We start from the raw sequence: 288,358 nt of genomic DNA on the forward strand, positions 1-288,358 counted from the left end.
GCATGGCTACCACAGCATCCTGCAGCGACATGCCATCCCATCCGGTTTGCGTTTAGTTGGACGATCATTTATTTTTCAACAGGACAATGACCCCAAACACACCTCCAGGCTGTGTAAGGGCTATTTGACCAAGAAGGAGAGTGATGGAGTGCTGCGGCAGATGACCTGGCCTCCACAGTCACCGGACCTGAACCCAATCGAGATGGTTTGCGGTGAGCTGGACCGCAGAGTGAAGGCAAAGAGGCCAACAAGTGCTAAACACCTCTGGGAACTCCTTCAAGACTGTTGGAAAACCATTTCAGGTGACTACCTCTTGAAGCTCATCGAGAGAATGCCAAGAGCGTGCAAAGCAGTAATCAGAGCAAAGGATGGCTATTTTGAAGAAACTAGAATATAAAACATGTTTTCAGTTATTTCACCTTTTTTTGTTAAGTACATAACTCCACGTGTTCATTCATAGTTTTGATGCCTTCAGTGAGAATCTACAATGTAAATAGTCATGAAAATAAAGAAAACGCATTGAATGAGAAGGTGTGTCCAAACTTTTGGCCTGTACTGTATATATTATCTTTGCAATATGATTATCTTATATAATGTTATTACTATCCTAAAACATTCTCCAGGTCTTCTGAAACTCTGCAGGACTTATTTCCACCTTGCCCAGCAGCGGCACCGTGGTGAACGCTACACTTTGTTACACTTTGACTTATTCCCACCCAGCCGACAGCCTGGCCGTGGAGAACGGTCCCTAACTGCGGGGAGAACGGAGCAGGCTTACCCGGAGGTCCGCCGCTTTTCCCGTTCCCTCGTTTCTGCCACACTTTGAATTAATTCCACCCAGCCGACAGCCTGGCTGCGGAGAATGGTCCCTAACTGCGGGGAGAATGGAGCAGGCTTCTCTGGACGTCCGCCGCTTAACCCGGTCCGTCTCCACCACACTTTGACTTATTTCCACACTGCCGACAGTGGGACTTATATTCATTGTGCCGACAGTGGCTTGGAAAACCGCCCATAACCGTGTCACACAGGGAAGAGGGAAGAGGGAAGGCGGCTGGAGTTCCTCCAACATTTGCGGTTAGATTATCATGATATTTTTTTATTGACAAAAATATATGCTGCTTCAGCTGATTTTTTTTATGCACACATGTGCCCCTAAATATTTTTTACAGTTCGCACACACCTATTTTTAGTCGCAAATGCGAGTGCAACGTTCGCACTGTCGAGCGCTGTCAGGTTAAAGTGGGAAGAAGCAGAGGGTCTGTCGGGCAGCTGAGTGAAGTGAAGCCTGAGGAGGAAGCACCAGTTAGCCCCAGTTTCACTGCAGGCAGATTCAATCACAACAGGGGCGAGGAAATAAAATCTGTACAGCCAATCAGAGTGATCTCTCTCTCACCGACAAGCTCCGCCGCCGATTCAACATGCTCAATCGGCCGAAAAGCCGCCGACAGGGGTCCGACTAGTGCCAACAGTACAGGACACACCGCAAAAACTACAGCGACAGACGCTCACCAACGGCCCGCCATTGCTCAACGGTCGACCGTCGGCCTGGTGTGTCAGGGCCTTTACACTTGCATTTTATGGGTCACACCACACGTTAATTAAAATCCAATCTCAAATGCTACACTAAAATGACAGCGTTTTTGTATAAAGAAATAGAGTGTTCTATTTCTATTTGATTTAACTACTGGCTAAGGTGCACTTTCACTGCACTTAGCACTGTGCTGCTCCATCTCCTCAGACAGAGTGCCCTGATTAATCTCTGTTGCTGAGAGAGAGTGGTGCTCTGAAGAACCAAATTGGTTGGTATATTCCAACAATTCTCTGAATTTATGAATGATCCAGTTTGTGCCAGAGTGTGCTCTGGTGGTGATGTAACCAATTAAAAACGCACCTGATTGTTGACCACTGAAGTATATGTGCTGACATTTTATTGCTGGAATGGACTTGACAGTAGAGGGCAGAGAGGTAGGAAAAGAGTGGAGCACCCAGGCCATGTTGGTCAGTGGGCATACAATTTTCAGAGGGGCGTTGAGGCCAGACAGAAGGGCCATGAAAGTCATAGCTGCCATGAAATTCCTGCCCTGGTTCAGACTGTATCCTAGTATTTCTTAGCTCTATGGTTCTGACTCTGTCTGCATGAAGAACCAAAAAAAGTCTTTCCTTAAGACAATTTTAAAACAGATTTTGGTAACATGGCTTGTGAGTTTATAGAAATGAACCGCTTGGTCATTCCAGAACATATTGAAAAGGAGATACTATTGAAATGGAACTTGGAAAAACAAACATTTCTCCACGGAAATAAGGTAGTGTTGGCAGATATAATGGTATCCTTGTCACTTAGTGGCAATGGGACCCTGACTTAAAAACCTGAATCCACTTCTGTCATTTGCTGGTATAAAGTTAAAGGAAAATATTTGTGTTAACATTTGCACATGAAATCTTTTCTGACTAATGTCTTACTGTGCTATACCTGGAATGTCCAGCGCTGTCTCTTTGCCATTGCAGTATGGCTCAGTCATGGCTTTGCTGCAGTTCAGGCCCAGCACAGGAACAAAATGACTTAGGGTGCATCTGAAATTAGTTAGGTTGTGCCAGAAGCTACAGTGCAGGCTGCTATCAGCAATGAAAAGTAGGGTAGGTATTGGGTGTGGTCCACAATTAATGGATATGCTGGAATACAGCTGTAAAAAAAAAGTTGTAAACAGTAGTAGGCAAGTGAATACAATGTGGCATTTTTTTCAGCAACAGTTTGCTTTATTTGCAATGGTTCCTTAAAAACATCATATGTTTTACAGTTACATTCCAGGATAAATATACAGTGCACTTCCCTGACAAATAGAGTTCTATTTTATTCGTAGGAGCAGAATAAAATCTATTTTACTGTTCAGAGTCCATTCTGCTTGACAGATATCAACTGTAGCTCATGACCAGTAACCACAGCTTAAGTCCAGATACCTTTTGCAATGTCCATCACCGATCCAACCTGTTCTCTTTCTGAGGTCATCATATACCGTCACTTGATGAGGGGTTTTGGTGTTAGACACCACCAAGAAAACCAATTCTCTCTTGGTGGTATGATACCCCGCTGGGTGGTGTAAGTTTGAAATGCCGCCAGAAAACAGCACAAGTTAAGGAACTGGAAAGTCCCTTTAGAGTGTGCATGAGGGGTGGAGGATAGGTCCAACAAACACAAGACTTCTACTCAGGAGCGCAGTGTGCGCTTCCTTTTTTCGTTTTTTTCTAAACCTAACCACATCTCCCAACACCAACTTCTGGACACAAATCTGTACAAATAGCTTCTCTATGACAAATAACACAAACTTACAACTTATTCAGTATAAGACACTACATAGGATTCACGTCACACAACACAAAATGCTAAAAATGGGCTTAACTAACACAGACACCTGTTCACAATGCACTTTAGGTAGCACTGACTATTACTTTTACGCAACCTGGACATGCCAACCAGTTCACTCCTTTTGGGTAGCAGTCACAAAAAAACTTTCTTGCATATTGAGTTGCAGAATCCCACCATCTCCATCCCTCTGCCTGCTCGGAAAAATCACAGAAACCAACGTCCCATCCAAATACAGAAACCCGCTGCTTATATACCTCTAACTATCGCCAAGAAAACAGTTCTGTTAAACTGAAAATCAAAACAATTATTACACATCAACCACTGGACCAACCTTCTTACAGAATTTATCTCAATAGAGAAAATGGCAGCCTCTAACAAAAGTAATATGTCGGCCTTTAACGAAACTTGGAACCCATTTCTCACTCTTCTCAGTTGATACCATACTACATCAGAACAGCCCACGCACATCTCCACATCTCTACATCTTCCTTTCACTGCCGTTTTGCCTTTCTCCCGCTGGGGCTCCCGGTCGGGCTACTTGGGGCCTGGTAGGGGGACCCCTTGCTCGCCTCCCTGAAGCCCAGGTCTGGCCTCACCCCTCATTGTAATGTATATTATCACTGCAATATAAATTACCAATTATAATTCTAATAATTCTAATAATTAATCTTGTTATGGTCATTATCATGATATATTGGTTTATACACTCAAAAAACTAGTTCTTGCCCTTCTTAAATTGAACACATTTTTATATAATTTGCTTTCCTTGAATATATATATTTCAAAGCATATGTAAGTATATTTAAGAGGTGTAACATAAAATGTATGAATAGTTTCACTGAAGAGATAAATTCATCAACATGTAACACAATTTTATCCCTTAAGGGTCCGCCTCTACAAATCACAACCCCTTAGCCTCACCTCACTTCCGCCCGCCTCACTGAAGAACAGGAAACAAACTTTTCAACTACAACAAGTGGACACTCACTCCTCTGTAAGTATTTCTATTTTTAGAATTTATTTCACTTTTGAAGAATGTGCATGGATATGGCTATGAGGTGAGTTGTTAGTTCGTTCATTGTTGACGTCGCTAGCATTATAGACAGTGTTAGATTCGTGCACATGGATCGGCCATGTTGTGCAGAGCAACGCGCGTAGCCTACGCACCGTCATTGGTAATTATATTTGTACGTCAATGAATCTATGTCTTTGGGCGCACCAGCACCGCTACCGACCGGGAAGCTTGCATTTGAGCCGCTCGAGAGGCTGTGCGGAGCTTGGTAGAGACGTGGGGTACCGCACAGGCGAAGCCACAGGGTAACTCACGTAGCAGCCTCCATCGAGACGGCTGTGGAGCTTCACGCACATGTTGTATTTATTTCCGCATGGTGCCATGACCGAATCTGTCACATAAACACTTCGATCACATGAAAAGATGAAATACATTAAATTGCTTATTATGCATTCCATGATGTGACAACATGTCAACTTATCCTGCCTCCCCTGTGTTGTCAGAGGGATGTTGTCTCCTGGTTGTGTTTTATTTGCAAGTGTCTTAAGGAGGTAGACATTGTATTTTTTTGGATTTACATTAAAACTCCTTTTGATTTGGAAGAAATTATATAAGATCATGATTTGAATATTTTGTGTTAAATTCATTCTCATGAGAGTTACAATACCAACTTAAAAAATGTTTTAAACTGTAAACTTGTGTTCAAAATTGCAACTTATGAAATTCATAATTATTTGTAGCATAAAAATATTTATCACTGCCGTTTGTCATTGTGATTTATTTTTAAATAATGCAGGCCACATATTTGTTAGTTTCTATAAAAATATCAGTATTAATTACACAAGCATGATTTGTTTATTTAATGTAGATGGCTCATTGTGAACTGTTTTGTGCAAGATTGTAACCAACCATTCTGATTATGGATCAATCTGCTGTTTATCCTAATCAATTGATTCTATTCTCTCTACTATTATTTCATCCTTTGCAGTTTGTCAGTCTGGAAAGGCCTAACCAGTGTCACCAAACTACTTTTGACAACCTCTTAGTGATAGTAAGTGATAAGTTTACTTGTTCAATGCTGACCTAAGCTAATCTGTGTCATTGTCATTTCTTTGATATGCAATGTACTAATTTTCTTCTCATTTTTAGGCTTATGGATGTGGAATTGCAAAGAATGCAGTTTGGAACTGGCTAGCAGGTATTTGTTGTTGCAACATTTTAGGCAGACTCATGGTCATTTTAGGGGCAGTTACTGCTATCCATGTCCATACACAGATTGCCCATGTACATTTTAATACGTGTAGTAAACTTTTAAATCACACATACAAAAGTCACGGTAAACGGCAAACTCCAAAGCCTGGAGAAAGATCTACATTTCAATGTCATGTGTGCTCATGCACAGAGCTAGCAACAGAGAGTGTTTTTTTACACATAAATGGACATCTAAGGAATTATGAGACTGCTCTCTCCCCCTCTCTCTCTCTTTCTCTCCCCCCTCTCCCTCTCTTTCTCTCCCCTCTCTCTCCCACTCTCTCTCTCCCTCTCTTTCTCTTCCTATCTCGTCAACCCAAATATTTATTGTGTGTGTGTGTGTCTGCGTGCGTGCATGTTTGTGTATGTGCGTACGAGCATGATTGTGAGTTTGTGTGTGTTCACATGTGACAAAGAGGATCAACTTTTGGTTACGGAGAGACACCAAATTTCTGTAATGGGTCTTGAGTTGAAAAAGTTTGGGAACCCCTGGTCTAAAGAAATAACCCTGCCTTTCCCCCTCTTCTCCTTTTTCCTTGTTTCTGCTCTAGATTAAAGGTGGTCCATAATGGCTGTTCTGTGGATCTTTTTTTTTTTTTTTTTTTTGTGAAGAGGTAGCAGCTGCTCTGACAAGGGCCCATCCTTGTTTGGGGCAAGTGGGATCCAAAACAGGATTTTGGGGATGGAAACAGTCACTTAAATATAAAATGCAAAACTTCCGAACAAAGCTCGGACGACTGGGACATCCTGAAATCCGTGTGAACTCTTTGAAACACAAACGAGAAGGCCAAGGCAAAGCTGCAGCCAATATCAAGAAACCTAGAAAGGCTGAAGTGAACTACATCCCTCTCCACCCAAAAGGGGAAACCTCGGAGACCCTGGAGAATGAGAGAATTGCCCTACTGTCAGAACTCAAAAAGCGGGACAATGAAGTGGTAATAAACGCAAAACTGGAAAAAACCTTTTCCCACAGACGACTAGAGATTGTGGAGCAGAGACCCATGATAGAGGACTTCAAAAACAGATGGCCTGCCCTGTTTCAGGAGAATGAAGTGAGTCAATGTGCATGTTTTAATGTCTGTATTTTTCCACATGATGATCAATGGATGCACTATTTGAAAAAAAATCCAGCATACTTGAATGTTTGCATGATAATAAGTTTTTTAAAAATGGCTGTATTTTGTCATTTTTCAGGTGAATGCAGAGTTCTTAAGGATCACAACCAAACCACTGGTGTCAAAGTTTTTGTCACAACTGGACCACTTCTCTGACAAGTTGATACAAATCTTCAAGAACAAAGGAAGAGTGAAGGGTCAAAAGATCAGGGATGTCCTGGCAATCGACAATTCGGTCAGTGAAAATGCATATAGCATACTTTTCAATTTTCATCACTTTATTGGGATAATATAATTCTTCTTCTTCTTCTTCTTCTTCTTCTTCTAGTGTGAGAAATGATTTGGCTGATTTCTGTCTTTTTTGTTTTTATTCCCATTTTAGTGTGACATCTACATCAGGAGAGAGTGTATCCTGAAATCCTTCATCATATACCTCAACGAAGATCCGGACACTTTCCTCAAGGAATATCTTGTAAGCTAATCATTATGTCCATGTCTAGATGAAAACTGCAGACAAGGATTTAAAAATGGTTATTTCTGCTGTTGTTCAGGCCTCCACCATTGAGGATTCAGAGAGGGACATCGCTAGTACAGTCATGGGATCTATGTCAGCCGTAGACCTGGGGATGAGGAGCCAGAGGACGTGGGAGTTGTGATCGAAGGCGTCAAAGTTCTCACCAACATCAGCAGTGTCATCATTGCTTTCATCATGCTGTTTGGTCTCATTTATGCCCTTGATCTAAGCTTTCCAGACAACCTCAAGTACACTTTCAAGTTCACCCAAAAGATCATAATGAACTTGGAGGGGCACAAGCTGAATGCAAAAATACAGCAGCTGAAAAGCAAGGTGTTTGTGTAAGTGCTGGACATCACGTGAGAGTTTGGTTGGTTGACCAATTTCCCTCATGACATTGTTCATTACACATTGTCCTCCACGTTTTTCTTCACATCCAGTCAAATACAGTTGGGATCGTGTGGATGCTTCCTTTTCTAATGTTGCGATAGTTGAGAACAGACTGCTGCACAGAGACAAACTAGGAGCTGCAGTCAACTGAAATTTAAAATATTGCAAGCTTCTGTTTGAATGTACCAATGAAAATTACATGATATGCTGCCTTGGGGAGTGCAATGACTGCATTGACAGTTTAAAACTAGCATTACATGGGTTTGATGCACTTGAACATGCCACAAGGTTACCTTATCAGGTGTTTGAAATGGTGCTCTTGAGTGGTAGCATTATAGTATTCCTTGCATTTTTTCACAGTATGTGTAAATATACTCTTCAGTTTAAAAGAGTAATTGCAAAACTGTATCCTTTGTTTTACTGACAGTCTGTAGGGAAAGGAAATGCAGCTGCACTTATATTTTTTTGCATCTGCCTTGATTTTTTTTTTTTTTTAATGTCAGTTTCTAGAAATTTGCCATACCATACTCAGGAAGTAACAAAAATAGATTTGTTCAGTGCAGTTTTTAGTATTCAGCAGTGCAGTGCAAAGCCTCCATTTTCTTTGTCCTTGTGGCACTGTTCAGAGAACTGCTTGAGGGCTGTTAAAGCTGTACTATTTCCAAGTTTTAACATGGTTCAACATTTTGACAAGCTTGCCAATTGCTGTACTTCCTATAGTTAAATGAGTAGGTCATCACAGAAGTGCCAACTGCTAAGCACAGGTTGGAAATGGCCGGTGTGAGTTTATAATTTACTGTCAAGTAACATGACACATGACAGAGTAGGCTAAATTGTAAAGTTGTACCAGATACTTCCATCCTGTGCCAAGCAGTTGGCACATCTGTAGTATGATAGTAATTTAAGTGGATCTGCTCATTTAACCATGGAAACTATGGGCAATGGGCAAATTTGCCTAAATGTTTCCATTTTAAATTGGTCTTGAAAAATGTTACGCATTGATTTTATGTATGCATATTCCAAATTTACGTCAATGTATTTTACTTGTAATGGGTTAAAGTACTTGTAATGGGTTAAAGTTTACTTGTAATGGGTTAAAGTAGACTTCTCAAATCTAGGCCAGATTTGAGAAGTCTAGGTACAGTGGTTTTTGATCTGGACCTGGTCTAATGAGGTCTAGGTATAAAACAAAAACGGTGAAATCTCCCCTTTACCATTTTGACAAATAAAATAAATGTTTCACAAATACAATAGTGGGTGTCAGGCAAAGTAATGTCTTACCTAAAATGTCTAATATGTTTTCACATCAAGAAGTGTCACAAAAAACAGACAAACAGTAGCACTGCACATTAAGCCAATTTCCCCTTAACTTTCTCCTTAAGTGCCGAATCGGAAGCTGCCGAATCGGAAGCTAACTTCAGCCTCTTACAGCTCATGAGCCTAACCCTCAGCCAGCCGCACAATACCGGAGTCGAGCACTGGAAACCTGGTGGTGTAGTTGTTTCAAATGCAAAGCAATGTCAACGGATGAGGAAAGTCTTTGCTGCTCAGACTGGGAATTGGTGATGCCTGCACTTGAGAATCTGGACATCAGTACTGACGAGACTGCTGCTCTTCAGAGACCGTGCATCACCGATCACCCTGAGCACGCACACGTGAGCGCGGAGCACAGAGAAGCAGTCAGAGCTATAGGCTACAGTGAGGCTAAAAACAGCGTTCAAATGACGTTTTTCGAAACAATGTTTTATGGCTTTGGGCTTCAGGACACTTGAATCACTAGGGATGAGCATGTTGGAGATATTTTGTGGTTTCAATTTTGTGTTCTTGGACGTTAGTCTGGGGCGCCGTCAGCCATTAGGTGTGGTAGCCGCTCCCCCCGCCGATCTCCACAAGGGATGTGAGGACTCTAAAATTTAGCCAGGGCCTCCGTCAGCATATGGGTGAGTAGATAATGGCTGAATTTTCATTTTTGGGTGCACTGTCCCTTTAAGCCAGCCAGCCATATTTCAGCAGTCACTTCTCACATCTTATATAAAAAAATAAATAAATAAAAAATGGCATATGCAGACAGCAGAGCTCTGACAATAATCCTGCAAGTTTTTTTTAACAATACAAAAGTTCCACAAGTAGATTGAATTAAAAAATAACTAGGGTTATCAATAACTTGTCGGAGATGAAAATACCGAGGACATCATTTGAATATGATTAACACAAGGAAAAACAAAACATTTATCTAATAGTTTTTAATGGAAGCAGCCCCTCACCAGTAGAGAACAACGCTCCATTCAGTTTACTATTAAATTGACCATCTTCTCTTGCATTGCAAAGTCATAATCTGCTCTATAATTCACATGCAAACTACTCTGTAGTCAGACAAACTCACATGTCAAATAAGCCTGGCACCCACAAACTAATTCAATACCTGCAGGGAGAGATGTGGGCTGAATTGATAGGCTTAATAAAACAATGCTTGTCAATAGAACAATGCAGTCATTTTTTAGTGTAACATAGTTTGTTAATTCAGCTCACAGAAGACAATATTTATTCTTGGGGGTGGGGGCAGTGAGGCGTCATAAAGACTTTATTGCCCCAGAACAGATGAGCACAAAAGATGAGAGCCATTACAGGGTATGCTGTGCTCTGTAGCCTATAAATATAAGCTCTAAATATACCTACATGCCCATATGCATATAGAATAAAATGCATATTGTCCTGTGTAACCTTATCTCCTTTATTGCAGACAATGGTTACAACCTTTGCATCTATAAAATATTTTAGATCTTTACTGAGCTGAACTGCCAACAACTGATGAGGTATTGTAAAATTATGTGTTCTAAAGGAGTTGCTTTTTGGTGACAGAAGACCTTTGAAAGACACGGCAAGCATTTACCAGGATCTTTTAAAAGCTGCAGAACGTCTTATAACAATTTCAGTTATAATTCTTACGTTTAAGCCCAGATTTTTATTTTACCTTCATCTAAGAGGTCTGAAGTAAAGGTGTGACTTAAAAGAATACTTCAACCCGCGAAGTGCCAGTCAATATCACTCACTTACCTGGTGTTATGTTGAATTCAGGAAGGAAACTTTGTGGGGTCTGTGTGTTTAACAACAGCTAACTATATAAAAACTCACACAAAAACTCTCACACAACTCGTGCAATTATAATTATTATTCTAATCTAATTTTTTCAGGTCATATGCTCAGTACTTCCAAAACACATGCACTTTCACTAAGACATGACTATAAATCTGAACTGAAGGTAGAACTTATCAAAGTTCTCTTCAAAAGCCAGACTCCATTGACAAAATTAGTCATTTTACCACATTGAACACAGGAGATGCTGGACTACCACTGTCTTGAGTCACGATAATACTTTTTAATATGATATGAAACATTTTCATCATAATACTTGCAATACTTTGAATTGTTGACATACTGACATCATACTGTAACCCATGGCAACAGCCAGCATGGCTGAAAGAGAAATTATTACTAACTCCAAAGTGGTTCCAAAAAGAGGAGTAGCTTTAGTAGTGTAGAATAAACTGTGGCGTCCTAAATATTTTATGAACAGCCTCAGACTTCTCAGACTCTTGTAGCAACTTACTGCTCAGAGGGAGCTCAGCGGCTCTTCAGCACAGTGTTTCTCCCTCTCCTCTCTTGCCATGCGCACACTGAAGTCGCTGTTGTCAAGTGATTTTGTCATAAACCTTTGGTAATGTAAACTTACCTGATGCTCTCAGCTTAGTCTCGCCATCAGACAATCAGAGATCTCCGCTTTCTGATAGTCTGGGGACACTCCTTTCTAAAGTGTGTTTAACACACCGGCGAAAACGGCCGGCAACAAAGCAACGCCTCTTGCATTTTTGAAAAGGACATGCCTACTCGGAAATGTGCGCTCCCCCTTTTCTCATCCGCAAGGAAACAAACAAACAGAGAGCTTGACAATGGATGCCGAGAGATTTAACTCCGTTTTATCAAACGTGTGCTCATCCGTGAAGAAAATGTTTTTTCCAGCGGATGTCTTAGTTACAACATTATTGAGCTAACTGGAGTAGTTTCATGTCGTATCCGACAACGGGAGGCTTTTAACAGATGACGTCCTGATGTTAGCTTTGCTGTTGCTGTTAGCTGTCCCTGTCAGCTGCAGCCACTGGTGCTTTCTAGACATCGTGATTTCCCAAAACTGAATAAATACCACACATAGCAACACAAAACTGCTTTGCTAGCTCAATCATGTTGTAACTAAGATATCCGCTGGAAAGGATATTTTTTTCACGGACCGTTTAACGAGTTATTACCTATTACAGACACCGCTAACGGCTAACAGGGCTAACAGGGCTAACAGCTAACGGTTAGCCCAGCAAAACGTACACACAGAAATAGTAATGTTTGTTCAATCATTGTGTTTATAGACTTTACAAACATCAGATTAGTCTAAACGGTGATACAGTGATGTGAAAAATGTGATATATATATATATATATATATATATATATATATAGCTAAAAGCTCTGCTGGTTTTCTACCTGGAAGTATTTGTAAACAACAAGGTGATTCCCTCTATAGGCCGGCCGGATGGATGAGTCATGGCCTTGTAAAAGATTATGTTTGTTTCTTTTAGTTGGCGAGAATGTGTCGCCGCAAACGCGACAAACACCCACTAACTTTGACAGCATTTTCTGCGAGTACGGCTGAGCCATTTTGTACCGCTACACGTGTTTCTAGTGGGACTCTGTTTACAAGCACAAGAGTTCAGCAAGACAATTAGCTCATACAGTGGGAGTTAGAATTAAACAACAGCACATCTAAAATCATACAGTGTATACCAGGCTTTACTTTGCAGCAGTGTCTTTTATGCCCAGTTCAGACCAGAGATTTGCATCAAGATTAGTTGAAACAGGCATTTACTACGCCACAATAATATAAATAACCAGCAATAATTAATCAGTCAATGAAAATGTGCATGTGTGTGCACGGAGCACCCGTTGCAGCAAGCAACAAAAAACAGGTGAAGCGCTTTGTATTGTAAAACCAGTTGCTGGCGATTTGACCAGCTGAGTTGCAGGTGACCATCATCCTGCTTAAGTCAAGCTCATACCGTCAGTTCACACCACTTCAACTTTTCTCTGCAACATTCTAAAACAGTTTCATCTGGTTGCGAATCATTGGGCTAAACTGGACTTTAGGGTGTGCAACTGTGACACCCATGAATGTGTGGTCACATCATGTGATTTACTTGTTTCAGTTTTTATGTGTTTATTGTTAAAGAAAAGCCTTTTTTCAGTCAATTTTATGCATATTTATATTTGGAGTCAATTCCTGATTTTCGCCACAAGGGGGCATCGCTGGTAAAATAACACATATAACGTTCAGGTATGATGTATATCAATCAATCAATCAATCAGTCAATCAGACTTAATTTATATAGCACTTTTCATACAAAGAAGCAGTAACACAAACTGCTTCACAAAATAAAAAAGTAAAACAATGACCTCCCACATATACATAAACATACCCACACACAGACAGAGAGGGAGGGAGGGAGAGAGAGAGAGAGAAAGAGAGAGAGAGATAATAAAGAGAAATACATGACATTATAATAAAACCCAGTAAAATAAAAACAGGAACTGAGGAACTGGGGAAACACTATCATCAATTCAATTTGTGGTGATGAAACACAAGAGAATTGGATGCAAAATAAGAAATGAAACTACAATAGGAAGAAGTAAATAAAAGATTAAGAGCACAAGATAAAATAACAGGATAAAATAGAATAAAATATAAAATATATAAAATAAAAATAATATAAAAGGATATACCAATAAGTAAAACAGATTAAGATGCAAAATTAAATAGGCATATCAGTTAAAAGCCAGGTTAAAAAGATAGATCTTGAGTTTGCTTTTAAAAATATCAACATTCTCCGCTGCCCTCAGGTCTTCAGGAAGGCTGTTGTTGGAAGGCTATATGTAAAGCCCTGCTTGTGTTTTATCTGTCAGGAGGTTCAGTCAGTCAGAATTTCACTTCTTCGACACAAGAGTTAGCTTAGCTTAGCTCATTGTGCATGTATGCTAAGTGTGTATCAATCAATCAATGCAATCAATTAATCTGAGGTGAGGTGCTACAGAGACGAGTGTTGTTTGCAGCAAGCCTACGGTGCTATCGATAAGCTGATCAATTCGGGAGAGGTTAAAGTCAGCACGGGAAACCTCTGTTACTGAAGGACATGGTATTAAATTTAACGACAATGCAATCATTTCCTTAAATTTTGCGACAGCACTATCTGATAAACATCTAGTATAGTAACTGTTGCTGAGTGGCGTGTAATCGAGTAAAAAGAAATCAAAAGTAATTAAATAATGATCTGATAGAGAGGGATTCTGTGGAAAGACTGTTAGGTTATCAATTCAATTCCATACGTCAGAACTAGATCGAGGGTATGGTTAAAACAGTGAGTGGGTTCATGTACACCCTGACTGAAGCCAATGGAGTCCATTAATGAGATAAACGCGGTAGCCAGGGAGTCATTATCAACGTCAACATGAATGTTTAAGCATTCCTGCGATTGCAATGCAATTAATCATGCGGCCCTGGTATATATGTATGTATATATGTATATATGCATGTGTATGTATGTATATGTATATGTATGTATGTATGTATGTATGTATATATATATATATATATATATATACATATATATATATATATATATATGTATATATAATGAACACAACACTGACTTATTGAAAAGGAAAAAAAGGAAAAAAAAAAAAAAATCTCACAGGGTGTGAATGTACACTTCACATACCCCACCCAGCATTCTCCCTTTACTTCTCTATTTTTTCCCTCCATCATGTCCCCCCCCCCCCTCCCTCCCCCTCCCTAACCCTCCCTAACCACACACACAAATACACTCTATGTAACCCCTTTGTTTTTTCAGGTCTGTAAATACCTCAAGGCACAGGCGCTTCTGGTTGTTGAACATGCTTGTATATATTCTAATGCTCTGCTCCATAACCCTGCGATGCTTCACCATGACACATCGGTTGACTGTAATACATACACTTAACAATTACATATACTCATGCAAAATCCACGCAGATAGAAACTCACATAGAAACACACACAGATCATTCTCCATACCCACACACAGTATGATAAAACCCCCACTTTGTCAATGTCACACCTAAACTTGGTTTCCTGGAATGTACATGGCATCCGCTCACAGGCGAAAAAAATTAAAGTGATGGACTTTGTCACAAGATTGAAAACAGATATTTTTCTCCTACAAGAGTCCACAAGAGACTACCATTTACTTTAAACAGCACGGTAACAGACCCAGAAGGCCGCTACATCATTGTTCAGGCAACAATCTTTAACAAATTATATACAATCATTAATCTGTATGCCCCTAATAATGATGATCCAGCCTTCTTTCACACAATCTTCTCTTTACTATCTAACCTATCAGACAGCTCGACAACTATAATTGGAGGAGACTTTATCACAGTCCTAAATGCTTCATTAGACCGATCTAGCAACTCAGTACACACAAAGCAATCACAATCGGCTAAGGTAATACAGGAATACATGGATGATTTTGGGCTTGGCGATGGCTGGAGACTCAAATACCCATCGAAGAGGGAATATACTTTCTTCTCTCCTGTGCATCGCTCATTTTCAAGAATTGACTTTTTTCTCTTAAATAACTCCATCTCACAAAAAATTACCACAAAAATACACCCGATCATTATCAGCGACCATGCACCAATATCACTCAATCTGCAAATAGAAACCATCCATAAACGGCCCCCAACATGGCGCTTTAATATCTCTTTACTCAAAGACCCAGACTTTGACAAAATGGTGAGACGGGAGTGGGCAAACTTTCTTGAAGACAATGACTCTCCAACTTTATCTCCATCTTTAATATGGGAAACTGGGAAGGCAGTAATCAGAGGAAAAATTATATCATACTCCTCCTACAAGAAGAAAAAGGAATTGCAAGCAGAAAAAAACATTGAGGAAAAAATTAAACAACTAACACAGGAATATGCAAACAATCCAAGTGATCAAGTATGGACCCAATTACAGTGTACAAAATCGCAACTGGACAATATTCTATCAAAGAAAACTGAATTTATCATACAACAACTAAGATATAATAATTTTGAACACAGTAACAAATCAGGAATTTTTGGCTAATCAGCTCCAACGCAATAAAGAAAAATCTCTGATACCAACAATCCAGGGGCCGTCCAGAAATTATACACAATCTCCTCAGGAGATCAATCAGATTTTCTATTCTTTCTACCATAACTTATATTCAACAGTTAACAATCCAAACCCAGAAGATATTCAGGCTTTTCTTGATAACCTAAATTTACCTCAGTTATCCACGGAACACAGAAATATGTTAGACGCCCCCCTGACTATTAATGACCTGCAGAGCGCATTAGACAAAATGCCAACAGGTAAGGCTCCAGGTCCAGACGGCTTTCCTACCGAATTTATAAAACATTTCTGGACAATATTAGCACCACTTTTCATCAGGACAGTGACAGAGATCAAAAAGAACGGAGGTATAAGACCTCACATGAATACAGCAGCAATCAAATTATTACTAAAGCCAGACAAAGACCCCACACTTCCTTCTAGCTACCGTCCTCTATCACTAATTAACAGTGATATCAAAATTATCTCAAAGGCACTTGCTTCTAGACGGGAGAAAATAATCGCATCAATAATTCATAATGATCAAACGGGCTTCATTAAAGGCAGACACTCAAGCAATAATGTCAGAAGAGTTCTTAATCTGATAAGTAAAGCACAACGCGTTAATACAAAAGCAATTATTTTGTCACTTGATGCAGAAAAAGCCTTCGACAAGGTCAACTGGTCCTTCCTATTTGCCACCCTGAGTGGATTTGGCTTTGGAGAGTCATTTATCCAGTGGGTATCAGCCTTATACAATTCCCCTAAGGCCACAGTCACCACCAACGGGATCACATCTAAAAGCTTCATTTTGCAGAGAGGAACCAGACAAGGGTGCCCACTCTCGCCTCTACTGTTTGCAATATTCATCGAACCATTGGCTATGGCAGTCCGTCAGAACAGCAAGATCATAGGTATCCATTCCGCCAATTCAGAGCATAAAATTAATCTATATGCCGACGACATTTTACTTTATCTACAAGAACCGAAATCGTCTTTACATGAAGTATTTAATCTCATAACACATTTTTCTAAACTCTCGGACTACTCCATCAACTGGTCCAAATCGACAATAATGCCAATAACGGAGAACTCTTGGAATCCTGCAGACCAAAAATTTTCTCTCCCTGCGGGCAACATAAGATATCTTGGCATAAATATTTCACCCAAACTATCAGACCTGGTCCACCTGAACTTTAGCCCGCTGCTAGATAAGATCTGTGGTGACCTGAAGCGCTGGAATAATCTTCCCATCTCCCTCCTGGGACGAATAGCCACAGTTAAGATGAAAATTCTACCCCAAATTAACTATTTTTTTTCCATGATTCCATTCACACCCACATCAAAATGGTTCCTGTCATTAGATTCTGCAATTATAAAATTCTACTCAAAGAACAAAACAGCAAAAATTAGCCTAAGCACCCTTCAGAAAAACAAATTGGAAGGGGGATTGGACGCTCCTAACTTTAAACATTACTATTTAGCTAACCAGCTACAGTACCTATTGAAATGGTTATATCCTAACGAAGACTACAACTCCTGGCTCGAACTAGAACAGGCGGACTGCAACAATATAAAACTCTCTGACCTCCCGTTTATCACCACTACACTCAGACGCCATAACTGTTTTAAGAACTCAATGATTGCTTCCACCTTATCAGCCTGGTGGAAAACACTAGAAATCACAAACTCTCCGATAGAACCTTGCTTGCTCTCTCCAATTTGGCACAACCCGGATTTTGAAATTAACAAAAGACCTCTCCATTTTAGCACATGGGAGATGAAGGGAGTAACTCATCTCTATCACCTTTTCCAAGACAATATACTTATGACATACACAAACTTATTTCAAACTTTTGAAATAAGAAATGGCAATTCTCTACAATATTTACAATTGATAAAAACAATCAAGAGGAGAATTCCAGCGCCTCAGGACACTTTGCAGCCACCAGAATTTGCCAAACATATTACAAAGCTTTCTCCGAGTAATAAGAAGAACCTTTCTAAGATTTATAAATTACTGTCAAAGACCAGTTCTATACATTTACCAACTTTAAAATGGGAAAAAGAACTGGGTGTATCACCGGACCCTGACTTCTGGACTCAGATATGCAAAAGTACATTTAAGATGACAAGACACACTAATATACAACTTATCCAATTTAAAGTACTCCACAGAACACACATCACCCAACAAAAGATGAATAGAATGGGCTTTAGTCAATCTGACACATGCACTCAGTGTACTCAGAACACTGCAGACACCTAGTTTCATGCACTCTGGTTATGTTCACCCGTCCAGCACTTCTGGTCTACAGTCACCCAAAAACTCTCCTCCATTTTGGACTGCAGGATCCCATTATCTCCCAACCTGTGCTTAATTGGTGACCTGATGACAATTGACCTCCCAAACAGCCACTGCAACTCTCTTCTTGTAGCTCTCGCCATCGCCAAGAAAACAATCCTAGTCAACTGGAAAGATAAACAGACCCTCAACATCAACCATTGGCTGAATCTCCTTGTAGAACATATTTCGCTGGAGAAAATATCTGCTGGCCACAGAAACCAATTAACATACTTTACAGAAAAATGGTCACCGTTTATTCACTCACTAAACGTGTCTGTATAGTGCCACTCAGCCTGTGAGCATATGCCACCTGTACATATAAATATTACAACTCAAGAAAGACTGTTGTGTAATATGTAACGTGTTTCTGTTAATGATGTAACCCCTAATCCCTCTATCTCTCTCACCACAATACACCACAGCGGTTCATCAGAACTCAAGGTCTTAAGCATGTGTTAGGTGCACCTTCTTCCCCTTGAATCTGGGCCTGCTCCCTGGCTCTGTGGGGGATTGCGGGGCCGGGCGGTTTCCCCTGGGGGCGGGTGCGTCTGGACTGCTCGCCCTGTGTGCCTGGGGGGGGGGGCGGGGTCTCCTCGTACTCCCTGGGCCTGGGGCGGCGTGGCCGGTCCCCCCTGGGGGGCTGTTTCCGCCCCTGGTGGTGCGGGGTGGGTGGGCTCCCCCCCCCCTTCGCTCTGCTCCTGCCCTTCCCCCTCCCTCCTCCCTCCCCCCTCTCCCCGTCCCTCCCTGCTCCTCTCTCCCGGCCTCGGGTGGGCCCGGGGTCCTCCCCTGGGTTGCGGGGCCTGGCGTGGGGGCTGGGTGCTGCCCGCGGGGTGTGTTCTGGTGCTGCACAGTGTGGGCCTGCCCGTTGGTGTGCGGCCGCCGGTAGGGGGCGGGTCAGATGGGCTGGGGGTCCGGCTTGGGGTCTGTGGCGGTCTGGGGGGTACTGGCGGGGTTGCGGGTTGGTCTGTGCTCCTCGCGTCGGGGTTCGGGGGGGCTGGGTGGGGCCCGTCATCCGTGCACCCTGGTGGCGCGCCTTGTCCTTCTGCTGGGGGCCGATTTGCTGCGGGCGGTGTGGCCCAGGTCGGGACCACTGCGGGGACCCAACGCTGCAGTTGCCAGGGGGGCGGGGTTAGGTGGGGGCCCGTTGGGTTTCCTTGGGGCCCGCCTGTCCATGGGCGCTGGGGGCCTCGCGGCGCCGGGGTCTGGTTGGCGCCACCTCCTAGCCCCTCCCATCCATCCCTCCAGCCCTCGGGCCGGGCCTACACTGGCCTGGCCTCCTAAACCACATTTAGTTCACTCACCACACATTGCACAGTTTTAATGCACCACATACACTCACTCTTCGAGGTGCAGACCACGGATGGATTGGGGGGCTTCATAATGGGACAGGCTATGGGACAGTGGTGTCCGGTAGCCCTCCATGCTGCCCCCCAGCCCATCCTTATCTGTTCTCCAATTTTAAAGCACCACATACACCTACATCTTGGGGGACAGATGGGAACAGGTTCCAGGTGCCTTATGGCTGCACGGGCTGCAGGACAGCAGTGTGCTGTAGCCATCAGCCATGCCCCCACCTGTCTCCTATGTCCCTCAATTTTAATGCACCACATCACACTTATGGGCACTCACATTCACATTCACGGTGTAGGGTTAATGTTTCTCTGTCAGGGATCGGAGAATCATAGTAAGGGGGGGGGGGTGGTGGGTTTACACACACTGTAGATACGCATGGCGTGGCTAGTGAGGCCCGGCCCTCCTGGGCTGAGGGTTGGAGCCAGGGAGCCCATTTACATCATGGTGGTTTGGCTGGGTTCCCGGTGTCTGGGGGGTCCCGTGGCCCTGTGGCGGGTGGGCCGGGTGGCGCCCTGGGGGCTCTATGGGTTCCTGCTGGGGTTCTGCCTCCTGACCGGCTGTGGTTTATGGGCCCTCTGCTATGGGGTCCCGATGGGGGATTGACTGCTCGTGGCAGTCCGCTCTCTCCTGTGTGTTGGTGGGAGCCCGTCCCGGGGGGTTTGGGCGGGTGGCCCTTCGTGGTCCCCTGGTTCCCGATGCGCCGGGGACATATGCCTTGCAGTATCACCGCCTCCTTGCCTCCCTTGTCCGCCCGGGCCTGGGTGGGCTCCCATTACTGTCCGGTCCGGCGTCTGCTGGTGGCCGGCGCCTGGTGCGGGCCCGTCCGGTGTGCTGCTGGTTCTCTCCCTGGGGGCGGTGCCGGGCCCCCGCGCCTGGCTCCTTGGGTCGGGGGCGGTCCCTGGGTGCGTCCGTGGGTGGGGGCGGGCGGGTGGTCGGGGGCGGGTGGTGGTTGGGGGGGGTGGGGGCGGTCCGCGTCGGGCGGTGGGTGGGCGGGCCCTCCTGCCCCGCCTGTCTGGGGTGTGTCTCTGGCTCTCTGGGGGTGCCGGCCTTCGCCGCCCTGGGTCCTTGGGCCTGCGTGGTGTCCTGCAGCCTCTGCGGCTCCCTGGTCTTGGGGTCTGGGCGCTCCTGCGGTCTTGGGGTGCCATACCGCCCCCCCTTCCCCCGCAGGGCTGGCCCTGGACCCTGGTGATGGTTTTCATAAACACATTGGGAGGGTTCAAATACACACATGCATGTTCGATACTTCAGCTCCGTGACGCATCGCAAAGAACCGATGGGATCACTCCAAAGGGGCCCACTTGCTTCTCAAACCTACCACACCGCGCTGGCAACTCTTGGGCTTTCCCCCTCCACCAAGACTCTCACATTTTTGGTGTTCAGTATAGACTTCTCTTTTGTTTTTGTTTTTCAGTACAGTATAGTAGACATGTATATGTTTATTTTCGATAATCTGCATGGAGCACAACCACCTCAAGGCCACAATACATCAGCTACACTGCCTGTTTCTCCCCTGTTTTTTTTTTTCGTTTGTTTGTTTATTTGTTTGTTTTTCCTTCTTCTTCTCCGCATGCACTATCACTATATAACTCAGGACTTAAGCACCTGCCCCCTCCCCCTTGCTTGTTTCCTTACTTTCCCCCTGACACACTATGGTGTATCACGGCCCTCTCTGACTCATATTAGGAAGTTTTTCCAATAAAGGCTGATAGGCTAGTCTCCAGGGAGGGTGGGTGACGGTCACAACCACGCATTATGGGTATAAAATACTTGACTGCAAGATTAACAGTGCATCAATCTTCACAAGAAGCTTACACCCTTTAGTGGCGCTAAGCTATGAAGACCAATGCAGACAAGTAAAAAAAAAAACAAAAAAAAAAAAACATGAATATTAACATCACCTACAATAATAACTTTATCTGATTTAAGAACTAAACCTGATAAAAACTCTGAGAATTCAGATACAACTTCAGAATACGAACAATCTCGTCTGAGCCTTTTTGACTACAGCATTAGTGTTCATCTTCCAGTTCAAGCCCTCGTCAATATGTACACCCAGGAATTTATATGATGAGACAATCTCAGTTGGGTTTCCATTAATGATGACTGGAGCAGACTTGTCTTTCTTTCTTCTAAAGTCAATAACTAACTCCTTTGTTTTACTGACATTCAGGATTAAATAATTGCTCTCACACCATTTGACAAATTTATCAACTTCCTCTCTATACTGCCGATCATCGCCATTTATTATTAGGCCAACCAGCGCAGAATTTTCAGCATATTTTTGGAGATGACAGCCATTATGATAACATCTATAGTCAGCTGTATATAAAGAGAACAAGAAAGGGGCCAAAACAGTTCCCTGAGGGACCCCAGTTCTAGTAGAAAGCGTGTCAGACTGTCTATTGTTTTGTCTAACAAACTGAGGCCTGTCAATAAAATAATCCATTAGCAGCTCAATGGTCGTGCTATGACCAAACAGAACTACCAGCTTTTTCCAGATGACTATATATGCTATGCAGCATGTACTCCTACTCCTTTCCTGTAAGCAAACTGGAGAGGATCCGGATAAGGCTGGACCTGCATAGCAATTTCTCTCAAAACATTTCATGACCTGAGAGGTCAGAGCTATCATTCTCAGGTCATTAAGCTCTTTAACTTGCCCTTTTTTCTTGGGGATAGGAACAATACAGGATGTTTTCCACATAGTTGGTAGCTTTAGTATTTTTGGTGCAGAGAGTGAGAGTGAAAAAATATGATGGAACACAACACACAGCACAAGTTTATAGGGTGCGGGGATGAACCCCATCAGGACCCACTGACTTGTTTGTCTTAATTCTCCTCAACTGATGGCGAACTTGGTCGACTGTGATGGTAACAGGATGACATGAGCACATTGTGTATTAATGATACTCATAATCTGATAAGTTTGTAGGAGATATACATTTCGTTCCCGCTCCAAAACCAAAATCAAACCCCTTAAAGTGAAAGGTTAACTCTCGCTAGCTAGCTAGCTAGCTACTGAGCTACTGAGCTACTGAAGGTATAGCTTACTGAATTTATACATGTGCTGCTTTTGCTTTTTAATGATTATAATACTGAATAAAGACCTGCCCTGCTCTACAGGAACCAGTAAATTCTGGAATGAAAAATAGTTAGCTGAAATTCAGTAAGGTTTCCCTTTGTATTCAGTGTCTTCTGTTGCAATCACCAGTGATGTGGTGGTTCACTTTTACACTGTGATCTGTAGATTGTAGTTAGGATTTAGCTTCTGTTTTTTATCTTTTTAACCTGTTTGCTCTGCTGAGTGAGTTTGACATCCTGGATATATCCTTTGAAAAAATATTGTAAGCCCTTCTGTCAGGTTCTTACTGAAATTGCTTTTTTGTTTTTCCAAATATATGATGAAATTTCCTCAGGAGTGCAGTTAGTGACAGTGTGGGCTCTATGCAAACAGCTTGATGGACCATCACAAGACGTGGGGCTTGGCAAAGGGTTACTTCCATTAAATTAAATTGTGTGTAATTATTTTAATGGACTGTCCTCTATTGAAGCAATGTTTTGTTTAGTGATTTGGTTTGAAAGCATTTTTATATATTTTACTCACACAGTGTGTTTTCTTGCTGTTATGTACCACATGGTATATAATATTATAAGCATTTCATATAGATAAGGGACAACATGAGAAATGTACCAATGATGCTCCAAAACGTGGTAGAATAGCTGTTCAGCATAAGTTCCCACAATGTCAGTTATTCCGGTATACTAACTAATGTTATATTAATAGTATACTATGACATTAGTATGTTTATAAAACCTATTATACAGGGTTGCATGTTGATTTTAAAAGGGATAGTTTGGATTTTTTGAAGTGGGGTTGTATGGAATACTTACCCATTGTCAGTGCATTACATACAGTAGATGTCAATCGGCATGTCCCAAGTTTGGAGAAGCAGGCTGGAGACCAACACAGATGCTAAGAAATGTAGGGGAGTGCAGGGAACCTCCTAACATGGGCTAAATTGTAACACAGACTTTTTGAGTGCTTACACTTGGTCGATCCTTTTGTGCTTCCGGCCACAATACTACCAAACAATGACCTGTGAAATTCCACAGAAATTGGACATGTGTCAGTGAGCAGAGTTCACTAACAAACAGTGCTTCCAGCTGATATAAGTAAATTTATTTGTCATAGTTGTTTTTCAGTTATTTAACTGTCTATGTAAGTCACCAAAACCAACCATATAACATTGCAATAACTGCCTTGTTACCTTAAACATAGCACCATTTTAAACTATGTAACCAACTTCCACTAAGTGTTAGGCTAGGCTTGATAAAATTTCCTCACAGCGAGTTAGCTGTAACGCGGTGTTACAACTAAGTCACCTATGGCATATAACTATAATAAGGTCCTGTGTCTTGGTGCCAGGGATGTGGATAGCAGCAGGCAAAAGAAGAGGAGTGGCTCAGTCATATGGCATCTGCCTTATGGCAGATCATTATGAATACCTATCCTTCCCCTGACATAGATGGAGAGACAGGTATCTATCAGTTTATCATGAAAAGAGAAAAATATATAATATCCACACATACTATGTATCTGTCTATGTGTTGCTCTTCCCATTCATGAAGCATTGGTGTTTAGATGAGGGATGTACAAATGTTTGGTATCTATCATAGATAGATCCATAAACAGTATCAACCTATAGTATGTGGTTAGAATTGTATTAAATAACTTGCGTTAAGCAGAATTTTCCAGCAACTGTTGCAACTAACCCTCTGCCTGTTAAAATTAATCCCACCCATGGGGTACATTGTAACATTTCACTTCTCGGTGCAATTGTAGAAGAAAGGTAAGTTTGAGAAAAAAATGACTGCTCATTTGAAGCAGAGATGTGCATGTTGTTAGAATAAAACAAGAAATAATTAATCTCAACCTGTTTTTACATTTACATTTTAGCCAAAACTAAAATGTGTTTTAGCACCTAAAAAAATCAATATCAGTTTTAATGTACGCTATATTGAGAGTATTTTCACAACTTTACCTTTCTGTCAGACAGCCCGCTTCGACAGGAAAGCCTTTAATGGCTTCACCTCCCCATCTATACTCTCCTCTAAGCCACCAGACTCCATTGAGAAAAACAGTAATTTTAGCATGCTGAACAGGAGAGCTGCTGGTCTACCACTGCTTTAATCAGTTGGTTAATTAGTGTTATTGTGTGACTTTGGAAAATCCAAACTAACCTTTTAAAACACCAAAGTCAGACAATGACACAAACAAAATAACAGTTCAAGGCAGCAGCTCCTGTTTTCAGCAATGTTAAATCACTGTTTTTTCACAATAAAGCCTGGTTTTGAAGAGATTTTGTAACTGTTTGCCATTAGGGTGAAGCAGTAATATGCTCAGTATAGCCTACACTTAAGCTGATATTAATTTTAAAAACTGACCTATCCCTTTAATGTGGTTGGTTGAATGGTTGAAAGTAACTGTAAGATAAGTGTTTCAACACAAACCACACAGGGCTGAGCACTGAGCACCAGTCCAAATCTATGTGTGTGTCCTGGTTGTAAGGTGATTTACCATGCTGGTAATTACAGTCTCTCTGGGGAGTCTGCCTTCACACGCACGCACGCACACACACACACACACACACACACACACACACACACACACAGAAAGAAAAGAGGCGGACTTGGCTATCCATAACCCTGACATTATCGCAGTGGCATGGCCCTCTGAGACCACACAGTCACTGTTTTGCTCTCTCTCTAACATGTGCATGCCCGCACACACACACACACACACACACACTCCCTATGTAGCTCACCAAATGCACCTTTGCTTGTCACTAACTGTTTTATTGATCCACCAAACCGCTGATTGCCGGCTGCATGCATCCAAACAATTAAGCCAACGGAGGATTACACTTTAAATTTAATAAAGCAGCCATTGCAGCGTGTCCCAGCATCACACGCCAGGGCAAAATATGATGTATTACAGGCAATATATTCAAGAGATTTTATGACACACACCATACGTCACCCACCTCTCGTTTAATTTGAAGTCTAACAGCGTCATTTGGGGGCAGAATATACTGAGGGTTCCAAGTGCAGCTCTAAAATATTTCCAGAGTATCACTCTCATTCTCACACACACATTTACACACAGATCACTGCTCTGGGTCTCTGGAGTGTGGCCCTAAAACACTTCCTCATCCCTTTTTTACTTTCCTCTGCACTCTATTAATCTAGCCAGCAGATAGTTATCCTGCTGATTTACCTGCAAATAAATCTGATGCCATATGGATTGGATTAAGCGTTGGCATACAGTTAAGTTTATAGTACTGGTTATGATGGAAGCCGAGGGTTGGGGCCTGGGTTTGGATTAACACTAACTTTCTCTCTCTTTCTCTCTCTCTCTCTCTCTTTCTCTCTCTCTCTCTCTCTCTCTCTCTCTCTCTCAGGGGCGATTCTAGGATCAGAGGTTTAGGGGTGCTGAGCACCCAGAGAGCTGCCCGGCCAGGCAAGATAAATGTCACTGTTTTGTACATTTGAACACAATTTCATTCCCACATTTGTGAAAGAAAAACACTTTTTGGGAAAGTCTGTGACTAAACCATCAAATCTGATAAAGGTTATTTAAATGCTGAGCCACAGCAAAAGAGGAATGGATTGGAATCATAAAAGAAACATATCGTAACCCTAATTTCTGGGGGACAACTCATTTTGATACAGCAGCTCCTCAACATACACATAAACATTATGTATGTTTCTGGAGTAAACCAGCCCCCTATAGTGAGTACCAAAAATACCAAAAATGGACCTTGGACTTATTTTTTGGACTTTTATGTGAAATGCAACGCACAACATATAACATTAACACATTAAAAGTAATTGACTTTTTAATAATAATAATAATACATTTTATTTGTTAGGGCGCCTTTCAAACCACTCAAGGTCGCCTTACAGCAAAGATAAAACACAGCATACAAAACATCATAACACATCATACAATACATTAAAATAGAGGGGAAGACAGTAAGACAGTGTAATGCATATGATCAGGTGGAATGGGCAAGTCTGAACAGATGTGTTTTGAGTTTGGATTTGAACAGATTGACAGATGTGGTGTTGCGGAGGTCAAGGGGGAGTGAATTCCAGAGCTGTGGGGCAAAGCAGCTGAATGCTCTGCTCCCCATGGTAGCCAGGCGGGCGGGGGGAATGGAGAGGTGGATGGAGGAAGAGGATCTGAGTGTGCGAACAGGTGTGGCAATGTGGAGGAGATCAGACAGGTATGGAGGGGCTAGGTTGTGAATGGCCTTGAAGGTGAGCAGTAAAATCTTGTATTGGATACGGTGTGTGATAGGGAGCCAGTGGAGCTGCTGGAGGACCGGTGTGATGTGGTGAGTGGATGGGGTCCTTGTGATAATGCGAGCTGCTGAATTCTGTACCAGTTGTAGTTTATGGAGAGTTTTTTGTGGAAGGCCGAACAGGAGGGAGTTGCAGTAGACAAGTTGGGAGGTGACGAAACTGTGGACCAGGATGGCAGCTGTGTGAAGTGTGAGAGAGGGGCGGAGGCGGTTGATGTTGCGGAGATGGAAGTAAGCTGACCGGGTTATGTGGTTGATATGAGAAGTGTAAGAAAGTGTGCTGTCGAGGATGACACCCAGACTCTTGACCTGTGGGGAAGGAGAAATGTTAGAGTTGTCAATAGATAATGTGAAACTGGGGGATTTGGATAGGGTGGTTTTAGAATTTCTGTTTTGTCGCTGTTTAATTTGAGGAAGTTGGATGAAAACCAGGATTTTATTTCAAGGAGGCAGTCAGTGAGGGAGGAAGGTGGGAGGGTGGAGTCGGGTTTGGTGGAAATATGAAGCTGGGTGTCATCCGCGTAGCAGTGGAAGTGGATGTGATGTTTCCGGAAGATGTAGCCAAGGGGGAGTAAGTAAATGATGAATAGGAGGGGCCCCAGGACAGAGCCCTTGGGCACGCCTGTGGTGACTGGGAGTGGATGTGATGTGAATGATTTGAGTTGGATGAACTGAGTGCGGCCAGAGAGGTAGGATTTGAACCAGTTGAGGGGGGTATGTGTGATGCCAACAGAGAGGAGTCTGTCCAGGAGGGTGGTGTGTGAGATGGTGTCAAAGGCTGCACTCAGGTCAAGCAGGATGAGGATGGATAGGAGACCGGAATCAGCTGCCAGGAGGAGATCGTTGGTGATTTTGAGTAGTGCCGTTTCAGTACTGTGGAGAGGGCGGAAACCGGACTGGAACTGATCAAAGATCAAAGATTATTGCGGGAAAGGTGGGAGTGGAGCTGAGAGGCAACAGTTTTTTCTAGTATCTTTGAGAGAAATGGAATATTGGAGATGGGACGGAGGTTATTGTGGTTATTGGGATCTGTGCCAGGTTTCTTGAGTATTGGGGTGACAGCAGCTGTTTTGAAGGGTGAGGGAACAATTCCAGTGGTGAGGGAAGAATGGATTATGTGCGTGATGAGAGGGGCCAAAGAGGGAACGGTGGCTTTAACAAGAGCAGTTGGAAGGGGGTCTAATTGGCAGGTTGATGATTTGGATTTTTTGATCAGACCAGTGATCTCGAAAACGGAAGGTAGAGCAAATACTGAGAGTGACTGGGAAGGGGATACAGGGGGAAATAGGGAAGATGAGTTGTGAGAGGAGCTGGGAGTTGTTGCTGATGGATGTTATTAATTTTAGCAGTAAAAAAGGATAGAAGGAGGAGTGAAAACAGGGCCATTGAGTTGCCATCGTTTGAGCTGATTAAACCAGAGTAATTGGTGGATTTAGCCTGTGAGATGCAGTCCTTGTAGTGGAGAATGTGGTTGTGATATATTTCCTTGTGCACATTGAGACCAGTCTTATTGTAGAGGCGTTCCAGTTGGCGTCCTTTGGATTTAAGTTGTCTGAGAGCGGGAGTGAACCATGGTGAGGAGCGGGTGAAAGTGACAGATCTGGTTTTAAGTGGGGCAAGATAGTCCAGGAGATTATGAAGACTGTTGTTGTAATGGAGTACCAGTTCATCAGGGGTGGAAAAGCTGTCTGGGGAGGAAGTTAATGCCAGAAGAGAGAATGTCCAAATTAATGTCTTTAATATTACGGAAAGAAATAGTGCGTGGGAGATTGATTTTGGAAAGTGCTAGGTTGGTGTTGAAGGAAACTAACATGTGATCGGAAAAGGGGAGGGGAATTGCCTTACAGTCGACAGGAGAGAGACCAGAACAGCATATTAAATCGAGAGTATGTCCTTTTAAGTGTGTTGGGAAGTTGATGAGTTGATGGAGTCCGAACTGTCAATGCAAGATGTAAAATTTCTGGCGTCTACCTGTGTGAGCCACTGAGACTCACAGAGCGCATGGCTTTCCTCAGGTAGGGTGATATCAGCTAAATTGGGCCACTTTTTGGTTGATCACTTGGGAAACTAAGAAAAAACAATGTAGGCTATGGCATTTGATTGTGTTCCTATAATTAATAATGACTGTTTTTAATATTTTTGTGTTGAATTTATGTAGCTACCTGAGGAAAGCTGTCTCAGTGGCTCACACAGGTAGACGTGCGGTTTGTGTTACATTGTCTTTTGTTGACGTGAAATCGAGTCCAGCTTGACGCAAATTTGTGTATATCATATTTTCTTTCCTTTCTTTTTTTAATGTCGCTGGTACGTAGTGCTCACTTACAGAAGCATATTCGCTGTGGTAGATGTGGGCTGCGACTTTAAGATCGCCAGTAATATGTTGTGTATGTTTGTGAATTTGTGACAAATCTGCTGACGGAGGCGAAGCACATCTGCGGCTGTTCGGTAAGGAAACCAGTTAAATTGGAAACCAGTAGGGACACAACACCGGTGCTGGTTAGGAACTGTAGGAGTTGTCTGAACTGTGATTTGGTCACCTCAGAGTGTTGAAGGGATGAATCATTTATTCCAACGTGAACAATAATCCCGTGGATGGAGGACGGCAATGTGTTCAGCAGATCTGGGAGTTTTTGCAGGATGACGGGGACTGTGGCTCCGGGGAAACAATGCGTTACGGCATTAAAAAAGCGGATGTGTCATGTAATTGAGTCATCAATAATTAAAGTAGTTGGAGGAAAAAGGGGGCGAGGGGATGCTGAATGTGGGGTCTCATGGCTGGATGAGGTGGGAGAAGCAGTCGGTGGAGGAGACTTCACCAGAGGCGATGAGGTGGCTGGAGAGGGACCGACACAGAGGGGGGCGGGAGCGCGCTGCGGTGCTGGTGTAAACAGCGGTATGGAGCGGAGAGTGTTGTGGAGAGAGGAGCGCTCATGTATGGCGATAGAGGGCCTCAGAGGTGACGGTGAGCCGTGAGACCCCTGGGACGGAGATGAAGAAGGAGGGGGAGGACGCTCGGGCTCCTCATCAACAGGAGGAAAAGCGAGGGGTTCAAACTTATTCTCCAGCTGGATATTGTGATGAGGACCACCTCCCTCTCCTACCGAGAGCAGGGACCAGGCACCAGGGCTCAGGGTCCGATGGAGTGGAACTGGTCAGGACCCTGGGCCTGGCCCCGTGTCATATCCAGGAGTCGTCAGAAACGGTGTCCGGAGGGGCGTCAGCAGCGGCGGCAGCTGGCATCGGAGGAGGAACAGCTTCAGCGGTCTCAGGAGCAGCATCAGGGCCGGAGGGAGCTGCGTCAGAGCCAGAAGCACAGAGGGAGGCAGATTGTGTAGAGCCGAAGGTGATGGTATCCATTAACATCTCGGATTCACGGAACTGGTACAGGGTGGATATTCGTCCCTCCAGTTCTGTGATCCTCTCGGCGAAGCGGGAACAGCTGACACAGCCGGAGGGAGAGGTAAGCGGAGCCATGCTGTGTGTGCGGTGTGTGATACCTGGGGGAAAAGGATAGAGAAGAGGCCAGTACACGGGCTAAAGGTGCACAGAGTTATGGTAGTTTAGAGATTAAGCGTAGGAGCCAGCAGTGAGGGAACGGGCACTTAAACGCAGGGGCTCCTATCGGAGCCCACAGCGTTGGATTGGTGTTAACTGCAGTGATCCACAGAAAGAGTGACAGAGCAGGACGTCAAGTAGCGGGACTTACCGGCACGGGCCCAGAACTGGGCCCGCTGCGGAGATCAGGCTTCAGTAGCAACACAACACCCGGTAGTATAATCCTCAGCAGATGGGCTTCAAATCGTTGATAAAACAAGGCAGTGGTAACAGCAGAGAAAGCGCAGCATAGTCAGCTGACAGAAATTTTCCCGCGCTGTCAGCGCAGGTCCGGTCGTGTTAATCCACAGTAAACGCCCAGCAAGTATACACGATCGGCCATCCAGTCAAAGTACACACATTAAATAGTTAGAATATTAAACGTAGGTCTTTCAAAATAGTATAAAAACTAGAATTAAAAGCTAAAACTGAGAGCCGAAGTGACGGAGGACGCCGAGTGGAACCCGGAATGTCAATGTTTGTCTCTGCCTTTTTCCTTCTTGTCTGTATTATATAATACAAATACATAAATAAAAATACACTTCAAAAAAGAAAAGTGCTTGAAATCTACAAAATAATAATAATAATAAAATAATAAAAGAGAGGCAACCCTGCCTATGGTACAATGTATGCACACACACACACACACACACACACACAATAGGAGTTATAATGTTAATGGGCATCCAGTCAGTTAGCTAGTCAGTAGCACCTTGGCTTTAATATTAACACATGCACATGACACAACAGCTAGCTTCTCTCATTCCAATTCAAACAGAGGACAGTGGTACTAACCACCTGTAACATTTCCTAGCTAGAAAAAACGTCAGCTAACTCCTACCTAACAACATAAACAGTGACCTACGATTAAATGCAGCAAAAATGAGGATTGGTAATGATAATAATGTGTTGGTACTGAGTGGTAGAAGTTAAGAAATGTGCCACATATCCTGGTTTAAGCCAGGTACTTACACCACTACTGCATATCACCCACTCTGGAAGGCAGCGCATTGCTTTGCACAGATAGAGCGCTCAGAGCCCGAGTCGGGGGAAAGATGGGAGGGATGGGGTGGATCAAACCATTTTTGAGGCAAGGGGGGGGGGATGCTGCTGTATTTTTGTTGTTAAAATATTACATTTCAACCAAGTACTATATGGTTTTGACACTTTTCTAGCTTGTTAAAAAGGGACATAGAGTAAAAATAAATTAAAAAATAAACTCTCAAATTTTAGGGGTGCTGGGATTCAATTTAGGGGTGCTTCAGCACCCCCAAAAATGAGCTAGAAACGCCTATGGTTCAGAGGGAAAATTTTATAAGACCTAGGGACCCTTTCTGTCTCATTTTCATAACGCCCAAACAACATCAGCTCTCAATGTGTCCTTATTAAGCCCTTGATATAAAAACATTTTAAAAAAGTAAAATCTGACTCCTTCACAATATTTAAAGGTAGGAAAAAAACTGGGGGCAGGAGGATGGGTGTGGGGTGGGAGGGAAGGGCTGTTGTTTCATATAAGATATTACTGTAATCACCTCAGGGTTATGTCTACTTTTGTTTGTTCTGCACATTAATGTATACTGTGTGGCACTGTGGAATATGTCTGCCCAACCCTGGCATTTGTTTTTTCTTTATAAAAACCATAATAAAAAAATATTTTGAATGAAAATTAGTCCTGCAAAATCTGAGCCTGGCCTGGAGAGAGTGAGTGAGAGTGAGAGAGAGAGAGAGAGAGAGAGGGAGAGAGAGAACATAGAAATTAAAATTGAAATTGAATCCCAGCACCCCTAAAATTTGAGAGGTTTTTTTTTTAATTTTTTTTTTACTCTATGTCCCTTTTTAACAAGCTAGAAAAGTGTCAAAACCATACAGTACTTGGTTGAAATGTAATATTTTAACAATAAAAATACAGCAGCACCCCCCTCCCCCCTTGCCTCAAAAATGGTTTGATTCACCCCATCCCTCCAACCTTTCCCCGACTCGGGCTCTGCGCACTCTATCTGCGCAGAGCAATGCGCTGCCTTCCAGAGTGGGTGATATGCAGTAGTGGTGTAAGCACCTGGCTTGAACCAGGATATGTGGCACATTTCTTAACTTCTGCCACTCAATCAATACCAACACATTATTATCATTACCAGTCCTCATTTTTGCTGCATTTAATCGTAGGTCACTGATGTTAGCTGACGTTTTTTCTAGCTAGGAAACATTACAGGTGGTCAGTACCACTGTCCTCTGTTTGAATTGGAATGAGAGAAGCTAGCTGTTGTGTCATGTGCATGTGTTAATATTAAAGCGAAGCTGCTACTGACTAGCTAAATGACTGGATGCCCATTAACATTATAACTCCTATTGTGTGTGTGTGTGTGTGTGTGTGTGTGTGTGTGTGTGTGTATGTGTGTGGGCATAGAATCTGGAACATGGCGAAAGAGCTCTGTACATCATTCTGGATGAAAATCCTGCTCTACAGTCACTTTTCAAATACAGCAAGGACAGTGGACAGATTTACACAGACATTCACTTCAAAAACTACGGAGATTCGAGTACTTCAAGAATTAAGGAATCATTCTTTGATGGATAATTTACCACTTGACATGGATAATGAGGTAAAAAAAAATCTAGTCCTGAATCACCAGTGCTGGGGAGTAACTGATTATATGTTATTAAATTACAAAATAAATGTAATCAGATACTGATAAAAAAAAATATGTTATTTAACACAGCTACTATTCAGAAAGAGGGTTACATCTAAGTATATTATTTTCTGTAAAAAATTTGTATTTAGAATAAAACATTTACTTTTTCAGCTTTATTTACCAGTTTAAAACATTTTAGAAAAGTAATCACATACAATAAGTTACAATACTATGCTGAAATAATTAAAATAGTTATATTTCTCATCACAAATAAATAGGGTAAGTAGTAATCTGTATAATTTTTTACATTTTAAAAGTAACCTGCTTAACATTGTGAATCACACACAAACACACACACCCACACACACACACACACACACACAAACAAAACTCTGGCTTTGGAGAAAGTTTTCAATTCCTGTAGTTTATTTGTTTATTTTTTTTTATGAAATAGCTCTCGAAATACATCACACCACAGTTTCTAGCTCGTCTGTCTGGATATCAGATATACTTAAGAGATGGCTTATGAACTATGCACAACAATCAGTCAATCAATCACTCTTATTTATAAAGCCCAATATCACAAATCTCAATTTGCCTCAGAGTGCTTTACAGCATGCGACATCCCTCTGTTCTTTGGACCCTCACAGCGGATAAGGAAGGGGGGGGTGGGGGGTGGGGGGGGGGTGGTTGAAACCTCAGGAAGAGCAACTGAGGAGGGATCCCTCCTCCAGGACGGACAGATGTGCAACAGATGTTGTACAGAGCAGATCATAATAAATTAACAGTAATCCGTATGACAAAATGAGACAGAAAGACAGACAGAGACAGAGAGTGATGCAGGATAGACAGTAATGATAATACCTTACAACAGCATTAATTTAAGTAATAATATTACAATAATAATTATGGCTATTGTGGTACAATATGTTGTAAGTATATATTAATATATGATAGTATATGTGACAATAATCATATGTGTATAATGACACTAAAAGTATGACTAATTATAACAGCAGCAGCAGAAGGCATCAGGCAGGACCACAGCAGCAGCACAACCACACACGTCACACTATCCAGGCACCACTGCGATACGAGCTAACCTGTGAGACAGTGGAGCACAAAGGCTCTGGAGAAGAAGCCGAGTTAGTGACATGCAGTAGAGCCGAGTTAGTGAGACGCAGTAACAGGACATAAATGTAAGTAAGTGAAGAAGAACCAACTTTTCAGAAACTAAGGAGAGAAGGTGCTTGTTATATTATAGGATGTCCCCCGGCAGACTAGGCCTATGTCATTCTAACTAGGGGCTGGTACAAGGCAAGCCTGAGCCAGCCCTAACTATAAGCTTGATCAAAGAGGAAAGTCTTAAGTCCAGTCTTAACCGTGGAGACGGAGTCTGCCTCCCGGACCAAAACAGCTAGATGATTCCACAGAAGAGGAGCCTGATAGCTGAAGGCTCTGGCTCCTGATCTACTTTTGGAGACTTTAGGATCCACATTAACCCTGCATTCTCAGAGCGCAGTGTTCTGGTGGGATAATAGGGCACTATGAGCTCTCTAAGGTATAACGTAGCCTGACCATTTAGAGCTTTGTAAGTTAGGAGTAGGATTTTAAATTAAATTCTGGATTTTACAGGGAGCCAGTGCAGAGAAGCTAAAACAGGAGAAATGTGATCTTGTTTCTTAGTTCCTGTCACCACACATGCCGCTGCATTCTGAATTAGCTGGAGAGTTTTTAAAGACTTATTAGAGCTACCTGATAACAGGGAATTACAGTAATCCAGCCTAGAGGTAACAAAAGTGTGGACCAATTTTTCTGCACCTTTTTGGGACAAATCTTGGTCAAATATTACTCCGACGTTTCTTACGGTAATCAATTTTATTTATAAAGCCCAATATCACAAATCACAATTTGCCTCAGAGGGCTATACAGCATACGACATCCCTCTGTCCTTTGGACCCTCGCAGCGGATAAGGAAAAACTCCCGAAAAAACGGTAGAAACCTCAGGAAGAGCAACTGAGGAGGGATGCCTCTTCCAGGACGGACAGATGTCCAACAGATGTTGTAAAGAGCAGATCATAATAAATTAACAGTAATCCATATGACACAATGAGACAGAAAAGAGAGACAGAGAGAGATGCAGGACAGACTGTAATGACAGTAGTTTACAACAACATTAATGAAAGTAATAAAATTATAATTATAATTACGACTATTGTGGTACAATAAGTTGAAAGTATATATTAATATATTATAGTATACATAATGTGACAATAATCATATGTGTATAATAATGGTAGAAGTATGGCTAATGATAGCAGCAGCAGGAGGCATCAGGCAGGACATGTATACATTATTACACACACACACACACACACACACACACACACACACACACACACACATAAACACAGGTAAAATGTTTGTTTTGCTTAAATTCCAGGTAAAGCATAAATGAACATGTGTTCTGAGTTTGTCACATCACAGAAAAATGTGTTACTAACCATCCAGCCAAATTCAAATGTTTAAAAAATGTGGCAATTAACCATATATCAAGTGAGGTTTCAAAATCATTAAAAATAAGGAGTATTCTCAGCTCTAAAATCCTGGGCTTGTGCCTGAGCCGTCACGCAAGGTGCTGTGTAGCAACAGATTCTCTTTGGCAGCTAACACAGGAGCACAGCTCATGCACCCAAGAACCACAGAGAGCAAAAATAATGGACATAGCTAATGCACATACACAAAAACGAGCCTGCTACTGCACAGCGACACTTGTTAGCAGTTATCAGTACAAAGTACATAGCCAGAGCAGTGAGTAGTAACTGCAAGGTATCACTGGCTATTTGGCTTGTATTTATATAAATGAGGCATGTAAAGCTGCAGTTGATAACTTTTCTAAAATAAAATAAAAAATAAAATTAAAAAAACACCTCACTATATTCACACAGCACTAACTGAAATAATATATATAGATAATCTGTGAACAAAAGCAACCAATCAGAGCTGGGGAGTCTCTAAAACAGCTGTCAATCATGTCAATCACTGCTAATGAACTGTGTTCAAACTGTCAAACTAGGCAGCCTGATCAAAATATTAATAGAGTCTGTCAGTGCATTACCTATTTTTCACCTCAGATGTTTTCGAAACATATTTTAGTGTACTGTTTAGCTGTGAAATGAGAAAGATTGGTTGTTGCTGCTGCCCTGCAGTCTGATTCTAGCAAATGCCATTAGAGGCAGTAGGAGGAAGAGGAGGGACATGGTTTTATTCACAGACTGTCTACTTCTTATCAATGACAGTTTCAGCAAATATGATGAAAAGTAAGTTTCATAAAAGCTAACACCTGTAGCTTTAACCGAGTTGTTTAAGTATGATCTATTCATGAACTGATTTATTAGACTGAAAGAGCAAAGAGAGCTTGTCGAACATAGTGAACTCTGCACTCACACATGGGGTGAATGAAACAACACTGATGCAGTGCACTCTGACATTAGTTTTTGTATAGTGGGGGGTGGGGTTATTTAAGGACAGCCCCAGTGCATCATTCAGCCTTGATTTCAGGGCTGCCCGAAAATTTTGGGCACAAAAACTGTGAAAAGTAGATTGATGATCCAACTCCACATTTCATAATTATATAATTAAAAAAACTGTTTTTTCAAATGTTTTCAGCAAATATTTTCTGTCATGTATAATGTGTTTAGAAACAAACCTCTGATTTTGCTTTACCAGGACAGTTTCAAATCCTTTCTTTCAGTCATAGGATGATTTTGTTAGATGGCCAAATCCACTCATACACAAATGCTCTTCTGTTCCTCATGTGTGATGCAATTTTGAAAGTTCTCCCCTTGAAGATCCGGGGTGTTGTGACACCTCAGGTTACAAGTAGGATGCAGATTGACTGAGACGGTGCCAGCAACTCCAGCAACACTCCCAATACAATGTAAGTCAAAACCTCCCACAACTAAACACTGTTTTACTCAGTCACACTTTCTTCTTTGACATCAATATTGTATATAGCATTTTGTAACCTTGGGATTATTAGACCACTTGACAAATATGTGACTGTTTTTATTTTTAAGGGGAGGTAATGAAATGGCTCAAAGAGAACGCAGTTATTACAGTGTGACAGAGGAAGATATCCAAACCAGCCTGGGGAATTTGTTTGACATCTGTTTTGGTGTGGCGCTGGAAGTTGCACAGAAGAGGTCCAACTACTCTAAAACACTAGTGGAGCTGATGTCAGCAGAGATGACAAAGAGGGTGAACCATTCACCAGATGAAATCCCCCAGTCAAAGAAGACTGCTGAATTGGAAACATCCAGTGAATCTTTAATAACGATATGGTTTTCAGTATGATCCATATCTTGAGAGAGTACTGGGTGAGTGACAAACAGTTTGAGTCAGCAGAGGATTGGGAAGGCCATGACCAGCTTGAGTCATCAGAGGATCAGGGAAGGCTGGGACAATGAATTCTCAGAGAGATTTAGTCCAGACCAGCTTGAGCCAGCTGAAGATGAGCAGGGCTGGGACAGTGAACTCTGTGAGGGTGTTAGTCCAGACCAGCTTATGTCAGGTCAGGAAAGCCCCGTCAGTGAATTCTCTGAGGGTTCCAGCCCACAACAGAAGATTGAGGAGTTAATCGTCAATGGAAAAATGATCTTCTCTTTATCAGTGAGTTCTGAACACTCAGTCTATCAATATGTAGAGTGTCCTGTCACTTCTGCAGAAGAGCTACCCCAGCGAGATGAGACCTTTTTCGTTGTATTTCTCTGTAAGCTTCTGGATTACGTTGCTCACTCTACCAAGACATCAATATTAGACATGGACTTGGGACTGTGGAGGACTGTGGGACAGTCTCCCATGGACTGTTGGACACATCCCTGTTTATAGAGAACTTTGCTGTCAGTTTGGATCTCCAAAGCTGCTGCAGGCTGCTATGGTGTCCAGTGATTTGGCTTTTAAAGAGGCCATTGCCAGGATATTAAAAGTGCAGCTGCGGAAGACTTCGGGAACACCTGTCAACTTTGGAACCAAAGTGCAGTGAGTTTCTGCCGAAGATGTAGGAAAGATGCGCCAACCTGTGATATTAACCCAATGGTGTCTGACAGTGAAGTCATCAACCTAGAAAATATATCGACGCCCCCTCCTCAGAGGAAACAGAGGCACCGCTCCATCATCAGGATGTTCTCCCCCATGGCCAGGATTCTGAGGAAGCCAATCACCTCCTGCATTAGCGGTGGATCACAGAATGAACAGAACACACAAGAATCCTACATCCAGTCATTCCCCCCCCCCCTTTATCATCTGTATTTATCTAGAAAAAGAGGGTTAGGAGCTTTTTCTAGATAAAAACACACTCTTAGAAAGGATGTGCCAATTTGAAGTTAAAATAATAATGATAATGGGCAGCACATTGGTGCAGTGGTTAGCACTGTTGCCTCACAGCAAGAGGGATCCGGTTTAAAACCTGCCAGCGGGCTGGTTCCCTTCTGTATGGAGTTTGCATGTTCTCCCTAGGTTAGCTTGGGTTTTCTCCGGGTTCTCTGGCTTCCTACCACAGTCCAAAGACATGCAGGTAAGATTAATTGGTGATTCTCAATTGCCTTTAGGTTTGAATGTGAGCGTGAATGGTTTATCTGTCTGTATGTGTCAGTCCTGTGATAGTCCAGCAACCTGTTTAGGATGTACCTTGCCTCTCGCCTAATGACAGCTGGGATAGGTTCCAGCTCCTCTGCGATCCTGAATAGGATGACTGGTTGTAGATAATTAATTAATTTTATTTATTTATTTAATGTTTATTTGTATAGGTACAAGTATGTAGCATACATAAATGCCACACACCACAGCATTTATAGCCTGAGCTAGTTTGCCATGTCCGTCCCTAGCTGGGCCTTAAAATACAAAAGACTCAGCAACAAAAACACAAGAGACAGTGTAAAGTACACACAACAATAAAAGTACAGACATAACAATACAAGACACAAACTGCAATACATAATTAGCACCATAGAACAGGAAGCACCAAATTATTCATGCCTGCATAGTTGTGAATCTAATATGAGGCCAAGTTATTTTACCTCTGAGACCTGTTCGATATGCTCATTAATATTTAGATTTAACACATTAGCTTCTGTTGATGAGTGAGCCCTGGCAGAAAAGCAAACTGACACTGTTTTCTTAACATTAAGTGAGAGATGCGACTTTTCAAACCATGTTGCTATGGAATGTAAATGACATGACAGCTGTTTGGAAGCTGCCAGAACAGTTTTCGCAGATGCATGTATCACTGTATCATCCAGCTCCAACACATTGTTGGATTGTGGTAAGTCATTAATGTTTAACTTAAAAAGGAGCAGACCAAGAGCAGAACCCTGAGGTACTCCTGTTCTAGTCTGTAGAAAATAAGATTTCGCATCATCAATTATAACACACTGTTCTTGAACAAACAGATAAGATTGAAACCACTGTAATGTTTTGTTGGAGAAATTCAATTTTGAAAGTCTATGTATGAGAATATTATGATTTAAAGTATTAAAAGTTTTTTTTCAGGACCAGAAAGACTGCACTTTTATCAATTGATGATCTGAGCAGTTCTACAAGAAAGCAGTTTGCAGTCTCTGTGGAATATTTCACATTCCATACATAAGCCAAACTGTAGTGGATGCAGATAAGTGTTTTATTCTACCTTCCAAAGCTGGGAGATCACTTTTTAGAATAGTTAATGCATATTTTCTAGATTGACTGAGAGCTGGGAAGCGCTTCATAGTCAACTTCTGTGATATTAAAATCATGTTGTGATCAGATAAGCCAGTCAGGACATTATATCATTTAGTTATTCGTTCTTCCCTGTTTGAAAAAATTAAATAAATTTGTGACCTGCTAGATTTTGTAATTCTAGTGGGACCTTTAATCATTTGATTGAAGTCAAACTTTGCCATTAATGTTTTAAGTTTTCTTCTTTTATTTTTGTCAAACCAATCAATGTTAAGCTCACCAAAAATTACAACTTCTGACTTATGAGCAATTGTTTTCAGTCATTTCTATAAACTGTCATAAAATGTACTGTCACAAGCAGGAGGATTATACATATCCATGATCTGAAAATGCATCTGAGGTGATAAACAAACATTAAGGCAGGGATATTCACATTCCATCACAGTTTCTATACATTTAATTGAGTTTCGAATGTAAATTGCAACTCCCCCTCCTTTGCCAGTTTCTCTATCTTTCCTAAAGCATTTATACCCAGGAACATTAATTAAACTAGTTTGAATCCTACTGTGGAGCCAGGTTTCACTGAGGCACAAAAAGTGTAAATTTGAATCAATTAACAGTGTTTTAATTTCATCACGTTTGGAGAGTAAATTGCGAACATTAAGATGCCCACCAAATATGCCCTAAGGCTTTATTTCTCTGCCCCATATGATTTTTGCTTGATTTACTATTGGGGAAATTTGATGAGGTTTACTTACTAATTTTCCATTCATTTGAGGGAACTGTCCAGCTTGTTTAGTAAGAGAAAGGACAGTTAATGGTCAGTTGTACCTGGACTGTGGATGTGCTGCTGCCCTGGTCCTGCCAAATGCCTACTACTACTGCTATTATTATTACTCATACTAATATTGAATATGTATGATTATTATTGTCATATACATATACTATTATATATTAATACTACTCCATACCCATTGAGTTCACAGTTGCCCACGTACAGTTTCACATGGTGTGTGTTTGGGATACAGGTCATAGGAAATTGCAGATTAAATAGTCAAACTGCTTTATTGAAAGTACAGTAGTACCATTGCCAATAGCTGGATAGTTAGTGGGCTAAAACTGTACATTAGTAGTTGAGGTAAAAATATTCGGCCACAGGGGGAGCCACAGCGTTCGGTCGCATTTTAGCCATTTTTAAGCATTTTTCTGTTGTTATAGCGCCACCCAGTTGCCAATTAGAGTTAAATTTCTCCAGTCACCTTGAGGCGTCCTGTTCTACATATCTACCAAGTTTAGTAAAAATCGATATGGCTGTTAGGCCTAGATAAGAAATTAGCTCTCCAGTTCCCCCATTTTGTTTGATCAGGTAAAAAATGGAGGGGTCCCCTCAGATTATGTGTGGTCATATGCCTACAAAGTTGCGTGGTGATCGGTGAAACCCTTGACATGTTATACACCTTTATGTGATGAGCTACGCCCTCCGCAATATTCATTGCCTTATAGAAGCTCAGTTTTAGTAAGTTTTCCAACTTTTGCCAGGAGAGAACTTTAGATAGATTATGTTCACCGAGTTTCATGCAGATCGGTCAAACTTGCTAGGAAGAGATCGATTTTAAGTGTTTTTCAAAAAATTCAAAATGGTGGAAAATCTATATAACCGGAAGTTATGGGTTTTTTGAGGCAAATTTATTCCTCATGGAGAGAGGCATCTCTGTGCAAAGTTTCATGTCTCTACGACATTGAATGGGCATATCTCATGCCCCTTAAGTTTTCAATTTCAGTCGGTTGCCATAGCGCCCCCCTTTGGCCAATTGATGTAATACTGCTTCATTTGCATCCTCCCATGACCCTCTACCACTGTGCCAAATTTCACATGGATTGACCAAGTCAGTCAGGAGTTTTCGTCATTATATAGTAAGATATAGTAAGATATACATATGCCGTACACTATGTTGGGATTCACAGGACCACAGATGGTTTATCATTTGGTAAAATCATCACTGGACATTTAAAGGCTTTTTCCTCTGCATGCTCTTTGTCTTCAAACAAAGAGAGCTAGGTGACACCCATCTCCACAGGAGGTCTCACCTCACACCTCAGTGAGACACAAGTCTCACAACTTGATTGGACAGGACTTTTACAGTGACATGTGACTCTGTGATGTCACAGGCATGTACAAGTTCTGCTCCCTCCAGGAAGTCTTTTTCAGCTTGAGGCCCTGACGTATAAATACCCGCCCCCTACGTCTGGCTCATTTGAACGAGATGGCGGAGACACAGTGCAAGTGTACCTGTTACATGCATTCTATGCAATGAAACACTGTAATTCACATGCCTACGTGACTACAAAGAGTAATGTTAATGATATTTCGTGCAAGACTGCCATGTTGTTATTAAGTTTATTTCATTCACAACCCGTTGCGGTGTTCAGCGGACTGTCGGGGATGTGTGGCTGTTAAATGTGCAGCTGCTCATTATCCTGCATGTCATGTGAGTGGAATAATGTTTAATAGCCTGTAGGTAATATTAATTATTAATATTAATATTACTTAATATTATTATTATTATTAAATATCATTAATGTTGTTGTAAGCTACTGTCATTACCGTCTGTCCTGCATCTCTCTCTCTCTCTGTCTCTCTCTCTGTCTCTGTCTCTCTCTCTGTCTCATTGTGTCATACAGATTACTGTTAATTTATCATGTTGATCTGTTCTGTACGACATCTATTGCACGTCTGTCCGTCCTGGAAGAGGGATCCCTCCTCAGTTGCTCTTCCTGAGGTTTCTACCGTTTTTTCCCTGTCAAAGGGTTTTTTGGGGAGTTTTTCCTGATCAGCTGTGAGGGTCGGATATAATGTGACTTGGGATGTACGCCAAACACTGGCTCCGTTATGCAGCAGATTCAGCTGTGCCGCCATCATCAGAAAAGGACGACGCTTTACGTGACGCTTCAGAGTAAGGCCGTCTCATGTCTCTTATCAGCAATCCTCGCTCCTCACTCCTAACTCCTGACTCCTTGCATGTTTTCCTAAGTGGGAGGGACTAAACAGTTAGGTAAGGTGGCTAGGTTAGGTGGTTAGCAGTAAATTTAAGGGACTTGGGACGTACCCTTGGTATCCATGCCTTGATTCGGCCATTTTGGTAGTTCTCTGTTGTCAGCCATTTTGTTTTGTAGGCCAAACAGCTCCTTGATCACCACAACCGCCTTTGTCTTTCTCTTCTTTCTCTCTCTCACACACACATATACACACCAAGCTTGTATATAGTTAGTTAGAATTTGTGTGTTTTGGTTTGCTTTGCTAGTTTGTGAATAAATATATATATAGAATAAATATATGGAATATGTAGAATATATGGAATAAATATTTGGTGCCTCTTGGTGAGACCTAATATATTGATCCCAACATATTTGGTGCCGCCATGTGAACCCCGAATTTATGTTCCCAACATTTTGGTGCCTCCGTGTGAAGCCTAATGTGTTGACCCCAACAACTATTATAAACTACTATTATTATTCATATTTCTTTAATTGTTATATTAGTGATTGTTGCTGTGCATCTCTCTCCATGTATCATTTTGTCATATGGATTACTGTAGTTCTATTATGTTGATCTGTTCTGTATAAAACATCTATTGAATGTTTGTGTTGTTTGCTTTATAAAATTTAGTGCAGTTAGAAAGACAGAACACAGGAATTCTCTTTTCCTCTGCTATCGATGTACGAAAAATGGAGTGGTATATTTGGGAAAACACCTCCATGAAGTAGTACACACTCACAGCCACAGGAAATACAGTGTGGCTGCAGCCTGATGACAAGTCACTTTGTTTTTTGTTCTGTCACAACTGTGATGCTTCTACTTAAACAGCATCCATGTTTCTTTCAATTAGAAAGAAACACTGTACATGTTTGCATGGAAAGTAACTGACCTGATTACTTTCCATTTAAAATCTATGGTTGTATAATCATAAAACACGGATGACACATCCTCTAAAGTCACAAAAGTAACTCACAGAGACACAAAACAACAAAAGAAAACAAAATGACGTCAAGGAGACACAAAAGCAACAAAAATGGCACAACATTACCTTAAAGAGACATAAAACAACCACAAGGAGACACGAAATGACCACAAAGACACACAAACCCACAAAAAGATGCATAACTACTCTTCTCCTGGGGCCTTTTGCATATCACTGCCTAAGCGCCCTTTGTTGTATAATCCGCCCATGTTATGTGGACTTACGAACAACAGCTGACCCTCTCTGCTTCTCTTTTACTCTACATGTGTATTTATTCACTTAAACTTTTGATATTGTTTGCTTTCTGTTTGATTTTTTACTGAGATGCCATGTAAGTTGCAATATTGTACTACTACTATACTGCAATGTGTGTGTGAAACATGCACTATACCTCTTGTTTAAAAGGAAAAATTACATTTATTATGACTTCAGCTTTAAACTCATAGGGACTTAGAGGTTTAATATAATGGATGTTTTCTTTCTCAGTTCATCACACAATTCATGCACCTCACTAGAACTCACACACACACACACACACACACACACACACACACTGTCTCACACACAGAGACCTTTTTCCGAAACATGATGCTGAAATGGTTTTGGTGTCCCAGATTTGAAAACCTCTGACAGGCACATTGTATCGCTCCACTTTAGAGAACATGGAGGCAGACCTTCAGAAGTGCAGAGTTGATGTTCTTAAATGTGTTTTCCTTTTTCTGCCAGGAAATGGGGTGGAGGATAATGGGGAAAAAGCCTTAAACTGAGTATAGAAGTGGAAGAAAATAGCTCAGAGAAGAGGGATGTTCTCACCTTTGCAGCTCTCCCAGGCCACTGCCTGAAAACATAGGCATGTCTTGATGGCAGAGGATCATTTTCAGCTCCACAACTTGCACCTAAACTGTTTAACAGTATGTTAAAAGAGATGGAATCAGATTTGTGCTCAAAGGAGGTAACCTTACAAGAAAGTTATTTTTCGAAATCCAGTGAAAGCAGGATTTACGCTTTCAAACAGACAAGGAAACATTAGAGGGAATTGGATCTGAAGTTGCTGAAAGCCCTAATTCATGACATTTCAAGACCCTAGTGATCTGACTCTGTGATTGACCTGTTGAGGAGGGCAGACAGCAGCCATTATGAGACAAAGATCAAATAAAGCCATCAGGGGAAGAACAATGAAAGCAGATTATGCTTTCAGCAGTTTCAGCAGTACAGTCAATCCAAACTGGATTGTAGAATTTTCTACATTTTCACGGTACACAGTGTCTGCTTTGTTTATCTGATAGCTTTTCAGCCATGCTACGAATGGCAAGGTCTGTCAGTCCACCACTTTGGTCCAGACTGAAATATCTCAACAACTTTTGAATGAGTTGCCAAGACATTTTGTACAGAAATTGAATCCTACTGATTTTGGTGGTCATCTCATTTTCATTTTCATTTTCATTTAGCATTTAAAACTATGGTTAATGACCAAATCCCCACCAAACTATTGACATTTTCATCAGCCTAAAATCTACTTCATTTGTAATGCTAATTAGCAATTATTAGCATGCTAAAAGGGTAAACTAAGATAGTGATGGCCAATAATAGTAGCCCAAAAACCAGCCAAATACCTGAACTTAAAATATTCCCCTGCCAAATCATATGAACTGCTTTACAGCATACATCCCTCTGTCCTTTGGACACTCACAGTGGATAAGGATACTCCGGGGACACACGTGAGTAATTCAGGCTGACATTACCTGTTTTTCAGCGAACTCTTCTGGTAATTTTGTTAAAAGGCATGGCATATAGGTCCACAGTAACTTATTATTATTATCATTATTATTATTATTATTATTGTTGGGTCTTATAAGAGTGGGCTGCAATGAGTACCGGGCCATCAAATCACAGCATCCGCGGTGAGAGGACATGGAATTGTGTGCGCTTTTACGGACGCGGGTCAAGGTGATCACGGATATTTGATGTGGGAAAGATGTAGCCAGATGTATTACCTGTTTTAGATATGTGGCTTTCTGTCCGTCCGTCCATGCTTCCGTAGCACGAGTCATGTGCACCACTTCACCACTGACCCGTGCGTAAAAGCGCAAACAGTCCCTCAAGGAGGGACAGCCATAAGGCAATGAATGAGGAAATAATCGCCTGGGCGTTTAATCAGGCTGGCGTTTAATATGCAAAATGGGGTCAAACCCCCGGTGGCTATTAGGTGCCTGGCGGCTATTTGTCACCGGGCGACTATTTGGAAATATACGGTAATTCACCCCTACAGATGAGGAGTCAAATGTTGGCATTTTCTGCCTTACAAAGCCTCTGTGGAATAAACAAGCAGTATGACTTCTCATCAGAACTGTCGGGGTTGAGCATCACTTGAATTTGTAAGGTTTCCCTGTATTTTGAATAACTGGTGCTGTCAGTTCGGTTCAACATTTGTGAGCCCATCCTCTTCTCAGTGTACCTAGTGGATTGCTAACCCTGACATGGACACACCACCATGATTGCTGGTTCTTTGGTTAAATTTTGGAAATGAAGAGCTCTCTTCTCATTGTTAGACGGGCTGGTTGATGATGTTAGCTTCGCCTCAGATCATAAACCAAAAATTTTACTCAGTTTACTCCTTACTGCTTTCGTAGTGGCTCTTCTACCTGTATTGTATATCCATATAAGTAACCCCAAACTCCAGTTCTTCTGTCAAAACAGCAAATAAGCTGAACGTGTACCCTATGTCAGCACTGCCACTGGGGGACACTAGCGATGCAACTTGTGCCCCATCAGTCGGGCACTACATGACTATGTACATTCATGCACCACTCCACTCAAAACATCTCAGACACTGGTTGTAAAAAATATTGTCAGAGAACAAAACAACCATCAAAGGACAAAACATGCTTTACAGTACCAAGTTCAGCAAGCCTACCTCAACAACTTGTACTGGCAAAAAAGTGGACAACAGAGACCAACCAACCAGCTAGCATGTTGTAAGATGGCTGCTCCCTGCTGGTGAAAACACGAAATACAATCTAGTTTTTTGGCAGTTTGGGGGTGGACATCAGTATTGATTGCAGTGCCATCTATTCAAACAAAACAAAGTCATAAGCCCTGTTTCCACCAAACACTTGTAGTATAGTACCTTTGGAACCAAAAGTAACCCTTCAGACATGGTACCTAGACCCTGGGTCCATTTAGCATTTTTACCGCAAACAGTACTCTTAAATGTGGGCAGGGTTGTTGTCACTCACTGCTCTGTCCAGCACTCACTGTATTTCCTAATCACTGGTGAGGAAGAAAGTCATCCACAAAATGGGGTTTTCAGACCAAATACAACAAGCTGCAGTGAGAGTCTCTTACGATGAGATATGTGAAAATAGCAGGTAGTAATAGTTCTTCTCATGCAAACACAGCAGTTTAGTGTTGCTGGAGCCCACAAGAACCATGCTCAATAATGCTTTTTATTGAGGATTAGAATATATGCATTTCACATTATCTGGTCAAAATTAACACATCAAGGTCATGTTTCCTTGTTTTCAGTTTTGTTAGTATTTTCTGTTTTATTCTGACACTTACTCGTCTCTCATTTCAGGTACTTCACTTCCTGCCCCTGTGTGTTTCCCACCTGTATGATTACCTGTCCCACCCTGACTGGTTTCATCTGTCCCTCATTACCCCTCCTCCCTTGTGTATTTAGTCCACCTGCTGCCCTTTGTCTGTGCCAGTTTGTCTCAATTGTTTTGAGCACATGTTTTAGCCATCTCTTCCTAATGTTCTCCAAGTTTTTTTATACAATATTTTACATTTGTGCATTCTGCTTAAGCCCCTAGCCTTTGGAAACTTTTGTTTGTAATTTTGGACTGTTTTTCTGTGTATTGACATTTAAATAAAGACCTTGTGTTTTTGAGTCCTGCAAATGAGTCCTGTTAGTACCAGTCTGATAGTACGAACTGGCCAGCATGGACTCAGCAGACTCTGACCCAGTGCAAGTGGCTCTTAAAGTTCAGGGGAAGAGGATTCAACACCAGGCGAAGCAGAAGTTGCAGCCTCAACCCAGACCTTCCTGTGTCGACCTCCCTTCTTTGTCATGCTCTCCATTGAGCTGGGCATAAGAGGTGACTCTGACTGTCGGGCATTCCTGGTTCAGTGTAGTCTTCATTTGAAGCTCCAGTCAGCCTCCTACCCTAAGGAACGGACCAATGCATCTTTTAAAACAGGGGTAATCAAGCCACTACTCAAGAAACATGACTTGGACCCTGATGTCATCAATAATTACAGACCAATTACAAATCTCCCCTTTCTTTCAGAAATCCTAGAAAAAGCACTAGCACAACAACTCACTGATCACCTCTACTTCAATAATCTATACGACCCTCATCAATCCAGTTTCAGAAAATTCCATAGTACGGAAACTGCACTGACAAAAGTGGTCAGTGATTTACTACTTGCATCCGATTCCGACTCAGCTGCAGTATTGCTGCTACTAGACCTCAGCGCAGCGTTTGATACACTTGATCACCATATTCTACTTCACCGTCTAGAAAACTACGTAGGACTCACTGGCTCTGCTTTCGCCTGGTTCATATCCTACCTTACCGACAGATCTCACTTTGTTTTTCATAATAACTGCTCTTCAGAACGCAAAAGGTCAGTTATGGTGTACCACAAAGGTCTGTGCTTGGTCCCATTCTCTTTACTATTTACGTGCTACCCCTCGGTTCATTAATCCATAAATGCAAATTAGATTCCCACTTTAACGCAGATGATACTCAGCTCTACATATCCATCAAGCCTGACACCTCATCAACTGATCCATCTAGAACAGTGCACACAAGAAATCAAACAATGGATGTCATCAAACTTCCTTCTCTTAAATACTGAAAAAACTGAAATGTTAATCCTAGACCCAAAGCACATCAGAAACAAATTCTGCAATCTCGCCTTAAACGTAGCTGGTTCTATCATTTCACAAAGCCCCTGTGTTAGAAATCTCAGTATTTTATTCAATCCTAATCTCTCCTTTGAAGACCATATTAGTAATATAACAAAAAAAGCATATTTGCACCTACGTAATATTGTCAATATTCGTCCCATTCTCTCCATGACTAATGCAGAAACACTGGTTCACGCTTTTGTCTCATCCCGATTAGATTATTGCAATACACTTTTCTCTGGCTTACCAAATTTAACCATTAGGAAACTACAGCTCGTTCAGAATATGCTGCCAAGATATTAACCAGAACCAGAAAATCTGACCATATCACCCCTGTTCTCATTTCATTACACTGGCTCCCTGTACACACTAAATCGGACTTCAAGATTCTGCTTTTAACTTATAAAATATTACATGGACTTGCATCATCCTACTTATCATCTCTACTTACTCCTCGTTTATCAATCAGGCCTCCATGATCCCATAATGTCGGTCTCCTATCCATCCCCAAAATTAATAAATCATCAGCAGGTGGTAGAGCCTTCTCATATCGGCCCTCTCCTCTGGAATCGCCTTCCCATTCAAATCCTTGAAGCCAACACAGTCGATTCCTTCAAAAGTAAACTCAAAACACACCTTTTTGCATCTGCCTTTAACATCACATAGTCTCTGTCCTTACATACTACATCATGGTTATCTACTACTACTCAGTCATTGTGTGCATCAATTTATGCTTTGTCTTTTGTTTGTTTATTTTGTTCTACATAGTCATTTCACTTGTTTTTATATATTTTATTTGTTGTGTTATTTGTAATTTGCTTATGTGTTTTTATGTACAGCCCATTGAGGCATCTTTTGTGATTTTGGGCTATAATAAATTTTGACTTGACTTGACTCTCGTCTCCCTGGTTGTTATTTTTGACAAGTGTCTCTGGGAGAGAGAGAGAAAAAGCAAGATCCATGCTCTGTGTTTCCCCTCCTATCCACAAGAGGAAGCCGTCAGCTAACTCCCAGCCATCCTGGCATCCTGCTAGTCAGCACTTCCCAACAACCACCTCTACAGCGCCCCCTTCAGTGCCAGAGGTACCCATGCAGCTTGGCAGAAGCAGGCTGACTCCTGAGGAACAACAGCACCGTTTTCGGGAGGGGCAGTGTATCTACTGTGCTCAGCTTGGCCATCTCATTGCCTCGTGTCCAGTAAAAATTCGGGCTCATCAGTGAAGAAGAGGGTCCTGGTGAGTGGTACTACAATCCCTGTAAGTCCCACCATTCTCTCTAACACAGGTTACCCTCTTGTCTTCCTCTGTGACCCTTAGTCATCCAATGCTGGTGGATTCAGGTTCTGATGCTAAATTGATGGACCAAGAGCTAGCTAAAACACTAGGCCATGACCTTTTCCCCTTGCCCAAGACTTTGGAGGCTTGCACCTTAGATGGTCAGCTTCTGTGTAGGGTATTTTACTTATACTTTACTTATTTTAGGGTACCCTTGGTCAGCCCTGCATAATCCCCACATAAACTGGTCCTCTGGAAAAGCTACTGCTTGGGAAAAAGAATGTTTAAAGACTTGCTTCTTGTCTACCACTCAGGATTTGCACCCATCAGTTGTACTTCCCTCTCCGTCTCCAGCAGTTTCAGATGTCCTGACCTCAGTTTCCTGACCTTTCCAAAGTTCCCCCCTGTTACCATGATCTCAAAGAGGTCCTCAATAAAGCCAAAGCTACCTCGTTGCCTCCTCAGCAAACTTGTGACTGTGCTATTGATTTGTTACCTGGCACCACACCCCCTAGAGGACGACTGTATTCCCTGTCTGCTCCAGGCTATGAAGGAGTATGTGGATTCCTCACTGGCAACTGGTCTCATTCGCCCTTCATCTTCCCCTGTTCTATAGGTGACATCTTGGGTAAATTCCACTGTCCTTTAAGGTTAACCCTTATGAAATCCCTCAACTGTAGATGTTTAAAAAAAATCTTTATCGGGCAGTTGGTATTTCTCCTTCAACTGCTGGAAGGACATAAAAATTCCATCTATATAGCAATGTTCCAAGTGTGTGATACCCCTTTTAGACCATTGTTCAAAGTTTCGGTTTTGATAAAAAATGGGAATAAGTCTATTTCCCCATAAAGGGGTCTCAGGAGATAGAAAACTGTCCCACCCAAACATTCTATGTATTTTGAACCAGGTTTGGACTGAGTGCACAATGATAGGGTTATTAGTGATAGATCTAACTGACTTTTCATCCAGTTTATACAAAATATCAGATAGGATGGTCTCTTTTATGTCCAGATTTTCAATATTCAGCCATGAGATTGAGGGATCTCCATCAAACAGTTCAGCCAAAAATCTAGATTGTGCAGCAAAATAGTAAAGTCTAAAGTTAGGCAGTTTCAACTGTAGTGTAATGTACTGATTTATTGAAAACATATACTGTACCTTTAAGTTGACTTTTAAAAAGATACGTGTTGAAGCAATGTACTCTGTTTAACTGACAAATCACACACTGGGTTATTATGTCATGTATTCTTATGACACACATACACTCACTCAGCACTTAAGCATTGTGGTGGAGAAGTACCTAGGATTAAAAATAGCATGGAGGATGGGCTCAGAAACCACTGGTGGAAAGTTAGGGAAATTACAGCTTGTCCTGATATGACCCTAGAGGAGGTGGGTCTTAGACTGCACAGAAAAACATTATACGGTGGAATTGGCTCCAAGGGAGAAAAGGAGAGTGGGGAATACTATTATGAATAAGTGCAAGGATTAAAGCAACCATCAGGGGGAGACAAGAGAAATGTGACACCGTTATGTTTCAGCTCCAAGGGGGAAGGACAAAAGAAAAAGTGGAAATTCAGCAGAAATGTGACACCGTTACGATCAGAGCCAAGTGGGAAGGATTAAGAAAAAGACGACTCAGCAGAAATCTTCACAATAAAAGCGAGTGTGCAAACAAAGACATTCCAGTCCTGCTCCGGAGCTTGACTCATTGAGTTGTGATGTGTTTGTTGCCTGCGAGCACATTAAACTCAGTTGCATCTGATTCTACATGTCTCCAGTGGTTTTTTTTTACTTCTGAGCATTTGAGTTTTTGATATTTAATAAAAACAAAGAAAGTTTGTTTGAGAAGATGGGAACGAGGTTGCGAGCATTCTGGCCCAGCTCCAGACCTTCAAATTTATGCTTCCACATTATTTGGCGAGCCAGCCAGGAGGGTGAGAAGGTCGGATCCTAAGACCAGTGGCACTGGGCTGCGCATCAGACATACAGGTGGCCACCAGATAAGGTAAGCAGAGCCTTTTTTCTGCCTAAACCGGATGCGTCTGAGGTGCAGTGTTAGGAGCCGCCCAGGTTGGAGGTATTTGACAAATTCCACTCCTAAAGAACCTAAACTGTGATGTAATAATTACTAACTAATAACACAACATTGGAACATAGCTGATATATTGCTGGAGACAACTGAATCTAGTGCAACACAGTGTGACCTTGGTGCGAAGTGTGTGTGTAAGTGAGAGCGATAAGCAGGCAGAGTGAATGTGGGGTGTGTGTGTGTGTGTGTGTGTGTGTGTGTGTGTGTGGAAGAAAAAGAGAAAAAGTGTGTTTATGAAAGCAAAAGAATGTGTGTGTAAGACAGCATAAAATAAATCACGTGAAGAAAAAGAGAAAAAATAAGAGAAGACATAAAAGCATATCTGTGGTTTCCGCTGTTTATCTCGCAACGCCTAAAGCAGGATAGTTGTGTTAGAGAAGCAGGTCTGCGCGAACGGAATGCTAAAGAAGAGTTAAAAGAAAAGAGAATAAAGAGATAAACATCGCTAGGAGCCGTGAGGGGACTGCAATACTGCTAGGAGCCTTGAGAGGACTGCGGAATCTAAGACATAAAAGTCGCTAGGAGCCGATAGGACTGCGGCGATAAATAGATAAAAGAAGAGATAAAAGAAATAAATCGTTAAGAGCCTTACAAGGACTGTGATAAAGATCGATCAAAGTGTAACAATTGTAAATATTATAGGAGAAGATAGAAGTTGTTATAAATAGACGTGTGTAGATAAAAGACTGAGGACATAATAGACTAACGACTGGACGAAGACGGGGAGTGTAAGAGGTAGATACGTGTGTAGATAAAAGACTGAGGACATAACAGACTAACGACTGGACAAGAATGGGGAGCATAAGAGGTAGATAAAAGGTGCACCCAGCCAACAGAAGTGGGCTTATACAAGAAAAAACAAAGCTTTGTAAAACAAAAATTTAATACTTCGGTTCTGATCTCTATTGGGTTAAAGGTCATTACAAAGAAAATTCTTTTGACATTTTGGTGCCTGAATGTTTTCATCATAATCTGGTATCTGTGTGTTTGTTTTATGTGATTTGTTTTAAAGGGTTGTTAAATGTGGTAGTTATTAACAGTGTCTCAGTGAAACAAAACCAGACAAGGGTAACCTAACGGTGTCAACAAATTGTCTGGGGACACAAATGTCTATATGTTGCACTGATCGAACCAGTTGCTCAGGTGAACTCCATACAAACTGGTTGGCTTTTAAGGGGAGAATAAAAAAGACATTTTTGTTATCTTAATTTAGCTTTATGTATAATAAATAAAACAAGTAATAAATTTAGTGTTATAAATAAATAAAATAAGTAATAAATTATAAATAAACAAAATAAAATAAGTAATAAAATAATAAATTATAAGTGATAAATGTAGCTTTATAAATAAATAAAATAAGTAATAAAATAAAGAAAAAAGAGAAGTTAAAATCAGGCTGCTAAGAGTTGGATGGAAGAGGGTGACAGCAGTAGTGACAAAATTTGGGCTGAAGAATATTGCATGACTGATGGTTCAGTAGATACTAGACAAGACTGTGAACCCCTCACTACCATGCCTTCTTTTGTAACCACGCAAAACAGAGTAAGTGAGGCTGAAAAACAACTGTGGATAGGTATAACATCAGGAAAGTTTTTACAGCCCCACCGGCGCATATACCACCTCCAGACAATTCTTTTAGACACCTCATGTTAGACTACATAGACATGGGAGCACAATTCAGAGTAAGGGGAATGACATACGTCTTGGCAGTCATATGCAGATACAGCCGATGGGTAGAAGCAACAGCCACAGCCCGATCAGATCACAGAACAGTTGCAAAATTCCTCTGCCGAGAAGTCTTCCCAAGATTTGGGATGCCGAACACCATATCATCGGATAACGGAAAACACTTTGTATCTAATGTAATATTTGGAAACACTGAAGCAACTAGGCATCAAACAAAAGTTTGGCTGTGTCTACCACCCTCAATCACAGGGGGCAGTAGAAAGAGCAAATGAGATTCTGAAAACAAAAAAACAGCTAAAATAGTAGTAGATAATGGGGACAAGCTTAACTGGGTGGATGCTTTACCGCTTGCACTAATGTCAATGTGCTCAAAAGCCAGCAGAATCACGCATCTAACACCGCATGAAATGCTTACGGGTCAACCCATGCCAATACCATATTTGAGGGGTCCCTACGAAGGGCCCCCATTGGAGCAACTGCAAAATGAAATGTCTGACTTTTTACGAAGTCTAACCCGTATCCATAGGGCCATCTTCCAGCAGGTGAAAGGGGCCACAGAGGACAGACGAGTCAAGATCCCAGAGAACCTTCAAGCGACGCCTCCCCGCAGGAGCAAGGGACAAGGCGATTCTCATGCTTGGCGGCCAGGCGGAATCGGAGCAGGGCCCAGAGTGACAGCAGTGGGTCGCTGCCAGGGAGGGTATCACCAGAGAGCACCACGGAGGGGAGCACCTCCTCCACAGTGGCTAGTGATGAGTCTCATGAGTCGACACCTGACAGCCGCAAGGATGATAATGAGGGCGCAAGGACAGCAAGAGCAGAGGAAATTGAAGAAGCTGCAGAAGAAGAAGAAGAAGGCCGCAGCACAGAAACAGGCGCAGCAGAGAGCCAAGAGAGTGCAGACACAGACACAGGAGACACAGACACAAGGGGTGCAGACACAGGAGATGCAGGCTCAGAACAGGGAACAGTAGATCAGCAGGCCATATAGCCAAAGAAATTCAGATGTAAGAGGCCAGACTAGTATAGGAGGAGGAATTCAGGCAGGGATAATAGCGGCAGTGCTACTAACATTACTGCTTATCATGACAGGGGTGAAGACAAGTGAGGGAGCTGAACAGAGCGATCAGGATCAGGGGTAGATTGACCATTGTTTACTCGCACTAGGATCCATGGCTGTAAAACAAGGACGGATGCCTAGCAGAGAAATAGTGCAGCTGATCTACTATAAGTCGCATGCTTACGATGATGTGTTGGCGGAAGGTCCAGGAAATGTTAGGTTGCATGGCCAGTCTATAGGACCACAGTGTAGTGCAGAGGGGATGGTGACAGCAAGAGTTTGGTATGATAGTGCAGGTAAAACCTTGCTGTTACCAAACCCATACTAATAATTGACTGATTAACATATATAGGTTATTTATACCACGGGGCAATTAGGAGGAAAAGAGGGAAGTGAATTGAACTAAACAATGTCCTTTACAACAGGTGCAGAGCATGGCCAGCAGTTGGAGATCCCCGTATCCAAAGCAGCAGAATCCAGGGTTGGCCTACCAAGAGCGCCCAGCTATGCCGGAGCACCCAGACCACCCCAACCCATCTCCCAGGCTGACCAACCAACCCCCATTCCCGTATGTGCCCCAAGGAGGAGCCCCCATTGAAGCCCGATCAACCGCCGGGGTAATGCAGCCCATGCAATATGAGGTGCCAGAGGGCAAGCAATGGGTGACAAGTGTACCATGGCCCAAAACTGCCCCTGAGGCCATGTCTTCTTCAACGGAGAACTCAGAGACTGACGAAGGAGGGTCCATACCTGTACACATGTCTTATTCTCCCACTAGCCCCCCACAACCAACCCCCTTGCAGCCCCCTCCGGCGGGTAGACGCATACCCGTGCCACAAGGACCAAAGCCCCAAACCATTATGTGCACACCTGTGCCACAAAAACCATTGTCCCGAGCCACCAGAGTCCTGTTGCAATGCCAATATAACGTGTGGCCTGAGGCGGTGGAAGGACATCTCCACGAGCTGCAAAACGAGACGCCCACTACTGAGAGATACAAGCAGCTCGTGGATGACCTGCACACCCAACTCTATGATGTACCTGCAAAATTTTACCGTCGCCTAGTGTGCAGCCTCCGTCTAGAGCTGCGACACATCCTGCGCAAGCTGCGCCATTACACCTACAAGTGCAGGATGGTGGAAAATCGCTGGGGTCTGAAGGAGCAGCATGAACGGGATCAACAGGAGAAGATCAACCTGCGTGCTCGAGTTTGCGTCCTGACTAGAGACAACCAAGACCTGTGAAAGCAGCTGGCAACCTATCGAGAGTTGGAGCTTGAGATCACGGTACTGAAGGACCAAGCTGCAGCTTACCGCCGTCTGCGTAGGGCCGGGATGTCGGCCTATGTTTCCACTGACTCTACTGACCAGTGACTGTGCTATATCAACAGTTACAGGATTATTAGGGTGTTCCACTCACTGTAATCATTTTATAATTATGTATACACTGGAGTGATGATGTATCCCACTGTGACTTATCTTGTGTGTTACACTACTTAATAATCACCTTTCTAGGTTTTAGATCAAACACTGTAACAGAGTGATATTACACATTGAGTGCCTTACCCTTGTTGTGCCTATACCAAGCTGTGTTTGATGTTTGGCAAATCGCTTGGGTAGAGTGGGACTTTGCAGTCCCAGAGGAGGGAATATATATTTTTTCCCTCTGTTAAGCTTGTTGATTCATGAAGATTGTAGTATGGGACCTTCTGGTCCCAAAGGGGGAAATATATATTTTCCTCCCTCACTATTTAGTGGGACTTGTTAGCCCCAAAGGGGGAAATGTAGTGTAATTTACTGATTTATTGAAGACATATACTGTACCTTTAAAGCTATAGTGCGTAACTTCTACAGGTCCGTAAATGTCCGTTTCACCCAAGCCACTACTAGAGGAGATGACACAATGCTGATTAAGCCGATCGGCTCCTCTAACATCTCGCGGTATTTTTCAATATACAGTCAGGTCCATAATTATTTGGACAATGATACAGTTGTCATCATTTTGGCTCTGTACACCACCACAATGGGTTTTAAATGAAACAATGAATACCTGCTTAAAGTGCAGACTCTCAGCTTTCATTTAAGGCTTTTTTCAGAAATGTAGTATGAACCGTGTAGGAATTACAACCATTTCTTCACACAGTCCCCCGACTAAAAGGGCTCATAAGTATTTGGACAAACTAACATAATCATCAATTAAACAGTCAGTTTTAATACTTGGTTGCAAATCCTTTACAGTCAATGACTGCCTGAAGTGTTGGACACATAGGCATCACCAGATGCTGGGTTTCTTCCCTGGTGATGCTCTGCCAGCCCTTTACTGCAGCCGTCTGCACTTCCTGCATGTGTTTTGGGTGTTTTGCCCTCAGTTTTGGCTTCAGCAAGAGAAACGCATGCTCAATTGGATTCAGGTCGGATGATATGACTTGGCCATTGCAGAACATTCCACTTCTTTGCCTTAAAAATGTCTTTGGTTGCTTTTGCAATATGCTTCAGGTCATTGTCCAACTGCACTGTGAAGCATCATCCAATGAGTTTTGAAGCATTTAATTGAATCTGAGCAGATAATGGTGCCCCAAACACTTCAGCTTTCATCCTGCTGCTCTTGTAAGCAAGACAAGACTTCACTAGAATAAATACAGAGGGTTTATCACAAGATGCAAACCATTGGTTAGCCTTAAAAATGGAAGGCCAGATTAGAGTTTGTCAAAAACCATCTAAAAAGCCTGTACAGTTGTGGAACAGCATACTATGGACAGATAAAACAAAGATCAACTACCAGAATGATGGGAAGACAAGAGAAGGAAGAAGGGAAGGAACTGCTCATGATCCAAAGCACACCACCTCATCAGTGAAGCATGGTGGAGGTACTGTTATGTCATGGCCATGTATGGCTGCCAGTGGAACTGGTTCTCTTGTATTTATTGATGATGTGACTGCTGACAAGAGCAGCAGGATGAAAGCTGAAGTGTTTGGGGCACCATTATCTGCTCAGATTCAACCAAATGCTTCAAAACTCATTGGACGATGCTTCACAGTGCAGTTGGACAATGACCTGAAGCATATTGCAAAAGCAACCAAAGACATTTTTAAGGCAAAGAAGTGGAATGTTCTGCAATGGCCAAGTCATATCATCTGACCTGAATCCAATTGAACATGCGTTTCTCTTGCTGAAGCCAAAACTGAGGGCAAAACACCCAAAACACAAGCAGGAAGTGCAGACGGCTGCAGTAAAGGGCTGGCAGAGCATCACCAGGGAAGAAACCCAGCATCTGGTGATGTCTATGTGTCCAACACTTCAGGCAGTCATTGACTGCAAAGGATTTGCAACCAAGTATTAAAACTGACTGTTTAATTAATGATTATGTTAGTTTGTCCAAATACTTATGAGCCCTTAAAGTCGGGGGACTGTGTGAAGAAATGGTTGTCATTCCTACACGGTTCATACTACATTTTTGAAAAAAACCTTAAATGAAAGCTGAGAGTCTGCACTTTAAGCAGGTATTCATTGTTTCATTTAAAACCCATTGTGGTGGTGTACAGAGCCAAAATGACGACAACTGTATCATTGTCCAAATAATTATGGACCTGACTGTATATCATTTTTAGTATGCGTGTCAACCGGCGACATTCCCGCACTGGCGCACAGGAAATGCTTCCTCACAACAAGAAGGGAGGGGGAGGAAGAGCGGAGAGTGTCATAGCAAGAGGTAGAGCGCAGGTAGAAAGAAAAAGCAACATGGCGGAGAAGCGGCCGAGACACAGTTCAGAAGTGGATCCTACCACAAAGGCAAGTGTTACTCTGTGTACGGTGTGTGGCGACTGGCGAGTGTTACTCTGTGTACATGGAAGTACCACCGGCTTATTAGTTGTAATAACGCATTATCCGCTGGGAGGCGACAGAAGTTACGCACTATAGCTTTAAGTTGACTTTTAAAAAGATACGTGTTGAAGCAATGTACTCTGTTTAACTGACAAATCACACACTGGGTTATTATGTCATGTATTCTTATGACACACATACACTCACTCAGCACTTAAGCATTGTGGTGGAGAAGTACCTAGGATTAAAAATAGCATGGAGGATGGGCTCAGAAACCAATGGTGGAAAGTTAGGGAAATTACAGCTTGTCCTGATATGATCCTAGAGGAGGCGGGTCTTAGACTGCCCAGACATTATACATTATACGGTGGAATTGGCTCCAAGGGAGAAAAGGAGAGTGGGGAATACTATTATGAATTAGTGCAAGGATTAAAGCAGCCATCGGGGGGAGACAAGAGAAATGTGACACCGTTATGTTTCAGCTCCAAGGGGGAAGGACTAAAGAAAAAGTGGAAACTCAGCAGAAATGTGACACCGTTACAATCAGAGCCAAGTGGGAAGGATTAAGAAAAAGACGACTCAGCAGAAATCTTCACAATAAAAGCGAGTGTGCAAACAAAGACATTCCAGTCCTGCTCCGGAGCTTGACTCATTGAGTTGTGATGTGTTTGTTGCCTGCGAGCACATTAAACTCAGTTGCATCTGATTCTATGTGTCTCCAGTGATTTTTTTGACTTCTGAGCATTTGAGTTTTTGATATTTAATAGAAACAAAGAAAGTTTGTTTGAGAAGATGGGAACGAGGTCGCGAGCATTCTGGCCCAGCTCCAGACCTTCAAATTTATGCTTCCACACAACCCCCCATTTGCATAGTTTAAAGTGAGTTTGTTTAAAGACATTTTTTGAGATTTACCTCGCCAAATAAATCTTCTAATCATTTTATCCAATGAAGAAAAAAATGTAGAAGGTACATGAATTGGAAGAGATTGAAACACATACAAAAATTTAGGTAAAATATTCTTTTTTATAACATTAATTCATCCTAACACAGTAAGGGGAAGGTTAAACCACTTATTCATATCTTCTTCTACTCTCTGTAACAATTTCAAGAGGTTAAGCCTATATAGATTCTTTCATTGAATTTCCCCTCAGGGGGATTAATAAAGTGAATAAACTTAAACTTTAAACTTAAACTTAAACTTAAACTTAAATCCTTACTCACTGATATACCCATGTATTTAAGCCCATTAGGTGACCACTTGAAGGGAAATTTGTGTTGAATATTGTCATACTTGAATTCTAACAATGATAATATTTCACTTTTATCAAGATTAATCTTGTAACCTGAAAGAGAGCTGTACAAGTTCAACAAATCTACTAAATGGGAGAGAGAACTTTCAATATTTATTAAAAAAAGAACAATATCAGCAAAAAGTGACAATTTATGTGAAAAGGATCCAATTTGAAAACCGCATATATTGGGGTCTGCTCTAATGGCCTCAGCCAGAGGTTCTATGGCGAGCGCAAAAAGGGCGGGGCTAAGCGGGCATCCCTGTCTGTTGCCTCTAAAGATGGTAAAAGAGTCTGAGGTAATCCTATTAACTGCAATCCTGGCTTTCGGAGACCTATATAAGGATTTTATTAAGTCAATAAAGTGGTTATCAAAACCGAATTTCTCAAGTGCTTGGAAAAGGTAAGGCCATTCCAGCCGATCGAAAGCCTTCTCTGCATCAAGAGAGAGTGCTCTGTCTCTCTCTCTCTCTCTCTCTCTCTCTCTCTCTCTCTCTCATATCCTATTACTGCATCTTGCTAACTCAGCCATTCTGGATGTCACTAACTAGGCTTCTTCTCCGGAGCCTTTGTGCTCCACTGTCTCTCAGGTTAACTCGTATTGCAGCGGTGCCTGGATAGTGTGACATGTGTGGTTGTGCTGCTGCCGTGGTCCTGCCAGATGCCTCCTGCTGCTGCTGTTATCATTAGTCATACTTCTACTGTTATTATACACATATGATTATTGTCACATATGTATACTATCAGATATTAATATATACTTTAAACATATTGTACCACAGTAACCAGAACTATAATTATAATATTATTACTTTCATTAATGCTGTTGTAAGCTACTGTCATTACCATCTGTCCTGCATCTCTGTCTCTCTCGCTGTCTCTCTCTCTTTCTGTCTCACTGTGTCATTGGATTACTGTTAATTTATTATGTTGATCTGTTCTGTACGACATCTATTGCACGTCTGTCCGTCCTGGAAGAGGGATCCCTCCTCAGTTGCTCTTCCTGAGGTTTCTACTGTTTTTTTTCCCCGTTAAAGGGTTTTTTGGGGGGAGTTTTTCCTTATCCGCTGTGAGGGTCCAAAGGACAGAGGGATGTTGTATGCTGTAAAGCCCTGTGAGGCAAATTGTGATTTGTGATATTGGGCTTTATAAATAAAATTGATTGATTGATTGATTGATTTTTTTCTGAGCAAAATGGATAATATTAAAGAAACGTCTTAAATTATTAGATGAATGCCTATTAATTATAAATCCAGTTTGGTCAGGGTTAATGAGATGAGGAAGTATTCTTTCCAGTCTCTTGGATATCATTTTCGTTACAAGTTTATAATCGGTATTTAAGAGGGAAATCGGCCTATATGAAGCACAAACACATGGGTCTTTCCCTGTTTTATGAATAACTGATATGGTGGCCTGATAGAACGATTGAGGGAATTGTTTTTCTTTCCTTGCTAGTTCAAAGACTTCCATTAAGTATGGCATTAGGACATCTTTAAATTCCTGGAAAAACTCGGGAGGGGGGGGTCCCCGGTATCCTCTGACTGCTCCTGCCTGTTGTCAGCGTCCGCCATAGCGGCAAGCTTGCTGCTGGTGGTGACGGCTCTCGTGGTTGGAGGCAGGTGTGCGGTGTTTCTTTGTTTATAGTTGCTCTTTTCCTTGTCGTTTTACTATTTAAACCATAGGATTTTGGTTTGTTACAGCCGAAGGAATATATCAATGTAGAAGAGTAGTTTTTCAAAGTGGAACAGGAGAGCTCTCTACTTCGTGTCTCTTCCCTATGCTGCCATACCCGGAAGTGCCTTCTTCTCTTCATTCCCAGTTGATTCATTGGCCTCACTTTTCCCTCCCCTCCTGCAACCCGGGGATAGCTTGGACCATGTTTGTCATCAAGCAGTGTTTCTGGTGGCCCTTCATGGACACAGAGGTGGGAGAATATGTTGCTGCTTGCCCAGTGTTTGCGTGGAACAAAGTCTCCCACCTTCCTCCTCCTGGTCTTCTGTGCCCGCTACCTGTTCCTCATCAACCCTGGTCTGACATTTTCCTGGATTTTGTTACTGGTCTGCCTCTCTCCAAAGGTAATGCCACCATACTTGTTGTTGTGGACAGATTCTCTAACATGGTGCACTTTATTCCTCTATGCAGAAGAAACGGCAGAGGTTGTCCTGTTGCGTGTTTCGTTTACATGGCTTTCCCAGAGATGTTGACCGAGGCCCCAGTTTGTTTCTAAGTTCTGGAAGGCTTTCTGCTCCCTCCTTGGTGCTTCTGTCAGTAGCCAGTGGCCAAATGGAGCAACTCAACTAGGAGCTGGAAACTGGTCTACGCTGCCTCGCCTCCCAAAACCCTACCACTTGGAGTAAACATTTTATTTGGGTTGAGTATGCTCATAATACACTGCCTTGCTTCTCCCCTTTCAGTGCATTTATGACTGTCAACCCCCCCTCCCCCCCCCGTTTCCTGCCCTGCAGAACAAGGCCAGTGTCCTGTTTGGTTTGGCCTTGGTCCACTGTTGTCACCGCATCTGGAGCCAGGCCCGGCAGAAGCTTCTCCAGAGCTCTGCATGTTACAAGAAAGTGGCGGACCACCTGCAGACCTCTGCTCTCTTCTACAAAGCTGGCCAGAGAGTGTGGCTGTCAACCCAGGATCTCCCCCTCCATGTGGAATCCTGTGAGCTGGTCCCTCGCTTTGTGGGTCCTTTTTTGATCTCTATATAATCAACCCTGTGGCTGTGAGACTCAAACTTCCCAGGACTATGAGGATGCACCCCACCTTTCATGTGTGTCCAGTGAAGCCCGTCAAGGAGAGTGCTCTGGTCCCTTCCTCCAAACCCTCACCACCCCCCCGGTTCATCGATGGAGGTCCAGTCTATTCGGTCAAGCGGCTGCATGGGTGCCAGTATCTGGTTGACTGGGAGGGCTATGGCCTTGAAGAAAGGTCCTGGGTTCCTGCCAGCAATATTGTGGATCCTTACCTCACCCAGACTTTCACAGATGTCATCCTGACAAACCTGGGCCATCAGGTGCTGGCCCTAGAGGGGGGCTACTGTTACACCCTGAGGTCCCCATCAAGGTCATGCTTCCTTGTTTGTTTCCTGCTTTATTTTGACACTAACCTTGTCTCTCATTTCAGGCACCTCACTTCCTGCCCCTGTGTGTTTCCTTCCTGCCTGCCCCACCTTGATTTGTTTCAGCTGTCCCTCATTACCCCTCCTCCCTTGTGTATTTAGTCCACCTGCTGCACTTTGTCTGTGCCAGTTGGTCTCAATTGTTTTGAGCGCATGTTCTAACTGTCTCTATATATTTTGCACTTGTGCATTCTGCTTCAGCCCCTAGCCTTTGGAAACCTTTGTTTGTATTTTTGGACTGTTTTTCTGTGCACCAACCTTTATTAAAGACCTGGGGCCTCATGTACAAAGGGTGCGTACGCACAAAAACGTGGCGTACGTCCTTTTCCACGGCAAAGTTCAGATGTATCAAGAGTGAAATGACCGTGGAAATGTGCGGTGCCTCACGCCAACTTCATGGCTGACGTACACACATTTCTACAGCTGTTGATCCTATGGCAACACTTAGAGGTCATGCTGGGAAACTGTTATAATAAATAAATGTGAAAACAATTAGTCCTCAAGAGTGATGTGCACATCACAGACACATGAACAATTAACACTGATGAACAATTAACACACCCACGTGTTTGCTATTAGATTAGTGGATATAAAAGCATGCGCAAGGGGGTGCCAAAAATACCGTTAACAACGTTTTAGCAGTATTTGCCGCATTGGTTCCCGAGGGCAATCCTCCTGGAACTGTGCGCAGAGCTGCGGCTGACCTTGGACCGTGATACAGCGAGGAGCCATGCGCTGCCTGTATCCATACAGGTGCTGACCACACCGGGACTCCTAGCAACACAGGCATTCCGGAGGGAGCTGGCTGACCGATCGGGACTGTGCCAGTCGACCCTGAGCCGAGTCATGCCAGCTGTGTGGGACGGAATTATCTGCATGTCAGCCAGGTATATCAAATTCCCATATGCAACTGAACAAGCCAACATTAAAGCGCAATTTGCAGCGAGAGCCGCTTTTCCTAATGTTACTGGAGCTATCGACTGCATACACATTATAAAAGCGCCATCGCAGGATGAATTTGTTTTTGTCAACAGGAAGCATTTTCATTCGATCAATGTACAGATCATATGTGATGCGCAAATGCAATTAACCAACATTGTGGCGAGGTGGCCTGGTTCATACATATACTCAGATTCATACATTCTGAGTAACAGCATGGTTGGGAACAGACTACAAGCTGGCACTGTGCGCGATGGGTGGCTTCTTGGTGAGTAAATAATTTATTCCTTTAATTGTCCTAATATCAATCCCCATGATGCACACTGAATATGTGCGCCCCCAAATATTATCCTGCCTTCACAGCATCAGTACTAGTCAGTGGTTAAAGTTAGTGACTTGTTGTTTTTTAAACTACAGCTTCAGAGCTTTCGAACAAGCCCCTGATTGTCTCTGTGTGTAAAGTACTTATGTCAATAAACCCGTGCGTAAAGTGCGACATTTCCTTATCAGCCTCACCTTTTCCCCTTCGTGCACTTCTGCATTCACTTACAACGATAGACAATAGTGTGTGATCCGTCTAAGTGGTGTATAAAATTAACAAATATAAACTGTAAATCCAGTTCACATAATTAATTGTCTGCTTTCAACTGACCCCAGGCGACTCTCTGTTCAGACGGGTGAGCTCCTCCTCTCCTGTCCCCCCGCCTGTTTTGGCCACACTTTGGCGGTGGGCAGCCCTCCTCTGCTTCACGTCCACCTTAATGTCAGACCACTTCATTTTTAATTCTGCGTGTGTACGCTTTTCTGACCCCACTGCATTGACAGCCTCACACACACTCTCCCACTCACTCCTCTTGTGTTTTGTATTGATGCCGGAGGACTGTGTGCCAAAAAGTACATCTTTGCGCGCCTCCACTTAAATGAGTAGCGTTTCCAATTCGCATTCTGTGAAGATTTTCTTTTTTCCCCGTCTTATTCATTCTTTTGTTTTAGTTTTCTGATCGCGCAGAGAGGGGAAGCTCAGGTGCAGGGTTCATTTAAATATGATTTGCATATTTAAATGGGGGCGTGGACAGGGAGGGGTCGGGTACTCCAACATGGGTGCTCAATTCCACGTTGATTGGGATGTACAAAGGAAATGTGCTTGGATTCATGTGTACGCACAGATTGATACATCTGGATATTTTTGTACGTACGACGTTTTCTGGATTCAAGCGTACACCATGTTTCAGGAGGAAATCCACGCAGGTCTTTGTACATGATGCCCCTTGTGTTTTTGAGTCCTACAACTGAGTCCTCTCTTCGTTGGTACCAGTCTGATAATTACTAAAAGTGTATGTCATCCAAGAGAGACAATAAAAACTAATGGAAAGGTGAAAGTTGTCACATTGAAATTTAAGGTGTGTTGATTGTCAACACACGCATGTAGTAACATTACAAGTTTGAGTTTAACATCTCACGCTTGTGACCGTCCCTCACACCCAACAGTAATGCTATCCTGGTCCACACCCTGGTTGCATCCTGTCTTGATTACTGTAATTCCCTTCCTTTTTGTTTACCGAACAGGTCCATCCATAAACTGCAACTGGTTCAAAACTCTGCCAGCAGAATTATTTCCAGAACCCCCTCCTCTAGTCATATTACACCTGTCCTGCAGCAGCTCCATTGGCTTCCAATCAAATACCACATCACTTATGAAATCCTACTTCTCACCTTCAAGGCCATCAACAACCTTGCCCCTTAGTATCTTGCTGAGCTCCTTCACATTAACATACCCAGCCGTACTCTCAGGTCCTCCTCCTCCATTCAACTCACCCTCCCACCTGCTCGCTTATCCACCATGGGGTCTAGAGCCTTCAGCTGCTCGGCCCCCACCTCTGGAACTCTCTACCGCAGGACACAAAACACTCGGACTCTGTCACCTCCTTCAAATTCCGCCTCAAAACTCACCTTTTCAAACAGGCATACCCCCTTTAATCTGGACCGGAAAGACCTCACTGTTGCACTTTACTGCTGTTTTATGTATTTGGCTACTGTATGTATTGCATTTTTTGATAGTCATGCTTTATTGATTGTTTTATTATTATTGTCTTTTGTACGGTGACCTTGAGTGTCCTGAAAGGCACCTATAAATAAAATGTCTCGTCTCGTCTCGTCGTCCTCCACTTACCCGGGTCGCGGGGGCAGCAGCCTCAGCAAAGAAGCCCAGACAGTCCTCTCCCCAGCCACCTCTGTCAGCTCTTCTGAGGGAACCCCAAGGCGTTCCCAGGCCAGCCGGGTGATGTAATCCCTCCAGCGTGTCCTGGGGCAGCCCCAAGGTCTCCTCCCTGTTGGACATGCCCGAAACACCTCCCAAGGGAGGTGTCCGGGAGGCATCCTCACCAGATGCCCGAACCACCTCAACTGGCTCCTCTCGATATGGAGGAGCAGTGGCTCTACTCCGAGTCCCTCCCGGATGTCCGAGCTCCTCACCCTATCTCTAAGGCTGAGCCCAGCCACCCTGCGGAGGAAACTCATTTTGGCCGCTTGTGCTCGCGATCTCATTCTTTCGGTCACTACCCAAAGCTCGTGACCATAGGTGAGGGTTGGAACGTAGATCGACCGGTAAATCGAGAGCTTCGCTTTCTGGCTAAGCTCCCTTTTCACCACAACGGACAAGTTAAGCGTCCGCATCACTGCTGACGCCGCCCCAATCCGCCTGTCAATCTCCCGCTCCATCCTACCCCCACTCGTGAACAAGATCCCGAGATACTTCCTCCACCTGAGGCAGGACCTCCCCCCCGACCTGGAGTGGGCAATCCACCCTTTTCCGGCTGAGGACCATGGCCTCAGACTTGGACGTGCTGATTCTCATCCCAGCCGCTTCACACTCGGCTGCGAACCGTCCCAGCGAGAGCTGGAGGTCACTGTTCGATGGAGCTAGGAGGACCACGTCATCCGCAAATAGCAGGGATGAGATTCTCCCGTCACCGGACCTGACACTCTCCACCCCTCGGCTGTGCCTAGGTGACAAAGGGCAGCCCTGGCGGAGTCCAACCTTCACCGGGAACAGGTCCGACTTACTGCCAGCCATGCAAACCAGACTTGTGCTCCTTCAGTACAGGGACTGGATGGCCCCTAGCAGAGGGCCACCAACCCCATACTCCCGGAGCACCTCCCACAGGATGCCCCTGGGGACACGGTCGTAAGCCTTCTCCAAATCCACAAAACACATGTGGACTGGTTGGGTGAACTCCCATGCCCCCTCCAGCACCCTGGTGAGGGTAAAGAGCTGGTCCACAGTTCCGCGTCTGGGATGAAAACCACATTGCTCCTCCTCGATCCGAGGTTCAATTATCGACCGGACCCTCTTCTCCAGCACCCTGGCGTAGACCTTAGCGGGTAGGCTGAGGAGTGTGATCCCCCTGTAGTTGGAACACACCCTCTGGTCCCCTTTCTTGAAGATGGGGACCACCACCCTGGTCTGCCACTCCAGAGGCACTGCCTCCAATGTCCACGCAATGTTGCAGAGGCGTGTCAGTAAATAAAATGTATTATTATTATTATTATTATTATTAATAGGGATGTCCCGATCCAGCTTTTTCCACTTCCGATCCGATACCGATATTACAGCCTTGAGTTTTGGCCGATACAGATACCAATCCTATCCAAGCACATATTATACATATTCACTTATTTTGTTGTCAGTCATGTTAGAAAAGGTTCGATCAAGTGATATTACTCTAACAAGAACAACTTAATCGGGTTAGTTAGAATGATCCCCAACAGTTGTTATGAGAACCTGACCTGTTTATTGTTAACAGGGTTAAATAAACAAACTTTAAACTTGAACATTAACATTAAATAAAAAATATAGCTGGTTTGCTTTGGCTGCTTTGGCCCCTTAATAAGTAGAAAATAAATCAACACAAGAAATCTTTAAAATGTCTAACATTGAAATTAAAATAGCAGCAAGACTCCACACACTTGTGCTTTGGCCCCCTAATAAATAAAAAAAAGATTAACACCACAAGACATTGTTGACATTTAACAAACAATGCAGCCTTTCCTTTTCAGTTATTTTAGTAGTGTCAGTGCCAGCCTGGTGCTGCTGTTCCCTGGGACCAACAGAGGGGACAAAAAACCACACACAATATTGTACAACTGTTTAAACAAGCAATAGTCCATCCATGGCTCCAGTTTCACTAATTGTGCCCAAAACAATGCCATCAGTGCTCTTTACTTAAACAGTAAGAGTGTAAACCAAATAAAAATATCACTCTCAAAAAACCAGAGCAGAAAACAAATAGTCAGTTAACTAAATTGAGCGCTACTCTTCCTACCCTCCGTGCGTGTCTGCCGTCTGCATGCTGGCCTGGTGGATTGATAGTAAGAGCTGGAGCGGATCACTGGAATGGACTGCTTGAATCACAGAGCGCTGAGCTGGATTGCACTCCGTGAAAAACTGGATCGGAGTTCTTGGATCGGCATTTTTCCATGCAGTCCGATCTGATACCGATGCACATTTTTTGCTTATATCGGCGGCCGATACCGATCCGAATATTGAATCGGGACATCCCTAATTATTAAGTAAATATTCCACCAACAGTCAGCCCAGTGAATTAAGTTATCTGTTTTCTCAGACTACAGCTGCTGCAAGAGGCAGCTAAACATCCTTTCATTCTGTAATTGTATTGTACTAATGTATGTAAAACTTGTCATGGTATGAAAAGTGATTACATAACCCCTAAAACCAGCCAAAACTCAGCCCTGAGCAAGATTGACTGTCCGCTCCTGACCAATCAATGGACTGCAGTGTTTCTAGTGCTACCTTTTAGTATCAGATGTGTGTGCTAGGTAGCCCAGCAGCGGGGTGGCCAAAAATGGGGATGGTTAGGAACGGTTCTATTGGTACCAACCAAACTGAGAGAATCTCGTTTAGTCTGGGCAGACAGTCTCAAAATGTATAAGAGGGGCCTCCGCAATGCCAGAGCAAACTATTACTCAGCTTTAATATAAGAAAATAAGAACAACCCCAGGTTTCTTTTCAGCACTGTAGCCAGGCTGAGCCACAGCTCTATTGAGCCTTGTATTCCTTTAGCCCTTAGCAATAATGATTTTATGAGCTTTTTTAATGACAAAATTCTAGCTATTAAAGGCAAAATTCATGACCTCCTGTCCTCAGATAGTACCTATCTACCCTCAAACACAGCTGTAAGACCTAGTATATCTTTAGATTGCTTCTCCCCGATTTCTCTTCATCAATTGGCTGCAGTGATTTCTTCATCTAAATCATCAACGTGTCTCTTAGACCCCATCCCAACTAGGCTACCTATGGAAGTCTTACCTTTAGTTAACACTCACTTATTAGACATGATCAATATATCTTTATTAACAGGCTATGTACCACAGTAGTAGTAGTAGTAGTAGTAGGTAGCTGTAATTAAACCTCTACTAAAAAAGCCCACCCTGGATCCAGAGGTGTTAGCCAACTATAGGCCAATATCTAATCTTCCCTGTCTTTCAAAGATCCTTGAGAAAGTAGTCGTAGACCAGCTGTGTGACTTTCTCCATGATAATAATTCATTTTAGGAATTTCTGTCAGGATTTAGAGTGCATCATAGCACTAGTTGTCCTCCTTGTCTCTCTCTCTCTCTCTCTCGCTCTCTCTCTCTCTCTCTCTCTCTCTCGTATCCTATTACTGCATCTTGCTAACTCGGCCATTCTGGATGTCACCAACTCGGCTTCCTCTCCGGAGCCTTTGTGCTCCACTGTCTCTCAGGTTAACTCGTATTGCAGCGGTACCTGGATAGTGTGACATGTGTGGTTGTGCTGCTGCCATGGTCTTGCCAGGTGCCTCCTGCTGCTGCTGTCATCATTAGTCATACTTCTACTGTTATTATACACATATAATTATTGTCACATATGTATACTGTCAGATATTAATATATACTTTCAACATATTGTATCACAGTAGCCAGAACTATAATTATAATATTATTACTTTCATTAATGTTGTTGTAAGCTACTGTCATTACCGTCTGTCCTGCATCTCTCTCTCTCTCTCTCTCTGTCTCTCTCTCTCTCTTTTTCTGTCTCATTGTGTCATATGGATTACTGTTAATTTATTATGCTGATCTGTTCTGTACGACATCTATTGCACGTCTGTCCGTCCTGCAAGAGGGATCCCTCCTCAGTTGCTCTTCCTGAGGTTTCTACCATTTTTTTCCCCTGTTAAAGGGTTTTTTTTTTGGGGGGGGGGGTTTCCTTATCCGTTGTGAGGGTCCAAAGGACAGAGGGATGTCGTATGCTGTAAAGCCCTGTGAGGCAAATTGTGATTTGTGATATTGGGCTTTATAAATAAAATTGATTGATTGATTGATTGAATTGATAGTTAAAATTACAAATGATCTTCTGATTGCTTCAGACAAAGGACTCGTCTCTGTACTTGTTTTATTAGATCTTGGTGCAGCATTTGACACAACAACTTTCGTCTGACTTGCTGTTTTCTTACCCGAGGCTTTGGATGAAGTCGACGCTGCTGCTGCATCCTTGTGCATTTTCTGGCTTTCATCATATTCTGGTTTGTGCTTGTGTTTGAGGTGGTGGAACAAATTGGTGGTGTTACCATCCTTTGCAGTCACTGTTTGTTTTCAAACTTTGCATATTATAGATTTCTGCTCTGCGTCAGACTTATTAAAACCAAACCAGTTCCAGATAATTGAGCTGGAGCCTCGTTTAGGAACGAGCTCCTTGCTGTCTGGCGCGTCCGCCTTCCCCCATTACACATGTGGAGTTGGGCTGCGAGTACCATCTGTCCTGCATCTCTCTCTGTCTCTGTCTCTCACTCTCTTTCTGTCTCATTGTGTCATACGGATTACTGTTGATGTATTATGTTGATCTGTTCTGTATGACATCTATTGCATGTCTGTCCGTCCTGGAAGTGGGATCCCTCCTCAGTTGCTCTTCCTGAGGTTTCTACCATTTTTTTCCCCCGTTAATGGTGATATTGGGCTTTTTAAATAAAACTGATTGATTGATTGACAATGGAAACAGAAAAAAAGCACACTGAACTGAATTGAACCATACTGCTTGGTGGAAACAGGGCTTTATTGTACAGTGCTCCATCTCCACTTCAAGGCTCTAAGTCAATATTTCGAGAAAGTTTCTCATTAAAATTACTTATTTTAAAACTTAGTATTAAAACAAATAATGTTGAGTTCTATTATCAGTACTTTAATGTAGTCCCCACCATTGGTGATCTTCACCAACATGTTTGGTAAGAATGTGCCCGAATATGAATACGTTATTCGTATAGGCACGAATAATGCCTTTGACACAGATATTTTTTTCTATACAAATATACATATATCAAACAAATCAAACACTGGCTATGTCTGCAAGCATTTTACTCGTATTTGTGAATAAAACTGTTTTGTGCAAGCAAAATAAATCATTCAGGAGCATGCTGTGCAAGTACAGATTTCAACCAGCAGCAGAAACGAAAGGCGAATCCTGCCGGTTGTGGGTTGAACGGGGGTCACAGACAGGAATATGGCGGAGCACTATGGCCACTACTATGGCCACTACGCCTGGCTCCAGGTCTAATAATTTCCTCTTCGTTAGTGTCATGACTGCCTAGAAGTACCTGACCAGCTGAGCCGTGGCTGCACACAGGTATGTGACGTGTAAGAGGAGAAACGAGCTGCTCACATTTCTCCCTTTGTGGCAGGTAACGGTCCACAAACCTCACCGCACTTTAGGGACTGTTCTGAACTTATCAGAGGAGGAGGGTGGCTGGTTGTTGGAAGCGCTTTATTTTAAGGTCCTTGTAATAAGCGTTAGTTAAAGGCGATGTATGTAAGAATGTAGTCAAAACGGTTACTGCACTCAAATTCAAAATACTGCCGCAAGTCGTGTCCATCCCCCCTCCCCTACAGATTCGAGGTTGCTGGACAGCGGCACGCTGGAGACTGATTTGTTTGCCTACGGGCTGCTGCCGTGGCAGGGCCGCGTCACGGCGTCCTTGATCTTCGGTTTTCCAGCGGACCTTTCGAGCAAGTCCGGCTTCTCTGCTGCTAACGCTGCTGCCGGGATACAGCTGGGGAGGAGCCAGCTGCTAATGCTATGTACCGGGACACTGCTAACGCTGCTGCCGGGATACAGCTGAGGAGGAGCCAGCTGCTAATGCTATGTACCGGGACACTGCTAACGCTGCTGCCGGGATACAGCTGAGGAGGAGCCGGCTGCTAATGCTACGTACCGGGACATTGCTAATGCTGCTTGCCGTGCTGCTGTAGCTCAGTCGTAACTGTAACTGATGCTGAGACTCTACTGACTGTGTGACTGGTAGACGGTGGTGGGTGGTGCAACAGGCCAAAATACAAATTCAAAACATAAACATGATTTGTGGACTGTAAAAATATTTTTTAAATGCAAATATTCTGGCTGTACTATTGTTGTCGGTGAGATCAGTATGTTATATGAACATTATTCCTTAGTCTCTGTGACATATTAGGATGATTTTATGACTATTTGCTTTAGATTTCTTACATATAGCTCCTTTAATATTTAATAAGGTGCTTATAACTCCTTATAAGATGCTTATTAACATTATTGAATGTTTAATAAGACTATTTAAGTGTTAATAATAGCATTATAAACATGTTAATTGTTAGATTATAAGATATTTATAAGCACTTATAAGAAACGTGTTAACAGTTTATAGACTGCTTAAGAACGTTTATAAAAGCCTTATGAGTTTCTTACAATTGTTTATAATAGCATTACAAATATTTTTTTTGTTGCTTTATTAAGATTAAAACATGCTTTATTATGCACTTATTAACAGTTAACTATGCTTTTTTGCTGCTACCAAATCTAAGGCGAGAACAGTGCCTTATTAAGCTTAATAAATCTTTTATTATGCACTTATTAACAGTTAACTATGTTTTTTTGCTGCTACCAAATCTAAGGTGAGAACAGTGCCTTATTAACCTTAATAAATCTTTTATTATGCACTTATTGACAACTATGTTTTTTTGCTGCTACCAAATCTAAGGCAAGAACAGTGCCTTATTAAGCTTAATAAATCTTTTATTATGCACTTATTAACAGTTATCTATGTTTTTTTGCTGCTACCAAATCTAAGGCGAGAACAGTGCCTTATTAAGCTTAATAAATCCTTTATTATGCACTTATTAACAGTTAACTATGCTTTTTGCAGCTCCCCATTCTGGAATGAGCACTACATGTGGTCAAGGTTGATAAAATGTGAAGAAACAATTGCATAACAATATAATGTTTCAGCGGTGAAACACAAAACACACTTTAACACAGCTCTTTTGAAAATTTGTTTTTTTTTTTTTTTAGTGTTTAGTTTAGTTTAGACTGGATTGCATGTATTTAAAATAATAAAGAAAGAAAAATAACACAAGTACTCCTTTCTAGCATAGACTGTAAAAAGTGGACGTAACTACTGTGACATCACCCATTGGTTTGTAACATACAAACATACAACAATTAATTGGCAGATTATCACAGTGACAATACCATTAGACAGTATTCTAAAAAGTGAAAATACTTTGAAGGGATCCTGTGTCTTAAATTGAATTTAGTTCAAAAGCATGTTTGCCTGGAAGTTGTTCATTACACTACATGAGCTGTTTCCTTTTTTTGCTTTATTGGTTTGCATCATCACAACAGTATGGGAAAGGAAGAATCGGTGGCACTTGGAGAAGATGGAAATGGGTGTTCGGCATGCTTGGTATGCAGCAGCAGAGGAGCAAGAGAGTAAAGCCAGTGCTGCGCCTTGTAGAAAGAAGAGGTCGACAAGACCTTCTCCCACTCATTGCACACCTTGGCTGCGTCCGAAAGGCCAAGTAGTATGGATTGTAGTAGACCAAATTAGTATGTAGTATGTCCGAAACCGTAGTAGGGAGGAGTAGTATGCTACCACCCCTACTAAACACGCCTACATTGTAGTATGATCGCAGAGCATACTGCAGGGCTACTACTTACCCAAAATGCACCGTGGGCTTCTTCTTCGTCTTCTTCTTCATCGTAGACGTTGCACGGCATGTTACCGCTCTCACCAGTCTCCTATTTAAATGCAACGTGCTCACTGCCCGGCAAGATTCAAAACATCATGGCGGAGCAACGGCAGCCGGCGGCTGGAGCAGCACATCAATAGGGATTTAACTACACGCACACTTTGTTACATTACATATATATATATATATATATATATATATATATATATATATATATATATATATATATGTATGTATGTATATATATATGTATATATATGACCATTTCATGTATAATGTCCCATTGTTGTGGCTGCACAGGTCTGTACGCCTCCTTCATTATGTGCGACAAGCTAAAGATTTAAGCTGCACAAATATACAATTATCAACACACACAGTTTTCATTGGTCAAAAATATATTTCTGCTAATATGATTACGAACAAAGCGGTCTGTTTTATACCGGTATTAAGTTAGTTTGATATTGGACATTCACATTTGTTTGACATTCAAAAGAAAAGTAAATATCTATTATATGCTAAAACCATTTGAGTGAATGATGTCAAACCAACTGTTTAACATAGAGGCTAATATTCCTCACATGCCACAATACTTCTTTTTGAAATATATCTTATGTAGCCTATAAGTTTGGAGGACTTGTTAAATGTAAAAAAAACTCATATAAAGCTGTTATTCTCCATATAAAGCTATTATTGACCATGTAACCTCTGGATGCCAAACCAACTGTGCAATATTAGAGGAATATTAAACTATGTTAAACTTAAAGGCCTCGATTTTCACTAAATTGATTCATCAACTTTCAATACGTTTTAAATCTCTGCAGACACCCTGGATGTAATATCTTGCAAACCTTTCACAACTCACCAGTACATGTGCAGTAGATACAGATATCACTTAGCACGGGACCATTTCTAGTAGCATATGCTATAAAGACTGTAGCCCTGTACAGCCCTGCTGTAATATTTAGTGACATTTATGAGGCCAACAATCAGACATCAGAAAAAACACTATTGTCACATCACAAGTGTACAGCTGTAAAACCTCATGTTACATGAGTGAGAGGGGACAGGGACATTTTTGGGCAATTTCAATTGTCACAGGTGCGTTCAGATTTTGGTGCAGTACCTCAGCCAAACCAGCAGATGGGGTGCTTTCGTAGGCACACTAGGTAGGAGTAGTATCTAGTGGTAGTACATAGTAGTAGTATGCAGTATGCCAGTGGGCCTTTCGGACGCAGCCCATGTCAGGATAGGATCATCCATCATTAGCGATAAATGGCGTGCTTATCATGCCCTACCTGTGCTTGGCTACAATCACCTGACTGTAAATCATACAAGGTCGTATGTAGATCCCCAAACAAGTGCCCCGTAACATTAAAGGCCCATTTATGCTCAACGTTAAATACGGATCCAGATACGGACGGAGCCTTCTGTCCATGCTCTGCGTTCATTTCGTTCGTATTTCTGCATGTTTCCATAAAGCTTACGGATACGGGCCAAACGGAGCAGTACCACCGGGAACTGTGGGGGCAGTGTTGCTGTCACTACCCAATACGTAGCTCTAGTGAGATACGAAGAAGAAATAACAATTCAATTTCTCTCATCGGCAGTACTAGAGAAAAGAATTCTCCGTCCTCCAGTCGCGATGTATTTAACAGCCTCACCGACCACCGCCTCCTACGCTGCCTCTGTTTTTGTCTTTTATGCAAGAGGTACATTATCAATATCTCCCCCACAGTTGCCATGTTTGTTTTTGAGTTTGTTGTTGTCATAACCTTTTGACACTGGGCTGCCTCCTGGTGGATATATTGGTTAACATCCATGCCAACGTAAAGGGCGCATGGAAGTATGTAGGCAGAGACAGTAACATCATTTGAAACGGCCGTATACATTTTCGTACGTAAAGGGAGCATAAATGAGCCTTAAGAAGCAAGTTTGGAGACAAAGAGGCAATCAAACCGAGTGCATACTGTCTGACCATCTTTGTCTTGTTGAGTGGACTGAATGGCTGGGCAGGAAACACAAAGATGGTCCTCTTGGTAGGCTACTACATGATGTAGCTAAGAGGTACAGAGTAGGCTAGATTGAAGGCCAGAAAACAAATGGGTAGCTCCATGTCTGAAAAGTGAAGCCAATGCGGAAGTGCCTTAAACCTGCATTCTTTCTAATGGCCAGCAGGGGGCGACTCCACTGGCTCCAAAAGAAGTCCGTTTTTATAGAAGTCTATTACAAAATGACCCTACTTCTCACTTGATTTATTACCTCAGTAAACATTTTCCTAGTGTGTTTATGATCTCAATTGCTAGTTTCAAGTCTTCAATACAGCATGATGTTTATTTTGTAAATTATGGTCCCATTTAGAGTAAAATACACGATAAAAGCAGGGTATGTTTTAGGGCGTGGTTACCACTGCAACAACCCTGGTGACGTACATTACATATCGCAACCCCAGATCAGAATAGGAGCGGGTCACTTCTGGCTCCAAAAATCCAAGATGGCGGCAGCCAAATCACCAAAGTTGTGGCTTCAAAACGGGAGTCCACAAACCAATGGGTGATGTCACAGTAGTTACATCCACTTTTTACAGTCTATGCTAGAAAGGAGTACTTGTGTAATTGTTTTGTGTTATTTTTCTTTCTTTATTATTTTAAATAAATGCAATCCAGTCTTTCATGAATGCACACTGGAATCAATGTGGGGCAGCATGCTATATAGGTTAAGTAGCCTGGCAAATACCTACAGACTGGCAGTGAGTCCAAAATAGTCCTTTTTTTCTTTTATTATTGTTTTTTTTTTTTTTTTATTTTATAATTAAAACCTACCTCAGTTTTTATGTTACAGTTGCACTTTTTATGTGAATGTGATTACTGATGTTTTAAATCACATTTTCAGAATGTGTTTTACAATATATAATGTACCTCAATGTTGAAAGTATCAATGATTGTACTTTTATATTTTTATTTTTAACGGCCTGTTTTAGGAAATGTTTTATAAAATGTTATCTTTGTGGCTGCCATTCATGCATAAAGATGACAACAAAAAAAAACAAATTTTCAAAAGAGCTGTGTTAAAGTGTGTTTTTGTGTTTCACCGCTGAAACATTATATTATTATGCAATTGTTTCTTCACATTTTATCAACCTTGACCACATGTAGTGCTCATTCCAGAATAAGGAGCTGCAAAAAGCATAGTTAACTGTTAATAAGTGCATAATAAAGGATTTATTAAGCTTAATAAGGCAGTGTTTTTGCAAAAAAAGCATAGTTAACTGGTAATAAGTGCATAGTTAACTGTTAATAAGTGCATAATAAGGTATGTTTTAATCTTAATAAAGCAACAAAAAAATCTTAGTAAAGGTTTAGCAATGACATAATATGTAAGTTAAACTCAATAAATGTGTTTGTAATGCTATTATAAACAATTGTAAGAAACTCATAAGGCTTTTATTAATGTTCTTAAGCAGTCTATAAACTGTTAACAAGTTTCTTATAAGTGCTTATAAATGTCTAATAATCTAACAATTAACATGTTTATAATGCTATTATTAACACTTATATTGTCTTATTAAACATTTAATAATGTTAATAAGCATCTTATAAAGAGTTATAAGCACCTTATTCAGAATCAGAATCAGAATAAGAAATACTTTATTGATCCCCGAGGGGAAATTATTTATGTTACAGGTGCTCCTTGCAAGAGAGGAAAGATACGTGAAAATATAAAAAATTTAAACAATAGTATTTACAAATATATAGTTAAATAAACAGGAATTATTAACAAACATAAACGTAATATATTTATTTACGTTTATGTTTGTTCCCTCTTCCAGGACGGACAGACGTGCAATAGATGTTGTACAGAACAGATCAGCATAATAAATTAACAGTAATCCGTATGACACAATGAGACAGAAAGAGAGACAGAGAGAGAGAGAGAGAGACAGAAAGAGAGAGAGAGAGAGAGAGAGAGAGAGAGAGAGAGAGAGAGATGCAGGACAGACGGTAATGACAGTAGCTTACAACAACATTAATGAAAGTAATAATATTATCGTTATAGTTCTGGCTACTGTGGTACAATATGTTGAAAGTATATATTAGTATCTGGCAGTATACATGTGTGATAATAATCATTTGTGTATAATAACAGTAGAAGTATGACTAATGACTAATGATGGCAGCAGCAGCAGCAGGAGGCATCTGGCAGGACCACGGCAGCAGCACAACCACACACGTCATGCTATCCAGGCACTGCTGCGATATGAGTTAATCTGAGAGACAGTGGAGCACAAAGGCTCCGGAGAAGAAGCTGAGTTAGTGACATCCAGAATGGCCGAGTTAGCAAGATGCAGTAATAGGATACGAGAGAGAGAGAGAGAGAGAGAGAGAGAGAGAGAGAGAGAGAGAGGGAGAGAAGGTGCCCGGTGTATTATAGGGGGTCCTCCGGCAGACTAGGCCTAAGTCAGCCTAACTAGGGGCTGGTACAAGGCAAGCCTGAGCCAGCCCTAACTATAAGCTTTATCAAAGAGGAAAGTCTTAAGTCTAGTCTTAAATGTGGAGACGGTGTCTGCCTCCCGGACCGTAACAGGAAGATGATTCCACAGGAGAGAAGCCTGATAGCTGAAGGCTCTGGCTCCTGATCTACTTTTGGAGACTTTAGGGACCACGAGTAACCCTGCGTTCTCAGAGCGCAGTGTTCTGGTGGGATAATAAGGCACTATGAGCTCTCTAAGACATGAGTTTGACCATTTAGAGCTTTATAAGTTAACAGTAGGATTCAAGTCAAGTCAAAAAACATGACTCTCACAGTGCTCGCCGGCTTATCCACATGGGCATAGACGCAGTTGAGCAGGTAGATGATGGCGTCCTCAACTCCAAGTCAGGGCTGATAGGCGAACTGGAGGGGGTCCAAAAGTGGCTTGACCATGGGCCGGAGCTGCTCCAAGACGAGTCTCTCCAGGGTCTTCATGATGTGGGAGGTCAACGCCACGGGTCTGTAGTCCTTGGAGCCACTGAGACGCGACGTCTTTGGCACAGGAACAAGGCAGTAGAGCTTAGATTCTCTGCCTGAGCCCGAGCCCGGCCCGACCTGGCTTGGGCCCGCGGGCCGGGTTGGGCTGGGCTCGGGACCCCCCACCCAGGCCAGGCCCGGTCAGATATGAGAGAGAGAGAGAGAGAGAGAGAGAGAGAGTCAGATATGAGAGAGAGAGAAATGGCTACAGGTTGGGGGTTGCAATTCACACATACAGAAAGGCGGGGGTGGTGGTGGTAGAGATAAGTGGGAGGGACAGCGGCTTTCCGTGCCTCCAAAAAATATGCCCTATTCATTCAGTGTTTACCCAACACGCTCAATGTATGGACATGCAATGACAAATTGTCATTAACTTATTACGTTATAAAAAACGATAAAAATATGGACTTACCCATGTTTAAAATGACCTGTTGAAGTGAAAAAACGAGTACTGACAGGAACAGACGAGTGGAGTCGATGTTAAACCGGCGCGGAGAGTGCAGGAGAAATGCGCTGCCTGTGTGGACAGTCCGCCTGCGAGTGCACTCACAGGACTTTCGCGGCACTAACGCGCTCAGTGTGTCCTTAGCATTAATTATAACAGCCAACTTACTGAAAAATGTCAGGTTTAAATCGGGCTCGGGCCCATAATTACAGTTAATTGGACGGGCCCGGCCGGTCCTGGACACAATGTGCACGGGCTCGGGCCGGGTCAGGCTGAATTTTTTGGGCCCGATCTAAGCTCTACGAGGCAGGATGTCTTCCACAGCAAGGGGACCCAGGAGACTCAGGCAATGTTGAAGACATGCTGAAGTACTCCACATAGCTGGGGGGCACACACTTTGAGCACCCTGGGGCTCACACCATCAGGGCCTGCAGCCTTATTTGAGTGGAGTCTCATCAGCTGTCTTATCCTGCATCTTCTTCTCCTTCTTCTTCTTCTTCCGAGGAAATCCTACTTCCCATGCGTGAAAAATCACCAAACTTTGCACAAAGGTCCAGCCCCATGCCAGATTGCCTCAGCTGCAAAAACAGGCCAATAGTCCTGATGGTTGCTCAACTGTCAACACAAATGATCCACACAGATTTTTGATTTATCGAAAATTGAGCTACAGTGCATCAAAATGTTTGACTGTAAACGGTATTGTAAACATATACTTGCAAATTCTTGCTAAATACATTTTCAATGTTCATTAAAAAAAATGACAAAATTTTGGAGTCATGGTAGATGATGTTTGGAAAATATCAGAATTTTATCTCAAAAACTGCATTTTTTACAGCATTTTGAATTTCGCTCTCATGTCAACAATTGGAGTCAATGCAAAAATGAACATCAGTTTTTCACTTATGGAGCCAATAAATCATTGTTAAAAACAAATTACCCAAAATCTCCATGCTGTCTAGATGCAATTTGTGTATTTTGGGATTTTTGTCTTTATAACTGAATTTTTGACAGCCGTTTGAAATCTGCCTTTACACACTAACAGCAGCTGTCTTGCCCACAGGTGACTGGCTTAGTCAATTTGTGAAGCTACATGTGACATTTCTGTTTGCCAATTAGCTCAGTGAGATAGAGGATGGTTCTTAGTGTTGAAGATTGTGAGTTCAAGCCTCAGTTCGTGCAACATTTCCATATTAGAAATCTTCTATCATAAACAAACATTGGCATGTGGTAGCCACTGACCCAGCTCTGAGAGGGCTCTTGGACAACCCACCCCGCATCATCTACAAAAGACCTCCTAATCTCAAGAACATGTTAGTGAGAGCGGATTGTCCCAGTCCCCCTCCCACCTTGACTTTTCTGGGCCCAGTGCCACCCGGTAACTACAAGTGTGGCAACTGCCAACAGTGCAATTTCATGAGGAAAACCAGCACCTTTCATCACCCACGCTCCGGCAAAAAGTTTTCTGTCAGGGGTTTCATTTCCTGTAAGACTCATAATGTTATCTACATGCTCAAATGTCCTTGTGGACTTGCCTACATAGGTAAGACCTCAAGACCCCTCAAAAACAGAATATCTGAACACAGATGTGCCATCAGGAATCACGACCAAAGGAGCCCTGTGGCCGACCATTTTAACCTCTTGAATCACACTGTGGCGTCCCTGAGCTATTTGGGGATCGAACATGTTCAACTTCCTAGGAGAGGCGGAGACATTAATAATCTCCTTTTAAAACGCGAACTTTTCTGCATTTACACCCTGGACACTATGTCACCTAGGGGTCTCAACGAGGAGATGGACATTCGACCTTTCCTGTAATTCCTCTGACCGATACTCTGTGGTTATGCTCCTCTGATATCATGCATTTGTTTTTGCTACTTACTGCTTTCTATATGGTGTTTGGCTGTTATCTTTTGCACATCACCGTAATTTGAGGTACCTCAGTAGTGTTGTTCTGCCCTTTATGACGGCTTATTGGCCTGATGTTGTGTCAGACACTCTACCTCGTGTTGTTCATCTAACACTGTATGTGTTTTGTTGTTTGTATGTGTCTATATATATATTTATATCTTTAGACTGATGGTCTTTTTGTATCTTTGTACATATCTCTATTTATTTAAAGGATGTGTGTACTGTGTGTCTGTAGGTCCGTTCACTTGTGTGTGCTCACGCATATTTACACTGATTGTGAGGCTTGTGTGTATGCATGCGCACACCTACGAACCTTTGTTCTTCATTCCTTCACCATATTAAGGACATATACATTGTGGTGCCCTATGTTATTATGAAACTAGGTACATTTTCTCTTTAAAGTTGTTATGTTACCTGTTTTCTTTCTCCTTTCCTTGAACACATTGTTGTATAATGTGACCACATCATGTGTATATTTAAGATGGCGGCACCCTCTGTTTTGTTAGTCTGATGAAGAGCATAACGCTCGAAATGTCACTTCATTAAACCTTCAGCATTGGAGCCCTGCAGTGTGAGAGCTGTTTGTTTTTTCATCTCATATGAGAAATCTACCCAAACTTTTCATAAAGGTCCTGATGGTGGCGCTACAGCAAGCCTCTAAATTTCAAAACTTTGAAAATTCATAACAAATCAACCATATGTGCTACCGCTTTGGAACTTTCACTTTGAAATTTGCTTTTCCATGGCATGGATGGCTTCTGTCTGGCACCCTGATGCTTGGCTTAGTCAATTTGTGAAGCCACACATGAACTGCCAGTTAGCTCAGTGAGAGTAGATTCATAAGTCAGTCTTTAGACGCTTTGCTTAACTAAAGACTGATGACTTTCTCCCTGATTTTGTGTTTAGATGGGCGGATACAATTTCAGAGTTTAAAAAACTCCCTACGTTGCAGAACGAATAGTAAATCTGCAGGGCAGTCCTTCGGTGGCTTGCTGAACTCTTGTGCTTGTAAACATAGTCCCACTAGAAACGTGTAGCGGTACAAAATGGCTCAGCCACGCTGGCAGTATACGCCGTCAGAGTTAGTGGATGTTTGTTGCGTTTGCGGCGACACATTCTCGCCAACTAAAAGAAACAAACATGATCTTTTACAAGGCCATGACTCATCCGCCCGGCCAGACTATAGAGGGAATCGCCTTGTTGTTTACAAATACTTCCAGGTAGAAAACCAGCAGAGCTTTTAGCTATATATATATATATATATATACAGTACAGGCCAAAAGTTTGGACACACCTTCTCATTCAATGCGTTTTCTTTATTTTCACGACTATTTACATTGTAGATTCTCACTGAAGGCATCAAAACTATGAATGAACACATGTGGAGTTATGTACTTAACAAAAAAAGGTGAAATAACTGAAAACATGTTTTATATTCTAGTTTCTTCAAAATAGCCACCCTTTGCTCTGATTACTGCTTTGCACGCTCTTGGCATTCTCTCCATGAGCTTCAAGAGGTAGTCACCTGAAATGGTTTTCCAACAGTCTTGAAGGAGTTCCCAGAGGTGTTTAGCACTTGTTGGCCCCTTTGCCTTCACTCTGCGGTCCAGCTCACCCCAAACCATCTCGATTGGGTTCAGGTCCGGTGACTGTGGAAGCCAGGTCATCTGCCGCAGCACTCCATCACTCTCCTTCTTGGTCAAATAGCCCTTACACAGCCTGGAGGTGTGTTTGGGGTCATTGTCCTGTTGAAAAATAAATGATCGTCCAACTAAACGCAAACCGGATGGGATGGCATGTCGCTGCAGGATGCTGTGGTAGCCATGCTGGTTCAGTGTGCCTTCAATTTTGAATAAATCCCCAACAGTGTCACCAGCAAAACACCCCCACACCATCACACCTCCTCCTCCATGCTTCACAGTGGGAACCAGGCATGTGGAATCCATCCGTTCACCTTTTCTGCGTCTCACAAAGACACGGCGGTTGGAACCAAAGATCTCAAATTTGAACTCATCAGACCAAAGCACAGATTTCCACTGGTCTAATGTCCATTCCTTGTGTTTCTTGGCCCAAACAAATTTCTTCTGCTTGTTGCCTCTCCTTAGCAGTGGTTTCCTAGCAGCTATTTGACCATGAAGGCCTGATTGGCGCAGTCTCCTCTTAACAGTCGTTCTAGAGATGGGTCTGCTGCTAGAACTCTGTGTGGCATTCATCTGGTCTCTGATCTGAGCTGCTGTTAACTTGCCATTTCTGAGGCTGGTGACTCGGATGAACTTATCCTCAGAAGCAGAGGTGACTCTTGGTCTTCCTTTCCTGGGTCGGTCCTCATGTGTGCCAGTTTCGTTGTAGCACTTGATGGTTTTTGCGACTCCACTTGGGGACACATTTAAAGTTTTTGCAATTTTCCGGACTGACTGACCTTCATTTCTTAAAGTTATGATGGCCACTCGTTTTTCTTTAGTTAGCTGATTGGTTCTTGCCATAATATGAATTTTAACAGTTGTCCAATAGGGCTGTCGGCTGTGTATTAACCTGACTTCTGCACAACACAACTGAAGGTCCCAACCCCATTGATAAAGCAAGAAATTCCACTAATTAACCCTGATAAGGCACACCTGTGAAGTGGAAACCATTTCAGGTGACTACCTCTTGAAGCTCATGGAGAGAATGCCAAGAGTGTGCAAAGCAGTAATCAGAGCAAAGGGTGGCTATTTTGAAGAAACTAGAATATAAAACATGTTTTCAGTTATTTCACCTTTTTTTGTTAAGTACATAACTCCACATGTGTTCATTCATAGTTTTGATGCCTTCAGTGAGAATCTACAATGTAAATAGTCATGAAAATAAAGAAAACGCATTGAATGAGAAGGTGTGTCCAAACTTTTGGCCTGTACTGTATATACATATATATATGATCACATTATTCACATCACTGTATCACCGTTTAGACTAATCCGATGTTTGTAAAGTCTATGAACACAATGACTGAACAAACATTACTATTTCTTAGCCGTTAGCGGTGTCTGTAATAGGTAATAACTCATTAAACGGTCTGTGAAAAAAATATTTTTTCCAGCAGATATCTTAATTGCAACATGATTGAGCTAGCAAAGCAGTTTTGTGTTGCTATGTGTGGGATTCAGTTTGGGGAAATCACGATGTCTAGAAAGCATCAGTGGCTGCAGCTGACAGGGACAGCTAACAGCAGCAGCAAAGCTAACATCAGGACGTCATCTGTTAAAAGCCTCCCGTTGTCGGATACGACATGAAACTACTCCAGTTAGCTCAATAATGTTGTAACTAAGACATCCGCTGGAAAAAATATTTTCTTCACGGATGAGCACGTTTGATAAAACGGAGTTTAATCTCTCGGCATCCATTTTCAAGCTCTCTGTGTGTTTGTTTCCTTGCGGACGAGAAAGGGGGGAGCGCACATTTCCGATAAGGCGTGTCCTTTTCAAAAATGCAAGAGCCGTTGCTTTGTTGACGGCCGTTTTCGCCGGTGTGTTAAACGCACTTTAGAAAGGAGTGTCCCCAGACTATCAGAAGGCGGAGATCTCTGATTGTCTGGTGGCGAGACTACAGTGAGATAGAAGATAGACCTCAGTCTCAGAAGTTGGGAGTTCAAGCCTCAGCTAAGGCAGAATGAACATTCTAATGTGAAAGTCCTGTGTTCAGGCATCATGCTATGTGGATTAGAGACTACCAAGGTTAAAATAATTACTGTTATCCAGGCAGTTTTGCGGAGAGACAAATACTCTTTATCAACACTTTCCCCTGTTATCCCTTGTCTCTTTTCCCTGTTTATTTGGCTTAGCTATCAGTCAATATGCAGAGTCTATCCAGTAGCTACTTTTACATTTTAAAAAATGTTTTCATCTTTGTCACCATGGATAATGTTTAGCTTTAAGCTAGATCAGACCAGTTTGTTCATAATTTCTAGCAGTAAATGTTATTCTTACTTTCTTGTTCTTGAGTTTTTTCTTTCCTTTGTATATTATGAGTCTGATCACTTCAGACACTCATCCACAATTTGAAGGGCATACCATAATTATATGATGTAACTTCTATGTTGTGATATGCTTTGTTTTAGTGTGTGTGTTGCTCAGAATTGCCTAATTTTGCCTAAAATTGCCCGGCCCCAATCATTGCTGCACAGCAGCTATAATTATTATTGAAAAGTGAAGTATGAGGATATGTAAATATATTTCAGAATTTATAATATGCCAATATTTAATCAATTTGATGCTTTGAATGCTCAGAAATTGCATTGCCAATGAAAGTTAGAAAATACAATGTAACACAACTTGCGGTATAAGTCACGCCCACTTTCGGTTTTAGCCTAATACAAATACAGATACAAATAATTTTGCTGGTTGAACAGATACAAATACAGATGCAGATAATGTCTCTGCGCATCCGTAATGTTTGGATATTAATTTATATTTACAGTTTTCTTATGAAAACTTTTTTGTTGTTTTTATTTTGTTTGTATTTACACTTTAGTTAATTTGGATGAGAGCACTGTCATTTCCATGTTTTCTGGAAGAATAAACAGGACCTTTAACACATTGCAGATATTTGTGCAGGGAGATGCTCTGAGTATAGAGTCAGTGTAGCCCAGCTTTCCCTCGTCTGTCTCTCCGGTGAAGGAACCAGTCCAAGGCAAAGTGTATTAAAAATTTAAAAATGGATTATTCAGCTAGTCAAGACTCCCAGAGTTTACAGGACATTAAAGCCTGCAGACATCGTGGTGTACCGCCAGGGCGCAAACCGGCAACGCTCGCATGCTTTTATCTCCCGGTCCTGTTTGACAGTCCGCTCACGAAAGCCACCAGTGCATGAAGGCTGGAGGGATGATCGATGTTCAAACTTTAAGGAGAGGACGGACAAGAGGTTTTCCCAGCCCGGCATGACATTGGTCTCTTCCCCCTGAACTATCCTGAGTTGAACGACAGAAGAGAAGAACGTGAATGGGATTGTTCGGCGGAGAGTAACGGCTGCTGTCGAAGGGAATTATACAGAAACCACCTCTGCTTCTTCTCTCTGTTTTCATCCTCAGTCTTCCCCTTGTTGTCTATTACGGAATCGTGGATTTGCCATGGTACACAGCTGCAACATGGGAATTGTTTAATTGTTCTTCGCTGATGTGTGGACTCTGGAGGAACATTTATTCACAGGTAGGCAGAATGTTTTGGGTTTCCCGTTTTTAGGATCATTTGTGTGTGTGTGTGTGTGTGTGTCTGTGTGTGTCTAAGTCTGAGAGGCTGTAGTCTATCTGCATCAAAAAGTTTGTGACTCCATGCTGCCTGTCGATTTGCACTAGCCTACATATGAAGTCTTTCTGTTTGTCTGTATCATCCGCGGACACACGCCCACGCGTCTGCACGAGCCCACAGGTGTTTTGGCATGACACAGGCGCACACAAGGAGTCAAGTGCACTGCGGCGCTGTCCGTGGGGTTGAACACAACCCCCCTCTCCCCCCTCTCTCTCTCTCTCTCTCTCTCTCTCTCTCTCTCTCTCTCTCTCCCCCTTTCTGTGTGTGTGTGTGTGCGTGTGTGCGCGCGTGTCCGCTTCTCTCTACTCTCTGTTTGCAGAAACCAGTTTTAGCAATGTAGCATGTTAGTAGGCTACAAAGAAGTTAATTGGATAATACGTGTGTGTTGTCTAGTTATAAAAGATTTAAACTGCATTGTATCCAGCGCAGCCTCAATCAGGCTTCATTGCAAACTGTCAGTGCTATTTTTGATTTATTTTGTTTCACAAAAAACATCAGACAGCAGATAAAACACTACTAAAGGCAGATGATACTTTAGCACCTAGTGTGCCCAGATTATTTTGAAATATTCTGATGATTCTACTTTACCATCTCTGTTGACTGACAGTGATGAACCCAGACTGTACTGAGACTGGCTAATTGATAGGTGCGATAAATATGCTCTTATTATTAATACCTACAAGATAGAGGAAAATTGTTTTTGGCCTTTCTCCTCACTGTCAGCTGTCTTCTGTGAAAATTCACAGCATAGAAATTAAACAAGTCATAATAGATGCCAGCCTATCATTTATTGCTCACATAGAGTATATTTGTCAGAAGATACTGAAGATACAAACTTTCTTTGCAAACTTAGATATTTTGGAGCCAGTAGCCAGAGTATCTCTCTGTTTTTGAAATTAGTGATTCGGAGAATCATTCTGTACTATACAGCCTGGCTCAGCTACCTAACTGTGAAATTTAAAACTAAATTATACAATCAACTCCATATTTTGGCTAAGATTACTGGCCATCCTGTAGCACACTTCTTTCAGGCAGCCCACAAAATGAGCATGCTCAGACTTACTAACAGCATCTCTTCTGACCCCTCGCATGGTATAAACAAAGAATGCTAACTTCTGCACCCCCAGTTGTGATTCAGAGACCCTCCATTTAAACCCAACAGGCTAGATAATTGTTTAATACACCAGTCTATCCTGTCACTAACCTAAAATCAGCATGCTGCTAATTAAGATCTGAATCTAAGGCGATGTGCGCTATGGTCATTGCTGTTTGGTGTGTTTTTATGCTGTCTGAGGATGCAAAATGAATTTTAATATAAACTGATGATGAAGTTGTATCCTATCCTCTTGACTCATATCGTATCATATCTTACCTTATTTTATCACATAGCATCTTATCGGGCACTGACTGGTATTGTATTGTATCGAATCATACCGTATCGTGAGGAGTAATTTAGCACAGATTGGTGGTTTGAAAGAGGAGTGAAAGAAGCCATCTACGTCAAGCTGGAACGACCATCGTTAAACAGAGGGGGTGGCTTACGACACTACTTATCCTCCCCCTACAATGCAGTCTTGGGATCCTTCCCCAGACGACTTTACACCCATTCACCTCTGGTCCCACCTGAGCCTAACGACTCACATGGTGGCCAGGTGGGTCAACGACTCACATTGTGACCTTAGCGACTCTGAAACTAAGAGATCATGTGATCCCTGTGACTCTGCAAGGGTTCCCACCCACACATGGTTTGTAGCCTGCAACTTGGTACCAGTCATTTAGAACTGAAGAAGCTTCTTGGATGAGAGGCAGAACATCTTCAAGAAACGCAAGCAAGGCCAGTTGCCTACGATATAGTACTTACAATTACCATGACCTGGATGACTGAGAATCTTCACCGACAATTTAGCACAGAATTTGTTGTCTTTAATTGAATGAGATATTCGATTCATAGATTTAAATTCCTTTTGCATACTATGCTAAGTGTGTGGAGCAGAAGAAAATTAAAGTGTCAAAAATATCACCATGTTTCTATCTTTCGTCTGGGAAAGCCCAAATTGCACAGCGTATACCAGGCTTAAGGGTGCGTTGCAGTGACAAAATAGCAGCACACAATTAATGTGATAAAAAAAAAAATTGTGCATTATGTTTGGACCTTAATCACATTGCGATTAACACGTTACCACTGACAGCCATTGTTGCAGTTTATAAAGACTTTTAATATTGTACGCGCTAGCAAGTATCAAAGTTCTACTTTCTACTACTTCTTCTACTTTATTAACTTTCATGGTGTATAAACTTCAGCCTGCGCTAAGTATTCTGATCAAGACTTGAATTCTCCAAGTGAAAAACCCATCAACGCTTCTCCTCGGACAGTTATTATACTAAGTATTTTCATCAGTATCATAAGCACATTAGCATAAAACAGCATGGATAGCAGCCCAGCAGTTAGAAACAGGAGATTGTGACTTGAAGGTTGCCAATTCCAGCTTGGCTGCCGTGGCAGCTCTGAGTGGGAAATGTGTTATATTGTCAAGATAACACACTCATTTTAGAAACAAAAGCAGAAACATGGTGATTTTTGCACTGTTTATGACCATGAGCAGTCACCTCAGGTTCACAGCATATTGCAGTGAATGCTTAAATCCCACAGCTCTTTTAATCTCAGTTTACGTGACCTTTTCTTGCTCTGTGGTTGGGTAATGCTACTGCTAATGCACTATTGTGATGCTTTCCACCCTTAAAATATTTTCATACATCAAAACACCAGGGATATAGTGGGAGGTAAAGCCATCTGTGCTCAGTCAAAGTCTGCTTTTCAGGGTGACTTTAACATTTAGGAGATGAATTCATAGAAAGCAACAATAAATAGTCCTTACTAGAGAAAATGAAAGTAGAGTTGATGTATGTTTATATTGGTGCATTGCCTCACGGTGACTGAAGGTCATAGTTTACCCACCTTTTATTTACTACATCAGTTATGAAGACAGAGCACTCTCTCCCTCTCTCTCTCAGCCACCAGTCAGATTGTGAGTCGTACTGAAAAGAGAGCAAGCACATTGAGTCATGGCTGACACACAGACTGCCTGCTGAGCTGAATCAATTCCATTTGACTCAGTTTGATTTGAAGTCTGTGCACTTCTTCCTTCTTTGTGTCATGCAGCTTAGTGTTAAGAGCTCTGTATGTGCTGTCTCTGTGTATATATATGCAGCCAGTGTTGACATGTGGGTGTAGACTGTATGTAATTTTCAATCAATCAATCAATCAATCAATCAATTTTATTTATAAAGCCCAGTATCACAAATCACAATTTGCCTCACAGGGCTTTACAGCATACAACATCCCTCTGTCCTTTGGACCCTCACAGCGGATAAGGAAAAACTCCCCCCAAAAAAACCCTTTAACGGGGAAAAAAAACGGTAGAAACCTCAGGAAGAGCAACTGAGGAGGGATCCCTCTTCCAGGACGGACAGACATGCAATAGATGTCGTACAGAACAGATCAGCATAATAAATTAACAGTAAAACAGTAATCCGTATGACACAATGAGACAGAAAGAGAGAGAGAGAGAGAGAGAGAGAGAGAGAGAGAGAGAGAGAGAGAGATGCAGGACAGATGGTAATGACAGTAGCTTACAACAACATTAATGAAAGTAATAATATTATCGTTATAGTTCTGGCTACTGTGGTACAATATGTTGAAAGTATATATTAATATCTGGCAGTATACATGTGTGACAATAATCATATGTGTATAATAACAGTAGAAGTATGACTAATAACTAATGATGGCAGCAGCAGCAGCAGCAGGAGGCATCTGGCAGGACCACGGCAGCAGCACAACCACACACGTCACGCTATCCAGGCACTGCTGCGGTATGAGTTAACCTGAGAGACAGTGGAGCACAAAGGTTCCGGAGAAGAAGCCGAGTTAGTGACATCCAGAATGGCCGAGTTAGCAAGATGCAGTAATAGGATACGAGAGAGAGAGAGAGAAGGAGAGAAGGTGCCCGGTGTATTATAGGGGGGTCCTCCGGCAGACTAGGCCTAAGTCAGCCTAACTAGGGGCTGGTACAGGGCAAGCCTGAGCCGGCCCTAACTATAAGCTTTATCAAAGAGGAAAGTCTTAAGTCTAGTCTTAAATGTGGAGACGGTGTCTGCCTCCCGGACCGTAACAGGAAGATGATTCCACAGGAGAGGAGCCTGATAGCTGAAGGCTCTGGCTCCTGATCTACTTTTGGAGACTTTAGGGACCACAAGTAACCCTGCGTTCTCAGAGCGCAGTGTTCTGGTGGGATAATATGGCACTATGAGCTCTCTAAGATATGATGGAGCTTGACCATTTAGAGCTTTATAAGTTAACAGTAGGATTTTAAATTCAATTCTGGATTTTACAGGGAGCCAGTGCAGAGAAGCTAAAACAGGAGAAATATGATCTCATTTCTTAGCTCCTGTTAGGACACGTGCTGCTGCATTCTGAATTAGCTGGAGAGTTTTTAAGGACTTACTAAAGCTACCTGATAATAGAGAGTTACAGTAATCCAGCCTTGAGGTAACAAAAGCGTGGACCAATTTTTCTGCATCTTTTCGGGTCAGGATAGGCCTAATTTCCGCAATATTACGCAGATGAAAAAATGCAGTGCATGAGGTTTGTTTTAAATGAGAATTAAAAGACAAATCTTGATCAAATGTTACTCCGAGGTTTCTTACGGTAGTGGTAGAGGCCAGAGCAATGCCATCTAGAGAAACTATGTCATCAGATAAAGAGTCTCTGAGTTGTTTGGGGCCAAGAACAATAACTTCAGTTTTGTCTGAATTTAACATCAGGAAATCGGTGCTCATCCAGGTTTTTATGTCTTTAAGGCAGTTATGGAGTTTAGTTAATTGATTACTTTCTTCTGGCTTCATCGATAAATACAACTGTGTATCATCCGCATAACAATGGAAATTTATAGAGTGATTTCTAATGATGTTGCCTAAAGGAAGCATATATAGAATAAATAGGATTGGTCCGAGCACAGAACCTTGCGGAACTCCAAAACAAACTTTATTATGTAAGGATGATTCATTATGAACGTCAACAAATTGAAAACGATCAGATAAATAAGATTTAAACCAGCTTAGTGCAGAACCTTTTAGGCCAATTAAGTGATCCAGTCTCTGCAGTAGAATTTGATGGTCAATAGTGTCAAACGCCGCCCTAAGATCTAATCAAACAAGTACAGAGACGAGTCCTTTGTCTGAAGCAATCAGAAGGTCATTTGTAATTTTAACTAGTGCTGTCTCAGTGCTATGATGCACTCTAAATCCTGACTGAAATTCCTCAAATAAATTATTATCATGGAGAAAATCACACAGCTGGTCTACGACTACTTTCTCAAGGATCTTTGACATAAAGGGAAGATTAGATATTGGTCTATAGTTGGCTAACACCTCTGGATCCAGGGTGGGCTTTTTTAGTAGAGGTTTAATTACAGCTACCTTAAAAGACTGTGGTACATAGCCTGTTAATAAAGATATATTGATCATATCTAATATATGAGTGTTAACTAAAGGTAAGACCTCCTTAAGTAGCCTAGTTGGGATGGGGTCTAAGAGACACGTTGATGATTTAGATGAAGAAATCACTGCGATCAATTATTGAAGAGAAATTGGGGAGAAGCAATCTAAATATATATTAGGTCTTACAGCTGTATTTGAGGGCAGATTGATTCTGTTTGAGGGCAGGAGGTCATGAATTTTGCCTCTAATAGTTAGAATTTTGTCATTAAAAAAGCTCATAAAATCATTACTGCTAAGGGCTAAAGGAATACAAGGCTCAATGGAACTTTGACTCTCAGTCAGCCTGGCTACAGTGCTGAAAAGAAACCTGGGGTTGTTCTTATTGTCTTCTATTAATGCTGAGTAATAGTTTGCTCTGGCATTGCGGAGGCCCCTCTTATAAGTTTTGAGACTGTCTGCCCAGATTAAACGAGATTCTTCCAGTTTGGTTAATTGCCAATTCCTTTCAAACTTTCACGATATTTGTTTTAACCTACGGGATTGAGAGTTATACCAAGGAGCGAACTTTCTTTGCTTTGTTAACTTCTTTTTAAGAGGAGCTACAGAGTCGAGTGTTGTTCGCAGCGAGCCTATGGCGCTATCGACAAGATGATCAATTTGGGAGAGGTTAAAGTCGGTATGGGAAACCTCTGTTACTGAAGGACTTGGTATTGAATTTAACAACGGAGTAATCATTTACTTAAATTTTGCGACAGCACTATCTGATAATCATCTAGTATAGTAACTGTTGCTGAGTGGCGTGTAATCGACTAAAAAGAAATCAAAAGTAATCAAATAATGATCTGATAGAGAGGGATTCTGTGGAAAGACTGTTAGGTTATCAATTTCAATTCCATACGTCAGAACTAGATTGAGGGTATGGTTAAAACAGTGAGTGGGTTCATGTACACCCTGACTGAAGCCAATGGAGTCTAATAATGAGATAAACGCGGTAGCCAGGGAGTCATTATCAACGTCGACATGAATGTTAAAATCGCCTACAATAATAACTTTATCTGATTTAAGAACTAATCTGGATAAAAACTCTGAGAATTCAGATACAAATTCAGAATACGGGCCAGGAGCACGGTACACTCTAACAAATAAAAGTGGCTGCAAGGTTTTCCAGGTCGGATATAAAAGACTAAGAACAAGGCTTTCAAATGAATTATAATCTAGTTTAGGTTTAGGGCTGATTAACACACTAGAGTTAAAAATGGCTGCAACTCCCCCTCCTCGGCCGCTGCCTCGAGGAATGTGGGTATTATTATGACTGGGAGGAGTGGATTCATTGAGACTAACATATTCATCTTGACACAGCCAGGTTTCAGTGAGACTGAGTAAATCAATATGATTATCTGATATTAATTCGTTTACTAACACTGCTTTAGACGATAGAGACCTGATATTTAACAGTCCACATTTAATTCTCCTGTTTGGTTAGGGTTAGGGTTAGGTTTTAATTTTTATGAGGTTGTTATGCACAACTCCTCTTTGTTTAATTTTAGATTTAAATAATTTAGGTAGTCGGGGGACAGACACCGTTTGTATAAAACCATGAAAACTATGGCTGGGTAACTGAACTAGAAGCTCAGAGGCGTACAGGACTGCGTCTCCGAGTCCTGATCTCAACTCTGGGTTGTCAGGGATTTAAATTACTAATAAAATTTGCCAGGTTCCTAGAAATGAGAGCAGCTCCATCCAAAGTGGGATGAATACCGTCTCTCCTAATAAGACCAGGTTTTCCCCAGAAAGTTTGCCAATTATTAACGAAACCCACATCGTTTGCTGGACACCACCTGGACAGCCAGTGATTAAATGATGACATGCAGCTAAACATGTCATCACTGGTCAGATTTGGGAGGGGTCCAGAGAAAACTACGGAGTCTGACATCGTTTTTGCATATTCACACACCGAGGCAATATTAATTTTAGTGACCTCTGATTGGCGTAACCGGGTGTCATTGCCGCCGACATGAATAACAATCTTACTGAATCTACGTTTAGCTTTAGCCAGCAGTTTTAAATTTGATTCAATGTCGCCCACTCTGGCCCCAGGGATACATTTGACTATGGCCGCTGGTGTTGCTAACTTCACGTTCCTCAGAATAGAGCTGCCAATAACCAGAGTTTTATCCTCAGCGGGTGTGTTGCTGAGTGGGGAAAAGCGGTTGGAAACGTGAACAGGCTGGTGGTGAGCCGTGGGCTTCGGCTTGGAGCTGTGCTTCTGGCGAACCGTAACTCAACCTCCCGGCTGAATGGGAGTTACCGGAGGACAGCTAGCAGAGGCTAAGGCTATGCTATGTGGCTCCGCACCGGCTACAGGGGGCTGGGTAACTACCGCAGCTACTGAATGGTTTTCCATGGTGTGGAGCCGCGCTTCTAATTCACTAAGCCTCGCCTCCAACGCAGCAAATAAGCTACACTTATTACAATTACCACTGTCGCTAAAGGAGGCAGAGGCATAACTGAACATTTGGCACACCGAGCAAGAAAGAGCAGAGGGAGAAGCCATCGCTAACTGTAAAGCTAATGTAGCTACCGAGGCTAGTAACGTGCAAACAACGGCTAAGAGATTAGCGAGAAAGTCGTAGAAAGGAGGAGAGCTGTAAGTGCTTAAACAGAACCAGTGTGGGTTAAGACTTGAAGTAGAGTAGCAGTGCAGAGACGCTGTCACAGAAACACCAGAAATGACACAACTCGCTTACCGCAATACGTCAGCATGTCAGATAGTCAGACAGTCAGATAACACTGCCTTGTTAGATGTCTGATGTCTCAGTTGACAGCCCCTGATAAAGACAGAAAGAAATAATGAGTGAGCATGCATACAAGGAGTGAGTGGCAGATGTTATGAGAAATATTTTAAAGACTTAAGTATGCAAAAGCATACAGTGTGTCTCAAATCACATACTTCTGTACTAAACACTAGTTTACGGTATGTGGTAAGTACATTCACACCACATAGTCCTTGAAAATGCAGTATCCTACTGGTGCACTCAAAACGTTCCAAAAGTTGTGTGTGAAATGATGGACACTTCTCACCCCCAAGAGTCAATCTTTGCAGTAAATGAAAAAAGATCCAAAGTCAATTACGTTGCATGCAGTTGACACACAGTAAACATAACTAGACAGCATGTTTAACAACAAGACCAGCTATCCAGCCATGTCATTGTACCAACATCAATATCAGGATTTTTAAGACCAAACAATACGCCATGTGTAACGTTACTGTTGGCCGCAGTCAGAAGTAGCAAATTGAATAGTGTATGGAATGTTAGATGATTGCTTAAGTTCAGAGGAGCAGTGCAGTAGCCTACCTGCAGCATGTGTTAAAGTGTCACTCCTGTGGTGTTCAGAGGATGAGGCACCAAAGGACCACACTCACTGTTGGATATAAATTGTAAAAGAGGCTTTGACTGTGACCTTGTTGCCATGGTTACTCATATTAGATGCAGGCTGATACTGTTATGTAGCCAGTCCATTAATTAAAAACGGTAAACAGACAGTTTTACTGGGACTACTTAGAAGATGTCCATTATCAGTTTGTAACAGACACCCTGCAGCCAATCAGAATCAAGTGTTCACCCAAGCTAATGCATAAATGTGTGAATGTTTTTTAACAGTCTACAGTGAGTTCAGTGATGTATTAAGGGTGCAATTTAAAATAGTACAGTTTTAACACTGAGTATGACTTGCACAGCGTCTAATTTATACACAGCTCTGAGTGGTTAATTGCCACTCTGCAGCACACTGAAGAGGGCAGGTGTTACACTATTCTGTTTTTCTCGCACTAATTATTAATCTGTGCCTTCATTCAGTAGATATAGATGACAAATGGGTTAGGGTTAGCATTGCGATGACTGCAACTTGACTAAATGCTCCTCCAAATATTCCAAAATATTTTAATTATCTGTGCACACCTTAACGAGCTGTGCCTTCAATTAATTGATGCACAGATTTAGCATTCCATTCACACAAAATATACATCAATATATGTCTTATTTACATTATGTATTTATGCTAAGCTAGGTTGATCAAGTCCTGAATCCAGCTCCAATCTCAATGCTCAGACTTGAGCCTGATATTTATCTTTTCATCTTGTCATCTCACTCATGGACAGTAGGCAAATTGTCTCATTCTCCAAAAATGCTGAACTATGCCTTTAAGGCTCATTTGAAATATCTTTATTCATTGTTCTCTAATGCATTTTATTTGGGGGCATATGAGGTTTTTATATGTTGGCAGTGTTATGAAACAGTTCGGTTAATTATGGTGGCTGTTGTCTGCACTCAAACAGAGGGGGGCTTGATTACTGGAGAAGCTGTGTGTTTGGCTTCCACACAGCACTGAAGGGGCACACACACACACACACACACACACACACACACACACACGCACACGAGAGAGAGAGAGAGAGAGAGAGAGAGAGAGAGAGAGAGAGAGTCCCTGAGTCAACATGCCACTATTATCCATTTTGGTAAACACTTGAAAAACAGGTGATCATCCAATCTGCCACTGGTATTGTACAAATCTGCTTGTTAACTTCAATGTGGGGCTCTTGCTGAACACGACACAGTTAGATGAACTAAGCAAAACTTTTCAAGTAACAGCCACAATTCACAATAGTTGTAGTTCTAGACCTTTTTAAAGTTTTATCTCTGAAATCCACATTAAGGTTGTTTGTTGTTTTGAACACACATACACACACATGCACGGTTTCTAAAAGGTTAGTATCTCTCTCGAAATTCAATTCAGTTCAACTCAATTCAGTCCTATTCATCAGGCTTTACTGGCATGACATTTAACGTGTTGCCAAAGCACAATGACAACTAAAAGGCAGTGAACAAAATTTACAAGTGATTATACAAATGATACTGTCAACAGCAAAACAGGTCATTAAATTAGTGAACAAAATAGTAAATATATGTATATTACTTATATGTTTACCTCTAAACATGTTTTATGTGTTTGTGTGTGAAAACGAACAAAAACAAAAATGGAGCAGGGGAATGAATAAAAAGCAGACTATGAACTGTAAGGTGATGAAGTCCAGCTTTTATCCATTGTTGTTGTTGTTGTTGTTGTTGTTAGAGAACACACAGAGTGTGCCACTGATTTCCACTGCGCATTTTAATCAATTTGCACTCATAATCTGTACGGAATTAGCGTCTGATTTACTGAGGCATCGGCATGTTATGCAATCAGCAACTGGCTGCCCTCTAGATGCAGTCTGTGAGCAAAGGAGAGCTCAACAAGTGCAGTTCATAAAGCTCAGATGAGAAATCTAAATGCATTCACCATTAATGACATCACAACTCATTTACTAAGAATGCATTGCAAGTCTGAGAAACAGATGCACTGATAAAATGCTCATAATCTTTAATAGTAGAAATGTTTGCAATTAAAGCAGCCATTAAACAAATTCCTGTTATTCAAATGTGTGCTGGTATAAAGAGGAGTATAGTCACCACAGTGCAGCTAATGGTTATTGACCACAGATGACCTTCTTATTCTCACTGAGAAATGGTCAAATGATGTACTCATTTATTTATTTTATTTGATGTGACCTCGGATGGCAGTGTTGATCCAAACTGAAACTATTGGATTGTTTTCCTTGACTCTGACTACTGACTTTGGTGTTCCGAAGACTTTTCTTTTAGTGCCGCCATAAGGTTGACACTTTTGTTCTCTTGTAATAGAATGGTCCCCAAAGGATAAATCCATATGGCTATAATGATCCCTTCACTTTTTATATCATGCCACCAGCATGTCAGATTGTATACTTAATAATTCAATATCTTAATGTGTGGACTGATACAATAATTGTCCAGAATTAAAAAAATTGCCAATGAAATCAGGGGCTCATCCAAAGTAAAGTGAAATCTATTCTTAAACCATTTAGAGTACACAGAGTCTGCTAATTTGAAATGATGCAACAGCAGTCTGTCAATTTCATAGGTTGTTTGTTTGTTGGTGGTCTGACGGAGAGTTGATTGTACCTGCTGTTGTGATTGTACCTTGAAATGGCTTGTGTTAATTAAATCACAAGCAGCAACAAGCATGGCTGAAAGGGAAGTTATTACTGACACTTCTGTGGTTCATCCCATCCCATCCCTTCATCCTTCATCCCGACAACCATCAGACTCTTCAACGTCTCAGTTGGGGGAGGGAGCACATAGCTCTACATCTGCACACCCTCCTGCACTTTTGCACTTTGTACTTTCTGATAGTGGACACTGTTTACATGTAGATTATTTTTATTTTATTTTATTTTATTCTATTTTGACTTTTATATTTATATGTGTATTTATATTACTCGTTCTTGTAGTCTTTTATGTGTCTTATATGTGCCTTGTACTCTTTTATGTGCTTTAGCCACTGGACATGAAAATTTCCCTACGATGATTAATAGAGTACCTACCTACCTACCTACCTACCAACCTACCAAAAGAGGAGCAGCGTCAGTGGTGTGGAATAAACTGTGACATTCTGAATGTTTTATGAACAGCCCCTGACTTCTCTGACTCATTTGGCGACTTACTGCTCCTCTCTTGCCATGCGCACATAGGAGTCGGTGTCGTCAAGTGATGTAGTCATAAAACTTTGGTAATGTAATCCTACGTGATGGTCATGGCTCAACAAAAAACTATAGATATCCATCCATCCATCTATTTTCGCCCGCTTATCCGGGGCTGGGTTGCGGGGGCAGCAGGCCAAGCAAAGCACCCCAGACATCCCTCTCCCCAGCAACGCTTTCCAGCTTCTCCTGAGGGACCCCAAGGCGTTCCCAGGCCAGACTAGATATGTAATCCCTCCAGCGTGTTCTGGGTCTTCCCCAGGGCCTCCTACCAGTGGGGTTTGCCCAGAACACCTCCAGCGGCAGGCGCCCAGGAGGCATCCTGATAAGATGCCAGAGTCACCTCAACTGACCCCTTTCAACGTGAAGAAGCAGCGGCTCTACTCCATCTCCCTCCGGACGTCCGAGCTCCTCACCCTATCTCTAAGGCTGACCCCAGCCACCCCACAGAGGACACTCATTTCCACCGCTTGTATCCGCGATGTCATTCTTTCGGTCACTACCCAAAGTTCATGACCATAGGTGAGGGTTGGGATGTAGATGGACCAGTAAATTGAAAGCTTTGTTTTCTGGCTCAGCCCCCTCTTCACCATGACTGACCAGCGAAGCGCCCGCATCACTGTAGAAGCTGCACTGACCCACCGATCCATCTCACGCACCATTCTACCCTCACTCGTGAACAAGACCCCAAGATACCCCAACCCGGATTCCGACAGAGGACCATGGCCTCAGACTTGGAGGTGCTGACTCTCATCCCAGCTGCTTAACACTAGGCTGCAAAACGCTCCAGTGCATGCTGGAGGTCACGGTGTGATGGAGCCAATAGAACCACATCATCTGCGAAAAGCAGGGATGCAATTCTGAGGTCCCAAAACCGGAACCCTTCCTACTCCCAGCTGTGCCTCAATATCCTGTCCATGAAGATCACAAACAGGATTGGTGACAAGGGACAACCTTGGCGGAGGCCAACACCCACTGAGAACGTGGTTGACTTCACACCGTGTATCCAGACATAGCTCTCACTTTGGTCATATGGGGACCGAATGGCTCGTAGCAGTGAGCCTGGAACCCCATACTCCGGTAGTACCCCCACAAGACCCTCTGAGGGACGTGGTCGTAAGCCTTCTCCAGGTCCACAAAGCACATGTAGACTGGATAGGCAAACTCCCACGCCCCCTCCAGCAGCCTTGCAAGGGTAAAGAGCTGGTCCACTGTTCCACAACCAGGACGAAATCCGCATTGCTCCTCCTGAATCTGAGGTTCGACAATCTGTTGGTGCCTCCTTTCCAGCACCCTGGGGTAAACTTTACCCGGGAGGCTGAGCAGTGTGATACCCCGATAGTTGGAGCACACCCTCCGATTCCCTTTTTTGAAGATGGGGACCACCACCCCGGTCTGCCACTCTGCAAGCACCGTACCTGACCTCCATGCGACACTGAACAGACGTGTCAGCCAAGACAGCCCAACAGTGCCTAGAGCCTTCAGCATCTCAGCCTCCACAATGGAGGCTCTGAACATGGCCCACTCAGACTCCATGTCCCCAACCTCCCCCGGGATGCACAAGAAATTCTCCCGGAGGTGGGAGTTTAAGATTAAAGTTCCACTGATTGACACACACCTGAGTGTGTGAAATTTGTTCTCCGCATTTGACCCATCCCCTGAGGAAGCAGTGAGCGGTGCAGTGCTCGGGAATCATGTGGTGATCTAACCCCCCAATTCCAACCCCTAATGCTGAGTGCCAAGCAGGTGGGTCCCATTTTTATGGTTTTTGGTATGACCTCCTGGTCTCAGGGCGGACACTCTACCACTAGGCCACTGAGCTGGTACTCCACCAGACGTTCCCAGTTCACCCTCACTACATGTTTGGGTTTACCAAGTCTGTCCAGGAGTTTGGTTCCAGAACCAGTGCTGTGCGTGGAGGTGAGCCCAACTATATCTAGTCGTACTGCTCCACCTCCCGCACCAGCTCCGGCTCCTTCCCCACCAGAGAGGTGACATTCCACGTACCAAAAGCCAGTCCGCGACGCCAGAGATCGGCATGCCAGGGGTCCCGCGCCTGCCTGCCGCCCGGCACACAATGCACCCCGATTTCTATCCCTGCGGGTGGTGGGCCCACAGGGTGAACTATAAATATGTGAATGTGCAAAAGTTATCAGAGCATAGTTTTTTGTTTGTTTTTTACTGAATATTTTAAGGTAAACTGTCATGTAAACTACATCACTTATTTAGTTGCAATTCTATTTTCTAAATGAAAAATAACTTATTTTTTTGATTAATTTGTCGTCAAGAACATCGTTATTGCAAAAATACCTTGAAATATGGTGATATAATTTTAGGGTTATATTGCCCACCCCTAGTGTATTGTAACTTTGGTGAACTCTTGACCTTTGCTGTACACTGTAAACCCCAATCCATCCATGACACAAAATTTTAATGGGAAGGCTACAGAAATGCTGCGGATTGTATAAATGACATAAAAACTTTATGTTGTACACAAAAACCCCTGTGAGCTCAACCAAATTATTATTTTTTTTTTTATGTTAAGTCAACAATTTTTTAGTTTTGAGTTAATTTTACTAAAATTTATGAAGGCAATTTTGCCTAATTAGTTGAAGGCCAATACACAACTCTATCACTGTGCACTTAACATATTGTGGTGTGTTGGGGCTAAATGGATATAGTTTCCCAGCATGCCCTAAGACACCCAGCCACCCAATGGAGGAATCTCATTTCGGCCGCTTGTATCCGCGATCTCATTCTTTCGGGCACTACCCAGAGCTCATGACCATAGGTGAGGGTTGGGATGTAGATGGACTAGTAAATCAAAAGCTTTGCCTTCCGGCTCAGGTCCCTCTTCACCACAACTGTACAGCGCAGTGCTTGCATCACTGCAGAAGCCGCACCAAACCGCCCATCCATCTCACACTCTATTCTACCCTCACTTGTGAACAAGACCCCGAGATACTTGAACTCCCGCGCTTGAGGCAGTAACTCTCTCCCAACCTGGAGGGGGCAATCCACCGGTTTCTGGCAGAGAACTATGGCCTCAGATTTAGAGGTGCTGACTCTCATGCCCGCCGCTTGACACTTGCAGACATGTAATTCTGAGGTCCCCAAACCAGACACCTTCCTCCCCCCAGCTACACCTCGAGATACTGTCCATGAATGTCACAAACAGGATTAATGACAAGGGGCAACACTGGCAGAGGCCAACACTTACCGAGAACGTGTTTGACTTTACACCGAGTATGCGGACATAACTCTCACCTTGGTCATACAGGTCAGGATAACTCGTAGCAGTGAGCCTTGTACCCCGTAGTCCTGCAGTATCCTCCCACAAGACTCCCTGAGGGATGTGGAAGCCTTCTCAAACTCGACAAAACACATGTAGTCTGGATGGGCAAACTCCCATGACCCCTCCAGCAGACTCACAAGGCTAAAGAGCTGGTCCAATGTTTCATAGCGAGGACGGAATCTGCATTGCTCTGAGGTTTGACAATTGGTCGGAACTTTGTTTCAAGCACCCTAAAATTTTCACAGGACGCTAAGCACTGTGATACCTCAATAGTTGGAGTACACCCTCCAGTCCCTTTTTTTGAAAATGGGAACCCCCAGCCTGGTCTGCCACTCCCCAAGCACTGTACCCAACCTCCATGCAACACTGAAAAGGCAGGTCAGCCAAGACAGCCCAACAGTGTCCAGAGCCTTCAGCATCTCAGGGTGAATCTCATCCACACCTGGCGCCTTGCCGCTGACTCCCTCAGCAACCTCTGCCAGGGATATGGGCGAGAGATCCTCTTAGTCTTCAGACCCTGCCGCCTCTACTGTGGACTTGACGGCTGGGTTCAGGAGTTCCTCAAAGTGCTCCTTCCACCACTCACCGATATCCCCACTTTGGGTCAGTAGTTCTCCTTCTCTAACGGTTTGCCAGAACTTCCTTGAGGCCACCCAAAAGTCCTTCTCCATAGCCTCCTCCCACACCCAGGTTTTTGCTTTGGCAACCACCACAGCTGCAGCCCTTCTGGCCAATTAGTACGTGTCTGCTGCTTTAGGTGACCCCTGGGCCAGCCAGACCCGAAAGGCTTCCTTCTTCAGCCTGATGGCCTCACACATAGCTGGTGTCCACCAACAGGTTCTTAGGTTGCTGCCTCAACAGGCACCAACAACATTTCTGATCACAGCTCCTAGTAGCTGCCTCAACAATGGAGGTCTATCTCTGCTTGTGCCATCGCTGTACCCTCTGAGTTTGCTGTTAATCGGTCCAGTGGAGGCATGCCACTGTCTCACATGACAAAGAGGTCACTCCGATGAAGTAAGCAATGAGCTCATCTGCAGCTGACAGCTGTGACTGGGAGGAGTCTCCTCCTATAGCTGTTGTGTTATTTTGTGTGTAGTACTACCATTTTGTAGGACAGTTCTTACAACAGAGGACACAGAGTTAATGGCATCTGTTACCTCCTTCCAAGTCTTTTATTTCCCTGTCCCTGTCACACCAGTACAAATAGAAGAAAATAAAATATTTTTCTCAACCCCATTTCACCTAAAATAACTTCAATCTCAGCGTTGGGAAAGTTTTTCTTTCTCTCTCTCTTTCTTTGTTTGCTCCATGTATGCAGGTTGACAGGATGTATCTATCCATAGTAATTATTAGGGGTGTTCCCGAATATGAATACGTTATTCGTATAGGCACCAATAATGCCTTTGAAACAGATATTTTTTCTAAACAAATATACCAGTTATTATTCAGATGGGGAAAAAAACATGCGCGTCATGTACTTGTTTTTTTTTTTTTTTTGGTCATGTGGTTGAGAAACGCCGCACTAATCAAACAAATCAAACACTGGCTATGCCTGCTTACAGTGAGACGGTAAGACACATTTTCACTCACCCGTTGTCTGCCAGATAGCCTAAAGTTGAATGGTCATCAAAGCAGCAAGTTCCTTAAAGGGATAGTGCACCCAAAAATGAAAACTCAGCCATTATCTACTCATCCATATGCAGAGGGAGGCTCTGGTGAAGTTTTAGAGTCCTCACAACACTTACAGAGAGGGGGAGTGGGTAGCAGCACAACTGCACACCTAATGGCTGACGGCGACCCAGATTAAAACGTCCAAGAGCACAGAATTGAAACCATAAAATATCTCCATATTACTCATCCGTAGTGATCCAAGTGTCCTGAAGCCCCGACATAAAAAGTTGTGTGGAAAAATGTCATTTGAACTTTTTAGCCTCATTGTAGCCTGTAGCTCTGACTGCCTCTCTGTGGACCGTGCTCATGTGTGAGACCAGCGAAAGCACGTGAACACACATGAAGGCAGTGCCTATGCCCCTAAATTGAATCCCAGCACCCCTAAAATTTGAGAAATGTTTATTTATTTATTTATTTGTTTACTGTATGTCCTTTTTAACAAGCTAGAAAAGTGTCAAAACCCATACAGTACTTGGTTGAAACGTAATATTTTAACAACAAAAATACAGCGCCCCCCCAGTTGTCTTCCCCCAGAAATTACGGTTACGATATGTTTCTTTTATGATTCCAATCCATTCCTCTTTTGCTGTGGCTCAGCATTTAAATAACCTTTATCAGATTTGATGGTTTAGTCACAGACTTTCCCAAAAAGTGTTGTGCTTTTCTTTCACAAATGTGGGAATGAAATTGCGTTAAAATGTACAAAACAGTGAAATTTATGTTGCCTGGCCGGGCAGCTCTCTGCGTGCTCTGCACCCCTAAACCCCTGATCCTAGAATCACCCCTGATTTACAGTGTAGTGCCATAATCCAAATTGTAATTTATCCAGTTTGTTTCTTTTAAACCGAATACCTGCAAAACTAACAACATTCCCATTCAAATAGGAATGTTATTAACATATTAGCATGCTGAAGTTAAAAAAGTGCCACTGTGTCTGAATAAAGCCTCTTTTAGAGGCATTTGGCTGCAGACCCTTGATGTTGTTCAAATGAAAAGCAGCAACTCCCTGCACTTTCTTTTTTAATTTTGTCCAACAAGGTTTTTGTTTTGCATTCATTCTATGCCTGCTGTCACTGTATTTCTTTTAAATGAAAGTTCATTTTAATTTCCTTTTATTCCCCACAAAGAATGCTCTTTTATATTGTACAAATTTTCTGCACAACCTGCCTCTCTCAAACTGTGTGAAGCCTCATAGATCTTGCTGATTGCTTAATCAACAACATTTATCTCCTCAGTCATTTGCATGATCCTACCATTAATACATATGTAGAAAGGCTCCAGGCAAGTGTACCTGTGCAAACAGAAGTACATGAAGTGTCTGAAATGAAGTACAAAGAGCTCTATTTTTTTCAATTGTGAGTCAAAGTCCTACATTTGGAACATGATTTCTATTTTCCTTTCATTTTAGTAAGTCCCATACCAAATCTGCAGTACATCTTCAGCACAATCCAGTCTGTATCTAAATATAAAAATGTTCACAGCATGCACTTTTCAGTAGTTAGGTTTTCTGCTGTTTGTCTTTGTTGCTCTCTGTAGAAAAATAACAGCAAGGAAAGTGATCCTCTGCATTATTTATAGCATGTGTGGGTACAATATTATGGAATCAGTCAGCAGTAGCAGCTATTATATTGAAAAATGTGAATATCAAACCTCAATTTGTCATCACAATCCTATCACTAAGAGACATGCAGAATTTTTAGTTATAATGAATTTGCTATGAAATTATTATTCTTTATACAATTAATTCAGTGCATTTTATAGGTGGTCCAAGATTACTTATGATACATAAGAAAAATATTGCATCCATTTTTATTTCCATGTTTGTCACTTCTGTGATGTGAGTGTGACGACTGAAGATTGTTTGCAACAGTCAGGTTATATTCAGAAAAAACATCTACCACTGTCCAGATCCTAGGGCAGTATTAATGTTGCAGAAAGCCATTTCATTTTTCATGAGTGTCCATGAATAAATGCTCCATGACTCTATTTCTGTTTAATGCATCAATTGTTTTCTCTCATATGTCTGAACTTGTTGGAGCAATTAGTCGATCAATCAGTTACCTAACTGACATAAAAGTAACCAACCACAATTTTAAGTATGTTCTGATTCCAGCTTCACAAATATAGAGTATTTGCTGCATTTTTCAGTTTTATATAGCCTAACTGCAAATTGAATACCTCTAAGTTTTGGACATTAGTAAAAGAAAACAGACAAATTAGGGATGTAATTTTCGAGACATAACTTCTCATTGGAGCAGGGTTGATGTCTTCCTGGTTTGACTTTCCAAGAACGTAGCATGTAAATGGAATACTGCTCAGAGGCTGACTGTTTTAAAGGTCGAGTGTGTAGGATTTAGGGGGATAGGCTACATTGGAAGAAATGCATTATATACTTTAGTGTAATCACCCAAAAATAAGAATCCTGGTGTTTTCGTTCCCTAAGAATGAGCCAACCTGGTCTGTAGCAGGATTAAGGTGAGGATAAACTCCATCTATGATCAAAAATGTTCAATAGACAAGACGAGACACCTAAAAGACAGTTCTGCCAGTGCTTTTACACACTCACAACTGTCCTGTAATGATAAAATAAAATGTAGATCATAAAATACATAACATAATTAATCAAAAAACATTAACTATTAAAAAACAAATTAAAATGTAATAAAAATAAGATAATTTAAAAAGAACTTACAACAATAAAGCCAAAATCATACTGATAAAAACAAAACTATAATAAAATTAATCTGAGGCATTAAAAAAGATTGTACACCAAACCACATGAATATGCGATTGCCCTCCCATCCCCACCCCACTGTGTTTTTAATTGGCTAGCAAATTCACAGCCAATTAACCCTATGGGCCCTAGGCCTTTTTTGGGGTATTTTTACTGCCTTTACTTTTAAGCTCATATCACAGTCATTATAAAGGCTACATACACATGCTGTATCTTGTTTTGTTTTTTTTCAGGACAATCTGGGCTAACCAGATTTGCCATCATTTCATGTCCTCCTATGTGTCTGTATTTTATATTAATTTTATATCAATGAAAAAAACAAATCCGTGTGACTAAATTCTTACATTTTTACATGTATCTCACCATAGCAAGTTGGAAAATGACATATTCTGCCATATATGAAGAGGGGAGACTCTCTGCAATCTGGCAATATAAGAACCATGATGCTGGGACATTCTGTCACTTCACAGCTGTCCAAAACATGTGGTTTGTGCCAGGCGGACATGATTGCCAGTATTTTTTCATTATCGCAAGAAATTCCACTGACTCATTCACAAGTCAAAAATGTGTTTTATCTGAAAGAAACATGCAATATTTACATCTAAGATAATAGAAAAATAGTCAACCAAGTGCAATGATGTCCTCCAAGATAATATTTGCCACTTTGTTTGCAGTAAACAAAGTTTGTTGTTGTTTTTCAGTTTCAGTTTTAAATTGGGGGGGCATTTTGGGCATATATATGGTGACTATGGCCCTGTCAGCATGCATAATTAGGCTACTGTTGTCTGGGTGCGCAAACGTGAAGTGGCTGGTCTTGTCATACAAAGTGTGATGGAGTGTCAACTGGACAATATGGAGATATTTGCATCTTGAAAGCCGGACTACAAATGTGGATAGACAGGGAGAAACACACGCAAGCCTAAGACGTGGTAAGATACAATATTCCTCACTATATGAAGTGACTGATAACAAGATCTGTATAATGGACTGTAAAGAAATTCGTCAGGTTTTTATTTTGTAGACAATTAATCTGGATTTATAGCATGATGGGATGACAGCACAATGATGTGTGTGGTATCATTGGAAAGCTCTGCTCCTGTGCTTTCATGTGATATGTGTGGCATTTCTGTGCGGGCCTGCATTCGCGAGTAATCCATCCAAGAGTATTGTGTGTGCAAAGCCGTATAAGCTCTGTTATACATCATTTTAGTGTAATTTTATCATTTTTTTTCGCTGTGAAAACATTGGACTACCGACAAGTGCTCGGCCTTGTCGGAAAGCTACAGTTCTGCTGTTTCACGTGATATGCGTGGCTTCTCGCTATGACGCACTGTCACGGAGAAAATCAGTAGAGAAGAACAGGTGTGAATTTGGACGCACTATGCGTCGTTCAGGCCCATAGGGTTAAGGTCAACTGACAACGGCCATATAAGGAGTGCATCCAAGAGAAGGAGAGGGACACACCCAGAGTGACACAGAGACAGAGCAAGCAGAATATTCTTATATTTTATCTTGACCTGCTGTCAAGTCCTCCTCTGGCTACTGAGATTGCTTCTGTTGAGACATATTACATACTTCTTGTTTTAATCCATTTATACATACTGTTGATTTTGTGTTATTTCATATCATCCTCATTCATTTACTCAGTTGTTACACATTTAGCCTAAATAAATCTTAATTTATCGCCAAGTCGTTGTCTGTGTATATCTCTTTTGAGCAGGAACTAAGATCACTATATGGAGAATTCATAACCCAGATACAGAGATTGATTCATTATTGATTAGCGTGCTGACGAGAGGGCATGACTGATTGACAGTGTAGTGATCTAATCGTGACAATGCCATTCTCAGCCTGCGCTCCTACCGGGTAATCAACATTATTTTTTAAATTAATTTATTAATTTTATATTCTAACTGAAAACATGATGTGAATAACACTCAAGTCATTCAAGTCATCGTGTCTCAAGTCAAGTCAAGTCCCGAGTCTTTAACTTCCAAGTCCGAGTCAAGTCTCAAGTCTTTTATTTTTTGTCAAGTCAAGTCACAAGTCATCAAAACAGCGACTCGAGTCGACTCGAGTCCAAGTCACAATGATTCGAGTCCCCACCTCTGGTATTGCCCCTACAAGGGCATTTAAGCACTCTTTAGAGCTGAGGAAATCTTTTTATTTATTTAACCTTTATTTAACCAGGAAGTCCCATTGAGATTGAAAATCTCTTTTACAACAGAGACCTAGCCAAGGTATCAGCCATTCAAAACACATTTAAAATGCAACAAATATAACAAATTAAACAAAAATTCCACAATAAAACAACAACTATTCAAACATAGTAGCCTCTCAAGAAAAACAAACACGTCTCTGTCACCACATTCTTTACGATGCCCTTAAATTCAATGATGGATGTAAGTGTTTCTAATTTTTAGATCTTTTTGGAGATTGTTCCATGTCCACGGTGCACAGTAGACACAATCTATAGAGTCATGCATCAGTTCAACACTGATTTTGACTACAAGCAACCCCTTTCATATTACACATAGTTATTTGATCCGCTGTTAATATGACAAATGTATCAATGCATTTTAAAGGGTTAGTCAGGGTTTTTGAAGTGGGGTTGTATGAGGAGGACATCGACAAATATCTGGGGGTCCTCTTGGATGATAAGCTGGACTGGACCTCTAACACTGACGCCCTCTACAGGAGGGGGCAGAGGCGCCTGTGTTCCTGCGGACACTGAGGTCCTTTGATGTGTGTGTGGAGATGTTGACCATGTTCTATTATGCTGTGGTGGCCAGTGCACTCCTCTACGCTGCAGTGTGTTGGGGAGGCAGCTTGATGGACAAGAACACCAAGCGTTTGGACAAGCTGGTTAGAAAAGCTGGCCCAATGCTCGGTAGGAGACAGGACCCAGTAAGAACTGTGGTGCAGAGGGGCACATTGAACAAACTGAAAGCTATAATGGACAATAGCAGACACCCTCTCCACAGCCTCCTGGAGCGACAGAGGAGCAGCTGCAACACCTCATTTCAATGCGTTGCATAACAGAGCGTTTCAGGAGATCCTTCGTCCCCACAGCAATAAGACTGTTTAACACCTCCTGAATCCAGTCACACACACACACACACACACACACACTCACACACATCACATTAGTCACAAATGAACTGGACGGTGGAATGGGCAATTTTAATTTTAATTTTAATTTAATTTTTAATTTGTATTTATGCATTTTTTTTTAACTTATTTTATTTTATGTCTATTTTAATACCACTGTGTTGTTGTTGTGTTGATGATGGGAAGTGTGGTTGTTGTTTTTAATGAGTTGCTGGACAGTTGAATTTTCCTAAAATAAATAAAGTTCTTTATATTTTTTCTATTCTATTCTGTTCTATTCCATTATATTATATGCAGTCAGTGTATTACCTTCAGTAGATGATAGCTGATGTGCACCCAGTTTCGAATAGCAGGCAGGAGTCCCACCAGGGAGGCTCAGCATTACATTGCTATGGCTGTTGGTTGATATCAAAATGTATTTACACCACAGTAAAAAGAAGAGGCCTACCTAAAAATATGCATACCAGTCTAAGTGGACGCTATATTGAGGATTTTTTCACTGCTTTAGCCTTTTTCTTTGCCGCTACATTTTTTCAACTGTAAAACTTCTTTATTACTGTGCCGCTGCTGCAGCGCACTGTATTACTCAACAGCCCAGCGGTTTGGGTCAGACTATCAGTGGTTTATGGATGAGACAACAAAAACAAGTCAAAATCAGTGATTATAACAGTGACAACAAAATGTATACAGAAAAAAGAACTTTTGCAGGGGGAGACTGGACTGGCCCACAGAGAGAAAAGGGCAAATTCTGTGGCAACCATTTCTCACTACAAAGTGGTCAAAATCTGGTGCTTGGGCAGTGACCTCCAGTATCCGACGCAGACAAAAAAGCTGTCCTTTCATGTCGGCATGATATGCGGCCGGTCGCCACTATTGTTTAACAGCACCTGGCAGTGTCAGGGGGAAATGCAGCAGGAAACAACAAAAGTTAAGGCAGCAGAATTCAAAGTAGGACAGGTGGGAGGGGTGGTGGATGGGTCCAACAATCCAGGAGGCTGGGGTTTGCTTCCAGTAAGATTGTAAAGCCAAGAATTTTGAAATCAGACAATGCATGTAACAGGCTGAAGTTGATACGGCATCCCAGATAGTCAACAACCAACACACCAGGTACCTTGCACCTCATATCTGGACATGGAAAGTCCATGACCGAATGTTGATTTGTGACAAGGCTGGAGTGAGAATGTGTTGTCTGCAGAAACTGGAGGCCAAGAAAGAGCTCAAGTTACCTGGTGGTGCAGATGTGTGAACTGAAAATGATGTCAATGGACAAAGAGGGCTACTGCTGCCATGAGCAAGTCTTGGTTTCAACACAACTTCAGGATCTTTCAGAATCAAAGGATGCCAGCACAGTCTGCATCACCAGCCATCCAGAGTTCCCTGCCTTAATGGATGCTGCTGTCTTGCGGACCTTTTTTTAATTTTCCACAGATGAATTGGAAAAAAAACCATGCCAGACCAGAAGGGGAGTTATCTTCAAAGTAAGTTTCTGGCTCTCAGTATGTTATTGTGTAATGACTGTTTATTAGACAACCAAAGTTTCATGGGCTGTGTGTACCTTATCAGTGTGTAAGTGTTAGCGGTTTGTGGACACAAACTAAGCTAGAGTAACAGAGAGAGGAGAGTTGATGTCCAAATTGAGTGCAACTAACCACAGCTGTGAAGATCAATGTCAGTCAACAGAATATGGTGAAATGTATGTGCTGAGTGGGGCATTTCTTCATTTAAAAAGCCCGCAAAAACACAAGCACACACTATGTTTGAAATAACGTTTCTTTTATGTCTGATCTTGTACCACTTTCTGACTGCAGCAGCATAGCTGTGGAGTAAAACAGTGCATGGCAGTGGCAGCGCAGTGATACAGAAGTTTTACAGTTAAGAAAATGTAGAAAAAATAGAAAACAGCTCTCTGATGGCGAGGTGTAGCATCCACTTAGACTGATGTTGATATTTTTAGTTGGGTTAATTTTAAGGTGGCTAAAAGATGTTTTGATATCAACCCCTGTCCACAGCAATGTAATGCTGAGCTTCCTTGGTGTGACTCCTGCCTGCTACTCCAAACTGGGGGAGCGCCGATCGTCGTCTACTAAGGGTAATACAATGACTATATTTATACGACCTCACTTCAAAAATTCCAAACTATCTTTTTAAATTCCCAAACTGTGTCAAATTTCAAGTTGAAATTTTAATTGTCTCTCTCTCTCTCTCTGTATTCTGAGATGTCAAATCAAAGCCTCCAAAATTATGGCAGTTTGAAATTTGCACAGTCCACACTTCCAAACAGTCCACAGTGACATGCAGTTTATGGACTTACAAATCCAGCCCTACCCCCTACCTCACATGAAGACACAGCATGGATTAATATAAACGTCCACTCTCATCCACACTCCTCAATCCTTTCTGTGATAATCCCCTTCAGTGCCCCTCCAGTGCCCAGTAGACTAATGATGAAATAAACCCGGAGCTTAGCATCACACAGACCTGAACTAAGATGGCCTGACTCAGATGATACCGGGCAAACATAATTCCTGTGGCCATCATCCAACATCCACTTAACTGTAAAACACTGTCCAGAAAGCCCAAACTATTTGCTCCTCAATGTTTCTTTCCTCATGCACAATACAGTGATTTATGAACTGTGCAGTTTGAATACCACTTGCTTAAGTAAAGTAGATTATGAAGAGGGCTTGTTGCTGCAGAGATTTTAGATCCTTAGAACTACAATCATTTAGGTAAATTTAAAATCTGCATCTTCAATGAGCATTTTAGAGGTTATTGAGTGTTTGAGCAATTCTATAGACAAGAATGGTTTATGATAGAAGTGTAACACACTGAAAAAATACATGAAAAGGTGCTAATGCTGTCAAAGCAGAGTAAAAGTTAGGAAATAAACCAAAAAGTATAAAGTATAAAGGACACACTGTAAACGTGACTCTCTTTGAACAGTGTGTAATGATTCAAAGCCGGAAAGATAAAACAGATAGTTATTCACTAAACTAACCATGCACCTGTAGTGTGGTGGCACTAAAAACTAAAATAATAAAAGCTGCTATTCTGCTCTTGAGTCTCAAGGCCACTGAGTCCTTCTATAAGTGCTTACAGAGCATGGAGACAGTGGTGTAAGGTAGTTACCATGGGTAATAGTGTGCGCTTGAAACTGGTTATACGGCACACACACTCCTCACTGGTAACTGTTTATACAAAATCCAAAGGAATCTAATTTAGAGAGATTTGCTACTTTGTCTTGCTGTTCATTTCTCTCTTGTCCTTTCTTACAAATGCTTTTATGTTTAAAATGCATGACTGCTCACTGAACCCAAAGATGGGTTTGCATTTTTACAGGACATACCCTTTTTAATTTAATGTGAGTTCTTTGAACACAGTTGTAGTACTGAAATGGCAATCTGAATCATTCACATTCATTAGCACTCCTGGTTCCCTCTTCTCAAAGTCAGTGTTTTTTTTTTTCAATGGTTTTTTGGTAAGATGTCTAAAATAAAGTCTGTGGTTAACACAAGCTAAAGAGACTTTCATGTTTTGTTCTACCACATAAAATATATCAGTAAATACCCCACTGTGAATTTTGAAGCTTTTATGCATCTTTATGTGTCCCTTGCTGCAGGTTTGCTGCAAGCTGGAGTTGCGCCCATATTTATGAAGGTATTAAAATAATAACATAGAAATCACATTCTCACTCTGACTTTATCACATATCAACATTTGGTCATGGGCGTTGGTTGCTGACATTCTGGAACGCAGTGTCAACTTCAGCCTGTTATATGTAGTATTGTCTGTTTTAAAAATACACCTTCACAGGAGATGTAAATTTTGCATACAGTCTCTTTCAAAATAAACACACTATGTCGGTACAACACTGCAAATTGACTGTTTTTTTCCTTCAACAACAAATGCACATGGTTACATTTTGCCAACACACACACACGGTTGGGTCTAGGAAAAAAGTACAGGTTTGGCTTAACAATCACACAGGAAGCTAACACTGGCCTCCTGGGTGAAAGTCGGTGGTTGTTGGACACATCCACCACCCCTCCTACCTATACTACTCAGACTTTTGCCCCCCAAAGTTTTGTTGTTTTCCCGCATCATTCCGCCCAATGCCTCCGGGCGCTGTTATACAATAACAGTGACCAGTCGCATATCATGCCAATGTGAAAGGATGGCTTTTTTCATCTGTGTCTGATTCCGGAAGTCAAGCGCTGGTTTTTGATGACTTGGGAGTGAGATCAGGTTGACACTGAAGGCTCTAGTTTCGCAGACCGGGCACGGCGGAGGCGCAGCGCACCTGTGCTTCGCCAACTGGGTGTGGCCAGGCGGATTTTGTAAGTTTGGCACACCATGCGCACTGGCGCAGCTACTCCTCTTTCCCACCTCCGTCCCTCCTACCGGCGCAAGTCAGAAAGAGGGAGGAGAGAAGGCGTGGAGTGGGTTTTACACACATCACACCAATCAAATGAGCCCCTCTCCTTGCCCTTAAATGCGCCGCGCAAAGGCGTAATGAGAGTTTACTCAATTCGCCACAGCAGAAGAGAGCAGCAGCGTCAGACGGCCAAACTTCTCCCAGGAGGAAACTGACATTTTGGTCCGGGAGGTCCAAGCTCGCAGTGTCCGAATATACGGAACTGCGAGCTGACCTCCACGGGCTAATGATGCAAAGGTAGCCTGGGAGGAGGTCACCACAATTGTGTTGCGTTTCTCTCGTGCGCGCGCTCTCTCTTTCTCTCTCGCAGTCTCACTCAGTTTCTTTTCTTTTGACTTTTCTAAGATGACAGATGCTGAATATACACTCCCTATCTGATGCTGTGGCTGTCTGTGGTTGGCTGAGAGGGATGTGAACTCATTAGTTTGCAACTGTGTTAATCAAATCAGGTTGGGTTTCCATTACGCGTGCCAAACGTGCCAAATGTGCCAAACGGTGCCAATCCCCTTTGATCTGACATCAGATGTGACGGGACAGTTGATATAGAGATACATTTATGTGCTGATTACAGATAGTTGCATTGAAAAGTGTTTTTTGGGTATTTGTTGCATCGTTAATGTACCTGATATTCTGGAAACCTGCCTGTGAGGTTTTGGTGATGTGTGTGCACTGTCCGCCGGTCAGCCAAACTTCGGCTTACGCCGGCTGCGCTCCCCCTGCGCTGACAGTAGACGTGGTTTCAGTTGGTGAGCTTTTAGCGCACCTTCGGCAAAGCCTTTTGGCCGAACCTGTCACTGTGCCAAGCTGGATCTGTCGACACCTCCCCCTGCTGCGCCGCCACACCCATCTCAGCGCACATCGGTCTGCCAAACTACCAAACTGAGCTCAACTCGGGTTGCACTGCTTGAAACTAGCTCTGCACAGGCTTCGCCACCCTGCGCCGCGCCGGGAAACTAGAGCCCTGAGCCTCCGTAATTTGAACCAAGACAGCAGTGTCTTTATTGCCTCACACTTTGTTAGTGGTAACACATTAGCTTCACAAACACATGTATATGTGACCCAAAAAGATAATTCAATATTTGGGCCAGTAAAAATATGCTTGGCTAGTGGATTTCCTCATCTACCAGCCCTCTTGGCCACTGAAACAAAAAGTTAGTCTCTGATGACTGTTGTGACTTTGACCAGTACGATGCTGCATTTTTTTGACTGTCTGTCTTTGTTTGCCTTGTTTTAATGCTTTATGCCCTTCAGTTGACCCATACCACACACCTGATGTGATTTGATTCAACACCAACTATTCCACCATGAGTTTTAAAAGGGAGTAGAGTGTGATGACCCCTCTGCTCCACTAGGTGTCCCTTTTTTTCCTCGCTGTGCTTTCTGTTTCAGGATGCAGCTCAAGGCAGAAGGTCATCATTAGCCACACCTGGGCCAGTGTGCTTCATGATATAAAGCTCACCACCTTTCATCAGACTTTCTCTTTCCTCACGGTGCAGCTGCTATTCTTTTGCTTTGTCTACAGACATTTCCACACAACCATACATGACTGATTACTGACTTTCATGTTTATTTTGTTATTTATAATTATTTTGTAAATAAATAAGCTTTTAACTTTTAGTAAACTTGTCTCATCTTCCATCCTTGTTGCAGTCTAAGAGTTGTAACACGATAAAAATAAGGGGATTTATGAGTGATTAGCTGAGTTGCCATTAAGGCATGGTAGGTTAAACTTTAAGCTATTCCCACTTTGAATATGCACTATTGTATATTTCGTCAGCTTGGAATCATAAGGTTCTATCTGACATTTGAGTTTTTCATATATACTTATTATGTGATAACTTGTTAATGTTCTGCGCTGTTTTTTTAAAAATAAGTTTTATGCATTTTTGGACTTTGTATTTAGAAAACAAAAAAGGTTTTATCTCCAAAATTAAACTCTACTTTGGTTTATAAGGTTCTATCTATGAGCCAATCAGCACTGAGAAAGCACACAAGACAAGCAATCAGGTTTCCCCTCTTTGTTATGTGTCATAAATGAAAGCCCTACCCTCTGGTCTCCATTTGTTAGCTAGCCTTGTGTTCGCATTGGGGACCAGCCATGTCTGGTGCGAGGTAGCTAACAGAGCTGCTCATTCAGCTCTGTCCCAACCCAATAGCATTACTGTAGAAACATCATGTCTTATGAGTGATGTCAGGTTCGGTAATGTTGATTTTTTTTAAGAAAGAAAAAAGAAGAGAAAAATTTAAAATGAACCCGGGGGGAGACCGGGGTTGACCATTGTGTTTCCGCAGCTATGTCATCCTGCCACTGAGACGGTGTTAACAACGGTAATCTCAATTGAGTGCCATCACTAGCTAGCTCCCGGCTATCCTGACTGGTGCACAGTGCAGAACATCTAAGGCTAACGTAAGGTAACCAGTGAAGTGAGGGTAGGGCAGTGGGCAATTTCTTTTCATGTTAACACAGCTAGCAAGCTGTCAGCAGAGCCAACCGGAAATAAAATAAAAAGCAAAACATTTATGGCACTTCACAAAAACATTCTCTATCTCTGTCCACCTTTAAATAGACAGAGCAAAGAAAACTTCTACCAATGGTTCCTGGAATAATGTGTTTAAAAACCAACCACGTTCATACCTTAAATTAATTTCTCTACACTGGACACAATATTCACCACTGAACTTCACTTAACCTGCAATGTTTTTTATCAATTAAGAAAAATAAGATTTGTTCTACAACAAGAAATGTCTTAAAAACATAATAGAAAGCATGAAATTAAACTTTCTCATACATGTAGATAATTTTGTTATAAAACAAATTACAAGTAAACTGTTTGTGATCCATAAAAAACATTGCTTCTTTTCATGTTTTACAAGACAGAACCTTATAATTCCAAGCAGAAAGTGAGTTCTTAGTATTATAAGGTTCTATCTACATTTGACCCCTCCCTAAAAACCCCATTTACAAAAGTGGCAGGCTTTTGATATTTTACATTGCCGATAACTTAAGGTTGTGTGTCATTTTCGTGAATGAGAGAGACTTGTTCCACATAAAATTTTTGCTATTTGGAATGCAAAAACTTTTTAGCTTAATATCTTAAAACCACTCAGAATGCAGAGAGAACCTTATGATTCTAATGTTGCGGTTTGCTTTGGTGTAACATAACTCTTAAAAAAGCAGACTTTAATTATTAGGCAGAATAGAACAATTGGGTCAAGACATTTTATTTCCTGTGTTCATGAAAACAGAAATAAACATACATTCAGGAAAAGTGTTGAATCTAAATGCTTAAATTTGTTTTGTATCCTAGGGGATCCTTCAGCTTGGTGAGAGAAGAGTAAGGTTAGAGCTGAGTTGTTTGGTGGAGAGTGTTTGCTTTTCTGATTCAATTATTGAGTAAATGTGTCAGTCTTTACTGGTTGGAGTAAAAGCTAACTGCAATAAGCTAGACAACAACACTGCCCGTTAGACTACAAACAAAGTTAACTCCTGCTGCATTAGTTGAGACCATTTCTTTGTGCCATACATCAGTTCTGCAAATCCTGTGTCAATCTGTATCCATGTAGAAAGCAAACCAAGTCAAAGCTTTAACACAGGGGCTAATGCAGAATTCATTAGATGCTGGAAGAAAAACAAAACAAATCCTTCCTTAAGTTTGATTGTTTAAAAAGTAGCTGTCAGCAGTTAGCAGCTTACTCAAAGAAGAAAAACAGCAGGACCTCAGGAGCCGGAAATGTCTACAAACTGGGCATACAGTGAGGTCCAGGAGTTCCTTACCTTCCAAGCAGAGGATGAGATCAGCCACCATACTGTATAACAGGGATGGTAAATGATTGTTAATGCTATGTTAATATCATTGTTACTGTTCAGGCTATTCTGACAATTTTTTGGTGTCTTTTCCTACCAAAGGCAATGCACCCAAAGTAGTATATATCCCACATATATTGAAAGATTGCAATCACATGACAAATGCACTGATGGCAGTAAACAAAGAAGCAGTCCTGAGCACTTGTGAGGAGGCAGTTTAGGGTGGTTGATGGGTCACAAAAAGCTAGTCTTTCACCCGTAACTTTTCCCTGAAGTTGAGTGTTTGGATCTGTGTGAACTTTGAATCATTTTAAGGTATGTCCTCACTGTATTTCTTTTCCTACCTTTTCCTAACTTTTATTGCCTATACCTAACCTGCTTAACTTTATGCTGATTACATAACTGTACGTTAAGGATGTAACGTTATTCATGGGGCACAAATTTGTAGGATATCATACATACAAACTGTTGTGCATGCATTTTTTTATAGGATATCATACAAACCATTCAATGAGAATGCATTGTATTGTTATAAAGCACTGCTGACACGTCCATTATATGTCGGACTAAGAGCTGAAGCTGTTGTAACATGCTATGCCCGTCATACCTCTTTTGTTACCACAATACTGACATGCTGTCTAAAATGACACCCTGGAGAAGATTGATGCCGTGGTTTGGCTCTGTGTAAAAATGCAACAGAGACATAAAAAAGGGACTTTCTAGTGGCCCTGTAGCACCATTTCTGTGTAAAAGCGCTAGTGTTGTGTTCACAACTTGTTTCAGCTGCCCCCTAGTGGCAAAAACACCAGTTAATGCAGGTTTGAGTACTGGAGAACTGTGTTTGAGTCCATGTACTTAATGAGAATATGTATACTGTCAGCTGATGGAGAAACAACAACAGCAAATTTTGTTTGATCATAACATCTGTTTCCTACAGGTGTTGGCATTCTTTTAATTTTTGGAAAGTTGTTTGTTGGTGCAGCTCTCCAAAATATAGCACCTGTTTTTTTGGATTTTCCCTTAATTAAGGAGCAACTAGCACTGGGTATTTAATCTCACATTGCTCCATTTTTTGATTGCGGAACATCAAGACAACCTTTTCAAATAAAGGTGATCAATTGAATTAGCCCTCTGCTTTTGATTCAGTGGCCACTGTTATGAATTGTGGCTTGTGTGTGTGTGTGTGTGTGTGTGTGTGTGTGTCATTGACAATGATGTGAAATGAGCACTGTATCTGCATCTGTGTATACAGAAGGTTGCATGTTTATATGTGTATTGGTGTGTGGATGATATTGCATGCAATGTACGAAATGAGGTGTGTGTGTTTGTGTGTAAGTGTGCGTATTAAATGGGATTTGTTACACTGTAATAACCAGTGACCAGTGAAGTGAAAAAGAAAAGGCTCTCAACATTGATCACTGCCAAGGATTCCCCTCGGAATCAAGAATCAAGTGTGTGTGAATGTGTGTATTTTGTGTGTGTGTACGAGGTGGGGAGATATGGCCAAAGTTAATTATCAGAGAAAGCATTTTGCAAATGTGTGTGAGTAGGTGGGTGAGGGGTGTTATTGCAGCCAATGAAGTGGAGAGTTGGGTGCAGATTTGTATTCAGAAGCTGTGCTGTTGGTCGCTGCGCCGGCTTTCCTCTTCAGCACACACAGACCAAACCATTAAGACTTACAGACATATACAAAATGCTCATGAGCACACAAAACTGCTTTGTGTTCACTTATGAAAATCACTACTTCATTAAAGAGTGGCTGACCCCCTCACTGTTAAAGAGATCTTGCAGAAGATGGAGGCAGGAATCAGATCAGAACATCTGGTTGGTTATTTAAATTAGAGCGAGGGTCCTTCTGTCAGCCCGCATCAGCCCTTTCCTCTCTTGGTAGTAGCTACAGTCAAAGTGTTGATCAGTGTTAATGACTGTCTGAACTAGGGATGTACCGAAATCTGAATTTGTTATTCTGGAAAGCACACATAGTTTGATGGAAACAGATATTCATTCTATCTTAAGTTGCTTGTTATTTTTTAGGGGGAAAAAGCCAAGACTGATGTGTCTTTCATCAAACTGATTCATATCATTGTTGATTGCCGCAAGGAAAAATCCCCTTACTTTTTCCAACACAAGACTTTGATTTCCCTAACTGGCTGCCTCATTTACTACACATTGTTGAAAAGTGATCACTATTCTGTAGTGACCCACACTGAGTCAGCACACAGCAGGCGGCATCCTGACAACTGACCATTCTGGGCTATCACTTTAATATTAAGAAGGAGGTGGCGTGTGTTGGGATAACAAGACAAAAGCCTGGTGTGGCAGCTAGATTTCTTTAAAGTCTCTTCAAATTATAAATCAAAATTAAGTTTACAATTGTTAGTTTTTGGCTGTATGTGTTAAAGTTAATGTTAATTGAATGGCATGGACACTGCCAGCTGTCTCTCTGTCAGTTCTGCTAAATGTGTGCTATATTTATGCTCCTATGACTATTTTGCAAGTGTTGGTGGTGCCTTTGTGATTGGTGTTGGACGGTGGTGGCTCATCAGGATGAGGAAATCAACTCACCAGTCTGTAAACTCTCCTCCTGCCGATTTCTAGCTAGGTAACTGTTAGCTAGCCAGGTCTAGGTCCTGCTAGCCATACTACAGTTGTTGGGGGAAAAAAAATGGTTGACCTCCATGCTGCATCAGTTTACAATGGGATATCAGGAACTGAAATATCTTTTGAATCACTGAAACTTGGTTAAATCCTGCACAGCACCATTCAACCAGGTGACTCTGTCTATATGCTGATCAAACAGAGAGGACTCTGGTGAGAGAGGGAGAGGAGGTGTGTGTACGGTGAATAAGGACTGGGGTAACGTGGGAATGTGAGGTGCTGTCCTGTTCCTGCTGTGGATCACTGCATCTGTACAGAAACGACTGCAGAGTGGCTTGGAGCTCTGAATGTGTGGAAAGTTAAATCACACCACAACCAGAAACCATGGATTACTGGGATTAGCAAATGTCCTGTTTTTTGTGACCCATCCACCGCCCCAACATGCCTCCTGCCTGGACTGCTCGGGACCACTTTCTTCTTTACTACTGTTGCTGCACTGGTCACGTATCACAACCAAAATACATGGCTTTTTCACAAATTACTAGCTAATCATCATGTAGGACATGTATGAATTTTGGTGCATTGCTTTTTGTAGAAAAAAGTATGAAAAGTGCATGAGAACAGCCTGCTGTGCTGGTTTAGTTGATTTTTTAATCTGCATCCACTAACACCATACCAGATGGAAATTAAAAGATTAATGTGGCATTAGAAAATAAAAGAACCCTGAAATAAGTACAAGTAGTCATTTGAAAAATGGCCTTTTTTCAACAAAATATATATACACTGAACAAAAATATAAACGCAACACTTTTGTTTTTGCTCCCATTTTTCATGTGTTGAACTCAAAGATCTAAAACATTTTCTATATACACAAAAGACCATTTCCCTCAAATATTGTTCACAAATCTGTCTAAATCTGTGTTAGTGAGCACTTCTCCTTTGCCGAGATAATCCATCCCACCCGATCCCACCTCACAGGTGTGGCATATCAAGATGCTGATTAGACAGCAAGATTATTGTACAGGTGTGCCTTAGGCTGGCCACAATAAAAGGCCACTCTAAGAGGCCGTTTACACGTGGCCGGCTATTTTCATAAACGGACATTTCACCGTCTCCATTTTCAAAAAGATCTTCGTTTACACTTACCCGTGTATATATACACAAGAGCATGCCAAACCTGTAGGTGGCAGTGTAACGAGAAGCTCAAGCCTTCCATGTATCCATTGTCACCATAGCAACATAGGTCGCACTTTTGACACAGGTGCAAGTTCCGGCGCATACTGTGACGTCGGCTGCCTATAACTCCGTTTATCTCCGTTTATCTCAGTTTACATGCAAACGCGCAACCGGAGTTTTCCAAAATCTCCACTCTGGCCGGAGTTTTTAGAAAGACTCGTTTTCAGAGGAGAAATCTCCGTTTGCGTGTAAACGAAGGGCACAAACGAAGGAAGATGTCTCCGTTTATCAAAATCACCGTGTACATGTAAACGGCTTCTAAAATGTTCAGTTTTATCACACAGCACAATGCCACAGATGTCGCAAGTTTTGAGGCAGCGTGCAATTGGCATGCTGACTGCAGGAATGTCCACCAGAGCTGTTGCCCGTGAATTGAATGTTCATTTCTCTACCACAAGCCATCTCCAAAGGTGTTTCAGACAATTTGGCAGTACATCCAACCGGCCTCACAACAGCAGACCACGTGTAACCACACCAGCCCAGGACCTCCACATCCAGCATGTTCACCTCCAAGATCGTCTGAGACCAGCCACCCGGACAACTGCTGCAACAGTCGGTTTGCATAACCAAAGAATTTCTGCACAAACTGTCAGAAACCGTCTCAGGGAAGCTCATCTGCATGCTCGTCGTCCTCATTGGGGTCTCAACCTGACTGCAGTTCATCGTCGTAACCGACTTGAGTGGGCAAATGCTCACATTTGATGGCGTCTGGCACGTTGGAGAGGTGATCTCTTCACTGTTCAGGGCAGATGGCAGACAGCGTATGTGGCGTCGTGTGGGTGAGCGGTTTGCTGATGTCAACATTGTGGATCGAGTGGCCCATGGTGGCAGTGGGGTTATGGTATGGGCAGGCGTATGTTATGGACAGCAAACACAGGTGCATTTTATTGATGGCATTTTGAATGCACAGAGATACTGTGACGAGATCCTGAGGCCCATTGTTGTGCCATTCATCCATGACCATCACGTCATGTTGCAGCATGATAATGCATGGTCCCATGTTGCAAGGATCTGTACACAATTCCTGGAAGCTGAAAACATTCCAGTTCTTGCATGGCCAGCATACTCACCGGACATGTCACCCACTGAGCACGTTGGGATGCTCTGGATCGGCGTATACGACAGCGTGTTCCAGTTCCTGCCAATATCCAGCAACTTCGCACAGCCATTGAAGAGGAGTGGACCAACATTCCACAGGCCACAATCAACAACCTGATCAACTCTATGCGAAGGAGATGTGTTGCACTGCGTGAGGCAAATGGTGGTCACACCAGATACTGACTTGTTTTCTGACCCCCCCAGACCCCCCCAGTAAAGCAAAACTGAACATTTCAGAGTGGCCTTTTCTTGTGGCCAGCCTAAGGCACACCTGTGCAATAATCATGCTGTCTAATCAGCATTTTGATATGCCACACCTGTGAGGTGGGATGGATTATCTCAGCAAAGGAGAAGTGCTCAATAACACAGATTTAGACAGATTTGTGAACAGTATTTGAGGGAAATGGTCTCACCTGCCCACCGCCATTCCAGATGACGTGCCGCCAATCCATGCACCAGTGTATCAGATGGATACGAGGCCCCCTACATGGAGCGAAGTGAAGAACACGGTTAAGCGGGCCAGAACGGCATCAGCCCCTGGACCTAACGGCGTTCCATATAGGGTATACAAGAACAGTCCTGGTGTCCTGAGGTACCTCTGGCGTCAAATGAAGGTGGCCTGGAGTAACGTCATCATACCAAAGGCATGGCGAAGGGCAGGAGGGATCTTGATCCCAAAGGAGAAAAACTCCTCATCATCAATCAGTTCCGTCAGATCAGTCTCCTGAATGTGGAAGGAAAAATGTTCTTCAGTGTTCTTGCCCAAAGGATTTCAGCCTTCTTGTTGAAAAACAATTTCATCGACACCACAGTACAGAAGGCTGGGATCGGTGGCTTCTCTGGATGTCTGGAACACGCAAACATCATCTGGCACCAGGTACAAACAGCCAAGAAGGAAAAGAAAGACCTGCATGTGGTTTTCCTAGACCTGGCCAATGCTTTTGGGTCAGTGCCACATGAAGTACTTTGGACGGCGTTTAACTTCTTCCACATTCCAGAGGGCATAACAAAGCTGGTCAAGGCATACTTCCAAGATCTCCAGTTCTGCGTCTCAATGCAGGACTGCACCACCGCCTGGCAACATCTGGAGACTGGAATAATGGCGGGCTGCACTATTTCTACCTTGGCTTTTGCCATGGCAATGGAGTTGATTATTCGGACCTCACGGTGGGTGGTTGGAGGAGAACGTTCCCCCAATCAGGGCATATATGGATGATATGACGACCATAACAACAACAAAGCCATGCACCAAACGTCTGCTCAATAAGCTCCAGGAAAACATCAGCTGGGCTCGAATGGAGATCAAGTCCTGCAAATCCCGCAGCATCTCCCTCATTAAAGACCGACTCACCAATGAGAGGTTCTACATCGGCGGGGAGCCAATACCAACTATCCTAGAGAAACCCATCAAAAGTCTTGGACGCTGGTATAACGCAGCCCTCAAGGATGCGGAACAGGTGGAACAACTTAGGCAAGATGCAATACATGGCCTCAACCAAATCAACCGCACTGCTCTCCCAGGGAAACTGAAGGTGTGGTGTTTCCAGTTCGGCCTCCTGCCCCATCTCATGTGGCCCATTACAATCTACGAGGTGACATTATCCCATGCTAAGCGTCTGGAGAGACTGGTGAGTGCTCAACTGAGGAAGTGGCTTGGACTGCCAGGGTGCCTCAGCAGTGTGGGGTTATACGGAAATGGAGCCCTCTCCCTGCCGATGTCAAGTCTGGTGGAGGAATACAACTGTGCTAAAGCACGGCTGGAGATGACACTGACGGAGTCCCAGGATCCTCTGGTGCGAGGCACTGCTCCCACCCTGGCAACAGGGAGGAAGTGGAAGCCACAGGCTGCAGTGGCGGATGCACAGGCTGCCCTCAAACACCGGGACATTGTGGGTCACGTCCAGCATGGCAGAGGAGGGTTTGAACTGGGAACAACAACACCCACATGGCAGATGGCTACTCCAGTCGAACGGAGGAAAATGGTGGTGGCGGAAGTGCAAAATCAGGAGGAAGCAGCCAGATGTGCCAGAGCAGTCTCCCAGGCACAGCAAGGCCAGTGGATGAGGTGGGATGGCATAGAGAGGAGGAAAATCACCTGGAGCAAGCTGTGGAATATGGAGTCCAACAGGCTAAGTTTCATCATCAGGGCTACTTATGATGTTCTTCCCTCTCCAGCAAACTTATATCTCTGGTTTGGAGAAGACCCAGCATGTCTCCTGTGCGCAGCCCCAGCAACCTTGAAACATACCTTAGTGGGCTGTAAGATCTGTCTGACCCAAGGAAGGTACACCTGGCGGCACAACCAAGTGCTGAAGTGCCTAGCTTCTGCAATTGAGCACAGGAGAACCACAGCAAATGCCATCCCGCAATCGGCTCAGACTACCTTCCCACGAACAACAGCCTTCATCCGGGAAGGGGAGAAATAACGGACCAACGCCTCCATGTCAGACCCAAGCCCACTAAATGCAGCCAGGGACTGGGAAATGCGCATCAACCTAAGTCAGAAACTCACCCCCCCCCCTCTAGAGAAGAGCAGTCACTGGCTGTGGCTAAGAAGAAAGGAGACAGTGTGGGGAGTTAAATGACCACTTAGTCCCATGCAGCATACACCCAGGTCTGATCAGCCTGTGGTGGGCCTGCCTCAGCTGAGGGTGTCTTGTGATAAATGGCCGAAACACCCAGTGAAGCTGAGGTACACAACTGAAGATGTGCTGCATGGGAAGAAACATCACTAAGTGGTCATCATCAAGCTCAACCCAACCCAGAGGACATCTCTCTCTCAACCCACTCAGGTAAAGCATCGAACTGAATCATTAGGGACTGTAACACCTAGTCCTGCTAAGAATTCTGTGTATATAGAAAATGTTTTAGATCTTTGAGTTCAGCTCATGAAAAATGGGAACAAAAACAAAAGTGTTGCATTTATATTTTTGTTCAGTGTATATATATATTTATTGGTCTAAAATTAAAACCATAATAGATAGAGCATTCATTCTTTTCACAGTAGGAAGCTACGGCTTCTGTCTTCCGTATCATCACATCCTTATCTTATGTTACCTTACTGCACAATGAAAACAATGACAAAAAAGTATTTTGTCGTAATTGCACCCAAAAACCAGAATAGCTAGAACATTCATTCTTTTGCAGCAAAAAGCTAAGAATTATATCTTCCCCATTATCACATTGTACACTTGCAACAACTTTACTCTGCTACATTACTTGTGGTGTAAAAAAAAAAGAAATGAATGACGAATCCCTCACAATGCCTTTGCACTCTGCTCATAAAAATGAGCATATCTCACAGACCAAATAATGTACATAGTTCACATAACTTATGGAGTGTCAGAAATATTTAGTTTATATTTAGACATTAAAAAGGCTTGTGGATAAGTATGTTTTGTGTTTGTTTTTTTTTTTTTGTTTTTTTTTTTTGTAAAATCGGATGAAAAAGCATGTCCCAATTCTGTATATATATTTTTTAATGACAGACTTCCAATACCAATGTAGGTACTGGCAAACTATTTCAATAGGGTTAAGAGTTCAGTATAAGGAGAAGATAACATATGAAATTATATGCAAATATTGAATCATTTTAATGCTTTAAAGGCACAACAGTTACATTGTATGAATAAGTGGCTAGAAAATACATTTGCCTTTTTAAAGTGACTTGCAGTATAAACCATGCACACTTCTTAGTACAGATACGCATACAGATCATTTTGGTTGGTTGAACAGATACAGATAATAATGTCTCTGTCCACCTCCAGTCTGAACTGCTTCTAATGTGAAATACTCTGTTTGTTTTAGCAGTAACTTCAGAGGAGGAGATAAACATAGATTAAATCGCTACAGCAGGAAAAAAAAGCTGACCATACAGAGGATTACAAATGGGGTTTAGTGTGTGTTTTATCAGTCAGTGTACTAATTAATTAATTGACTTACTGCTTCAACCCTTATCAAGTCATGAATATATTTAGGAATGGAGTTCTGGGCAAGCACATGCGAGATATGCTGCTGTGAAAACATTCTCTGACATACCCCCCTAAAATTAGTTTTATGGATCTGCCGATTTGCCATTTGGATGAAGGTGGAATGAGTTTGCGTTCAGGTGCAGTCACTCAGGAGGTAAAAGTTAAAGAGAAAAAGGACAAACACAAACAACAGCAAACAATCACAATGTCATTTGGAGTCCTTCGGAAGATATTTAGATCCGCGAGAGCCGCGTACATCCATATAGTGGGAATGATCGGGGCACTGACAATGAGGCTCTAAATAACACATTATCTGCCGCGAAACTCGTTCATTTCACCAATATGTTTTCATGAATCGCTAGAGTTGCTTGTCGTCATCATCATCATCCGGGTCATTTATACTGACCTACTAACGTCTCACCTGGATGATGACATTCAGGTGCGCTGTGCGCGCCGGCGCACACCCGCAGCACTGCTCTGTTTACAGCTGGAATTTGCTACTGTTAGTTTTTTTTAAACATGGCTGAATATTTGTCAGATTTTGAGGTTGTGGATGACAACTTTGGCTCAAAACGGTAAGGACGTCCATCATATTCAGAGTATATGGATGAGGAGCTCTTTGAAATGAGGATGCGGAGGCAGAGAGAGGAACAGCTGGCCAGAGAACGACAAACTGCTGCACGTCCGAGATTAGATGCTAACTGGTCGTGTTCTTGTGGACAATGTTCCACTATGCCAACAGAGGAGGAATGTCTTTGTTGCTCCGAGTGGGATTTGAGGCCAGGAGATAGACATCTGGATGTCTCCAGAAATGACTGTCTCACAGCTACAGAGGATTTCACTTCTATGATCAACCGTGCTGTTGTAGAGACTTTTTTTCATGTCCCGAAAGTAAACTGGAAGACCCAGCCAAAGCCTGCAGGACCGAACGGGCAACTTTCGATTGAGTAAGTAGCCTACACAGCTGCATAAATTGTTTAGATGCATGTCTTTTAATTGTCTTTTAATTTTTTTTGACCCACAAAGTATTCTGTTCAGCTGTAAATGTGTTTACATTGTATCTGTTACATGAGTTGTCTTCCTCTCTTGCTAGGATCCAAGTATTGGAAGCAAAATGCAAAAAAGTTTCTTGCTGTCCCAGAGCAGATCTTCCATGAGTTCCAGCAAGGAACAAAGGGAAAGAAACTGAGGTAAACATTTTAGTTACTACCTGTCAGTATTTGTCTTTTATTTTGTTTTAAATAACATCTCTTAGGAAAAAAGTTATCTGAACAGAACTGGTGAATATTGTATAATATTTGTTGTTGTTTTTAACCCTCCCTGTAGTCATAAAGACATGGACTCCACAGGTCTTCAGGGGGTCCATGATAAAATAGAGGAAGTGATCTTGGCTGCTCAAGGACTGAGTGAGGTCACCCAAGTCGTGAAGGACCTGTCAACACATGCCAACAACACCAGGGGTGCCATGCTGTTTCTGACCAACACCATGATAACACACATAAAGGATGCCTTTGGTTGTATTGTATGCAAAGGTCTGTAAGATATTTTGTTGTTTGATCTATATTAAAGTCTACCTTTTAAGCAGGATCTAATGGAGTGTCCAAGTGAATCAAATGTTAATTATTGCTTTTCCATGTTGTAATGAAACTGTCCCTTGCCAAGCTTTTAAACATATGTAATATGTATATCAAAGGAACAGTTCACCCAAAAATGAAAATTCTGTCATCTATTCACCCTCGTGTCAGTTAAAACACAAGTAGCAAGTGGGTCTCCATTGACTTTATATGCACTGTGTTGAAGTCAATGGAGACCCACTTGCTCTCCAGTAGTGCTGCAACCTCCTTGTGTGTTATATGGACAAACTGCACCTGTGGTTTAACTGACATGAGGGTGAGTAGATTATGACAGAATGTTCATTTTGGGTGAACTGTTACTTTAAGTAAAGACAAGATAATATACTGAACTGTAATGTTGCATATGTGTTGTGCTTTTTTTTTCTCCATCAAACAGGGCTAATGGAAGAGCCTGTGATTGCCGTATGCTGCAAAAGCTTTGTTGGCTGCAAAAACTGCGTTGACCAGTGGATGCTGACATCTGACCAGTGCCTCAAATGCAGGGCAGATGAGTTCTCTGTCAATGCTCACAGGCTGACCAGTCTTGACCATCTTCTCTCCTCATTGGCTGGTGTAATTAAGATGGATTAATCCTTTAAGTGTGATTGTATCACATTCAACGATTTAAGCTTGATTACCTCTGTTACAGCTGGCTAATAGCCTTGTTCTAAATCCAGTTGGAATTTTGCACTTGTTCAACAGCTGTAGATACATAATAGTTTTATTTTTATACATTTTTTGTATTTCATGTTGCACTTCAGACCAATATTGTGTAATGTTTAACGCTGCTATTGTAGCAATTTTAGCAAGTGTTTGATTTTGTTAAGGGAAAGTAACAAAATATACAGTATATCCAGAACCAACTTGCCTTTATTTGACATGTTCATGCATATTGCTGCATAATGTTTATCAGATACAGCAATGCATCTTGAAAAGGTATGAAGTTATAGTTTACCACGTTATCTAATAAAACTGAAATATCAGGGTATTCTTCAGCAAAAAGTTGTTCTGCTGATACTTTGTCCTCCTCAGTTGAGAAGGGGTCCGTTCCAAAGCAGGAGACTCTAGTTAGTGAAGAGCCAACATCCTGCTCGTACATGTCTGCTGCTTGGGAGGCATGTGGCAACAACTCCTCTCCCAGTTTCTTTGGACATCCTCCTGCTGCCAGGCGATTGGGTGTTCCTTTGCCTGTGAAGCAAAGCATAGGTCACAAAATTTCATTGTTAAAATTCAATGCCAAATTTAAATTAAAAGTTCACAAAAAAGGACTGGATTGTGTGATACATGTTTTTTTTAATTTAACTCACCTGGAATTCTGTGTGCATTCCATGCATGTACAGCTCTTGTTATGCCAATCTTGCACAGCTCAGCAGTAAGGTTAGATGTACAGTATCTTGTCATGTTGTCATCCATGTTGAGGACTTCCTGATCCTGCAGCTGTATGAGGGCCTCCTTCACTGGGTAATTTACCCTGTTATTTATCTCGACCCACAATCGCTCCACCGTATGATTCTGTAGACAAGAAAAGGGTAGACTCAATTTAGTCTGCAAAATTAACATGGTGAGAGGAAACAGGATTATATCAGATGTAAAAAGTTTACAGACAGTATTGAAGAGGTTTGATTAGGAGTCCAAGGAGCAGGACCATTGATGTGTATGGGTACCTACAAGCACCCCTCACTCAAGGGTGCATCTGGTTAAAGTGATACTTCAGCCCACCTAAACAATGCGATATTGGTGTACATTCACACTCCATGTAGAGAATTGCCACAAAACCACTCATCCATTTGGCTCTATTGCTCTTCCCCGCGTAGTCTCCTGTGTTTACCTGTGCAATGGTTTTTCTAGATGGAGCATGAATGTAAACAATGCAATCATTGTTTAGGTGGGCGTTTGTTTATATGGCTAATTAAGGTTTGAGGTTTTGGCCCCATGTGTTTGAATTGAGGATCAGTGCAGCAAAAGTTTGTTATTTTGGTGTCCAGTACCAGTACATAAAAAACTGAGTAACATCTCTAAAGCTTAGTCTCATTTTTGGCATTAAGGAGACTGTTACCTCACCTTTGTTGACTGAGTTTGGCGATATGGTTGCCTTTGCAAGTTGTGTCTGTGGTTAGACAGCATCTCCTGCATGTAGAGGGACAAGTAAAATTCACGGCCATGGTCCACCCTGACCTGGTCCCACATCCCGTATTCAAGAACTGCTGATCTGTAAAATAGTGAAACATGACTCAATCAAATGTTGAGTCTGCACTGTACGATAGATCAACAATATTGCAATCTACTAGTGCACTGTTTTTGTGATTTATTGAAAAGAAGGGTGGCTATACTGGTCACAGATATATATTTTTTTACTTTCAGAAATTTGAGTTGTTTGTTTATTATTCTCACTTTAGCAGAAGAATGCAAACAGGTGAGATGGGAACATTTTTGTATTTCATTCAGTTGCATAATAGCTCTACAATCTTATAGTTGCCTAATAATTATGCACACAGACAAGAGAGCCAAAACCTTACTTTTACTTTCAGGTTTTTGGATTGACGGAAAGCACGTTGTTAAATAATAAAATGAATCCTGAAAAATACAGTGCTTTCGGTCAATCCAAAATGTACCCCCCGTTGCACCTCAGAGTACCCATTGGGGAACACAGACCCCCATTTGAGAAACAATGGGTCAGTATGCCTATCACAAATAAAAAAGACCAAAAAACAGTAGAATCCATATCTAAAAAGTCACAAAAAACAGTTTTAAAAAATGTCAAAAGAATTGAAAAAAATGTCACAAAGGAAGTCACAAAAACTCACAGAAAAGTGAAGTTGTGAGAAAAGTTAGTCTTTATATTACATACAAAGTAATATAAAGAAAAAAAGTATGTATGTATAAAGACTAACTTTTCCATGGACTTTTTCACAAAAAATTACACCTGCCTGGATTCTGAAATCAGAGAAAGGGGGTTTTGAAGCCAAAAAAAAGTTGAGAAGGACTAACCTGTAAACTTCTTCATATATCCTGAGGTTATTCTTGACAGGCATGGTTGTGTGGGCAACAACCTTACTGCTGTACCCGTCTACTGCTAGAATGTGTGTCACTCCGAACATGACCAGTTTTTCGTTCTGGTCGATGTGGATTTTGTGTCCCATGTATGCAGCTGTGTAGGGGACGGGGTTAAGGTTACGTGCGCCCTTTGGGGGAAAAGTAAGTAAAAGTTAGCTAGTAAAATACATGACACCATATACCACAACATTAAAGGCTTGCAAAAGATACTTACACGTTTGCGCATTTCGTGATAGGGACAATGAGTTGTTCTCAAAATCTTCCCCACCCGGCATTCACCAGCAACCACTCCCATTGCAGACAGGTACCCGGTCATCATCTTTCGACCATATGTTGACCCTGTCTGATGAATCAACATAAGTAAGCTGTGACATTTGACCTAGTCTTCATGGAGTCTAGAAATAAATCAACAGAGGTGGGTAGAGAAGCCAAAAATTCTACTCAAGTAAGAGTATCGTTACTTCAGAAAAATGTGAGTCAAGTAGGTGTCGCGAGTTAGAGTAAAAAAGTACTTGGCGAAAAAACTACTCAAGTACTGAGCAACTGTTGAGTAACATCCGATTAATTTGTGAAAACATGCATTTAATCAGACAAAAATACAAAATCATAATCTTTAGGTAAATTTGAGTACTTCCAATCAATAAAATAATAGAATACATAAAAATAAATGAAATATTTACAAAATAACAAATTACAGCACAAGAAACACACATTTCCAAATGTGATTGGAGGAACACAGTCAGGTGGTAGAGCCTATGGCGGAAGTCCCTCTGTCTGACAAAATACAACATTAAATTGATGCACGGGGGGATAATAATGCGTAGGATAGTTAATGGGTAAAAAAGAAAGTAACCAGCTCAGTGTAGCCTAATGGAGTCTAGTAAGAGTGCAGTCTTCTTCACAAACCTACTCAAGTAAATGTAAAAAGTATGGAGATGATGTAAAACTATCTTAGAAGTACAACTTATCCAAAAACCTCATCAGGTAAATGTAACTGAGTAAATGTAACTCGTAACTACCCACCTCTGTAAATCAAAGAAAACCAAAAAAAACCTACCTGATTTATTGCCCTGCTGATAGCAGCCTCTAATTGTGAATCAGATACATGTCCCCTCCTGGAAATGTTGTGGAGTGCACAAAATCTCCTGACACTCATTGCTGAGCATCCTTCCTTCACACCTAGTTCTGACAAATTTGTTGAAATGTCGGCGTACGAGAAATTCTGTGTAATCATTTCTCTAATTACATTTTCGTAGGGCTCGAGTGACGCCATCTCATCCGTCTTTAGACTGCTGCCAACCCAATCTGCTGTGTTTAAGACGTACTCGCAGAAAAAAAGCTAAAATACTGCTTCCGGTTCACCGCATTTTTTGCATTAAAGCTAAAATACTGCTTCCGATATACCTTGTAATAATACAGATATCCCCACATTTTTGTATTTTGGATTAGCATAGCTTGGATTCTTTGTGTTTATCTGGGAATATAAAAATCTATAATAGGAAAACAACACAAAATCCAATTTTATGGCGATATTTTAATGGATAACAGCTCTTGTTTGTTTGTTTTAAAATCTGCTACATATATTGGAAAACTAAAAATGCCTGTTTTTTTGTTTTCCGATTTGCGTTTCAGAATTGGAAATAGAATGAACGGAAGGTACACTGACCCAAAATGCACTTTTCAGATGTTTGTTTTTTGTGACATTTGTTTTATGTAACCATTTACTTCCAATTATCACCTGTGATCTGACTTACAGTATATTTACTTGCCAAAGTTAGAGCCACTTTTGTGCTTGCGAGCTTGAAAGGCAGAAGGGCAGGGGACTGACTAAAAGTGTTTCATGTATATATCAACATGATTTATTAATGATTTTTTTTTGTTCCTGAATAATTTATTTAATACTGAATCATTGTTAATTTTGTTTACAAAAACGATGAAAATTTTTTTGCAACTACCTTTTCTCCATGATGAAAATTAAATAGTTGTTCAGTATCAAGATCTATTTGCTAAGACGAAATCTATGTTACATTTTCAATGACAAGTGAGAGACGTGACAAAAATATTCATCGTTGACTATCAGACATGATGGCCGAGAACGGCCATGTTCGTAATTATCTTCAAATGTTGCATGAGCAACAGGCTGGCAAACTCCAGCAAATAGTCTCAAAAACAATCAGCACATAAATGTATCTCTATATCAACTGTCCCGTCACATCTGATGTCAGATCAAAGGGGATTGCCACCTTTTGGCACGTTTGGCACGCGTAATGGAAACCCAACCTGATTTGATTAACACAGTTGCAAACTAATGAGTTCACATCCCTCTCAGCCAACCACAAACAGCCACAGCATCAGATAGGGAGTATATATTCAGCATCTGTCATCTTAGAAAAGTCAAAAGAAAAGAAACAGAGTGAGACTGCGAGAGAGAAAGAGAGAGCGCGTGCGTACGAGAGAAACGCAACATTGATTTACGACTGTTGTGACCTCCTCCCAGGCTACCTTTGCATCATCAGCCCGTGGAGGTCTGCTCGCAGTTCCGTATATTCGGACACTGCGAGCTTGGACCTCCCGGACCAATACATCAGTTTCCTCCTGGGAGAAGTTTGGCCGTCTGATGCTGCTGCTTTCTTCCGCCATGGCGAATTGAGTAAACTCTCATTATGCCTTCGCGCGGCGCATTTAAGGGCGAGGAGAGGGGCTCATTTGATTGGTGTGATGTGAATGGGCTGTGTAAAAACCCACTCCACGCCTTCTCTCCTCCCTCTTTCCGACTTGTGCTGGTAGGAGGGATGGAGGTGGGATAAAAGGAGTAGCTGCGCCAGCGCGCACGGTGTGCCAAACTTACAAAATCCGCCTGGCCACACCCAGTTGGCGAAACTAGAGCCCGTGGAGTTTGTAGCAGCGGTGGCTGTCAGCAGTTAGCTCCGCTTGTTAGCTGCTGAACAGCAGTGGAGCAAGCAACCACCGGCCGCTGGACTTCACAGTTGATCACCGCAGGACTCCACTCAATCCAGACTTTGGAAGGTTTATGTGAGTCTGTGAGTGTAGCTGTGCTGTAAGTAAACTGTCTGAACTCAGATCAGTTTTCTCTGACAGAGATAAAAGTTTAGTTTTCATGACCAACTCTGTGAAACATGAGTTTAAAACCTTCAGACTAACATGTTGCAGATTAAGAAAAAATGTAAGCTTTAATTGGTTTTCTGCTGTTAAAGAGTGAGACTGATAAATCAGAGTTTACAATGAACCTGGATACAAATCCTAGTTGTCTCAGAGTTATTTGTGGTGTCAGATATTTTGAGAGCATAAATAGAGCTCTTCAAATGAGCTTTTCAAATGATGATCAGTAAGTGTGTGCTCATAAATCACCCCTTAAACTTAAACCCAAAAGCTGCTGGAGAAATGACAGTTTGTAAGGGTATTATATATTATTTGTAACTGGAGAAAAAAAGTGTCTAAATTAAGTTTTTTTTTACAACCCGTCACCTTGATTCTGATTTCTTTTTCTTTTTTTTTGTGATCAATTATTTATTTTATTTTATTTTCAGGTGGTTTGGTGAAAACAATGTTGTACAGCATAGTTGCAATATACACATACAACATATCCATTAAATCCATAAGTAAATCAATAAATCCATCAAGTTTCAACATTTGTTGCCTTTATCTGTTGTTATCCACCTGAGCTTAAACCCTATGATCCGAGGCTGCTATCTGTCTCATTCTAAACCCAAAACCACATGTCCTTAGGGTAACACAGAATATAGTACAACAACAACAAAAATAATAATAATAATACTATAATAACAATAAATAAATAAATAAAAATAATAGAAAAATAAAATAAGCAGATGTACAAATTATAATAATCTCCTCCAGAAATATACAATATATATTTATTTTCTTCAAGAAACATTATTATGCATGTCATTCACTAAAACAAATATACATCATACAGGTACTACCAGTTGATATATCAGAGTAGAGCTTTAACTTTTTGAGCTGCAGATTTCAGATTTTGTATACTTTTTAATTTTGCCCTTTGGGCACGCGCACTAGAAGTTTCTAATGTTAGTTATTCATTAAATAATAACTTCCACTGGTGTAAGCTGAGCACATGAGGAGGTTTATCAGCAATTTCTTAAACCTGCAAGCAGTATTGTTTTCTATATATAGTTAAATTTAGAGATGTTTCATCATTTAAGAGTAATATATGTGGTAGACAGGGTATAGTTGTCTGAATTACACTTGAGAGAATGGTTGAAACTATTCCAATACCAGTGCTCTGTTTGCTTTAATATTATTATCATTATTGTTGATTTTATATGAGGCTGTAATAAACTTCTCTCTACAGGCAAGTATGATATGTACGTATATATGCATGTATGTCCCAAAAGGCAACTTGAGGTAAGTATAAGGTCAGAAAAGGAGGTCAGAAAAGCAGGAAAATCCTGTTAACAGGAAAAATCCCATCCTGATAACAAATATGCAACTGTAAGGGTTGTCAATATTTATTAAATTCCAAGACAGTGTTAAACTACTAGTGCAATATACACTATCAAAAAACAAAAAAATACCTGTCGTATTAATCTGAACAGTACAGATACAAATCAAGCAGACACTACTATGTAGTAGTGTTGTCACGGTACCAAAACTGGGACCCACGGTACGATACCAGTGAAAGTATCACGGTTCTGAGTAGTATCACGATACCACAGCAAAAATGAGGCAGATGTGCCTTTTGTCATTTATTACAGATAAATCACTTTTTTATAATACATCAATGATATTTCAATGGAATAAATTACTTATTGACTTATTCATACTTCAAAAACAGTATCAATAAGTATTCTGAATTTGTATCTGAATTCTCAGAGTTTTTATCCAGTTTAGTTCTTAAATCAGATAAAGTTATTATTGTAGGCGATTTTAACATTCATGTCGACATTGATAATGACTCCCTGGCTACCGCGTTTATCTCATTATTAGACTTCATTGGCTTCAGTCAGGGTGTACATGAACCCACTCATTGTTTTAACCATACCCTCGATCTAGTTCTGACGTATGGAATTGAAATTGATAACCTAAAAGTCTTTCCACAGAATCCCTCGCTATCGGATCATTATCTGATTACTTTTGATTTCTTTTTACTCGATTACATGCCACTCAGCAACAGTTACTATACTATATGTTTATCAGATAGTGCTGTCGCAAAATTTAAGGAAAAGATTACTCCGTCGTTAAATTCAATACCAAGTCCCTCAGTAACAGAGATTTCCTGTACCGACTTTAACCTCTCTCAAATTGATCATCTTGTCGATAGCGCCGTAGGCTTGCTGCGAACAACACTTGACTCTGTAGCTCCTCTTAAAAAGAAGTTAAAAAAGCAAAGAAAGTTTGCTCCTTAGTATAACTCTCAAACCCGTAAGTTAAAACAAATATCGCGAAAATTTGAAAGGAATTGGCGATTAACCAAACTGGAAGAATCTCGTTTAATCTGGACAGACAGTCTCAAAACTTATAAGAGGGGCCTCCGCAATGCCAGAGCAAACTATTACTCAGCATTAATAGAAGACAATAAGAACAACCCCAGGTTTCTTTTCAGCACTGTAGCCAGGCTGACTGAGAGTCAAAGCTCTATTGAGCCTTGTATTCATTTAGCCCTTAGCAGTAATGATTTTATGAGCTTTTTTAATAACAAAATTCTAACTATTAGAGGCAAAATTCATGACCTCCTGCCCTCAAACAGAATCAATCTGCCCTCAAACACAGCTGTAAGACCTAATATATATTTAGATACCTTCTCCCTGATTTCTCTTCAAGAATTGACCGCAGTGATTTCTTCATCTAAATCATCAACGTGTCTCTTAGACCCCATCCCAACTAGGCTACTTAAGGAGGTCTTACCTTTAGTTAACACTCATATATTAGATATGATCAATCTATCCTTATTAACAGGCTATGTACCACAGTCTTTTAAGGTAGCTGTAATTAAACCTCTACTAAAAAAGCCCACCCTGGATCCAGAGGTGTTAGCCAACTATAGACCAATATCTAATCTTCCCTTTATGTCAAAGATCCTTGAGAAAGTAGTCGCAGACCAGCTGTGTGATTTTCTCCATGATAATAATTTATCTGAGGAATTTCAGTCAGGATTTAGAGTGCATCATAGCACTGACACAGCACTAGTTAAAATTACAAATGACCTTCTGATTGCTTCAGACAAAGGACTTGTCTCTGTACTTGTTTTATTAGATCTTAGTGTGGCGTTTGACACAATTGACCATCAAATTCTACTGCAGAGACTGGATCACTTAATTGGCCTAAAAGGTTCTGCACTAAGCTGGTTTAAATCTTATTTATCTGATCGTTTTCAGTTTGTTGACGTTCATAATGAATCATCCTTACGTACCAAAGTTTGTTTTGGAGTTCCGCAAGGTTCTGTGCTCGGACCAATCCTATTTACTCTATATATGCTTCCTTTAGGTAACTGAGAGTCAAAGCAGACAACAGCAGCTCCTGCTCAACGCTGAGCTTTTTTCAATTTCTATTTCATTTAACTTTCTTATTTGGAGTTTTTTTTCAGTTAGCTAGCAAGCACTTATGTTCTGTTTTGTTATGGAGGCGAAGACCACTCTCTTTATAGCGGTCTTTCTCCAATTTCGCTATGGATACGATCGTGTGCGGTGATCCGGCGCCCAGCCGTGCCTCCATTGTTTACACCCGGGACCAGCTGTTAGCGCTGCGTCACACCGCGGTGCGGCCCGAGGAGAGGCACGACATTCCCGGCGAGCTGCTGAGAAGGAGACGGGGATGTCGCACCGGAGTGCAGCGACAACGGACTCGGAGGAGAAGGTACAAACCGTCCTCCCGTCCGTCATTATGGGGAACATAAGATCGCTCCCCAACAAGATGGACGAGCTGTCGGCGCTGACTCGCCATTAGAGGGAGTACTGGCAGAGCAGCGTGCTGGTGTTTACCGAGACATGGCTGAACGCGGAAGTACTGGACATGATCGCAGCGCTGGATGGATTCCAGCTCATCAGATACGACAGGACAGCGGGCAGCGGTAAGAGGAAAGGAGGAGGGCTGGCTGTGTTTGTGAATGATAGATGGTGTAACTCTGGGCACATCACTATTAAGGAACAGCATTGCTGCAGGGACATTGAGCTACTGGCTGTTGGCATGAGACCATATTATCTACCCAGGGAGTTTTCTCATGTCATTATGGTAGCAGTGTATGTCCCCCCATCTGCAAAGGCTGAGTCTGCTTGTGACATTCTCCACCCTGTTACAAGTAGGCTGCAAATACAGCACCCTCAGGCCCTCCTTCTGATCTCTGGGGTCTTCAACCACGCCTGTCCATCCACCACCCTGCCCACCTTCACCCAGTATGTTTCCTGCCACACCAGAGACAATAAAACACTGGATTTATTTTATGCCAACACCAAGGAGGCATACCACTCATCCCCCCTGCCCCCCCTGGGAAGAGCTGATCACAACCTGGTTCATCTTCTGCCTGTTTACAAACCTCTGGTGCAGAGGGAACCAGCAACCACCCGCACTGTGAAAAGATGGTCTGAGGAGGCCGAGGAGGCCCTGAAAGACTGCTTCGAGGCCACTGTGTGGGAGGTACTCAGCGATTGCCATGGGGAGGACATTGACAGTATGACATCATGCATTACGGACTACATCAACTTCTGTGTGAAAAGCACCGTACCCACCAGGACTGTACGCTGCTTCTCCAACACCAAACCCTGGATTACTCCAGAGTTAAAAGCTCTCCTGAAGTAGAAGCGGAGAGCTTTTACCTCTGGAAATAAGGAGGTGCTGAAGGCCGTGCAGAAGGAGCTACGGAGAAACATCTGGCGGGGAAAGGAAGGATACAAAAAGAAGATGGAGGAACAGCTGCAGCAGAGCGACGTCAGCGGAGTCTGGAGAGGCCTGAAAACCATCTCAGGACACAAACAACCAGACTCCCAGGCCAGAGGCGACCAGCAGTGGGTGAATGATCTGAATCTATTCTTCAATAGATTTGATCAGCCTGCCCCTCCCCTGGCCCAGACATCACAGCTGCAACCCCCCTCATCCTCACCTTCCTACCTACCAGCCTGGCATTGGGGTGGATGACGCCGTCATCTTCCTCCTGCATAGAGCTCTTTCCCACCTGGAGAAGCCTGGAAGCTCTGTGAGAATCATGTTCTTTGATTTCTCCAGCGCTTTCAACACCATACAGCCTGCACTTCTGAGGGACAAACTGGAGCACATAGGGGTGGCTAATCACCTCACATCCTGGATCCTGGACTACCTCATGGACCGGCCGCAGTATGTCAGGACCCAGGATTGTGTATCGGACTTGGTTGTCTGCAGTACGGGGGCCCCGCAGGGGACGGTGCTGGCACCATTCCTCTTCACCCTCTACACTGCAGACTTTTCATACCACACCCCCACCTGTCACCTGCAGAAGTTCTCTGACGACTCTGCCATAGTCGGCCTCAACACAGATGGGGACGACAGGGAGTACAGAGAACTGAACCAGGACTTTGTGGACTGGTGCCTGAGGAACCACCTTCAGATCAACGCGGGGAAAACCAAAGAGCTGATGGTGGATTTCCGCAGGCGCAGACTCCTCCCCCCAACACCGGTGAACATCCAGGGAAAGGACATTGAGATGGTGACATCTTATAAGTACCTGGGTGTTCATCTTAACAATAAACTGGACTGGACTAATCACGTAACAGCACTATACAGGAAAGGCCAAAGCAGACTCTAGCTCAAGCTCCTTCAGCGATAGACTGATTCACCCAAAGTGTGTGAAGGAACGCTATCGCAGGTCCTTCCTGCTGCTGTCAGACTACATAACCAGCACTGCTCACAGTAGACTGCACCATGGACACTTTATTGACACTATGGACACTTTATGGACACCACAGCAGTCTGCTGTTTTTGCACATACAATCACTTGCACCTTATCCACTGGCCATTTTCATTCACTGCTGCTCCTTATTATCCACTTCCCATTATTATTTTTATTGTTATTGTTATTATTATTATTGCCATCTCTTGTATTTTTGTACTTATTTGCATGCCTAGTTATTTAAGTTTTTAAGTTTAAATTTGAAATCTTTAATATGACTCTTTCCTCTTGACTGCTGTAACACTGGAATTTCTCAATTATGGGATCAATAAAGGTGTATCTTATCTTATCTTATCTTATCATTAGAAATCACTCTATAAATTTCCATTGTTATGCGGATGATACACAGTTGTATTTATCGATGAAGCCAGAAGAAAGTAATCAATTAACTAAACTCCATAACTGCCTTAAAGACATAAAAACTTGGATGAGCACCAATTTCCTGATGTTAAATTCAGACAAAACTGAAGTTATTGTTCTTGGCCCCAAACAACTCAGAGACTCTTTATCTGATGACATAGTTTCTCTAGATGGCATTGCTCTGGCCTCTAGCACTACCGTAAGAAACCTCAGAGTAATATTTGATCAAGATTTGTCTTTTAATTCTCATTTAAAACAAACCTCACAGACTGCATTTTTTCATCTGCGTAATATGCGAAAATTAGGCCCATCCTGACCCGAAAAGATGCAGAAAAATTGGTCCACGCTTTTGTTACCTCTAGGCTGGATTACTGGAACTCTCTATTATCAGGTAGCTCTAGTAAGTCCTTAAAAACTCTCCAGCTAATTCAGAATGCAGCAGCACATGTACTAACAGGAACTAAGAAACGAGATCATATTTCTCCTGTTTTAGCTTCTCTGCACTGGCTCCCTGTAAAATCCAGAATTGAATTTAAAATCCTACTGTTAACTTATAAAGCTCTAAATGGTCAAGCTCCGTCATATCTTAGAGAGCTCATAGTGCCATATTATCCCACCAGAACACTGCGCTCTGAGAACGCAGGGTTACTCGTGGTCCCTAAAGTCTCCAAAAGTAGATCAGGAGCCAGAGCCTTCAGCTATCAGGCTCCTCTCCTGTGGAATCATCTTCCTGTTACGGTCCGGGAGGCAGACACCATCTCCACATTTAAGACTAGACTTAAGACTTTCCTCTTTGATAAAGCTTATAGTTAGGGCTGGCTCAGGCTTGCCCTGTACCAGCCCCTAGTTAGGCTGACTTAGGCCTAGTCTGCCAGAGGACCCCCCTATAATACACCGGGCACCTTCTCTCCTTCTCTCTCTCTCTCTCTCGTATTCTATTACTGCATCTTGCTTACTCGGCCATTCTGGATGTCACTAACTCGGCTTCTTCTCCGGAGCCTTTGTGCTCCACTGTCTCTCAGATTAACTCATATCGCAGCGGTGCCTGGACAGCGTGACGTGTGTGGTTGTGCTGCTGCCGTGGTCCTGCCAGATGCCTCCTGCTGCTGCTGCCATCATTAGTCATTAGTCACACTTCTACTGTTATTATACACATATGACTATTGTTACACATGTATACTGCCAGATATTAATACATACTTTCAACATATTGTACCACAGTAGCCAGAACTATAACTATATTATTACTTTCAATAATGTTGTTGTAAGCTAGTCATTACCTGCATCTCTCTCTCTCTCTCTCTCTCTCTCTCTCTCTCTCTCTGTCTCATTGTGTCATACGGATTACTGTTAATTTATTATGCTGATCTGTTCTGTACGACATCTATTGCACGTCTGTGGTTTCTACCGTTTTTTTTCCCCGTTAAAAGGGTTTTTTTGGGGGGGGGGTTCCTTATTCGCTGCGAGGGTCATAAGGACAGAGGGATGTCGTATACTGTAAAGCCCTGTGAGGCAAATTGTGATTTATGATATTGGGCTTTATAAATAAAATTGATTAATTGATTGATTGATTGATTAACATAGGGGGGATCAAAATAAAATAAATATATAAAAATCAACCAGCCACCCTCCTCCCCTGACAAGTAAAGAACGGTCCCTTAAGTGCAGTGAGGTTTGTGGAAATGTGAACGGCTCATTTCTCCTCTGACATGTCACATACCTGTGTGCCGCCATGGCTCAGCTGTTCAGGTACTTTTGGGCAGTCATGTCACCAACGAAGACTTATTGGATCTGGAGCCGGACTTCTCCGTCGCTGGTAAGCCATTATCTTGCACCGCGGAGCACTATGGCCGCCGTATTCCTGTCTGTGACCCCCGTTCAACCCCCAACTGGCAGGATTCGCCTTTAGTTTCTGCTGCTGGTTGAAATCTGTACTGTTCATTCACTACTATTGGCTTTACCTCAAGTGAATTTCTAATCTTTTGGGCTAAAGGTTCCAGAGACAACGTAAATAACAGTGCTGATGCTGGGCACCCTTGCCGGACCCCCCTTTCTATTGGAAAGGGTATGGAACCTTGCCTAGATGTAAGAACTGTGGCAGATGGATTATGGTGCAGGGTTTTAAGCATACTAATAAAATTATCTCCAAAATCCATAGCCTTCAGCGTATACCACAGATATTGCCATTCAAGCCTATCAAAGGCTTTTTCAGTGTCTAAAGACAGCACTGCACACGTTGAGGATAAGTTGGAACCACCTAGATGATATGTAATAGACGTCTTATATTATCTGATGCAAATCTTTAACAAAACCGGTTTGATCAGGATGAACCAGAGTTGGCAGTACTGTCTCTAGACGCCGAGCCAAGACCTTGGCATAAAGTTTAATATCCGCATTAAGAAGCGAAAGAGGGCGGAAATTGGCACACACTGTCCTATCTTTACCTTTTTTTTGTGTGGCAATGTGATAATTGCTGTTTATGTCTCTATTGAAGCATCCTACTTTGTTGGCCTGATGATACATTTCTAAAATGGATGGACCCAACTCGTCCCAGAATGTTGATTGATTCTGATTTCTTATACATGAATTAGTCTAACTGGATTAGTTCAAATATATATCTATATAACAGATAGATAGATAGATAGATAGATAGATAGATAGAAAAGTTGACTATAATGATGAATTTTTGCTGACTAAAACTTTTTATTTATGTCGACTGAAACTACGAAGGAGAAAAATGACTATGACTTAAACTAATAAGCATTTTCATCTCAAGACTAAGACTAAATCTAAAATAGCTATCAAAATTAACATTTACTTCCTAATATCACCTGTGACATGAGTTTTCTTAACTGGCTAAAATTGGAGCTATTGTTGAGCTTGCTAGCTTGTGAGGCAGGGAGCATGTGATTGGCTCAAAGGTGTTTCATATATACATATTTTTGGAATGTTTATTTAATATTAAACTGTTTGGGGCTCTAAAGTAGGCTATATCAGGATTGTGTAGTGGGTGATCCCTTAAAGTTAAGCAGCATCTACTTGTGACCCCTCACCACAGGCTGCATGTCTATGAGCAAGAACTTCACATTTAGAGAGCTATGTTCCCTTTTCAGATTGTTTAATATTGTTGTGAACTTTTAAGAAGTCGGGAAGTAAAAGTGCCAAGTATGTCACAATAAATAATCAATGATTAGAAACATGACAGAAACATTAATGGGGAGGAAATGGCAAAGTTTTTTTTTTCTTATTTCTTGTCTTTTTAATCATTTTGTGATGCCTCAGATTTATCTTCCAAACTCTTTAAAGTGCTCTAGTTACTTGTGAGATCTGGTGTCTTGCGGTTGGGAACTCTTTCTCTTGTCCCACCATGGTGGTCTGGAATTAATGATTAACAGAGAATAAAAGTTAGCAATGTTCATGATGGGAAGAGGAGCACTGCTCTTCCAAAACAAACATGGCTTTTGAAGTTTGTAGTAGTGGCAGATGAAGACAAGTGGAAAACTGATGATAAAATCATATCCAGCATGTTTATCTTCTCCAAGAAAAAAAAAGAAAAGAAGATTCACTTTGAAACAAGAATCAAAGATTGTCAAGGGGGGAAGGGGGTATTTTCATGTCTTAACCATATTTATACAAACCCATCACAGTACAATACACTGGCACTGAATTGGTATAGATGCTCAAAGTATCATATAAAGTAGTTTTAATGGTCTTTAATCATTAGCAGCATCAGGATTTCTCAACATGAGAAATGTTTTTGATATAAATACAAGAAACCCAGGATAGCTTAGCTTGTTTTCTTACCGTCTAGAAGCTCTATTGAGCTCACCTGCTCTTATTTGCTGCGGGTCACTCTGTTTTTTAAAGGCAACAGTATGTCAGGAAAGTCTAAAATAGAACAATTAGTGTGCCGTGTGTGAGCTTTGACATCATGCTTTAGGCCACGAATGAAGTGTGTTTGAGTGTGTGTGTTTGTGGGTATGTTGTATTGTGTGGACCTGGCCTTGCAGGATATGAATCAAACACATCTGATCAAAAGAGAAGTGGAGTCAGCTGGTAGCCAAAAATAAGAATCACTTTATTTAAAAGTGACAGGAAAGGCGCAGGTGTAAGTATTGTGGAGGTTCTGCTGGGTCAGGGTGCCTCAGGGCTCAAACACAGGTCAGCTCTGCAGAGAGGGAGGAGACATGAGGGAGGGAGGTCTCAGTTTGATCCCAGAGCTGGGTCAGGTGTGACAGTACATGTTAGGACAAACATGTCTGTAAAGTATTAGATTGCTACCTACCTGCACTTGTGAAACAGAATGAATTAATCACCATGATGCTTAATTTTTTAACCTTACGACACAGTCGATGCCAGCTAATGATAACATTTTTAAAAAATAGGTGACATTTTTTATGCACTTGCTTAAGAAATATGTATGTATTTTATAATTTGAGCCGATAAAATCAATAAATCCTAACCCTAACCCTAACCCATCCCTCCAGGATTTTGTGAATCTAAACAATTAATGCAAATTCAGCCAATCCCCGTGAATTCTGTGCAAACTCACAATTTTGTCCAATCACTGCAAGTTTATAGCAAATTTAACTATTTAAAATTGGTAAAACCTCTTTCATTGTTTAACTCTCTGGACAATGATTTGAAAGCTTGTACAAATATATTTCAGTTCAAGAAGAGGTACAAAGGAAGATCATATGGAGCTTTATCCCTATCTTTATTCAAGAGAGTGGTCTATCAGTTTGAGAGCATTATTTGTTGATTTCACGTTCAAAAACCCTGCCCTCGCACTCAAATAGCCTCTGCTTGCGCTTGGATCTACTCTGTTTCTGCTCCAACTGTGTGCTCGCACTCAGATACCATGTTGCTCGCACAGATTTCCTGCTCGAGCTCCGGCTTTTCTCCTCGCACTCAAACTGTTTCCGCTCGCGGAATTTCTGCTCTCAGATTTCTGCCCTGCGCTTGGATTTTTTTTGTGTAACCACCCTGTCAAAATCGACACCTGGTTAAAGAGTACCCGCCCGGACAGGACGCTCTAAAACTAAAGCAAGCGCGCCCACAAGGAGGCAGGGATCATTTAAAAAAATATTTTTTCCAGCGGATGTCTTAGTTACAACATGTTTGAGCTAACTGGAGTAGTTTCATGTCATATCCATCAACGGGAGGCTTTTAACAGATGACGTCCTGATGTTAGCTTTGCTGCTAGTGTTAACGTTAGCTGTCCCTGTCAGCTGCAGCCACTGATGCTTTCTAGACATTGTGATTTCCCAAAACTGAATAAATACCACACATAGCAACACAAAACTGCTTTGCTAGCTCAATCATGTTGTAACGGCTGGATGGTTGATGCGTACATGCTGATTCAGGTGCTATCAGAGCCGATCCGCGCATCACTATGGCTCAATGATCAACTCAGTCAATAAAAACAACCCATCCTGTGTTAGGAGTGTATGTCACTGACAGAAAGAAGGAAAAGAAAGGAAAAAAAGATATAAAAGCAGCATACACCTCACATATTTATTTCTCACAGTTGTGCACACGTTTGGCTGGCATGCAGAAGCACCGTCTGTGTGTCTGTGTGTCGAGGGTGCGAGCCGCAGCTTCAGCTGCTCAGGTAGAGAGGCTGTGTAGCCTGGTGTGTTTTTTCGCTGATTCGGTTCTGCAGGTTCTCTGCTGGTACACTGGAGACGGGGATCAAGCAGTTTGTCTCACTCGGGATAGATTGTGCTTTTTTGGTTCATAGTTTTTGATTCACGTGCGATTTATTCGCGTTTAGAGGGAATAAATTTCTGTTATAACGGAACCGTGGGCACAGTTATCTATATAAAAAACACAGACTAACTAACTAACTGATTGACTAACATAAACAACTGAAAATTGGAAAAAAATTAGCTTGCACCATTAGCTCCGGTAAGGGAAAGCATGAGGGAAAGCGGCTGACCGGAAGTCACGCACAAAAAAACGGAAGTCACTATTTACTTCCGTGTTTGAAAATAGTGACTCATGCTCAATGAAAATGCATCATGTCATGATGTGCGTCCTATGTAATTATGCATTTTTTAGAGATAAAAACAAAAAGCTACCTAAAAACATTGCAACATGCATCTAAATTATTTAGAATAGCTGCTGTGAAATCAGGCATTTCAGACTGCAACGATGCCAAAAAACAGCCTGAGTAATCCTGGAAGGGACTGTCTAACGCCATATTTATTAGAAGTGAAATGATCTGTTGATCTGAATCGATATATCGATTTAATGATCATCGATCCAATTTAAACGATGCAAAATGAAAACATCAAATCCATATTATCATCTTTAGGTTAGGAAAGTCTGTGTCACCATCAAACAGCAGCAGGCAGATGCTGTTATGAGATAAACCATTACGTAACCTTCCCTTTTTTGTTTTAAGATGTTTTTTGGGGCTTTTGCGCTTTCTGCCTTTATTAGATAGGACATATTTAGTGTGAATCAAACCTGCGACAGCTGTGACAGGGACACAGCCTTTGCACATGGGGCGCCTGCTCTGACTGTTGAGCTAGTGGACACCCCTACATTACCTACCTGGTTGGGCACTTCGTTAACTTCAAGCACCTACACAGTATCATTAGCTGCTCTGTTTTAACAATATCTGGCTGAAAAAATATGCAGGCAGGCCAAAATTCAATTGAGCTGTTCTGTTGGGAGATGCAGGGACTGAGTAATAAGAAGTACATGTGATACATGTAATTTGTTGAGCTTTGAGTAAAGGAAATCTCCGTTAGCTGCTAGGCTAATTTAAGCGACATAAAGGTGCTTAAGCTAATAATGAGTGACTAGCAAAAAACAATAGTTTTGTCTGTGAACCTTGACAGATATTATTGAGCTGATTTTGATACTTATGTCAGAGTCCAGCACGGGTCCAATTTTGGAAACCCGCACCCAAACTGACCTGTTAGTTTTAGGCCCGCGGTCGGACCCGTTACCTGCAATTATTTTCAAAGTCCAACCCAGACCCAAACCGACCCATCAGTTTTAGACCTGTTACCCGACCCGTTATCTGTGCAATATTGCCTTGTTTTTTTTTTGTTTTTTTTTTTACAACCACGTCCGGATGGAAACCCGGTGCGTCATCTCTTTATGGACAGAAGCAGCCACATACCATCAACCCAGAGTTCTAACTTCATAACTGAAATGTCATGTTATCTATCATTAGCTTGAATAACGATAGTGTTGTTGCATAACCCCATTCGTGTCAAAATGTTTGCTGCCAATGTTCATGCAAGAATACACAATATAGCCGCTGGATAGGCTATAGAGCAATGCATGGGGGCATTAGCTGCAATCAAATGAGAAATTCTGACTAAAAGAATTGAAAAGAAATCAGTCATTAATATATATAAATAGCCTTAAAACAAACACAGCCAGTTACTCAAGTAAACTGCTTTATTTTTGCCTAGCCTGCTAACACATCCTGCTAAGCTACAAGGACACTTCCACTCTACTGAACAAAAAAGCACCCACTTTGTTTACTGGAAACAAATACCCACACTGAGAATACAGTCTACATACTCTCTCTCTCATACTCACACACACACACACACACAGCGTAGGCCTATGTAAAACATGGCTCTCTGAAATAACTTAACAAATAAACAGCAGCCTAAATCACCAAATGAATCTAGCAGCCAACCTATGCTGCGTTCAATGGCTACAAACAAAAAAGTTAATGTGTACTCACAGATAGGCTACAGCTTAATCCTTGACTCTCAGAGTGCCAAGAAGAAAAAGAATATTGTTGACAGTCTCTGGATTGAGCTGGGTTCCCCCGCTCTTGAATCACAAATCCTGCCGTAGAAAAGTCTCTCACACACACCAAGACAAAACTTCAAAAGTGCCGTCCCTGTCCTTCGATGTAGTCTGCTACTTCATCTTGAGGCTGTACATTTTCATTGCTGGAGTCTTCCACGTCGGCCAAATCATCACCTGGTCAGGGTCTCTTCCTTGACGGTGGTTCAGGCCTAGCCTGTGTGCTCTGAGCGCACCGGCTCGGGGGGCTTCGCTGGTTGTCCTTAAGTTCTTGAAAATAATAATAAATAAAATAAGAAAGAATAAGAAAGATAAGTTAATTGATGATCAATGTTAGGCCTATTAAGAGGCAACAGATTTAGTGGGCCAATGTTATATCACTGCAGGAAACAAATAGCCTAGCTGACAATATTCCCATTATAGGCTAATAGACTATTCTTGCCTTGAACAAGGCGTCGTGCTTCGCCATGAAGAGTCACCACGTCACCCTGGTCTGGAAGCAGATTTAGGCTCTTCAGTTTTGGATGCAAGAACACTGCCATCTTATGCAGGAGATGTACTCTGAGCTTGTCGTTCAGTATTCTGAGGCTTTTTTCTTCAGCGAGGAGAGTATCATGCTGTCTGTGGTAGCCGGTTGCAGGTGACTCTTCAGCTGCTCCAACCATACGACGGTCAGGTGAAGGGTAGGGGATTTGGAGGCCTCCAAGGCCTTGGTGGCTTCCTTGAATCGTGCCAGAAAGGTAATCATGTCACCCAGACTCTCTGTGCTCAGATTAGTCAGGCGGTGCTCTTCTCCTCGCTCCTCCAGAAGCATACGGATGTGTTCACACTGGCTGTGGATGGACTCCAGCATCGTATGGATCCAATTCCAGCGTGTGTCTACGGATGTTTTCAGTGTTACTTTCAGACGACTCTGGAGGTTTGTCTGCTTAAAGTAAGTCACAAGAGACTTTAGCTTGGGGATTAGCTTGCTGAAGAACTCATCTAGGTTGTATTTTCGTAGTGCTTGCATTATTGCTGGTCTCAGGTTATCTGCTGTTTTGCGTAACGAACCATCCCATTCAGTTGTACAAAGCACACGCTCAATCATCTCCCACTTCTCGTTGATGTAATGCAAAGTGACACAAAGATAACCAACTTTTCTATAGTCATCTGTCCAAAGTAACTGCCCCGCTGCTTTCAGTCAGCTGCTTCCTGAGCTCTGGGAATGAGTTTTTCCCGAGCTTCTTCTGTACATTTCTGTAGTCTGCGTGACAACGTTCTGGGATCAGGTAGAAGTTTCACAGCATCCACCCTGCCTGCTCGAGTCCCAACATCAATCAGACCTTGCGCTGGTTGGATAAATCCTTTTCCACCCACAGTTTCGAATGACCTGATGTCCCGAGACACAAACTTCACCGCCAAGTTGGTTATGGCGTCCTTGTCCTCCCGACTTGGTGGTGCGACTGCCACATCATTACGTTTGGCAAAGTACCTGTCTATCGCAGCAGCACTGGGTGTGCTTCCACATGTCTCGGCATGTTTTCTTAGTGATGAAGTGCCTATCTTGCGGCTATCGAAGGCTAAAACTCTTTTGCACTTTTTACAGGCTGCATAACCACTAACGATGTTTTCCTGATCTCAAAGCAAGCCAAACTTAGTCCAGACATCTGATTTTGCTATCGCTGATGTATTTTCAATGATTTCATATTCACCTCTCAACATTTTCTCTTTTATTTCATCCATGATTGCACCTGGCATGCATTGGCTGTGATTGTGCCACGTGCCGTCGTGAATGATTTTGGCCGGAAGTTCCGGCATTACCTAGACTACAAGTAGTTCTGGCCTGGAAGTTGTTTTTTTTTTTTTTTTTTTGTTCTATTTTGCATAAGTTTTGCCCTCAAAGGCTATCACTAGTGAGTTTATCCCTCGCGTGCATGCGCAGCACTGAGAATTTTAAGTCTATGGCCACCTGCTGTGTGGTCCCCACCCACGGTCTCACCTTGGCTATAAATTGCCTTGAGACCGTACAATCAGCTCCCATTTTTCTTCACCGAACCTGCAAGCATATGAGAATTCAGTTCTGCTACCATGACCTCCAAGAGGACATCAGACGGCGACTGGACCTGCCCGGCCTGCCTGTCCGCTATCAGAAACATTGACCTACACGGCCGCTGTGAGAACTGCTCGGGACCGGAGCACGCTGGCCTGGCTCTCACTCCGCAGTAGTCATACCCATACTGTGCTCTCCTTCCACAGGCTGAGGAGCAGTGAAGAGCAGATGCTTTCACCGCTGCGGCCGGGGATGTGTGGCCAGTGCGGGAGTCATACGAGGTCGATGAAGCCCAGGAGATACTGGACCAATATGAGGGGCCGGATTCGGACGACTCCGCTCCCTCCATCCATGGATCATGCAGCTCACCCCTTGCTTTCCGGAGCTCGGCGGTGTCTCAGCAGATGTACACTCAGGGGACCCTGGGGTCTCCTTCTACCTCCCTGCCGGTGATAAGCGGTCTCCTCCTGGAGCTCCAGGATAGGAAATTAAAAGATCAGCCGCTTACAAAGATCTCATTGTGCCGCTGGCGCAGTAAACCACTCCTCCGGACGAGATGTGCGGGGATTTTCCAGTGGTCCAGACGGCCAGACGAGACCCCGTGTGGCTGTGGTTCCCGGCCATCAGGAAGTACCAGGAAGGGGCGGCGGCGAAGCCACAAAACCTGACCCCCAATTTCTGCCAGATGCGTGTTGGTTGCATCTCCGCTCCGGTACGGCAGTGGAGCCGATAGGATTCAATTCTAGTCAATGTGTGTGCTTCCACCGGCTGTGGCTGTGCTGCGTTCCGGCTTCATCTCAGCTCCGGCACTCCGGAGCCCTCCGCAACAGATACGCAGGACTTCTATTTTTGCCGGATGCCGGAGCACAACGCAGCAATTCAGCACAGAGCAGATCATGCAGGGCAGGAAGTCGTGCACAGAAACAAAATAAAACATGCGGTTATTTTTCAAAATAAAATACACAGTGTTCACGGCGGATCATATTTCCCTGCACTACACCTTGAAAACGTTATAATGGGCTGAGGCAGGCCTGAAGTCAACAGGTCAGAGGTTTTCAGATGGCATTTCACCCCAATGACACCATGGACGAGGAGATGTTAATCATGGAGGTGCAAAACCATAAAATCATCTATGTCCCATCACATCCTTTTTATAAGGACAACCATAAAAAGCATTTGGCGTGGCAGTAATGGGAGTGGATGGTAAGTCACTAATTAGGTCCAGTAAATGCTGATAGAATGCAAATAGTTTGTTCATGTATGTTTAAGGAGACATTCTCTAGTTATGCATGCTGAAAACCCATGAAATAACAAGCTATTGCGGGGTTGTTTGGTTTGCATGAAGAACTTTATTAACAGGTATACAGTACAGGCCAAAAGTTTGGACACACCTTCTCATTCAATGCGTTTTCTTTATTTTCATGACTATTTACATTGTAGATTCTCACTGAAGGCATCAAAACTATGAATGAACACATGTGGAGTTATGTACTTAACAAAAAAAGGTGAAATAACTGAAAACATGTTTTATATTCTAGTTTCTTCAAAATAGCCACCCTTTGCTCTGATTACTGCTTTGCACACTCTTGGCATTCTCTCCATGAGCTTCAAGAGGTAGTCACCTGAAATGGTTTCCACTTCACAGGTGTGCCTTATCAGGGTTAATTAGTGGAATTTCTTGCTTTATCAATGGGGTTGGGACCATCAGTTGTGTTGTGCAGAAGTCAGGTTAATACACAGCCGACAGCCCTATTGGACAACTGTATAAATTCATATTATGGCAAGAACCAATCAGCTAACTAAAGAAAAACCAGTGGCCATCATTACCTTAAGAAATGAAGGTCAGTCAGTCCGGAAAATTGCAAAAACTTTAAATGTGTCCCCAAGTGGAGTCGCAAAAACCATCAAGCGCTACAAGGAAACTGGCACACATGAGGACCGACCCAGGAAAGGAAGACCAAGAGTCACCTCTGCTTCTGAGGATAAGTTCATCCGAGTCACCAGCCTCAGAAATGGCAAGTTAACAGCAGCTCAGATCAGAGACCAGATGAATGCCACACAGAGTTCTAGCAGCAGACCCATCTCTAGAACAACTGTTAAGAGGAGACTGCGCGAATCAGGCCTTCATGGTCAAATAGCTGCTAGGAAACCACTGCTAAGGAGAGGCAACAAGCAGAAGAGATTTGTTTGGGCCAAGAAACACAAGGAATGGACATTAGACCAGTGGAAATCTGTGCTTTGGTCTGATGAGTCCAAATTTGAGATCTTTGGTTCCAACCGCCGTGTCTTTGTGAGACGCAGAAAAGGTGAACGGATGGATTCCACATGCCTGGTTCCCACTGTGAAGCATGGAGGAGGAGGTGTGATGGTGTGGGGGTGTTTTGCTGGTGACACTGTTGGGGATTTATTCAAAATTGAAGGCACACTGAACCAGCATGGCTACCACAGCATCCTGCAGCGACATGCCATCCCATCCGGTTTGCGTTTAGTTGGAGGATCATTTATTTTTCAACAGGACAATGACCCCAAACACACCTCCAGGCTGTGTAAGGGCTATTTGACCAAGAAGGAGAGTGATGGAGTGCTGCGGCAGATGACCTGGCCTCCACAGTCACCGGACCTGGACCCAATCGAGATGGTTTGGGGTGAGCTGGACCGCAGAGTGAAGGCAAAGGGGCCAACAAGTGCTAAACACCTCTGGGAACTCCTTCAAGACTGTTGGAAAACCATTTCAGGTGACTACCTCTTGAAGCTCATGGAGAGAATGCCAAGAGTGTGCAAAGCAGTAATCAGAGCAAAGGGTGGCTATTTTGAAGAAACTAGAATATAAAACATGTTTTCAGTTATTTCACCTTTTTTTGTTAAGTACATAACTCCACATGTGTTCATTCATAGTTTTGATGCCTTCAGTGAGAATCTACAATGTAAATAGTCATGAAAATAAAGAAAACGCATTGAATGAGAAGGTGTGTCCAAACTTTTGGCCTGTACTGTATATATATATATATCTATATCTATATGTATGTACTTTATTAAGTATATAAAATTAAAATTAAAAAAGAAAATAATACCTGGTATTAGGTCATGTAATGCAGTAAGTTAAAGATGAATTATGCTATGTATATATAAGTTAACCATTTATGTAAGATTGTGTTTGACATTTGTTAAAGTGGAAAAAATAGTGAAAAGTCTTTGCTGTGTTACAAAAATACTGTTTAAGTTGAGTTTATTGTGGGGGGATGTGCTGTAGATCTGCTGTTGGTGTCCTGACCACATGACCATGGCCACATTAGGTGTTACTTTCACACTTGCAAATGAGGGGGCTGACAAGAAGTGGCCGAAGCAATGTTTTTTTCAGAATTTTAAATCTTTTAAATTTTAATATAAATCACTCACAATTCACAGGACTTAACATTATTAAAGTACAATACAAACTACTTCACACCAGAAAAACACAATACATACACTCAATACAAATGTACACTGTTTCAGTCAAGTGTATTGACTTCAAGTGAAGTCATTTCACAACATTCTGTCCTGCCAGGACACATTGCCCTTGGGGGAGGTGAAGAAAGTGGCCAAGATCTCCCTAACTGCACAGGCTTCTCTTGATGCCCTGTTTCCCCCCATGTTTCTCACTGGCGCCATGTGTCTCCACAGTTCCTGCCCCACCTACAACCAAGAAGGTCTGTATGAACTTATATAGGCTAACATTATTGATGGCAATATCAACTTTAAATTAAATATGCACATTTCAAATAAAGCGATAGATAATTATTAATTAATTACTAATATTTGTTTATCTCTGTGTGTTGTTTTGTTTGTAGCTCTAAAAGCAGCCTGAGTGCTGCTTTGTCAGAGGAGGACAGGTCATTGACACCACTGTCAGCATGTGGTTCTGATGAGCAGGCTCCATCAAGTGCACCAGCAGCACAGCCTCATTTCAACAAATGCCACTTCATCAAGCTTCATCACTTCCATTTGCTCTGCATTCATTCTAAAATATTGATGATGGCATTGACTGTCCAGATGCAGTTCAGCCACAAGGTGATAAAAATCTCCTTGCTGAGGCATGCGCTGGTTCAGAGGATGGACCCAGTGCCGGCTTCTTCTCCTTCTACCCCTCCTCCGCAGCCTTGCAAGCAGAAGTAAGAAAGCGATTGTCCCCCCCTATGAACAGGCACTGAAATGCACAGAATAATTTAGTGAATTACTACATTATTACTAGGTTAAAAAAAAGAAACAGAACCAAAATATTATTGTCACTCCTAAGTAAAATGTTAACTACAGCTTGTTTTATGTATTTTTTCCATTTCCAACAACAAGAACAATAGGTAACTTAATTTACACTGCCTAGTACTTTTTTTTTGTACTGTTTAGAAAAATAAACCCAAAATACACATTTAGTTTACTATCAGTTTAAGTATATAATTATAAAATATTGTACTTACCCATGGTTGAATCACAATCTCCAAGATGTCTTCCTACTACTCTAGGCTGACCAAACGTCCTCTTTTGCCCAGACATGTCCACTTTTCACATCCCATCCGGGGCGTCCGGGGGTTTTTTATAAACTGATGATAATGTCCGGTTTTCCATGTGTTTGTGTGTGTGTGTGTGTGTGAGTGTGGCACGGGCCGCATATTTCTGTCTGAACCCGAACCGAGCCCGACATTATTTAATGACCAAAGCACTGAGTTTGTGTCACACAGTTGTTACGGTTACAGGGTATTAAACAGGCCGGGTGTGCTCAGTGGAGAGGGAGACCTCCGTGTTTGAGACGGGAGCGGGAGGCGGGAGGTTTGACGCTTCCAGCGAGAGGAGAGGGAGAAATAAAACAAAATAAGATAAAATAGGAAAAACCTGTCTCCCTCTTTTTTTTTATTTTCAGCGTTTAATCAAGGCGGAGGCGGGCGGCTGGAGGTCCAAGACTTCGAGCGAGGGGAGAGGTACAAACAAACAGCCAATGTGTGTGTCTGTGTGTGTTATGTTCAGGTGTTGTCACGTAAATAACAGTGCCCAAGCAATAAACAGGACAGACAATAGGATTTTATTTATTTTTACACTACATTTTCACTGAAAGCTGACCGAATCCGACCCAAGCCCGAATACAATTTATAGCTACATTTTTGACCAAACCTGGCCCGACCTGTTGAGTACCGTCGGGCTCGGATCGCCACACTCTAGTGTGTGTGTGTCCCCTATTGGGGCCTATCTGAATTTCTGTCTTTGAGAGATATTATTTTGTAATATAATTGAATTTTCTATCCATACATATACATTTTAAATATATTAAAATGATAAGGCATCTTTGAGTAAACTGTGAGTATCATTTAAGTAGGCTATGTCGTGGCCGGCCGAATGTCCTCTTTTTTGGAAATCAAAATATGGTCACCCTATACTACTCGTCTGGATGGAAACTATCAAATGTTCTTGGTTTTTTCACGAGATCTCGTGGGTCCTCGTGACTCCCAGTGTCCTGCCTAGCTGCACCGCTCCGCACAGCAAATGCAGCCGGTGGGTACTGACGGACAGCAGAGCAGAGCATGCAGAAGATAAACAGCGCTGCCGTACCGCATGGACACACATCCAGTGGAAATCAGGCGTGACAGCACCTGTCTCCACCTGTATGCCCATCACTAAGGTGGAGGGTCTTACCGACCGTGGCTTACCTCCGGTTCCGCCTTTGGAGTCTAACCTCACGGTGTACTTCGGTGCCAGTTGAGCAGCGGTAGGATGACAGCTGGTACCGGCGTCCTCCAAGGACCAACTGACCGCTCGTCTGGCAGACCGAGCTCATCAGTACGCCTTCCAAACGTCAGCAGCAGCCAACAACATCTCGCTGCTGGCTTTCTCCATGACGAAGCTGGCTCAGACCATGGAGCTGCCCCCCGTTGTGGCTTCAGAGATCAGCAACGTTGCCAGTGCCGCCCTCACCTTGTGTGCCTGCATCGCTGTCTCTCAGGCTCGGATCACAGCGTGGCAGACCATGATCCACAGGAACCTGTGGCTTCAACAATCCTCCATCTCTGAAGCATCAAGGAAGGACCTCCTCAAGGCGCCCATCAGCCCGGACGGACTGTTTGTGCCACGTTTCCACACCATGGTGGACACCATGAAGTCAGCATTGGAGGAGACTGAAAATATCCGACGGCATGTCGCATGGAACCAGCCTGCTGCGCGCTCCGCGCACCTCCGGTCAATGGCAGGACCACCATGGACAGCGTGACCAGCACATGCGCCAGAAATGTCCCTCGGCAGCCGCCGGGTCGGCGTCTTGCCTCCCTGCTCTTCCTCCATCCTCACAGCCTGTCCTCCCAGCTGCACGACAGGCTCCCCAGAGGAACAGGAGCAGCCGCGGGCCTGGCTCCTGGTCCAATCCTCCCTGCGAGCCTCCGCGGAAGCAGAGCAGGAGACAATGACTGTTTGGAGGGGTTGTGTGTCCTGGAAATGTTCGTAGTGTTGATGCTGCTCCCTGTTTTGAAATAAAACACAAACACTGTCCCTTAAAGAGCACAGATCCTAAGAACAAACAGTCTAACCCTGAGTCCTCTGACTCAGCTGTTACTGTGAAACACACATCCCCCCATACTGTGTGAGCGACTGCCTTTAATCTCTCGCTTAACAGACAGCACGGACTCACGTCATCAAACCAGCACACATACTCTGTCACACATGAGTGTTTCCCCTCACACAAATTGTCTGACAGTATGTGTAATAATGAGCCCACGGGCACCTCCTCTATGCCTCGTGTGGACAGCATACAGACACCACTGTCTGTGTTCAATGTCTCCCCTCATCCCTCGGTGAGTGAGAGTGCAAACAAATCTGTATGTCATGTTTACAGACCCTCTCCCCCTAAACATGCTGCTGCCTGCGCACATTACACACCTTCTTCCCAGCAGCAGGCTGTGGGTCCGTGCGTAATCCAGCCTCCCAGAGCTTCCACTCAGCCCTTTCAAAGTGAGCCCCCCATGGGTTGCTCTGAAGAACACTCCGGACCACGCAAGGGTGGAGAGGGCTCTGACCTGGCTCGTTTCCATGGCAACCGCAGCACAACAGATGCAGGTACGCCCGCTCTCAGAGCATTACTCAGAGTGGTAGTGTGTATGTTCAATGGACAGCTGGATGAGCAGACTGCAAAACATTGGTTATTCACTGCAGTTTGCCTCCCCACCCCAACAGTTCAACAGGATACTGGAAACCATCCTGTCATCCCGGACAGACTGCCTCGCTCTTCAGTCAGAGCTGCAGGAGCGCCTGACGAAAGCTGCTATTTCCAGGGTTCCCAGAGGAGAGGTAAATCAGGGTTTTTACTCCTGTTATTTTCTGGTTCCGAAAAAGACGAGGGGGGGATGAGACCCATTCTCGATTTATCTCTGTTCAACAAATCGATAATGGACAGACCATTTCACACGCTGATGATCAAGAGAGTGCTGGAATGTGTTCACCAGGGCGACTGGTTCACTTCCATAGATCTGAAGGACGCATATTTCCACGTCTCCGTCATCCCGAAACACAGGAAATTCCTGCGCTTCTCATTCCAGGGAATACAATACCAGTACAACCAACTGCCGTTCGGTTACTCCCTGGCCCCACATACTTTCTCCAGATGTGTGGAGACGGCCCTAGAGCCGTTACGCAGGATGGGGATGTGAGTGCTATTCTACCTGGACAACCTGCTTTTGCTGGCTCACTCCAGGGAAGAAGCCGCTCTACAGACAGTGAGACTGGTATCCGATCTGGCAAGTTTGGGCTTCACAATAAACTGGAAAAAGAGCTCCCCTCTCCCCTCCCAGCTTGTCATATATCTGGGAGTGGAATTAAACTTGGTCAGCATGAGAGCTCGGCCCTCACAGCAGAGAGTGGAGGCGCTGCGTCTACGCCGCGTCACGCCTCACAATGACTAAAAATGCTCAGTGCTGCATGTGCGCGCAAGGGATAAACCCACTAGTGATAGCCTTAGAGGGATGCGTCTATACTCATAGAATCTGGAGTTATGTTACGTACCTATCGTTTTCGTTCTTACCCATAATCCACCCGCGTTCAGTTCATTCCGCCCGTACCCGTACCCGTGAATTTAAACAAGTTAAAAATTCACCCGTTAAACACAGTTTTGGGTACCCGACCCATTGCCGGACTCTGACTTATGTTAAATGATCACGTGATTAATCCATATTATATGGCTGTTTGTCTTCAGGATTTTAAGTCAGATAACCCTGAAGTTTTATGGAAAAGATGATGGTTTGGGTTAGAATGAAAAAAATTTCTCCTTGGTTTTTTGATAAAGGTTACACTTGGTAGATTTACCACAGAGGTGTATAGATTTTACAGAGTCAGAGTAAATAAAGAAAAAAGAATAAAAAGAAAGATTTGACCTCCGTCAAACAAAACTTTACACTTTTAATCCTTTCGAATTATGCAATGGCAGCCCAAATCCTCTAGCAAACCATAATGCTATTTCTCTCTCAACCCCCCTATGGATTTTTTTTTATTCATTTATTTATTTTTGATTGCTGTTGTTGCTCTTTGTAAAGCGTCTTTAAGTATCCTGAAAAGCGCAATATAAATCCAATGTAATATTATTATAATTTTTATTACCATTTAATTTCACTTGTGTGTCACTGTGGGTATTAATTCTATCTTAAAACAACTGTTTTTGGTTTTATTCTGAAAAATCAATCAATCAGACCTCTATATTTTTTTCTCTTCATGGAAAATCATAATAAATGGATGATAAAAAAAACCTTTCATAGCAACAATGGCACATTTTTTGTGGAATGTAATACCAATGATTCAGCCAGTAAACAGTAAAGGGTTACCAACAGTATTTTGGGTAATATTATTAAATATACAATGTCGTTACCACCCAAAATAAACTGTTTATTGTTTTCATTTTTTTTAATTCTCCCACACTAATCCACACTGCTCCACTTGCGCCTGTGTGCCACCAGAAAAAATATCATCCAAAGGTTGTCTTGTCATGTCATTACAGACTACATTTTAAACTAAACACAAAAAGTTAGGACATTTGTGTTTGGTAGATTACTTCTTTGTTGTAACAGTGCTTCATGGCAATAAATCTTATACTGTTGGAAAGCCTGTTTATTTCCCTTTTTTAATGGTGCCTCGTTTTTTGCTGTTGCTATTGACTCTTGTTTTGGACCTCTGGTACCCCCAGGTGCTGACAATATAGGAGGAACAGCCTACTGAACTCCACCAGAACATAGACTGTAAGTAAATGGACAGAGGTGAGATGGGCCACTCTGAGAGTCAAATTTTTATGGCTTTGCCCCCATCTCACCTCGAAGTTGATGAACTCTTTCAGCGTCATCCTGACGCCAAGGGTGGTAAAGGTGTCAATTGTAAACCATCCAGATCTCAGTTTGCTGATTATCATCCTGGGAGAATCCAGTGTTTTGACAACTCAGCCAGATTAATTGCCAGAGCAGGGTCATTAACTATGCTTTTAAGTTCACTGATCTGCTGAGATTCAAGCAGCAAGGAGATACTCAACCACTCAACCACCACTAAAAAAATCATATCTTTAATAAAACGGACTGTTTTCTTAAGGACTGAATACTCTACCTCCAATAAAACCACATCCTCTCTTCCTTTTTGTCTCTTCACACTTCTGTCCCTCTATCTGTTATACAACACATCTATGGAGCCCCCCCCCCCCCCCCCCCCCCCCGGCTCTATCTTACTCTCACCCTGATGAAAATAAGATAAGAAATCCAGATGGGAACTATACATTTTATCCATGTTCTAACATTGTAACTTTGCACAATCCTTGTTTCATAGTTGAATGATGTTATTTACACTTCTGTAGGCCATAGTATGAGTTAGTTATAATTTCATGTTTTTAATCCCTCATTTAGCATAGAGTCATACTGTCTTACTGTGGCAATAGTTAAGAAAGATTCCTGTAGGAATCCCATATCATAATTCAAGTTAAGAGATAGTTAGATTGATTAATCAACTTGTCTTTATTAATATGTGCTTTCTCATTTAGTATGTTGATATAACTGCAGACTAGTTTGTAGTGTTTGTGCACAATACATTTTATACTTGTGTTCCACTGATATATGCAATATAATAATGGTATTAAATCTAATTTGATGTTAAGGGCCGATTTTGACTATAATGGGAAGAGCATGTGTCTATCTTGCATGACATGTTAAAGTATATAATCCGCAAAATAAAATTCATTAAGTTTCCTCCGAAATAAAGTAATGTCTGAACTAAGAGACCCGCACACTGAATTAGAGCTCCCAGTAAGTTTTTAATGAATAAAAAAGCAATGTTTTGACCCAAATGGTCTTCCTCAGGCAACTTTTGAAGTTGCCTGAGGAAGAGGTGTAAATACCTGGCTGAAACCAGGAAATGTGACACATTTCTTAACTTCTACCACTCAATACCAACACATTATTATCATTACCAGTCCTCATTTTTGCTGCATTTAATCGTAGGTCACTATTAATGTTGTTAGGTAGGAGTTAGCTGACATTTTTTCTAGCTAGGAAACTTTACAGGTGGTCAATACCACTGTCCTCTGTTTGAATCAACCTGATCTCACAGAAATACGTGAAATGACCACGACCTCTTAACATCGCATTCCGTGGTGGCAGCACGTAATGGGTTGAAATTACGTGCTGCCACCATGAAAACAATGCCAATGTAAAGTCAATTAGGATCCTCTCCCGTGGTGGACACACGGATTCCCTAATTCAATCACGTCATGTCAACCTCGTTTTCCTCAACGATATCTTTAACATTCCTGTATACACACAAAAACGCGGAAGTGTTCTTGATATTAAAACGGCAAATACAATCCCCTGTTATAATTTCCCACCAATAATAATAATAATGATAATAACGTGATAGTTCGGCTGTTCTAGATATTTGTTATAGCCTATTCAAATATTCAATCACAAAAACGCCGTTTCTAGAGAACTTGCTAAAATATCTGAAATGAACCATCATGCCTACTTTTTCTTAACATATTTCATCTAGGTGCAGTGTCATTACTAGTTCAGCTTTACTAGACATTTGATATACTCGGTAGATGTATCTTTTTACGACCCTGTTTTACAACAAGCCGCAAAAAACCTACCGTCCCAAAAACGTTTTTAGAGTACTATCTAAAATAACTACGATTAGCCAATATCCTTGCTTTTTTTCTTAACATAGTCCATCTAGGTGCAGTGTAATAACTACTTCGGCTTTACTAGATATTAGATTTATTCAGTAGATCTAGCTTTTTACAACCCTATTTTACATGCCGCAAACGAACCTACTGTCCCAAAAACGCCATTTCTAGTGTATTAGCTAAAATATCGAAAATTAGCGGACATCTTTACTTTTTCTTACCATAGTTCATCTAGGTGGAGTGTAATAACTAGTTCGGCTTTACTTGATATTAGATATATTCAGTAAATATATCTTTTTACAAACCTATTTAGAGCCCTACTTTGCAAATCAGAAGAACTACAACTATGTTGCTGATATGTATCAAACTGCATGGCGCGGTCCCAGGGAATTGTAGTTTTTTTAAAAATCTAAGTGTTTTTCCCAGATTTGGAAGTTGTAAATATTGAATTGAGAGTACACTGTGGACTTTAAGGGGATGGTAAACACATTTGTGAAATCAGATTTTAAATATCTAATTTCTAAATGGGTGAAAATTAATTTTAACCATATTTTACCCATCTCTGACAGCACCCACAGTTGTTGACTACACTCACATGATAGCTGAGGTCAAGAGCTCTCTATAACAGTTGGTCCCATGTCTGTACCCCCTTTTGTTGCTGAGTTATAAGCCCTCAAACATGCACTGAGGTCAAGGTTCAAAGGTCAATGGCTGAAAGCAGGAGCCATGTAGAATCTTCATACTGACATATGTCACTCTCCAGGTTGAGACCTTTCCAATGATGTATTTGGTTTAGCTCTACGACAAAGTTTAGATTTTTTCATTTTTTGGACACAAGCCATGCCAGGTGTAGCTTCAGAGAGCACTTTGAAGGCCCCGTGTATAAAATGAGTTTTGTTTGTTTCTTTGCTTGTTTTTTTCTTTTTTACTGTAGATAGTTACTAAAATGAGTCATCCTCAGACAATACAATACTACTAAAAAGTAAAACCAATAATAACAATAATGAAATAAGCAAAAATAATATTAAAATCATATTGAAATGTTAAAATCTATTTACAGAGTGGAATGGTAGCCTAATAGATAACTTAGATAATATTTATTATTGTTTAGACACTTTATTATTGCTTAGATACTATTTAGCCTATTATTGTATTTACTTTTAGCATGTTCTACTTTTGAGTAATTTCCGAGAAGTTATGATAAAAAAAATTAAAAATTACAGACTATAGGAGACAACCTCTTCAATGTCTCACGTCAATTAATTAACACTATTTGTCGGCTTTTTATAATGCCTTTTTTTTTTTTTTTTGCTGCTGTCTCCAGTTGAGAGTGGTGATTTGCTAAATACATTCTACAATAATAATTAGATTAACATTTGGTCTATAATATTGTTGGCTATTACGCATTTTAATTAAAAAAAAACGGAAGAATAAAAGAAATAAACACCAAAATAATTACTTTTTTTTATTGATACTCCTCTCTGACACACACACACACACATTGAACACGCGATTGAATGAATGAATGAATGAATGAATGAATGAATGAATGAATGAACATTGGAAGTGGTTCAGCCGCAGTCCCGCCGGCTGGCGCGGTCACATTGAGATTACATTTGTTTTTTATTACTAACAAAATGTTTTATATTGACCATATGAATGGTTTCGTTTTCAAATAAATATTTGGAAACGAAAATATGCTTTGGTGTACTTTTACAGAGTTTTGCAATATGTATATAGCCTAACTGTATCAAAATGTATAATTTTCAGCAGCGGTTTGTGTGACAGCTGCCACGGTCGGAGGTATAACCAGCGGGGCAGCCGTTCTGTGGCGCTGGCTTGGGGTCCACTCTCCCCTGGTGGAGTGGAGGGTGGCCGGGTTGCCAGGGGCAGACGGCTCCATGTGATGGTGTTTCCTCTCTGGTTCTTCCGTGCTCAGCCTTATTTTTATCTTCTTATTTATTTATTTATTACTGGCGTTTGGATTCAGTTACGGCAGACAGATGGCAATCTGAAATGGAATGAAGCCCACAGACGGCAGACAGCAGCTACAAAACAGTAGTGGAACGCACCCCATCCGCCCACAGCACAATGCTCTTAAAGCCCCACGCTATCAAAAGCTGGCAAAATACATTTATTTTATTTTATGGCCTTGACATTAACCTGTCATATTGTTGAGTTATCAAGAACACTTCCGCGTTTTTGTGTGTATACAGGATTGTTAAAGATATCATTGAGGAAAATGAGGTTGACGTGACGTGATTGAATCAGGGAATCCGTGTGTCCACCACGGGAGAGGACCCTAATTGACTTTACATTGGCATTGTTTTCGTGGTGGCAGCACGTAATTTCAACCCATTACGTGCTGCCACCACGGAATGCGGTGTTAAGAGGTCGTGGTCATTTCACATATTTCTGTGAGATCAGGTTGGTTTGAATTGGAATGAGAGAAGCTAGCTGTTGTGTCGTGCATGTGTTACAGTTTTTCTCGATTGTTTGCACACATTTTCTGAAAGCATGCCTCATACTCTCAGAACTCTACACACAAATCAAAAAACACACACAATGGGCAAAACCCCTCAATTCTCCTGCAAAATGAAACTTTACATTCAAAACAGTGTTATTTCTTCTCAAAATGGTATTTTGTTTTCAAATGACACACACAAACCATCATATGAATAGACATTTATAAGAACCAGTTGAACACTGATGTGCTCAATGTAAAACACTATGATGAATGGAAAACACTTCTTCTCCATTCATCATAATGACTTAAGCCAACGTTTCGACCCAAATGGTCTTCCTCAGGCAACTTCAAAAGTTCCAACCAACACAAAGTTGCACATACAGTGGTCTACATACAAAACAACAGAAGAATTTACTGTATACAGTTACAGTAAAAAAACAAAACAAAACTATGCTGCATCCTCTCTTCTGTTTGGGTCTGGACACAGCACCTCATCCACATCACAAGCAATGTTTTCCCTGGCCAAGCAGCGGGGGAAATATCGCCTAGCATGGCAAATCCAGCCATGAAAAGCATCAACTGCTATATCTCCACATGCGTCTACCATAGCTTGGAGAAGGGGTATACACGTTTGTGGATTTCAGTCATACACTTTCCATCTCCAGGCAGAAAAAGTGGCTCGGATCTCATCAGAGATTACGGTCCTTGGCCTTCCTCGTCCTCGTCCTCCCCATCCTCCTCCTCTTACTCTCGCTCCTCTGGCTCTGGCTTTGCCTCTGTTTCCAATGTTGGCATCCATTGCTCCAAAACAGAAAAGCTCACCTGTTGCCCTTTTATGCTAAAGCTCTGATTGCTAATTGTAAAACTGTGTGACAGGTGTTTGCCCATGTGATGAGTCAGTGTGCATAGTAGGGCAATTAACTTTAGAATTTTGAATGACAGTGTGTTCCTTGTGAAAACAAGAGATTTTCTTCATGAAAATTGTGCCAAATGCAGAGAATTGTGTGTAGTGTTTTGAAAAAAGTGTGTTTTAGAACTGCAATTTGAGTGTAAAGCAGGAATTGTGCTTGTAGTTTAGCAGAATTGGTTCAGGGGGTTGGTGCATGAGTTACATGTTGTGGTCATTTTGTCTCAAGTACCAGTATTTGTGTGTAAACAATTGAGAAAAACTGTAATATTAAAGCCAAGGTGCTACTGACTAGCTAACTGACTGGATGCCCATTAACATTATAACTCCTAGTGTGTGTGTATGTGTGTGTGTGTGTGTGTGTGTACAGACAGACAGCCTCATCATGGATATAAGATTGTTTTTTCGAAAAAAAAAAAAAGAACCAGGTTCAGGTAAGAGTGTAAGATCAAATGGTCTATCTATCTAGAATGATGTTGTAAGTTGGATCAGTGTATCACTTTATCTCTTATTAGATATAAAACGCATTGTTTGGTTATTTGCCTTTTGGTTGACAGTACAAAGAGAGAGAGAGGAGCAGAGAGAGGACTTTATTTATTAATATTCTTATTAGTATTTTTGGTACTCACTATAGGGGGCTGGTTTACTCCAGAAACATACATAATGTTTATGTGTATGTTGAGGAGCTGCTGTATCAAAATGAGTTATCTTCCCCCAGAAATTAGGGTTACGATATGTTTCTTTTATGATTCCAATCCATTCCTCTTTTGCTGTGGCTCAGCATTTAAATAACCTTTATCAGATTTGATAGTTTCGTCACAGACACAGACAGACACAAAAAGTGTTGTGCTTTTCTTTCACAAATGTGGGAATGAAATTGCATTAAAATGTACAAAACAGTGAAATTTATCTTGCTTGGCAGGGCAGCTCTCTGCGTGCTCTGCACCCCTAAACCTCTGATCCTAGAATCGCCCCTGTTTATCGCCAAGTCGTTGTCTGTGGATATTTCTTTTGAGCAGGAACTAAGATCAGTGTATAGAGATTTCATAACCCAGGTAATGAGATTGAATCATGATTGATATGTGTACTGATGAATTAATAATTGGTTTCCGGTGACAATCAGGTGCCTGATTGGGGGCCCTGCTACAGAGGTCAGTTGGTGTCTGCTCCAAGAATCGGCATGTGATGTTTGACTGATCTGGATAGGGCCCGTGCGATAGGGCAACTTCAAGCTGGTGTTCCGTAAAACCAAGTTATTTGAAGTGAGCCCTAGTACCATCTGCAAACTGAGGGCCAAGTTCAATATAACGGGTGACAATACCAAGCTGAATAGAGCTTGAACGCTTCACAAAATAAATCAGTTCAACCTCCGTGAGCTGTTTCTTTCGGCCACCAGCTGCTGCCAGGTAATGATAACTAGCTCTCCTCTCATCTATTCTGCTCAGTAGTGTAGTTGAGTGGGCACCAGAGAGCTTTTGTTGTTTAGACATGATAACAATACAGCGTGTTACAGTGATGTCAGATAACTCGCCCATCTCCCCAGAGAGCAGGCAGGGGAAGGGGGGGGCGGCAGGAACCCCCCTCTCTATTATTTAGTAGGCTTTGCTATGTAGGGACATTGTTGTGGCCTTATGTAATATTTTAAAATAACAGTAGTAATAGTATTAATCAAAAAAAGTAAAATAGTAAAAACTTTTCTTCCCCCCCCATGGATGATGGTGCCCTTAGCATTCACCTATACTGCCTATGCCATGGCAGGCACTGACTACAAATCACTTTTACATATAAAATAACACTCTCTTAAAGAACAGGCTAACTGTGTGATACTTTGGCTGAAACCCAACTCCATATCAAACAGCTTTTGAGTATGTGGTGTTACACTTTAAAAGTGACAAATCAACAGTGGATGGTGGTGAGACAGATATATATACTAGATGATGTAATACAATGAAATCCTCTAATACACCATACTGAAATATTTTAAGACAAATATATATTTTTCAATATTAACTGTTAAAACTTTAAACAGTTTGTTTAAAATGTTTTCACAATACTGTATGAGAACATTTTTACTGTGTATGAGTACACTTTACAAGTATGTGTGAAAGTCTTTCAACAGTTTATGCAAGAGGTTTTCATATATGATATATTTTTTAAACTGTATGAGTACTTTTTACAAGTATATCTGAAAGCTTTTTAATAGTTTTGATGAGAGCTTTTCAGGTTTGTATGTGAGCATTTTATTTCTTTGATTGTTTGAGTGTGTTTTAGTTTTGTGTGTAAAAGCATTTCACTTGTTTGTGTGTGTGTGTGTGTGTGTGTGTGTGTGTGTGTGTGTGTGTGTGCGTGCATGCGTGAGCATGTGTGTCTGTATCTGTGTGCAGTTGAGAGGAAGATAACACCTATATGCATGGTAATTCTGAATAGTGTCCCCAACTGCCCCTCACACAGAGGTGTGGATCTGTGTGTGTGCATGCACTGAAATGAACCATAATTCTCTAGCCTCAAACAGGCTAGACAGCCAGTTTCCCAGTTATTCTCTCTCTCTCTCTCTCTCTCTCTCTCTCTCTCACGCACGCACGCACGCGCACGCACGCACACACACACACACACACACACACACACACACACACACACACACACACACACACACACACACACACACGGGGTGGCAGTAGCTCAGTCCATAGGGACTTGGGTTGGGAACCGGAGGGTCGCCTGTTCGAGTCTCCATCCGGACCAAAATATGGAGCGCGGACTGGTGGCTGGAGAGATGCCAGTTCACCTCTTGGGCACTGCCGAGGTGCCCTTGAGCAAGGCACCAAACCCCCCAACCGCTCGGAGCGCCTCACCAAGGGCAGCCCCCTCACTCTGACATCTCTCCACTTTGTGCATGTATAGGTCCTGTTTGTGCATGTGTGTGTCTTTCGGACCTGTGTGTAATTGACAAGCAAGAGTGAAAACAAAACAAATTTCTCCTCAGGGGGATTAATAAAGGAAATAAACTTAAACTTAAACTTAAACACACACACACAAACAAACAAACAAACAAACACACACACACACACACACACACATATACATGCACCAGCAGACTATAGGACATCTACTATATTACAGCAGTAATATAGTAGATGGTCGTAGCTGTCTGCTGGCTGTAGATCTCTTTAGCTGTCAGGGTCACAATCAAGGGCAAGCATGAGGGGAACACACACACACATACACAGAGATACTTACTCCCCAGAACAGTACTTGTAGACCAAATTCTGCTTTTCTTGTTAGCTTTTTTTTTTCAAATGGTAATAGGATTTGCTGAAATTTATATCCTCTTCACACATCTTCCTTCCCCTCTCTCTCTCTCTCTCTCTCTCTCTCTCTCTCCCTGTCCTCCCTCTTTTGGTCTCTTCCTCTCAGTAATGAGTTTAGCCTCAGTCTTGGGGTTAACACTTGTAGTAAGTACAGAATGGAAAATGTAATTATTCTAATTGTTTATTATCCCATTCTCTAACTCTTCAAGCTAATGGGTTGGTACTATCAGCATTTGCCTGAATAACCTCTTCTTCTTGGCAAACAACCAGAACTATTATTCCTCTACTACCATGTAACTGCAGCCTATTATACACAGTGAACACAATAGAATGATATGTTCCCTATACTGGATCCTGTAATCTCCTTTAACCCCCCTGCACCTTTGGCTCTAGGAATTCAAGTGATACCAGAGATTTATAGAGATTTTGTAATGTATGAGCCTTGGTTTATTTTTTCATTTTTTTGTTTTATTTTTTTTCCGTTTGTATCCATCTTTCTTTGCTGAGTGTCTATTAGTGAGGTATAACCACTGCGCTTCACAGGGTTTACTTGTCAGTCCATCACTGTTAGGGCTGAATACTGGGAATTGATATGCCAATATTTAAGTGGAATTTCTGCTAAGTCAACTTCCGTACTATTTTGTAAGATATTTTACATTGATTTTTCCATTTTAATTTATTGCTAGATTTACATCCTGTGGCATAGATGAGATGGGAACAAGTGTCAGTGTGTGTTATGTTATTACCACTAAATGTAATCTAAGAGGGACTTGCGTTTTATGTTGGTGGGCCATGTTCTTTTCCGTTGACCAAATATATTTACCTTGATTAAATGTATATTAGTGTTTTTATTTGTGAGAAAGCCTTTATGTTGATCCAAAGCAAACAAGATATAAAACGTGTTACCAACACGATTTTGGGTAATAGTATTACATTTATAATGCAATGTAATACGTTTTTTTGTGTCTTGTCATGTGTATAGGAGGGTGCCAGTGATCAGCACATCTGGGTGATGCCTTGCAGTGCGATAACATATTTAGTGTGTTTGAAGTGCTTTTGTGTCTTAAGGCTGCTTGAGAGCAGTAAGAATAAGGAGACAGGCTCTGATTTGTTTTGTGTTCGTCCCAGTGATGGAGACATCTGGGTAATGCTGTTAAATGTCTGTTAACATGTTGGATGTTCTTTTATTTACATCCCCTACACAGGTAAGCAACAGGTAAGTCAGAGCAACACCTACCACCCCCATTTTATAAACAACTCTCTCTGGTTGTTGTTAACCTCCAGTTATTAATTTGTGCTAGACTGACTTACTTCTATGTCATTCCATTTGTTGTGCTAATCTCAGCATTTGCCTATGGTGTTTCATATGATGTGCCTGAAAATATTTCTGCATATCTCACAATTTATCAGACTTTGATCCTTTGTCTGCCTGTCCCTGTGCCCAAGGCTTTTCATTTATTTAAATAGATTTAGGCCATTTCATTGTTCTATATCATCACACTACTGTTAGTATAAGCAAGAGGGTTGACTCCAAAGTGGTAACCACTGTATGTGAATTCATAAATGGGCTAGATCAGCATTCTGGAGGAGAACCTACATTAGGATATACAATATCGCCCACCACTGGATTTGAAAGCAATGAGCTGGAGCTTCTGTGCTTTGATTACCCACAATGAAACATGACCCTTCTCCATTTTGTCACACCTAGTCATACTTCTGAGGTCATTTTGGTAAAAGTAATGCAAATGTAATGCAATAAGTAATGACTTACTCTACACTGAGGGCCGGATCTACTAAGATCCCAATTTGCTTGTACTGATTTGCGTGCGCAATCTAGAATTTTGCGTGTGGGGCTGAACCGCAGTTTGCGGGTGATTTACTAAGAGTGATTGCATAAATGACAACAAGTGCAAACGTGTTGGAGATGCACCTATTTAAATGAGGGATTTGCGTGTTTCATGGTTTGCAGCATGGTGAGTTTGGAGAGACGAAAGCGCAAAGTGAAATTCAACCCTATGGAATTAGAGGTGTTGGTAGATGAAGCCAATAAACACTTAAATGAGCGACAGCAAAGAAATCTGACTGTCTTACAAAGGAACGCTATATGGGAAGAAATCTGTGAAAAAGTAAATGCTGTTGGTAAAACGATGTGAACAGTAAATGAAGTGAAAAGAAGATATCAAGATATCAGATGAAGAACAAAAGAAAAATTGGCGTATAATAAAATGTCTGCAAATAAAACAGGTGGGGGCACAGTGGATGAGATGCTTCTGACCAGCATTGGGGAACAGGTGCAGTTGACGTTCTGCGAAGAGCAAGTCACTGGAATTTCCGGGTACGACACACTGGACCTGATAGCAGAACAAGGTAGGCGCACTGTAACACAAACAGACTTTTTTTCTGAAAAGATATTTATTTACTAAGTGAAAAATGAATGTACCTCCTGCGGTAACATTTTGCTGTCTTTCAAGTCAAATCCCCAACAAAAAACATTTCTTTTTTATATGTATGTATATGTAGAATCTTCCTCAAATCCCCCCAAAGCAGCCGCCACCCCTGCAGAGCCTTGAAAGGGCCCAGAGGACATTGATCTGGAGTGGCTGCAGGAACAAAAGAAACAGTCAGCAGCCCTTCAGACAATTGCATGGGAGATGCGAGCGGCGTCATCGTTGGCACGGGCGGTCAGGCACGACACTCAGGCCATTGCCACGCACTGCAGACAGATGGTCAGCGCAGTATCTGCCCTGACGATGGCCATCAATTCTCTGGCAAGAGGACTACGGGAAGAGGTACAGGCAATGACTGCCCTCAGTCCAGGTGGAGAAGTGGGCCGACCAAGTCCCACAGCAACAGCTAGGCAGCCAGGGACCGGAGAGGGAGGAGAGGTGCACGCAGTGGGCAAGTTCCACCTGCGTAAAAGGAAACACAAATAAAACACTCAACTGACACGTTATTGGCTATGAATATTTTATTTGTAGCTCTAACTGCCTCTCTGGGCACCGCGTTCATGTGTGTGTGCTTGCTTTCGCTGGTCTTGCATTGGCTGGTTTGTGCAGCCTGGACCAAAATGTTTTTGTTGCCATTTGCAGAGCCTGGGCTGCCTACAGAGACTGGACTTTTTCACAGCATATTCAGAGGACATGTAGCTAGCGGATCGGGAGGAGATGTTTGCTGTATGTGACAAAAACTTTTCAAGCTTAGGAAGACTTAGAGAGCCTTTAATCCTGGTTAATGTTTCCAGAACTTTTAAATCTTATAGGTTGGCTTTTCTGTTGAGCAACTTGTGTGTGGGACTCCTAGCATGCTAACTATTATTGGTCATACCAAATCAATCATATATTTATAAAATATTTTACGTCAAACAGATCTACTGGACCAATGTATCCTCATAGAACAATTTGTATATCCTTAAAAAACACACACAACAGTTTGTATTATATCCTGTGAATCAGCACCCCACAAATGATGTTACGACCTTAACGTATGCAGGTCTAGTCAAGTAACATTACTGTGGTTAGGTATAGGAAAAGATCAAAAAACACTCACATCCAACAGTGAAAAATTCAGGGTGCTGGATCAAAAAAGTAGGTATAGGAAAAGAAACATGGTGAGGACATTTCTTAAAATTACTCAAAAGGTCACTTGGTTCCAAACGTGCATCTCCAGGGTAAAGTCCCTGTGAAAAGTCTGCATTTTTGTGACCCATCCACCACCCCAACCCGCTTTTTTACAAGACTGCATAGGACTGCTTCTTTGTTTACTGCTGTCAGCTCATTGGTTATGTGATTGCAGCCTTTCAAAATACATATGAACAAATTTGGGTGAATAGCTTTTTGTAAGAAAACTTACAGTTTGTGATAACAGCCTGACTAGACACAGTTTTCAGAGAAGAAAATATAAAATATTAAACTGCCTATAGCTCAAATCAAGTGGTAATCTAGAGTAATGTTATGGATTATTAACTTAAGTAAAGGCGGGAATGATCAAGCTTTCCATCACTGTAAGAAGCTTTCACCACAGCAGTACAATCACACACTGAACTCTCAATTCTGTCTTGGAGATAAAACATTCTGCACCTCCACAAGTCTGTCCTCTCACCACATCCCTCTCATCTCTCTCATCCTTTTCTTCTTTTTCTACTTTTGGGCCAGCGAGACAAGGTTTGCAACATTAATGGAAGCTTGAAAACATCGACCATAGGCTTTTGAAGCGGCAGAGAGCCTCTTCTCCCTCCCTCCATCTTCTTTCTCCTCTCTGCTGCTGCTGGTGAGCTGATAAATGTTGCATGGAGCTTGCTGGACAGATCCTTCTCCTAATCCTCTGGTCAATACAACAACTCTCCATTCGGTTGGTATGAAAGTGTTCCATCCCTGTCACCGCTCTCTTTTTCCACCCTGAAAAATACAGCAGAGCTAAGCAGTGTTGGCCCACAACCCACTGACATGACTCACCCCCAATCAGATGAGAGGGATTTCCAGTGTTTTGTAAGAAGTACTTCTCATTTTTCATTTTGCCTCTCAGTAATATTTAAATATCCTCATTAATGTTCTGTGGGTGGAGATGGGAAAGATTTCCAAGTTTTCAACTTCAAGAGTTCATGTCACTGCTGAAGTTAAATATATTGGCCCTTATTTATGAAACAAACGTACAGAAAACCGTCATTTCCACACAAAGCTCAGTATTTATCAATGTGGACGTGAGCGAAGGATAAGATCAAATCTCACATCAAGGTCTCAGCTCATGTATGCAAGTTTGAGTCAGTGTGGACTTGCAGTGCAGCATTAATTCTGGCTGAGCTGGAGAATTGTTAGTAGACTATATTATGACTGCCATCTAAGTATTTCAAGGAACTAGGGATGGGCATCAATTTTCGATTATCAATAATTGATTGTTAAGGATTTTGATCAATCACAAATAAGTTTGCTTGATAGTCGATGTGTTTCCCCAACAGTGCTACAGGCCTGGCAAGCCACCTTGCCTACGAGACCCCCCGCTGGACCTATGCCAGGCAAAAATTCATAAACAGACAGAGGCTCTCATCGCTCTCCAAAGCCTTCCCAGCTTCCTTTGAGGCCTCTGAAAACACTACGCCATTGAAAGATGGAAGTTTTGCTGAAAACTGAAGCCTGTAACTCTGGCTGGCAACGGTTGTAAACACCCAGAGGTGAACTGTGCATGCGCGCCATTCTTCCTCTTTGGCCTGGGGGGTTGAAGCTCAAAACTGGGGCAGCTCCGCTCTCTTGCGGCAACAGTCTGCACTGCACTCTTTTGCTTTCTCTCTCTTTTGAAATACTCGCTTATCAATTAATCGATAATTGATCGTTAATTTTTTTGATGATTGAATAATGAATTTTGATTGTTTGCCCATCCCTAGAAGGAACATCACTTAAAAATATATATTGTACATATGGATGCAAACTCACAGCTTGCAACTGCCTGGCTCTGTGGGACTGACTTCAGCCTGATGAAAGAATGAATACCACTTGTGTCTGGCTCTGATTCATCTGAATCAACAATGACAAACCAAGGCATATTTAGATCAGTTATCATTAAAACATCATTGAAAACAAATAAATGAACTCCTCTTCTTCTAAATTATAAGCCTTTCTAGGAATATGCTATAATAACAAAATCGTTAGTATAGAGGCTAAAACTATTAATATAAATGTGCTTGAGATCTGTACATATCATGGATAATATATAATATTCCAACCTCAACCGGAGTTCAGTTGTCCACTATAATGCTATTGACCTCAGCTGACCTCCGTTGGCCTCAGTTAATTTCTTTCCACATTGCGTTTTCCACAGCGATCGCCGGCACAGAGGCATATATATTCGGGTTGTCCGTCCATCCATATATATATCCTGATGAACACAATATCCCAAGAGCACCTCAAGGGAATTTCTTCAAATTTGGCACAAATGTCCACTTAGACTAAACAATGATCTGATAGGTGGTCAGAGGTCAAGGTCAGTGTGACCTTGCATCTATCTCATTCTTGTGAACATGATATCTCAAGAACACTAAAAAAAAACGTCATTTTTTAGTCCTCTTGGACTGAGGAATAAACTGATTAGCATTTAATGGTCAAAGGTCAAAGGTCCATGTCAATGTGACCTCACAAAATGTGTTTTCTTGTGTCCTATTACTGCATCTTGCTAAATCAGCCATACTGCATGTCACTAACTCGGCTTCTTCTCCGGAGCCTTTGTGCTCCACTGTCTCTCAGGTTAACTCGTATCACAGCGGTGCTTGGATAGTGTGACGTGTATGGTTGTGCTGCTGCCGTGGTCCTGCCAGATGCCTCCTGCTGCTGCCATCATTAGTCATTAGTCATACTTCTACTGTTATTATACACATATGATTATTGTCATATATGTATACTGCCAGATATTAATACATACTTTCAACATATTGTACCACAATAGCCAGAACTATAATTATAATATTATTACTTTCATTAATGTAAGCTACTGTCATTACCGTCTGTCCTGCATCTCTCTCTGTCTCTGTCTCTGTCTCTCTCTTTTTCTGTCTCATTGTGTCATACGGATTACTGTTGATTTATTATGCTGATCTGTTCTGTACGACATCTATTGCACATCTGTCCGTCCTGGAAGAGGGATCCCTCCTCAGTTGCTCTTCCTGAGGTTTCTACCGTTTTTTCCCCCGTTAAAGGGAGTTTTTCCTTATCCACTGTGAGGGTCCTAAGGACAGAGGGATGTCGTATGCTGTAAAGCCCTGTGAGGCAAATTGTGATTTGTGATATTGGGCTTTATAAATAAAATTGATTGAATTGATTGATTGATTTTTGGCCATAGCTCAATAATTCATATGCTAATCATAACAAAACTTCACAAAAATGTCTAATAGGATGAAACAAGTGAAGTGTCAACAGCTTATATCCAAAAGGTCATAGGTCAACTTGTGACATCATTATGTTCTGCATAAAGCACTTTTCTGGCCATTATTCAACATCATATCTCAGGAAGAGCGGAGGAGACATTTGGTCTGACTTTCTTGGATGCCAAATAGAACCAGTTGGTTAAGATGGACCTGGAATGTCAGAGTTTCCAATTCTAGCTCAGAGAAGTTTCTCTTCTTGGCCTTATTATGTCTTTCCATGGTGTACACTCTGAAGGCAAGGCCTCTAAACCCAGAATAAAATTGACAGGGATGTTTAAATGATGATTGTTTTTAGAGGCTACATTTATCAGTGCCTGATTACTTATAGGCTGTGACGGGAGAGATAAGAATGTTTCCTGAATCATACTCGGACCCTATCGTAAGATGATTTCTGCCCATGGATCTGTGTTGGTTTTTATGGCCTTGATAAATGAGTGCCATTTTGTTTTGATAATATAGGAAGAAGTTAAAAAAATCTGAAGATGAGTGGAGATAAGTCTGGAACTGAATCTCCCATATGACATGAAATCAGCACAATACAATTAAATAAAGGGTATCAGATATATGGATCGATATTGAAACTATCGCATCACATACACCTACGTCTACAAGAGAAAACTCTTTTATTGATACTGTGGAGGGGGGATTTCTGCCAGCTACACAGTAAAATTCAAAGTGTTAAATCAACACTTAAAGTGTTAAATTTAACACTCTCAGTGAGTACATATGGTCCCAATCTACTCAGAGTAAAAAGTACACTGATCAAAAAGTAAAAAATTCCAGTGTTAATTCAACACTGAATAGTGTTAAAAATTAACACTGCCAGTGTTTATACAATTTAACACTACGAGATAATCAACACTATGAGTGTTACATTGACACTCACTAAATGTTGAAATTAAGCAACTCTTTTTAGTGTAAAATGTAACTCAACTCTGTCCAGTGTTACAATGACACTCACTAATGCTGATCTAGTGTGACACCGTCCTGTATTAGTGTTACCCTTTCCTACTGTAGGCCTATATAAATTGTTTTGTATGGCATAAAAGCATTTTCACAATACTTTATAAACAAAGTCACAATACACAATTGCTGTGTTTATTTTTTGACAGTCGCAAATGATTTATGCAACACAAGCGACAAATCAGGCATTGCATCTCCAAAAATACAGAATGCCCCTAAAACAATGAAATGCACCTGAGGTCACACAATCAGTTCAAAACATGAATCAAACTGCAAGGCAAGGCAAAAACAATTTCGGCAAAAAATAAATTAACAAATACATTTTTGAAAAAAAAAAATATTTTAGTGTGAGTGTGTCCTGGGGCACCGAAAAAGAGGGAAAAAGGAGAAGGATTCTAGGGGCCCATGATTAAGAGGGGCCCAGAGAGGCCCCTAATAAAATTATAATACTGACAAAAAATAATATGACACTAAGTTATTAACTAACGATCACAAATATATTTTATTTACAATGTACTGGTAACAATTCAAATAAACACAAGAAGTTTGTGCTCTAGAGAAAGGATCAGCACTCAGTGAATCACCTCCTAAGCCCTATGATAAGCTACTGTGGCAGGGCTTAACTATACAGACCAGTGAGGAGTGATAACTAACATGTCTTTGGGGTCATCGGATGGGAACCTCCTTTCACCAGTGTTTCGTCTAGTTCGTCCCACGACACCTCCAGGAGGCTAGACAGTGATCTCTGGCATCCCAGAGACACTCCCCTAACCCCTAACCCTAACCCATAACTTTATTTGTTTTGGAAACATTAACACCCCCCCCTCTCTATTTACGTAAAATGGTTCAGTCTGACTGGATCAGCTGCAGTGTGCTAGTAATTTGTCACAGACAGCGGGTAAGGAGGCAGAGACAACAATATGCCTCAAAAATCAGGTAGCCAAAAACGGAAAGAAAGGAAGCTAAGAGAGGAGAAAGAAGCAAAGAGTCGACAGTATGTCACCCAGTATTTCAAAAAGCAAGGTGGGTTTGTTAGTGGTTCATGTGGTGGAAAGTTATGGAATATTAACTTTGTCCGTGGTCTATAAGCTAGCTCACTTTTCTCCCCATGTTAGCTCATATTTCTAAAGAAAACTCTGGATTTTTACATTTCACTGTTGTTTTAGTTAAATAATTAATACAGTCAAACGTTTAGCAAGCTGCTCATATTCAATCAATTGACCTCCACTCTGTCAAAATGATGCAGCAGCAGCAGCAGCAGCCCCCAACTCCACCTGCCCCTGAACCAGTACCACCACATGAGGAAGGAGGTGAGCAGCTGTGTGTTGAATTAATAATAATGATAAACTTTATTACAGACTCAAAAGTCAGATAAGAACAAAAAACAATACACACAAAAGATATAAAAGATGAATATATTATTATGGAAAAGATTAATTAAAATAAATGAAATAAAAATTTTATGGTTTAAAAGCAAGCATACATATATATATATATATATATATATATACATAACTTTTTTGTTTTGTTAAAATTCAGCTATCACTGAAATAGAAGAATTGGAGTAGGAACAGAGGAGAAAATTTGTGGTGTGTACAGCAGACTGGGTGACTGCTCTCAATCCAATCAGAGAAATGATTACATATTCTGGAAATCAGAAGATTAAATAGATTAACAACCATATAGCCTCATATATGTATTTTTTCACCCCAAATCCAATGCCACCACCCGTGAGTTCTGGAGATAAATTAGACCTACAAGAGGGAGACAGTGAGCAGTGGGGGATTGTTAGTGAAAATCGCATTTTCTTTTGTTATTTTTGGTCAAATCACTGAAAGCACCTTTAAGTAAAACAAAATGGTGGGAGGCCACCTGAAACTGTGACTATACAATACAATACAATAGTTGGGCTACATTATAGGAAATACTAAATAATTTATGTATGTCACGTACACTCTACAGAGCCAGGTCCAGGATCCTCTTCAAGTTTGTCAGGGAGGAATGTGGAAGTGGAGGAAGAGATTGTTCTTTTTTCACAAATATGGGAATGATAGTCAAAAATACCATCAAAATGCATAGTTTTATGTAAAATAGCATCGAAAATTTTCACCGCCCTCCTGGCCGGCTGTATAGAGGGCCCAGTAAAAATTCTTTTCATGGGGCCCAAAATCCCTGGCAGCACCCCTGCGTGTGTCCGGCCATAAGGGCTACAGAAAATTAACTGCCTGATGCTATGGCACTACAACCTGAAAGGAGGAGAGGAGTGCTCTCTCTTCAATCTCCAACCCCCCCACACATACATCTCTCTCTTTTCTCTATTTCCTGCAGTCCCCCTCCCTACCCTCGCTCTACCTCCCTTTCTCTTGCTTTACCCCCTTGTCTCTCTACCCCCAGCTCTCACTCTCTAACCCCTCCTTGCTCCCTCTCTCTACCTCCCTCTCCCTGCCCCTAACTCTCACTCTCAAACCCCTCCTCGCCCCTTACTCTCTCTCCTTCTCTATACCTCCCCACTCTCTACTTCCAACTCTCTCTCTAACCAATCCCCCCACATTCTCTCCCCTCCCCACTCTCTCTCCTTCTCTCTACCTCCTCACTCTCTACCTCCAACCCCCCCCCCCACTTTCTCTCCTTTTCTCTACCTCCCCACTCTCTACCTCCAACTCTCCCCCACCCCCCACTCTCTCTCCTTCTCTCTACCTCCCCACTCTCTACTCTCAACTCTCACACTCTCTAAATTAAAAATATAAAATAAATAAAATAGACCTGTGCCTTTTGGACATGGGTGGATATGAGTCTCAACTCTAACTTAAATTTATCAAATTACAGTAGGGGACAATATAATCAAAATAATCCCTTGCTTCATATGACATAAGCAAATCAAAAGGTTTGTGGTACACAATGACATTCACATGAAAAACCTTGCATGGTGAACTTCGCTTCAAAACAACTTTAAATGCATGCAAATGATCATCAAAACAAATACTTTCCTCTTTTACAACAATATCCTTAATTTTGTAAAAGACTGGCATTTCACTTGCAAAAGTGAAATCAAGGCAATATTCTGTACCATGGTGCTTCACCCATTTAACTGACAAAACCTCTGCGTCCACTGAGACAATTAACTTGGCTGAAATCAGATCACTGATCTCTGACATCTTTCCTGGACCTATAATTAATCTATCCTGGCTAAATGTTTCCCAATTATATGTTACATAATGTTGGTGTTTCTTGGATAAGGTCAAAGTGACATTCTTAAAACTCTTTAGTTGCTTTTTAAAGAAATTGTGTTTCTCCTCATGGCGCATACACCATGAGTGAAGAATGGGTCCAATTTTTCTGATACAACGTGGATAATGTGTCATAAAGTGGTGTTTCGACAGGAGATTCCTATGAGGAAACAAATACTTGAAAAGCCTACGATGTTCAGCAATTAAGTGCTTCAGATATATAGTCACACCCTCAGTTAGAACAGGAGAAAAAATAATCTTTACAATTTGCAGTAGTAAGAGAAGGAGCTGCCAATATGAATCACCCTTCTGTAAGAGATCACCAAATATCAATGGAAAATGGCGGAGAAAACACCAAGACTGAGAAGCATTTAGTCCCAAATCATTGCTTCCATCATCCAGTTTGACTGCAGGTGGACGATTGCTCCTGTGTGTACCCAAAGTTAAATGATTGAACTCTATAGCACAAATCTTTTACAGTCATACAGTTGGTAATACTGTAACACAAGTTTTAACTCAAATTGTGCCACTCTTTCTAAAATGTCGTGCATTACATCAACAGAAAAATTCTCAGTCGTATTGAAATACTGCAGAGAGTTCAGTCAGCAAGCATCTTTCACACCGTACACATGAGGTGTTGTTGGATTTGACTGCATAGATTTACAATGCTGTGAGTGCATGTGTTTTGTTCATAAAATCACTCTTGGGTCATCTTCAAAAAAACACAGTCTGAAAGTCCACTTTCTCAGTGAGACAGAACCGGCAACAATAACGAGCACTAAATGACTCCACAAAACCAAACAGGCATGTATGCCAAGATTGTCTCCAGTTACCTGCACAATACTGCCATGTATGCGACCAAAAAAGGGAACTTCAATACCCACAGTCTCAAGCACTTTCAAATCGCTTACTATAGAATAGAATCAAATCCATAAGTTTTAAGGTCCTGGGTATGGAAGAGTGCACACAGGTGTATATTTATCAACATCGAATTAAACTTAGAGGAAACATTTCTCAAAGTAAAATATATACCCCCCAATGTATGAAATTAAATTTCTCCTCAAGGGGATTAATAAAGTACCTACCTACCTACCTATGAATACCCTTTTTTGATCCCAATAGCTTACCTGCCTCAAAATCATCATAGAAAAGTTGGATTTGTATGCATTTTTCTCTTTAGAAAAGAGAGGATGACTTTTCATATGTAGCCCATCTTCCAAATCATAGTTAACTAGATCTTTAAGATTGTGCTCTGACTTAAACATGTCACATGTGTTTGGGTACTTCAAAATTGACTGCAATGTCTCGTGAATTGGAACATAAGAAAAGGTATCAGTTATTGCTATTTGATCATAAGTTCCAGTTGTTTTGTTTTTTCTACTATCAAATCTCACACCAAGGACTTTCTCAACTGGTTCAACTGTTCCCCATTTTTGACTATAATAAGCACTTTTAGATACTGAGTTCAAAGATGTGAACAGATTTTCAATATCCTGAAAAGACTGTTTGATTTTTTTTACAGTTTCTGGGTCTTTTGAATATGTACATGTAGCTTTGTCTTTAGCTTGACCCTGTATCTCTTGAGCAACTTCTTCCATGGATGACACAAACGTATTTACAGTTCTCTGACCTACACCTGCAGCCTGCAGTTGCGCAATAGGAGACGCACACATTTCACGTATATTCTTGTTAGTTACTGGTACAACATGGCTAGAACTAGAAGTAGAAGGTAAATCAACATTACTTGGCTTAACATTACTTAGCTCATTATCGGTCGTTTTCTCAGCACACAAGTTCGCATTTAACAAAACTGGAATTGGACAATCTTCTGCATGTGCCCTGTTCAAATGCTTCCTAAAGCCTGAAAGGGTTGCAAAAACACATAACAACCTGCCTGACCACATTTTAGTCTTAAAGTTCTACCAGGGCACATTCCATGCACCAACTTGAGATGCCTCACAAGCAAGTTAGTACTCCCATGAGGAGCATGGCAAACAAAAAACATAAAACTTGAGGCATTAGTGCCGGAGTTGAGCACTAAGCTGAGCAACTCCTTAACCTTCCCAATGTCTATATTGTACACTGTTGTCTGTACTAAGGTGTACATGCTGCACAGACTTGTATTGTAAGCAGCACCAAAAACAAAGTGTGCCTTGAACAGTTCATCGAAGGCACCATCAGCACTCAGTGACTTGCATGGCAAGGCTCGCTTGTCCAGGATGATGTAGTAGGCATGGATGCTGCTCTTCCTGGTCCCAACTGCAAGAAAGTAAGGTTGTTGGCTCTGGTCACTCACATCAAGGTGCTGCTGGATACTGGTTCTTGCCTGAAGATGACAAAAAGCAACACCATTATTAGATCATTATAACGGCAGCAGCACTGACCCATCTATCCATGAATACTAATACAAACCTTTTGGAATTTCACAAGAAGATGCTCGGCTCGGGGTGCAGCCATCTTGCCTGCTCTTTTGCGGCCTTGTGATGCAGGAGGAATCAAATGGAGCAAGAGAAGGATGGAGGAAAGGTCACTGTCCCATCCCAAAAGAAGATCCTGAATAAAAATATTTTAAGTGACATTTAAAGACACCAGTCCTCAACTGAAAAGTAGTTTGGAGTGTCATTCTGGAGAATAACCAGTCCATTAAATGAACACAGACGTGACAATGTGAAATGCAGCACCAATATAAATGACACGTTTTAATTATCTCACTGTCAGCATCTGTGTCAGCTCCCTCATCAAGTGTAGATTCTGCCTTCTCAATCAGCTCCTGGAGTTCATCTCCCTGACTGGTGAGGGTCTTGCTTAGCTGGATGATCTTCTGCTTAAAGGTAGTTGGCCACTTCTCCAATAACTTGGCTGATGTTTCCTCTCCAAACAGCTGCACAAAATCCTGTTCAATCTGAGAAGAAAAAAAAAAAAACATTGAGTGAAGCCAATTTGGTTTACCTTCCAGTTTTACTCAGTCGCTGTTTTGGAGGTCACTCACCAGCATATACACAGGAAGTGAACACCTACTATTATGGAAGGGTTGTTTTTGTTTACAGTTACTCGTCAACCTGAATTAGCATCTAGAGATGTAACCCCATATATACAAACTAACTTTTTAAAAAGCATTATCAAGCCCTTCACATCCAGAAAGCGTGGGAATTCAGTTAGGATGGCGGAGCATTTGATTGGGTCGTGGGTCATCTTCTTCCTGTACCCAAAGGTCAGTTTCATCTTCTGTTTGACTGTGTTTCCCAGGATGCAAAGTTGCTCAAAACTCCAAACCTAACTGTTTTGTGGGCGGGCTCCACCATGGAGGTGAAGGCCAACAAAACAGTCAAGGTTGGAGTTTTGGAATAGGAAAATGCTCTTTTTATGGCATAGGGCTTCACTGACGGCGATCATACAAAGTCTATATATAGGCCTATAACTTAGGCATTCAATCCAAATAACCTTAAGTTAACCTAGCATGACAGTGACCCTCTAAAGGAAAAATGAATAACCAAGTCTGATTTCCTCAGATACCATACCAGAGAAATTAAACATAGATGCCCTTTATCAGTTGTAATGTTTACTTACATATCCATTTTCACTGTAGGGATCCTTCAAGTATGGGAACAAGGAGACAATGCCTTGTGCATACATCTCTCTCAGCCTGCGCAGTGGTGATGTCCTCAGAAGAATACAATGTTCAATGTTAATGATTAGGTAATCAAATTTGCACCCTCATCTGGCAAGATCCGAGTATGGAAAATCCCTGAAGTGTGAGGCACATGGCCGCCGCTCCCTGAGGGTGGTTAGTTTACACAGTTAAAGGATTTGTCGCACTGCAGGGTTTCCGTTTGATGTAGGAGTCAAAGTGAGAGTCAGATAGCTGGCTCTCTCTTTTGGATCGTTGACCATATAGTGTGACAAATCCTCATAGTGACAAGGGGACAATACTGTAACTGTACTGCAACTGCTACCAAATTGGACTACTAGTCCTTTACTTAGCCATGAGTCTCTGTCATCTCCAAAGCAAGAATGCTGACCATCTTTCGTCTGGTGCTGTCAGTCAGGCTTTTAGTTTTGGAGTATTCCTTCATGACAACCTCTCCTCCAGGCTTCTTCTTGAGTATGCCCCTATCAGGTGTGGGAAAAAACACATATTCAAATCCATTTGCTATCATGGGAATAGCAAAATGAAGAAAACATACATATAATGTACATCTTCTGCTTCATCATCAGATCTTCAACGCTTTGCGCGCAGGGCTTCCATCTTCACTGAAAATGATGGTATCATCTGACTCATGGCCTGAGCAACCCATCACAGGACTGGCAGAGGAAGGACTCACCAGAGGAGATTCTAAAATACACAAAATGACAACAAAGCCATGTCAAATGTTGTATTGAAAATAAGTCTTATGCAGACTTTACTCCACAGCTGGTGCTGCAGAAGGGCCTGGCTGCATCATTCTGAGATGGGGGAAAAACACTGTACATCTTTTGTTATGGCCCTGTGAGTTGGTGGGGTTTCTCTAACCTGTCTGCCTGTGTCCCTCTCAGCTGTGCTCAACTTTAGGGGAGCAGGTGGGCGTGGTCTGGGATTGGTGAAGTGACCAACTTGACTGGCAGCACCTGGGCCCATTGCTGCCAGGGCCCTATATAAGCTCCTTCAACCCACAGAGCTGCGGTCATCTCCTCTCCCTGAGAGACACCCATTTGGATCCTTTGTTGTTTGGTTTGGCTTTTGGTTAATGCTTTCCTTTGGTTGTTTAGTTGGTCTGTGTATTATTTGTATTTTGTTAGTTCCTGTTCTTTGTTGCATACTACAACACCACATCCACACCTCTTTCACTCATGCACTCACTACACTACTGACTTGCTGACTACACACTCCATTCCGTTATCTATTAAGTTTGCCGTTTATTCTAATAAATTATAGTTACTTTTTGACTAGCCTACGTCTCCCTTTTTGTCACGGCTGTTCAGCCCAGTTTGTGACAGGATGGGAGATGTAGGCTAATCAAAAAGTAACAATAATTTATTAAAGAATAAATGGAAAACTTAATAGATAACGGAATGGAGTGTGTAGTCAGTAAGTCTGTAGTGATGCTACGGTCGAGCCAGTTTGCTCGACACAGTGTCGATATTTTGACGTGCAAGTGTGCGAGTGTGAAGCAGTTGTGTCAAAGTGGTTCACTGCTTCATGAAGCTTCAATTTCACCATCAATATAAGTCAGTAGTGCAGTGAGTGCATGAGAGGTATGTGTGGTGCAACAAAGAATAAGAGAATCTAACAAATACAAATAATACTCAGACCAGCTAAACAACCAAAGGAACGCATTAGCCAAACCAAACAACAAAGGATCAAAATGGGTGTCTCTCAGGGAGAGGAGAGGACTGCACCTCTGTGGGTTGAAAGAGCTTATATTAGGGCCCTGGCAGCACTGGGCCCAGGTGCTGCCTGTCAGGTTGATCACTCCACCAATATCAGACCACGCCCACCTGCTCCCCTGAAATTGAGCACAGCTGAGAGGGACGCAGGCAGACAGGTTAGAGAAACCCCAACAGCTCACAGGGCCATAACACTTTATTGAGATTCAAGATAGGGTCTCAGAGGCCGTTTACACGTTGCCGGCTATTTTCATAAACGGACATTTCACCGTCTCCATTTTCAAAAAGATCTTCGTTTACACTTACCCGTGTATATATACACAAGAGCATGCCAAACCTGTAGGTGGCAGTGTAACGAGAAGCTCAAGCCTTCCATGTATCCATTGTCACCATAGCAACATAGGTCGCACTTTTGACAGTTCGGGCGCATACTGTGACGTTGGCTGCCTATAACTCCATTTATCTCCATTTATCTCAGTTTACATGCAAACGCGCAACCGGAGTTTTCCAAAATCTCCACTCTGGCCGAAGTTTTTAGAAAGACTCGTTTTCAGAGGAGAAATCTCCGTTTGCGTGTAAACGAAGGGCACAAACGAAGGAAGATGTCTCCGTTTATCAAAATCACCATGTACGTGTAAACGGCTTCTCAGTGTGAGGATTGACAGGAAAGTTGGGAGACAAGGGGGGGGCATGCAGCAAAGGGCATGCAAGCCAGATTCAAACCCACGCCGCTGTGATAAGGACTAGCCTTCATGTGAAATGAATTCAGTGGCAATGAGGCATATCTCAAAAACCCTTGAGCCAAACTATACAGATTGCCACACATGAGCAAAACTTGAAAACCTGCACGTAATCACCAAATGATTCCTGAGCACGGCACCACTGCTGCTCACTGCTCCCTCAGGTGATGGGTCAAATGCGGAGTGCAAATTTCACACACTCAGGTGTGGCCAAAGTCAAAATATGGCCGCTAAAAGTGTTGTCAGATAATTATTAATAACAATCTGAGCCTGTCAGTGTGAAAAAAAATCACTTTTAGTTTTGACTTTGGCCGTATGCCCCATTGGAATACATTGTACCGAGCTCTGGGGCTGGAGCAGCCTGGGGCTCCTCACTTCGTACTGGAGCATTGTCAAATATTGAAAATCCCATCATTCATCTAGACAAAAGTAGATGAGAAAATAGGGTCCACGTTGAAAAAAACAGTATTTCCCCTTTAACTTTTAACCATACCTTCATTGTACAGTGTGAGCTTGAAAACACCAAGATCTGGCTGTTTCACCACCTCCTCAAACACATCTCCATCAACTTCAGGTCCAGATCCATCATACAGCTTTGCATGGGATAAACTGGCAACTGGTAGGCCTAGTTCAAACTTCTGGAAAGCTGTGACAAATATGAAATGCCCATGGAAAGAATTGTGTATGTTCTAAATATCTAGAGTGCACAGTCTGTTTTTTGTAAATAGGCCTATGTGCTGTTGTATACACCATAAATAACGTTATAGCAGAATTTATAATGCTAAATGCCAGAGTATTCCTTTACAACATCAACCTACAGTTAGAATAAAGCTTAGCCTACCTCCAGTCAAAAGGCTGTAAAGTGTCAGGTCAGTGATTTGGACATACTTTTGTTCCCCTCGGAATTTGACTCTGATCAACATCTGGAATACAAGAAGGTCACACGGGATTTAGTAGCATTGCAGTTGTATTTCAGTTATCACAATGACAAAAAAAATGTCTACGTTAACGTTACCTTTGTCTAAATTCCCGCCAACGAAGTTTACTCAGGCAGAGAGTAAAAGGAGATTCTAAATCCACCGTTAGCTAGCTAGCTACTGAAAAACAACCATAAAACTCTGATTAGCCTAACGTTACTGCGGGAATGTCTGCAAACAAGCTTGAAAAATACCAGCAGTCTGCTAAATGATGTGCAACAATATTATAAGGCCAGAGAAACGTACAATGTCACAGAAACCACCAGGCAGACTGAACAGGGAGAGGGGTGAGCTGCCTAAAGTGCAACACACCCTGTCGCCATACGCCGCACGTCAAAGCGCCCGCCTCCATTATATTCTTTGAACAAACCCACACCGACGCCAGCCATCACGCCACTCCGCTCTGCTTCAGTCCACTGCTCTGTTTCCAGCGTGGCCAGCACTGCAAGAAAAACGTTTTATGTATGTCTCGGCCGCCGCAGTATCAACTTCGGTTGCTTAAAGGCCCAGTGTGTAAAATGGGTTGAAAACAGTGACATCAGTGGTCAAATTCTAGATTGCAAGGCTCACTTGCTCACCCCTCCCGTTGGTTAAATGACGGTGGCCTCGTAGGGACAGAAAGCCTTGCGCACAAGTTTTTCAGGAGTAGGTCTATCTAGCGACGAGGTGAATATTTATTTAGAAATCTACACCATGTTACGATATTGTAATGAATCCCTCATGAACAGGAGGCCAGAGTAGCGTTCGGGAAAAAGGCTAGCTTATTTGAGCACTCCAAAAACTCTGGTAACACTCCAGGGGGTAAAAGACTCCGTCCCAAACTCTGACTCTTCTTTCACACTTCATACACACATACTCGTTTACCATTCCGAGTGGGGACCCCCTCCCCTCTCTGCTCCACCAACCTCCAGCCCACACACTGACTGACAGCGTAGCCGGTAAACAGAGCTCAGCTGTTTATTTAGCCTAGCAATATCTCTGGACTATAGCAGCTGCAATGGACGACTTTGAACGCGATTTTGAAGAGTTTCTTGTAGCGGACACAGATCCAGAGCCATACCTGTTTGAGCCGGAGCATACAGATGAGGAACTCCATATGTTTGATGCTGAGCGGGCGAGAAGAGAGGCTGAATGCACAGAATGGGATTCAGTGCTACTGCTACCATCGTTGGGGAGATATATCATCAGGAGGAAAAGCGCCGCAGAGAGTGCATCACAAGGAGTGAAGTTGCGTCTTCTTTTCCTCGCAGATGACGGTTCGGGTTCATTCTCTCCTGTTGCGTGGTAAGTGTGGTCCATTCGCAAACTTTATAACTAAAAAAACTTTTCACTACTCTCTATCAACGAACTACTAACACTCTCTGCTGTTTCCTCCTCCTCCGCATTCTCTGGCTGGCTGGATTGTCCGCTCGGTCTGCCGTACATACATGGCAGTGCAAGATGGCGACCTCTCTAAAGCAAGGCCCTTGCTATTAATATATATAAAAGCATAATTTTAAGGCTACGAAAACCAAACAAATTTTATTTTATAGCGATTATACATTTGTATAAACATATTAATGGGTAGAATATTCAGATTCAGATTCAGATTGACAATAAACCATGCCAAATATTACACACTGACCCTTTAACGTTATTCAGTTTTTCACATTTTTAATAAGACGATTTTGATAAGAAACTCACCCGTGAAATCCAAGTTGGTGTTGCCTCAAAGTTTTTCCTCTTCTTCTTCCGTTACTAGCAGTTGGCAACAGTTGGCAACTAGTGTAGGTACAGCCACCTAGCAGGCTGGGGTTGGAAATACACTTTAGTGTCGACGGTGCCGCTGCGCGCGCTGCTGCCAATGTGTGTTGGGGGGCGGCACTTGACGGCCACAGCGCCCGGCTGGCGGCAGTGTGTGTTGCACTTAACTGTATCCTAGCTATCTGGATTCAGAATGCAACATTAGCTAACGTTATCCAAAAGCATTAACCATAACTCAATACATTTTTACTGAATACACAGCTCACCTTACATGAGAATACTCCACAATCACAGCACAATATAGCCAATTCAAGCACAACATAGGCCTAATGGTTACAGGCCACCACTCCGAAATATCGCCATTCCAAAGGGTTGCCACTACAAAATGTCGCCATTCCGAATTCTGGTCCCTGAGTCCTAACAGTAAATTAGGGCAAGCCTGTAGAAGCCGTATTTCCCATGCATGTCAGCGATTTTCACCGGGGATGCACGTGAGTAATTCAGGCTGATATTACCTCTTTTTCAGTGAACTCCTCTGGTAATTTTATTAAAGCCCGCCACAACCTGTAGCTAGCTGCAGTCACAGCACCGGCAGCTCTCAATGGATGTACGAAGTGTCGGAACCGGCATTGTGGGGTGAAGTGAGAGAAAACGTGCAGTCTGTTCTTATTGAACGTCTGCGGGATCACGAGGAAAGCACACAGCACTGTAGCTGCATGCTGGCGTTGCTTCGGCGCTCATCTGTCACGGGGCCCGGGACTGTGAACTCGCAACTAGTGCAACAGCTGGAGGGAGAGAAGCGGTACTGGCGGGAGGTGTTGAAGGTGTCGTGGCCGTCATTTAATTCCTAAGTGAAAGAAACATCAATACCAAGTGAGGAGCTGAGACAGAGTTGAGGAGGAGACAAGGAGAGAGAGAGCTGAGGAGGAGACAAGGAGAGAGACAGAGCTGAGGAGGAGACAAGGACAGAGACAGCTGAGTAGGAGAAAAAGGAGACAGACAACAGTAAGGAGACAGCTACAGGTGTTCCGTGTGTGTGAGTGTGGGCGTGCGTGAGTGCCTGTATGTTTGCAAATGCTAATGAGTAACAAGCTAATTTCTTGATATTGTTGCTTGGCGAGAAAAGCGTTGTTGCAATTATGTGTAAATCCTGTATGATGGAGGATATCTGCAGGTGTCGATTTTGTCCTTCTTTGTGATCATATACAGTAGGCTGTACCCTGTCAGTGTAAAACCTGTATATGTTACAGGTGTTTCCAACAAATAGCAGTCCATAATATAAAACCCTGTTTATGTGTGTGTGTGTGTATGTGTGTGTAATTTGCAACTATGATTTTAATGAAGCTGACATGTCATGACAGTCAAGCCCCCCCCCCCCCCCCCCATGGGAGTTAATCACTTTCAACACTGTGAATTTAACACTGGTGATTTTGCTGTGTACAAACCCTGCAGCAAGGATACTGGCTGCTACAAATGAGGAGAGTATTGTTACTTCCTTGTTGGTGACTCGACTTTAGGAAAACTGGTTGTCATGACACAGGTAGTGCTGGTAAAATGACTTTAGGACGAGGGGATTTAATTACCATGAAGCCTTATGGCTTTACCAGCTACTAACAGGCTAAAGGCATTTTAGGAGAAATGCCTTCAGCTATCAATCAGAAAGAAAAGGATGCAGGCCCGATGGAAAACCCAGATGAGCCGGAACAACTGTCTGCTGTCACTCCACCCATTCCCGACTGTCTCTCATCTGTGTGGGTGGACCAACTCAGTAATGTCCAGTCTGGTCCTCTGTGTCCATAGCCGTGCACAAAGCTCAACGTTGGGATGAGAGTTATCATATATTGCCCATCACAGTCTTGTCTTTTTTTCCGCCTCCTTTCCTCCTGCTGACACTTACAATATTTGTCAGTCACATGGCTCTAAGACAGGATATGCACAATCACACATAACTAAATACAGACCAACACACAAATTTACACTCTTTCTTCAGGACATTGCCATTGTATTCCTGGACATGGGAGGTGGGAGCTTGCATAATTATATCAGCTTGTGGTTTCTGAATCTCAGCAGTCAGATTTGCTGAAACATAAGTGGGAATTTGTCCTAAGAGTGACAACATCAAAAGAACACGCATTCACTCTATTGGAACATCTCATTAAAACATCCAAAATCAGTGGATTTTTTTTTTACAATAATAATGACCAGAAGCCTTTAGAAGAGGAAGTGTGGTACGAGATGAAATGACATACAAACAATGGGATCACTCTAGTGAACAACTTACAATGAATGTCCTGTACAGTATCATGGAATAGGTTTGTTTGTGTTTGTGTGGATGGAGATGAGGGAAACAAGAAATAGAGAGGTGGAGAGGACAAGAATGACAAATGTGTTCTCCTGAATATAACATAGATATTACAATACTATATCACCCAAGAAGGTCTTCATCACTTTTCTGTGCGTTTCTGTGTTGGCCCATATCGTTCTCCTGCATGCTTGGCATGCAAGAGAAGTCTCAGTTGGTTGCAATCTGCAACCTCACACTAAGTGACACTAGATCCTACACTGAAGCAGAGGGTCTTTAGGCTATGCTAGCTTAGGCTGACCAAACGTCCTCTTTTGCCCAGACATGTCCACTTTTCACGTCCCGTCTGGGGCGTCCGGGGGGGTTTTATAAACTGATGATAATGTCCAGTTTACCGTGTGTTTGTGTGTGTGTGTGTTAGAGTGCAGCACGGGCAGCATATTTCTGTCCGAACCCGAACCGAGCCCGACATTATTTAATGACCAAAGCACTGAGTTTGTGTCACACAGTTGTTACGGTTACAGGGTATTTAACAGGCCGGGCATGCGCCGTGGGTGCTCAGCTGCGGAGAGGGAGACCTCCGTGTTTGTGACGGGAGCGGGAGGCGGGAGGTTCGACGCTTCTAGCGAGAGGAGAGGGAGAAATAAAACAAAATAAGATAAAACAGGAAAAATCTGTCTCCCTCATTTATTTTATTTTCAGCGTTTAATCAAGGCTGAGGCGGGCGGCTGGAGGTCCGAGACTTCCAGAGAGGGGAGAGGTAGAAACAAACGGTCAATGTCTGTCTGTGTGTGTTATGTTCAGGTGTTGTCATGTAAATAACAGTGCCCAAGCAATAAACAGGACAGACAATAGGATTTTATTTATTTTTACACTACATTTTCACTGAAAGCTGACTGAATCCGACCCAAGCCCGAATACAATTTATAGCTACATTTTTGACCAAACCCGGCCCAAACATGTCGGGTACCATCGGACTCGGATCACCACACTCTAGTGTGTGTATGTGTCCCCTATTGGGGCCTATCTGAATTTCTGTCTTTGAGAGATAGTATTTTGTAATATAACTGAATTTTCTATCCATACATATACATTTTAAATATATTAAAATTATAAGGCATCTTTGAGTAAACTGCGAGTATCATTTAAGTAGGCTATGTCATAGCTGGCCGAGTGTCCTCTTTTTTGGAAATCAAAATATGGTCATCCTATGCTAGCTAGCTTATTCTTGTCTCTATTGTTGTCTGATTAACAGTAAACTCATCATATTCAGTGCCCCATATCATAATTTTATTTCCCTAGTGCTGTTCAGAAATCCTAAGCACTGGAAGGAAGCACTGACATATATTGTGATTTGTGGTTTTCGCTGGCTAATGTTAGCTTGCTTGCTAAAGTGGACGAATTGCTCGCTAGTTAACTTATATTGTCTTAAGTGATTAATATAATTTAATTCATCCAGACTCCAGGGCTGATCTGACTGGTATATTAGCTAGCTTGCTGTTTGCAAATTATTATTTTCTAATAATACTATTACTACTATTATTTTGAAATGTTACATAAGGCCACAACAATGTAACTACATAGCAAAGCCTACTAAATCATAGAGATACCTTTTTTTCTGGGTTCCTGCTGCCCCCCAGCTCTCTGCTTTCTGGGAAGATGGCCAAGTTATCTGACGTCACCTAAACCCAGAAACGCTGTATTGTTATCGTGTCAAAACAAAAGCTCTCTGGTGCCCGCCAAGTGTATGTGGAGAGAACATGAACATGACAAAACAACAACAAATCCATGTTGAAATTGGCAGGAGAGCTAGTTATCGACCAGGCCTGGTTGTCACACTTTATACTCATGTGTGAAGTGCCATCATCAAAACATCTTTTAATAGTCATTCCTACATTAAATGAAAGCTTGAGGTCTTGGCTTGAAATGGGTACCCCCCTCATTTTTACAACTTATTGTAACAAGAAGTTATTAACCATCAAAGACACTCTGACACATTGTGACAACCAACCCCATCACAGAGTTTTCAAAATACACTCCCAATTTCATAGGAGATGCATAGTTTTTACAATTTTAAACCAACTCTGAAACACTTTTAAAACTCCAATATAATCAGATAGTTACAGGTAGGAATTTTTACATTTGAGAAGTTGTCAAAAAATATAAATGTTTAGTTGAAACAAACTGCACCTTAAAGTGGACCTATTATGCTTATTTCCAGGGTCAGTGTTTGTAAATTAAATGTGTTTGCAGCCGCCAGATACTGAATGTCCAAGACAAATTTCCTCCTTGAGGACAAAAAAGTTTATTCTGATTCTGATTCTGATTCTTATGTATCAGAAACGTCATGCCCCTTACCTTAACCGATTTCACACCATAAGCTGCCAACAAGCTATGGCTAAGCTAATGGCAGCAGCCGTTCCCCCTCATCAATTGGAGTGAAGAAATACGAGCCAATAGACTCTGAAACACCTTCGCAATAATGACTGGAGCAGGACGTTTCACAGTAGTAATTTCTTATATTTCAGCTGTAACATGATAACTGTAACTTAGCTGACATTATGGTAACAACTGTATGTCTGTCCTCTGACTGAATGAAGTTGGAAACATCTGCAGCAGAGTACAAAAAGTTTCTAACAATATGGTCACTTAATACATTATGTTGAAGCACCAACATCAGCACTCAGCTGTTATATGCAGTGGTGTAAAGCATAACCACACAAGTTTTAACCTGTGAATTTATCAATTTAACCACAGCAGATTGAGATGACAGATTTATTTATTATACAAAAACAAATACATAAAATTACTGGTACATTCAGATGTCTTAGTTGTCATGTTTACTGAAACCATTCTACTAAAATGTAGCTATATTTTATAATCATCTTCACCTTGTGTTTGTAATCTACAATATGTACAATGTACCAATATATCACAGTTTCTCCACAGCATTTATATGACATCAAAGTCTCATAGTAAAACACATTTTGCTTCCTGGATCAGTATTTGTTTTATGCAGTGACATTGTCTCCTGAGTCTATATTTGCTTACTTATTAAACAGCATGCCTTGTTTTTTTTACCCATTAGGCTTTGGGGTAATGGACCAGGTCCCAGTTCATCTTACGTGTTTGATACACCATCCAGACCTGGAGCCTGACTGTTTGAATCTGTACACCCCATAGAACATCCACAACATTTACAGGTATGACAATGGACCCTTATATCACAGAGCTGAAGAAGAGTATGTTTTTATGACATGTAATGAGATACAACTGTGTTAACTCAATTCTGAACAGTAAGGTTTCATTATATCAAAAAACCCACTTATAAAGAAATGACAAATAAGTATTTTTAAAGAACTTTTTAGCAATTGTAAAAAATGAAAACTACAAAAAACTTAGTAAATAATATACAATAGATACATAGATATAAACACAGCAGCGTTTTATCTGCAACACTAATAGTGTCCAATTCTTTCCATCTGTGTTGTACTCTGGATACGCCAGGAGCTTCCTGATCTGGCTGGTCACTGCATTGGCCTCCAGCTGCCCCTTGGCTGAAGTGAGAGACGTGTAAGGCAACCACTTCCTCCTTTGACTGCCCCTCATACTGGGATGCCAGGTCCTTTGGGATGGGGATTTTGAGGAAGACGAGCCTCATCTGGTCATCTACAGTCTATAAAATACTGAATTAAAATACTGATTTCCTTGTGTTTTTAAATATATCTTTTATCTGATGTTATTATGTTGGTAATAAAAATATAGTTATCTACAAATTAATGTATGTAGGGTCTGCTGTTACAACCTTTGCTGAGGGTAAAACAAATCCAAAAGAATACATTCTTGCATTAATTATCCAATTTTAAAAAAAAAAACAAAAAAAAAACATTGCTAATAGGCTACCTCATAGTCACATATACAAAAAAAATCAAACTCATGTAATCTAGGATTTCTCTGCAAGAACAGAGACACCACGGTTACATGTTGGGTCATGAGGGTCTGCTAGCTCTGTTTAAGTTTCTCCCTCTTTCTCATCTAATTGCAAAGTACACATGAAAGAAAATATGTGTGTATGTCTATATATGTTATGTATATACAGGGATGGGCAGTATTTCTATTACTTGTATTTAAAATACGTATTTCAATTACATTTGAGTATTTTGTATTTTGTATTTGATAAGGCCTATAAAAAGCAAATGTAATTAGTTTTTTTGAGTGGAGTAATTTTGTATTTAAAATACTCTTATATATATATTCTTGTGATATTGGATGTAACAATATTTTTTACTTTTATATCTATCTATATCTATCTATATCTATATCTATATCTATATATATATACATATATAGATAGATATATAGATATAGATATATATATATTATCTATATGTTTTTTTAAACTTGGGCCATTCAATGTGCCCTTCAATGACCTAGTGGTCTGTTTTACTGGACTGTGCATAACATAGGAAATTGTGTGTTGTTGTAGTTGATGCTTGGGATGAGTATGCTACAAATGAATTGCCTCGTGGGATCAATAAAGTTGTCTGAATCTAAATCTGAATCAATAAATAATATTTTAGGGTAGCCTACATGTCCCTAGCTTTTTTTTCTCTTTTTCATTTGAAAAAAGTTGAACACAGGGCTCCAAAGGCTCCAAAGGCTCCAAGTTAGACAGCAAACAAGTTAACTAGCTACAGTAGCTACAGTATCTGCTGTTTAGCTAGACCGTTGGTGGACAGTTCACAACACAGCTAGACTAGACTTGCCAGGCATGCTGCTCACATGAATGGACCCACACTACCAGTAGACTACCTGTTCACTTTTGTATTCATTAACTGTTTATTTTTATTATTTTTTTCTGTGCAGAGCTTGATGTTTGTATTTATATGACTTTCATAATACACATAGGCCTAATGCTATTCATATGTTATTATCACACTGTCTGTGAATATTTTATTTGTTGATACAAAAAAGTTTATGGGCTGTTAAGTCTGGTTAATAAATATATACATACATAATCAAGTTGTTTAATGGCTTTTCTTAGTTACACTTAGTTAGTTCTGTGACTGTTCTGCCTTTTAATAGGGTTCACCAGAGCTTTGTGTATATCCTATGGCTATATCCTAAGAAAACCAAATTTGCTACTATCCGACATTAATGGATGAATCATGGTTGGTCTTTCTGGCATAGTTACTTGTGGTCTCTAATTGTAGTATGTTAATTTTGAGCATTTTTGGTCAAGGACTTTTTGAGTTATTCACAAAAAGATTTGAATCGGTTAGTATAGGGCCACCTATGGACGAATCGTGGGCATTCTTTCTGGTATAATTACTCATGGTCTCTAGTTGCAGTATGCAAATTTTGAGCATTTTTGGTCAAGGACTTTTTGAGTTATTCACGAAAAGCTTTGTGGACCGACCGACCAAACGACCAACCGACCGACCCATAGAGTGACCTATAGAGCTGCGGGTCGCTGCTAAAAAGAAAAAGAAAAAAAGTATTTTCTGTTTTTCAAAAAAACAAAACAAAAAAAAAACATTTTATTTTGATACATTTTCTGGCAGGAGGCAGCAACTTGCTCGCACTGTTTACAGTGGGGGCGGGGAGCTGCTGATGTCAACTGGGGACATTGTCAGGTGGTGGAAGGAATACTTTGAGGAGCTCCTCAATCCCACCAACACGTATTCCAGTGAGGAAACAGAGGGGGGGGGTCTCGGGGACGGGGCGTCCAATTTCTGGGGCAGAAGTCGCCGAGGTAGTGAAGCAACTCAGCGGCAGCAGAGCCCCAGGGGTGGATGAGATTCACCCTGTATATCTCAAGGCTCTGGATGTTGTAGGGCTGTCCTGGCTGACACGCCTCTGCAACATTGCGCGGACATCGGGGGCAGTGCATCTGGAGTGGCAGACCGGGGTGGTGGTCCCCATCTTCAAGAAAGGGGACCAGAAGGTGTGTTCCAATTACAGGGGGATCATACTCCTCAGCCTATCCGGTAAGGTCTACTCCAGGGTGCTGGAGAAGAGGGTCCGGTCGATAGTTGAACCTCAGATTGAGGAGGAGCAATGTGGTTTTCGTCCCGGGCTCCGCGGAGAGGGAGACCCGAGTTTCGGGGGTATGTGTGGGGCCGGGAGTGCGGGCTCCGCAGAGAGGGAGGCCTCCGTGTTCGAGACAGGAGCGGGCGGCGGGAGGTCGGACGCTCCCAGAGAGGGGAGAGGAAGAAATATAACAAAATAAGATAAAATAGGAAAAACCTGTCTCCCTCTTTTATTTTATTTTCAGCGTTTAAGGCGAAAAAGTTCCGCCATTGTTATTTCTTCTTCGTGTCTCACTAGAGCTACGTGTCGGGTAGTGACAGCAACACTGCCTCCACGGTTTCCGGTGGTACTGCTCCGTTTGGCCCGTATCCGTAATCTTTATGGAAATGTGCAGAAATACGGACGAAATGAATGCGGAGCACGGACAGAAGGCTCCGTCTATATCTGGATCCGTATTTAACGTTGAGCATAAATGGGCCTTAAGACGGTTTGTGGAGGGTCTGTTTGGCATCCTGCATCCTGGAATCTGGCTGTAGTGGAGAGGTGTTGGGCACCAGGGCCCTGCTGTGATGTACTCTAAAAGACAAAGGAAAATTAAGCTCTCAAACTGATATTGCACCAAATAAGAAACAGTCAACATTAGGGATGGGTATTGTTAAGATTTTATCGATACTACTACTTTTTTTTTATTGCTACTCTTATCGGTTCTTTTTCATTTCTAAATAATTGCTTTTTAGTAAATATATAAATTTAAAAAGAATAAATTCAGATCAGGATAACCGAATATTTTGAATATAACTAAATGTTTCCAGAGCAGTAACAGTACAGTAACAGTACAGTCCCAGAACAGTAATTTTTACAACAGCAATGTCACTATATAAATGATTTCCCTGACATCACAATACTGAGTGAAGTGTAGTTTCAGCAGTCACTACAAGTCATTCCTCTTCTCTGTCATCCAGTCCCCCTGTCCTCTGTCCTGCTGGCTCTCTGCTGATGTGATTCACTGTGTGCAGGTAACATTAGTGCTGGTAGAGAGAGGACGGACTGTTTGTCTCAGCCAGCAGCTTAGTTTAAAAGTATCTGCCCAATTTTAAGATAAGTATCAAACTAAGTTAGTCTACATACAGACAGCTGTCATTTGAGCATAACAATTCCCTGTTAGCCAAACTGCAGTCCTTGTGTAAGACATAACGTTAGTGTGGAGACTGTGGACGGAGCATATTAAAATATTGCTGTCTACATGTTTATGCTTGCTGAACACATGTATTGATAAAGTATTGGCTTCTTAGTCCTTAAGGTTTCATTGCAGTTATAGTAACTAGTGTAGCTGCCGTCAACTCAAGTAATTTTTAAGTTATCTTTACTCTGTTTCCACTGTGGCCGCTCGGCTGTTCACCGATTACCATGTCGTGTAGGTATGTGTGTGTGTGTGTGTGTGTGTGTGTGTGTGTGTGCGTGCGTGTGTGCGTGTGTGTGTGTGTGTGTGTATGTGGAGCAGTTCAGCCCCGGCACAGAGCACAGATGAGAGGCTGCAGGATGATAATGAATTAAACCAAAATGTGTAAAAGTACTGATAAAAGAACCAATATCATCAAAGCTTATCACGGTCTTTGATAAGATTGCCCGGAGCCAATTTAGTACTGGGTTTGGGTACCTATCCCTAGTCAACATCTAACACGCTAAACAGTTTTGTCACCTCCCTGTAAAATCAGCAGACCAAACATACGTATTCAAACATATGTAACACACACACAACGTCCTTTCATCACATAAATACCTCCCCATCTGTGTAACTCAGACTAACTACAATGTTTAGTAACGACTAGTCCATACCCACTGGTAGCTTTGTCACCTTCTACCTATGCCAATCCTCAATGCCTATGTGCAGTTTCACATAGATTGACCACGTCAGTGAGTAGAAAAACATGGGACAGACAGAATGACTGACAGAATGACACACAGTTTCCGTGATTATGTACAGCATACCATACCATGACTTAGTCATACCATAAATTAGAAAAAAAACAAACATTCGGCCACAGGGGGAGCCACAGCGATCGGTCGAATTTTAGCCATTTTTAAGCATTTTTCTGTTGTTATAGCGCCACCCAGTTGCCACTTAGAGTTAAATTTCTACAGTCACTTGAGGCATTCTGTTCTACATATCTACCAAGTTTAGTAAAAATCAATATGGCGGTTAGGCCTAGATAAGAAATTAGCTCTCTAGCGCCCCCATTTTGTTTGATCGGATCAATAATGGAGGGGTCTCCTCAGATTATGTGTGGTCATATGCCTACAAAGTTGCATGGTGATGGGTGAAACCCTTGAGATGTTATACACCTTTATGTGGTGAGCTACGCCCTCCGCAATATTCATTGCCGTAAAGAAGCTCAGTTTTAGTAAGTTTTCCAACTTTTGCCAAGAGAGAATGTTAGACATTGGTCCCTAGATTATGTTCACCGAGTTTCATGCAGATCGCTCAAACTTCCTAGGAAGAGACTGATTTTAAGTGCTTTTCAAAAAATTCAAAATGGCGGAAAATCTATATAACCAGAAGTTATGGGTTCTTGAGGCAAATGTGTTCCTCATGAGGAGAGGCATCTCTGTGCAAAGTTTCATGTCTCTACGACATACGGGGCATGAGATATGCCCATTCAAAGTTTGACATTTCAATCGGTTGCTATAGCGCCCCCCCTTTGGCCAATTGATATAATATTGCTTCATTGGCATCCTCCCATGACCCTCTACCACTGTGCCAAATTTCGATTGGATTGACCAAGTCAGTGAGGAGAAAAACGTGGAACAGACACACAAACTCCGAGTACAGCCACACATTTTGACAAATAAATGCAGGTCTTACTTCCAGCCCAGGTCTGACTGTTGCGGCACTGTCGGCTAATTGCTCGAGCACTTAGCTGCTCAGATCGGGCATCACACATGGAAATGTAGAAACTTTTGTCAGTATGGACATGCTGCACATTGATAGCTCAGTTAGATTCTCCACAATTTAACTGTTAAATTCATCTTACTGAGACTAACAGTTTAACTTATTGTACGCCAGGTAGCAAAAGCATTTCAAAACAGTAAGGGCCTGTCCCAATACCCACAGAAATACCCACTTGCACTTGGTTGTGCGCGTTCACATTTTGGCTACAATTCAAAACAGAACTGAGGTAGTGGAAGTGGTTTCAAACACTTAAAACCCGCCCTAGATTACAAGGTAGCCCCGACCCACACTTTCAACGAAGTGGAAGTGGAAATTCCCCAGAACACCTCCTTCATCAAAAGCAGATATCGGCTACAATTTGTTACTGTAAGATCGGAATGTAGGCTATACAAACAACAGATGGCTGGACAAGGGTAAACTCATCAGCAACTCGGTTGAACACAGCGTCAAAATATTTAAACAAATCAACTTACCCGAACAAAGTCGATCAGAACTAGAAGATGTCGTAGGTGCCTCCTGTTTTCAGCATTTCTTCAGAATAAACATAGCACACGCCACAGGTAACACAAGCGCTGGAGCCGGCATTTTCAAACCTGAATGACTACCAGTATCTTACGTTGGTACTATGCATGACGTATGCACGTTGGCCACGCCGATTTGCATGAAGTGGTGTCTCATTTCTTAGGGAAAGATCTCTACCGTAATATTTCTCACTTCCCTCATCAAGGGTTATCTCACAAATGAGGGCACTCAATACCAAGTGGAAGATTTAAGGGGTAGAAATGGGATTGGGCCAAACATTGGTTAGCCAGTTAGCCAAGACCTGCAGCTATAATGCTGTGTAAAACACAAAAAAAAGGAAGAAAGCATAAAAGGTCCTCTTCAAAAGCCGATTCACAATCAAACTCAGAGGTCAGCCATGCATTTTCATAAATAAATGCAGGTCTTAATTCGACCCCAGGTCTGACTGTTGGCCTGTTGTCAGCTAATCACTTGGGGTCTGCCCATCGGTCTGACAGCCCATTATTCATAGACAACCCATTGGTCCGACATTCCATTGTTCTGATCATATTAAACCCATTGTTCCGAAGTCCCGTTGTTCCAAAATCACCATGATGCCCTGTGGTTAAGGTCTGGTTAGGCTTAGGCACAAAAAACACTTGGTTAGGGTTAGGAAAAGATCATGGTGTGGGTTAAAATGAAAAAGAAAGTGGCAAACACATAAGCCGTGAGCCTGCTTTGCCTCAAGCCTTTCCCAGCTGACCCAGAGCCAGTCGCAGCGCACCATCAAGGCAGAAATACGCCCGCCGGGAGCCGTTCAGCACCGCGGAGAGCTCCCCACACAACCCCGACCCCAGAGTTAATAACAGGAGGTTATGGTGTTTCATTCCCTCCTCTCTATGACACTTGTATCTCGACCAGTAGTCTACTTTTGTTGCGTTTGCTGATCCTCTATGGTACACAAATACAGTATAGCCTAGTATAATCACATATCAGAACAACGGGACGTTGGACTAATGGGATGTCGGACCAATGGGCTGTCGGACCAATGACATGGGGCCAATCACTTGAGATAGCAGCAGTCAGCTGCTTAGCTCGGGCCTGACACAGAAATGTTGAAACTTTTGTCAATATGGACAAGCTGTGCACATCTAAGCTCTGTTAGATTCTCCAAAATTCAGTCATCAAATTCATCTTACTGACACCACCCAGCTGGCAGTGAAACTTACTGTTAGCTGAGTAGCAAAAGCATTTTAAAACAGTAACTTTGGGTAGCCAGTTAGCTGAGGCCTACAGCTAAACACTGGGTGTACAGCCTAATGTTAGCTCCTACAGCCATCTACTCCACACTTCAACACTCAGTAGCAGCTTCCTAATTTGTTTTTACACAACAAATTCACAACTCATAAAGCATACTTACAGCAGAGTAGCCAACTTTGGTGAGATTTTACCTTGTGATGTAATATCTGCTTGTGCGTGCGTGGTCATGAACATATGTGGACACGGCAGCACTTTTTTTTTTTTTTTTACCTTAAAATGACCATATCTATAGGCCTAAGCCCCACATACGTCCATAGACGCTCAATATTTGTTTTACGGCACAGATCAAGGTCAATTTCATCAATCTCATGGTAGTATTGATCATCTGCTTAAAAATCCAGTAATATGTCCTGTTGTGACAAAAAGAAAGATTTCAAGGGGGGCTCGGAGTGTTCTCCCCAGAGAAAATTTTGAAGATTCACACGGCAAAATCCTATTTTCATGCAATATCGTACGGAAATAGAAAATAGACAAGTGCATTATATTAGCCTACCTCATCATGTTCTTGTGTAGTAGGGTGCCTATTAGAACTATTCTCTTCTTCTTGCCTCGTTTTTTTCTTGAAGAAATTCAGCAGACTCATCTACCAAAGAGTTTATTTCATTATAAGTGTGTTTTAGTTATCCAGGCAGGGCACATGGTTTCATAACACAGTTGAATGTAAATTCATCAGCAATTTGCTTACCTTGGTACAGTTCTGACCAGCAATGTATTGACGACAGGTGACTTCCACGCAATTTACTTTGTAAGCCAATAGGCAACCAGTGTAGGAGACTAGGGGAAGGACGAAGTAGCATGAAGTTCAGGGTAGCCCCACAAGACCTACGCTTAATTTCTGAGAATAGTATGCGGTCTGGTCAAGCCACACAATGGTCTGGACGTAAAAAAAAAAAAAAAAAAAAAAAAAAAAAGGACTCGGTGACGATGTAATACACGTCAATTTGCACAGACCAAATGAGTCAAACAGAAAGTCAGGCGCAGAAAAGACAAGAGTATCCGGTCCATTTTCAAAATAAAACACCCATGAAAATCCCGGATCGTATTTCACATCGTTACATCAACATGACGTCAAAGTTCCCAGTGGACATTGACATCCCGCACAGGATGGAGCAAGTCCGCGCCACGGCCAAATCATGCAAGCGACAGATCCAGTGGACATCCGGCGTGAGATTTCTGAAACAGGCGTGAGAGAGTGACATTGATGGTGAAAGAGTGACAGTCACACCGTGAGAGTTGGCAACCCTGACTTACAGGTTGTGATCCCAGATCTCCAGATTTGTCCAACAGAGTGAACTACCTCGTCTTTCAGCAGTAACTGCTGTGAAAATCCAGCTGTAAACTGTTGGCAGTTTGTGAAGCAGTCCTCAGGAAAATGGAGGGAACACAATAAAATGTACGGGTTGTATTATGGAGGAATTGTATTGAAAATAAATTCCAACCACTTCTTCTTTGTTCCTTCTTCCTTCGGCAGTCTCAAACAAGTCTAGACATGGCATCTCCTCAACAGCTTCTCAACAGTTCAAACTCTGCAGCCTCTCTCTTCTGGCTCTGCTCGGAACAGGTGTGTTTGGGGGTGCAGCTCAGTGGCCTGCAGGCGGGCACTGTGTGCATAGCTAATTTGTTACATTTTTAGCCAATAATGTTGCAGAAATAAAGGCAGGAAATTCAAACGAGCTGTTTCTGCCAGCTGAAGAGCTGTGTGTCTGTGGGGAGAGAGAGCTCCCTTTAGTCTGGACTTTTTTTTTCTACTAAGCAGATGTTATAGAGGCAGAAAAATGCTATATAACACACTAAAGAAGAGGGAAAACCCCAAAAAGCATAATAGGCTCAATGAAATCTGTGAAACGCAGATCATCAGTAATAGGATAATTTTATCAAAATTAACTAATAGAGGATACAAAGACAAATCTTCTACATCTTCCACATCTTCTACAATACACATATACAGTAGAATTTAATATGGGAATAGCCCTTGGGTACAAGGCGTATGTTACACATAAAACACCTTCTCATCAAAGTGTTTCACACAGTGCCACTTGTGGTCAAAAACTCTATCCTATCTTTGAGCCAATCTTTATGCTGACCAAGCTAAAAAGCAACATGCAAATGATGGAAAACAACATGATATTATAGGATAGTACAATGACTGACAGAAAACTAGAAAAAGAGAGACATTCAGGAAAAGAAAGAGGGAACTTTGGCAGCAGGTACTAAAAAGGATAAAACAAGACAGTTTATGGTGTGTACTGACGTGGAAGAACTTTGAATACAAATGTAGAATTAAAATGATAAATTCACTTACACTGAACAGTGCAAAACGATCACAATGTTTCACTTGGAGTGTTGGCCAATTTAATTTGATGTCCTTATTCTACAGGGTTTCCTCTGCCTCATTAGATTTCAACTTTTCTATCAGTTGTGAAAAGACTCAATGGACAATAACAATAGTCTTTATTTTTCATGCAAGTCTCCTCTAATTATAAGTCTTTACATGGTGTTTGAGCAGTTCTTGGTGATAGAAAAGAAGGTAACATGTCTGGCATTAACACACTTGTAGCTGAAAAATTTTTGTAGGCTCTAAGGTAGGAGGATTACTTCTTATTCTGATTCATATCTTGCTCTGCCAGACCAGCCCTTTCTCATTTTCAACTTATCAAATACCACTGCTTGTGATCACAGAGTTAGATACAGACAGACAGAGGCACCTTTCACAGCAGCAAGAAACACACCGGGTGGCGACAGTTGTTGATGCAGCAGGAGGGGTGGTGGATGGGTCAAACAAGCTCCAGAGTTTTACGCGGGAGCCCGCTATTCATTTCCTGGGTGAAACCAAAGTGGAGTTATTTTAATAACATGGTAGTGTGCCAGTATGTGTAGCATGCTACAATGGTGAGGTATGTCATGACATTAGGTTAGTAACAACTGTACTTACTTAAAGCCAAACCATGATGTTCTTTTTCTAAACCTAACCACATGCTTTTGTTGCCTTAACCAAAGAAAAACAAAAAAAAAAATGGTATTTTATGTATATTCATTTTCTGTAACCACTAATCCCGTTAGGGGTCGCAGGGGGTGCTTGTACCTAGCGTGTCATATTTTGATGTTTTGGTCGGCTGACAAAGCGGCAGTATTTGGCTAATTGGGATGAAAATGCGTTGGCCAGACCTATCCCCACTACATTCAAAAAATTTTATTTAAAAATAACTGTAGGTCATCTGCCATTGTTTACAATTAATATGGTCAAGGCTGGCCATAACTGTACTAAAGTGTTGTAGAGGAATGGTAGCACATGACTTAGCACTAACCTCATGCGTCTTTCAAGGTTCCATATGTGATTTGTTACTTTTCTATTATTTTTACATAGCTTGTTTGGTTTGGTCATCAAAAAGACTGACACAAAGACAGGATGAAGTTTTTGACTACTAGTGGCACTGTGTTTGATGAGAATGGCTGTGTACTGTCTGTATTACATGCTCCCTTAGTACTTGCATGATAATTCACATACAGACGACTATGACAGACTACAGCAGGCGTTGTGTGTGCTGACGTGGTGGTACTGTGTCAAATTAAAAAAAGGACACGAAGAAGACCACAAGCCAATAAACAATGCATGTTTCCAAACATTCAAAAAAAAAAGCTCTGCAAATGTTTTGTTAGGTAGGAAATGCATTAAACATGCTTCTTTAAATGCATTTTGGTGACAAATATACTGTCAGTTTGTTTACATGACATCAGAGAAAGTTGATTTATTGTATTAGTCCCACTAAAACCCGACTGAAATATTAAATCATTAAAGTATTAAATCAAATTTTTCAAAGTTGGACTAACACACCCTGATAATGTCATTGGGAGTCAACTTACTCCTGCATGTATAAAACTGTCCGAGACGCTCTGCACATGCTCCACAGCATGCTTTGACCCAGAAGTCTAATAGCATTAAATGGTACCAGTTTGCTAGCTAGCCCTAGCTAACTTGTTTGTTGATTGTTTGGTGTAATTGGTCGACCGGAAAAAGGTCCAGTACTAAAAGGCTGAAAGGGAACATACTGCCTCTTATCATAGCAGAGTCGGTAGTACACTGATAAATAGATTCCCCTCCCGTGCTTGTATACTAGGACAAGGACAGTAGTCTAATTAAATGGCTTAGTAGAGCTTTAAACATAGCTCCACTTAACTTAAGAAGATATTTAAAACTGTTAATTTACTAATACACTGGTCAAATGCATTAAATAACTATGAAACTGACACCCTTTTATCCTCATTCATTAATTATAATTTTTTGTGTCCCAGTTTTTATTTTACAGAAGTTGCACATATTTTCAGTAGCTAACTGGTTAATTGGTAGCCTGTTAATTCTTTTTTATATAAGTATTTCACCAAAGTTGCCAGTGGGCAAATTGTTACACATAGTACTGTCTGTTGAGTATATATGAAAAGAAACCTTATGCATGTGTCTTTCTTTCTGCTGCACTGAACAGGAACTGAACCATGACTCCTAAACTGTACTGTTACTATTACTGTTTTTTATTAATTTCAATGTGGAAACAATACTTCTTAAAAGAAGACTTTGGCATTTTTCATTCTGGATCTGGATCTGGATCTGAATCTTTTTTCCTGTGTAAATTGGTCTAACAGACTGATGTGAACTACAATTTATTGAGGTATTGAGTGAGCGGGCAGGATGGGCTGCAGTGGAAGCACACAAGGCAAAAGAAGACTGTCACTGTATGTTCATTAAAAGCGATTATTTTCAGCACAGACAGGCTCAGATTGTTACACTAAGTGTCTCTTTACCTTTCACTTGATCCGGTCTGTTTGTATTTGCCTCGTAAAGCAGAAATCTCTTTCTGAAATATCACGAGATGTCACTTGTTGCAGTCAGTGGAGATTTGGTGGAGATTTGATTTGAGCTTAATAACTGGATTAGTTTATAGAAAATGTATTTTAGCGTTGTCTATACGTTAACTATGTGTGTAAGCCTTGCTGGTTCTGAGTCCCACTCTGCTCCTCTGTCATATGGGGTTCCACAGGGCTCAATTTTAGGGCCCCTGCTTTTTTCATTGTATTTGCTTCTTCTGGGTCCCATTCTTAGAAAGCATGGCATCTCCTTCCATTGTTATGCTGATGATAGTCAGATTTATGTGCCACTGAAGAAGAGAGATGCTTTCTCCCTACAACCGCTTCTGTCATGTCTTGATGACATCAAAGACTGGATGGCCTTAAACTTTTTAAATTTCAATGAAAAGAAAACAGAGGTGATGGTGTTTGGTCCAAATAGCTCTTGTGATACCCCCCCCCCCTGTTGATTTGGGCCCCTTGGCACTATATGTGAAGCCAACAGTTTCTAACTTGGGTTTTAAGATGGACAGTGGTTTTAAATTGGAGCGTCAAATTGGTGCAGTGGTTAAGTCCAGCTTCTTTCACCTTAGGCAGCTGGCAAAGGTTAAACCTTTTCTTGCACAACAGCACTTTGAAATAGTAATCCATGCCTTCATCACGTCCCGGCTGGATTACTGTAACGCACTTTATTTTGAAGTCAGCCAGTCTTCCCTCGCACGTCTCCAGTTGGTTCAGAACGCCACTGCTCAGCTACTAACTGGAGCACGTAAGAGGGAACACATTACGCCCATTCTGGCCTCCCTCCACTGGCTGCCCGTGCACTTTAAAATTCATTTTAAGATTCTTTTATTTGTTTTTAAATCTTTAAATGGTCACGCCCCGCCTTACCTCGCTGAGCTGCTTCATCCCTACGCTCCTGCTTGGTGCCTCAGGTCAGCTGATCAGCTGCTCCTGGATGTACCGAGGTCTAAGCAGAAGCTCAGAGGGGATACAGCCTTTTCTGTGGCAGCCCCCAGATTGTGGAATGATTTACCTGTCCACATTAGACTGGCCCCCTCACTGTCCATTTTTAAAACCAGTCTTAAAACCCATTTTTACTCCTTGGCTTTTAACCCAGCATGAGACTCTGCTCTTGTTTTACTGTTTTATTGTTTTTATTGTTTGTCTTATGTTTTTATTTTTGTACAGCACTTTGTTTCAGCTGTGGTTGTTTTTAAAGTGCTCTATAAATAAAGTTGAGTTGAGCTGAGTTGAGTTTTTTAATATCATAGATGATTATTGACCTGATTTCGACAATGTGGAGAATGTGTAGCCTATACAGATGAACAGAGGATGAGGAGAGAGAGAGAAAAAGGCAGCGGAGGTTTTTATTTTATTATTCTTGCTACTTCTTGTTATTACACTATCCCCTCTGCTGCTGTAACACTACAAATTTCTGTGGGAATAACAGATGATTATAAGAAAAGGCAGTGTTTAGGGGCTTGTACAGTAACTTACATAACCGTCTTCATTCATAGCCAGTAGGTATCTCCTTGATGTTTGGGAAGAGCAAATGCAGGCATAAATTATTATAAAAATATATTATAGGTTGTATAATATTGAAACATAAATATATTTTGTATATATTATAGATTTGTTATAATCAGTGTTGAATCAATTGATATTGTGCGCCTCCTTTTGATTAATTGATTGTTTTTGTCGTTATCCTGCCATGCTTTCATGCTTAATGTTATACAATGTAAACATAATACCTCCACTTAACTGCAGCAGGTAAACCCACTTGGAACAGGAGTTTACTTTGAGAAAATAAGCTCTGAATTTCTTCTCCTTTTTGACAAGTAGTAGTCATCCTAGTGGTCACTGCAGACCTGCAGGTCTGCATGGGCAGTGTATAGACAGGAATGTTAGGATCCATTTGTACCATAACTAGCCTAAACGTTAGCACATCCTTATCCAACAAAGTCTATGAAAGCTGCTCGAAGTGTAAATCCTCATTTTGTCAGTACAGTTTCTAAATGTGCAAACGCGTATCTGTCTTTACAAAATAGGCTTTTTTTCCTTTGTGGACATGAGGTCACAGCACCCACAGGAGCACAGTCTTCCAGCTTAATGGCCTTGAAGCTGGTTCACCCTCTGCTGCCTTTTTTCTCCTCTCTGTCTACTCTTCATTGGTATACTCTGGCACACATAAATACAGGCTGCAGTCCAATTCAAAGCCTCATCCACATGATTGAGATCAGGTAAATAGTCATCCATGACACTGAATATCTTTTAGATAACACTAAATTACATTTACTGTAAACTAATCTAGTTATTATACTCTCTCCAGATCTCACACACATTTCCACTGTTGTTTTTCTGCAACAAGTGACATCATGTGACATCTTGTGATATTTCAGAAGGAGATTTCTGCTTAAGGAGACAATAACAAACAGAAGTGAAAAGTAATGAGACACTTTCGCCACTTATATTAACAATCTGAGCCTTTCTGTGGTTAACATCACCACTTTGTAATGGACACAGTGACAGTGTTCAATTGCCCTGTGTGCTTCCGTTGCAGCCCTCCCTGCGACTGGAGGCCGCTGCCCGCTCACTCGATATTGGACCAGTTAAAAAAAATGTTGTTCACATCAGTCTCTTTGACCAATGTAAACAAGGAAATATGTAGCAAAGACATTGCATAGAGTAAGTGTCATCATTGAAATGTAATTTTTCAGTTGAAACACTTATTGAAAATTCAAAAACACAAAAGCAGCATTCATTATAGTGCAGACCTGCTCCAACCTCTCGGGAGTATAAAAGTGCCCAGCATATTTAGTTTGTATTTAGCAATAGGTCATGACTTACATTTAACTCATACAACCCAAATTTTTCCCAGACATTAAAATATCCAAATCATGTTTCACTGGTAACTTTGACATAATTGAGAATAATTTTTCAAGGAAATTTTGAAAAAGTAGATTAAAAAGTGTGTTTTATGACTGGTCACAATTGTGACTGGTGGGAGAATGTGTTGTATTGTCAATTAAAGGTGCTGAAAGTGATTTTTGGGGGGGTAAAATAAGGGTGAAATGGCTCTATATTCAGATCTTATAATCAATACGGATTGGTTTGCCTTTTATGAATTGCTTGCATCCATGGCGGCCGTAATATCGTATCATGCTTTCATCTACTGACAGCCTGACTTTGTACGACTTGTTGAGCTCGGTGAAGATGGGCCTAACCTTGAAAAGTGGGTCCTCAGTGATCTTTAGCCCCTTTTACACACTTTACGGCTGTTTTGCCGGCAAGCTGCAAGCGTTTAGACACACAGAGGTGGAAAGGCGAGTTGATCCGAGGTGCCCAATTTTCCGTCTCGGAGGGTAGTCATATTGGCGGAACCCTTTAAGTTTAAACAGACCGAGGCGGCCTTCTGCAATGGGAGGGGCTGTTGAAGACTTGTGGGAGGAGCTGTTGATGACGCTGCATGTGCGAGCCACTGGCGTTGGATAAACAGGAAACAGCTGATAGCAGGAATTAGCGAGCAGCTAGTAGCAAGAGGGAAACACAAACCTGACAGAAACTGTAAAGACGAGCAACTGGGGAGACAAAGAACTGTGCGCCCTCCTTGCACTCGCAGACAAAGAGGCCATTAACCATCAGATGACGGGGACGTTAAAGAACGGGCCGATTTACGAGAGAATCGCCGCCTGACTAGTTGCGGCTTCCCTCCCATGTCACTGTTTACGTCACATGCTGAGCTACACATTTTGTTATTTGCTCACGCACCCCAGGCGCATTCTGTATAAACAAAAGTCGGTAGTCGGCAATTTTCCGCCCTCCCCGATTTTGTTTTTATACTGCCAGTGCTGAAAAAAGACTGATTGGGCTTTCCTGCAAATTTGCACAATTCCTGTCTAAAAAGGGCTATTGAGTTGTCAACAAAATGTAGTGAGGCCATTATTTCATCAAACCGATTTCTCTGCATTGCATTTGAAATGCTTTCATTATGTACATTGCTGTCAAGTGACCAGTGCATACAAACGTAATAGCAGCTGCCTACTACAAACGTAACACACAATTCTTCGCAAATGTAATAATTATTACATTTGCAGGAAATTATTACATATGTGGGAAGGTGAAAATCAGGTCAGATGGGGCGGGTCAGAAAGTGACGGAGCAGCGTTCCGAGTAAGTTAGAAATAACTCACAGAAACACACACATACACACACACACACACACACACTGGTCATTCCTTGTCAGTTCACAGAATTACTCTGTGGCAGCAAGTATGTCGTTTAATTGGATTTATTTTATTTTCTTCTGCCTCTTGTTAATACGGATTTCTCTGCAGCATCTGGCCTACAGTACCTGTTCAGCACCTCGGACAGCGGCACTGCGGGATGGGTTGGCTCTCATAGAGGGTCAGGTGCAGGTTGTAAGGTTTTACTAACCATGGGTTACATTAACTTAATCCTCCTCCACTCAAAAATGTGTTTTCTTCTTGTTCCTACAGATGAATGTTTGAGCCTCACTGTGCAGAATGATGTATGTGCAGAGCTTGACACTCGAAGGCTGTTTTCACATTTTATTTTCACACATGTAATAGTTATTACATTTGCGGAAAATTTTGTGTTACGTTTGTAGTAGGCAGCTGCTATTATGTTTGTGGGAAATTTATTACATTTGCGGGATTATTACATTCAAAGCTGCAGATTTGTATTACGTTTGTGGTTTATTACGTTTGTGGGCTGTTATTACGTTTGCGGGTGTAACATACGTCTTCTTGGAACAGTATAGCCAGATGCCAGAAGGATCCCATAGAATGTAAAGAGTTCGTCCATACTCATATCCAGTTGCTTGGCCTTGGTCTGGGTGGCTTAGAAGTTGGACATTTCAACAGTGATATCTCTAAGGGTGGGTGGATACATTAGTAGGAAAACATCTATTGGATTGGGACAACTTTGTTTGACACATTCAGCAGTATTTGGGCTGTATACTATGTATCCAGGAATGCTAGTAGTGGCTGGCCTCTTTGATCGTTTGAACACTCTTCTGACTGGCGCTTCTGGCAGTTAGAGGACCTTGGAGGTTCCTCAGACTGGCTCTCCTGGCGGCTAGAGGACCTTGAATGTTCTTTACACTTGTCCCTCCGGTGGCTAGAGGACCTTGGCTCTTCAGCAGTTGAGGGTGGTGGATTAGGGGTGGCGGGGAGGGTTAGGCAATCAGCACTGATAATGTTCCTGCCTCAATCTTTATTTTTGATCACCTGTAGCTTTGCCCTTGGAACTCGTGGCTGCCTGGTATGGCTTGTAAAGGCCCTGAACTCTCCATTATCAACAGTGCCAGGTGGTAAGGAAGGGCTAGTGGGTGGGGGGGAGGGGGAGGTCATAATCAATGTTGTTCCTGACATCATCTGTCCCCATAAGTTCAGCATGTGCATTCAACATCCTGGCTGGATGGATACTGGCAAATGGCCTATCTCCCCCTCATAGTCCATATCTGACGCATCACCATCACAATCACAATCACTGGGGATGGCATCTTTCTCATTTTGAGGGCTATGTTGCATGCCTTGTCTGGGCCATCACCACATCCAACATATCAAGAACTTCACTCAAAGTGAATCTAAAAGAATGAAAAAAGTAGAAAGTTAGGTACAACACCAGTTTTGTCTGGATAGAAGTATATGTGCACCTAGATACAACGTTCTATCCTACAGGTCACTATTGTGACCGTTAACATGGTGAGTAGTTCTGCAAACACACCAAACAAATTTGAGTAATTGCAAATGCATTTATCGTTACTAGGCACCGTAAAGATCATGTATACCAAAAATCCTTGTCCTATGTTTATTTTAACATACTTTACTAACCTTTTCTTTGGGAGCTTTGAGGCAGCCATCCTCTTCTCAAGGTGCAACCAGGAAGCAAACAGCTCTGGTCATGTGAAAATTTACTCTCAACATGTGACATTGCACACAAGCATTGTGTAATTTCAGTATTTACTGACAATGCATCGAAAAATCACTCAGTAACATTTTTAGAGTCACTATTGTGACCAGTGGGATGAAATGGGTTTATTGAATATTGTGTATTTGGCCAAAGGTTGAGAGTACAGCAAATGTCAAGCCAATCTCGTCATTAGTTATAAAAATATGTTGGTCAAAGACAAACAAATGGATGGACAGATGTAATCACACGACCTCCTGGAGACAGTGGATCTCAATTCATGTCATTATCACATAAAGTACAGCACAGATTGCACATAGGGAAGATGGAATGGAAAGAAAAGACAGAGAATATGACTCACTCTCTTTTGTGTGTGTCTTTTAAACTCAGTATGTCCCCTTTTCTCTCTGCTTGCTTTACAAGCCAGAATTACCACTTCCAGGGTGTGAGAGCCATAAAGAGACGGGTGAATGTAAATGCAACCAGGATAATGGGGGTGTGATGGGCAGTGCTGAACATTTTACTGCCTGTTAGTACCTGTTACATGTTGCTTTTATTCATTTATCCCCCTACTTTATAGGGAGGGACACTTAAATGGGGATACTGCTTGATTTAAAACTGCCTAGCATAATAGTGTTGCTACTGTCCAAATCTGAGAGTGTGAACAACTCTCTCCCCAAGGACTCTGACTTAAGAACCATACTGAAATACACTTTCTCCACGGAATGTAAAAAGCGACGTATCTTTTTAGAAAAGGGCTGTTTTTGGCAGTCAACACAATGGGTGTTTGACATTTTACTGTATAACGAAATCCTATTCTTTGTATTTTACTGCTAATTTACTATAATGACACAACAAAAAAAAAAACAAAAATAACCTATTGCACTGTCACTTTGTATGTAAAGATGATACATTATCAAAGGAATTGTAGCTGTGCTCTATCCAGCTCTGAATTTGAATTTTTCACATTATATTCCTGCAGCCAATATTCAAGGCTGTGAATAGTTTTTAGTGTGTTTTCTGATAAATGGATTCATGTTTATGTAATATGAATGGAAATATGCTACAGTGGAGAAGGCCTTAGTGTTTTGGTTTGCTACATACAAGAGAATAACCCACGGCCATATCTTTTGGCACACATCTCTTAGAAGCTCTACTGTGATTTAAAATTTAATGCAGGACTAAAATGTAATCTGCATATTGTACCTGAATAAGTAGACTGATGTTGTCTGGAGAACCTTGTTATTTAGACATCACTGTAAGCACCTGTGGCTCCAGGGGCGGGCAAGAGGGCCCTGAATGTTTTCCGTAAAGGTCTGATGGTTTACTGTTCATTTTTCGGCATTTTTATATTAAAGATTATACCGCCAAAGGAACCAATGTCTTTTGTTTTTCCAGAATAGAAAAAGAACCCCTCTCCCTCCCCTGTGAAGTCTTTTTGCTCTGCCCCTGTCAAAGATACTGGGAGCGCAAGCTGGGAGAGTTTCCAGTGGCCAACTTTTATGTCCTGACAGCCAGGCCACCAAAATCAAGCAAGTAAAGTAAACAAAACAGTTGGCGGCACAGTTTGTGTACCTGCACACTGTATGTCTACATGACTGTGCAGACCAATTATAAAACATAAACACAACGTGAGAAAGCAAGTCCTGTAACACGTACCCCATGTCTGTGGTAATGATAATACTGAAGAGCTGAAGTTGCTGGTGGCCGCAGCATAGTTCAAAAACCTGTCTGTTTGACCTTCCCCCCTTTCCTGGATCCCAAACAATAGTCCTTTTTATGCTGGGTTCACACTAAATGCAGAAGCGCCCTGATCACATCTGTCCGTGTGTGTCTGACTGTGTGTGCATGATTGCGTGTGTGTGTAAGTATGTGTGACACAACCACAAAAACAAATGTGGAAGCATGGAACGTAGGTTCTATCATTTAACATAGTCAGATCCAGGGGCGAAAATCCCATTTCATAGTTGGGGGGGACAATAAACAATAAAAATTTAGAGAATAATTCCAGGGGGGGACAAGGAAAGAAAGTTGTAGCCTGTCTTTTATACAGCATCTTTTACCGCAATTTGACGCTTTAATCTTCTCTCTATCTCTCCAACAGGCAGAGTGAATGTCTATACTTATACTGCCCGTTGGAAAGAGTGTGGGATATACCACAATTAGGAATGGGAGGGGGGGACTCAATCTTTTAAGATTTAAATAGCACATTATTGCACAATTATAATGAGCACTACTTACATTGTGCTTTCAATAAATACTACTGCATTGTTCAAAAATTATTAATTGTGTCTCAAATGATTCTAGGGGGGTACAGTTTTACTGAAGGGGGAGTCATGTCCCCCCTGTCCCCCCCGGGATTTCTGCCCCTGGTCAGATCATTTAAATCATATACTATTTATATTGTTTACAACACATTTTCAGTGTGTTTTCTTGCCAGATTCACTCTTTGCTCACAGAGAAAATAGACCAGATGCTGAAACTATCATTGCAGATCATGAGCCAGCCAGGGTGCTTGTCACCACACTACGCTGTGCCGCATCATGTTGCTTTGCTTCCAGTGTGAACAACCCAATTGGTTAACATGAGTGCTGAAAGCAAGCAGGCAGCGTTTCCATGTCCAGTGTGAACCCAGCTTTCGAGGCAGTTGTTTTTGGACCTAAACGCAGACACGGTCACCACAGATAGTTGGAATTCTGAGACACAGAAGAAAAGACATAAGATTAAGAAGCACAAGGGGAAAACACTGGAATCTCTCAATAATACATAGTATACTGAGTGTCCAGAAGTGTACCACATAGCTGGCAGAACAATCTGGCACTGCATGGCTGGTGGTTTCTTAAGCTGAAAGTAGATGAGGCAATTGCACACAGCTGTTGAGGTCCACCAGGTGCCCGATGACAATGCTGCGCCCACAAGACACACACACACACACACACACACACACACACTCAGGGGAAACAGGGAGAGCACAGGAAAACAACAGGGGTCACAGCCTAAGCGTTACACAACAAATGCACTACAGGGCCACTACGAAGTCTCTCCTTTGTGCCACCATTGCATTTTAACACAGAACCAAACAACGTTGGCATCATACCACTCCAGTGTGTGATTTTAGACAGCATGCCAGCATTGAGGAAGCAAAAGAGGCATGATGGGTGTGACGTGTAACAAAACATCTTTAGTCTCTTGTGAATCACTCTGAATCATGGCTGCCACGCGTGATCTGCATTCGTTTGACGCGTCCAACACACATCTCAACGCGAGGTACCGCAATACATGCGCGAGATGCAATATTTGTATAACTGCTAGAGGTGCTGGTGCGAATGCACACAGTGACCCAACCGGATGATCAGACCAGACCCTTCTTCTTCTTCTCATGAGATTCTTCACGATTTCCATGTTATATTTCTGTTGTCTGCCCCAAGTGGTGACCGCCAGTATTGTGCATTTTGGCTGCATAGTGCTGCGTACACAAAGTGCCGTGTTGTGAACGCGTACGTTTGATCAAGCAGCAAGTATATTACGGCCCTAAGGAGCTCCCAGACCTCACTGTTTTTTTTCCAATTTGCAGACATTTTCAGCTGTTCTTCTTCTTTGAGTTAGCTGCTTACTGCTAGCAGCTGCCTTTTTAAATTTCCTGTGATGGGTCCCACACATAAAGCTGCGTTCACACCAAACGCAAATTCGCGCGTCAAGATTACATACAAAGTCAATGCAAAGACGCAATTAGACGCGAATTCACACCGGGCGGCACGATGGACGTGTCTAGCGCGACGCCATGGACGCGATAGAGGCGTCTAGCGCGACGCGATAGACACGAAATTCGCGTCCAACGCCTCATCGCTCGAGTTGAAAATATTGAACTTTTGAGGCTAATTCGTGTGACGCTGTGCCGCGAAAGCTAATCAGCGTTGAGATTCTCCCGTGTCGGGAGAATCTCAACGCTGTTGTTGACACAACAATAAACTGCTACTCACTGGAGACAGATGGACAGGCGCTCCGCAGCTGAAATGGAGCTCCTGTAGTTGGTGTCCTGCCAGGAGATCCTGGCGCCAACCCTCGCCAAAAGGTCCTCAAACTGGGCCCCAGTCAGCCTGAAGTACCGCTGAAAGCGGCTATCATCCAGACGGAGTTCCTGGAGGAGGTGGTGAAACTCGCCGAGCTGGATGTGCTTCTGCAGGATAGGGTGAACCCAAAAACGACGGTGTTTGGCCCTCCGACGCATCTGGGACTTCCACAGCAGGTACAAAGCAGCGATGGTGGTTATCTCAGCCATGGTCGTCAGTGACGTCTTGACGCTCTGATGTCCAGTTGTTCATGCCGAGATGGAGGAGAAACTTATCATTGCGGTGTGCGGCTACCCGGAGCTATATGATACTACATGTCTACTCCACAGAGACCGCAACAAAAAGGAGCAGGCTTGGGTGAAAGTCGCCGAGGAGACTGGTCTACTTGGTAAGTTCTGTAAATATGTGTCCTTAATTAGTTTGCAGAATGGTTGTACTATGAATGTTAGCACTAGCTTAGCTCCAGTTAGCACAGCCGGCTTCCCCGCTACTTGCGCGAATGACGCGATAACGCGAATTAACAAAATGGTCCGGTGTCTAAACTCAGGCGTTACGAGCGTTACGAGCGAGTAATTCGCTTCACTTGCGCCCAGTGTAAACGCACAGTAACACGCCGTAGAAACGTCACACCCACACTATGATCCTGTCCTGCTGGCTGTCCTGTTTATATTAATATTGTTTTGGCATTGTTTCTATCTCTGATGCTGGATAAAAGTGAGACAACTCTGTCCGCCCATTTCACTACTGCATTTTATACAGAACGTAAGCATAAAGGTGTGAAATTCCCACCTTGAAGAAGCAGTGTAAAATGGACTAATGGGTGTCACACAAAGCTACTGTCTGAACTTTGTTACTGGATGTCAGAGATTCAAAGGAGTGCCTTACACATAGTATACCGTTTGTTTATGCTGTAGCAGCTAAACAATCATTTATTGGCTCTTATTTCAAATACATAGTGGCTGGAATATTTCATATTTCAACTATATTGAAATTACCTTTTTTTTTTAGATCTACAATTATTACAGGTTGCCCAACAACAGCAATTCTGTCCTCCACAGGCTCCAACCTCACATGCATTTGCCCACTGAAATTTGCATAAATATAGTCAGCCTTTTAGGACTTACCTAACTAAATGTGTGCAGATCCCACGGTATATAAGTGCATACCCCGTCTGCTATCTGTTTTCTCTTCAGTAAACTACAGTTTTGCACACTGCTCTGCTCTCTGTATTGACGGAGTCGGTGCTTTGGGAACCTAGTCAATGCATGTCGTGTCTGAAGCAGTGCGCCACCACAGAACTTCAGGATTAATGCGTATTGCCTTAGTGCAGACCACGCAGAGAGTGGTGTTTAGTCTAGTCTTCGAGGCCTGAGCCGAGTCAAGATTGATGATGTTGAGACCCCAGCTCCAATGACTAACTCTCCTCTGCTGCCTCTGGTCATCCCCATAGAGACAACAGTTTAATTTGTGTCTGGTACATCAGCGTCCCGCAGGAGTCCACCGCTGACACCTGTGCACCAGGACTTCCACCTGGTGATGTCCATTGCAGCAGGCCATGTGTGGCTCCACCTCTTGACTAGTTATAAACTAGAGGTTGACTGATGGAGCTTATGATGCATTATGAATACCTAAACTCACCTATGCACACATCAACAATCAACTGTAGTAAGACTCTTAGTGTGCTATAATAGTCTATGTAGTATTATAAGTTATCACTGTATGTAAGTGAAGTACATAACAATGCATCAATAATAATTCATGCCTCACCATACCATTTCTTTGTTGGTGGTAAGTAAAGTGTGTAGAGGAACAGCCTCTCGGGACTTCCCTTGAACCAGTATTATCAATGAACAAGACCCACCAGACCACCGGGGGGTCAAATGTTTAGGACTCACCCCTGTATCACCCCGACTGGACAAACGCTTCTTTCAGCCATCCTTAGGCCAAAAGGAGGTAAAAAGTCACTTGGGATCCCTCAAGTTTCAGATGCCATCTTTAAGTATCCAGTATCCAGCCTTGCCTGTGTGACAGAACTGAAATGTCTGTTGGACGTGAAATTATACATTTTATCCATATTATGTGTTTGAAGTGTAGAAATATAATTGGGGTTCATTAATCAACTTGTTTTCATGAATATGTGCTTCTTCATTTTGTTTTTCATTATATGTTGCAACTATAGGTTGTTTTCAATTGTATTCATTTTAATTGGATGTTAAGCACCATTCTGACCATAATGAGAAGAGTATGTGCCTATCGCGCGTAACATGTCAAAGTATATGTCAAAGATATACATATATATACAGTACAGGCCAAAAGTTTGGACACACCTTCTCATTCAATGCGTTTTCTTTATTTTCATGACTATTTACATTGTAGATTCTCACTGAAGGCATCAAAACTATGAATGAACACATGTGGAGTTATGTACTTAACAAAAAAAGGTGAAATAACTGAAAACATGTTTTATATTCTAGTTTCTTCAAAATAGCCACCCTTTGCTCTGATTACTGCTTTGCACACTCTTGGCATTCTCTCCATGAGCTTCAAGAGGTAGTCACCTGAAATGGTTTTCCAACAGTCTTGAAGGAGTTCCCAGAGGTGTTTAGCACTTGTTGGCCCCTTTGCCTTCACTCTGCGGTCCAGCTCACCCCAAACCATCTCGATTGGGTTCAGGTCCAGTGACTGTGGAGGCCAGGTCATCTGCCGCAGCACTCCATCACTCTCCTTCTTGGTCAAATAGCCCTTACACAGCCTGGAGGTGTGTTTGGGGTCATTGTCCTGTTGAAAAATAAATGATCGTCCAACTAAACGCAAACCGGATGGGATGGCATGTCGCTGCAGGATGCTGTGGTAGCCATGCTGGTTCAGTGTGCCTTCAATTTTGAATAAATCCCCAACAGTGTCACCAGCAAAACACCCCCACACCATCACACCTCCTCCTCCATGCTTCACAGTGGGAACCAGGCATGTGGAATCCATCCGTTCACCTTTTCTGCGTCTCATAAAGACACGGCGGTTGGAACCAAAGATCTCAAATTTGGACTCATCAGACCAAAGCACAGATTTCCACTGGTCTAATGTCCATTCCTTGTGTTTCTTGGCCCAAACAAATCTCTTCTGCTTGTTGCCTCTCCTTAGCAGTGGTTTCCTAGCAGCTATTTGACCATGAAGGCCTGATTGGCGCAGTCTCCTCTTAACAGTTGTTCTAGAGATGGGTCTGCTGCTAGAACTCTGTGTGGCATTCATCTGGTCTCTGATCTGAGCTGCTGTTAACTTGCCATTTCTGAGGCTGGTGACTCAGATGAACTTATCCTCAGAAGCAGAGGTGACTCTTGGTCTTCCTTTCCTGGGTCGGTCCTCATGTGTGCCAGTTTCCTTGTAGCGCTTGATGGTTTTTGCGACTCCACTTGGGGACACATTTAAATTTTTTGCAATTTTCCGGACTGACTGACCTTCATTTCTTAAAGTAATGATGGCCACTCGTTTTTCTTTAGTTAGCTGATTGGTTCTTGCCATAATATGAATTTATACAGTTGTCCAATAGGGCTGTCGGCTGTGTATTAACCTGACTTCTGCACAACACAACTGATGGTCCCAACCCCATTGATAAAGCAAGAAATTCCACTAATTAACCCTGATAAGGCACACCTGTGAAGTGGAAACCATTTCAGGTGACTACCTCTTGAAGCTCATGGAGAGAATGCCAAGAGTGTGCAAAGCAGTAATCAGAGCAAAGGGTGGCTATTTTGAAGAAACTAGAATATAAAACATGTTTTCAGTTATTTCACCTTTTTTTGTTAAGTACATAACTCCACATGTGTTCATTCATAGTTTTGATGCCTTCAGTGAGAATCTACAATGTAAATAGTCATGAAAATAAAGAAAACGCATTGAATGAGAAGGTGTGTCCAAACTTTTGGCCTGTACTGTATATACCATGTATATATATATATGTATATATATATATATATATATATATATAATAAGAAGCATTAAGTTTCTTTTGAAATAAAGTAATCAGCCTGTTTTACAACTAAGAAGACCGCCTTATCAGATCCACCCACTTTGGCCGGTTAAAAACATGTGCAATCTGGTGCGCTCACTCTCTTCTCTCTAGTGTGTGTCTCTTGTCTCTCTGTTTTCCTTCTCTTGTCTCACTCGTTCGTGCTCTTCTTCTTATTTTTTTTGTTTCTTCTTTTTCATATCTTAGCCTCTTTCATATTTATGTTTTAGTTACGCTTTTATACTCTCACCTCAAAGTTATTTTAAACTTTTAAGTTTTGCTTATCCAGTTTTTTTATCTCCAGTGTTATCAACATTTTTATGCGTATTAATAATAACTTTCATAACAATATCGAACAGCCAACGATATTGTTTTCACCATTATTATAAGCGGGTAATTATAACAAAGTAGTGCCCTTTTTGACCTGCCTCTTCAACCAAAGATTCATCAAACCCAGCAGCTGCCAGCCACTTGCCACAGTGGTCCTTGTGCCAAACCCAAAGGCTTTTTGCAGCGTAAGGAAAACAACGTGGGGGTATCCACAAGACTTCACAGGCTCACCCGCTCCCCCCAAAGTGAAAATTCGGGGCCCCAGGGGACACGTCTGCATGATTCGCTGCTAAGAAGGGAGGCAACGAATTCCCCTCACAGGTGACCTGCTGGACAGCGGTAAGAGCTGATGTTGAATAGGAAATTTAATTATCTTAATCTTAATCTAGGATTCCTTAGATAAATATTTTGCGCATAACTGCGTTCCCAATTCAACATACTCTCTCACTATCGCCAAATTAAGTAACTCACACGAGTGTTACTTCTTGTTTAATCCATTTTATATGCTGTTGATTCTGTGTTATCTCATATTATCCTCATTCATTTATGCAGTTGTTGCCCATTTAGCTTTAATTTTAGGAATTAAGATCACTGTATGGAGAATTCATAACCCAGATATTGAGACTGATTCATTATTGATAAGTGTGCTGACGAATTAATAATTGGTTTACGGAGTTATTAATTTGATTAGTCACTTCCCTCATTAGGAGGGTGGTGCCCCATACTTTATTACGAGTGCAAACATTCTCAAAAAAGGTATTTCCCCTACAAGTGTATGGCATTTTCAGTATTAAAAATAATCTTGCTGCATCATATGAAAAGACTTCAAAAATACTTTTAAAAGACATTGACACCCTTGCACATCTAAAGACAATGGGCTCTAGTTTCGCAGACCGGGCGCAGCGGGGGCGCAGCGTACCTGCGCTTCGCCAACTGGGTGTGGCCAGGTGGATTTTGTAAGTTTGGCACACCGTGCGCCCTGGCGCAGCTACTCCTCTATCCCACCTCCGTCCCTCCTACCGGCGCAAGTCGGAAAGAGGGAGGAGAGAAGGCGTGGAGTGGGTTTTACCCACATCACACCAATCAAATGAGTCCCTCTCCTCGCCCTTAAATGCGCCGCGCGAAGGCGTAATGAGAGTTTACTCAATTCGCCATTGCAGAAGAGAGCAGCAGCGTCAGACAGCCAAACTTCTCCCCGGAGGAAACTGATGTTTTGGTCCGGGAGGTCCAAGCTCACAGTGTCCAAATATACAGAACTGCGAGCAGACCTCCACAGGCTGATGATGCAAAGGTAGCCTGGGAGGAGGTCACCACAATTGTAAATCAATGTTGCGTTTTTCTTGTGCGCACGCGCGCTCTCTCTTTCTCTCTCGCAGTCTCACTCTGTTTCTTTTCTTTGACTTTTCTAAGATGACAGATGCTGAATATATACTCCCTATCTGATGCTGTGGCTGTTTGTGGCTGGCTGAGAGGGATGTGAACTTATTAGTTTGCAGCTGTGTTAATCAAATCAGGTTCGGTTTCCATTACGCGTGCCAAACGTGCCAAACAGTGCCAATCCCCTTTGATCTGACATCAGATGTGACGGGACAGTTGATATAGAGATACATTTATGTGCTGATTGCAGATAGTTGCATTGAATAGTGTTTTTTTGGGTATTTATTGCATTGTTAATGTGCCTGATATTCTGGAAACCTGCCTGTGAGGTTTTGGTGACGTGTGCGCACTCTCCGCTGGTCAGCTAAACTTCAGCTTACACCGGCTGCGCTCCCCCTGTGCTGACAGTAGACCTGGTTTCAGATGGCGAGCTTTTAGCGCACCTTCGGCGAAGCCTTTTGGCACGAAACTGTCACTGCGCCAAGCTGGATCTGTCGACACCTCTCCCTGCTGCGCCGCCACACCCATCTCAGCGCACCTCGGTCTGCCAAACTACCAAACTGAGCGCGCCTCGGGTTGCGCTGCTCGAAACTAGCTCTGCGCGGGGTTCGCCACCCTGCGCCACCCTGCGCTGCGCTGGGAAACTAGAGCCCAATGTGACTTTTTAGTCACAGAAGAACATTTTGCAAAGACTGGGGATCTTGCAGGGTCACTATTAATATGATTGTAAGCTTTAGAAAGGAAAAAAAGTGGACAGAAATTGTTGCAGCCCTTAAAATCCCCAGTGAGTATGCTATATGCTATCTGCAATAGCTAGCTAACCACTGCCCCCAAGAAAGTACAAGAAATGAGTGTATTGTCTGACACCACACAGTATCTTCAGTATTCTGAATTCAGTTTGCAGTGCTGAAAAATCTCAGTGGCAAGAACCTGCATTGTTTAGAACAAGCTAAACTTTATCAGACAGAACCTTGGTGAGTTTGTTATATTGTTCAAGGTTTTAATGCTTGCATTTCAATAGATTGCAGTTTGATAATATTGTATGTTCTAGGTGGGAGAGGGTGAGAACTTCTGTCAGTGCTGGAATGTGAGGCTGTTGCTACTTCCTGGAAGCAGTAGAATGAAATGTGTCTGCTAAGTTTCTGCTAGCATAGGTGCCGTTGTGCAGGATAAAAGGCAACAGAGACAGAGTGGCAGCGTGGCAAGTTCAACATTCAGATATACTGCCTGTGACCTGGAAGGGTAAGCATTAATGGTAGGGTTACCAACAAACATTTGGCACATACTGTGTATTTAACTTGGATAAAAGTGGGCGGCAACTTATTTTCTTACCTTTGAACTAAAACTTCAGATGCATCTCTTTCAAGATGCATCTCTTGCTCTGATCTGTGAACCTAAACAGCAACAACCTCAGAAAAGAAGCTGCACACTTCATTGTGATGAACAATACAGTTTATCTACTCATGAATATGCCTTTCTGGACAGAATCCACTGGGCCTGGTGGCATTAAAGTGTGTTCAGTCTGACCAACCACTGCAGATTTTTTGTGTCAGAGTAGAGAAGAGGTTATAGTGGAGCTTAGTTAAATTGTTTTGTCCATCTATTTCTTTGTATACAGCACTTTGCCTCTTCCTCTTACCTTTGATTGACCATACCGTCAAGGAGGGTGAATCTTTGGTGTCTCATTTAGTGAGGAGTGGAAGCTCAACTGTGTTGGAGCTCTTCTATCTGATGTGGACTGATAATAAAGGGTTTTTAAAAACTGAACATTTCACCTACTGTTCTTTGACTCTTGAAAGCCTATTTCATGTCATATTGCACCAGACCCATCGCCTTTGTAGTCTGGCTGCCTGCTAGTTGTAAAAGTAATTGCTTCCCTGGCAGAAACCTCTGTGCCATTGTTTAGGCATTTTACTTTACTTTGTTGCTACTGCTCTTGCCTGTTTTTGTGCCTGTATACACATTTTGAATAAAAATCTTAGTTTGTGGATGTGGATCTCACTCCCCTTTTTTGTCTCCCTGTGGCATGAGCAAAGCCGGATTTATGCTTCTCTGTTGAGGTGTTCCTGCAGTCTCATCATCTGATGTAGGAACTCATTATTCAGTCCAGAATTTAACCCAGTAATTTCCACAGCACCTCTGCAACATTAGATTGGTTGTGTGGTGCATTACAAGCAGGAGCGAAGCACCAAATTTTAAAAGCCCTATGCATAGCCCCCCGCCCTTCCTCTCATGATCCATGTCTCTCTCAAGCTGCTTCTGACAGAGTCAGTTTGATTTCTTTCCATTTCCTTCCTTTCTTTTCTTCTGAGAACCCCATTTTCCCTTTCTTGGGGAAATAGCTGTGGTTACAGGTGAATCCTAGTGCATGGGCATACTAAACCACATTGCCCCTTTAAGGGCTCATTTATGCTCAGTGTTAGACACAGAGATGGAGACAAAGAAGCCTCTTGTCCGTACTCTGTATTTTTTTCTTCTGCATTTGTGCTTACAGATACAGACAAAATGGAGCAATACAGCTGAACATCGCAGAGGCAGTGTAACATAGTTTAAGGAAGATAAGACTGTAGGAGATGACAAAGAAACTGAAATAATGCTGGAACAGAGTGGATCAGTCATATATAATAATATATAGTGATATAAAGTGAAATTAGTGAAAAGAATTCTCTGTCCATATGCCGGGATGTATATAATGGCCGCACAGACCACTGCCATCTACACCCCTGCCTCCGTTTGAAGGTATAACACCCTCCTCCATTCATCTCGTCTGTTGTTGTTGTGTGAAACCTCTGACTCTGATGAAGGATGCATGGAATAATGAGGGCAGTGATGTTTACGATGTCTAAAATGGATGTAACTATTTTGTACATAAAGAGAGTACAAATGAGCCTTTAAGGGTGAGAGATCCGAGAGCTTCCACTATTTTAAATATAAAGTTAAGTCTTAACCAACTTATTCAGCCAGTTCTAATTTCATTGAGCCACATATTATTTAGAAATTAAAAAAATGCAAACAAAACCTTACTTTTTTACTCCAGATTTTTAATGGATCCTTCTCCCATTGGGGCCCTCGTTAATCAGTCCTTCTGTCCCTTCATTACTATGCCCCTGATTACAAGGCTGCAAGGTATATTTATTATATAGCCAAACCTATTGTGTTTACCTTCTTTCATTACTTGTTTGAAAGAAATCATTAAACAAATTTGAAATCTAAACATTATCTAATGAGTGATTAGCCTTGCTTAGTAAGCATCTTCTTGCTTACTTTATTAAAGTCATACTAACTCCTCATCTGACTCTTTCAAGAGAGTGAATAATCTTCAAAATGTCAAATGAATCCTTTAAAAAGCTGTTAGTGGTAATGTCTGCAAAAATGCCCACTGACACATCCAGCAGGCATGGAGCAACATTACCACACCAATGTGCCAGCAAGTACCACCGAATGAGTTCAATATTTACACAGTTTTTTTTTTGGTCTACACCAGATAATTATATTAAAAAAGATATTGGTCTTGCTTGTTAATTTTGAAATTTCTCTTCCAGCTGGCCTCTAACTTTGCCTGTCTGCTGCTTGGTGCTGGACAAGCAGTATACAAATCTATAGATAAACTATTCACAAATATTATACAGCCTAATATGTAAATATAAGCACACTGGAAGACAACATTTATTAAACTAATATATCTGAAACATGTTTGTTGTTTATTTCAAATGACCTGAAAAGCTTAATAGCAGAAAGCCATCTAAAAATGGGTTATTAGGATATTTTAGAAAAAAATGATCTGACAAATGCTCATTATATCCTGTTTCTGACAACTGTTTTGGTAACATGTATAGAATAAGTAACTTAAAACACTCATTTTCTGACATACTTATAAAGGCCAAGTTAAATCAACTTTGTTTAATTCATATAATTGATGGTGCTGTTTGTCAGTGCAGGTGTGTGCCGGCCTGGAGTGCAGTGAGTGTGACCACAGTGAAAAAGTTGTTTTTGAAAGGCTAAACACAATCAAATATGGATTGAAGTAGAACATTTTTAGAGAAAAACATTGATTTGGAAATTATTCCATCTACTCTTTTGAATTAATTTTGACTTTTGGACTGCCCTTGAGTGATTGGAAATGTCTGGCATCCTCTGGTGTCCTCCATCAGCTGTGCTGGTGACACAGCACTACTAAAGTGTGTGAAGTTTGCGGACGTAGGAGCTAAATCTGTATATGGAAAAGATATATTCAGCAAATACCTTAGTCGTAACAGGACTGAGCTAACCAAGCAGTTTTGCGTTTATATGGGGTATTTAATTAATTTGGGAAACCCGGTGATCTCTAGAAAATATTTATCTTAAGTTGGCTGGCAGACTCAACAGGAACTAGAAAACCTGTCTGTTGGTAGGTCATTACTAAGGGCTTTAGTTTCCCGGCGCAGTGCAGGGTGGCGCAGGGTGGCGAACCCCGCGCTGAGCTAGTTTCGAGCAGCGCAACCCGAGGCGCGCTCAGTTTGGTAGTTTGGCAGACCGAGGTGCACTGAGATGGGTGGGGCGGCGCAGCAGGGGGAGGTGTCGACAGATGCAGCTTGGCGCAGTGACAGTTTCGTGCCAAAAGGCTTCGCCGAAGGTGCGCTAAAAGCTCGCCAGCTGAAACCAGGTCTACTGTCAGCGCAGGCAGAGCGCAGCCGGTGTAAGCTGAAGTTTGGCTGACCGGCGGACAGTGCGCACGTCACCAAAACCTCACAGGCAGGTTTCCAGAATATCAGGCACATTAACGATGCAATAAATACCCACAAAAACCACTATTCAATGCAACTATCAGCAATCAGCACATAAATGTATCTCTATATCGACTGTCCCGTCACATCTGATGTCAGATCAAAGGGGATTGGCACCGTTCGGCACGTTTGGCACGTGTAATGGAAACCCAACCTGATTTGATTAACACAGCAAACTAATGAGTTCACATCCCTCTCAGCCAACCACAAACAGCCACAGCATCAGATAGGGAGTATATATTCAGCATCTGTCATCTTAGAAAAGTCAAAAGAAAAGAAACAGAGTGAGACTGTGAGAGAGAAAGAGAGAGCGCGTGCGCACAAGAGAAAAGCAAGATTGATTTACAATTGTGGTGACCTCCTCCCAGGCTACCTTTGCATCATCAGCCTGTGGAGGTCTGCTCGCAGTTCCGTATAGTCGGACACTGCGAGCTTGGACCTCCCGGACCAAAACATCAGTTTCCTCCTGGGAGAAGTTTGGCCGTCTGACGCTGCTGCTCTCTTCTGCCTTGGCGAATTGAGTAAACTCTCATTACGTCTTCGTGTGGCGCATTTAAGGGCGAGGAGAGGGACTCATTTGATTGGTGTGATGTGTGTAAAACCCACTCCATGCCTTCTCTCCTCCCTCTTTCTGACTTGCGCAGGTAGGAGGTACGGAGGTGGGAAAGAGGAGTAGCTGCGCCAGGCACGGTGTGCCAAACTTGTAAAATCCGCCTGGCCACACCCAGTTGGCAAAGCGCAGGTGCGCTGCGCCCCAGCCTCGCCTGGTCTGCGAAACTGGAGATCAATGGTTCGACCTACTTGCCGAAGTAGTAAACTAGGTTTCATTAAATATAGAAGTCTATTGATGTGACTGATTCTTTTCCAGTTATTAGTCAGATACTATGCATTTCCATGATAACAGAGACAAAAGTCACAAAAAGGTTTTTTATTTTGAGAGCTAACTGCCCCTCAACATGAATACATTTTGATTATATATTTTGTCAGTAATAGTTGACAAGTAGTATGATTGCAATATTACACATAATTTGTGGCACAAAAGTGATGCTGTCAGGACTGAGGTGCTTGTGCCAAGGTCTGTGTGCATCACTGAAATATCACAGATGATGTTAAAGCTCACCCTCGAGTGTAATATTGCTTAATTACAAACTAAGCAAAGCACAAAATATATTGATTCCTTGAGCTCCATAGTGTAGATAAAGGCCAGACAAATAAGCTTGTTTTATTCTGTGATATATGACATGTAATGCTAACTAACTGCAACTTGTGCTATAAGTTTACTATCATGTACAACCTCAAGCTGTACAAGGCAAAAGAGCAGTGCAACAATACACTCAGCTCACTTACATCATAAACGAAGCAAATTGCCTCTTTGTTTCAACTTCTCATAGGTAGCAAAACATGTACAGTAATTGTTCACTGTACTTTTGTTTGACTATCTTATAAATTCATTAGTATGCTGCACACTAAACTCTTTGCCCACCGGCTCATGATGACACCTGCTGTAGCTGCTATGTTAGTCTGAGGGCCGATAGTTTACTTGTCCTCATCCATATTACTGTGGAGCCCCGCCAAAACTCTCCTCCTGGAGACAAAGCTACAGTATCAGGGAATGATGGATAGAAATAGTTTGACTATGTTAACTAGAGGATAGGGATCATAGAGATGGAGATGGAATGGCACAGAATGTGCGACAAGAATTGTCTTGTAGTGCAATAAATAAAAATATACAGGTGGGAGCCTGACTTTAAACAGTAGATACTACACCTACAGCTACATGGATAAATCACTAAATCACCAGCTATACAGCCCCTCTGTATCCTGTTTGTCCTATGAAATCATCAACCAGTTTCCAAACAGTGGAGCCAGGCACTGTGGGTCAGTGGCAATTTAAGAAATGGATGGAATGTGGAAGTGTTGGAATTGTGAGTTTGCTCAAACCAAAGGACTTCAAAAATCCTTACTTGTAAATAGCAGTTTTCAGTGAATTATTGCAGCTTAGTTGGAAATCTGCACAAACAAAGATAAGTATCAAAGAACTGACTTCATAGTTTAGATATTTTTTTCTGATGACATCTCCATTATCTGTAACCACTTATCCTATTCAGGGTCACTGGGGGGGGGGGGGGGGGGGGGGGGTGGGAGGGCGGAGGCAGGATACACCCTGGGCAGTGCTCACATAGCAACGGTGAACTATTCATACTCACACATGCAATTTAGACTCAGCAATTAACAGAGGTGTAGTGCTATTTGTTTAAGTACGGGAGCACACCTATGAAGTTGTGGCCTTTTTGGATGGATTATGTAACTGTTTATACTGTGGCAAGTTTAGGTGGTAGTGTTTAGCCTTGATTCCTCTGAGGACCGGAGTTTCAGGTTTCAGATGCCATTCCGACTCATAAAGCAAAGTGTTGCTGAAAAAGAATGACACTGTATTCACTTACCGCTGTTTACAGCTTTTTACAGCTGTGTTCCAGCATAACCTGTTTATCAGGTAGACCTCCATGGTTGCCACACATTCTGATTTTCCCGGGATTGCTATCTTTTTTGAGCGACTGCTCTGAAAAAAATGACTATTCTTCATTATAGATATTCTTCATTATCAACTCTCTGCTCTGCAGAGAGGCGGGCTGGATTCATGCTCTTTTCTATTTTTGCATATTGTGTCATTGTTCCTCAGCCTTGGGTGCTGGTCTGATGGATAGTAACATTTTTTTTCTGTATTGTTTACTTCTGAATGAATAAACGAAGGAGACAATTCCCATACCTCTTAAGGCTCATTTATACTCCTTGTCTGTATGAAAATAGATACAGTCAGGTCCATAAATATTTGGACATTGACACAATTTTCAGCATTCCAGCTCTGTACAACACCACAATGGATTTGAAATGAAACAATCAAGATGTGCTTTCAGACTCTGAGCTTTAATTTGAGGGTATTTACATCCAAATCAGGTGAACAGTGTAGGAATTACAACATGTTTTATATGTGCCTTCCACCTTTTTAAGGGACCAAAAGTAATTGGACAAACTAACATAATCATGAATCAAATTGTCACTTTTTAATACTTTGTTGCAAATCCTTTGCAGTTTCGTCTCTGGTGATGCTCTGCCAGGCCTCTGCTGCAGCTGTCTTCAGTTCCTGCTTGTTCTTTGGGCATTTTCCTTTCAGTTTTGTCTTCAGCAAGTGAAATGCATGTTCAGTCGGATTCAGGTCAGGTGATTGACTTGGCCATTGCAGAACATTCCACTTCTTTGCCTTTAAAAACTCTTTGGTTGCTTTCGCAGTATGCTTCAGGTCATTGTCCAACTGCACTGTGAAGCATCGTCCAATGAGTTTTGAAGCATTTGGCTGAATATGAGCAGATAATATTGCCCGAAACACTTCAGAATTCATTCTGCTGCTTTTGCCAGCAGTCACATCATCAATAAATATAAGAGATCCAGTTCCACTGGCAGCCATACATGCCCACGCCATTACACTACCACCACCATGCTTCACTGATGAGGTGGTATGCTTTGGATCTTGAGCAGTTCCTTCCCTTCTCCATACTTTTCTCTTTCCATCATTCTGGTACAAGTTGATCTTTGTCTCATCTGTCCATAAGATGTTGTTCCAGAACTGTACAGGCTCTTTTAGATGTTTCTTGGCAAACTCTAATCTGGCCTTCCTGTTTTTGAGGCTCACCAATGGTTTACACCTTGTGGTGAAACCTCTGTATTTCCTCTGGTGAAGTCGTCTCTTAATTGTTGACTTGGACACAGATACACCCACCTCCTGGAGAGTTTTCTTGATCTGGCCAACTGTTGTGAAGGAGTTTTTCTTGACGAGGGAAAGGATTCGTCTGTCATCCACCACACTTGTTTTCCGTGGTCTTCTAGGTCTTTGCTGAGCTCACCAGTGCATTCTCTCTTTTTAAGAATGTACCAAACAGTTGATTTGGCCACACCAATGTTTTTGCTATCTCTCTGATGGGTTTGTTTTGATTTTTCAGCCTAATGATGGCTTGCTTCACTGATAGTGACAGCTCTTTGGACTTCATATTGAGAGATGACCTCACCAGATTCCAAATGAATATACCACACTTGAAATGAACTCTAGGCCTTTTATCTGCTCCTTGTAAGTGAAATAACGAGGGAATAACACACACCTGGCCATGGAACAGCTGAGTAGCCAGTTGTCCAATTACTTTTGGTCCCTTAAAAAGGTGGAAGGCACATATAAAATGTGTTGTAATTCCTACACCGTTCACCTGATTTGGATGTAAATACCCTCAAATTAAAGCTCAGAGTCTGCACTTAAAGCACATCTTGATTGTTTCATTTCAAATCCATTGTGGTGTTGTACAGAGCTGGAATGCTGAAAATTGTGTCAATGTCCAAATATTTATGGACCTGACTGTATGTCCATTTGAAGTGTTGTAAATGTCGCTGTCCTTATACCTCCATGCGTCACCTTTGTTGGCATTGATACAGCCAATAAATGGCACTAGAGGGCAGAGTCATGAGTTTCACACAACAACAAACAAGGCGACAGTGGAGGAGGTTGTAATATTGTACCTTCTAAAAGAGGAAGCATTGTAGATGGTGGTGGTCTGTGCAGCCAACACATGCCAACATGTGGACAGTAAATTCTTTTCACTTTATTACTGCCATTATTTAAATTTCTTTTTCGTCTCTTATGGTTGTATCTCACTTGAACTACACTACATTGCCCCCACAAGCTCTGGTAGTACTGCTGCGTATCTGTAAGCTTTAAGAAAACACACAAAAATACAGATGAAATAAATGCAGACTAACATTAAGCATAAATTAGCCCTAAAGATATAGTGTCTTCAACAACCTTAGCATTGTGTTCAAAATGCTTTGTCACCATCCCTAAAACAGTGTTTAACCATTCGTACTTGAAAGTCCTGACCCTTCTGAGTGTGTATTCCTCACATCTTCTCTAACCCATAATTGACGATAAGCATTTCCTGGCATTCCTCTTATTCTAGTGGTGAATGAGGTTGAAAAATTAACTCTGACAAAAACTGGATGTTGGTGATTCTGCACTCGTATTCAGCTGCCATAAATCAGCCGCAGTAGCTCCTTTATGGATGCCTCATCATGCATACAGGATGTCTTTACCATATGTTACAGCAGGGACTGCAGGCTGCCTCATAAATCAAGCCATATTTAGTGTGCCGGTATCAGTGGTACTGACACCTGTGTGCTACAGAGATATGTCAGTTCTATATGTTAGGTCTCATAATGCTGTCATGTATTAAAGGGGTGTGATGATTAGATGGCTGAAACTATTGAACAGCATGTTATGAGCCATGCCAGCCAGATGTTTCACTACAAAAAGTGATTTAGATTTTCTTGCAAGGATAGGGCTGCACATGCCGTGTGTGTGTTTGTGTATGTGTGTGTGTGTGTGTGTGTCTGTGTGTGTGTGTTTTGGTGGGGTAAAAGGGCAACTATACCGATCAATATGCAACTGCTGAAAAAACAATTTTTCTTATTCATTTCAAGTGTCTAAGTGATCTAATATAAAATCTATTTATATGCAATGAGCACACTTACAACATAGGCACATTACTTTTATGTTATGTAATTTATTAAAAACACACATGGTTTTAGTTTCCTGTTCATTTGAGAAGGGATAATTTAAATGACAAGGGAATAATTACTCACCTACTACCTGAAACGTAATTACATGATTGTCATGTTGTTGAAATAAATAAGAAATACAAATTTTTTGTTTGATACTAGGGATGTCAACAGTTAACCCCTGATCTGTTAACCACTGAGAATATTTGCGACCCTTTACACACGCTGGTCTATAGTTTAATTTTCAGTTAACTGCACAGCGCACCACCTGGGTCTGGTGCTAAGCATTAGCTGTGCCGTGAACCCATTACTAACACCATCCCCACCAAATAACAACAGTGTTGCTGTGGAAACATTGTGCCTGCCCTTTGGTCTCCACCCAGCTCACCCTGGTGAGTAAGTGACACCCCATTAGCCTTGTTAGCATTGCATAATTGGTGTTGCTAACTTAGTAAACAATGCACAATGCTAAAATTAAGCTGCTTCCTCACCTGGGTGAGCTGAGGGGAGACCAGAGGACAGGCACAATGTTTCCACTGCAACAGATTTTGCCACCGGGACAGCATTACCAACTGAATTTGCCAAATGAGCAGTGGTGCTAGCTAACTAATGTTAGCTCCCTCCCAGAAGACCAGAGAGTGGGTGGTGGGTTATGTTTAAACACATTAACGCAACTGGCCAGCTATCTATCAGCAAAGCCAACAGAAAATAGATTAAAAGCAAAACATTAGAATTTCCCCAAATGGATACTGCTCTGAAATGCAGCGCTTAAGCTCACTGAGTCAAAGGCGCACCAGCCTCTTGTAACACATCGTTTTGTTTTTTTTATTATTAAAAATTAACTGTTAGTTACCAAATAATCTATCTCTGGGTGTCAGCTGTGTTACAGCTGATCTACAATCAACCAATAGCACAGCGACACACCTTCTCCATCAGCCATCATCTCGCTGCTCCTCATTTTGAATATGTTTCTTTTTCTGCCCACAGTCCTTTCATGCTGCTGCAGTGCGTACATCTGTCACTGCTGGTTGTTAATGGCGAGTAGGCTATATGTTTGGTGTTGCTGTTAATTTTCGGGCTGTCATCTTGTTTTGTGATATCAGACTCTGAAGCTGAACTGTTTGAGGCTGACTTACTAGAACAATCTGCTTCACTGTCGGCTGTCCAGCATAGTGCGCGGATAGCTGCCCATCATGAAGACGCAAATGCAGAAAACTTTGGAACTGTTAAGGCTTGGAGCTCTCTTAACTCCAGAATTTGGCTAATGAGGTGGTCTGCAAAACTCCAGTCCGGGACGAGCCCCGCAAAAAACCCCGGCACCACAACAACTACAGTTCGGAAAATTAATCGTTCACCTCCTCAAGCCAAGGATAAGATTGCTTCTATCAGTTCGGCTCATTCCAACCAAGCAAATACTGTCTTGCACATCTCAGAAAACGCCCTCAGTTCAGCTCTCTAGTTGCTGTTAAATTCACTCCAAACCATCAGCTCCAGTCCCTAAAAAACGCTCTGGCCTCTTCTTCCTCTGCAACATTCAAAGCTTCCCAAATCTCTCTGTACCATACACTGGCTCCAGCACCTGCACCTCAGCCATCCACGTCCACCGCAAGCACCCCTGTCATGCCACAGCATTCCCTGGCCTCAGCAGTTGCTATTCCAGACCCAAGTAGGCCGTGTGTTCCTTTTGGTGCCAACATAACACCTCATTTACGGTCGAAAATCCTGCAGGGTAAAGATATTTATCTCAATATTCTAATACTCCCTTCTCCAGAGTGCGGCAACAAAGTAGTTTCAGGGGAAAATACCTCAGCTGTAATCACAACCCCCTATCCCAGACTGGCAAGAAATTTGTCTATTGGTGAATTTGTAGTGGCTTTTGGTATCTACCGTGACATCATATGCTCTGTTTACCCAGAACGTAGACAAGAACTGGACACATATTTAGCCCTGATCAGTGACCTTAACCTAAAGTATGGGAAAAACATTTTCTATCAATACCACAAAAGTTTTTCAGCAAAGCAGCACTGTACATATCTCAATCTAACATCCCCTTGAACTGGGCCATCGTGGACACTGAACTGTTGGTAATGTTAGGGGGCGGCTTGCAAGCCGTGCCATGCACCATTTGCAGCAGCACTGGTTGTCCAGCTTATCTCTGCCCTCTGGTTCCATTTTTTCCCCAAGAGCAGGGAGTCTTGAAAAATACTAACACTTCAAATGATCCAACTCCCTCCGCAAGTGTTAAAACTGACAGCAGCAGCCGCAAGGTGCACTTATTCAACAATCAACCCATCTGCAACAACTTCAATGAAAATGTATGCACTTACCCCAGTTGCATTTATCTCCACATCTGCAGCTACTGCAAAGACACACGCCCCCAGCAGCATCTTCATGGTGCAAAGACTTATTGAAAATCCATCCATCCACACCGATAAATGTCCCAGCGCTTGCATCTGAACTGTCTTCTCATCCTGATTCTGTATTTATTGATCATTTGTTCACTGGTCTTTCTCAGGGTTTCTGGGTAGGGGGTGTTTCATCTTTGACCTCCTCCCACTTGTTCAAAAATCTCCAGTCTGCTCTCAAAGAGCCAGAAGTAGATCCCCAACTACTAAAAAAGGAGCTTGATAAAGGGTATCTAATTGGCTCTTATAAATCGTCAGCATTTGCCGTGTTTCATACTAGCCCCATAGGAATAGCAACAAGAAAATACTCCGGCAAGAAAAGACTCATTTTCGATCTCTCAGCTCCTCACTCCGGGCCAGTCCCTAGCATTAACAGTCTCATCCCACCAGAGCCTTTTTCTCTTCATTACTCCACCGTTGATAATGCTATCAAGCTGGCTGGTCAAGGCAAATGGCTTTCCAAAGCTGATATCACTGACGGGTTCAAAATAGTCCCTATTCATCCTTCACAGTGGCACCTTTGGTTTAAAATGGAAATCCAATCTGCATTTTGTAGTTTGTTTCACATTCGGCTGCGAAAGCAGTCCTTCCATCTTTAACCATGTTTCCAAGGCCCTTTGCTGGATTCTCTTAAATAGAGTCCAAGTGTCCTCCCTTCTCCCCCTATTAGAAGACTTTCTGCTGATTGATCCTCCGCTTGATGATTCCTTCTCTTGACTGTCCAAATTAAACCACCGAAAAAAACATTGGTTGCCCAGAAATTCAAGGCTACTCGCCTTGAATTCCTGAGCATCATACTTGACACAGTAGAAATGAAAACCTCTCTCCCAGCTGAGAAACTCGAACGCATTCACAAAATAAGTCAGTCATATTCGACATCAAAAGAAGTAACAAAGCAGCAGCCGCTTTCCCTGCTCAGCTATCTGAAGGGTTGCTCATTGCATGGCGTCATCTCATTAAACAAAAGATGCCACTCCAATCTGGATTTTTGGTCTCGTTTGCTGGCCCAGTGAAACGGCGTGTCATTCTTCTACAACGATCTAGTTTATTCCTCAGACTCTAAAATTTTTCACTGACGCCGCACCCTCCATGGGGTTTGGAGGGTATTTCCAAGAGGTTCACCAGCAAATGGCCTCGTTCCTTTCCCAAGGTCGCATCCTCCGCCGCGCTGTATGAAATTTACCCCATCACAGATGCATGTCACATCTGGGGCAAGTTCTGGCATCACAAACACATCGCAGTTCAGCGCAACAATGAAGCAGTCGTAGCCATAATCAATAACGGGCACTCATCCAGTCTCGAAATCATGCCATTCATGAGATGTATCACATGGTTATCAGTCATGCAAAGCTTCATAATCACAGCGTCATGTGTCAGGTCATGTTCAAGTCATTGCTGATTGTCTATCCCATTTTAAATTGCAGGTTTTCAAAAGTCTCTGCCCAGAAGCCAGCCCAACCCTCATTCAAGTGTCCCCTGTAGAATTATCAGCCTTCTCTGCACTCATACTTACAGTCTGCCAGATTTTACATGAGAAAGGGTCTAGCTGCTTCAACCCTTAGATCTTATGATTTTGCATGGAAAACTTTAGCTTTTTTTCTGTCTTTCTCTAAATATACCACTAAAACCTGTCACAGTAAGTTAAGTACTCTTTGCGCATTCATTTGCAATTGCATGGACATGTGTCAGTTTAAGCCACAGTACAGATGCAAACGTTCGGAAAATAACTTAGTGCCTGAAAATAATTACTTAAATCGTTTAGAAAAAGTTGCTCATTAAGAGACTTAAATTTTAAAATAACATTAACATTAATTAAGAAACTAAATCATTTTTTTGGTTTATAATGTGAAAAACTGTAAAATGTCATTTTTACGAGGTACGAGGTAGTTCAGACTTCGACAGTGACGATGTGTTGTTGAATGTTTGCATCAAAAGTTTGTATAGTCCACTCAGTGTGATAATCTGAGTGACTGAAACCTATTCAGATGCAACACGCATCCATTCAGAGGGAATGAAATGGTTCATGGTAATGCTCATTATGTGTTTGAGCCCTGTCACCTTCCAAGATAAACAGGACCACATTATGTCGCGTGCAGTGAAAGTACCACGCTCCTTTCCAGTTAAACTCTGCAGGCTATGTGCAGCTTGACCTTCGTTGCAGCTGCATGTGAGGATGAAATGCCAATTTCAGCATGTGATCTCTCACTGACTGACTGGCAGCCTCATCCAAGTAACATTTTACAATTCTTCATATTTTAAACTAACGAAATCACAAGTTAACCTAACAGTGACGATGTGTTGTTAAATGTTTGCATCAAAAGTTCATATAGCCCACTCAGTGTGATGATCTGAGTGACTGGCAAACCTATTCAGATGGAAACACTCACCCATTCAGTAGGAACAAAAGGTTCATGGTAATGCTAATCATGTGATAAATAGAAGAGCCAAGGAGTCATTTTCACACTATGTAAAACAGCTGAATGAGCGGCGCTTTGCAAAATATTGCTTCCATGAATCTGTTTATGCGTGCGGCAGGCAGAGCGTGTGCAGAGCCTTGTATAGTCCGTACATCAAAATGATAATTAAAAAAGAAAAGATCTATGTAATCATTTCCAGTATTCACAAGCTGTTTTTATCTAACGTCCATATTTGTTTGTGTGTAGTCTTTGAAAAACAACATTTTTGCTGAGGTTAAAAAAAACAGCACCATAAATTACATTTATATAGCCATAATAATATATTCATATATATATTATTATATATATGTATATATATATATATATATATATATATATATATATATATATATACAGTACAGGCCAAAAGTTTGGACACACCTTCTCATTCAATGCGTTTTCTTTATTTTCATGATTATTTACATTGTAGATTCTCACTGAAGGCATTAAAACTATGAATGAACACATGTGGAGTTATGTACTTAACAAAAAAAGGTGAAATAACTGAAAACATGTTTTATATTCTAGTTTCTTCAAAATAGCCACCCTTTGCTCTGATTACTGCTTTGCACACTCTTGGCATTCTCTCCATGAGCTTCAAGAGGTAGTCACCTGAAATGGTTTCCACTTCACAGGTGTGCCTTATCAGGGTTAATTAGTGGAATTTCTTGCTTTATCAATGGGGTTGGGACCATCAGTTGTGTTGTGCAGAAGTCAGGTTAATACACAGCCGACAGCCCTATTGGACAACTGTTAAAATTCATATTATGGCAAGAACCAATCAGCTAACTAAAGAAAAACGAGTGGCCATCATTACTTTAAGAAATGAAGGTCAGTCAGTCCGGAAAATTGCAAAAAATTTAAATGTGTCCCCAAGTGGAGTCGCAAAAACCATCAAGCGCTACAAGGAAACTGGCACACATGAGGACCGACCCAGGAAAGGAAGACCAAGAGTCACCTCTGCTTCTGAGGATAAGTTCATCCGAGTCACCAGCCTCAGAAATGGCAAGTTAACAGCAGCTCAGATCAGAGACCAGATGAATGCCACACAGAGTTCTAGCAGCAGACCCATCTCTAGAACAACTGTTAAGAGGAGACTGCGCCAATCAGGCCTTCATGGTCAAATAGCTGCTAGGAAACCACTGCTAAGGAGAGGCAACAAGCAGAAGAGATTTGTTTGGGCCAAGAAACACAAGGAATGGACATTAGACCAGTGGAAATCTGTGCTTTGGTCTGATGAGTCCAAATTTGAGATCTTTGGTTCCAACCGCCGTGTCTTTGTGAGACGCAGAAAAGGTGAACGGATGGATTCCACATGCCTGGTTCCCACTGTGAAGCATGGAGGAGGAGGTGTGATGGTGTGGGGGTGTTTTGCTGGTGACACTGTTGTGGATTTATTCAAAATTGAAGGCACACTGAACCAGCATGGCTACCACAGCATCCTGCAGCGACATGCCATCCCATCCGGTTTGCGTTTAGTTGGACGATCATTTATTTTTCAACAGGACAATGACCCCAAACACACCTCCAGGCTGTGTAAGGGCTATTTGACCAAGAAGGAGAGTGATGGAGTGCTGCGGCAGATGACCTGGCTTCCACAGTCACCGGACCTGAACCCAATCGAGATGGTTTGGGGTGAGCTGGACCGCAGAGTGAAGGCAAAGGGGCCAACAAGTGCTAAACACCTCTGGGAACTCCTTCAAGACTGTTGGAAAACCATTTCAGGTGACTACCTCTTGAAGCTCATGGAGAGAATGCCAAGAGTGTGCAAAGCAGTAATCAGAGCAAAGGGTGGCTATTTTGAAGAAACTAGAATATAAAACATGTTTTCAGTTATTTCACCTTTTTTTGTTAAGTACATAACTCCACATGTGTTCATTCATAGTTTTGATGCCTTCAGTGAGAATCTACAATGTAAATAGTCATGAAAATAAAGAAAACGCATTGAATGAGAAGGTGTGTCCAAACTTTTGGCCTGTACTGTATATATATATATATATATATTTATATGTTGTATATACTATATTTATTACTATATGACATTATTATCATTACCACTGCAGATAAACTCAGCTGATAAGACTGATGATTCAAATGCAGTTTTGTTCTTATCGCTCAGTTCCCAGCCATATCACTTTAATTTTCATGCAATTCTTTTGAATAACAAAACGCTGAAGCATAATATTTATGACCTATGGTATGATAGCCTGATAATCATTAAATATGCTCTGTGTGGGAAGCTCTCTCAGTAATAAGAGGCTCTTGCATTGCTCTTTCCTATTAGCTTTTTATGTTTTTTTAAGGAGCGGGGAGTTTACTGCTTCTTCAAATTCATTTGATCCAGAAAAAGACATTACCTTTTTGGACTTAACATTTCACCCAGACTTCTTTAGCCTTAGGCTTAAACACTCTAATGTTTGTGGGGCATGCACCATAATCGTTGCTCGCATTGATCCTCAGTTTTGTCCTTTTAAATCCATGTGTAATTATTTACAAAACAGGCCCTGCTCTGACCCTGGTGCTCCTCTCTTTGTGACCACAGACAATAACCCCATGTCCAAATCTTGGTTCAACCATCATTTAAAGCATACCCTCATGAAATGTAACATAACTAAAAGCATTATTCAGGTCATTAATTCAGAATAGGTGCAGCAACCTCAGTAGCTATGCAAGGTCTATCAACGGCTTCACTGAAACTAAATCATTCAGGCATCATCAATCATTGCAGGTTAAACTAATTCATAGCATATATCGCATCAGGCATCATAGCTTTAGCAGGCTAAGCAGCATCGCATTGAGCCCTCAGCCTTTATAGGCTAAGCAGCATTGCAGTCATGGCATTGTACCCTCAGCCTTTGCAGGCTAAGCAGCGTCGCATTCATGGCACTGAACCCTCTTAGCAGATCATTCAACTATTTTTGATTTATCATTTATCATGGTTCACTGCAGCTTGGTAAGTAAACATTCTTTGGGGGTAATTTTCGGCTGTGTTCTTTTCTCAAAGGGGCCTGGCTCTTTTCATTTTGGGGTATTTATCTTGCTGCCGCTCAGATGTCCCACAGTCTCAAATAATCTCCCTGTGGTGTCTAAGCGCCAGAGACCTTGTTAAAATCATATCAGCACAATCATCTGTTAATCTGTATACCTATGTTTATAATTTCATTGTTATTCCATTCTCCTGTCTCTCCTGATTTAAATGAAGCTCTTGAGAAAGTTCAGTCAGGAAGACAATACTTTTCATGCTTAGTCTGTAACTTTCTTCCTCACCCCGCTATTCACTCCTTGCACGCATGCTCACTCTTTCTCTGGTTGTCAGTGTTTGGGGCTGTCATTTGAGTCATCAGCTGTTCTACAGCTGATCTACAATAAACCAATAGCACAGCGACACAGCTTCTCAGTCACCCTATCGTCTCACTGCTCCTATGGTTCTTTTTCTGCCCACAGTCCTTTCATGCTGCTGCCGTGCGTACCCTCCACCTTCCCATCACCACCCAGTCTCCTCGGATGCAGCCTCATTTCGCTTCATCAGTCATCAACCAAGTCATCAGCCACCATCACCTCCACCAGTGTCTAGACTCCATGGGGGGATTTATCTTGCTGCCGCTCAGATGTCCCACGATCTCATATAATCTCCCTGTGGTGTCTAAGTGCCAGACACTTTGTTAAAATCATATCAGCACAATCATCTGTTAATCTGTACACCTATATTTATAATTTCATTGTTATTCCATTCTCCTGTCTCTCCTGACTGAAATAAGATTTTGTGATTTAATACATAGGGATCAGTTTAAAAACCCGGAAGCTTTCCCTTTGATAGAGTGCCCTCTAGGAGATGGCAAATTATTTTCAATACCCCAGAACCAATTCTCATTTGAGAATAATTAAGGGGTACATGTAATGGGAAATTTCTATTTAAAACTCCTTTAATTCTGAGAGGATCCAAACTGTTCAGTTAACCCATGTTAAACACAACTCACTTATCATACAAATTAAAAAATGCATATCAGTGGGTCACAGTGCCAAGACAAAGGCAGAAGAAGTGTCCTTTGTTGTATAATTCAGTGATACTGTCTGTGAACAAAGGGTGCTTTTTGATGTGATTGCATATCCTATAGCAACAGGTTGACACGATAGGCCAGTGATTGGATATCAGTCCTCAGGGTCTGACTTTTTCCTGGATTCTGCTGGGGAGCTCCTGAATTTGATATGGGATGATGTATGCTTCATGTAACCATGGACAATTAAGAGTGAGTTACTACATTGCAAAAACTGTTGTATAAGTAGAATAACCCAATTTATCAGATTTACTTTAGTTACAGTTGGATGATGCCACACACTGACTTAGTTTAGATAAATGCACTTTGCATTGTCCTGATTAGTTTTAATCCATTTATAATCAGAGAGGGTACCACTTTCTTCATAAGGCAGCAACATCCACTGACTTTGCTTTTTTTAAGATTGTAAAGCCAAACCCTGTTCTTTTTTCCTAAACCCAATCACGTGTATGTGTTGGCTAAACGTAACCATGTGCATTTGTTGGTGAAGGAGAAAATGTCATTTTGTGGTGTTTTACTGACGTTGTACATTTATTTTGAAAGAGACTGTATGCAAACATTTCCTGTAAAAACAGAAGTGTATTTTGAAAACAGACAATGCATGTAACAGGCTGAAGTTGATACAGCGTCAACAACCGGACGTCAACAACCAACACACCGAGGGTACCATGCACGCCATGTCTCAACGTGGAGAGTCCATGACCAAATGTCAATTTGTAATGAGGTTGGAGTAAGAATGTTTTGCTTTATAAATCTGCCTGTCTGTCTCTGGACAGATATCGTCAATGTGATAACACTGCAACCGTGCAACATGCAATCACAGAACTTTACAGGTGTGTATTTGAGATTAAAATACAGGCTGAGTTCCAAGATGGATTTGGTCCAAGCAAGGGAGCTGGAAGTGTGGGGGATAGAAATTGGGAAAATAGCCCTTGCCCCTCCACTTTACACCCCTGGCAGGTATCAGTTTTAAGGTGCAGATCGCTGAATCATGGTTGAAGTAATCCCATCGCAAGATAGTCTCTGGTTTATTTGTAGTTCACATAACACCAAAAACCAAATGCAGTTAAGACAAAGTTAAGACAATGTAAGCAGAGTTGCTCAAAAGAGTGGCCAGGAGAGCAATGTTAATTTCATTGACTAAAACTATGACGAAAGTATTTCATCAACGACGATTTTTCCATGAGGAAAACAAGACAATGTTGAGCTAAAACTAGATCTTGATAATAAAAACTAAGACAAAATCTATGTATTATTTTCGTTGACAAGATGAATCGTGACAAAAATGCTAGTGGTGGACGATCGGACTTTAAAAACCGAGAACAGCCGTGCTTGTAATTATCTTCAAATGCCACATGAGCGACAGGCTGGTAAATTCCAATAAGCAGTCTATGCCAGGATGTTTCACTAGCCAGCAAAAACACTCACACCAGAGCAGCGTAAGCTGTAAAATTCAGCAGTAAATAAGCAGCTGTGTGTGTTAGACTGTGGATGGCGGAGCTGCTGAATGGATTTGTGGGCCCATAGTCTGTTAGGGAGCGCTCACACTAGGGCCAGTTGTTCCATACCGTGCCCCCAGGATAATGCCCCCCCCTCCCCTGTCCCCCGCTGGCCAGCACTCACATTACCCCGAGCCCAAGTGTACTCAAGCCTGTACCTCCGACACATACGTCATCACGTTGAGATACGACATATGCATGGCGCAACATCATCATTAAGTGACTGTTGTTTATACATGGTTGCAGCAGCGTGATGGAGAATGAACCCAAAAACATGGCTCACACTTTAATGACTGTGTTGGCTTTGTGGATCCATTTTCAAAACAGTCAGCACTCTCAAACGTCCAGATTTATTGACTGCACTGTGCTGCGCGCATACAAAGATTTTTGCGGCGGCAGCAGGAAACACGGGAGGCCTTCGAAGCTCTGCTTGCTAACTACAGTTCTCATTCAGCCAAAAGGTAAGAACTGACCAGTAGTTAAACTAAAAATTCAAATTTTCAAATCAATTGAGGAGAGACTCATTGTAACGTTATATTCATACATGTGTGTTCATAAAGTCGCTCGTCTGTCCATAACGAGTAAATGTTGTTGATGCTTACAAGCTGCCTCATGTTTATGTTGCCTCTCCTTTGTACTATGTTCACATGCTTTTCCCTCCAAATTAGCTGTTTCTGTTCATACCTATCTTTATCTGTTTATGTATCTATTTATAGAGGAGCTCCCCAAGAAGCCATAAGATAGTTAGCATACTACAAATAACCAGTAGCTCTAGTTTACAGAGGCTGACATTGTGTTGTAAAGACAAAAAAAGAGGGGTGGTGGTCCCTAGATAGTGCAGTGTTTCCAACAGGTTGAGATTTGACTTGTCCACTGCAGTGTACTTGTTTCATCATTCCTCAAATGCTTCCAGGTACAAGTTTGCATCACTCAAAGATTATTTTACATGGCTTCTCCTTTTGCTTTAGGACCGTCTGGATTTGGCAGAGAAGTGATGTGTGGTGGGAGCACATTGTCACCAACTGGACAGATTATGAGTGGCAGTTAAATTTCAGAATGAGAGAGACCATGTTCCAGCGGTTGTGTGACATCCTCAGACCACACTTTCAACAACAGCCAACCACATTCAGAAAACCAGTGCCTGTTGCTTCAGTCATTGCTGACAAGATGTTGCCCCTCTACATCAGAACACCCTCCGAAGATGAGTTTAAGCTAATTATTCAAGGGTTCATAGACTGGTGGGGTTTCCCTCAATGTGGAGGGGCTATGGATGGAACTCATATTGGGATTCTAGCCCCAACTGACTGTCCTGCAGACTACTATAACCATAAAGGTTTCTACTCGGTCATCCTGCAAGCTCTGGTCGACCATCGTCTTCAGTTCTGGGACATTAATGTGGGTTGGCCTGGCAAAGTACATGATGCAAGAGTTTTTGGCAACTCATCTTTGTATGAGAGGGGTCAGAGTGATACACTGTTCCCTCATATCACAGAGAGGTTTGGAGGTGTAAACGTGCCGGTGACGATACTAGGAGATGTGACATATCCACTTCTACCATGGCTGATTAAACCGTACCCTGAAAACCAACACACTACCCCTGCACAGCTTACTTTCAACAACCATCTCAGCAGGGCTCGGATGACTGTGGAGAGGGCATTTGGACGTCTCAAAGGAAGATGGCGGTGTCTGATGAAGAGATATGACTGCAACATCAACAACATTAACACTGTGATCTCAGCCTGCTGCGTGCTTCATAATTTCTGTGATGGCACAGATGTGCTAGACGACAATAATGAGGTACAGTACTGCGCTAATTTCTGTGCAACAACTTTGCACACCACTAGAGATGCTTTGTGTGCATATTTTGCAAGTCTGTAGTGCTAGCTAGTGACCTGGGCATGAAAAACTGCAGTTATGACCTGAAACTTATAACATATAAAACTTGAGCTGATGCTGGCAATAAAGTTTGATGTGACCCTGAATATGTCGAGTATTTCTTGTAGTATTTACATACATATATATATATATATATATATATATATATAACTTAGACAAAAGTAACAATATTCTTCAGATTTTTACAGAGGGGTTTGTTCAATTGCCATTTATACCCTGATTTTTACTACATTTAATTCATTTTCTCAAAATGAGTTTTTTTTTTTCATGCTGAAGCAGAAACATCCTCAGGGGCACTGTCATAGATCAAACTGGGGTTCTTCTCATCCATTGCCTTATTATATAATACTTTATTCCTAAAGCCACAATGCAAAAAGTAGAAATCTTAGCAGGGATATTTGTCTCATGTCTTGTCTTTTATTAACCAAACATGCAGTGTGTGCAAAACCAAACAAGATGTGCAAAAGTAGAACAAAAATAGAGCTCAAACATAAAGAAGTATAAATACTAGTATAAAAATATTACAAACAAAATAGAATGGCAAAGTCAGAGGTGCTGGTAGTCTTGTCTGTACGGCTGTGGCTGTAGGGTGTCATCATGGACAGAGAAGGAGTAGTGCAGAGACGTGGAATGTTTGTTTGTTTATTTCGGTCATCAGTTTTACACAACTCAAAATCTACACAGTGGAAAACGTAAATACTGTAGATACATTTGGGTAAAAAAAAAGAGAAAAAAAAGGAATAAACAAATAAGTTTCATATTCATATTCAACACAAATTTAATTCGTTATGAGCAGATCTTGGGTGTAGGCTGAAGCATAGCTTATTATGCCTCCCCTTTTACAAAAACAAATTAGTTTACACTCTTGTTCACTCTGCTACTTCATCTAAAACGAACAAACAAAATACAAAAACAGTTGTCCAACATAGAAGACACTACTATTCATGATTCTAATCCATACAAATTGATCATCCTGTTTTAATTTCTTAAATTTGTTTATTGAACTACATGTTTTCAAGTCATTATCAAAATTATTCCATAGATTGACAGCTGATACAGTTGTACATCTTTGTTTAGTGTTTGTTCTGATTTTTGTCTTTGTAAACACGCAGGTCCCCCTGAGGTTGTAATGACTTTGTGTTTTCCTGAACATCTTCTGAATACAGTCAGGGAGCATGTGATTATTGATTTTATACATAAGCTGTGCGGTTTTAAAGTTGACCAGTTCTTTGAATTTTAACTGATGTGTTTTTATGTATAATTGGTTGGTTGGTTCATTATAATCTGCTTTATTCATTATCCATATTGCTCTTTTTTTGAAGTAAAAAGATTGGGTTTGTGATTGTTTTATATGTGTGCCCCCAAACTTCAACACAGTAAGTTATATATGGTTTGATTAGAGATTGGTACAGAATTTGTAGTGAGTTCACAGTGAGGATATTTTTTGCATTTATACAGGATTGCAATGGCTTTTGACATTTTGGTCTTTAAAAGGTTTACATGTGGCTTTCAGCACAGCTTGTGATCAACAACCACTCCAAGAAACTTGTTTTCATAAACTCTTTCCACTTCCACATTGTCTATGGTGATTTGCACTCCTTGATTTATTTTACGATTACCAAAAATAATAAATTTTGTTTTGTTTAAATTTAAAGATTATTTATTCACATCAAACCTTTGCTTTATATTTTTGAGTTCTGTTATGACTGTATTCACAAGATGCTTGAGGTCTTTGCCAGAACAGAATAAATTAGTATCATCTGCAAATAGTACACAGTTAAGTTTACAGGAAACAACACAAATGTCATTAATATACAAAATAAAAAGCTTAGGGCCCAGTACAGAGCCTTGCGGAACCCCATATGTAACCCTCTGCAATTCAGACCGTTCATTGTTAATTTGGACATATTGATGTCTATCATCCAGATGATTTTTAATCCATGAATTTGCAACCCCTCTGATACCGTATCTGTCTAGTTTCTTTAATAGTAATGTATGATCAATGGTGTCGAAAGCCTTCTTTAAAGGGCCACTGTGTAAAATGGGTTGAAAACCGCTGAAAACAGTTACATCAGTGGTCAAATTCTAGATTGCAGGGCTCACTTGCTCACCCCTCCCGTCGGGTAAATGACGGTGGCCTCGTAGGGACAAAAAGCCTTGCGCAGACACGAGTTTTTCAGGAGTAGGTCTATCTAGCGAGGTAAATGTTTATTCAGAAATCTAAACCATGTTACGATATTGTAATGAATCACTTACGAGCAGGAGACCAGAGTAGCATTTGGGAAAAAGGCCCGTTTATTTGAGCACTCCAAAAACTCCGGTAACACTCCAGGGGGTAAAAGACTCGGTCCCAAACTCTGACTCTTCTAGCGTAACACACACACTCCATACACACATTCTCGTTTACAATACCAAGCGGGCACCCCCTCCCCTCTCTGCTCCACCAATCTCCAGCCCACACACTGACTGACAGCGTAGCCTGTAAACAGAGCTCAGCTGTTTATTTAGCCTAGCAATATCTCGGGACTATAGTAGCTGCAATGGACGACTTTGAACGCGATTTTGAAGAGTTTCTTGTAGCGGACACAGACCCAGAGCCATACCTGTTTGAGCCGGAGCATACAGATGAGGAACTTGGATGCTGAGCGGGCGAGACGAGAGGCTGAATCCTCCGCTCCCATTTGGCTGCACAGAATGGGATTCGGTGCTACTGCTACCATCGCTGGGGAGATATATCACCAGGAGGAAAAGCGCCACAGAGAGTGCATCACAAGGAGTGAAGTTGCGTCTTCTTTTCCTCGCAGATGACGGTTCGAATTCATTCTCTCCTGTTGCGTGGTAAGTGTGGTCCATTCGCAAACTTTATAACTAAAAAAACTTTTCACTACTCTCTGTCGATGAACTACTAACACTCTCTGCTGTTTCCTCCTCCTCCTTCCTTCCTTCCGCTGTCTTCGTTGGTTTATTTATACACGCGAAATGCGTTCTCTGGCTGGCTGGATTGTCCGCTCAGGCTGCCTTACATACATGGCGGCGCAAGATGGCGACCTCTCTAAAGCAAGGCCCTTGCTATATATATATATAAAAGCATAATTATAAGCCTACGAAAACCAAACAAATTTTGTTTTATAGCGATTATACACTTATATAAACATATTAATGGGTAGAATATTCAGATTCAGATTTGACAATAAACCATGCCAAATATTACACCTTTAAATCTATAAATATCCCAACTGTATATTCTTTGTTCTCAGTATTTGTGGATATATTATCAATAAGTTCCATAACTGCCATCATAGTTGAACGATTAGATCTAAAACCATATTGCTGGTCACACAAAAGGTGTTGCTTTTCTATGAACTCCTCCAGTCTGTGTGCAAGGAGGGTTTCAAGTATTTTGGAGAACTGAGGAAGCAGAGATATTGGTCGGTATTTACAAAAGTTGTGCTTATTGCCATTTTTGAAAATGGGAATATGGGAATGTGGATGTGAGGGCCTCTGCAGAGAAGTAAGCAACTGCTGAAACATCATGTGAGTCTGTTGCTGCCGATGCTCTTCCATTTCCCTCTGTGCCCTCATCCAGTCACTGAACACCTCCAACTCCTAACGGTGACGGATCTGCTCTGCCTGCATGAAGTCATCATGCTGTTTTCTTTGCATCTCCATGAAGGCCTCTATCATGTCAGTCATGTCAGTCCTCCTCTTCCTCTTCCAACTAAATGATGATGATGCTCCCACAGAGATGCATGTAGCCGAGGCTCTGGTGGAGGTTGAGGCAGAGGTGGTGGCATCAGAGGTGTTTGTATCTGGCTGTTGGTCGTTATTGGACTCCTCTGGTGTGCCTTTCAAAAAAAAGAGGGAGAAAACAATGTAAACACCAATATGAGCATAGAGTCAAGAGCTCAGAATTTAGCAGACGTGTAAATCTGGTCTACTCTGGACACCAAACCTAGTTTATCAGTATCTTGTTGCCATATAATCCAATTACCATTTAAAGTGGAAAACACAGAAACAAAAGAGGGAATCCGTGTTTAACAGACCAACAAATTTTCACGTTACATGAACCTCACAAATGGTCAATTTTGAATTTTAAACGGCTATTTTTCACGACGAGAGTTAACATAATGAATTTACTGTTCGGTGATCCAGGGCTATTGTCGGTCGAGGGTCCTTCCAATGGAGAAGTGGACTCCAAAACCACTGCTCGGTTTGTGGCCGATGATTTGGTCGATAGCATCGTACCACCAAAATTTGTCCTTTTCATCGGACGAGGAGCCTGATTTTCTCAGGGCATCACGTACTTTCTGTTACTGAATCCTGAGTTTTTTAGTTCGTACCGGCACTGTTCAATGGGCCTTTGATATCCACGACTGCCAAGATGGTCGCGGATTTTGCCGAAGACTTCGGCATTTTTGTGTGTTTTGTCCAGTTTTTGTTGTATGCTGTCCTCTGCCCAAATTTCAATTAAACTTTCCACCTCTTCATCTGACCAACGTGAACCCTTTGATGCCACCATTGCTATTGTTGTTGTGGAGGGATGGTCGCATGGTTCATACGTCATCACCACATGTCGCGTGTTATATACGTAACCTTGTGCCTATGCGTGACCAAGTGTGCCGTGCTTAAGCACACCTCTTCCAACCATACCGGGCCAGGGAAGTGTACCGTACTCAAGCATGGTATACTTGCACTCACACTAGCCAAATAATCCGGACTTTAGGGGGCAAACGTGCTTGGGCACAGTACGATTACTTAGTGTGAGTGTGCGCTTAGTTGCAGCAGTGGCTATTAAATGGCAGCGGAGCAAGCAGCCACCAGCTGCCGGACTTCATAGCTGATCCCTACAGGACTCAGTCCGGAATTTCTTTAGAAGCATTATGGGTTGATGCTGTTTGACAGGCAGGTAGGAGGCTGTGAGTGTAGCTGTGCTGTAAGTAAACAGTCTGAACTCAGATCACTTTTCTCTGACAGAGATTAAAGTTTAGTTTTAAGCACCAACTCTGTGATAGGTAACAAGTTTAAACCTCCAGACTAACACGTTGCAGATTAAGAAAGAATTCAGGCTCTAATAAAGTTATATATCTGCTTCTTAACAGTGAGATGGATAAGTCAGAGTTTACAATGAACCTGGGTACAAATCCTAGTTTGTTTTTTAGAGTATAAACAGATACTGAGCTTTTCAAACGATGATCAGTAAGTGTGTGCTACTAAATCACCCCTTAAACCTGTCAAGCACAGCTGGATAAATGACAGTTTGTAAGTGTGTAGACATTATTTGTAGTTGTAAATTGTCTAAATAAATGAACTGGATTGGTTAAAAGATTAAAAACTAGACTAAAACTATGAAGGATAAAAATGACTAAAATGTGACAAAAACAAATAAGCATTTTCATCTCAAGACTAAAATGATCTAAAATAGCTGTCAAAATTAGCCTGTGAACCTGGCAACAAGAATACAGGACAGGAGACAAGAGTGCAGAGCAGGAGCCTGGCAACGGGAGTGCAGAAACGGCTGACTGAAGTTCTAGCAGAGTAAAGAGGCTGGAGATGGTGACCGAGGGGCAGACTACATTCCACATAAAAAAAAAGAAAAGAAAAAAGAGACAGCCATTGTGACATAGATGGCTTGTTGGGAAGTGAGAAACCTAAGGGCATTTATTAAGGAAGTGACTGTTCTCTGTGACAAGCGAATCTTGTCATGATCCCACTTACTGCTGTGGCGTCTATTACATCAGGAGTACTAGATCCATCTCAGTCTCATCTGACAGGTAACTCACAGAGAGAAGATTCAAAGGAGGAACTCTCATCATTACCCTCTAAGCATCCAAATATCTTCTTTCTTGATACTGAACATGTTTTGCTGTTGTAACTCATTCTTTCCTTCCTATGTCTTTGTGGCACAGTGTGCAGTAATGAGATTAATGGCTTGGTGTTGTGTCATCAAGCTGTGATAAAGCCTTGTACAGTCGGGCTACTGTAGGCCTCTGGACGCTGCAGAGTGTTTTTGACAGAGGGAAGGAGTGTGTTAGGGGGTGATAGCAGCAAAGGATTTACATTTTTTGGCCAAGAATGGATAAAAGAGGGATGAGGGGAGTGAGGTGTGTACAGGAGATGCAGACAGAGAGAGATGGATGGTTTACTTTGTTTACACAATATTTGCATGCACATCTCACATTAGTCAAGTGTTTTTTTTTTGCCTTGCTGTGTGTTGTAGACTGGAGGTAAATCTGAATGCTGCAGCAAAATTGCATTCTTTGTCTTTCAGACTTAACAGGGGCCGAAAAAGCAACAATGAACAAATGAATATTCGGGCATCATTGCAGGAGATGATGTATTGTAAGGATATAACTGCAATGTCCCACCATAAAGTCCAGCTGAGGATGATAAATGCAACCCAAAGTTTTTTTACCTGCCCTGCTGTGGAAAAACACACGCAGCAAAAATATCAGTGGACTTAAGTCGTGGATCAACCTGCTGCTTTTAAACGTCATCACTCAAGACAAGCCAACATCAGTTTAAGACACACTTTCAAGCAGTAGCCCTGTTGCAATGGAAATGCAAATCCATGTTGTGCTAGGCTGACAGCCCAAACCAAACCAAACCAAGCCAAGCCAGCCCATGACTGTCAAAAAGTCGCAATGGACTGCAGCCTCCTGCCAGAAGGGAGTGATTCAAACAGTTTGTGTCAAGGGTAGGAAGGGTGGGCAACAATCTTTACTGCCTGCTTCAAGGTCCTGTAGGTACAGCTCATGGAGGGATGGCAGATTGCAGCTGATCCCCCTCTCAGCAAAACCAATGATGCGCTGCAGTCTACTCTTTTTTGGCAGTATACTGGATGGTGAGGAGGACATAAGAATAGATTCAAATTCAAAAGTGTAGATATTCACCATTAATGTGTTTAGAAGGTTGAACTTTAGCAGCCTCAGGAAATACATCCTCTGCTATGTTTTTTTTAAGGAGGAGCTGATATTCCTCTCCCACTCAAGGTCCTGGGTGATGATGGTGCCAATGAAGCATACGCACTCCACGGTGTTGACTGGGGAGTCACACAGGGTGATGGTAGAGGGTGGGGCTGTGTTCCACCAGTGTTTTTAGAACAGTAAGATTTGTCCACATCAGGTCACCAGGTGGTCAATCTTCCATCTGTAGGTGGACTCGTCCCCACCAGGGGAGGGGGGTCATCTGCAAACTTCAGGAGCTTGACAATCTGGTACAGCTGTTGATATGGAAGGGAAAGGATGCAGCTTTGAGGGGAACTGGCTCTGGTGGTCCATGAGCCTTTGGCTCGTCCTATATTGGATCATATCAGACCTGTTGCAAGAAATCCTGGTGTCTGGTTTGACAATAATTTAACCCGCATGTGACAAAGCTTGTGCAATCATGGTTTTTTAATCATCTTAGAAATATTTCAAGAGATGGCCCTGCCGCTGCTCAACCACTGAGAGATGTTCTGGGATTGAAGGAGTGAAACATCAATAAAGGATGGATCCCGGGTGATGACCCTGCAGCACTGTTGAAGGTGCGTCAGGCAGAAAAGCCCTAGCAGGTGGATCCACCTGTGCTTACATCATAAATACAATCCATTTTAACTTTGAAAGACACAGAGACAGTTTTACATGCCTTTGTCTCATCACACCTGGGCTACAGCCCCTTTTCTTGCCTGAATCGAAAACCTGTTGATTGACTCCAGACAGAATTCAGCTGCCTGGCTTTTAACCAGAACCAAGAGACATGATCACATCACCCCAGTTTTAACCTCTTTACACTGGCCCCCAGCATGGTTTAGAATAGATTTTAAAATTTTAGTGGACAGAACATTTGCTGTCACGGCCCCGAGGCTCTGAAAATGTCTGCCTGATTATTTTCATACAGCTAGCTGGAAGAGCTTGTCCCTCACTAGAGCCAAGAAGATGATGTTTAAGGCAACACTGAAGTCCACAAACATGAAGTCCAAATTCTGGGGGATGAATTGGAGGGCCATTTTGACTGCATCACTAACAGACCCTTTGGCTCTGCAGCAGTGGCGATTGCTCTAAGACTGCAAGGGAAGCTCAGCTTCCCCTAAAATGTCAAAAAATAAGTGGTCAAATATGTACTGTTCATTGACTAAATATGCGCTAGAACGCGTTCAACTTTTGTTCAGAATCAGCTACTTATCACAGGTCACTGACGCGACTTTCTTCTCATTCATTCCCGTAGCGTCACAGTGCATTAAACAGTGGAAGCTCAGCGTCCAAAGACGTCAATGGGGAAGCATAGAGTGGGTTGTTCCACTGCAGCGAAACTAGACAGTCATTGGATAAATGCTCGGTTTTGTCCCGCCCATTGGACGCTCAGCGTCTCTGGGGGTCTATGGGGCAGTGGGCTGGCCTCAGCTGGCCTGGACGTTGGGCTTCTGCATGATGATTGGATGATCTGTCTGAGGCTGAATCCCTTTTTGATTGACAGCGAAATGAGCAAATCAGCGATCTTGAAATATAAACCACCACCGGGGCATTTTCAAGTTTCATTCCGTTGTTCCAAGTTGATCTGGAGACTTTTCCAATCCTCTTAGTGACTTCATCTTTGTTAAAAACGAGTAGCGACAAATCCAGCCCCAGAGGGTAGAATTTACGTATAAATAAACGTACACATTTTATGATGTAGGCCGAAAATGAGCATCCCCTCCTTGAAAGACCAGCAGCTGCCACTGTTCTGCAGGGGTCCAGGAGTGGATTGGTGATGGTTTTGAGGTGGGGTGATAGGTGAGGTGGGGTCAGGGTGATAGGTCTGTTGTTAAGTCCTACTGTCCTAGGTTTTTCTTCGCTTATATGAACTTGAATTCTTCCTTCTTTTTCAGTAGATTTTGTTTCTTCTGATCAATTTTGCTTTTAAGTATTCCAGCGATTAAGTATTACATTTCAATAAAGTTAGAAGATATGTGATACAGATTTTAAAGTTGATAAAAATAGAAAGAGCAAAGGCTGAGATGCCCTGATTTTGATTCTTTACCAGGGGTCAAGCTCTAAAAACATTGGATCCTACATTACCCATGATTACCTCTTTTCATGAAATGCTTCCTACCTGTTCAGTGCCCTCATATATAAAACTCCTCACTCTCTTTGTAATGCAGGCTTTCTATGAAAAACCTGAAGAGTCAAGTAGCAAAGATAGCCCTGGTGATGTCACTATGACAACTGTTTTCACAGGCTGAGTAGTACTCCCCATGGAGAATGAAGTGATCTTCATGTGTAAAATTGCTGAAGTGCCCCTTCAAAGGACCATACTATTATTCAAGGTCAAGTCAAGATTTATTTAAAGAGCAATATCACACAAGTGTTGTATTTGGCAAGTGGGTTGTAAGAACATTGGAGTGAGCCATTCAGAATTGGTGTCGGGGAGAAAGAGGAGGAATCTGCTAACACATCAGATTTTGTTTACTGATGTCTTCTTACCATACCCCTCGAGAGCTCATTGTGTATGCAGGAGGTCTGAAAGAAAGTGAAGAGTGTGTGCATAAATACATTATTTTGATTTTACGATGCACCAAGTGAAGCTTGTAGTTAAAGGTTGTGTCAGAAAAAGAGAAAGACGAGCAGAGCAGGCAGTTTACAGTGCACTTGTGACACTCTGGCTAACATTCTGTTAACATACAATGCTCAGTAAGCAGTGTTAAATGGCAAATGGCGTGCATAACATACATCTATTGTAAATCCTTTGAGAACAGTGCCTTGTGAGGAACATTAATAGATGACTAAGGTTCTTGTAAGTGCTTTCACCACCCAAAGTTATACTGTGGGCTGCTGCTTATCAAAAGCACTCTATTGTAATACTGCTGCAGACCGCATGCAGATGCCGCACTGGAAAATGTTACCCTTTGGGGAGTGTAATGAAAATATGGTGTATACAATATATTCTGTATGAATGATGCAGATTTTGATAAGCTAAATGTTTATTGTGTAGATGTGCTTTTTATTTTGACCAACAGGATACTGGTTTGAGACTTTGGCCTAAGAATTAGCCTTAAACAGTCACTGTAAAATGCCTCTTTTGTTACAGTTAATTGAGAACACTTCCCAGAATGCAGCATCACTGGGTGAGTGAATACACCTACAAACAAGTTGCTGAACTGTAACTGATACTTCGCTGAGTCCTGCCCCTTAAATGCAGACTGGCAAATCACAGCACAGCAAAGGCCAGTCCTGACCAGGGCCCCACAACAACACAGCTCATTTTCAGGCTGTTTTTGTGGATTTTGAACTAAATCTTGTGCCTAGGGCATGTGTAATAGTGACACTTGTTTCTTTCCCGTTTAAAAAGAAAACAAAAATTACCCTGAAAAATGTGGGTTAGCTACCTAGCTAGCTTCTTAAGGTTTAGCCTACTGAATGTATACACTTGCTACTTTTGCTTTTCAATGAATGTAGTGAACAAAGACCTCCCTGCACTGCCTCAACCAGTGAAAGAAACCAAGAAAACTGATATCCAACCAGCTGTGTGTCATCACAGATGAACAATATTTGGCTTCTTCCCGAAACTTCTTGCCCATCCATCTGTGGAGGTCCGGGCAGTGTCAGCATGAGGGGAAGCCAAATGGTGTTCATCTGCACACACACACAGATTTTCCGCGAATGTTGGGCTGATTTGCTGGCCAGCTGCAAGCATTTATACACACCGAGGCCAAAAGGCAAGTTGATCCGAGGCGCCCAATTTTCCGCCTTGGAGGTTAGTCATATTGGCGGAACCCTTTTAGTTTAAACAGACCGAGGCGGCCTTCCGCAACGGGAGGGGCTGTTGAAGACTTGTGGGAGGAGCTGTTGATGACGCCGCACGTGTGAGCCACTGGAGGTGGATAAACAGGAAATAGCTGATAGCAGGAATTAGTGAGCAGCTAGTAGCAAGAGGGAAACGCAAACCTGACAGACACTGTGAAGATGAACAACTGGGGAGACAAAGAGACAACGAAGAGGCCATTAACCATCAGATGACGGGGACGGTAAAGAACAGGCCGATTTACGAGAGAATCACCATCTGACTAACGCCACCTGACTAGCTGCGGCTTACCTCCCACGTCACTGTTTACGTCACACGCTGAGCTACACCTTTTGTTACTTGCTCACGCCCCCCATTGCCTGAGAAAGGCGCATTCTGTATAAACAAAAGTAGGTAGGCGGCAATTTTCTGCCCTCCCCGATTTTGTTTTTATACTGCCAATGCTGAAAAAAGACTGATTGGGCTTTCCTGCAAATTTGCACAATTCCTATCTAAAAAGGGCTATAGTTGTTATAATATAAGCAAATTTAATTTCACCATCTTATGTCTTGATTGCCAGGTGATGTGGTGGTTCACTTTTACAAAATTACCTGCAAATACATTGGGCTGTTTTTATGCAGGAGACATTATGTTTTCAGTTTGTCCATCCGTTATAAACTGATTAGATTTCGGTGGTCATAGGTCAAAGGTCAAGGTCCCTGCGACCTTGCATCCGTCTAATTCTCGTGAACATGATATCTCACAAATGCCTTGAGGAAATTTCTTCAAATTTTGCAAAAATGTCCACTTAGACTTAACCATGAACTGATTAGATTTTGTTTGTCAAAGGTCAAGGTCACTGTGACCTTGCATCCATCTCATTCATACGAACAAAATATCTCACAAACGCCTTGAAGTAATTTCTTCAAATTTGGCACAACAGTCATAGACCAAAGAATAAACTTCAAATAAAACTAAAGAAGAAAAAGGTCAAGGTCAGTGTGACCTCACAAAGCATATTTTGGCCATAACTCAAGAATTCTCACACAAATGATGATAAAATTTCACACTAACGTTTAATAATACGCTAAAATGAAGTGATGACATTTTATAACTAAGTCGTTAAAGGTCAGCTTCACTGTCACATCATAATATTCTGCATTAAACAGTTTTCTGGCCATTACTCAACATCATATCACAGGAACAGAATTGGAGACGTTTGGTCAGTTACTTAATTGGTGACACTAATTTTGGGTGTCCTCCTTTAAACTGTGCTGATTGTATAGATCAGAGATATTCAACTAAAATTCAAAGAGGTCCAGTTAGAGAAAATTTCCTAAAGCAGAGGTTCGGAACATCATAATGTCTAACTTGCGATATGATTAAGTGTGATATATACTGAAGTAGCCTTGTAGTTGTATCAACGTCTGCATGTCATCGACATCTGACTGCCAAATGAAATAAAGAAATTACAATTCAAAAACATTTCTACAATATTTATTGTCACTTAACATTGAACTATACAGATATGCATTTACGGACTGCATTTTTTCATCTGCGTAATATTGCGAAAATTAGACCTATCCTGACCCGAAAAGATGCAGAAAACAATCTACACTTTTGTTACCTCAAGGCTGGATTACTGTAACTCTCTATTATCTGGTAGCTCTAGTAAGTCCTTAAAAACTCTCCAGCTAATTCAGAATGCAGCAGCACGTGTACTAACAGGAACTAAGAAACGTGATCACATTTCTCCTGTTTTAGCTTCTCTGCACTGGCTCCCTGTAAAATCCAGAATTGAATTTAAAATCCTACTGTTAACTTATAAAGCTCTAAATGGTCAAGCTCTGTCATATCTTAGAGAGCTCATAGTGCCTTATTATCCCACCAGAACACTGCGCTCTGAGAACGCAGGGTTACTCATGGTCCCTAAAGTCTCCAAAAGCAGATCAAGAGCCAGAGCCTTCAGCTATCAGGCTCCTCTCCTGTGGAATCATCTTCCTGTTGCGGTCCGGGAGGCAGACACTGTCTCCACATTTAAGACTAGACTTAAGACTTTCCTCTTTGACAAAGCTTATAGTTAGGGCTGGCTCAGGCTTGCCTTGTACCAGCCCCTAGTTAGGCTGACTTAGGCCTAGTCTGCCGGAGGACCCCCTATAATACACCGGGCACCTTCTCTCCTTCTCTTTCTCTCTCTCTCTCTCTCTCTCTCTCTCTCTCTCTCTCTCTCGTATCCTATTACTGCATCTTGCTAACTCGACCACTCTGGATGTCACTAACTCGGCTTCTTCTCCGGAGCCTTTGTGCTCCGCTGTCTCTCAGGTTAACTCGTATTGCAGCGGTGCCTGGATAGTATGTCGTGTGTGGTTGTGCTGCTGCCGTGGTCCTGCCAGATGCCTCCTGCTGCTGCTGTTATCATTAGTCATACTTCTACTGTTATTATACACATATGATTATTGTCACACATGTATACTATCAGATATTAATATATTATTATTAATTATAATATTATTACTTTCATTAATGTTGTTGTAAGCTACTGCCATTACCGTCTATCCTGCATCTCTCTCTCTGTCTCTGTCTCTCTCTCTCTCTGTCTCATTGTGTCATGCGGATTACTGTTAATTTATTATGCTGATCTGTTCTGTACGACATCTATTGCACGTCTGTCCGTCCTGGAAGAGGGATCCCTCCTCAGTTGCTCTTCCTGAGGTTTCTACCGTTTTTTTTCCCCGTTAAAGGGGTTTTTTGGGGAGTTTTTCCTTATCCGTTGTGAGGGTCATAAGGACAGAGGGATGTCGTATGCTGTAAATCCCTGTGAGGCAAATTGTGATTTGTGATATTGGGCTTTATAAATAAAATTGATTGATTGATTGATTGACCTAGTAACCTCTGCAAAAAAAAATCAGAGGCAATTCGTAAAGACAATCCTCTTTACCACCGAAACGTTCACCTTTCTGTTTCTCACTTTTGTCACTGAGCACTATGTAATAATAAATTCACGTTTTGCATAAGAAGTGCCTCTGCTTTTTGTGCAGTGTGTGGGCCGTTCTACACAAGTGATGAGAAGAAACTAAAGAAATGTAAATTCTCATAGTTATTTCCTTATCAAGCAAACAAGTTCAAGGAAAATAAACAATTTATGCAGCTGTGTAGGCTACTTACTCAATCGAAAGTTGCCCGTTCGGTCCTGCAGGCTTTGGCTGGGTCTTCCAGTTTACTTTCAGGACACGAAAAAAAGTCTACAACAGCACGGTTGATCATAGAAGTGAAATCCTCTGTTGTGAGACAGTCATTTCTGGAGACATCCAGACGTGTATCTCCTGGCCTCAAATCCCACTCGGAGCAACAAAGGCATTCCTCCTCTGTTGGCATAGTGGAACTGTAAGGTTGGTACAGCGCTCAAGGTCGAGCGGTGAAGGCAAAAGGAAGAAGACTTTAAACTGTTCAACAGTCCAATTTTTTTATTTCCCTTTTCTTTTCCAGCAGTGGGTTAGGTGCAGCAATATGTACAGTGCAGTTCAGCTGGCCAAAACTGAAGAAAAACTAAAACAAAAATCAACTCTGCACCGGGCTATGCCCCCTTTAAGTTTGGGCCCCTGGCAGTAACAGCCGCTGTGGCCGGCTTGCTAGACAGATCTCAGAAACTCGAGAGAAGCTTCCAACTCCTGCATATATAGACCGTAGCTCCTCCTACACATGGCCAGCTGTTCCTCTCTCTGCCTCTGCATCCTTCGTTCAAAGAGCTCCACATCCGTATACTCTGGCTCAAAACAGTAAGGACGTCCATCATATTCAAAGTCGTCGTCCACAACCTCAAAATCTGACAATATTCAGCCATGTTTCAAAAAACTAACAGTAGCAAATTCCAATTGTAAACAAAGCCGTGCTGCGGGTGTGCGGTGGCGCAATGACATCATCCAGGTCATTTATACTGACCTACTAACCTCTGACCTGGATGATGATGACAAGCAACTCTAGCGATTCATAAAAACATATTGGTGAAATGAACGAGTTTCGCGGCAGATAATGTGTTATTTAGAGCCTCATTGTCGGTGCCCCAATCATTCCCACTATATGGATGTATGCGGCTCTCGTGGATCTAAATATCTTCCGAAGGACTCCAAATGACACCAAACTTATCTGGGTGAGTAAACAACCGTATTTAATGCCAGAAATAAGGTCCAGGTTGTAAAAAACGGAACTTCCCCTTTAACAGTCTCAACCAATTTTACAGTAAATACATAACAGTTGAACAATTTTACAGTTTCTCTTTCTTTCCCTCTTTTCCAACTCTCCCCACTTTTTGTTGTTCAGTGAGAGAACTGAGCTCGAGCTTGTCCTGCCAGGTCCAACAGTTTGACAGACCATCACAAAGGGGCAGAGCTTAGGGAAGGGTCAGTTGGAAGGCAGAGAAGGCGAAGGACAGGGTCACTTTGTCTATGTTGCAGGCCTTAGTCTTTTAATGCATGATATCAGGACTGTTTACACTCACTGAGTGTGCTGGCATGCAAAACAGTAGAAATTATTAACGTGGAATCTACGGGAACTGCCCATTAGTTCGACAGCCCATTGGTTCGACATCCCATTGTTCCGACCATATTAAACTCATTGTTCCGAAGTCCATTCAGAAATCATCATGATGCCCTGTGGTTAAGGTCTGGTTAGGTTTAGGCACAAAAACCACTTGGTTAGGGTCAGGAAAAGATCATGGTATGGGTTAAAATAAAAAAGAAAGTGACAAACACATAAGCCGTGAGCCTGCTCCGCCTCAAGCCAGTCGCGGCGCACCATACGCCCACCGCGAGCCGTTCAGCACCGCGGACAGTCGGACTAATGGGATGTCGAACCAATGGGCTGTCGAACCAATGTCATGGACCCGAATCTACGCCATGAGTATTCATGTGATTACATATTTCACTGCTTACTGATTGCTTTTATACAGTCCACTCTTTTGAATATTTTCTATTTAGAGTCAAGATCATTTTAAGGGTAATATCCAACCCCATTGGTAGACAAGAACATTGATATTGTGCTTTCTCCAAAACCAGTGTTTTGTTCAGTGACACTGGAAAAAAAAAAACCCTCTTTAAACTATATGTACATAGAAACTATGGTATGCTTAAGGTAAAAGAGAGGTGATCTAGTTCCTGAGGATTGAACTCATGGTGCACAGACAAAAATAATATGTAAATAAATATAAAACATTCATATAAAAATCTTAAAACAAGATATTAAAGATTAAGGTTGTCAGGGCGTTTGTGGTTTAGTGGATAGTGCAGGCGCCCAGGGTTCGAATCCAGCCTGTGGCCCTTTGCTGCATGTCATCCCCCTTCTCTCTCTCTCTCCCCCTTTCACGCTTACCTGTCCTGTGCGTTAAAGGCAAAAATGCCCCAAAAAAATATCTTAAAAAAAAAAAAAGATTAAGGTTGTTGTAATGGCAAATTAATTATGGCTTGAGTATGGTTAGGGTCAGGCAACAAAAACACCCGTTTATAGTCAATATGAAGGTGAACCCATCAGCAGCAATGACGCAATATAAAAATAAAGAGTGAGAAGTCTGTGGGCCAAATTCACAAAGAATGAAGTGCGGCCGCTGATAGCACCTTGAATTGCACTTCACTTGCACCCGCAGTTTGCTCCGTCTTAACATCCTATTCACAAAAGATATTACGCTAATGATATACCAGCGCAAACACGCCCACAAAGTTTGGCAGCTGAGTGCAGTTTGCCCCTGATTTGCCCCTGATTGCAATTAGCCACATGACAAAGTATAAATGCTGGCTTTGTGCCAAGAACACCGTGGCAGAACAATGACAGAATGGCAGACTTTGCGTTTTGAGAACGACCGCATACTGTCACCTGTTCAACGCATCAATATCTTCGGATGCCGTTAAAGTAATAATGATTATAATAATAATATCAAAATTATTTACAGACTGATTTAACAGACGATCACTGCTGCCACGATCACTGGAAAGTCTGGGCGAGAGGCTTCCACAGAGGAGCGCCCAGTTTGCACCAGCTTTCTAAAGACTTTATTCATTCACTCAAACTGCGTGTGGCTATTAGCGCTGGTGTTAGTGAATTAGACGTTGTTTATCACTGAGGCTCATTTGCATAGAAAGGGGCAATTTTTGCGCCAAATATATGCATATTACCTTATTTAAATACGTGCAAATAACACCGGAGCACCGAGACGCAATCTGCTTGGCAGCGCAGTTAGTGGAGCATTTCAACCTCTGCGCATGCTTTGTGAATTAGACGGTATCTGTTTGCTCCATTTTTACCGGTTTAGCGACCGTAAAAGCCACACAATCCTTTTGTAAATTCGGCCCTCTGTCGGGACTGAGGAAGGGCCGATAGATGATTTAAACAAATGAAGAACTATCCTCCAGAAGACTACTATTTGTGCCCCATCTGAAACCAAAAGTCAACTTTTCTTTTAACTATGTGACATGGTAAATGTCACATTACATACTTGACCAGGGGTCACGTTTTTTTTACAGCAATGACCGGAAAATCTGAAGGCCGTCGGTCATTTTGACCGGTTGCAATTACCACCCCTGCCCACATGGCGGCAGAGTGCACAGTCAGTGGCTGCCGTTTTCACACTGCAGAGAAAAAGTCATTCATATGCTTCATGTAGCGTTGTTGAGCCTTGGACATACCGGACGCGTAGTGCCGCGGAAATCCTGCTAGTATACTCGCAGGCGCTTGACTGTCCACACAGGTAGCGCATTTCTCCTGCGCTCTCCGCGCCGGTTAAACATCGACTCCACTCGTCTGTTCCCATCAGTACTCGTTTTTTCACTTCAACAGGTCATTTTAAACATGGGTAAGTCCATATTTTAATCGTTTTTTATAACGTAATAAGTTAATTACAATTTGTCATTGCATGTCCATGTATTGAGCGTGTTGGATAAACACTGAATGAATAGGGCATATTGTTCTGACCATTTTATTTATGTAATTATGTCTGTAGGCTCGGTGACACAAAATTAAAATTGTAATGAAGTGATTATGGTATTGAAAAATGTGTTCTGGAGAAAATATCTCCTGGCCACAGAAACCAATTAACATACTTTACAGAAAAATGGTCACCATTTATCCACTCACTAAACGTGTCTGTATAGTGCCACTCAGCCTGTGAGCATACGCCACCTGTATATACATGTATAAATATTACAACTCAAGAAAAACTGTTGTGTAATATGTAATGTGTTTCTGTTAATGTAACCCCTAATCCCTCTATCTCTCTCACCACAATATACCACAGCGGTTCATCAGAACTTAAGCATGTGTTAAGTGCACCCTCTCTCCCTTGAATCCGGGCCTGCTCCCTGGCTCTGTGGGGGATCGTGGGGCCGGGCGGTTTTCCCCTGGGGGGCGGGTGCGTCTGGACTCCTTGCCCTGTGTGCCTGGGGATGGCGAGGTCTCCTTGTGTTCCCTGGGCCTGGGGCGGCGTGGCCGGTCCACCCTGGGGGGCTGTTTCCGCCCCTGGTGGTGCGGGGTGGGTGGGCTCCTCCACCCCCCGCCCCTCCCCCTCCCTCCTCCCTCCCCCCTCTCCCCGTCCCTCCCTGCTCCTCTCGCCCCGCCTCAGGCGGGCCTGGTGCGGGGGCTGGGTGCCGCCCGTGGGGGGGTGTTCTGCTGCCGCGCAGGGTGGGCCTGCCCGTTGGTATGCGGTCAGTGGTGGGGGGTGGGGCGGACAGGCTGGGGGTCCAGCTTTGGGTCTGGGGCGGTCTGAGGGGTACTGGCGGGGTTGCGGGTTGGCCTGTGCTCTTGCGCGCCGGGGTCCAGGGGGCTGGGTGGGGCCCGTTGTCCGTGCGTCCTGGTGGCGTGCCTCGTCCTTCTGCTGGGGGGTCGGTTTGCTGCGGGCGGTGTGACCCAAGTCGGGACCGTTGCAGGGGCCTGACGCTGCAGTTGCTTGGGGGGCGGTGTTCGGTGGAGGCTTGTTGGGTTTCCTTGGCACTGACCTGGCCTCCTAAACCACATTTAGTTCACCTACCACACATTTCACAGTTTTAACGCACCACATACATTCACTCTTCGAGGTGCAGACCACTGATGGATTGGGGGGCTTCACGATGGGGCAGGCTATGGGACAGTGGTGTCCTGTAGCCCTCCATACTGCCCCCCAGCCCATCCTTATCTGTTCTCCAATTTTAAAGCACCACACCCACCTACATCTTGGGGGACAGATGGGAACACGTTACAGGTGCCTTATGGCTGCACAGGCTGCAGGTCAGCAGTGTGTTGTAGCCATCAGCCTTGCCCCCACCTGTCTCCTATGTCCCTCAATTTTAATGCACCACATCACATTTATGGGCACTCACATTCACGCTCACGGTGTAGGGTTAATGATTCTCCGTCAGGGACTGGAGAATCACAATAACGGGGGGGGGGGTCTGCATTGGGCGGTGGGTGGGCAGGCCTTCCTGCCCCGCCCATCTGGGGTGTGTCTCTGGCTTTCTGGGGGTGCTGGCCATTGCCGCCCCGGGTCCTAGGGCCTGCGTGGTGTCCTGCGGCGGCCTCTGCGGCTCCCTGGGCCTTGGAGTGCCTCGCCGCCCGCCTTCTCCCGCAGGGCTGGGACATGCAGCGACATGCCATCCCATCCGGTTTGCGTTTAGTTGGACGATCATTTATTTTTCAACAGGACAATGACCCCAAACACACCTCCAGGCTGTGTAAGGGCTATTTGACCAAGAAGGAGAGTGATGGAGTGCTGCAGCAGATGACCTGGCCTCCACAGTCACCGGACCTGAACCCAATCGAGATGGTTTGGGGTGAGCTGGACCGCAGAGTGAAGGCAAAGGGGCCAACAAGTGCTAAACATCTCTGGGAACTCCTTCAAGACTGTAGTCACCATTTCAGGTGACTACCTCTTGAAGCTCATGGAGAGAATGCCAAGAGTGTGCAAAGCAGTAATCAGAGCAAAGGGTGGCTATTTTGAAGAAACTAGAATATAAAACATGTTTTCAGTTATTTCACCTTTTTTTGTTAAGTACATAACTCCACATGTGTTCATTCATAGTTTTGATGCCTTCAGTGAGAATCTACAATGTAAATAGTCATGAAAATAAAGAAAACGCATTGAATGAGAAGGTGTGTCCAAACTTTTGGCCTGTACTGTATGTAACATAGATCACCAGACATGCTTGTTAACTTACTTGCCTAACTTGTTTAACAAACGTCCTTTCCATTTCCTGTGAACACATAACTTTATTTCAAAAAGACACTGTAACATGTAACAAATGGAAATTGACACAGAAACTGACATGTCCATAACTAAAGGCGTACCTAGTGCTTCATAGTTTAAAATGTAGGGCCTCTGATCGAGCTGGCATATTGGATGAGTTGGGAGTGAGAACATGCAACCCGGTCTCACTCCGAAGTCATCAAAATACAACGCTTTGACAGTGGCTTCTGGTGTCAGACATCAACGAAAAAAGCCGTCCTTTCATGTCAGCAGGATATGCTGCAGGAAAACAATGAAGTTAGGGGATAGAAGTCCGAGTAGGGTGGGTGGGAGGGGTAGTTTATGGGTCCAACAACCACCGACTTTCACCCGGGAGGCTGTTGTTTGCTTCTCGTAACACTGTAAGACCAAACCCTGTTTTTTTTTTGTTTTTTATAACTAAACCCAACCATGTGTGTGCCACATGAGTTTGTTGTTGAAGGAAAAAAACCCAAAAAAAACGTCATTTTGCAGCGTTGTACTAACGTAGTGTTTATTTTGAAATGTATGCAAACTGTGCATTTCCTGTGAAAACAGAGTCAAATGTATATTTTAAAAACAGAAAATGCATATAACAGGCTGAAGTTGAAATGTGTCCCAGAACATCAACAACCAACGCACCAAGGATACCTTGCATGTCATATGTCAACCTGGAAAGTCCATGATAGAACGTCAATATGTGATGGGAGTGAAAATGTGTTAGCACATGTTGCAAAATGCATGCGAGCAGCTTATCTAAGTAGAGATCTATTAATATCTGTGACAGATTTCAAGTTAAAACCAACATAAAGTGTCTAAGTAAGTTGCTGGTTCACCACAAACCTCCAGAACAGCTTCAAGCTTTGTGTTACCTTACTTGGCGACAGATAGTGACTTAGCTAACAGTTGCTGTCTGAACACTGAAGAAAGTGAGCCGAGCTCCAATGTGTTTAACAACCACTATAAAGCATTTAGGAATAGTGCAGCAGTGTTTGGTAGGAAAGTGAGACTTGAGAAAATTATTGGCAACCCTGGCTGCAGTGTCACGCAGATACCTCATAGTTAGTATGCAGTTAATGTCCAGGCCTGGCATACTCTCAACACTTTACCCAAGGGACGGAGCTGTTATTCTGGGTTGCCCTGACATGACAGACTCCTTGTAATTTGGAGAAGTCACAGAGATCATAGCTTTGCTGTCGGAAATGAGAGAATGACAGAATGGCGAAAAACAGGAATGATGGGCAGGAAGAAAGGAAGCAGGAAGACAGATAGATTGCTCTAATGGAAAGTAGGTACAAAGTGTCAGGAGGTTGTAATTCTGGTGCATCTTGAAGAGATTTTAGAAAGGAGCAAAGTGGAGACAGAAATAAAATGGGAGGAGAAGCAGAGTAAATGAGGAGTGGAAAAATGGGAGAGGAATGAAACAGAACAAAGACGAAGAATTTTCCTAAAGCCTTGACTGTAGAGGAACTGGAACTCACCGAGGCAGGGAGAGCTAAAGAGGAGGAGACCCGGAGATAAAGCAAGAAGCATGCAACCAACTTTCTTGATCCTTTCTCTTCTGAGAAAAGGGGCAACCCTTTTCAGAGACATCAAAGCCTCTAATTATTCTCCTGCTCTGTTTGGCCATGGCTCAACAGGATGGGATGCTTCCTCTAATCTCAGAAAATCAGCCGTTAACCAACGGTGCCAGCTACCGTTTGATATCGCTGATTGAAGTCTTTTTTGTTTCAAGCTGCTCATGAGGATCCTCTGAAGCAGTGCCACTTGAATTGATTAGAACCACCTTTTAAGCTCCCTTTGTATGTGTGTATATGCCTTAAAGGGCTGGACTGTACAGTATTGGCTCCCTAATACATAGTGTATGTGCCTAATATTGGCCTTTTATAAAAGTAAATTCTAAGTCAGTTAGTTTTCATCCACCTCTGAATGAATCATTGTTCACTTTGACCTAAAATGTCCATAAAGGGCCCCAGGAATGGGTCCTAAAATTAGAAATGAGTTCTTTGAATAGGTTTTTGGTTAGATGGCTTTCAGACTTTCATGTTTAGTTCTACAACAAAAAGTTTGTTGCTAAATACCCCACTTGTGAATTTTGAAGCTTTTATGTCTTATAAAAGGCAGTTGCTGTTTAGCCTATAGGACATCATCACGCCAAACACAGCTTTACAGCCTCATTGTAGTAGGAAGGTTACATCATGTGACCATAAAGGTTCTTTGTTCATAGCCTAATGTTAGCTTTTTACAACTGCTGATTGCATTTGGGCTTCAAAAATCATAAAAGTGGTGTTCTACCTTGTAGTACACCCAGGGGTGAAAATATAGACAATGCAGGCAGTGTGGTAGCACTGGGGCTCCTGAGGCGGGGGGCCCATAGAGAGAGTTAGCCCTCCAACAATGTGTTGGGTGGAGAATGGGCCCTTATGAGTGATTGCCACCTTGGAAATATGCCTGTATTCAAAAAAGAACTTAAAAACATTGCCATTTCCTATAAATGCCCAAACCCATCTCTGTCATGTTTAATTTTTCTTTTCTGTAAAATAGTCAATAGCATGTATAACAAAATTGTATGCTTATTCTCTAACTAATCCGTGTACCGTTCATTCTATCATTTTTCCATTTCAAAACCAGATCAGAAAAACAGAAAAACAATCTTGTTTTTCTGTTTTTCTGATTTAAAGCCAGAACAAAAAAACGGGAAAACAGAACAACAGAAATCACACGTTTTGTAGTTGTTTTTTGTTTTAAAGTTAAAACAGAAGACCATGAAAATTAAGTTTTTAATTTCTTTGTTTTGTTATTGTGATAATTGGATAAATTCTGGGAATGCTGGGAGATCTGCGGAGGAACTTTTGAACTTCACAGAGGAGCGCTCCATTCTCATCTACTTGTAGCCTAGTTATGGCCACACTCCAGCGTTATGCAGACCGGATCTGTGAACTTCTTGAGAGTGGCAAGATACACACAGAAATCAGTGCTAAGGGACGATCCCGTATTGTAAGGATGGATACCCTATACATACATACATACATACATACATACATAGGTACATACATACCCTGTTTATTGCAGAAACCACAGCCGCTTCCAATTCTGCATCTGAAACAACACACATCCTCTCAAGGTGGTGCTCCATGCAGAATCTCCCGACGCTCATTATGGAACACTGAGTGGCCCCTTCACGCTGCAAAATGTCACTAATTTCTGCGTGTGTCTTGCCACTCTCAATATGTTCACCGATCAGGTCTGCATAAGGCTGGAGTGCGGCCATAACTAGGCTACAAGTAGTTGAGAATGGAGCACTCCTCTGCAAAGTTCAAAAGTTCCTCCGCAGATCTCCCAGCATTCCCAAAATCTATCCAAATATCACAATAACAAAACAAAAAACTTCATTTTCACGTTCCCCTGTTTTAATTTTAAAACAAAAAAACAACTACAAAACATGTAATTTCTGTTGTTCTCTTTTCCCGTTTTTCTGAAGGGTACACGGATTAACTATGAATCATCTATTCTATAAATGAAATATTCTGTTATTATAAATGAACTATTAAATTAACTTCATAGTTTCTTAATTTCTTTCTTTGATTATTTTTGTTATATACAGATATGCAGTGATGATTACTGGGTATTATGTATGTTGATGTTATCCAGTGTCAAGTCTCATGTGACAAGACAGTATGTGCATGATAGTGTGCTCTAGGGCCTGTCATAATAACATACAGTTGGGCCCATTGTAACTACCTTACATCACCGAGTACACTCAACTTATCAAATGAAGCTCAGCGTAAGTTCAATCAGGAAGACTCTCTGTGCTCATCCTTTCTCATTTCTCTCCATCCCACTCTCACTACTCCCTCTAATCAGCTGACTATGGGTGTTCGCTCCTCTAGTTATCCAATCAAACTTTGCCACGATCTCTCTCAGCCAATCAGGATGCCACTGCAAAATTTTAAATCTGCTCTCTTTTCTGCTGCCACCAGCCATCATTTTAGGCAGAATCTTCGCTTTGGCAATCACTCACTTTACCTTTGTCTTTCTAGTCTCCTGGTGATAGTAGCAAGCGATTCCTCAGCAGAAGCGGAATCATCTCTCAGTCATCATGTCCTCCTTTTCAGCCAATCTCGCCTGTTAAGTCAGTATTGTCAAAGCGCAACTCATTATTTGTTTCCATCTTCAGTCTCAATCTCAGTGATGTGCACGGATCCAAGATATGGGCCCAAAATAACATCACATGATCTGTTTCTTTGGGACACCTTGCATACGTACACCCTGATTGCCACGTGCAGTCCGCGGCTAATCCAGCCAAGCTTGCTTCAGTCCCTGGATATGCCTCAGCCTCTGCCTCGTCAGCGTCTTCATCACAGCAGGCCTCCGCATGCAACCGACCTCCATACACAGCTGGCCATCCCTCGCAGCCAGCCTCCACTTTCAACCAGCGCTTCATTCTGCCTCCAGCCTCTCAACAGCCCCGGTGCACCCGTATCCCTTATGGCAAGAGAGCTGGTGGTTCAAGCTTCAGATCAACAGCTGCCCTCACTGTTTAAGTTAAGTGTGTCACATATGGTCTCTTCTCTAATCCATTCAATGCTGCAGACAAATACTATCACTGCATCATTATTGTGAAGTGATTTATTTCATTCTCCTGTCGCCCCTCTTCAATGGGAAAACAATTACCGTAATACTGTGATAGCGGCGGGCCTTGATTTTCAGTAGTCATTGGGTTTCATCAAAGGAAGCATATTAAGCAGGCACATTATGCCCTCTGCTTTACAATGGTATTCACTCATTTCAAGCAAAGCAAGTTGCTCTCTTCGTCTTCATTCATAAAAAAAAAGAAAAGTGAATTCACGTGCGTATCATGCAGTTATCTTACCACACTTCCTGTAACATTTCAAATTAAAAGCCCCTCAGCGATTCTTCAGTATGGGTTATATAGATCGCCGGCTTGCCGCTATAGAATATACTATTATCTAGCACAAACACTTGAAAACGCGCTCATTTATAGTACTTGTATTAACTCACTTTCCTCTACTTTTAGGAAACACAGTGTAGTTTGCATGCATGTCTATGTATCTGCACTAACATTAGCTGTTCATCAGGTGGCAGTTCTTTAAATCTGCTAATATTTTATATCTTACATTCGCTGAGTTATAGCATACATATTGGTATTCATAGATCAACTTCTGAATGAATCAATATTACTAATTGTTCAGCCCTTCTAGGATTGCTCTGCGATTGGGCTACCTCCACAGTGGTTTATTAACATGCATATTAAGAAATAGGTGTCATGTAAACAACAATTAAAGAAATTCTAAAAATAGGCAAATACTACATAACTTATACATACTTCAAATCAGACAACCCCCTTTAATGACCAAACCGTATGCAAACAGGAACATAGTAAATGCACACACTACCATTAATATATTTAAGAAGGCATAAACTGTGTTACTGTGTTATCACAGGCAAGTTTCCTTACACAACAGTACTTAGGTGTTCAAGCTTTACTTTCATCTCCAAAGCAATCATGTCTTCACTTTTTTGCCTTACTTGCAGCATAACTCTAGAGATGGCGATGCCAGTACTGAAATGTGTCAGTCCATCACTTTGGTCCAGACTGAAATATCTTAACATCTTAGCAGTTTATTTTAGGCGGTAACACATTACATGACATTGTAAAGATAATAATATCACCTGCAATCCTGTTGGTGATGTTTTATAATACTTTTTTACTGCTTAAACATAATATATTACTGTAATGTGTTACATACTACTTTTGTAAAAGCGTTACTTTTGTAAAAGCACTACTTTTATAAAGGTCTTACTTTTGTAACACATTACCCCATCACTGTTTACTGAGTTGTGTTACTGGCCACCTGGTGAGTGCTATATTCACTTTCTTTTGGCTCCTTGTTTGGGCTTCACCAGCTTCTCAGGGAAATATCTGGGTCTTTAGCTGCTAAATACTCCACTGTGTTCACTAACTAATCTTTAACTGTGTTTATCTGCCATTTGGTCCCACCCAGAACCAAATGGCAGACAGACATAGCAAGAGACTTGCTTTTTAACCAATAACTGCTGATTGCTGCAACCAAAAACAACTCTACAAAAGCAGTGAGGGTGAACCAAAACAGTAAAGCTGTGGACCAGAGAGCTAAACGTGAGCTGAAAATTTTTATAAAGCTCTGCAAAGATAAGCAGAGCTGCAGAGTTGGGTGAAAATTCTCTGGAGGTTCATAACTACTTGCTACCTCTTTCACATTGTCATATGGATTACTCTGCTTTTAAGAGTAAAGTAGAAAAAAAGTTGTTGAGAATTCATTGAACTTCTCCTTTCACTATGTTTGCCTTTCATTAATCTGCAGTGTCCTATCTTGCTGTTGTTGTTAGTGTAGTTTAGGTGGTAGAGTGGTCAAAGCCTATTTACTTTGACTTCCAAGGAAGTTTCAGGGTCATCCATTAATATGCCCAAAAGTGGTTTAGCCCTGGGTGAAAAATATTGAAGTGAGATGCAACAAAAGCGGCAGAGATAAGTCAGAGCCAAGGACAAACAGATTGGCTTTCTTTACAGATGCCAGAGCAGGAGACTATTAGATTATCTGTAAACGTGAATTCTCCCTCCGACATTTGATGAGGGCTGAAAACGGATCCATATTTTGCTGGAGGGAACTACAACGTGCACACAGAAACTATTAAAAGGTCTTTAAAAAATGGAAACTTCATTATTCTGGTGCCACTGCCGGATCCAATGAGGCACACATTTACACATACAGTCTTTCTCTCTTACACACACACACACACACACACTGCAAATGGAAATAAAATGATGCTGTGAAGGAGTACGCTGAGTAACATTATGTGCTCCCTGACATGTGCTCCATTAGATATTTGTGTGTGAGTGTGTGTATTACTGTCAACCTGTGGATAATGAAGCATGTTTGATTGAGTCATGGGTAGCTATGAATATCTACCTAATCAATATATTCTGATAAATATATATATTTTAGATATGAATCTTTTTTCTGATACATACAGTATGCTGCAGTTGTCATACATTTTAATAACATTAGTCAATGCATGAAGTGTAAAAAAGATTTAGTATGCACTAGGAAGCCTGATTATCCTGATCTGCAGTGATGGAACAGAAACAATTCTACAGTTAAACAGTCATTCAGCTTTATTGTTTTGCATCTATGGTCTTTTATAAGGCCGTCAGTACGGAAAAATACCAACCTGTATGCATTCCTTTGAATAACTGTGAACTCAGGAAAGTACTGCTTCGCTCTCTTGAACCCGACTTCATTTGTTTAAATGAGACTCATTTATCCTGCCATGCTCCAGAAATGGATGGATTTGTGTGGTTTGGTCATAATCGCACTGCCCACAGGAGATCCGTGAAAGCCTCCGGCGGTGTTGGTATTTTTGTTAAAAACACTGTTTTTGACCAGTTTGATGTTAACAAAACAGATAAATCATATGATGGAATCCTCTGTTTACGTTTTGAGCATCGGTTGTCACATTATGCTTTTATTATAATTTCCTGCTACTTACCACCAGAAATGTCAACATGGGGTCGAAACGCCGATCTTTTCTTTAGTCATTTAATAGCTTTGAGTTATTCTGCTGATGCAGACTCTGTCTATATCTGCAGGGACTTTAACAGCCGCATCGACTTGAGAGATTATATTGAAGAAGATGATATTTCGCCCAGAGTGATATTGGATACAGGTGTGAATAGTCATGGGGGTGTCTTCATTGAATTCTTGAAGGACTCAAAATGCTGTGTGCATAATGGGAGGTTGAACCCGGAGAATGATAACTTTACTTCCTTTTCTGTCAGGGGAAAGGCTGTAGTGGATTATATTGTGACACCCCATGTTGACATTAATACATGTATTGAATTTCATGTTTATACTCCCTCTGATCTTGTGGAGAGGGTTGGACATGAAGCTCTCAGTCTGATTGATGAGCGCAGTAGACTGCCAGACCACTCAATATTGTGTTTAAGATTTCAAACGGGGAATCTCCTTAATAATCCTCAAAGTGTACGTACTGAGTTCAAGGTTAAGAGACAAAATAAAAATTTCCCTGTTAATTTTCTATCCTCTGAAATGTGCTGTAGGGCTCTCGTAGAGATCTTACATCAGCTTGAAGGTGGTCAGAATAAACAGGGTAATATCGACCAGTGTTATGATCGTCTCTGTGAGCTGTTGTATAAGGAGATGGACAAGCATGGAACACTCAAAAAACATGTTTTGAGGAAGTGTTATCGAATGAAGCGTCCATATTGGAATACTGAGCTAAATGAATTATGGACTAAATTGCGCTCAGCAGAAAAAATGTTTCTTAAATGTAAGGAGCAACACAAGAAAAGGGATCTGAAAGATGAATTTAAACAGTGTCAATTCAATTTTGATAGAAGGCTTAGGTATTTCAAAAGACGCTTCAGAAGAGGACAAGCACTTCAGTTAGAACAGCTAGAAAGCAGAAACCCACAGCAATTCTGGAGCGAAATAAATAAACTTGGCCCTCAAAAGACTTTACTTATTCCTCTTGAAATTTTAAAGGATGATGGTGAATCTTCTTTTGAAATTGATTTGATACTTAAACAGTGGGAAAGGGATTATCGTAATATGTATACTGGCAATAATCCTCTATTATTTAATGATCACTTCTTAAATGAAGTTTGCAGACTGAAGGGTTGAGTTTGAGAAAGATATGAACAATGCAATACATTGCTCTGACCATATACTGAATGATGACATCACGTTAGAAGAGGTGCAGAAGGTTGCTGATAAAGCAAAATTAAATAAAGCAGTAGGAGTTGATGAGATTCCTAACGAAGCCCTAAAAGCTCCCAGTATGCTAAGGACTTTACATGGTTTGCTTCAGAAGTGTTTCCAGGATGGTATTATTCCATCAGTGTGGAACAAATCTATAATCAAACCTATTCCTAAATCTGCAAAAGCGGACCCACGAGTTTCTTTAAATTACAGAGGTATCAGTCTAATTAGTACAGTCTACAAATTATATTCTGGTGTTCTGAACAATAGATTAAATGATTTTTTAGAGTCTCGAGGTGTGATGGTGGATGAGCAAAATGGCTTCAGGGAAAACAGGGCATGTATTGACCATATTTATGTTATCTTCTATTGTGAGAGCAAGATTACAGGAGCATAAAGAGACTTTTGTTTGTTTTGTCGACTTTAAAAAAGCCTTTGATTGGATAAATAGAGACCTTTTGGAATATAAATTGATATCTTCTGGTATTGGTGGTAAATTTTATAGTGCAATTAAATCCCTATATAAGGACCCAGTCGCTTGTATTCAGTTAAATAATCTTAGGACTGACTGGTTTCCTACTCCATTTGGAGTTAAGCAAGGAGATGTTCTCTCCCCGACTTTATTTGCCCTATATGTAAACGATTTGGCTCAAGAAATCAAGCAGGCTAAGCTTGGCATAGATATTGAAGACTTTAATTTGAGTATTTTGTTATATGCCAATGATATTTTGTTGGTTGCTGAGACAGAAATTAATTTACAGAGGATGTTGAATATTATGAGTTCATAGTGCTATAAGTGGCGACTGGCTATTAATAGTGAAAAGACACAAATTATGCATTTTCGAAATAATCATGTGCAGCAAAGTAGCCATATATTCCAGCTTGGATCGAGACCTCTTATATATACCTCTTCTTACAAGTATCTTGGTTTTGTTTTTACAGAAAATATGAATTTCTACGAAGGAAGGAAAGCACTGGCAGAGTCAGCAGGAAGGGCTTTAGGGTCAGTAATGAATAAAATTAAAAGGTGTCCTGACCTTGGGTTTTTAACATTTTGTAAGCTCTTTAATTCAATGGTTGGCTCAGTCTTATTTTACGCAGCCAGAATATGGGGCTTTGGGGATTCCCCTGAAAGCAACACGATTCAGAGTCACGCCCTGAGGTGCTATCTTGGAGTTCATAAATTCACTGCAAAGAGTGTTGTTGATGGGGATACAGGTTGGGAATCCTGTCTTGTTAAGCAAAGATGCGAAATGGTTCGGCTCTGGAACCGACTTCTTCGGCTGCCAGACGAAAGGCTAACCAAAACGATTTTTAAATGGGATCGAGCCCATAACTTCCCTTGGTCAAGAGATGTCTCTGCAGTATTCTCTCACTCTGATTTATATTATATTTTTAGTAATAACCTGCAGTGTAAGATAGATACAGTTAAACAAAAACTATTTAATCTCCATAAGAAACAATGAAAGCAGGAGATTTGGAGGAAACCCAAACTTAGAAGCTATGTTCAAATTAAAGAGGACTACTATACAGAACCATACTTAACCTTAAATTTAGGGAGAGGTCAGAGGTCCTTGTGTGCACAATTAAGATCTGGTACCTTGCCCCTGGCGATTGAAGTGGGCAGGTATAAGGGTATCCCTGAAGAGCAGCGTATTTGTGTTTTGTGTGATCTTGATATTGTTGAGGATGAATTTCATTTCTTGTTTCATTGCCCTTTGTCCAATGACTTGAGGAAATCCTTGTTTGAATAAATTCAGGGGAAGAATCCCGACTTATTTTGGATGTCGGAATTTGATATGTTGAGTTGGTTCTTCAAGGAAGAGATCTATGTCTTAGCTAGATTTATTGAAAAAGCATGGACATTAAGACAGAAAACACTGTATCCTACATAAGAATACAATACTTTGACTTTTTTTGTTGTCGATGACGATGGATACATAAGATTCTTGTTTTTGCCATCTTTGAATTGTTTGTACATATACTGTGTAGTGTCTTGTAAGCCCATGTGGGCTGGGCACTTTAATGTGCATGACACTTAAATAAACAAATCAATCAATCAAAACCCAGGCCGGAAAATACTGAAGCTTTGTCACCCCCCTGGGCATCTCATAGCAAATCATAGGGCAACCTTTAGCACCAGTGTTAATTTTATTGACATAGACTATGACGAAATTTTTTGGTCAACAACCTTTTTTCCATGACAAAAATAACACGATGACAGGCTAAAAGTAGATCTTGATATTAAAAACTATGACTAAATCTGTGTTTTATTTTTGTTGATGAGACGAGATATGACGAAAATGTTAGTGGTGGACTATGGAAAGCCGGGTTTGCTTGCAAATATCTTCAAATAACACATAAGCTACAGGCAACTAAACTCCAGTAAATAGTCTGCACCAGGATTTTTCACTGGCCAGATAAGATTCTCACACCGGAGAAGCATCAATTGTTGGTGCAAGTTGTGAGCTGTAATTCAGCAGTAAATACAGCCAAATGTGTCACAAGCCACCAGCCACCGGACTTCACAGCTGATCCCCGCAGGACTCCACTAAGTCCAGACTTCAGAAGGTTTATAGGCTGATGCTGTTTGACAGGTCGGTAGGAGGCTCAGTTATCTGTGAGTGTAGCTGTGCTGTATGTAAACAGTCTGAACTCAGATCAGTTTTCTCTGACAGAGGTGAAAGTTCAGTTTTAATCATTAACTCTGTGAGAGGACACAACTTTAAACCTCCAGAATAACATGTTGTAGAGGTTATTTTTCTGCTTTTTAAAAGTGAGATTGAGTTGTCAGAGTTTACAATGAACCTGGGTACAAATCCTAGTTGTCTCTCTCATTTGTGGTGTCAAAGTTTTTGAAAGCATAAATAGAGAGATGTTGAGCTTTTCAGATGATGATCAATAAGTGTGCACACATAAATCACCCCTTAAACCTGTCAAAAACTGCTGGGGATATGACATGTAGGCTAAGTGTTTAGAAATTATTTGTAGTTGTTGAAAAAAAGTCATCTAAATGAAATTAAGACACAACCTGCCGCCTTGATTCTAATTTCAGATACTATGAATTAGCCTCACTGGATTAGTTTAAAGATTAAAAACACATAGAAAACATAATGACTAGCATCAAGTATTGGCAAGGATGGATTTACATTTGAATTAGTTGAAAGCCTAGTGCATCTTGTTAAGAAGAGAGAAAAAAAAAGTTGCATCACATTTTTGTAAACACAGAACTTTTGTCCATGTCAGGATCGATCAGTATACCATTCTTAACAGTGAATTCATTGGTTCAAAACCAGAGCTAAACCAAAAGATTGTCAATACCACCCCGCTAATCTGCCATTCATTTTACTTTGTGATAAAGCCCCCTGGTCTCAATATATTTCTGGGATAAAAATAATGTTAAATTGCCAGATAAAGAGCAAACCTCTTCAAAAAATTTAATTTAAATTAAAGTAATGTTGACAAACACATTTTATAATCTGCATCCAACTTCATTTACTCAAAATAAATAAAAGATAATTATTTTTATCTCCTTAAAACTCTGCATTCTGAAGCCCATTTTAAATGTATTAAAAATCTGCATTTCATTACTTACCATATCTTCATAGAGACCATTTATTCATATATAACATGAATGCTAACAATATTTCTTTATCCCTGAGTAGAAGGTGTCAGAGCGAAGACTGATCTGTGCTCGGACAGGATTAGTTTCTCAGGGGCACATATAGCCTAACAACATATTAGCATGGCTCTTGACTGACTTCACCCCTTGATTTGCATGGGTTTTAAATTCACAGCCAGCATTGTCACTCAGGATGCATGCTTCACCTGCGCGCTCATGTGTAATTATAGCATGCATGGGGGTGTGCAATGAGCAGTAGTAGTAGTAGTAGTAGTGGTAGGCTGTGTCCCCAGTCATTCACTACTGACTACATAGTCCACTTTATAGTGACTTTGCCATTTTGTAGTGCTGTCCAAGGGCTCTAGTTTAGCAGACCGGGCAAGGCAGGGGCGCAGCGCACCTGCGCTTCGCCAACTGGGTGTGGCCAGGCAGATTTTGCAAGTTTGGCACACCGTGCGCGCTGGCGCAGCTACTCCTCTATCCCACCTCCGTCCCTCCTACCTGCGCAAGTCAGAAAGAGGGAGGAGTGAAGGCGTGGAGTGGGTTTTACACACATCACACCAATCAAATGAGCCCCTCTCCTCGCCCTTACATGCGCCGCACGAAGGCGTAATGAGAGTTTACTCAATTCGCCATGGCAGAAGAGAGCAGCAGCGTCAGACAGCCAAACTTCTCCCAGGAGGAAACTGATGTTTTGGTCCGGGAGGTCCAAGCTCGCAGTGTCCGAATATACGGAACTGCGAGCAGACCTCCACGGGCTGATGATGCAAAGGTAGCCTGGGAGGAGGTCACCACAATTGTAAATCAATGTTGCATTTCTCTCGTGCGCGTGCGCTCTCTCTTTCTCTCTCGCAGTCTCACTCTGTTTCTTTTCTTTTGACTTTTCTAAGATGACAGATGCTGAATATATACTCCCTATCTGATGCTGTGGCTGTTTGCGGTTGGCTGAGAGGGATGTGAACTCATTAGTTTGCAGCTGTGTTAATCAGATCAGGTTGGGTTTCCATTACGCGTGCCAAACGTGCCAAACAGGGCCAATCCCCTTTGATCTGACATCAGATGTGACGGGACAGTCAATATAGAGATACATTTATGTGCTGATTGCAGATAGCTGCATTGAATAGTGGTTTTTGTGGGTATTTATTGTATTGTTAATGTGCCTGACATTCTGGAAACCTGCCTGTGAGGTTTTGGTGACGTGTGCGCACTGTCCGCCGGTCAGCCAAACTTCGGCTTACACCGGCTGCGCTCCGCCTGCGCTGACAGCAGAACTGGTTTCAGCTGGCGAGCTTTAAGCGCACCTTCGGCGAAGCCTTTTGGCACAAAACTGTCACTGCGCCAAGCTGGATCTGTCGACACCTCCCCCTGCTGCGCCGCCACACCCATCTCAGCGCACCTCGGTCTGCCAAACTATCAAACTGAGCGCACCTCGGGTTACGCTGCTCGAAACTAGCTCAGCGCGGGGTTCGCCACCCTGCGCTGCGCTGGGAAACTAGAGCCCCAAATGTGTAGTGGGAATTATTATACCCTATATGGTGGACTCAAAGTATCCCACAATGCACTGTGAAGGGTAGTGTGCAAATGATGGTGACTCACCAGACAATATACACCACCATGCATTGCGCCAGAGGAATGGACAAACTGTATGGAGCGGACACCGAGTTGGACAAGGGGAGAGAGAGCAACTTGATTACAACCTGCTGTACATGTTTAACTTATAAAGACATGTTGAAGTTTGTTTCACCAGTTTCTTTGCCATGTAATAAACTGCCAATTCAATGTTTAGTTGACGGTCCCTGAAGAGATAAAATAAATCGGCAACTGGTCTTTTGTAGTGCTTCACAGTTACTTCACAGAGTGGGGCTAATAACGCTAGGTAATGTCAAGCTGGGTCACAGCCTATGGTTGCAGCCAGCTCTGATTAGTGCCATAATGGCTAAATGCGTAATGTTATATAATAAATTCACAAGTTACTACATGACTGACTGGTAAAACAAACTTCAATACAACGAAGGTCAAACACAAAATTACTAACATTAGTAGGACAGGTTGCAATCACGCAGTTCTCTCTCCTCTTGTCAGTCTGACAGTCTAACGCTATTAATAGGCCTATGTTTAATGTGAGCAGAGAAGTGCATCACACAACCCAACACAAATGGCCACAAAGTACTTTGTAACATTATTGATTAATTTGGGTAAAATTCGCTCAGTATAATTTCATGTATTTATTACAAATATGCATGTCAGCATTTGTTATGGATGGTTCACCAGCCAGCATTGATATGGCACATGTTAATTTTGCGACATCAATGACATAATTAATGACCTGAGTAGTGTCCAGAAGTGATTTTTTAAGTTGCAGGTGAGCTCACTATAGTCCTCTCCATAGAACTCAGCTATGTAGAGGACAGAGACAGTCCTGTCTCCTAGAAGTGATGTTTGTTTTTTACTAAATAGCATTCATTTGTACTTTGTGGTGACATCAGTTACAAAGATGATGATAAGTATTGAGGGACTATTTACTTACTTAAGGGGACACAAAATCAGAATCTAATGTTCAAGTAATCAGTAATAAATGAGTCGTTACGGGGTAATTGTTTGTAATGAGAATGAAGCTTTTTGCTCACTGTTTTTTGCGTTGCTACGCGCCTCATGTTTCTTTGCTCTAGGCACCTGGCATTTTTGCCAGAGCACTCTGAACTCCGAGAGTAAAAGAAAAGCACCCCACATCATCTCCACTTTTTTCACATTGTCCAAATGGATGATTTGACAGGCGGACCCTCTGTGGTGGTCCCAACAACAAGTTTGCAGTTGGTTAACAATGGAGGAGGAACTGGTGGTAGCGGTTGCTGGATACCCAGAGCTTTACAACTTCACAAACCGCAGGTACCATGATCTCAACAGAGAACAACAGGCGTGAAAGCATGTAAGTGCATCATGGAGGTGAAGCTCCTGGACCAACTGATGGTACTCCCCATGACCCACCCTCTTTTACAGGGTCTCATGTACCCACACAGATCTCCTTTTCCCTGTGCCCAATAAACTATTTGCTGATGGCCTCTAACCTTCAACCAGAGCTACAGCAAGTAGCCTACCCTCTGCCTATCCATTTTAGGAACTATTGTACAATACATACATATGTGCTGGACTAGCCCCCCACAGCAACATGCTACAGATGCAGCCACTTCAAATTTCCGTTTGATCCGTGGTGGAGCCGTGAGCAATCCGTGACAGGTCCCTGTCGTCAAATGGCCAAGCCATTTTTTTTTTTTCCCCCATTTATTCATTTCTGTGTTTGTACAATATTTACACACCTCGCATAAATAAACAGACAAGACAAACTAACACAAAAACTATGCATATATACACATATTTACATAAAAATACAATAAAATAAAAGAAGATGAGGGGTATCAGTTCATAGTTGTTACACAGAAGCTTTCAATGTCCTGTGTCCAATGTTCTTTGGGCTTTTCCATCCTCCAGTCCATGTAATGTTTGAATATAGTGGTGAATTTCTATTTTGAAGTCTTGTATTCTTGATTTCCTTTGAGACCATTTACATTTGTAAACATAATATTTTCCATACAAAATCAACAAGTTAAAAAAAAAGTTTTCCTTGCCATTAAGTCCTTTCTTATCATACATAATTATTATATGTCTTTTTTCCAATTTAACCTTTATGCTAGTTAAAGTTTCAAAAAGATATTCCACTTCTACCCAAAATAATGTTACATGGTGACATTCACAAAATAAATGATAAATACCTTTCACCTCTTGCTTACAAAAAGTACAGTTTTCATCCACATCTTTAAATTTTGAGATGAACTGATTAACAGGGTAAATTAAATGTACAATCTTAAATGAAACTTCCTTTACTTTGTTTGTGACACAATATCTGCTGTTTGAGTTCCAGACTGACTCCCAGTTGATGTTACTAAATTTTGAATTCCAGAAAGGTTTGGCTGAAGGAGTTGTAATTCCTTGGCAAAGTCTCTTTAAATGTCTATTGGAACAGTTTTTGTGTGTTATACTAATACCACCTACTATAAGATTAACCTCAAACTGTGAATTCACCTGTGGCCTACTGCCTCCTCGCAGTAAGATCAACAAACCAGCAGGTATTGCATCAAATACTATGGCAAACTCTTTGGGAGTGACTGGGATTCCGTATTTCTTTAAGAGCTCAGTGTAGCTGTACAAATATCCATTTTCATCCAAAAGCTGTGTCACAAGCAAAATATTCAGTTTAAACCATCTCTTAAGAAACAAGGATTTATTCTTATACCTTATGTCTTGGTTGTTCCAGATAAAACAATTATGTGGAGAAAAATTACGTTTGTATATTAACATCCAGGATAGTAATGCTTGCTTACGGTAGCTTGACAGATTGACAGGAATCTTATCAACATTAAAGTTGCAACTCAAGAGGAAATCAATTCCACCCAACTTTTTAAAAATAAGTTCTGGTATAATATACCATAATTTCTCCTTTCCTTGCAAATATCTTTTAATCCAGTTAATTTTAAAGATTGTATTAGATGTATTAAAATCCAATGCATTTAAACCCCCTTGGCAATAGTTGCATAATATAGTTTTTTTTAATTTATGAGGTTTATTTTTCCACACAAAGTTAAAAAGTTTCATGTCAATCTGCTTTACTATTTCTTGTGGAGCATCTAGGACCATTGCAGTATATACCAACCGTGATAAATAGTGATGGCCGAATGAAGCCTCATGAATCATTTTCTTTATTTTCTGAGCCCACTAGATGGCGCTTTCTGTTCAACAAAAAGTTTAAAACACTCTGAATTGCCATTATTTGAGCCTCTCTCTTTAAAACAAGAGTGCCATCTAGTGGGCTCAGAAAAAAAAAGAAAATGCTTCATGAGGCTTCATGAGGTCATCACTAGTGATAAACCTTCACTTTTAGATAATAATACATGGCCTGTGAGTGATAAATCTCTTGACAACCACTTATCAAATTTCTTTTTAATTTTCTCAATTAGGGGTTTAAATTTCAAGTTTACCCTTTCCCTTTGATTTTTACACATTTTAATACCAAGATATGAGACAACATCTTTAATATAAATACCATTATTTCTGTCAGATTATCTGGTCTACCTTTCAGAGCAAACAGATCACATTTATTAATATTTATCTTCAACCTGACACCAAAAAGAATGCAGCAAGACAGTCAATTGCTTTTTTAACTTCCTTTTCATTATTTAAGAAAATGGTGGTATCATCTGCTAGTTGACAGCATTTTAATTCTTTCCTAGCAATTTGAATACCTTTAAAATAATCTTTGTTAATATGAAGTGCCATAGTTTGCATAACTAACAGAAACAGAAAAGGTGCGACTGGGTCCCCTTGTTTTATCCCTCTGTCTATGTTGAAACTACAAGTAGTTCCATTGGACCACTTCACTGAACTGCTGCATCCTTCATACAGTGTCCAAATTGCAGATTTGAAATAAAAGCCAAAACCAAAAAAATCTAGAGTGTTAAACAAAAAGTTGTGTTCTACGGCGTCAAATGCTTTATAATACTCTACAAATAAAATATAACTATTGTCAGCAATAAGCTCATGGTAATTATTTGAATCTAAAATTAAGCGAACATTATTACTAATGTGTCTTCCACTCATGAAGCCAGACTGACAGTCATCAATAATTGTTTGGAGACATGGTTTAAGCCTTTCAGCGAAGATGAGTGATAACAATTTAGCATCGTTATTAATTAAAGTTATTGGCCTCCAATTGTCAATAATCAATGGCCGAGCTCATAGCTTTAATGAGATCCCCCGCGATGAGAATACGGGGCCAACTGGTAACGCCCCTAAGTTTAATTTGAACTTAGAACCACCAAGGGGTCATTTTTACCCCCCTGCCATTTTCAAATGCTTGTAATTTTGTCACAATAAAACTCTAACATCGCTCTGTGTAATGCAAGCCAGTTTTGACAGACAGACAGACAGAAAAGAGGAAAGGAGAGGGATTTGGATTGTGTAGCCTAATTATGAAGCGGAGAAAATGGATGAATGTCAAACAAGCTCTGGCGATGCTTTAAGGACATAGTGACAGAGAATCAGATGGGGGAGAGGTGACTGAGGGAGAGACAGATGGGGGATATACAACAGTGGAAATGAGAGAGGAAACTGAATGAGGGAGAGACTGATGATCCGTCTTTTTCACCTGGCGAGGAGGAGTCATCTGAAGATAAAGAGCCGGAGCCGGCATTCAGAAAAAGGCCCAGGCCTCTGGTGGCAGAGGCTCCCCCTGCTTCACCCTCACAATCACATCAGCCCTCTGATGTTGTGACACTCAAGCCCCCACTCTCACAAAACACGTTTATAATATATGTATATATATATATATATATATATATATATATATATATATAAACTAAACGACTAAAATGAATGTCGTTCAGTAGTTTCAGTTAAGATTACTGCACTTGCGAAACAAATTTTATTTATTTTGTGTAGTGTCTGGTCAACCAGATCTGTGTGAGGGCCATTCGACTGGAAAAGATGGGACTGTGTGGAAGTGTACACAGCCGGGATGACGCACTGGGAGAGCGCAGTCACAGAACATCTTGACTGAAGTAGCTGGCCCAAATGCACAAGCACGCCGTAATACTGATGACCATTTTGGATCGTGTCATGCTGCAACACACCTGCGACTGTACAGTGGCAGAGGCGCGTCGGTGTGGAGCGGTGCATGGTTACCAACACGACTCCGCCGTGCACGATATAGAAAGCAGAGGAGAATTGTAACCATGAGCAGAAAGGAATTCCGTCTTAAATATGAAGAATTGTAAAATGCCACTAAACTAACGAATTTCGTTACTTTTAAATGTGAAGAATTGTAAAATGTTACTTGGATGAGGCTATCAGTCAGTCAGTGAGAGATCACAGGCTGAAATTGGCATTTCATCCTCACATGCAGCCACAACGACGGTCAAGCTGCACATAGCCTGCAGAGTTTAACTGGAAAGGAGTGAAGCAGCCTTTCACTAACGCGACATAATGTGGTCCTGTTTATCTTGGAAGGTGAGAAAGCTCAAACAGATAATTAGCATTACCATGAACCTTTTCTTTCCCTCTGAATGGGTGAGTGTTGCATCTGAATAGGTTTCAGTCACTCAGATCATCACACTAAGTGGACTATATGAACTTTTGATGCAAACATCAAAATTTTACAATTCTTCACATTATAAACTAAAAAAAATGATTTTGTCTCTTAATTAATGTTAATGTTATTTTAAAATTTAAATCTCTTAATGAGCAACTTATTCAAAATTATTTATTTTCAGGCACTAAGTTATTTTCAGAACGTTTCTCATTACTCTGAAAAACTAACTCAATATTTTCGGAGACCTGGGCCAATTGTAACAACATTTTAGGTTTTCCTTAATAACTAATGTGTTTATAACGCTGATGCTGCAGCAGATAAAGGTGGTCATTTTAATAACTTAAATACTGCTGGGTGGCTTATTGTAACCTATAATAATATAACCTAGCAACAAATTTATATTAGGCTATTGTACAAACGCACTGTAACTAATAGGCCAAACTAAATCTTTAAAATAAAAGCAGTGCAATAAAAGTGTAATATTCGCATCTGAGACAGTGGAGTAGATTAATAATGTAGCATAGAATGGAAATACTACTAGGTAAAGTACAAGCACCTCTAAATCTTTGTTAGTTTTTGTGTTTCTGTGAGGGAAGCGCCATCTCATGGTGACAGCTTGTAATTGAATAAATGGGAGTGTTACAGTGGAATCTAGGCACATCCCCAGAAAGGTGGGGGGGAATGGTGTTTGGCTGGAAGTTGGCAGGCATCTGGTAGGCTGTCGGATGGCGTGGGAAATTTGAAGTGGCTGCATCTGTAAACTGTATCTGAAATACATGTAACATGAAACTGAGAAAACCCTGCTTTCATATGAGACTGTGAAAACTGAATGCCTTTATTTGGATGAAAACATGGAGGGTTTTTGGGACTGGACTTTCCTCATGTTTTAAAGGTGAAAACTAGTCTACCAGGCTGGATGGAGATTAGGATTACAGAATTAAGTTGTAAAAAATGAAACCTCCCCTAGAGAAACTAATGCAGTCTGACAAGGACGAAAGATTAAAAGGTAGAATCAAACCAACAAGGTTATTACCTTGAAGCTGTGCAATTCACAGAGTCTCTCTGTAAGATATATTTGGATGGATCGTGAAACTTTTTATTAGTCCAATCATAATTATTGTTGATGTAATATTTTAAATTTGGTTTTGAAAAACTGTCTTTTTACGATTAATTACTGTTTCCATTACTTTCAGACAAAAGCTCTGTATGAAGGTGCGATGCATTCACTTGGGAAGAAAATATTTGCCCTGTTCTTCTGAATTAACAAGAGGATTATTTCAGAATTATGAGCAAAGCTTTCATGAAGAAAAAAGAAAAATCTGCTCTTGTGTTTCTGAATTAACTAGAAAACAATTTTGTACACTGACCTTGTAAATTTTTATATTTGTTTGAACACTTCACAAAGCCTTATTTCTTTAGATTCAAAATGGTAACATGCACTATATTTTGCTAAATTATGTTTAAAAATTGAAATATATTAAAGACTGAATTTTAAAGATCAATGTGTTCAGTAGGTAAGACTGGGCTTTAGGCTGAGTACTACAGACAGTGTGGGGAAGTTAATAATATTTTTTTCAGTGAGGATCACTTTTGTCAAAGAAAACTATTTCCATTTGCAGCATTATAATTGGTAGAATGGCTCTGTTCTGGGACCTCTCTGCCTTTCCTCAGGGCTACGCAGAAAGCCCAAGGTGGAAAGAACACACCTCTCCACCCTTAAACACTCCTACGTGGAAAGCCTAAGGTGCAGAGAGCACACCTCCCCACACTTCCGGGTGCCTAAGTAGAATGCCTAAGGCAGAGAGAGCACACCTCTCTGCCCTTCCATGCGCCTATGTTGAAAGCCCTAAGGCAGAGAGAGCACACCTCTCTGCCCTTCCATGCACCCACATTGAAAACTTCAGGCAGGGAGAGCAGTAGCAAAGACCAGGGCAAGAACAGAGTGAGCATCAATGACAAACAAATAACATTGAAAAGTCAGACACAACATGAAAAGCATGTTTAAGTTCAAAGGAGGGATTTGGTCTGAGAGAAACCCCACTGAGGTCACCACAAAGCAGCAAGCAACTGGGGTGCACCTGTAGGGCAGTTAGTTCATATATTCTCTTAGCTGAGGTCAACACAAGCAGCAAAGCTGTCTTGAATGATGATGCCCTCAGAGAGGAGTGCTCCAGAGGCTCAAAGGGATTCTTCCAACACATTCTCACTCCAGCCTTATCCTATATCTGTGTTTGGTCATGGACTGTTCATGTCAAGATACGATGTGCAAGGTACCTTGGGTGTACTGGTTGTTGCTGCTCTGAGACACACCCTGCGTTCCAAATCGCATACTTCTACTGTATACTTTTAGTATGTACTGCAGCTGTCCTTAAAAAGTATGTAGTGTAGTATGCAGTGTGCATGCAGTATGCATACTATTGGGACACACTACATCCACCATCACATCGCTCCCTGAACTCCGACCCTCTTGCTCACTTCCGCCGCCGTCCGTAGCGCCACATTTGAATATTTTATGTTGTTGTACTTCAGAGATGCAGCAAATCTCCTCTCGTCGAGCTCGCCAGAGTCGTGCATACCGTCGGAGGTGCCGGAGAGCTCTGTTGCTGTTATGTCGTCATGTATGTTGTTGTTTCTAATAAACAGTCCCAGGCCTATTATTAGTGACCTGTCTATTGAACTAGTCACCAGTAGGCATATTAACCCCCTTCACACACAGCTCTCTGTTGCTGGCAGATGTTTGTTGTTAAATATATTTACAGCTGTGCAGCTGCTGGCACTATATTCTGTCTGCACGTGAGGCAGCCTTACATTCACATTACTTTTATTTGTAGTGTAACATACCTGCACATTCTTACTACATTACTTAATATGTGTTTGACTTTTACTATTCATATATTTACTAGTCTATACTGCTCATACCTGGCCCATAGTGTATTCATATTTAGTCATATTCATTCATTATTTATACCACACTTACCCCACTGCCTATACTGGTAGAATCTTCTATATTGTAGTCATAGTTGAACCCTAACATTGATTATACTATAATCACAGTAAAGTTGAATGTTGTAACCGTGTTCTTGCAAAACTGTATGATATGTGACAGTATATAATCAGATCATTGCAGTCCTAATATGTAGTGTCTTAGTATCTCAAATTAAATAAACCATGTATGAAAGGAAGTGTGGGCGTTGGTTGTACACGCAGCTCAGTGTGACGTAACTTCCGCTGCGCAAAGGATTATGGGTCAGAATGGCCAAAGAAGCATGCTGACATGCATACTGCGAAATATGACCGGATGTAGTAGAACATCCTGGTACTTTTGGCATACTGCATCTGACATACTATGTATTGGGACGCACTAATTCTTTTTCTGGCATACTAAATAGTATGGTAGTATGGGTATTGGAACGCAGGGACAGTGTCAACTTTAGCCTGTTACATGCACTGTCTGTTTTCAAAATACACTTCTGTTTTCACAGGAAATGTACAGTTTGCATACAGTCTCTTTCAAAATAAATGCACCACACCGGTACAATACCACAAATTGGCATTTTTTTCCTTCAACAACTAATGCACATGGTTACGTTTAGCCAACACAAGCACATGGTTTGGTTTCGGGGGAAAAAAAAAGAAAAAAGGTTTAGCTTTACAATCTTGCAGCGAGCAACGTTGGCCTCCCAGGTGAAAGTCGGTGGTTGCTGGACCCATTCACCACCTCTCCCACCTGCTCTATGTGGAGTTCCACCCCTTAACTTTTGTTGTTATCCCACTACGTTTCCCCCTGATGCTGCCAGGCACCGTTACACAATAATGGCGACCGGCCACGTATAATGCCGATGTGAAACAACAGCTTTTTTCGTCTGGTGCAGGTATTCGACGACTTCGGAGTGAGACCCGGTTGGGTAGTGACAATTCTCTCTAGCCAACCAGTGGTCTGCAGTGTTTAAACTCCACCTTCACATATCAGCTCAGCTTACTTGGAATCTCAATCCAGGTGGTACTAACAAAAGTACCCAGTATCTATCTCTTTCTTTCATGGAAAATCAAAAAAGAGTGAGTTGAGTAGAGCCATGCCCTACCATACAGTGGAAATGGGGAATTATTGTGTGACAGTCCTCTATACAACTAGTATGTACATTGGTGACTGTTGTTGCTTTGCCAGATGTAATAGGAGCAAGAGCACTGTATATGTGCTA

General features: G+C 41.8%; 1 protein-coding gene, 1 long non-coding RNA gene and 1 pseudogene across 2 annotated transcripts; 1 reads left to right on the forward strand and 2 right to left on the reverse strand.

Annotated features, from left to right (window-relative positions):
* The first annotated feature begins 86,257 nt into the window (after positions 1 to 86,257).
* Positions 86,258 to 194,849, forward strand: LOC144463766 (uncharacterized). The gene is made up of 3 exons (XR_013491770.1): positions 86,258 to 86,657; positions 193,731 to 193,845; positions 194,150 to 194,849. It is a non-coding gene; the product is annotated as an uncharacterized LOC144463766 (long non-coding RNA).
* On the reverse strand, positions 129,324 to 132,767 carry LOC144463765 (uncharacterized). Its single transcript, XM_078169159.1, has 6 exons — positions 132,552 to 132,767; positions 131,709 to 131,837; positions 131,429 to 131,622; positions 130,502 to 130,649; positions 129,748 to 129,952; positions 129,324 to 129,628 (listed from the first exon to the last, which is right to left on the reverse strand). The coding sequence occupies exons 1-6, from the start codon at positions 132,765 to 132,767 to the stop codon at positions 129,324 to 129,326; spliced, it is 1,197 nt and encodes a 398-aa protein (XP_078025285.1).
* LOC144463719 (uncharacterized) lies at positions 181,905 to 186,978 on the reverse strand (annotated as a pseudogene).
* Positions 194,850 to 288,358: the final 93,509 nt, after the last annotated feature.

The sequence above is a fragment of the Epinephelus lanceolatus genome, chromosome 6 (assembly GCF_041903045.1).
Source record: "Epinephelus lanceolatus isolate andai-2023 chromosome 6, ASM4190304v1, whole genome shotgun sequence".
Classification (NCBI taxonomy): Eukaryota; Metazoa; Chordata; class Actinopteri; order Perciformes; family Serranidae; genus Epinephelus; species Epinephelus lanceolatus.

Bases quoted from the DNA above. Each gene is read 5' to 3' on its own strand.
- LOC144463765 (XM_078169159.1), bottom strand. From the start codon at position 132,767: ATGGCGTCACTCGAGCCCTACGAAAATGTAATTAGAGAAATGATTACA. The intron at 131,623-131,708 runs GTAAGTATCTTT...TTTCCCCCAAAG, and splicing joins ATCACGAAATGCGCAAACGT to GGCGCACGTAACCTTAACCC. The intron at 129,629-129,747 runs GTGAGTTAAATT...TTTGCTTCACAG, and splicing joins GAATGCACACAGAATTCCAG to GCAAAGGAACACCCAATCGC.